Source organism: Balaenoptera acutorostrata, chromosome 18, assembly GCF_949987535.1.
Source record: "Balaenoptera acutorostrata chromosome 18, mBalAcu1.1, whole genome shotgun sequence".
Classification (NCBI taxonomy): Eukaryota; Metazoa; Chordata; class Mammalia; order Artiodactyla; family Balaenopteridae; genus Balaenoptera; species Balaenoptera acutorostrata.
Window position 1 is genome coordinate 63,906,119 of NC_080081.1, and position 288,358 is coordinate 64,194,476.

Sequence of the window (288,358 nt, forward strand, 5' to 3'; positions counted from 1 at the left end):
CAGCACATGCAAATCTTCAAACATAGCATGTTCTTTGGTGCATTACTATGATTTTATTATATTTTGGAGCCAAAATTATTCTCTCCAAAATTGGAAATCATGATCTTACATATAGATGTTTACTTTCCACACAACTTCATGAGTACATCTAGTTAGTTAAGTGAATTTAAGCAATATTTGCTTTGCCATAGATGTTCAAAGAAATGTACTTAATATACTCAAAATGTAGTTATTGAATATTTTCTCAGAATCTCCATTTTCTCCATTGGTAAAATGGGTAAACAAAAAAAATCCCACAAGGACTCAGAGGCAAAGAATATACAAATCAATTTTCACTGCAAAGTAAAGGAGCTGTTACAGTGGAGGATTACTGGACTGAATGTCAATATTATGACATAGTATGAGTGTGTTTCATGTTTGGTAATTGCAATCATTGTTGCTTTTGTTGTGGTCATCCATGTACAATGCTTGGTGTCAGTCTATTTATCTCTTGTAAAAATAAAATACAGTGTGTGTGTGTGGAAAAAAAAAATGGGTAAACAATGCTTGTCCCTTTGTGGGGTTGTCAGGGAAGTTAAAGCACAAGAGATTTTTAAAATTTTAGAACAGGAATAGTAGATATAGATATATTTGTAGTTTTAGATCATCTGGGAAAAAATGCAACAAACTGATGAAGGAGCAAGACTCAAAATGATTTGGCCTTTTTCGTGTGTGTGAAAGGATTTGGTGAAAAGTTTATTGTTCTCCCCTTTGAAAATGAAGACTTTGGCCCTTGCTCTTTTTTTTTTTTCTTTTTTAAAGTTTAAAGAAACCCTAAAATGACTTAAATAATCACCCCAGCTCCTTTAAAGATCAGGCAACACCTTCAGCTTGCCCAAGGAGTGCGTATTTCTTGGAGAGGGGAACACCATTTAAAGGCTAACACAGGAAGCCACACTCAGGATTCAAAGTCTAGGGTTAGTATTTAGTGAGGTTTGCAGCCTGTTTTCCTTATATGGTGATGACTGAAGAGAAACTTGCAACCGCAAGGCATAGAGATTGAGCAGCTGCAACGCTGATGAGGTGGGCGGGAGATCAACTCGGTCATTGGTCTGTATAGACCAGAGGCCAGTAAACTTTCTGTAAAGCATCAGATAGGAAATACATTGAGCTTTGTGGGTCATACGACAAGTTGCAACAAGTGAACTCTGCTGTGTGTGAAAGCAGCCACAGACAATAAGTGAAAGAATAAATCAAGTTGTGTCCCAGTGAAACGTTACTTACAGAAACAGGCAACAGACACACAGGCTCCAGTTTGCCAACCATCAGTAGAGACTGTGAAACCCTTCTCCTGGGTGAGAAAGAACTCCAGCAGTGGCAGAACCTGTGTTTGGAGGTTCAGGGTCATTCAGGATGCACCCCTCCATTCTATAAAAGGTGGCAAAAACTTCCTACCTAAAGGGCTGCAAAGTAACCGATTCAGTGGGTTTTCATAGGGTCTAATTATTTCTTGCCTTTAAATATTCCTATGGCTGAAATTTGTTACAGAGAGAGAGAGAGGAGAGAGAAGAGGAAGAAGGATAAGAAGTACAAAGGGAAACTGGATTATGCAAGGAAATTGACAGATTCTGGTGGACAGACCCCTGAGGCCAGAGCAGGTTTGCTGACAGGGCAGCTAAGACAGAAAAGAAGGCTAAACAGTGGCCCAGTGAGGGTCTTTTAAAACAATGGACACACCATGTGAAAGACTGAGCACGTGAGGTTAGTGGTTGAGAGTACAGCTTCTGGAAACAAACAGACCTAAGTTTTAAATCCTGGTTCTACTATTTACTAGCTGTCTGATCTTGAGCATATTTCTTAACCTCCAAGCCTCAGTCTTTGCATCTGTAACATGGGAATAAGAATACCTTAACTTGCAGGATGTCTGAAAAGAATAAAAAGTACGTTGAACCTTTAACACAACATAAGTGCCCAGTAAATGGAAACCACTGTAATAAATGAGGTTTTGAGCAGGAAATTCATATTGAGAGCAACTAAAAATCAAAATGTGATTAGTCCCAGGTGAGTGAAAAACAAAGCAGTAAACTCAAACACCGCACTTCTCTTCTAGAATTCTGTTTTCTAGGTCCATTCATTTTTTATTCAGCAAATGTTTCTCACCACTTACTATATTCTTGGCACTTTACTAGTTTCTGGGGTTACAAAAATGAACAAAGTTTCGTCACGTCTGACAATAGAAAATTGAAAGGGCCTTAGTGGCTGTACTTGTTATTAAGCTATTGTTTTTGAGTTGCAAACCCACCCTTCTATACTCTGCTTAGTGATACTGAAGGTGACGTTCTGGAAACCGCTTTTCACCTTTGTCAGTACCGTACTGCTTTGTAACAGTCTTCTATACCAAGGTTATAGAAAGCTATGCTCCATCAGGTCATTACTCATGTGTGGGCTTCATTTTCCGTGTTTATACAATGTAGACAAGTAACAGTAAAAGCCTCTGAAGGTCCGTAGGAGAATCGAGCCCTTGGACTAGTACCTGGCACATACAACTATATAAGTGTTTATTAAAATAAACAGATATTTGTTTACTTAATAGCAATTAAGTATTTCATTTTACAACCCAATTTTATATCCATTAACTCATTTGATTCTTAAATAATCCCACAGTGAAAGAAAATTAACTTCCAAAATGCTAAAAATAATAGTCACACAGTTCAGGTAAAGCAGTGAGGCTTTGTTGGCCTCGCCGAGACTTTCTTTTGCCTCCGAATCAGCTATAATGTGGCCTTATTCTTCATCGTGGGTGTCAGTGGATAAATTTGGTTTCCTGATACAATGCGTGAGCTTTCAAAATTCAGTAATTTTATTTAAATAATTAACTTAGTTAAGAAAATAGAAAAATTATTAACCTTTTGACATGTCCTTCCCTTTCTGGATATTATTCACCTTTCAGTATTACACACATAGATACACACACCCCTTTAATCAGTGTAATTTTACTTTTTCTAGAAAAATTCTATTTAGGCCCACCAAATTTTCCACTGAATTTATCCCTTTACAAGTAAACCTGTCTGCTTCCACCCTGATTTCCAGGGCCTTCCAAGTGACAATTGGCAAGAAGAAGAAAAGAGGCCACCTAGTAGATAGGAAAAGAATGAATTTTGACTCCCAAAGGATCCATATTTAAACCCAGGTTTTGTTACTTAGCTGCAAGACTTTGGGAGAATTACCTAGCCTGTCCTGATGAGAAAGCATTCAGCAGAGTAGATACTCAGCAATATAAATATAAATATTTATATTAAGTATTTATATTTAATATATGTAAGCATCTACTTGTAAAATATAAACTTTAGAACTGCCTCCAGACATATATTTCTAAGTAATGTAACCAAAAGGAAATGATAATAAAAAGTAGAATGCATTATAGGTAGTATTTTGATTATTCCAAAGTAGATGACAATCATTATTGCTAAGAAAAGTAATCAGAGGTGATTAAATCAATGCTTTCTGCGGTTAATCCTCAAACTACTGTAGCTATGCTGTTTGCACGTTGGGTGATTGTATTAAGGGATGAGGTTGATTTTGTCTACATACCTCAAATAGAAATGTGAGGCGTTCCATTTATGCTCTCAACCAATAAACATTAAAAATAAATATAGCTGTATGTATGTGCCTGGACATATAACATGAATGTATCAGCATAGAGAGTGTGTTTTATTTTCTTATGTCTAATTCTACCTTAACTTTTTTTTATAATGGTAGCTCTTCTATTTTATTTTATATATTTATTTTTTTAAATTTTATTTATTTATTTTTGGCTGTGTTGGGTCTTCGTTGCTGCGCGCGGGCTTTCTCTAGTTGCGGCGAGCAGGGGCTGCTCTTCGTTGTGGTGCGCCGGCTTCTCATTGCGGTGGCTTCTCTTGTTGCGGAGCACGGGCTCTAGGCGCGTGGGCTTCAGTAGTTGTGGCACGCAGGCTCAGTGGTTGTGGCTTCCGGGCTCTAGAGCGCAGGCTCAGTAGTTGTGGTGCATGGGCTTAGTTGCTCTGCGGCATGTGGGATCTTCCTGGACCAGGGATTGAACCTGTGTCCCCTGCATTGACAGGCGGATTCTTAACCACTGCGCCACAGGGGAAGTCCCCGAGAGTGTGTTTTAGAATCACAGAATTTAGAGGCTGAGAGGGACCCTATGGATGCTCTCTCTCACCCGCCTCACTTTTTAGATGAAGCAAACTCCCAAATGTCACAAGTCCAGGTCAAACATCTAGTTGGTACCGGATGGTCACAGAACACAGGCTTTCATTGCTTCTCCCTCCACCACCCACCCGTCTCCTCTCTACTGTCCTTGCAAGTCACCAGGACAGCTCAGCCTGTGAGCCTGTGCTGGGATTCTGTGAGTGATCATTTTCCGTTCACACTTCCCAGGCCTGTTCCAACTGGAAAGATGGGAGTTGTAAACTTTGACTTATGCAGTTGAATGAGACATTGTTTGATGGAAGTATGTGGGCGGGGAAGCTAACAAACCCCAATTGCCAACTCTCGAAGCAAACATGCTCCCTTTATCCCCCAATGTAGTTTTTGACGTAATGAGCATGGCTTCCAATTTACCTTGCAAATCAGCACGCTGGTGACCATGGCAACTGGCATTCTCAAAAGATGCTCTGTCAAGGGGCTTTGAAAGGCCTGCAGACATTTGTATTAGATGGGCGCAACCACTCTGGCCAGTGCTTAACAAACACCCAACTAGACTGTGCTCCTCAAAATGAAGCACACAAACATTTGTATTTCATTAAACAGAAATTAATAAGACTCCAATAGGAGGAAGCAAAGGGGACAGTTCTTTTTGTGTATACAGCTGTGTTATGAAGTAATACAGAGAATGCTCATATGAATAATGATTGCACATGTGTGTTCAGTTTATCTCTTTTACCTTTTACATGGTCTCCTTTAACTTTATTTTTGTATAGGTTTTTCAGAATCGATCACACATTTCATAGCTGGCCAGGACAGTTTTCCTGAATGCTCCTTTTACACAACAGGGCCCCAAAAGCACTTCTATATTTAAAGGCCACCCTGGGTCATAAGTAAATTATACTTCTGGAAAATGTAAATGTTCTCTCTTCCTTGATGACAAAGGACATGAGTCTATTGGTTTGACTCTATTAGAGGGGAAAATAAGTGTGGAAGTCTACATCTAGAAATAATGAGCCTCTAAATTAACAAATAGTATAGGTATGGTTTTTAGTGCAGCGAAAGACAGAAAGACTCACAAGAGAGGCAGTGTTCTCGTGACAGTCCTTTCTCTGGTCTCCACCCGCACCTTTTGGAGGGGCTGTTTGCATCCCCATGAAACAAAAGGAGGCTGGTGCAGGAGGGTAGTAAATGTTTTTAAAGGGGAAAATGGAGGGGAGAGAAATAGGAGGGAAAGAGAAGGAAGAGGAGGAGGAAGAGAAGGAGAAAAAGAGAGAGAGAAGAGAGAAAAGAAGAAGAAGAAAGCAAAAAGGAGATATTGAGAAATTCCTCAAGACGCTGATTGTACATGCTTCTTGAGTCCGTGGGAGTCTCTTTCATTTATTCAGGCAGGTCCATCTAAATGCTTTTCTTAAAAGGAATTAGCAACAAAAAAGCAGGGGTGGGGGAACTAGTTGGGTTTCTAACCCAGCACCCATATATAAATGAGCTGTTCTTTAGTCATAAGAACCTTGAATTCAATGAATCTTTGCTGGTCACAGCTTTTCTTGACTTCTTCTCTCCTAATACGACGTTCACTGATAGACATCCAACTTGATCACAGCTCCCTTTCATTTAGGCTACATGGCACTTTGGAATTTCCCCACCTGCCAAACCTCCACAGAACTTTCCTTTCTAAACTCGAGAGCTCATGCCTTTAAGGCTAGCTCTGTTTCCTTCTGGCCTGTGATTTGCTATTCTTGTCACAGCAAGCAACTTCTATTTTCCTCTAAACCTCCATCTTTCAGGCTGAACTTGATCACGCGTTGGGTGGGAGGTAGAACATGGGACTATTTCTCTTTCTAGAAGTTATTATAAAATGGGAATTTTTATGCCTTGTGCAGGCAAATCCCTGCAGATAAGCAATGTGATGTCAGCAAAAGTGCAGGAGCTCCTTGAGCACCTTCCAGGACTGACCAATTTGCAGGGAGGGCCCCCGGAAAGAAGAGTAGTACCCTGGCCCAGACGGTGGTTCACATTTAAAAATAACAATCCCACCATGTCTTCAAACAATTCTAGACTTTGCACCCAAATATAAGTTGCTGAAGTAATTTATAACTGACTTGGTCCTCAAGTGTTTTTCCTCAATATCAAGGTGTATTTTTAACCACAAGTGGGGGTGAGCAACACATTTAAGGGAATAAATGGATACGTTTTTCAAGTTTGCAGTTTGTTAAGGTTTGTTAACCTTATTGTTAACAGTGCTAAATAAAAGTTAAAGTCATTCCAAGGTTGATCTTCAACACTGTAATACACATTGATCAAAGTGAGAAAATATCAGTTAACTATGATTTCTTTTGTCCTTATTTCACCCTTGTATTTGTTACTTATTGCTGCGTAACAAATTGCCCAAAACTCAGCAGTTTAAAACAACCTTTATTTTGTCACAGCTTCTATGAGTCAGCGAATCTTTGGTTCAAGTGCTTCCATGAGGCTGTAGTCAGGCTGTCAGTGAGGCTGTGGTCTCATCTGCAGACTCCAGTGGGTCCAGTTCCAAGCCCACTTGCCTGGTGGTTGTTAGGCCTCAATTGCTCGTGGGCAGTTGAACTAAGGGCCTCTGTTTTCTACTGGCTATTTCCTACTTCCTACTGAAGACCTCCTTCAGTTCCCTGCCACACAAACCTCTCCACAGAGCTGACTAAAATCATGGCAGCTAGCTTCCTCCAGAGTGAGTGATGAGAGAGAAAGAGAGAGAGGATACTCAGGACAGAAACCACAGTCTTTTTAGAACTTAATCTCAGAGGTAACACTCCATCACTTCTCTTGTTTTCTGTTCATTGGAAGTGAGTCTCTACGTCCAGCCCACAATCAAAGAAGATTACACGAAGAGGCAGGGATAATTGGAGACCGTCTTAGAGGCTGCCTACCATAGTCCTTATATAATGTATAACGTATAATGTATAATCCGTCATGGAGAATGTCTTGTACTAAGGCACTGAGACTCAATAATTAGATGCCACAAGCAAATCTGAGTTCCTTTGGAAATTTATTGTCCCAGAGGAACTTAACCAACTTGTAAACACATGCTTTTAGACAAGGGTCAATTTATTCCCCATCTCCCTTCTTCTCCTTCCTCACTTCCCGTCCATATACATATTTTCCATTTAAAATCCAGTATGTTAACTAGGCTTAGCATTAATAGGAAGTAAAAAAACAACCAACCAACCAAGCAAAACATCTGACTGACTTTGTCCCAACTAGCTGCATGGCTTTGGTAAAATTATTGAACTGTTATAGCAGCCAGTCCCTTTATTTGTTGAAAAAAAATGGTTTGAACCCAGTGATTTCTTAGGTTTCTCAAATCCTTGGAAGTATATGAGATTATGGTTCCACATGTGCAGACTTGGGATAAAATAAAATGTGTTACAGAAATAAGGACTTCAGAGGGCTACAGTGAAGGTTAAATGGATGAGGTCTGGGGATTTTATAAAGCACTTTGTACACTGTAAAGTACCATACATGTGTAAGGCTTATTATTATTTAGCCTTTATCATAAAGGGATCAGGACAGACAGTAATGAAAACAGTCTTCAGCTGCTCTCAGGTGTCACTCCATACGTCCATCTTTTCACAGTGGAGAAACAGCAGCCTCAGTAAGGGGGTAAGAGGGGAGGAAAGTGACCTGCCTCCTTCCCTCACACTGAAGACTCTCCTTTTAGTTCAGTATATTCACAGTGTGCAGGGCATTCAGGGGCGCTCTCTGACTTGTCTAGCTTGCCCTTGATCTCCATGTGTGTTTCTCTGGCTGCCTCATCCACAGCAAGAACTTCTCTCCTGGACCATCTCCTGCAGATTCTCTCTTCCCTCTACCATCTCTTTACTCTGCCTTCTGTCCTTTGGACACCTTCTCTCTGAGATCTCGCTATCGCTTAGGTGGTGACTGCAATGTGGGTCATGAGTCAGTGTCAGCTCCACCTTCTCCCACAGCAAATTGCTAAATATGAAGCCTTTTAAATATACTCGAGTATAGATTTTATGCACAGAAGACTTTTCAGGGTTTAGGCGGGTTTCTAAAAAGCAGTATTAAACTTATTAAAGTCATATTAAAAATGCAATTCATCTTTCAGCTTTTGAGTACATCCTGTAAATCATATTATTTTATTTATAAGACCAGCATGTTTTAGCAATCGCTGTTAAGGATCCCTTGATTAATATATTGTCTCATTTTATAAACCAAAGTAATTAAATACCTTTGAATATTTTTAATTCACTTATTAATGTATGTACTTTTAAATACTTGAATTGTCTAATGACAAGCATTCCCATGCATCTAAGTATTTCCTATAAATCTAATCAAGCAATTTTTAAAATGTGATGAATCTTAGGTTCAATAAAATGTTCCAATATTGTTTATAAATTTAGTAAATATGTTAGTATAGGCTAGATTATGATGTGATAACAAATGAAACGTGAAATCTTGATGGCTTGACACAATGAAAAAAAGTCAACCAGACACCATTAGCAGAAGTCTTTATTCAAAGATTCCAGGCATGAGAAGTTTCCAAATGGGATTTCTAACTTAGAGAAGGAGGGCAGAATGTTTTATAGGGCTTTAGCAAGAAGGGGTCTGCTGATGTTGAGCCAGTTTCAGGAATAGTTGAATCAAGGAGAGTTTTCAGAAGAGAAATTTTTTTGTGTGTATTAACAGCCATGGTTGCAGCAATTTGGATTTTATCAAAAGGGGTGAAGGCTAACATTACCTGCAAGAAGGGGGTGAGGGGGACATACCTATTGGGAACAAAAATATGTGAGAGTCACAGTGAAAAAATTCTCTTTCATGGTCTCTCACAACACAAGACAGGTTTATTTCTCCTTCAGGTGGGTCCAGTGTGATTCACATAGCCCTCCTCCATCTAGTACCTACACCAGCCAGGTCATATGCTTCCAAGGTCACCTTCACAAGAAAAGGAAGGATGGAGGAGACATGCCTACTTTGCTTCTACCTGAAATAAGTATTAAATAGACAGAGATTTCTTAATATGAAAATATGAATGATACAATTTTAATTCTCTAAAAGATTTCTATACTTACTTCTATGTCTTCCCAGGGTTTTTAACTATGCAATAACAGTTATTTGGGGATTTACTTTCTGAGACTGTATCACAACTGGAGATTTTAGCAAGGATGCTTACTGTATGAATTCATGCCTGTAACTGGAGCATTATACTTTAAAAACAAGCTTGTCGTCCTCAGAACCTACATAGCCCATATCCCTGTAGCATTCATGCAATAGGGCAGAACCCGGGTCATTACCTGTCATGGCTGCTGAGTCACTTATTTAGACTTTGCATTTCTTTGACTCTTAAGACATATAAATGTCTTCATCTAATTCAAATACCTTTGAACTTGATGGAAACCTGCATTCTTTTCACAAGCATTTATGAGTCTTAAAGTATTAAATGGAGGTGAAAAGATGTATATTCATCTTGAAGGCGGAGGATAAAGACGGAACATGCTACCAAGGTGGTTTAAGAGTGGAACCCTTCTGCCTGCTGCCCACAAGACAAACAAACGAAAACATTCTCACACTGTAGAGCTTAATCCGCTGTCTTTTATGTGCTAAGAAAACACATCATTTGCCTCCCCATCCTTACAGAAAGGCCCCTTTCCCTTGGAAAGATCCACATCCAGGAAGGGACACTGCGGCTAGCAATAGAACCAAAGATGGAAAGGTAAAGTCCCTCCCACAAATGTGTCTCAGACTGGTTGGGGGAGAGAGACTTGCAACCAACAAGTGCACATGTAATGGGAGCCTGGAAAGTAGGAAAGGAGACATTGCTAGGGAGCTGAGAAAGTATCTTCCTGGTGATTAATCGGGGTAGAGTGAGAGAGCGCCAACTGCAAGCAGAAGGACACTGATGGGTAAAGACGCTGAGGAGTGTGAGAGCAAAGCAGCAGTTCAGCGTTGCTGTGAAATGGCCCTAGAAGGATGGGAAGGTGTCGAGTTACGAAGGCTACCAGGCATTGTCATTAGGAGTCTGGATTTAGTTCTAGAGCTGATTGGGAGGCACCAACAGATGTTAAGTAGAGAAATAACATGATTAAATGTTCATTTAAGGAAAATCAGTCTAGTGTGAACAGCTAGGGAGGGGGAGCTGGCTGAAGATAGGGAGACAAATCAAACGGCGGCTGCATTTACTTATGTAAGATGGGGTGAGGGCCTACATCGGAAATTACACACGTGCAGTTGGGAGAGAAAATGAATGATGTTTTCAGGAGACGAACCTCGAAAGAAAAGCAATTCTTTGGGTGAAGGAAGAATTTTCAGAGTCAGGAGTTAGAGGATTATACAACAAACAGCAAAATGGGAAATAGACCTGCAATTCCCAGAGTACAGAATTCAACCTCTGTATTGAAATGCTCCACTGGCCATACTACCCTCCCTGCCCCATTCCCTTTAACCTGCCTTTCAGCAATCTGAGCTCCCTAATCTGCCCTACAGTTTCCCCAGTAACCTGGCCCATGGCCCATCTTTCTTCCAGAAACAGCTCAGACACTGACTGCCTCTCTGACAAAGAGCAATCCCATCATCACTCCAGATCCCAGATTCCACATCTATAAGCTGTAAACAATAATAGTACTGCTTCCTGGGTTTGCTGTGAGGACATGAGACAATGTCTGTGAAAGTACCTGATGAATGTCTGTAAAGCACCATACGAATGTGAGGTGTTGATGATGAAAGCCAAATAAAAAAAGGAAGGAATAGTAAGGCAGGAATGCAGGAGGAGAGAGGGAAAAGTGGATGGAGCAATGTCTGGAGCTGGTCACTATGCACAGGATTAAGTACAGACCATGCTCGTAGTTCCACAGTGAGATTCAAGCACTGCAAACAGGGGAGAGTACACTGGAAAGCACATGGGCCTTGGACTTGGCCAAGCTTGGGTCTGAATCCTAGCTTCACCGCTGGCTAGCTCTGTGACCTTGAGCAAGTCACCTAACCTCTCTGAGCCCTCACTACTTTATCTGTAGTATAAAGATACTATCTTCTCCCTTACAATGTTTTTATGAGAATTAATTGAGTTAACACTTAGAAGCTAGGTAGTATACAGAAGGGGGTTGAAAATGTTGGTTTCCTTCTTCTACTTCTACTTTCTTTCTTCCCAAGAAGTAATATAGTTTCAGGAGAAGCTCAGCTCTTATGAGAGCTGCTTTCAGAAAGGAAAATATACTAGCCTGAATTTTCATCCTCTCCCTTCTAGTGCCAGAAGTGGTTAACATCGATCAGGGAAATCTCCAGTGGCCCAAGGGCCTATATTATTCAGAAATATGTGGACTGCTGATGAGAGCACAGTGAGTCAAAAGAATAATGGACTCAAGTAGATCAAGTGTCTTCATGTGTTACTTAAAACACATATATGTGAACCCAAAATCTCAGTAATTTTGGACACAGTTGTTATCTATAACATTTGTTCATTGTTCCATAGGAGATCTGGCAAATTTAGCTTTTGGAGGGGACTTTGGTCAAATCTCTTCAATCCTCAGGACATCAGACAGTCTGCCAACGTGGATGGGATGTAATTTCTTCATAAAGTTAGGGCACTCACTACTTAAGAATACGGAAGGATTAGGTATATTAAGGGAACGATGCTGCCTCTTAGAATGAAGTTGTGCTTTGGGCTGTAGAGGAGTTTTTCACTCAAATCTAAGAGTCACTAAAGATGGGGAATTAATGGGAAGTGATAAATAACTTTTATTCCTATTACTTGAATAGCACTGGGTTCTTCACATTAATGTTTCAACATAGAGGACTTGGGATGCAGAAGGAGAACCCCCGGGGTGTAGAGAGGGAAAGCGAAAAGAAGGAGGAGAGATGGAAGACAAGGGAAGGGACTGGAGGAATTCAGTTTCTTCACGGTCCAGTTCTCAGCTTGGTCCTCTTCTGGCCATATTGGGCACTGGAGGAGAGACCAGACAAAAAGGGGGAAGGAGAAGAAAAGGGAAGGAAGGGATAGAAAAGAAGAACAGGAGAAACCTGGAAGGCAGAAAAAAGAAATGTAGAAGACATTAGGAAGAATGCATGTCAAATTGATGCTAGACTCAAAGTTAAGCTTAATAAGCTTCAGAAATGTATTGACCCCTAGTGTGTGCCAGGCACTGTGCTGGCAGCTAGGAATACAAAGGCGGAGGGAGACCTGGTCGTCATTTCTGAGGCCCTCACAGGACAGAATCAAGGTTGGGAAGAAAGCAAGAGAAGGCCAAGAAAACTTGGCATTGCGTTGACTATTAGGAGGCTCAGAAGGGGTCAAGTGCTTTTTCTCTAAGCACTTTTGGTGATGAATTCCCTTTCATCTAACGTGGTTTCTATTGACATTAGCTTTCAGACTTTTTCAAAAGATTTCTTAGAGGTACTGTTTAGTAGGGAGCCTGGGGGAGAAGAGGAGGGAGAGGTGTGACTGCATCTCAGCAAGTTTCATTCCCCTATCCAAACAGGTGTCGTCTGTCTAGAGCAGCACAGCATAAAACACGACTACTGGATTTGGCATAAAATGGACCAATTAACCTTTGCCGATTGGGTCCTGTAAAAGTGACAGGACTGCATTACCTCTGGGTGCTGTTTAAAGGACAGTGTCAGCCACATTGCTCATCACCTGTCATGCTCATCAGCACATTCCAAGCAGCTGCGTGGCTTGCAGTCCCCTCCGTCCACCTGCAGCCCTGCAGGCCTGTGCTGGGCTCTTAATGGGCTTTAAACATGAAACTCTCAAGATGAACCCAACTCAGCTGCTCCAAGAGTTTCTGCCTCGGGTCTGGAATAATGGGAGTAAAATGTCAATTTCCTCCTCCGTCTCCTCCCATATCACTTACCAAACTTTGGGAATCTCTCTTTCCCTTTTTTATTACTCTCGCCTTCTTTTCTCGTACCTTTCCACCTTTTCAGCACCCTCTCTTTATGCTGGTGACAGGCGCAGGGGTTCCCACACTCTTTAGGCCTAGGGCAGTGGTTCTCTGTTCCTGAGAAATCCCTGGAAAACTAGTTAAAACTCAGGCAGGCAAGCCCCACCATTTATGCTTCTCCTTAAGTAAGTGTGGAGGAGTGTGGCCTCAAGATCAACATGTTTAGCCCCACCCCCTCCCACCCCTCCCACCTCAGGTGATTCTGACACAGGTGGTGGGTAGACAAAACACGGGCAACACCCGAACAGCATGGCCGGCACGCACAGCTCAGGAGAGAGCGGGGTGGAGACTTGACACCCACATCCTGCTTTTCCTCTGACCTGTCTGACCCCTCTCTCTGCAGTGGCTCCTCTTCCTGAACCCAGGAAGAGCCCCAGAGTTTTATTCTCAGTCCATTGCCCTTGTTCTACACACCCTTCCTGATTGGTGTGATTGGAAGCACCTATACCTTGAAGACTGAAATGTTTATTTCTAGCCCGGATCTTGCTTCAAAGCTCCAGACAGACATGCCCGCCTAGAAATACCCCGCAAGTACTTCAGCTTAACATGCTCAGAACTTAAGTCATGAGTTTTGATTCTGGATAAGATGCATAAGCACGCTCCATCCCCCTGACTCTCACTGAATGCAGCTCTAAAACCTGGACCAGGTTTGAGGACTCTGAAAAGTAGCGGGGAGACTGGGAAAGAAGACCAGAGTTCAAAATATGTACCACTGAACTGGTGGTGACTTTCCCTTTTTTCCTCCGGTGTCCCCCAACCTGGATGCAAGACAGCCTAAAACCTAGAAGTGGGAACCAGATGCACAGAAGGTGCTCCAGGAGACACCTTTGGCCCTAGCTTGGAGGGTGGGAAAGGGCGCTTCTGCGGGAAATCTTCCCATTGTTTCTCTCCTCCTGTGCCCTGGCGCCCAGCCCTGTGTCAGCAGTTCCCACAGGGGCAAACGCTTTCTACCATTCTATGACTTGCTTTATTTTCCTAATGGTGTGTTTTGAAGGACAGATGTTCATTTTGACAAAGTCCTATATATCGTTTATATTTACTCAAATATTTATCATTCTGATGTTCTTCATTTCTTCCTGTAGCTCTGCATTTCCATCTGGGATTATTTTTCTTCAGCCTGAAGAACATCTTTGAGGATTTCCTATAGTGTAGGGCTGCTGGCAATAAATTCTTTAAGCTTTTGTTTATCTAAAAATCTCTTTATTTCACTTGCATTAAAATTTTTTCTTTTTTGTGCAGTGTATAGAATTTTGAGTTGGTAATGTTTTTTTCATCATGTTAAATATATAATTCCATGTCTTCTAGCCCCATTTTTTCCTATGAGAAGTAGTTATCATTCATAGAATTATTCTCCATTATATAATGTGTCTCCTTTCTTTGGATGCTTTTAAGATTTGCTCCTAGTCTTCGGTTTTCCGCAGTTTGACTATAGTGTGGTTAGTTATGTTTTTATTTGCACTTATCCTGCTTGGGGTTTGCTGAGCTTCATGGATGTCTGGGTTGCTGTTTTGAATCAAATTAGAATATTTTCAACCAATATAGTTGCAAATTTTTTCTGCTCCATTTTCTCTCTCCTCTCTTTCTTACATGTGTCCTAGACTCCTTGAGACAGTTCCACAGCTCAGTATTTTAAAAATCTCCTTCTCTCTGTCTTTCAGCTTAGATCATTTCTATTGACCTGTTTTCTGTTTCTAGGGACCTATTGCCAGTTGTAGGAAATGATTCTTTTTCAGATACTGTGTTTTTCAGTTCTTGCATTTAAATTTGATTCTTTTTTCAATTTATATACCACTCTTCACAGTTCCCCATCTTTTCACCCATTATACCCATACATTCCTATAAATTCATTAACATATTTACCATCATTATGTTAAAGTCCTCATCTGTTAATTTCAACATCTGGTTGGTCTGTGGGTCTCTTTCTATAATTGACTTTTGACTATGTGTCACATTTTCCTGTATCTTTGCATGACTAGTAAATTTTTATTTTATAGTAGATGTTGTGGATGAAACTTTATAGAGACTTTGAATTCCTGTCCTTCTGAAAAGTGTTGACATTTGTTTTAGAAGGCAGTTAAATTACCAACAGATGACCTTGATGTATGAAGGCTTGGATTTAGGCTTTGTAAGGGTGGTTCTATTTCAGTTTTGCAGCTGGCGGTAGGGTGAATCCCCTAGTCCGAAGTCCTAAGGCATAGCTTCTGGGTTTTAATTTTAAAACCTTGAGGCATTTTTTTCAAATCTGTTTAACTTGGCAGGACTTGAATTCCAAACTATGTCTGTAATAGGCAACTGTTGAAATCTCTGCTCAGTTCTTTCAACTTTCTTGCTCTTGTTTCTCCCTGGGCGTCTTGGAGTCTCATCCCATGCATGTGTAGTCTAGGGATCAGCTGAAGATTTGAGTTGAGTATCTACACAGATTTGGGGGCTTCCCTATCTAGAATTCCCCACCCCACCCTTCTCAATTTTAAGCCTCTCTGGAAGTCCCAAACTCCACCTTCTCATTCCTCAGTCCTGTAAGACTGCCACTTTCCACTTCAGCTCCACCTGCCACACTGATGGGCCTGGGAGCAGTACCCTTAGGGAGGGGAAAAAACATGTAAATGTGGATCTCACTCAGTAAGGATCAAATCCTCACCAGTCTCTGCCAGCTTTTGTTCATCTCCCAGTTGTTTGTTCGTTTTTTCCCAGCGTTTATAATTGTTATTGGCAGGAGAGTATCCAAACATTCCACTCTGCCATTACTCTCTTTTTCATAATTTTCATCTGTTGTCCCTCTGTGTTATGGTCTGGATAATTTCATCACATATATCTTTCCATGCATTAAATTTCTCTCTGGCTTTGTTTCAGTGTCTATTTAATCTGTCAATTGAGTTTTTAATTTCAGTGACTGTGTTTTTCATTTATAGAAATTTTATCTTTTTCACATCAGCCTTTTTTTCCCCAAGGGCCTTGTTCTTTTCTTATGTTTTTAATTCCTTCTTAAGTTCCTTGTCATTTCAACCATACTAATTTTATAACCTCTATCTGAGAGCTGTATTATCTGCATGTCCTGGAGGATCAAATAAAATTACTTATTTGGTCAGTTGACTTCTAGTCATGGTGAATTGTATCATTATGTGTTTGAGCTTTTGACTCAAATTTGGATTTTAAGTTTATGTTCAGCTGAGTTTTATCTGTGGAAATGATCTATGATCCTTGGTGAAGTGTATAGCCCTGCAAAGAGATTGTATACTGAACTACCAGATATTCCAGTGCTGTCACTGGTCTGGGTACATTTTTCAACTAATTTCTTAACGTCAGGGTTCCTGTACCCTAGTGAACTTTTTTCCAATCAGAGTCTAGATTGAAATAGATGATTTTCCTTGACAAATCCTTATGCTCATGGGTAGATATAGTTATCATTCTTCCTTTTAGTGAGGGATTAGCCATTTAAAAATACTGGCTCTACAGAAGGTTTTTGAGCCTCTTCTGGGTCCAATATCTCAATATATCAATTCCTATTCCTAAACGAGCATTAAAACTCAAGCCTCTTCACCTCACATCCATTAGAGTGGCTGTAATAAAAAACAGAACAAAACAGAAAACAAAGGTTCACATGCATGTGGGAGAAACTGGGACCCTCAAGCACTGCTGGTGGGAATATAAAATAATGCAGCTGCTGTGGAAAATAGAATGGCAGTTCCTCAAAAACTAAAAATAGACTTATTGTTTGATCAAGCAATTCCAGTTCTGGGTATATACCCCAAAGAATTGAAAGCAGGGAGTTGAAGTGAAATTTGTATATCCATATTCATTCATAGCAGCAATATTCACAATAGTCAAAACATGCAAGCAATTCAAATGTCCATTGATGAATGAACGGATGGATAAATAAAATGTTATTTTATATGTATATAAATATATTTACATATAAATTATAAATAAAATGTGATTATTATATATAAAATATTAAAATACATATAAATATATAATATTATTCAATCTCAAAAAGGGAATAAAACTCTGATACATGCTACAACATGGATGAGCCTTGAAGATGTTATGCTAAGTGAAATAAGCCAGGCACAAAAGAGCAAATACAGCATGATTCCACTTACATGAGGTATGCAGAGTAGTCAAATTAACAGAGACAGAAAGTAGAAGGGTGGTTGCCAGGGGCTTGGGGGGAGGGAGGAATGGGGAGTTGTTTAGTGTGTACAGAGTTTCAGTTTGGGATGATGCAAAAGTTCTAGAGGTGGATAATGGTGATGGTTGCACAACAATGTGAATGTGCTTAACACTACTGAATTGTACACTTAAAAATGGTCAAGATGGTAAATTTTATGTTATTTCTATTTCCCCATGAAGAATTAAATAAAATAAAACAAAACCCAACCACCTTAGTCCCTAAGACTGAAAACTACCCCCAGACCCAGGGAAGGCACCCTGTCAGCTCACATGCTCACTCCTCTAGGGATTTATCTTACTCTTTGTAGAGGTTAACTATATGTTCAAGCATTATCTGTAACATTTGATTTACAATTACTAGATGTTTTGTTAAAGAAGGGTTTCTGTTATTTCTATATTTTTTCATAAATACCCTAATCAAGTGAAGATTTTAAACAGAGGTTGAAAATTGGCGGCTTACAGATTTTACTTGTTTGGTTTTTACCTGGGACATTTCACACAAAAATCCAGATGCCCACCTTGTCTTGAAAATTTTGAATCTTGGCCAATACGGGACCACATTCTCGCCTGGCAATGGAGGACCCAGCTAAGTATTAGCTCCCCCTTTGAGATGGAATAAATGCTCTGGAGCTCGCCACAGTCACCACAGTACCTGGCAGACCAAACACTGGCCTGTTTTATTTTCCTAGGCACTAAAAGTATTCAAGTTTGCAGCCGCAGAGCTAACAGGACTCTATCAGGTTTTTATGTGCAAATAATTTCTTCTTTTAGGAAGCCTTTTTTTTTTTTAATTCAAGCCCATAATCCATTCTTTACAGTAGTCTCTTCCTCTTGTTACTGAACAGAGATAGAAGTCTGATGGAAGGTGTCCCTAAGAAGCAATAAGGTATCACAAAGTTTTGGATAAGGAGGGCTCTTTAGTCTAAGCAACCTCCATCATTTCCATAGACCTACGTTCACTCTTCTAATCTTTCCCGTCCCATGTGTTAAACAATATTGTATTTGCTTTCATTAGAAGGGGCATGATAGTGTATACAGAACACTGCAGTGGCAGTCAGAACACCTGCATTCTATTTCCAGACCTGCCTTTTACTAGCTGGATACATTGCTCCCAGAAAGACCCAGTGACAAATCTAAACTCTCAGTCTCCATCTCTGACTTCTTCATCTATCTGCTGCTGTTTCCTCTTTCTTCTTTCCATCCCATAAGTATGGTGGGTCATACTTCTATTAAGCTAATGATGGATCATCTGTTAATTTAATATGCTTCTTTCAAGGGCATGATTGCATTGGAGGAACTTAAAACATCAGAAAAACTAACTAGATAGCCAAGGTCCCTTGAGTAGAATAATTCTAGGAATTAAAAAACAAACAAAAACTAGTCTTCATATCAGAGAACAGCATAATTATCACTGCTCTTAGTTGCCACTTCTTTTAACTTTTAAGGTAAAAATCTCCCAGTTTTGCAAATGCTGTCAACTAATTCATTTAAACAAAACCCTCTTTGGGCAAAATAAAACATACCTATGGACCCAATTTGGCTTATGAGCCACTAATTTAGAGAAGGAAATTCTAAATAGTGGAAAAATCACTTTATGATTTATGCATTTAATAGGTTAGCTATAGTAAACCTCAAAAGTAGCACTTAATTTCATATCATTTTACTTTCCCTAATGATTTCATACATAAATCCCTAGCCTCTTGTTAGTCCCCCGGGAAACCAAGGCATTTACTGATCTGTATTTCCACATGAGGACCTAGCAGGATGTGAGATAAAGAACGTATGCTTAGTCCAGCCAGTGTTTTCATGAAATTGTAGGTTTAGGAAGTGCCTCGAGAGCTTTTGGTCCAGAGATGGCAAATAACATGGTCACCTAGAGAGCCACCATTCTCCATCCTCATGGCAGACATTGCCCGGCACAGTATCTGAAATTCCCACCCTTAGAGTTTTTATATTCCCTTGGACTGAGGTTTGGAATCTCCCCAGGTCCTCTTTTTGAAGAATAGCATTTCAAGCAAACTTGTCTTCCTTGAACCACTAGTTTTATGGGATATCCTTAAGTGTTCAATAGTTTCTGTGGTTGTAGCAGTCAGGGTTTAATTGCAACCTTGATTCACTTTAGCTAGCTTAAGTAGCAAGAGAATTATTCCTGTTGTTGTTGTTGTTGTTATTGTTATTATTATTACACTCTGGGAGGCCAGACTTGTATGTTACTCAGCCAGAAACAATGCAGCCAGGGCCAACAACAGGCAGAGAACAATGCCCAACCTCACTGCAGCACTTTTCTAGTAGGAACACCACTGCTTGAGAGTGGGCACCAGGCACTCCACCACAGTCTCCTCAGGAAAACTAGACACCTACAACACTGTGCTTGTAAGAGATGCAATTTTCCCCTATGTACTGACTTCCTCTACCAGGTATCCCTGGGCACACATCTGAATGCTCGCATCTAGGTCATGTGCCTGCATCCAGCCTCCAAGGGTGTCCTGGGAAATGTAGTTTTTAGAAAATGGAGGCACACACACTGTACGGGGGGTTGGGATGGTGGGAACAGGAGGTGAGTGAGCCAACCCACGGTATCTGCCACCTGATCAAATTAGTTTAAGCTAAACTGCTGTCTTTGCTCTGAAAAGTCTTTTCAGAGCTTTTTAAATGCTAACATTATTCTGACTCTCCCAAGAGGGTTTTTTAAAGTTACGTTACCATGAAATACTTTTTCCTAATCTTTCAGAACTAGTGTGTTCTGTGGAACACGATTTGAAGATCTCTACAGTATGCCATTAGTACGTCAACCCTGAGTTTGTCTGTTTATGGTCGCAAGCCCCTCCCTGCAAATGCCTGAAGTCTTGGTAAATTCTGATGGACAGCTAGCGGAAGGGCTAAGGGGTCAGGGCCTTCAAGATGGTAGACTTGGGTGTACAGCCATGATGGGGACCCAAAGCCGCTCTGGGGCCACTCGGGAGAGGATGACCTAGTTATATGCCCTGAGGATAAAGAACCACTCTGTCTGCATCATCCTCAAGTAGCAGTGTCTGCACCCCACAGACTATTGTTCTGTGTGGTTTCGTGAGCTGGGCCCACCAAACGTATTACATCAAGAATCTTTTGATTTAAAAACCTGGATTTAACAGCCTTCCCAAATGTGAAGGGTAATTTTCTCTTCTAATGACTCACTTGTTGAGAGCAAGCATTAGTTTGCAGATTACTGAAAAGAGCATTTACTAGTAATTTGCAACACATTATCATGTGGGAATCGGATTACGGCTAAGGATTCCCTCATAAAACAAGCTTTAACATTTACTGCATTTCTGGAGAAATATATGTGTTCTTTGCCTCTGTAAGGATGCAGTTATAGGCCTTATGTGGGTTTGGGGTCAGCAGAGAATACCATCTTGATTCTTCATGATTGCTGAGATGAGGTAAACCCAGTGCAGAAGGTAGAATTAGCATTGGTCCTTACCCAAAAAGATTCCTGCAGAAATGAGATAAGCCACAAGGCAGAGGGAGAATGAGAAGGCATTTGGTTGATCTCATGGAAATGGAATCTGTTGGTCTGCAGAAGTAGCGGTGAGAGTCTGTGGTCAAGCAGAGACTAGCCAGGGAGTCAGGAAACGCAGTGCCTTGTCTTCCTCTCCACTCCAGTTATTTCATTTTCTTCCTGATGGATCCTCATTTCTCCTAGCCAGAGTTAGCACCTATGATGGTTAATTTTATGTGTCAACTTGACTAGGCCACAGGGTGTCCCAACGTTTGGTTAAACATTATTCTGTGTGCATCTGTAAGGGTGTTTCTGGATGAGATTAAATTTGAATCAGTGATTGAGTAAAGCAGATTGGTCTTCCCAGTGTGGGTGGCCTCGTCCAATCCGTGGAAGCCTTGAGTGGAACAAAAAGGATGAGTAAAGGAGAATTCTCCCCCTCCCCTATTCTGTTGATTCTGTTTCTATGGAGAACGCTGACTAATACAGCACCCAAAACTGGCTTTCTTCAAATGAGTTCCTATACCATCCCCCTTTCTATCTATCCTTGGGTTTGTCAATCAATCAATCATTCTCTGACTTATCTGCCTTAGTTTTCTCATCCATATAATAGGGGTAATTCTTCCTGTACTTCTTAATGCAAATTCCTTGGCTATTTTTCCAAATCAAATCAATAAATACCTATAAAGCAGTGGTCCTCAAACTTTGAGGACCCAAAGAGTTTTTGTTTATGCGGGTTGTACTGAACGATATTTACAATATTGTCTATAAACCACTTTAGAAATTAATTAGAAATAAGATAGAAATGTTTAAAACACAAGAAAAAAAAGCATATCTTACTAGCCACCGAAGAAATTGTTATCACTCATAATTTAGCTTCTGGAAAACTCCTCTGTACAGCAGTGACAAAGTGAAAATCAAGGCAAATACAATCTTAATATTGCTATGAGAATAGTTTTGACCTCACAGACTTCCAGGAAGGTCTTGGGGACCCCCAGGATTCCCAGACACCTTGAAAATCACTGCCCTAGAGCATCTGCAAAGGGTCTTCCTGCCTCCTTCCCTGGATCCCTTGTTCCCCACATCACTGCCTGACCCATCTTCCTAGACACACGTTTGATTGGGACATTCTTCTACTTAGAGCCCTTTTTGTAGCTTCTCATCACCTGTAGGGTAAAGTATAAACCTAAGTACGGCACACAAAAGCATCCGTGATCTGGGCCATACGTATCCTTGCCTGATAAACTCCTATTCATCCTTTAGTCTCAGCTCAGACAACTAGGAAATTTTGATAATTTTAACATATGTTTTGCCTGGATAAAATAGAATAAATGAAAAATTCTACCAAATTGTTTTATGTACAGATATTTTGAGGATAAGTAATGGCTTTGTTGTAAAGATTTTATATTAGTGGTCAGAAATTTTTGAAATTTGATGCCAAGTGTCTACAACACACTTTAAGGCTCTGTAAGATATTAATACTCTTTAACATTTGGTAAGTCCTTCTCCATATGTATCCAAAGAGTGGTTGTATTTATATACAGAGGGGTTGCCTTCTAGAATAAAAGTATATTATCTATAAATTTAAAAAAAAACTTCACTCAAATATCATCTTATACCTTCCTTACCACTCCTTCCCTCCTCTTAGAGATGTTCCCATGAGCTCCTAGCATATGTGGATGTTCACCTCCTTCACAAAGAGTCTGTAAGCCCCTTGAAGACATAAACCATTTTTCACAGGTCTTTGTAACTAGACTCCAGTATACTGACTGACGTGGTTCCTGAGACTTAGTAGACTCTAAAAATCTTTGTTAATAAATGGCTAATGGAAATCAGACCTGTACGTGTATTACCCATGGTAATCATTTTCCCAACTTCCATGCTATCTTCCAACATAGCTCTTCTCCCTAACATCTGAAATTCTGTTCTTGGTGGCATATACTCTCAAATAGCCATTATGAAAACTCCAGTCATCTGTGAATCCTTCCTAACTCTCGACTCTTTCACCAATTAGCTTCTGAGACCTCTTTGTTTTACTTCTGCAGTGTCTCTCACATCCACTGTCTCCTTTCTACCATCCCCTGCCACAGCTTTACTTTACTTCCGCATTATCTCATTTGACCAGTAGTACAGCTTCCTCATCTTCTGGCAGTAATAGCCCCAATTTCCAGACAGTGAGCTTCCTGAGGACAAAAGATTTATTCCTTACCATACTCCTGGCATATTGCACAGGATTCAAAAAATGTCTTTTGAATAAAACATGAGCTCCCACCTATCATATATACTGTCTCCAGAAAAAATCTTTTCAGAGCAACTTCTAATCATATCCTTTACCTGTTCAAAAATTTTCTGTGTCTCCCATTAATTGCCAAGTGTAGAGGATGCTGTTGATTCCCGAGGCCCACATCTTCTCGCCTCCCAAGTTTACTTGCAGCCATGGGGTGCAGTCCCAGGACAATTTTTCACCTCAAAGTCCTCAGCATCCTCTTCTCTTCCTAAAAGTGTTTCCACCACTAGGGGAGCTTATTCTACTAAAGGTATAACCCAGAAGTTGAGAAAAGTCAATACCCCTGAGGGCAACTCTCAGCCACTGTGGGTTGGGAGTCACTGGCTGAATGTCTGTCTTCTCAGCCCTTAGTAGGGCTCCAGTTTCTCAGAGGGCCCAGTGCCCACAGAAGCAAATCACTCACTAACAAACACTTCATTGGCTTCTCTCCTTTCCCTATCTCATTCCCTTGCTTCTTCCCTTGTGATCCCTATGATCATGTCTCAGATAAACTATCTGAACCCAAACAAAGACACTGAACAAAATTTTAACTTCTTGGCCTGTCATTCAAAGCACCCCATAACGTGATGCTAGCCTAACTTTCCAGGCTATGTCATCTGTTCCTTACACATACTCCACCCTCTGGCCTAACTGGTCCGCAAACCATTGCACTCCAAGTCGTAATCATTCTGCACTTTCATTCATTAGGAATGGAGTGAAATCACTATGATTCACTTAGACCAACAGAGCGTCTCTCCCTAGTGTAAGGAAGGGTCTAGCCTCCCTGAATGGAACCTCTCAGAGGTGGGTGGCTACGCTGTGGTCTGGTAAGCAAGAGAAAATGGTACAGCTGACGGATTGACAGCCAGTAGCGTCTGCCACAAACAGGGAGCAGGAAGATAAAAAAGGAAGAAAATAGGCAGTCACCAAATTCTACAAAAAATGCTGGAGAAGTACCAGTGAGCAGAAGTGAGTAATCTAACGTGTTCACCAGCAGCAGACACTTCGTAGGTACCCACAGACCCAGACCCATTCCCACTGGCTGCCTCCCTGATCCCTCTGCCATAGGGCCCTCCCAGTGCTGGCCCATACTGTGCCCGAGTGAACATGTGTGCAGACATTGCCAGGACCCCTAGGCCTGTGCCCTGACTGCTCCTGACAGAAAAGGGATCACAAGCCTACCACTCCCTGTTCTTCAGAAGTTGCCACCCCCCGCTGTAAAGACTCTTTGCAAAGCCATAAGCTCCAGCTTCAGTTAAGAGACCCATTCCCTTCTGCACGTGGGTTTCTGTTCAACTTGGATGCAGAGAATTTCCAAACATGCTCTGGAACTGCCATGGGCTATGAGATATAATCCAACACCCACTTGAAGTGCTTTGGAAGCATCCCTATTTTTTTGGCTTATTGATGTGCTCATGTTGAGTGAAGATATATTTCTGGTCCAATCACGAGTTCATTTCAAGACACATTAAAAGAAGGATTTTTCCTAACTGCTGACTTTAGAATATGGGTTCCTAGAGACCAGGTGCTTTTCACAACTCCTTAGAGGCCCATAGGGAGTGATGGAAAAATGCAGCCAGGCATCTCACATGAAAGTCAAACATACTGAAATTCTATTTGCATACCTGCCTTAATTTAGCTGGTTTTTGATTCTCCTGGGGTGCCCACTTCACACCCTCACACGTCTCCCTTAACTTGTTTCCATCTCAAAGGAGGAGCAGCAATGGGAATTTTCAAGCACATTTTCTCCAAGAAAGGCATGTGTGCCCCAACTAAGTAATGGACATTTCCTTCCACAGAGCATTTTACACTCCGGAGAAGTGTTCAAGTACATTTTCCTATAGGCACAAATGGCAGCCAGGCCTGGAGACCCTCACAGATAGATTGGATCACCACTGCATTTGAAAGCCTGGACGCCCATTCCTGACTTGCCACTTCTCCCTAGCAGTGACCTCAGACAAGCCATTTGAATTGTCTGAGCCTCCTTTCTCTGGTCTTCAATAGGGGATCAATCTAGCCATTCAAACTCCTTCCCTGGATCCCTGCCGTGTAATCCCCTCCCTGGGTCTGTGTAAGTGATTCATATTCCTACCTGTCCTGCAGCTCTGGGTGAACTCTTCCTCCCTAGAGCTGTCAGTCGCCAACCTGAAACTGGCAGTATCCAAATGCACAAATCAGCACTTTCCTAGTGGAGGACTCCTTGTTCTCCAGGTTTAACATGATTGTGCTTCTTCTTGGGCCAGTTATAGGAGGAATAGGGATGACCCCTCAGTTTATGTCATGCACTACAGAAGTTCCATGACATGTCACTGAGACACCATTTGGTCCACTGCAGCCAGAGTTTGCCAAGGGGTCCTCTATCAGGCGGCCCACGTCAACATTCCTCCTCACTGATTCAAGCTGAAGACTAACTCACATAACCATAATACTGAGTCATTTGGAGGAAACCCAAATTCAACAGGCACCTTGAGTTGGAATAAGCGAGACACAGAGAGGGATGCCCCAGGAATCAGGAATGAGGCCAGACACTCACTAGTATTTCGGTCAGTTAACATCTTGAAGCATTTTAGCTTAAATCAGAAGATGTGACAGTTAATAATAATAGCAGCTAGTATAATGTTATCATTTCCTTAAATTTTATTGATTATTTTGGGGTGAGAAGGTGGATAAGGAAGTTTTCTCCCAGAGTTTTGCAGTTTTAGAAGCCAAATATGGTAGTAGATACTGGAGTCAGCCTAACCCACTGGAAACTGGAATGTGGAAATTGGAGCACTGGATAGTCATTACAGCCCCATTGCCAACTATAGAAAGGATCACCTAAGGCAGCTTGGCCAATGACTGGGAGATTAAGAGGTTGCAAAATTAAATGGCAAATTAGGCAACTTTGTCACCGGGGGACAGACTGGCTGGGGAGCATGCCTGGAGCATCACTTCCTTCCTCTCTGGGGTGCAGGTGAATTTCCTGACTTTGGAGTTCAACTAGCTATCCATGAAGTGGAGATAAACACTTCCAAGAGCAGAGGGAAGAACCTGTTTTCTCCAAGAGCAGAACATTTATCACCAACATTTAGCACTTGCTGAATGTTCTCAGGGAACAGAGAGCTGGTGTTACTGGTGTGGCCAAAGTTATCCCAGTCCCTTTACTCTATGATTTTATCACCTAAAGGAACACACAAGTAGAACAACAACAGAACATACTGACAGCCGGAAGAGGAGGAAACCATCAATTCTAATTGCTTGGAAAGATTCTAACATAAAGGACCACTGTTAAGATGAGAATTGGGTGTGGAAACTAAAGGAGGCCATGGGGTGATTTTGAATCAGACCGTGGATGATGAAGATTTGGCAGAAGGGAGCCTTCATATAACATCATTTTGCATGTCCAGATTTACAAATATGAATGCCATGGCCCAAGGTTCTGGAAGAAAACCAGCTCCTGGAATTTCCATTGGCCCTAACCCCATCATCAGAGTCTGATCTTTACCTCTTCTGGTTCCTCCCTCTGCCTGAGGGAAGTACAGTCTCTTCCCCAAATGCATAGCCAACTGTAAGACTCCAACAGAAAGGACACAGCAAATTATATGAATGCCCAGAAGACTCTTTGCCTGGTTTTTTTTTTGAGCCTGGACACGTGGACAAGAGCTTGTTTGTAAGCTTGTACTGTACCACATTAAAACAACTTACCGTGAAGTAGATTAATACAGAACCTGCCACATAATCACAGCTCAGCCTATGTTTGTTAAGTTAAACAAATAGCCCCTGGATTCAGTAGGAGGAGTAATCCAGAGAAGTCAAGAATGGAGACGCATTCAATAAATATATGGTGAGTGAATAAGGAGACTTTTCTGGAACCAGACTACCTAGTTTGAATCCCAGCTCTACCACAGAGAGATACCAAAGATCTCTCTGACCTTGCACAAGTCCCATAACTTCTCTGTGCCTCAGTTTATTCTTCTATAAAGTGAGGGTAATAATTTTTAATGTAATTTTTTTTAATTTAAAATAATTTTTAAACTCATTAATTAATGAAATAACTAGTAAGATGTTATGATCGTTTCAAAGAGCATCTGAGAAGCTAGGATATTTATAGACAATTTAACAAAGAACTATAAGGATTAGATTGTTGGGTTAGATATCACCTGGTTAATATCCAACATACATAAATTATTGGGGTTATGTGTTTCACTCATGAGAAATTATTTGTAAATCTCCTGGATCAAAGTCTTCAAATTAACAAGTGACTTCCCTGAGACTGAGAACTTGACTCAAGATTAAGCAATGAGGGAAACCAAGGACATTCCTTGAGAAAATCCTTGGGCAACCTTTACCTTCTTACACTGAAAGGATGTGTCTGTCATCTACCTTCTTGCCTTCATCCTAAATTTTGGATAATTTTTCTGACAATATCTATGTTATTGGATTATTGTGAAGATTAAATGATTTAATACATGTGAAGTCCTTAAAACAGCACCTGGCATTTATTTCGTAAATGCTATTAAAGTAATTCTGACTCTGAATTTGCCCGGTTAAGTCAGGTCCACTTAATAATATCCAGAAGGCATTTAGAGCAAAAATCAAAAATGTTACTACTAGCAGCATTACCCTCACTTCTCCACAAAGAAGAGACTTCCCACTGTTAAATCAGAAGAGAAATGAGTAACAATAGCTGTTGTAATTACCGACAATCCCATTAGCATTTGGGGTGGGAGTAAAATGGAGCACCAGGGGGTGCTGGGCAGGGCAAACAGAGAGAATCAAAGGGCCGAGCCCTGACCCGCCACATCCGATAGGCAGTCAGATCCCTTGAGAAGTCTTGGACCACCTCCTCCTCACCATTCGCTCTGATGTCTCTTGCCCAGAGTGTTGAAGTAGTTTCCTCGCTGGGCTCCCTCCCTCCTGCTATTTCTCTGACCTCCCCTTCATCCTCCACCACAGCCACTAGAACCCGCTACAACGAGGATCCATCCGTGTCACTCCCCTGCCACCCAGCCTTCAGTAATGACCTGCTCCCGAGTGATTCCCCACCATCTATCCTCAACGGACCATTTCCACCCTGTCTCGCCCAACTCACTCTGCATCCTCATCCCTCTTTCATGAAGGACCACCTGCCACCTTTTGCCAGGCTCAGAGACTTCCTCTGCTCATGCCCGCTGCCCCTGCTCGTCCTCACAAAGCTGTACTCACCCTTCACAGACTCACTCAGAGCAACCCCTGCTGTGAAACCTTCCCTAAGCCCAGAGGACAGCCCCTACCTCCACCCCGGTTCACAGGACTGCCAGGGATTCCCCGCCAGGCTGAGTCACATCCCTTATAGGACACACGCTCTGCCTCTCAACTGTGAGTTTCACTTCACCTTGTACTTTTGCCTCTGGCCCAGTGCACACGCGGCCACCAGTAGTAAATATTCATTTATCGAGTGGTATAGCCTTGCTCCAACACTTTTCCTGGGGCAGAGCCTGACTGGATGCTTAGAAAACCTAATTCCCCATCTCTCAAGGCACATACACCACACTTCTCGGTCAATTCAGGCGGTGTGCACAATTCCAGGCTGGCCCAGGACATCTCCCATATATGCCCCAGCCCAAGGCCCTTCACTTAGTGTATGTGTATGTGTGTGAGAGAGAGAGAGAGAACATTGAGATAATACTAAAGCAATGAAAGAAAAGGATGAAGGCAAGAAAAGCAACTCCTAGCATTTAAGCATTTAATAGAAAGAATCTCATTGTCAAGTACACTCTTTAAATAGCTAGACTCCACCGTCCATCTGCTTTCCCCTCTTCAGCTCTAACACATCCCTTCGAGCACAGGACTACTACACTGTTCTCTGTTTCCTGGAGTGAAAAGCAGAGCGGAACTGTATCATTTTTCAAGGGGTCAAGAAGTGAAAATATTATAAGGGAAGAAATATTTCCTGAGAGGAAAATAATGTGAAGGGCCCTCGCCTGGGATTTTCAGATGTGGAAATGATACATGGGGAAGTACCTCACATAGGGATGATAAGAAACTCACATGGGTTCAGACTTCTAATCCTACTAAAGACTTGCCCCTTGTTCCTGATGCAAGTCACGTGAGGAAGGGTGATCTGGCCCTGTTTGCTAAGGTTCTCACCGAGGGGCGAAGCACAGGGAAGAACGTGAGGAAGCAGAAGTCCTGAGTCCTGGGGACCATCCTCCACTTAACCCTCCCGGGTTTTCGCGGAGGCAGCCAACCCGCCAACTGGGCCTTACTTCCAACCGTAAACAGAGAGGGAGAGCCCGGGTTGTATCGAAGGAGGGAGCAGCTACTAAGAAGTCTGCAGCAGACTGAAGTTTATTTTCCCTTTGTATGTCTGTAAATAAATGGTTTTAATTTGGGGAAACATATATCTGGAGTGTCGTTGTATTGCCAAACAGACAGAGCCTCGTCACAACATGACAACAGCATCCAGAAGGTTGTCTGTTTTTCATGAAATGTTGCCCAGAGGGTGCTTGGTGTCTCAGAGCTCAGCGTGATCAGTGGTTGCCCATCCTGGGGGCACGTTAACACGTTAATTCTCGGGAAGAATTAACCACAGGATGACACGTGCGATGCTGGGGGCAAGTGTGGGCCTAGAGTGTGCAGAGTTGTTGCCTTGGTCCTGCTGCTGCCCTTACCGCTCAGCAACCCCATTTAACCTCCTTGTGCCTCAGTGCAAGCCTCCGGAAAATGAGATTCAGTGCAGTGCAAGCTCCCACTGTTACTGTACCTGCTTTAAGAAAACTGAACTTGACATGCTAGATAAATAAACTCTGCTAAAAGCTGTTTCATGGGATTCTTGAAGGCAGAAAACTTCATGGTACATATATAAAATAGATGTTGATTCATTTTTAAAGTATACTTTTCATTCACACTTTCAAGAAACAATTGTTTCCTATAGAAAAGTACTTTTCTGAGTTGTATGCCCTGTAGCCGCTTAACTGATGCCTGTTGACATGACCCCATGGCACTTAAAAAATATGAAACAAAAGAAATGTTAAATATCCAAATATTGTTAACATCATTAGTATAAAACCATAGAATGTTAGCCCTAAAAAACGACCTTGGAAATCATTCTGTTCTATCTCTCCATATTGCAGCTGAGAACATTGAAACCCGGTTAGATAAATTACTGGCCATTTCTAATATTTCAAAATATGTCGCCTGTATAAAATTTTTCATAATGTTAGTTAAAGTGCTGATCAGGTAAATTGAAACATCTCAGAACGAAATAGCAAGTATTTCCACAAGTCTTTGTTTCCCAAGTTATCTATTCGCATGACTATTTGTATATCTTTTTCTTTGTTTTGTTTACAAAAAAAAAAAGACAAGATCTGAAGGGGGAAAGAGTAGGAGTTGTGTGGGAGAGAAATTTGTTTTTCTTCTTTCAGATCCTTTCTTACTCTTTTCATGACACAATGTGGACTTTGAGATTCCCTCTTAGGCCCACAAGGATCTTGTGTGAACCAAAATAAGGCTCCCTGTTTAAGGAGACCCCTGCTGCTTTTTCTTGTTATCTTTGAGGTATTTGCCATGATGTCTGACCATCTTTCTTGTTCAGAGACAGCTTGGAGAAATTCGTGGTCTCCCAGACACAAGTGAGGAGGAAGCACATTTGGGGGAAATTTGGAAGGCAGGGAGCGTGGATGGCCAGGCCATCATGGTTAGGCTGGTGTGGTTGGCCTGTGGTTGGTCACAGACTTGCTAGCTAGGGGACAAAGAGGACTCTGTCCTCAGCTGTTCGGCCAAAGAGGTGGATACTATCATAAACCCCATTTTACAGATGAGGAAATAACAGCTAGAGAGGCTCCCTGTAGAGATTAGACATGGATGTTGTCTCAAGGTTCCACTGCATTCTGGAAGGAGCAAGCAGGACTACCTCCTCCTCCATCTGAATTAGTGATTCTGGACAGTGGCTGTGAGTGGAAGAGGAGTGGGAGGGGGGAGGGGTGTAAGGCCACCAAAGAAGAGTCAATGAGAGCTCTGATCTGGGGTTTCAGCGGTGAAATTCACCATCAATGTACCCAACCTGTGATTCCATGACCACACTCTTTATTAACTCAGCGTATGAGTCCCATCAGGATTGGGGAGAATTACTGTTGCATAGATGCACCCCCTGGGCTTGGCCGGGCTCTTCCCTGAGCCATCTGAAGGTCCAGGCAGGGCTGTGCATATACCCGGGAGCACCTACACTCTCTCCCACTCACTCACCCAGCACATGCCCAGGGCTTCCCACCCCACTCCAGGTCCCCAATGGAGTTGACCATGTGGGGATAGGAGAATGTGGGCAGTAAGACTTGCATCTCCAGAAGAAGAAACCCCAGGGGCCACCTAGGGAGTAGCTGGGACGGGGTAGAGCGAGGTGCACGTGCGTGTGCCAGTGAATGTGTATACTTGTTCTTGGCCACTCCAGGAATATTTGAATCTCCCCATCACCTCCCTGTGGGCCAGTTGCAGGGGTGGATTCAAGTTTTGTGAAGCCTAAAATTTACACAGTTGGGCTTTCTTTAAGAAAAATAATTACAAAATTATGAATACCAGTTTGCATGAAAATAAATATTTATTTAGAATGAGAAAAGAAACTACAACAAATAACAATTTTAAAGATCTGACAAATACCAGAAACATCGCCAAGTCTAGAAACATATTTTTGTTAGCAGCCTGACACCTTTATATGTTTTCCACCTTTTCTTGGCTACTCTTCGACCCACTTTTCCTCTGACAATAATATTGTAATACCATTTTCTGCAGAGAGAATGGAAAGATAATTCAATTTCAGTCTTTGCTTTCTAGCTGAAAACTTTCAGCTTCACAGTTTCTTATTGGCAATGTTTTACTTTTTGTTTTAGAATTGTTGTCAAATGTGGGGAAACCTCTGTCAAGTTTCTTTCATATATAAGCTGTAGGATTTAAGGTTATTTTGAGTTTTCTTGCACAGTGACTAATCCTAGATATTCTTTAAATTGATAACACTCATCAGCCAGAGCATAACATACCACGTTGTAGTGGTGAGTATGAGTTTCCTGTTTTCCTCATCAAAGTCAGCACTTTATGTCAAATCAGCAGGAAATGAAAAACTTTTTCAATGTGTTCAATAAATCATAGAAATGATTTACTCCTCTTCTTTCATTGACTTATCAAGTAATCCAAGAATCTGCCTATTACAGGCAGACCTCATTTTATTGAACTTTAATTTATTGTACTTGGCAGATATCGTGTTTTTACAAATTGAAGGTTTGTGGCAACCCTGCATTGAGCAAGTCTATTGGCGCCATTTTCCCAACAGCCTTTGTTTGCTTTGTGTCTCTGTGTCACATTTTGGTTATTCTGGCAATATTTGAAACTTTTTCATCATTGCTATATTTGTTATGGTGACATGCGATAAGTGACCTTTAATGTCACTACTATGCCTCACTGAAGGCTCAGATGATAGTTAGCACTATCCAGCAGTAAAGTGTTTTTTTAGACCTAATGCTGTTGCACACTTAATAGACTAAAGTATAGTGTAAATATAACTTATATATGCACTGGGAAACCAAAAAAATTTGTGTGACTCACTTTATTGTATCACTTGCTCACTTGCTTTATTGCAATGGTCTAGAACCAATCCTGAAATATCTCTGAGATATGCCTGTACTTTTGTTCCTGGAAAATATCTCTACACACAAAAGGTATTGGCTCAATAACTACACAGAGTGACTGCGTGTCATGTATATACCTCATTAAACCCAAAGTAAAGAAATCCCCAATGCAAGTACCCTTTAGCTATTCCCCAGAATGTCCTCAGCCACTCTAACAGCACTCAACAACAGGGAGAAGTGAGATTGGAAATAGACAGCAATCTTAACTGATTGCAATATAAATATCTGCCTTTTGCAAATTTTACTAAAACATATGGACCATGTGAACACATTTCCTCCTCCCAGGATCTTGGAAATGCCCCTTATGTGGGAGGGCCCTGAATTGCAAGCTCCCCTGGCTTCCTGGTGAACCTGTCCCTGGCTAGCATGTAAGTGGTGTAAGTGATGGAGCAGGTACCCTTGGGTAACACATCACCTAAACATTACAGATGACCCAGAGGAAGGAAGGGAGGGGTGGAGGAAGCCTTCCTGAAACAAAGGTCACATTTCTTCATGGGCCCTGGAAGTGTAGATCCTATTTAAACAGAAGTTCCCCCCAGGCTCTAACTATGGAAGATAATTTTTCAACAGGCAGTATTTAATGCCAACACTTTTCTTCTAGTACATGGTTATGAAACACAATAAGATTATTTGGTGAAAGCAAGGGTGACATATGATCTCTAACTAAGAATTAAGTATTCTACCACCCATGGTCTGGCTTTAAAAACCATACAAAATGGTCCCAAGCTGTGAAGTCCTTGGCTTGCTTTGTGAATGACCATTACCAGCCAAAAGCTGGAGATATGTTAGCTTGTATCATCTATACAAAATCTATACGTGCTTTCCTAAAGAAGGAGGCTGACCTGAGAAAACCAGTTTCTGGTCAATGGGTTATACATTTCTTAAACCAAACAGATCCTCCTGGGCTTTAGAGGCCTTCTCCCAAGAGTCTCTGGCTGTGAGACTAGGGGCCACAGTTACTTGAAGGAAGCAAATTTACCTTGAACTCATGCCCATGCCACCATCGTCACCCACTGCTGTCCAGTACCTTGCTTACTCTCTCAGTCAACAAATGCAGCTTGACAGTAAAGGGAGAGTGGAAATGTGGCCCCTCCCCTTTCTTATCCTTGCTCCAGCTCTCTGTTCTATTCCTTGGAAGAGAGTGGTAAAAATGATGCTGAAGAAGTGAGCCCAGGCTAGATTGGGAAGGAACATGGAATTTATCCTGTTTTTGTTCAGTATTTCTCAACTCAAATGATAGTTAAAATATTAACATTCTCCATTTTGAACCATTCAATACTACATGTGTGTTACACATACTTGGGTTCCTATTGAATTCATTAATAAATAGCAAATGTTATTTAAATATTCTTTCAGCAACTTAAATGTTTCTAACAGCAATCTAAAATGTTAACCCCCACTGAAATTATTTTAAAGCAAACTACAGAATTGAGATCAGGTACATAAACTGGAAATTGAAGATAATTTGTACGATTACGATGATTGATCTCTGTTCACTCATGTCTCAATTCTTGTATCTAGGAAAGAATGTGACTGCAAATAAGTGTGAGGCCAGATCATTGTGGTCTGATCTAGTTAGGGTGGTATAATCTGTCTTATGCATGATAGACACTTTTGGCCTAAACGTTTTAAGAACTATGTATCTTCGTTAGTGAAAGTTATACAATTATGACTCAGTTTACTGGTTCTCTCTTCTCTCTCAGCGTACTACCAGATTACACCTTCCATTTGGGGGTGGTTATGTACCTGAGTTCTGGTCAGTGGACCGTGAGTTGAAGTGAGGAGTGCCACCACCAGGCCTGCTCAGGAGAACCTCCTGTGTCCAGCCCTTGTCCTCCATCATCCTCTGGTTGAATGATGGGGTCTATGAAGATCTAGAGCAGGGCAGTCACCAGACAGAAGGAAAATGGGTCCCTGAGAGATCACCTGGGGCAGAGCCCCACTCCCCTTCTGGCATGCACTGAACTGTGTTGTGAGCATAAATCGAATTCTGCAGGTTAAGCCGCTATAAATTTGGGATGGGTTTTTAAAGCAGTTAGCCCATCTTGACTAGTACTTTGAACAAAACGTGCTCCTGACAAGCAGAAGGAAAATTCTGCAATAGAAAACAGGGATCCATTACAGACTTTGAAACAGACTTGGTATGTGCTAATGTTTGAGAGGATGTAAGACCTGCACTTGGAGCACACTGGACGGAGTTTGTTGTTCTGGGACAAGCAGGCAGGCAAGTGGGTCCAGAGAGTAGGTCTAGACCCTGGGTTCAACGCAAGGGAAGCAGTTGGCATTCAAAAGGGTGCTGGGATTCATCCTCCAAGGAACTGGGGCTCAGAGGTCAGAATCCCAACTTGGAGTCCAGGGCCGGAAGCTCAGACACTGGGGGAGTGGGACATGAGGGAGGAAACTCGGCCAAAGTCAATATTGAGAGAAACCTAATCCTTTTCTGAAATATGCTAATATAATAAGGGCTTCAGACACAGGGGCCTTGTATCATACTTTTAAGGCTTTAATCACTGAGCAACACTTAAAGAAGCATTTTTTTCTTTGCAAGTTTTTGCATTTTAATAAGAGAATCAGAAAGAGTTTTGTAGTAGGATGGGAGATGGAAAAAGAGTAGGTGTTCGTTTCTTCTTATTTATGTGTTATCTTAGGTGTCGAGTTCAATAGCAATTGTTTACTCTTAGGGCAGGAAATGATAATGAAAAGATTAAGGGGCTTGTCCTGCTCAGATCATTAGACATATAACCTAGGAAAACGAACAGAAACACAGATTCATTTTCCTTTGGAAAATGCTAAGGACACAATATGCCTCTGACGGCACATATTTTATCTCTCATAATTATTATTGTTGTTGTTAGCTATTATTATTATTAGTTCATTCGCTCAATGAGTATTGAGCCCTGATTCTGTGCCCCCAAATCTGCCAGAATCTAAGGGGGGGGGACACAAGAGAATTGTAAGAATGAACCACTGTCCCCTACCATTAGGAACATTCTTGAACTTATTTAGTGACTATTTATTAAGCCCCTCTTCTGGGTCACACTGTTTGGGCTTCGGAAAACAACAATGACTAAGGAGTTCACGGTGTAACAGATGTGTAGATGAAGAATTAAGCAATTGTGCAAAACACCAAAAATTCACAAACCTCACTGCAAACTCAACTGTGCCCAAAATAAAACTTTTTACTTTCTTGATTACTCACCTGACTTTATAAATTAAGTCCTGTTTTGGCTAAATTGGACATAAATTGAAATCTGGGAAATTCTTGATCCCACGTAAGTTCAGGACAGCGTGGAGTGGGAGAGGGGTTCCCGTGCAGTGCCAGGGCTCTCAGAGGGCATCTGGTTCTCCACCATCACCTGACGATGCTGGCTTCCGCTGTGATGGCCACCATCCTATCTGGTTCTCAGCCCATAGTCCCTCAATCGTGTGTGCAGGGCCTCTTCCAGCCTGGAGCCCCCCTTATGCTATTCTTGAGCCCCTGTGAAATCACGTGGCTGCTCGCAGGCTGCATCAAGGCACGAAAAACTCTCAGAGGCTGTCCAGGTCCCACCTCTACTCCAAGCCACGACAGAACTTACAAGCAAGACAATGTTACTGCTCATTCCCTACATAAGAGTACTATCAACTCCATGGAACTGGCCAAGCACTAGTGCCACACTGTTGCTTCTCTGGAGTCTTCCTGCATGCTAGGATCCTGGGTAAGCCCTTGCTCTGGGATCCCACACACCTACTTGGGCATCCTTCCCACCTTACCCACCCCTGCGGAAAAGATACACCCCTTGTTTAAGCACTTCTCACTTCCCCTCCAGCTCTTCTCTTTTGCCCAAGCTTGGGAAGCTTTTTCTTTCTCCTGGAAGTTGGAACTTCTGATTTTCATCTTCCCTGCTTTTTTCTGGGCTTTGGTTTTGGAAACTCAAAAGCCAAAAGAGACTCCCCTTTCTCTGCTTTTGGTTAACACACCCTTTCCCTGAGTCAGTAAACCACAAACAATGAGCTTTGTCTGGTTGGGGGTAGGGCAGTAGATGGGTCAAGATGTAACGATATTGTTCTACTGCACATGTGTGCACACATACACATACCCCAACCTCCAAATTACACAGAGATAACCGAGGTCTGGATTCACTCAGTGTCCCTCTTCACTAACGCACCGATAAAATCTGCACCACAAATGGCCATGTAACACACCTGCGCCTTAACGCTGTCTGGATTCTTGTATTTGGTTTCACTGTTTTGTGCTATTTGATGTTGCTGCTCTCCATTCCACTTTGTCTATGTCCCAGCTTAACCTGGAAGATTGGTCCGATTAGCTACTCTCTGAGTGATTTTACTAATCTCAGAGAACTCTGCAATTTTAAAAAGTTGTTCTGACATTACAGTTTAGATTTTAAACATGAGATTCTTTAACAACTACATTTCTGTAGCACTAGCTATTTCCATTCCTGGTTGAAACTGAACATATCTGGGCAAATGCAGAAACTTAGGCGGTTTGGGTCTCCTCTAAAATGGGGTCTACAAAATGACTGCTACAAACTGTCTTCTCCTCTCCGCACTATTATGGAGGGGAGTGGTATTATAGGCCCCACTGATTTGCGGACAGCAATTGGAAATTCTTCTGTTTACAAACTATCTAGAAAAGCTGTCTCCTCTTTTCTCCACTTATTTGGAGTCATTTACTCTGTGATTACTGCCTGTATTGCATTGTCTTCATTCTCCCAATGGCAACAACAGGGAGTTTTGACGATATCTCTCTTGCATTTCTTAAGTTTTTCTGTTTAACTATTTGATGTCCACATATATGTGTGTATACACTATCAAAATGTACGTAATGCTCTGGTGGTGGGGAGGATGGAGCAAGGAATGATTAATTTTGCCTGGGGAAAGAAGGATCGGCGGGGGCAGTGAAAGCCTTATGCAACAGGTGACATTTGAACTAGGTTTGAAGAATGAATAGAATTGCACCATTCAGGAAATATGCCTATCTTAGAGGTGGCAGGTGGTAGAGAGCACAAGCAAAGGAGTGTGGCAAACAGAAAGGGCCCTGAGCGAAGGCATAGGTGCATGAAATGCTGTGGTATGAAAAGAACAGAGGCAGCTTCTGGTAATTAAAGGACATGCTACTTGTATCAGAAGAGAAATATCTATTGCCAGTGCTCAGCCCTGGTTGACTGAGTGTAAAAGAAACTGAAAATCTTCAAAATAAATAAATAAGCACAAAAATGTAAAAAAGGATACCAAACCCAGAAACCAAGAAAGTACTCCTTCTGCCTCCATTTCAAAAATTGTCTTGCTTATTGGAGCTTTGTACAGGAATCATCCTCTCTGAGGAAGAAAGAGCAGTCCGTTAAGTATAATTTTAAGTTACTAATTGCTACTTACACCCCCAGGCATTAACGAACGCAGAGAGCTGCCATCCATCCCCCTTAGCGGCCCTTTGATGAAGAAAAATAAGCGTCTGAAAATATAATCACTACCTGCAAGGATGTTAAAACCATATAAAGTGGGGCTTTCTTGCCCATTAAAACTTCTGCCCATGCCCCACTCCAGCCAAGTCATTTTAATAATGAAGACCAAAATAATAGTGCTGAGTGAAACTCCAAGAGCTTAAGTATTTGATTTGAACAACAACTCCACTCAGTTCTTCATGCCCTCAAATCCTCAAATTATGGGGAGAAAACTTGTGGCCATTAAGAGAGGTGAGGCGAGGCGACACACGAGCTATCAATGGCCTCTTGCAGTTTTCTGTCCCCTGAGGTTAGCGGGTTAGTTTTGGAGCGCACCACCCCAGGCTCTTCCCTCCTACTCTAAATTTCTCTTTGTGCGGTATCTAGAGGTTAATAAGGGTGGCCCACCCAGAGAGTGACCACTAGCAAGCCTGCGGTGACTCCCTGTTTGAGGAGGCTTTTTAAACTTTACAGAAATAAGGATTGTGACCCTGAGAAGCATACTGCCTGCAAGTTTACCCTTGGGAAGCAACTTCCAGCCTCTCCTCGTTTTTAAAACTCCCTTACGTGATGAAGAGACCAGCATGCTCTCTGTGGATCCCAGAATCTCTCATCAGAGAGGACTTTGGGGAAGTAGTCAGTTTAAAAGACAGGACCAGCTCCAGGTACGCACAGTCACCCCTCCACCTACCTTCTCACTCTGCAGCGCCCCACGCACAAGGCTGCTCCAAGTGTTATCAGCTACTCCAGGCACTCATCCCTCAGCAGCCTAGAGCTGCTGTTTACACTTTGATGTGTGTCCCAACCCCACATTTTTCATCTTTGAGTGTCCTTTTTCTGTCTCCCTTTTATGAGCAAGGACGCGTCTACTGTGGTAACTTCTGCATCCAGTTAACACGGGAGATCAGTGACTCAACACTGACCTCCATTGGTTGGCGTAGAAATACCTAATCCCTTTCTCTCCAGACCCCGTACAATTTCACAGGCTGCGCAGAGAGCCTGCCAGCACCTTGCTTGGACACGCCAGCATTTCAATGGTGATGGATATTTTAAATGAGTATAAACCTACCTCATATGTAACCTGGGATTACATATGTAGATTCTGAAAAATTCTGGCCCAACATTGAACTGTGGGACCATAGATCTTGAAGGGCCTCGAGGCCCCCCGCACTACCACACACCAAGCAGGCTGTAGCACTATTTTGCTTGCCAGATTTGGATGCTCAAGGTTGCATTCACAGGGATCTGAGAAATCTAGGTCAATTTATTTCCCTGGTGATATTAATGACTACTCAGTTTCCAATTGATTTATTATTATCTTTTAAATGCCTTAAACTCACATTGGCGATTGTAACCCCATTTTCAAAAGGTATAATAACCTCACCTACAGACTCACCTTGTGCCAGGTACCATGTTACCAGTGCCTTCATTGTCTGCCAGGAGGTGGGCAAGGAAGGCCCACTTAGATCAGTGCCACCAAGTTTCAGCTGTGATTCTCTCATGGGGGTCGTCAGAATTTGTAACCAGCCAGGGTTTTCTGGAAAGATGGAAGGCAAAGTCAACAAGGGGACCTCTGGACCCTGAAAAAATGCAAGCCCACTACCTTTCCTGGAAATACATCCGGAAATATTTACAGTATACCCTTTAAATCCAGAGCAGCCCCTCAGACATTCAGCCACTTGCTGATTCTGATGGAAGCCTAACAGAGCCTTCCCCACTCGGGAGCTTACAGTAAGATTAAGGGAGCAATGGGAAGAGGAGATTCTGATTCGGAAATAACTGCTGTTTTGTCCCACTGAACAGAGGAGGTCAGAAAGCAAACAATATAACAGATGTTTGTGACTGTTAAGAAAACCAGAGCCATACCAAAACTTTCAGAGCACAAACCTGTGTTATTTGGGTTGGTGCCTGCATTTGGAACAGGATGTTGCCTTAACACCACTATGTAGAGGTAAATTTTAAGCAGAAGTTTTAAAATATACATTCGCAATAGATATAAAAAGTTGAGTGAAAGAGTCTCAATGGATATCCCTGTTGCTTCAGTGCCCTTTAATATATTTAAACATTTCGTATAAGTTTTGAATAAGCAATACATACATGGTACTAAACTAAAAGGCATAAAAGGATATACAGTTAAAAGTAACTCTGTCTCTTATACCTTGTCCCAGAGTCAACCAGTTCCTCTCCCCATAGGCAACCTCTGTTACTAATTACTTATGGATCCTTCCAGATACATTCAGTATGCCTATACATATGTATGCAATATATATGTACAAATGATTTTTGTAGAGGTGCTACTAGACTATTTATACTTATTTGTGCCTTGCCTTTTTTTTCCCACATAACAATACAGCCTGAATAGCCTCTCATTGCATTACATAAACTATTTTCTTATTAGTTTTTATTGCATAGTATTTCATTTTATAGTGTTCTATAAATTATTTAAACAGTACTCTTTTGATAAACATTTAGGCAGTTTCCAAATTTTTACAGATTTATTAACAATATTTCAATAAATAATTAGCTCATAAGCAATTTCTCACACTTGCAAGTATAACTGTAGGAAAAAAAATCTTGAAATTGGAGCTGCTAGGTCAAAGGTATGTGTATTGGTCACTTTGATAGATGTTGCCAAATTTCCCTCCACTGAGACTGTACCAATTTATATTCTTATCATCAGGGTATGAGATGACTGAATCTCTTCCTCCTGGACACAGCATGTTATATAATTTATTGATCTTTGCCAATCTGAGATGAAATGGTATTTTCTTATAGTTTAACTTGAAATTCTCTAATTTTTAGTGAATTATGTTTGTCCTTTTTTCATTAGGTTGTTAGACTTTTTCTTATTGACTTATGAGAATTCTTTCTCTATTAGAATATTCTATATTAAGGAAATTAACTCATTAAAGTGCTGTCAAATATGATAGCCACCAGCCACTTTTGAGCACTTGAAATGTGGCTCATCCAAATTGCAATGCACAGTAAGTATAAAATACAAACCAGATATTTTAGTACCAAAAAAAAGAATGAAAATATTTCATCTATAATATTTTATATTAATTACTTGCTGAAAAGAAAATATTTTGATCATGTCAGGTCAAATAAAATAAATTATTAAAATTACTCTCACCCATTTCTTTTTACTTTTTTAATGTAACTACCAGAAAACTTAGAATTACAAATGTCTTGCATTGTATTTCTATTGGACTCTGCTAGTTTATATTATAAATTGCATACTTTTTGGCCAGTTATATTTTTATATTATCAGATTCATAAATATTTTTTTATGGCTCCTGAGTTTCACAATATACTTAGGTATTCTCCACAGCAATACTTTTGTAACTTTCCCATGGAGTGTCCTAGTATTTTTATATTTGTATTATTTACAAAGAAATCTTTGATTCATCAGAAAATTATTTTGATATAAGGTGTGAGCATAGAATTCAATATTATTTTTTTCTAGAAGGCAATCCAATAGAATAACTGGGCCAAAGTAAGCAACGTTTATTATTTAATTTCAACTTTTTTTTCCATTGATTTGAAATGCCACACGTACTTATCATATTCTAAATATTTTAACATCTGGTAGGGCTAGTACCACATATTTTCTTTTTTTCCTGAATTTTCCTGGTTTTTCTTGCTTGTTTATTTTTCTATATAAAGTTTAGAATCATATATAGCCCCCAAAATTCCCCTGACATAGTGACTGTCTTTATTAAATGTTTACATTAATTTGGAGAGAATTGAAAGATGCATGATACTGAGCTTCAGTTGCCAAGAATATAGTATATCTTTACATTTATACAAGTGCTTTCTTGTGTCCATGAGTAGCATTGTAAAGGCTTCTTCATACACATCTATCACATCTGATAAATTTATTTATAAATATTTTCTAGTCATACAGTTATTAAAAATGAAGTCTTTTCTACTATTAATACATACTTTCTTTTAATATATGAAGGTTAATGATTTTATATATTAATTTCTTAACCAAGGGCTTAACTAAATTCCACTATTATTTGTAATACTTTTCAGTTGGATTACTTTTTATTGTAATTCAATATTAAATCTTTTAACCTACAAACAGATATGATTTGTCTTTTTTTAAATTGTCTACATTTTATTTCTTTCTCTTGTGTTAATTGAATTGGCTGGGATCTCTAGATCAGTGTATATTTTAATGGTGATAGAAGACATCCTTGTCTTATTCCTGACTTTACTATGAATAGTTCGGAGATACCCCCCTTAAAAACGGTGCTAAATTTTAGATTGAGATAAATAAATTTGATTATATTAAGAAAGTATCTACTGCCATTTTATTGATAAGGTTAAAAAATAAGAATGGCTGTTGAGTTTTATCAAGTGCCTCTCAGCATCTAACAACATGACTTTTCATCTATTAGTGTGGTGAAAATAAATGAACAGATTTGAACCATCCTTCCATTCTGGGAATAAATCACACTTGGTCACAGTGTGTTAGTTTTTAATATGCTACTGGATTTTGTTTAATAATGTTTTATATTTGTTATTTTTGTGTAATATTCCTAACAGTGATATCTTATAATTTTGGTTTTCTTCTTCAGGGACACCAATTATGTATATGTTTAATTTATTTTGTATGTATTCCATATCTATCCTATAATCTTTTTAAGCTTCTTGTCTGTTTATTCTTTGCACCCTTTTTTCTGATCCATCTTCCCCATTCCTAGCTGTGTTTTCAACAGCACTCAATCTTTGCGCAGCTTCCAATCTGCACCTTGACCTCCATTTCTGTGATTTTTGGGGGGTCTTTTTTTATATCTTCCCTTAATTCTGCCAGCACATGTTTGATCTACTTCTGTCATTTCATCATTTTTTCCTGTGAAATTGCAGATAGGTGATTACTCACTCGTTTTCAAAAATTCAGGAATATATTTGGTCACAATTTTTACCTACCTCATTAGACATTTTTCCAGTGAATATTTCTTGACCACCACTTAGTTTTCCTCTTTCTTCCATTCTTGTTTTCACCTTCTTTTAACAACTTTTTATAGATCCTGAGTTGATTTCTTTTTGATTAATCACATTAGAATAAGGCAAGTTTTCCTCAATCAGCTTTTTTAAAAAGGCTCTGTGAGAGAGAGGAACGGGTTATTTTCCAGCTAGCTGGAGTTTTTCTTATGAAAAAGTGGGTTATGTTAGCCTTTAACTTTCTCCAGCCATTTGATACCAGTAGCTTTGGACCCCTCTTAGAGCAAGGTCACTTTCCTCCTCAGGGCACACCAGTAGACTGCTTCCTTCAAATATGGCATTTTTGTACAACTTTTCATTTAGCTTCATCTCCTCTCCTTTTTCTAGAAACCTCATCAGTTTGAAATCGAGAGAAGCTCTCACTCAAGCTGGTACATCCTTATTACTACAAAACAAGGGTCAGCAAACTACAGGCCAGGTGCCTGTTTTTATAAATAAAGTTTTGCTAAACCACAGCCATGCCCATTTGTTGACATATTGTCTATGGCTGTCAGAACTCTACGATGGCAGAATTGAGTAGTTGCAAGAGACCATACTGTCTACAAAACCTAAAATATTTACAATCTGGCTCTTTAAGAAAAAGTTTGCTGGCTCCTGTTGTAAAAAGCTGGGTTTACATTTCAATCTGTGTCTCTTAAGACTCTTAAAACTTTTTCTCAGCTCGAAGCCCAGGGGCATCTTCACTGTGGAGATTCTTGTGTCCTTGCTTGACCTTCACTGATTTTGGAAGTCTTTTTTCTCATTTTTTGTTTTGGGGTCTCTGTCGTTTACTAGTTTTACAAAGGATAGGCTTTGCATTACTATTTTCCCTGTTTTCCTTTCTGCTTTTGGGTGGTTTTCTGAGAAGTGAATGAGAAAATGCTGACTTTGCTCTGCATATTAAAATTAGAATTCCTCAGATGATATTCCAAGAACTTGTTTTTTGTTTGCCTCTTCCGTTGGTGGTTTTTTGGCCATTGAAGAAAGATCCTAGCATACTAAATAAATATCTTTATCCTACATATATGTAAGTATTTTCTCTTTAATTTAATTGTTTTTATGATTTTTATAATTCTCTTAAGTATGATTTAGTTCTCAGTGGAGAACATAAACACAAAATTTAAAAATAAATAAATGAGAAATTTTCCAGTTTTATATTTTCTGTTGCCCTAAATCCTGACTCATATTGAAGTAGACAGTTCAAAGTGATATTTAGCATTTTAAACTTCAGAAGTAACTATAAATAAACCCTGCTATAAATATTAAAAAATAGTTGGAAATAATATGATTTAAATACTCCCAACTTCACCCTCAAATTCTTCTGCTATCTAGGTCTTATTTAGTTACATATTGAGCTTATTTTTAAATTAAACCAATTTTTTTTAGAACTTTAATATACTTGCATATTTTCCAAAACCATTGTGTCCAAATATCTTCACTAAATTTAAGTTCATTTTTACTTATAAATGTAATTTTTAAAACGAAGTGAAATTTTAGTTATAATTATACTATTCAATATTTTATTTCTGCTGCTTCTCTGCCTTTCATTTTTTAAATAAATTTTATTTTATTTTATTTGTTTATTATTTTTGGCTGCATTGGGTCTTCGTTGCTATACGCAGGCTTTCTCTAGTTGTGGTGAGCGGGGGCTACTCTTTGTTGCCGTGCGTGGGCTTCTCATTGCGGTGGCTTCTCTTGTTGTGGAGCACGGGCTGTAGGCGCGCGGGCTTCAGTAGTTGCGGTGCGTGGGCTCAGTAGTTGTGGCTCACGGGCTCTAGAGCGCAGGCTCAGCAGTTGTGGCACACGGGCTTAGTTGCTCCGTGGCATGTCGGATCTTCACGGACCAGGGCTTGAACCTGTGTTCCCTGCATTGGCAGGCAGATTCTTAACCACTGCGCCACCAGGGAAGTCCCATCTGCCTTTCATTTTTAAGAGTAGTCTGTTTCTGCAAACACTAAATGGCATTTCATGGGGAATTCATGAAAGGAGAGAGTCTTTTGGAAGAACTGTACTTGGATGTATTTGCTGTGAAAACAGTTCTGTATCTGTCTTGTACGTGACTACACCTCCAATTCCTAGAGCAATGTGTGGCATGTAATAGGCACCCAATATACGTGTGTAGCGTGATGGATGGAAAGGAAACTCTCTGACTGCAAGATTTCCTCTGTACCCTTGCTGTTGAGTAGGTAGGGATGCCAAAAAATGAGATAAAAACTCCAGGAAGAGCAGTCAGTTTAGGGTGGGTAAGGGTGAAAAGGATGACTGATTTACAAAATGGGTTTAGGAATCAAAAGTTAAGTTCCAGCAATCAGGAATAGCATGAGGTGTTCAAATGAGAAATCCTTGATATTCTTGCAAATTGAGCTTTTCTATAAAATCATGAAATTAAAAATCTCTATTCATTTCAAAAGAAAAAATAGAAAAGTCAACAGGAATAACCAGAGAAATAAAAAAGCCACAAAGAGAAACTACTATGGTGTCCTGGGGTGCATTTTATTTTAGAAGGCACTCTAGCAAAATCTTTGTGTTAAAGACTTTTAAAAAATTGGATCAATTCCCAGTTTCCCAGGCGATTTACTGTCATGAAGCTTGTCTACCTGTCGGACCCAACCGTGAAAATGATAATAGCAACTTGATGAACTGTCAGATAAAGCTTGGCGACTTTTCCTCACCAACCACTGGCCCCATAGGAAATATTAATCACTGCAGTTTTCACCTTGTACCAGATATTTAAAAAGTAAAAACCTAAGAAATTCATTTCCATGTGTTTTAAGTAGGAAAAAAAGAGAGAGAGAGAGGTTTCACTCAATCTATTTCAGAAATTATAGCCACCTTGGGACTAAACATTTCTTTCAGCCCTAGCCCAAAGGCAGTCACATTAGGGACATTGTATGCATTTGGGGTGATAAAAATTGAGCTCTGGTCTAACCTATTGCATAATTTTCATTCTAAAATTACTTTGCTCTGGACATAATGGCCCCATCAGTCAAGCTATCATCTGGCTAGTTAAATGAAGTAAGAAAATAATCTCAGCTGGTCTCAGAGGAGTGGGAATTCAACTGCCTGAGGGGCTGAGATTTCCTGAGTTTGTTCTGTATCTGTTGGGCTGGCCAGCATCTGCTCTTACCTTCAACATCCACAGCAAAGGCCATTCAGGCTGGGGAAGAAGCTGCTTTAGATAAAGCCTATAACCCAAGATGGAAACACTTAACAAAGCCAAATGTTTTTTTCTTTTTGGTGGATCTAATGCACAGTGATTGTTCCTAATTAGGCGGTCTTACTCGAAAAGTCCCCCCCCACACAAATGCCAGGAAAGAGCTCTCCTTAAGTGTCTTTGAAACAAAGATACATCAGGATAGAAAGTCAGTTTTCATTTAAGGAATCACAGCTGCATAAACAATGTTTGTTCACTACAAGAAGAAAATTTATAGTATTTGTCAGGAAAAAGTAAGCACATCGGGGACTCTGTTTGTGACACGGTGTCACACTTCATGGTCCTTTGAGACAGCAGGCACAAGAACAGATCAACAACAGAGGCAGCTTTCACATCGTGTTACCCTATTTCTGTTTCACATTTCAAGACGACCTTGCATTCAGACCATCTAAATTTCTATGAATGTTGGGAAAAGAGAGTTAAGTAGGGTGATGGACCCTTTACCATGCTTATTCTCTATACTTCTGGAAGAGAAGTTCTCTTTTTTAAAAAAAAAACTATGAAAACCTAAGTTCTCTTAAAAATTTCAGTGGTTGCAGGCATTCACTTTTGGTCTTGGGATTTGACCCAGCCTTAGAGCAATGTTTTCCTGACTTTAAATTTCATGGAGAGTTAAAATTGGTTTTAAAACCAATACAGAGTTTCCATCTTTTAATTTTATAAAGGTCATTTAAACAAAACAGGATATGTCTATCATCCACTGTGGGCCTCACTTTCTATAAGAAATGAACATTTTAATACCAAAAGAGAAAGGCAAGAAAAGCAAAAATAAAAATCTCAAAATAAAGGACAGAGCCTGACATTGAATACATTTAGCTGTATGAGACAATTCAGTCTATTTTCCCTCTCTTTCTCGTTTCACCACTGAAGCTGAAGACTATGTCAAAAACTGGCCCTGGCCCACGACTGGCATTTGGAAATCACTCCATTAGGGAAAAGACCATAGAGAACTTCTGGTGCCAGGAACTGTAGAAAGGGGAGGTGTTTAGTTTCAGGCTGACCATGCATAGATAGCCCTTTGGTAGTCATCCATCATGACCCATATCTCAGCAATCTGTAAGTGTTTTAAAGGGGCCCTGGGGGGAGTCAACTGTTGTGAATATTTTAGTTTATTTAAAAATTTGGCAAAATTTATATTAAACACCACAAGAGTCTTAAATCTTTAAAGCCCAGTGGAATTTCAAAGAGCTTAATGATGTTTTCTTTTTAATGACCTTGACCTTAGAAATTAATTTTTTAAAGTAGTGTTACTGTAGAAAGGGTTCTGAAAAATTTCAGGATGACGTGTGGTACCAATGAAAACACATAGACTTCCTGGTGGTTTCACACAGGAAGGTGCGTGTGTGTGTGTGTGTGTCTGTGTATGTGTGTGACAGCTGGAAGCACCTGCCAGGGAGAGCCCTGCTTTTGTTTGTCAGGGCCCCAGAAACTTGTCACTCTGACCCTAATAAACTCCACACTTTTGGTCCTTTATAGGGGGCTTCTAAACAGGAAAAAAAAAAAAAGGCAGATTAGAAGAGTGCGGGCAGAAACTGAATGTTAAGGACGCAGAGAAAGCATTTAGAAAGGGAAGCAACCAAGAGAGGTGCCAGGAGGAAGGCCACCAAGGGGACTTCTCACAGCGAGCCCTCAGGCCTCTGTGGATGTGGCAGTACTGAGCAACGCCTCACAAGCTCTCCTTTTTGTAGACTTCTTCCTGTTTAACAGAAGTGCATGCCATTTGTTGGAACCGTCTGTCCCAGAAAGGATTGTAACAATTGGCATTTCTCAGAGGGAAGTCTGCTCACCTGTGAAAAGCTCCTGGCGGGGGGCAGGGACTTCTGTGGTTAGGCCCACGGAGAAAACGAACCCATCTGGTGGATTAAGCGTTAACGGCCCTCCCACCCTTCACCAGCCCTACCACCCGAGCCACCTGGCCTGGGAACCCCAAGCCAAGTAGGGAAAGACTAGTTATCCCAACAGCCTGATGTGTTTTAGTTGTAAGGGCTAACAGAAGGAAGGCTGAATGAGGAATCAGGAGAACTGGACTGGTCTCTGTAATAGGAAAAAAGGTGCCCGAATTCTCTGGCCTCAAGTTTAAAAATCTGTAAGATGAAGAAAATTGTTTATCAGTGTTTTTTGTTTTTATTCATTTCTTTATAGTATTTATTGTTTTACTTTTGTTTCCCACAGTGGAATCTTATTTTCAATAGAAATGCTATTTGAAAATTGATATAAATAAATGTGAAGCCAGCCTGATGATGTGGAGGAGGGCCTGGGTGAGTGGGTGCTGGAACTCAGAGCCAAGGCACACCCCTTGGGCTGGTGGGTCCCACCTGCTCTGAGAAGCCCCTGGTGAAACCACGGGGTAGGTGGGATTCGACATCCTTCTAGCCCTCACAGCTGCTGATTCTATGCTAGAGCTATAGAAAGTCTATTTGGATGCATATATGTGGTTAATGTTTTCAAAGATGAGTTTTTGTCTGTACCCAGAGATGTAGGGTAAAGAGCAAGAAAGGCCATGGCAAGATAAACAGCTTACTTCTGAGCAAAAGAAAAGCAGTTACGAAGGGCCTAAGGTCTAGCACAGGCCACTACCATCAGCCACGTCAGCAGAAAGGCATAAACTTTAGTCTACAGAATTAAAAGCATATGCCTGTCAATCACTCACAGCTGAGACTGAGGTGTATGTAGCTTGTTAATATATGTGAATAGTTATGTGTAGTTGTATATGTATAAATCTAGTTCATAGATAAGTAGATTATTTAAAGTAACGGAGGAAAATCTTGAACATAGCAGAAGCTGTAGAATGAATGGGAAAAAAATATATATGCCTTAAAATTAAAACTTCTGTTCAAAGTTTGATTTAAGCTGTTGCATGTGAAAAACCAAATGCTCTGAAAAGAAAAAAACTAAATAAATTCTTTTATTCTCAGAGTAATCTACAGATATCAGAACTCTTCAGATTGGTGGTACGATAACTATGTCATGTAAAATGTACACTTACACTGATACATCTGAGTTTGACCAAAAATGCTGTAAGCCTTGGGAAGTAGGATAACAGAGTTTAAATATCCTCCCTTTAATAACTGAAAAGTCTCCATAATTTCTTCGCAATTTTTATATCCAATATATAAACACTTTAAAGTAAACTACAGAGGTCTTTGATTTAAATATTAAAGTGATGATCCTGGAATTATATGGTAAAACAAAGAAGTGCTGTGTTTTGTGGCTCAGCCATCTTAGGAGATATACATTACTTTGTATAAGTTCTATTTATTTTCCATGATATACTTCTTTTATATAAATTATACCAAATTTCTCACTAATTAGATTGAAATGGAATTTCTAGGAGATATTTCTTTCTATAAATGTATTCCTATCAATTTTAAAATGAAATAGCAAATGCCATATTTTGATCTTTGAAATAACCAATTTATGTTAAAGAGCCTGAACTCCCATATTTAATGTCTAGAATAACAAAAAGGAGAACACAAAAATGGCATTTTAAGCAATATGTATTTTTTAACTTAGACTAAACTTCAACATGGAAAGTTTTCAAATTAGCAAAGTATTACCAGCCACACCTGATAGAAGATCAAATGAGAAATATTTTACAATCTAGTTTAAACTACAGAAAAATGCATTAGAAATGGAAGAAACTGGCGCTACATCTATTTGAGTGAGGTCATTGTCACCACTATCATATTTTAAGGGGTCTCTTGTGAAGTGAAAATGTGGGAAATCACTTAAAGAGACAGAGGGACACTTGGAAATATTTACCTCATGATTTTGTCATATGGATTTAAGAGAGGAATCCACAAGTGGATATTTATTCTTTCAGCCCAAGGTGAGAGAATACTTTAACTTTGATGATTTTGATGAAGATTTTCATGGTAGTCATTTCTGTCACCAAGAGCTTACCAATATAGCAGAATTTCCAGATATGAACACTGAATGGGTTTTACAGAACTCTTTTATTTAGAAAGGGAATTCTGAAAACAAGAAAATGAAACAAATAGAAGTTGACTCCATGAGCCCTTAGCTCTCCTCTACAAAACAATGTAGTCTCAGTCTAGATGAAGCCAGGACCAATATTGATGGAGCACTGACCAACCTAGACAATCCAACCATCCATCCATCCATATCCTTATATATAAGTCACATATTTTTGAGAAATAATATAGTTCCTGCAAGTAAATTGAACTTTAATTTATTCATATAAATTATGTTGTTTATTTATTTTTTCATATAAATGAATATTTATTGATATGTTCCTTGGAGTAATAGAACAGTTCTGTCTTCATTATATATATATTATTTTATATATATATATATATATATATATATATTTGATTTACAATGTTGTGTTAGTTTTAGGTGTACAGCAAAGTGATTTAGTTATACATATACATATGTCTATTCTTTTTCAGATTATTTTCCCATATAGGTTATTACAGAGTACTGAGTAGAGTTCCCTGTGTTATACAGTAGGTCCTTGTTGATTATCTATTTTATATATAATAGTGTATATAATGTTAATCCCAATCTCCTAATTTATCCCTCCCCCCACTTCCCCTTTGGTAACCATAAATTTGCTTTCTAAGTCTGTGAGTCTGTTTTGTAAATGAGTTCATTTGTATCATTTTTCTAGATTCCACATATAAGTAACATCATATGATATTTGTCTTTCTCTTTCTGACTTACTTCACTTAGTATGATAATCTCTAAATCCATCCATGTTGCTGCAAATGACATTATTTCATTCTTTTTATGGCTGAGTAATATTCTATTGTATATAGGACCACATCTTCTTTATCTATTCATCTGTCGATGGACATTTAGGCTGCTTCCATGTCTTGGCTATAGTAAATAGTGCTGCATTGAACACTGGGGTGCATGTATCTTTTCAAAGTATGGTTTTTCCGGATATATGCCCAGGAGTGGGATTGCTGGATCATATGGTAGCTCTATTTTTAGTTTTATAAGGAACCTCCATACAGTTTTGCATAGTGGCTGTACCAATTTACAGTCCCACCAACAATGTAGGAGGGTTCCCTTTTCTCTATACCCTCTCCAGCATTTATTGTTTGTAGACTTTTTGATGATGGCCATTCTGAGCAGTGTGAGGGGATACCTCACTGTAGTTTTGATTTGCATTTATCTAATAATTAGCAATGTTAAGCATCTTTTCATGTGTTTTTTTTGGCCATCTGTATGCTTTCTTTGGAGAAATGTCTATTTAGACCTTGTGCCCATTTTTTGATTGGGTTGTTTGGTTTTTTTGCTATTGACCTGCATGAGCTATTTGTATATTTTGCAGATTAACCCCTTGTTGGTCACTTTGTTTTTAAATATTTTCTCCCATTCTGTGGGTTGTCTTTTCATTTTGTTTATCGTTTCCTTTGCTGTGTAAAAGCTTTTAAGTTTAATTAGGTCCCGTTTGTTTATTTTTATTTTCATTACTCTAGGAGGTGGATCCAAAAAGATATTACTGTGATTTATGTCAAAGAGTGTTCTGCCTATGTTTTCCTCTAGGAGTTTTATAGTATCTGGTCTTGCATTTAGGTCTTTCATCAATTTTGAGATTATTTTTGTGTATGGTGTTAGAGAATGTTCTAATTTCATTCTTTTACATGTAGCTGTCCAGTTTTCCCAGCACCACTTATTGAAGCACCACAGTCGTCTTTTCTCCAGTGTATATTCATGCCTCCTTTGTCGTAGATTAATTGACCATAGGTGCATGGTTTTATTTCTGGGCTTTCTATACTGTTCCATTGATCTATAAGTCTGTCTTTGTGCCAGTACCATACTTTTTCGATTACCATAGCTTTATAGTACAGTAAAGGATAGTACAGTGAAGTCAGAGAGCCTGAGTCCGGGAGCCTGATTCCTCCCGCTCCATTTTTCTTTATCAAGATTGCTTTGGCTATTCGGGATCTTTTGTGTTTCCATACAAATTTTAAGATTTTTGTTCTAGATTTGCAAAAAATGCCATTGGTAATTTGATAGGGATTGCATTGAGTCTGTAGATTACCTTGGGTAGTATAGTCATTTTGACAATATTGATTCTTCCAATCCAAGAACATGGTATATCTTTCCATCTGTGTGTGTCATCTTCAATTTCTTTCATCAGCATCTTATAGTTTTCAGAGTACAGGTCTTGGAACAGTTATGTCTTGATTGTAGTGCTGCTTACAGAAAACTCTACACGGAATCAAACTGCATAGAACTATTAACACACACACTAGTACAGGTAAAAACTGATGAAAACTGAATAAGGTTTGTAATCCAGTTAGCACTATTGTACCAATGTCAGTTTCCTGGTTTTGCTATTGTACTATAGTCATATAAGATGTCGTCATTGGGGAAAGCTGGTGAAGAGTTTATGAGACCCCATGCACGATATTTTGCAACTTCCTATGAATCTATAATTATTTCAAAATAAAAGGTTAAAAATAAGTAGATGCCTAGATAACAAGTTACCTGGATAAATATAAAAGCACCTGAGTCTTTTATTTGGCAAACCCTATTCTTCACTAGTCATACTGCTTTGCTAAGGGCCACCTTCATTTTCCCAAGAACTCATTTTATTTGTAACAAACAGTTTTAAAACCTATAACTAAAAGACCTCTGAGAAATTATGATGTAATAATTAGTACTCAAAAAGCCCATTTAGGAACATGTTAGATATGTAATCATTGCTTAGAACTGGGTGTCATTCTAGAGTTTTTATTTTTATGGGTACCCATTGTTAATAGAAAAACCTCTCCACTCAAAGATCTTTTCAACCTGTTGATTTTAAACTACTGAAATGAGTAAAGGAAAGTGAAAGGGAACAGCTGGAAATCACATGTTTATTGATACAGGAATTACACACACACACACAGATACACACACACACAGATACACATACACACACACACACACTCCTACTGAATTGACTGGATTTGTTGTCAACTCTTTTTCATTATTTCCATACTAATTAGATCAACTATTGAGCAGGTTCAGTCATCAAAACACCTGGAAACAATGGACCGACTGTATCTTGCATCTAGAATAGATGGTGGTTTGCACTAGAGTTAGGCCCAAGTTGAGTAAGAATGTATGTTTATTGATGCTTTGGGTAAATTTGAATTAAATCGGCCCATGGACCCACTTAGGCTGCACCTGACTTTGTGAATGTTTGTGACTTGACTTTGCAATATTTCTCCCAGAAGAAGCAAGACCCGAGAACAGGAGCAGAACAACATTCAGTGCAACCTCATGGCAATAATTCCAGCCCCATTAACTTTAGGGCTCCTGATACTTAAAAAACAGCAAAGCTACTCACCTTTTTAATGAAAAATTCAAAAATTTAATTTCAGAAACAGGAAATATTCTTGAAGTGGCTACAATAAAGCACAGAATTTCATAATACAGAATAATATAGGTATTATATCAACCATTCAAATTTAATTAAGCAAAAGTGTGAGGGAAATCACACCCACAAAGTTTATCTCATTCTGTTTTTGTCTTTCAATCAAAATTGCCATGAGACAAAAATGGATAGAGGAGCTTTATTCACATTCCCTCTAGGTATGACTATTCATCCTATGTGCGTGTAAACAGCATTCCTACTATATGCACATTTAGTTCACTTTTGAGTTACACAGGAAATAGGTGTCTAACAAACTATCATGTAATCTGAGACTGTAAGAGAGGCAAGGGAACATATGAAAAATTGAGAGAAAAGAACAAAAGACCAATATCTGTTAACTTTATTTATACATAAAAGAATGTTTAGATACAAAAAATAATGCAATTAATTGCCTTATGAATACCTTTGCCCTCAAATTCTATGCAAGATGGTCCAAGACTTGGAGAGAGGCTGAGAGAAGATTGGGAAGATTGAGGCTGAGAGATGAGAGGGTATGGAGACAGACTTTGAGGACAATGAGGTTGTACATAAAATAGCTGTCACATCAGCACTAAGCAAATTATCAAATGGCATGAAAAACTTCATGTGTGAGAAGCCCTATATTTTTTATTTGAGCAAACCAATAAACCAATCAAATTCATTTGATGACCTCCTCAAGGTGAGTCTGCAGATATCCCCAAGGACATTCATTTTCCAAATTATCCCACTGCTTTCCTCATGTTTGGGATTATAACACCTGACTCAGGTGTACTTCCTCCCCTGCCCTCCTTTCCTCCAGCCCAGACACACACACACAGACGCACGCACGTGTTCCAAGCATGTGCTGTGCCCCTGTACGCCTCAGTTGCATTTAGAGCTAGAGTTACACATGCAGGGAAGGGGGAGGGGGCTTATGGAACCTCCTCTCTGTACCAGCTTAAGCCAACACTGGCTTTGGCGACTCATTTCTTGGATCACAGTGAATTTATTTTTCCACTAGATACCCTCTACGCTCCAGACATTTCATAATGCTTTTTTAAGGAAAAAGAAAGTGAAGCCATGATGATATCAAATTCTTCATCAAGGCAAGAGGAACAAATTAGTGTTACTTCTGTGCTGGGAGAGATTTCTGTCAGCCTTAAAATTGTCTCCTGACTTATGACTGTAAGCATGGAGCAAATATGAGCTTGTCTACAAGAAGAGAAATTTATAAACCATGGCTCAGCTTTAAATATCACTTCTATTGAGCATAGCAGTAAAGAAGTCACATCAGACAAAAGTAAGCTCTCCAGTAACATATGCCAGGACCATAATAACCTAGACCTTTCTGATATGAGCTAAGTGAAACCAGGACTGTGGTAAGTTTTTGGCTGTAGAATGGAACACTGGGATCATTGATGAGGATACCCAGATTACACAGAACACTTCTTATTCAAAGTTCTGCTGAATTAAATGTGTCTTGAAACTCATGGATCCACAGAATTTATACTCCTCTCAGATAGATTTACTCCATAAGTATCTGGCATCAGAGCATGAAGAACAGTGGATAATGGGGCCAACTGTTGCAGGGAATTTTTAGACGTGAAAAATTTGATCCTGGTAGTCTTGTGTTCTGCATAGAACAAGTATCTGAATGGTCTCCTACCCTCCAAAGGCCTTAAGTTAAACCAAGGAAACTAATCCACTTTGGGGAGAAGCTGTAAGAAGAGTAAGAGCAGTTAAATCAGAGAACAGAACTGATGCTGATGAGACAAAAGAAAATGGAACACAGCCAAAGGAACCCGAAGATAGTTCCTCTATGAGAATAAGGCATGCAGTCAAAAGGATGTAAGATCAGGTCAATCTGGGACCTCGCAGAGCTTCCAGAAAAGTAGAGAGACAAGAGTGAGGAGAGTATCTAAGGATAAGAGAAAGGGGTATAGGTATGATCTTGTCACTTAGCTGTCCAGCTCTACTTAGAAAGTCCTCAGTATGGCCCCTATTTTTATTCCATAAGCAAATGTGCTTCCAGAAATCTATTGTTAAGAGCACACAAACATAAGAGTCCAGGAGAATGCGAGGGTTAAATATCTAAGGAAATACAACAAAGAAATTATCAGAGGACTCAAATTTTTCTCAGCATTATCAAGAGACACCCACAAACTGTCCTCACCCACCCAAGTGTCACACTTATTCAAGGTGCTATATGGTCTGAAATAAAAAAACCACAGCTTGGCTCCAAGATGATCAAATCCCCCCCCAGACGTTGCTTGAGCCACAAAAATGTAGGAACTTCTATTCTGGTTGTTGATGATGATGATGATGGTGATGACACGGCTGTGGAAGAAAATAGCCACGATAATAAAGTTTAAAAATCTGCTTTTAAAGGTACATTTATGTAGCCTTTGGGGTAAGGGACAAGAGAAAAAGGACCCCACTCTTCAGAGTGGCCTAGGCTGGCCCAGTCCCTGTTACAATGATGACCATCATAATTATTAACCTTTTATTGAATGATAGCTACATGATTATTTTTAACCCAACACCTGACTGAAATGTGCTGATTCATTTAACCCTTAAAACTGTCCTTTTAGTTTTTTCTTTGAGTTTAGATATTTACCAGAAGATATATAAGACTTGGGAAACTTCTGGAGGAATCAAATCCCTCAGTAAAAAACAAACAAAAGAAAGAACAAACAAAAGAGCTGAAAAACTAACCACATGACTTGTATGTCTTCATTCATCAGATATTTACTGGGCTGCTGCTCTGAGCCAGGCCTTGCTGCAGCACTGGGGATACAGCCACGCACGGCGTCCCAGTGTTTACATTCCTGGGAGGAAAAGCAGGTGTATCCATTCTTACGGCTGCCACAACAAGTTATCACAAACTGGGTGCCTTAAAACAACAAACATTTATTCTCACAGTTCTGGAGACCAGGAGCCCCAAATCCAGGTGTCAGCAAGGCAGCTCTCCCTCTGAAGGCTCGAGGGGAGAATCTGATCTTTGCCTCTTCCAGGTTCTGATAGCTGTCAGGATTCTTTAATTTGTGGACACATCACTCCAGCCTGTGTCTCTGTCACGCTGCCACCTCCTCTTTTGCCTATACTGTCTCCCTTTGCCTTTTTCTTTTAAGGACATGTGATGGCATTTAGGGTCCACCCGGATAATCCCAAATAATCTCATCTCAATGTCCCTAATATAATCACATCTGTCACCATCCAAGTATATTCACTTTTTTGCCATATATGGTAATATTCACAAGTTCCATTGATTAGGACATGGACATAATCTTTGGGGGCCGCCAGCCAACCCAATTACAACAGTCAATAAACACATAAATAAATTCAGGCCATTATAAGAGTTAAGAAGAAAACAAAGCAGGGAGAAAGGATAAGAGAGTGACAGGGGATAGTATTTTCAGTAAGCGGATTAGAGAGGCCTTTTTAATGAGGTGGCATTGGAGTCAATAACTACTTAAAGTAGATGAGAGAAAAGTCTTTCAAGCAGAGCAAAAAGCAAGTGCAAAGGCCCTGAGACCAGTTGTGTTTGAAGAGGTGAGAGTGGCAAAGAGATCAGTGTTGTTAGAACAGAAGTGTGACAAGAGATGGATCAGAGGCAGAATTTAGATTCTATTCTGAGTAAAACAGGGAGCCATTGGTGGGTTTAGGGCAGAGCAATAATTGATCTGGTTTGTTTTACTCTGGTTGATGTGTGGAGAATAGATAATGAGAAGACACCAGTGAAGGAGTCTGACAATTCAGGAAAGTACTGCAATATTCCAGGCAGGAGATAATAGTGGCTACGGAAGTGGTCAGAAGTGATCTGATTGGAGATGTATTTTCAAGGTTTTGCTGATTGAGTGGCTAGAGGTGAGAGTAATGGAGGAGACAAGGATGGCTTCAGTGTTTTTCTTTTTTGCCTATGTGACTGCACGCATATGAGCCACTGCCACATGAGATTTAGAGGATGGGGAGAAGCAGGGTTGGGAATCAAGAATTCCATTTTGGAATTTGAAATGCCTTGTAGACATTTAAGTAAAGACATCCTGTAGTCAGTTGCTACAGGAGTCTGGAGTTCAGGGCAAAACACATATACCTGGGTGTCATTGGTGAATAGCTGGTAATTTAAAAATCACCATGGAGTAAGTGTAGATAGAGAAGAGGACCTAGACTGAACCCTGAAGCACTCCAAAATTAAGAAGTTAGGGAGATGTGGAGGAACCAGGAAACAGTTCTGTGAAGTGAGCTACAAAAAAGGTAAAACCATGAAAGTCTGCTGACCCAGAAATCAGAATAAGAAAGTGATTCATGTAGGGCGTAATCAGTTGTGTCAAAAACTGTTGATAGATGAAATAAGATGAGCACTGAGAATTTACCTTTGAATTTGTCAGTGGGGCAGTCATTAGGGATCTTAACAAGAGCAATTTTCGTGGAGTTGTGGGTACAAAATCCATTTGGTATGAGTTCAAAAGGGAATCAGAAAAAAACAAATTGTAGACAACTAATTTAAACTGTTGCAATCAATTTTGCTCTTAAGGGAAGGAGAAAAATAGAGTCGTAGCTGGAGAAATTGTTGTTTAAAGATTGGAGGGTGGGAGGGAGGCTCAAGAGGGAGGGGATATGGGGATTTATGTATACATATAGCTGATTCACTTTGTTATACAGCAGAAACTAACATAACATTGTAAAGCAATTATACTCCAATAAAGATGTTAAAAAAAATCAGTAATATAAAAAAAATAAAATTAAAAAAAATAAAGATTGGAGATTCTATAACATAATATCATGCTGATGGAAATGCTCCCATTAAGAAGCAAAAACTGGTAATGCAGACAAAGGAATGAGTGCAAAAGGCAAATCTTCAAGTAAGTGAGAGAGGACAGGGTCCAGGGCCTGAGTGGTTGATCAGCTTCAGGTAGGAGCAAGGCAAGTCCTCCTTATAACAAAAGGGAATCAGGGTATATGGTAGATCTGTTAGTGTGAAGATGACCATGCTCTTCAGAGGGCTTTTATTTTTTTCTGTGCAAACAGAAGCAAGGTCATCAGCTGAGAATGAGAAAAATGAAGAAGAACCAAGTTTGAGAAGGTATGGAGCAAACCCTTCAGAGAGTAATTGTCAAGGACAGCACTGAATTGCCCAGTGAATTTTCTAGGACAGCACTACCCTATAGAAATAAAATGCAAGCCACAAATTAAATTTCAAATTTTCTAGTAGCCACCTTAAAGAGGTAAAACAAAACTGGCAAAATTAATTTTAAGAATGTATTTTATCTAACCAAATATATTCAAAATATTATCATTTCAGCATGTATCTGTATAAAAAAATTATTGAGATCTTTTACATTCTTTGTTTTTAATGATAAAAACAGTTTTAGTTTTAAAAGCCAATGTGCATTTTACATTTTCAGCACATCTCAATTCAGACTAACCGTATTCAAGTGCTCAAAGTCACATGTGGCCAGTGGTTGCCATATTGGACAATGCAGTCCTAGGAAATGAAGTAGCACTAATGGAGGACATGAGGGTCCCTTGAGATTGCAAGCCATGAATTGAAGTGAGTTGGCATAGCCGTGTGTTATTCTTAAGCCATATTCAGAACTCACAAGCAGACATGGGAGTAGGAGGAGAGTTGGTCTTGACCAAGAATGGAGTTTTGCCAGCAGCACTCAACCAAAGGGAAAAAAAGAAGAGAGCAGCATGTACAACCAAATGATTATACAGACTGAGCAAAGAACATAAGCCACAGAAGTAAAAATGGGTGTGTGTGTGTGAGAGAGAGAAAAAGTGGTAGGGGCCATGGAAGTTCTAGTAGAGTCAAAGAACTTTTAGAATTATAGCTGCTATGCAATGTACAAAGATGTCTAGAATAATCCTTGCCTTCAGGCAAGCTGATCTTGATGGCAGGTATACCAATAGCCATGCTATAAGATGGTGTGTGATAAATGCCTGTGCAGTAGCACAAAGTGTGTTTTTATGTGAGTTCAGAGGAGGAAGAGCCCATGTCCTACTAGGATGATCCAGGAGGGCTCATGAAAGAAATGGTGAATAAATCAGGCCTTGAAGGATGAATGGGGTTTCAACTGGTCTGTGGGAAACACACTGCAAAGTGAGGAAAAAGCACAAGTACAGACAGAAAAGCAAAAATCTTCAATATTTCTTGGAATAGGAGTTATAAAAAACCTGTAATATTAATATTTATTGATAGGGATATTGATTACAATGGGAAGGCAGCCTATAATAATGCTATGTCTTTAGAGAAGAGACTTGGAATAATTTCCATGGGCAAAGACTGCACCATAAAGTACAGTGGTACCCCCAGAATACAATGTTTCCTAGGAGTGCGAGAACAACGTGCTAAAGATTGTTCCCAAGAAATGAATGCCCTTCCCTTCTGGCCCATCCTTTCCCCTATACACACATGCACATCCATAAATACACACCTCTCATCTTTCATTTAAAATTCAGTCTCATAAATTTATTTCTCTTCTACGGAAATGGTCAGTTACATCTAAAAAGAAGCAATATATTTATCTTAAGATTGTGGAAGAAAATATGTGAAACCAACTAGGATTAGAATATGTGAGATTAAAAAGGCTTTGATTATTCTTATCACTTAATTGTTTTAACAGTAGGTATACTCTTACCATACAGACCCAGTTTATAATTCCTTCAGAAAACAAGCTACATTATACTCTTTTTATTCTAAATCTGATGCCGTTTCTATTAAAACTTTAAGGGAAAAGCAGCATTTCAATTTACTTTGGTTCTCAACGCGGTCACCATTAAACAACAGGAAATTTAGTTTTTCCTAAGCATGTGTAGATTTTTGTTGCAAAAAAAGTCACTCTCTCTTCTCCTCGCTCTAAATATTTAGGGAAATCTGCCAGTATGTCCACTCCCTCCTTTTTTTTCCAAGAATTTCCTACTTCAATGGGAATATTTAGAAAGAGTATGAGGCGCTAGCTGTTTTCATGTGAGACTTTAATAATACTGTACTTTGTACTTACATATCATATAGCCTTGGTACTTCAGAGCTCATTATCATTAATTTACAAATCAGTAGATGAAAGCACAAGGTTTAGAAGCAGCTCTTCGCTGCCCAACAGCAAGTTATTAATGCCAAGATTGGAACTCATAATTACTGACACATGTGGTGTGGTCCTACAACATCCAAAGATCATTCTCATAACATAAAATGAAGTGCTCAGTAAGTAGAACATATCAATTACCAAATATCCCATTTATTCAAAATAATTTTAAAAACCATGGAGCTCTAATCATCCAATAGCCATATTAAACCTCATAGGCCTACATTAGTATGAATGTAGATTAAGGTGTCATTCAATTAAAATTAATACTTAATATATATTCATTAATGTCTATACATATATAATCCAGTCAGTTCCACAAAGTGGAATATATTTCAATCAAAAAGTCAGCAAATATTTCAACACACTTAAAAATGTGAACTACTGCTTTAAAAATTTTTTACCAACATGCTATAATTCCCAAGGGTTACGGATGCCACTGGTCAGACTGCTGTATATGCTACCAAGTCTCTCCTTCCTGGGAATAAAAACATCCATTGTCTGCCGATCTGCTTAGGAATTTAAGGTAGCCAGTTCTCTTAGCAGTGCTCGCTGTGGTTTCAATTCCAGTGTCTTGAACACTCATATGTCTGGGAGATTCTGTAAGATCTGTCTCAAGGAAGCACAGGCTACCATGTGGGCATCCGAAGGAAGATTAGCAAGAGACTGAATCAGCTTCTTGACTATCATCTTCAAACACTGGTGGGCAGCATTCAAATCTCTGTCAAACTGCTGTCCTTCAATCTGTAGAGCCAAATGACTGCAGATGTTTCTAAACTCAACACTGTCCTGAAACGAAGACCAAACACAAACAAGCAATTAGATAGGTTATGGAAGACAGTTGTTGTGTTTTGTGTACCCAGTTTCCAGTCCAATCTTCTGATGACAGAACCTCGATTTTTCTCTCAGAGAACTACTCTCCTCCATTCTCAGCCTATGTGGTTTGACCAAAGCTGACTCCACTCCACAACTCCAGGGACCAGGTCAATCAGAGCACATCATCCCTCAGCCACTTGGACTGGCCAAGGATGGACAGATTACCTAAGGCAGGCCAATAAGCCACAGTCCCAGGATATTTGTTAGACTGGGAAAGAGAAGTTCTGTTTAACTGGAGCTGTTGGAAAACATCTTGCCACCATAAGGAGAGAATTCAAATGAAAGTGAGGCCAACACAGAAAAAAAAGTAGAAACAAGAGATTAAAAGAGACTGATTCCAATTACACTTTCTGAGCATGTCAATCTAGCTGTACTTGAACAATAAATCCCAGGATTTTTTAGCTATCTGAATCAATAAATATTTCTTTTTACTTAAGCCATTTGGAGTTGAGTTTCTCTTATTTGTTCCTAAAAGAGCTTTGACGAATATACAAATAGACTTTGTTCTTATTATTCCATAATCACTGTCTTCAAGATTCCAATACAGGATTTGGTATTTAATGAACATGATCCCAAGAAATGTCCAGTGCAGATTTAGAAATAGTTCATTGGTAGTTTTAAAGAATGAGCTAATTAAATAGATTTTTTTAATCCTCAAATATTCACATTCTAAAATCCATTACATGTAAATGGTACTCTGAAGTTATTCCACATCAGAGATAATGTTGACTATATGTTTTATTTTAAATACAGTTGATTCAGACGACACAAGTTTGAACTGCACAGGTCCACTTCTATGCAGATTTTTTCCAATAAATATGTACTACAGTACTACACTATCCACAGTTGGTTGAATCTGTGGATTTGGAAGCATGGAGATGGAGGGCCAACTGTAAAATTATATGCAGATTTTTGACTGCTTGGGGGGTTGGTACCCCTAACCCCCCATCCTTCAAGATTCAAATGTACATGAAAATGACTCCCCCCAGACTTCTGGTTCTGGCACATGGCACATGTAGTTTCCCCATAATGCCTTGCTACTATATTCTAAATAATACAGAACAAACATCCTTTCTGAGCTTGCAAGAAAGTAATGGAAATCCCCAAGGACCGGGTATAAAAGAAAAGTAGATTACTTTAGCTGCCTGCCAATACCTATCAAGAAAAGAAAGTTGGTCTCTCTTGAGCTGGGTTTGGTATGGAAGGTAAAGTTGTCCCTATGAATTTGTAACTGTGGACCTATACTACACAGTAGTTCAAGTTTGTAGTTGTCCTCTATATCATATACATGTTCTTGGAACACTCATGCCAAGAAATTAATTGAAAAATTGGAACTGGTCTGAGATATCCATGGACGCATGGCAAAAGCAAACAAAAGCCTATTCCACAGAAACATGTTCACAACCCATGGCCCTCAGTAGCAGTCCCATAAAGCTCTGTCAAAGACAAACTCAGAATATGAAATTTCAAGGACAATCCACCATGATATAGTAGATGCAATGTAGGGCAGGATTAAAATCCAAAAATTTCATATATAAACTACAAAATATATTTATAATGATTAAAGATATAAAAGAAGAAATCAGAAAAAAAATGTCCGAAGAAAAAACAGGCTTGAAAAAGAACGCAATACCACTTCTAGAAATGACAACTATCAGGACACATTAAAAACTCAATGTTAAACACCTGAATAAATACATATGAAGTGAAGATTAGTAAACTGGATGGTAAATTTGAGAAAATTACCCAGAATGCAAAATAAAGTCATGGGAAATATGAATGAGAAGTTAAGTGACATGGATTGACAGAATGACAAGGTACAACAGATACATTTCCTGGAGAGACAAGAAAAAGAATGGGGGAGAAGCAGTAGTCAAAGAGAATACTGGATAAAAATTATCCCAAACTGATTCAAATGATCCTTAGATTCAGGAAACAAAACAAGCTTTGAGCAGAAAAAGTTAAACGAAATCCAAATCTAAACTCATTAAGGTAAAACTGCTCTTAAAAGCAACCAGAAAAGAAAAAGACAGAGTTCGGTCTGGATGACCAGACAGCCAACTCTAAGCAATAACAATTGAAGATAGAATAGAATAGAATAATATCCTCAAATAACTGTCAACCAAGATTTTTTTTTTTCAGTCCCACTAAACTACCATTTAAACATCAGGGACAAGTAAATATACTTTTATTTAAAAGCACAAAAGGAATTACCACAAATAGACCCTCACTATCAGATCTTCTTAAAGATATAATTCATAAAGAGGAGATTCAACTCAGAAGGAGAGGATGTAAGAAGCAACAGTGAACAAAGAAACTTAAAAACACAGTGTCAATCTGAAGATTTGATTAATCAAAACAAAAATGATAACTAACTTGGAGTTTAAAAAAGCAAGATGGTTCTAAAATGCCGAGTAGCAGTAACATGTAGGATGCAATGGCATTCTAAGGCATTGTATTATTGAAGACAAAAGTGGCAAAACTGATAAATTTCAGGCTTGTTAAGTATACATGTGAGAAATGTAAGGATCATCGTTAAAAGTAGAGGAATACGAGGCCCGGGAGGCGGCACCGAGCAGGACGGAGCGCAAGTGCTCCGCTGCACCTTCCCGGACCTAGCAAAGCTCTGCAGGCTTCGATGCCCCTTTCCTGCGACCCTCGGGAGACCGCGCTCGCTGCAGCGGACCGCGAGAATATCCGAAGGTGACAGCGTGGGAGATTCTATCCATGGGAAACCTTCCTTGGTGTACAGATTTGAAAAAAAAAAAAAAAAAAGGTATAGAAATAATAAAATTTCAAAATCAGCAGAGGGAAAAGGTATATCAGAACCTTTTTGATTCTACTGATAGAAGGTAAAAATGGAGAAATAAAGATACAAACATAAAGCAGATGAATAGAAAGCACCAAATAAATCACCTTTTGAAATGCAGTGGTTGCCAGGTTGGATTTTCAAAATCTATCTATATGCTACTTATGAGCAACACGTTTAAAACTAAAAACACCTGAAGATTGAAAGTAAATGTAAATATACTAAATATACATCAAGCAAATAGAAGTCAAAATAAATCCAGAAAAATCATTATTAGGGATAAAATAAACTGCAATTAATAACAGGAACTATTATTCCCCAAGAAGATATGACAGTTTTGTACTTGTGTGTGTCTAATATGATAATCTCAATTTACATTCAATCCCCAGACATAAAGACTGATTTTAACCCATCTTTCTCAGAAACTGATCAAACAACAGGACATTCAGCCTAGAGAGAAAGGATTGAAAATCTTTTCTAATCATAAGCTTGGTCTAATGGAGATAAGCAAATATACATTATTCTCAAACATCTATGTATTACTTATGAAAGATGACTTTATGATAATGCCACAAATCTCAACTAATATCAAAGTCTATATCACTCAAATCACAGAGCAAATAAATGAGAAATCAGTAATGTATATAACCTTCCAAAAACATGTATGACTTAATCCACTTCTAAATAATTCATAGGTCAGTGGAAAAAATAATTGAAATTTTAAAATGCTCTATACTGAACAATTATGGAACTACTATATCACAATTTGTGGGATGTAGCTCCAGTGAGAAAAGCATAGACTTAAATTCTTATATAAGTAAAGAAAAACCACTTAAACACTGAAAATCCCTGAGCTAAGAATTCAACTCAAAAACTTAAGAAAAATAGATAATCCAAAAAAAAAAGAAGAACTAAAAGTTGAACCAAAGTTTGATGAGGAACTAGTTTTCTTCCTACTTCTGTGTAGAAAGAGAAGCTATTCTTTTCCCAAATAAAAAACTCTCTCACTTGGGTAAGAAGAAGGACCTGGGTTTCTGGCAAAATGTTTATTAGAAAACATCCTCCAAGAAACAAAACAAATATCCATTCATTCAATTCAGCAAACAACAGCAGCAGGATTCCGTGTGGGCTAACACAGTACAGTCCCCTTATTCGAGTATTCACAGGCTACCACCCTTCCTGTTTTTTTTCTCTTTAAAGCATTCTTGCTTCCCTGCCTTTGAGTATTGCTCATGTCTGTTCAGACGGTATCAAGGGGCTACTTAGATAATCTGTCCCACGGTTTATGGGGTCACCTATATTACTGCAGCACATTGCTTGGGAATGAGAAAGTAGAGGGAAAAAATGACTCTGGACTACTTTCCCAAGATCCACATCAAGGGAAATTGTCCACTTGCTTTATAGAAGTAATCCAACTCTAAGTACAAAGTGGAAGGATCAAAGACAACATGCAAAAGGAAATTTGAAATAGAAGGAACCACTGAAATGTGTGCTGACGTGTGCCTATTAGCCAGTCTGCAAAGGCATTCATCACCCAAAGAAGATTAAAATGCCTTTAAAAATATATTTGTGGGCCTAAAATCTGAAGTCAATTTCACATTTACTGTAAAGAAGCAAAGAAGGGATCTTTGAGGGAAATTATACATACAATAAAATTCCACTGCTGGGCTGTACTGGTCCCTGAGGCCCTGGGTAAACTTCAGATCTCTGGCGAGCTTTGCAAAGTCTCTTTATTTTACTATTTTAGTACAGTATTTCCATTTAATCCTTTCTCAAATATATTAACAGTCAAAGAAAACAAACTAATAGGAATAGGCTTTTCATGGGACTCTTAAGCCAAGGAAGGGAAAAATAAAACAGGTGGTCACTTCTCTTCCTTTCTGGAAGGTCCGAAAGCCAACTATGGATCCAGTAATCATGGCTTCCAACCCAGCTTCTACTGCAGAAGGTAGGAGCCACCAGTGACAGCCTTAAGGCAACAGCCTATTAAATGGCTCATGGACTTTCGGTGGAAACTCACATGATCAATACTGGTGATGATTTCACTTATGGTGCTTTCCACTCAATGACAGAGTATATCCTCCCAGCAGCTTTTATTTAGCAAGTCCCAGATGCTTCCAAAAATGATGTAATATCTTACACTGTGCTTTGAGTGCTTTGCCAGAATTAGAACGTGATGGTGCCTGGGCAATCTTAAAGCAGGTTTTGGAACTTCTAAAGCCTTGTGTAATCTCAGATTTTTGGACATGAAATGTATTGATTGCTACAGGGGTCCAAATCGATGGCCAGCATTTACATTTTAAAGTGAGTAGAGGGACTTCCCTGGCGCTCCAGTGGTTAAGACTTCGCCTTCCAACGTAGGGGGTACGGGTTCGATCCCTGGTCGGGGAGCTAAGATCCCACATGCCTCATGGCCAAAAAACCAAAACATAAAAAAAAGAAGCAATATTGTAACAAATTCAATACAGACTTTAAAAAATAAATAAATAAATAAATAAATAAATAAATAAATAAAGTGTGTTGAGATAATGTCTTGTGACTCAACTAATCTACTGGGGTAATGGCCTCGGCCTATTTGCCTCAGTTAATAAATCAGTTAAATTTATTTCAAACATGTATCTAGTCTCCGCTACATGACTTATTACTACACTAGATAAAAGACAATAAGACATGGTACCTGATCTCTAAAGAGCTTATAACTTAGTAGGAGAAATGAGACACATACAGCATATCTCCAAATGTCCAGTGAAATGTGATGAGGGCTATGGAAAAAACACAAAAGCCCAATCCTATAGAAGAACAGACATTTATAGACTCACAATCTAAGCATTGCACAGAGTTCATACAGAGCTCATTCTGTGGGTGAATCCTTTCAGTAGCATACCTGATGTGCACTTGTCCAGAATTTGCTTGGCTACACTGGAGAAACTCATGTGCTTAGGAGGCAACCCATTAGAAGAGATGACTCTAGCTTTTAGAACATTTCTTCCTAATTTTTAGCTGAAATCTGCCCTGTGGTAGGCAGAATTGTGGCCTCTTCCCAGACCTGTGAGTATGTTACGTTACATGGCAAAAGGGACTTTCTAGATGTCAGTTAGGAAGGGCAGCACTCCAGGCAGCTTGCAGGCCCCTGGGAATGCAAGCTCAATCCTTCACAAGTACCGGAATAGCCATCAGAGCCCTGGTTCTATCCTTTAGGTAAGCCATCCGTGCACAAGTCATTTTATCTATGGAATATTCAGTTTTCTCATCTGTAAAATGGGAACAATAATAGCTACCATGAGAAGTCAAATTAGCTCATGAATATGAAAGCTCTTTGTATTTATAAAGCATGCCATCAATCTAAAGTTGTGAATAAAGTACTCCACTAAATGGGAGGTCAGTAAGAAGAGGAGGAGAGGAAGGAAGTGTAGAAGAGAAAAGAAAAATATTCTCTACAGAAACCTGGAATCTAACTGGTGAGATAAAACCTATTAAAACCCTTCAGTGGAGATGTGACACAAAATAAGATTAAGGCTCAAAAAGAGTAGCCAAGTTCACATCAGATCCAACAGAATGTCTACCATCAAAAAAACTGAAAATAACAAGTGTGGGTGAGGATGTGGAGAAATTGGAACCCTTGTGCACTGCTGCTGGCAACATAAAAATGCTGCAGACACTCTGGAAAACAGTATGGAGTTTCCTCAAAAAAATTAAAACTAGAATTGCCGTAGGATCCAACAATTCCACTTCTGGGTACATATCCAAAAAAATTGAAAGCAGGATCTCAAAATGATATTTGCACACCCATGTTCATAGCAGCATTATTCACAACAGCCGAGAGGTGGAAGCAGCTCAAGTATCCATGGACACATGAATAGATAAACAAAATGTGGTCTATATATGCAATGGAATACTATTGAGCCTTAAAAAGAAAGAAAATTCTAACACATGCTACAACATGGATGAACCTTGAGGACATAATGCTAAATGAAATAGGCTTGTCACAAAAGGACAAATACTGTATGATTCCTCTTATATGTGGTACCTAGACCAGTCAGACTCATAGAAATAAAAAGTAGAATGGTGGTTTCCAGGAGCTGGAGGGAGGGGGGAAATGGGGACTTTTTGTTTAATGGGTATAGGGTTTCCAGATTTGCAAGATGAAAAAGTTATGGAGATTGTTTGCCCAAAAATGTGAAGTACTTAACACTACCCTTAAAATGGTAAATTTTGTTTTGTATTTTTTTAATACAATTTTTTAAAAAAAGTGGTTGAGACCATCAGATTATTGCCAGCCTTTGTAGAAGGGAATGGAAATTTGGATGAGGCATCAGCAAAGTGGTAGGTGAGAAGGACTGTTATAGACACTATAAGAGAGGTGGTGTTGGAGAAAGCAGTATTTAACTCATAGGGAAAAGAGATGGCCCCACAATGAGAATGAATGATACCAGCAAAAGCTTGGAGCCAAGCAGGGGCTAGGACTGGGAGGAATCCAGTCTGAGAAAAACAGAGCTTTGTGTTGCCTATCAGGATAAGTTAGTGCAGAAAGCCTTGAATGTCACAGTCAAGTCCCTGGAACTTCTGAGCATGGGAGGAACATGGCAAACCAGTGTTTGAAGAACACTGGTCAGGCCTATGAGCCTGAGCACCTACTAGGCGCCAGGCTCCAAGCAAGGCTCCTAATATACCTTATTTCACTCAGTCCTCACAACCGTCCATGAATGAGAGATGAAAAGAAATGCTGCTTGGAGAGATTAAATGACATCCCTAAATCGCACAGCAAGTAAGTGGCAGAGCTGGAATTAACCTCTCTCTCTCAAAACTCAAGTATTCATCAAAGACACCCCAAATCAGAAACTGGGCCAGATGCCAGGATGACAGAGAGAGCAGCGCTCGCCGTCCAGTGCTGGGGACAGCCTAGTGAATGGGAAGTACAGAGCTGCAGATGCCACCATGGGGTGAACAGGGACACCATGGAAGCAAGCTGGGAGGCACCCAACTAGCTTTGAGGGAGAAACAAAAATGTCTGTATGTGAATTGTTTCATGTTTGTTTTCTGGCTATATTCATGCTATTTTTCTTAAGGTTAACTAAGTGTTACAAAGCTCAAATTGGCAATGGTCATATCCAAATTGAAGACTGTCCCATTGGTCCAGCCCTCTTCCCTGCAACACAGTTGAGAGGGTGTGGTTATCTGGAAGGGATTCAAGGCATGGAACCTTCCACGCCCCATGTAAAGCCAACTCCTAGCTAATTAGAGACCTCCTAGTTGGAGCTCTCCCTTCCTCTGGTCTGTTCTCTCCTACCCAGAGGTCTCTTAGAAAATCCACCCCACTTGTACTTTTCTGCATGGTGCATTGTGTTTATTAGGAATGTGCACTTCTGGAATCTTTGAACAACTGAAAATGCACCTGCAAAGTCCAAAAAGGGAATAAAAGTTAAGCCCATTTTTAGCTTCTTATTGAAAATAAACACTCCCATCAAAACCAAAGGCTTAAAAGCAAAAACAATCTAGCATTAGGAGTCAGTTTCAAAGCTTGTTTTCTGAAACCAACACCAACAGATAATAAAGTCAAAAATATAATATGACTTTATAGGCTCTATAATGCAGGTAATTTTAAACAATACACAAAGAAGGTTTTTGGTTTTTTTTCTATCACATCATCTTCAAAATCACTTCTAGATCTACACGAACTATAAATCAATTCATATTCCCTTCACCCCTGGCTTTAAAATAAGTTGGTTCTTTACAAAACAGTCATGTCTTGAGCTATATTCTCTTATAATGGCCTCCACAAACTTGTTTCTTCTCACATTTTTCCCTCTCACTCTCCCTGAATGCCTAACGTACTCTACAGAGAGTATTAATGGAAGAAAGAGCTTTCCTCCAGCTTTCTGTGATGAGGTCTGACCTTAATGAACTTCGGCCTGGACAGCAGACCACTCTCCACTAAAGTTTCCCAGGGCTGGGAACTATGAGGGTACACAAATCTCTTCCCTACACCCAACACAACCCTCCATGCTAGATGTGCACATAAAATGGGAGTGTCGTTTCTCTATTTTAGAGTGGCATTATGAAAACCATACTATCAGGAACAGTATACTACAAATTGCCCCAACTGCATTTTGTTCATTGACATCTGGCTTTGAACAACAAATTCACAGGGCCCAGATCAATCACCAATTGCCTAAACTCTAGGTCAATCTCAAATAGATATGCAACTTCGTATTAATAAAACACCCAGTGAAGAACCGCAGTATCTGCCAGTCACCATAAAAAGTCTATCGTCCACAGGAAATTAAACATTTTTACTTGTGGTGTACCCAGTGTAAACGCTCACAAGTAACTAAGGTTCCTTATGCATTTGCTTTGGGTACAGTACCATTTTCATCAGAAAAGTCTAATGAAAAGCACTTTGTGATGGATACAAGCACTTGATTCAGGTATGCTCACAAGGCAAACCCCAAAATTGTAAAATAAAGCAAGGCAGCATTTCCACAAGACATTAAACATAAGTAGGTTTGTTTTAGGGCCTTCCTGAAATATCTTTCCCTAAATGTTCATTTCAGAAAGGTTTTATGTCCTGATTTTCATATCATTCACTTTATAAGGAATGACAAAGCTATAACTAAGCTACTTCTAGAGCTGTCACTTGGCCTTTTCCTAACATAAAAGCACAATTTTGTCCCAGACAAAAAGCAATCCCCTGGCTAAGGCTACTAATAATATAACCATGAGAATTTATTTCTTCAATAGAATATTAGCAATTTTTAAAGACACAATCCCAAATTCGCAGAAACTGGCTTCACTAACCAATGTTAATGGGGAAAAAAAGCACTCATCATCAATGTCTGCCTCTGAGTAACTCAATATCCACACTTGCAATTTGCAAAAAGCCTTAGCAATGACTGTGAAGCCAAAGCCAACAGTTTTACAACCGCTGTTCTTGCTCTGTGGAATGAGAAAACCAGCATGGACCACTGAACGTGAGAGAATTATTGGTACCAGAATTAGTTAATTGCAATGGGTGAGCTCACAGGCAAGTTTTATCTGCAATGGCAGGAAAGTTTTTCTGCCTCTAAAAGCTGGCATCAGCCATTGTTTCCATGAAACTTGCTTCAGAACAGAACTCGTGGAAACCATAAATGTTTTTAACTATCAGAGGAAGACAGACAAAACTCAACCAGAGTGACTTCATGATTGGCTTAGTTAATGATCTCTTTGGGTTGGTCATTTTTAGAAGTTTTTAAAATCCTAGACTCTCTTCCTTCTGGTGCTCCACACATTTCTATGCTCCCTTTGGGTGGCAAGTATTATATAGCATGTTTGCTAGTATTACTAGTTTGATAAAGATTTCCTACGTTTACCTGGGGCTTTTTGTCACTATGTAAGGTGACCATCATTAGAGGAGACACAAATCACCCAGTGTTAGGGACTGAATTGCGTTCCACCAAAATTCATGTGTTGAAAACCTGACTTGCAGTGTGACTGTATTTGGAGATAGGATCTTTAAGGAGGTAATTAAAGTTAAGTTACGTCATAAGGGTGGGGCCCTAATCCAATAGGATCGGTGTCCTGCAAGAAGAGGAAGAGACATCCAAGATCTCTCTTTCTCTCTGGCACAGAGGAAAGGCCATGTGAGGACACAGTGAGAAGGTGACAGTCCACAAGCCAGGAAGAGAGCCCTTCCCAGAAACCAAATTTGCTCTTGAACTTCCCAGCCTCCACAACAGTGAGAAAATAAATGTCTGTGGTTTAAGCCACCCAAGTCTGTGGCATTTTGTTATGGCAGCCCAAGCTGACTATGATACTCAGTGTGCAGAATGACTATTGCAGCCGAAGTGGTGTGCAGTGCATGGCATGTATGACCGTGCCCTAACAACTGTGCACTCTCATGTACTTTACTTCAGTGTAATGTTCATAACACCCCTATGAGCTAGCACTGTGATTGGTAGAAAGAGTCAGACAAAACCATGTTTGAATCATGGGCCACTACTTCTCAGCTGCAGGCTCTTCAGCAGTTCTAAATTCCTCTGAGCCTCAGTTTCTTCCCGTAATAAATTTTTATCAAGCTGGTTAACTCCATCCTTTCCACCAAATTTAACAAGACTCAGTTTTGTTAAGCATTTTTAACCACCATGAAAAGACTCATTTCATGTTTGTTTGGTTTTTTCTGCATGAGTTCAATAATCTCTAAATGCTCAAAAGGAATATCAAGTGTTGGCTTCTTTAAGAAAATAGTAAACTACTGTAAAGATATGCATTATTATTGTGGTGAGGGTTTCTCTGCCTTCAGGCCTGAAAATTTCACTCCCTTAATTCTGGTGGTTTGATCAGCGAGTCACTCAATGGTCACATCTCTAAGTCAGTCATCAGCCATGGGCTAAAGCTGACCTCTGGAAAGTGGAGGCTTCCTGCAAGTCTCTTTGGGTCATCCTAACTCTGTTTTTGTCAACAGTCTCAAAAGTAAATAAAGAGTTCAGGAGTCAGATCCATCAATATCAAGAATGAAATATAATAATAGTCAATAAGACTACTGAAGAAGATTGAGGCATCAATCAATAATAATAATAATAATAATAAAGTTCAAAGGTATTGCAATTTACCATGAGCAGCCAGTAGCTAAGACTTCATATGCATTATCTCAATAACGTTAAATACCACTGTTCCCACTTTACAGGTGAGGAGACTGAAGCACAGGAAGGCTAAATAACTTGCCCAAGAGTCTGCAGCAGGAAGTGGCAGAGTAGGTTTGAAATGCTTCATGGGACCTGATCGCTGTCCTGTGCTGTGCTGTTCAAGTGAGTCTTCCTCCTCTCTGTGGCAAGGAATGCCATGGAAGAGATCTGATGTTAGGGAAATTTCCACACACTTCCAAGTGACATGCAAGCATTATTTCCTTTAGCACAAAACCTCCTGAAACCATTCTCATGTATAAAATCAATCTGCATGTTCTTAATTTAAAAATATGGAGAACACTCATCCAAATCATTTGAATTAACACCAGTAATGATGATGCCAAGTCTGTATAACCAGCCCCCCTGGAGAGACAGACTGCTGTGTCCTTGAGTCTAAGTGCTTTGTAAGCATTACCTTACAGACCCAATGGAGATAGTGCCTTTTCTCCAAACAGCAAACCAAGCAAAATTTCAAGATGCTGGCAAGGAGGCAAATCATCCAGAGAAACCTCTCCCTGCTTCTCTCCCTTCTGAAAGCACTGGCTGTTCTCAGGAGCCCTGAAACTCATTACTCCCCTGTAGGTGAATAGCAGACTCCAGTAGCAAGAATGTTGAGATCCCTGTTCTTTTTTTGTTGTCGTTGTTGTTGTCTATATTCTTTTTTTTTGGTGGGGGGGAGTATAATTGCTTTACAATGTTGTGTTAGTTTCTGCTGTACAATGAAGTGAATCAGCTATATGTATACATATATCCCCTCCCTCTTGGACCTCCCTCCCCCCCCATCCCACCCACCTAGGTCATCACAGAGCACCGAGCTGAGCTCCCCATGGAGATCCCTGTTCTTAATGGGGACTCTGGGTGCCTCTAGAAACACTGGCAGCAATACATCCAGACATCTGCACGTTTGCTCGTGATGGAGAAGAAGGGGACCAAGACTCAAGGGGCTGGGTAGGTGAAGGAAGATTTGAGTATATTTATGGATTAAGAGGAATTGGCAGAGTGGAAGCACTAGAAAATACAAAGAGAGAGGAAGGAATTGAGAGAAAAAGTCCAGGGGCAGATGAAAGATTTGCTCCAGCACTTAAGAGAAAGAATTTATTTGGGAGGCGGAGGGGGTGGGAACCAAACAGTATTTCTTTATTAGAGACAAGAAAGAAGATGATTGGAAATGAGATTTTTTTAGGTAGGATGGAAGATATTTGTGTCAGATGGCCTCAATTTTCTCAGTAAAGGAGTGAGAGGGTTGAGGTTTGGATGAAGAAAGTTTGAGGAGAGTAGAAAATGTTTAGGACAAAAAGTCAAGTAGAGAGGGTTAAAAGGATTACCAAGTAGAAGTGGCAGCTGCATTAACCTCAAGTGGCATGATTTATAGTCCAGAGCGGAGGGCGTCATTGCTCCTCAACTGGGTCAGGCCCTCTGACAATGGTCTTCTGACCTGACCTTGCCTCTGTGATTTATCAGGGTCCTTCCTTCAGTCATATCAATGGCTGCCTTTTGTCTGCAAGACAGCCCAGGTCCTCAGCATGACCCACAGGCCTTTTCCCACCTGACCCCACCTAACTCTCCAGCATCCTTTTTTTGCCTTCTGCCATACTGAACTAATTTTAGTTCCCCCAAAGCCCTAGGCCCTTTCATTGCTTCTTGGCCTTGGATCCTACAGCTCCTCTGAAATGCTTTTTCCCTTTAATGCCTGGAGAGTAAACATTCTTTTTTTTTTTTTAAAGGTTACCTCCTCCAAGATGCCTTCCAGGATCACCCAAGGTAAAACTGATCACTCAGTCTCTCCTTTTGTCAACCTACCTGTGCCCTGTACACGTTCCTAGCATCACAGCGCACTTCATGTGTATCACAGCTTAATTGGCAGGATTTTTTAAATTTCTTGGTGATACAAAAAAAGGTACCTCTTACAGTCAAGAGCAATGGTGAAATGCAGCTTCGTTTTTTAAACTTTTCAGAGTGAAGCAGTGCTTCACATCTGGAGGCGATCTTATTTCCCCTCCCATCACACACATTTAGCAGTATTTGGTTCTGTCAATTGGTGGGGAGGGTATGCTGCTGGCATCTACTGGGTAGAGGCCAGGGATACTCCTAAACATCCTACAGTACATAGGACAACCCCACAGCAATCATCCAGACAAAAATGTCTATAGTGTGGAGGTTGAGAAACCCTAGTTTAGAGTAACAATATTTATTCAGGTGTATGCTATGCTTTATTTTTATTTTAAATCAATCTTTTACAGTATATAGTGCAACCTAATATATATCAATGTTTTCCAAACCTTGGCTTGTAGAGCAAGAATAGCAAGTCTTAAGAAATGCTCTTTTTTCACTACCCCTCCCCCATTTCCTTCCACTAGACTCCCCAGGGAATGAATGAAGCAATGTTCCAGATCAAAATTGGAAGGCCAGAAGGTCTCAGAGAGATCTGTGACCTTAAGCCAATTAGGTTAATGGCAAGGCCAAGACTGGATTCCAGAACCCCAGATTTCCACAAACCCACTCAGCCTGGGAGGCAGCTGCTCTGTTCCCTGGCTAAATTGGCTAACACAGTTTGGTACCTTAAGAGGAAACTGTGCCCTACAAATATGAGCTGCGTGACTTAGCAGGAGTTTAGCATGAGTATTCCTGCTTCAACACCCGGGACCCAGCCCGCTCTCACGCTACTTTATGAGAATTTAGGTTGACTCTGTGAGGCCCCCGAGCTCTGTGCGGAATTGGATTTATGCAAAAATAACTGCGATTCATAAGTGTCAAGGAACTTCAAATAACTGTAGGTGATTTCGTCATACAAAAGGCAGAGGGAACTTAATACTTATATTTAAGGCTCTGGAGAAACGGTTTTTAATTTGAAAGGGGAGTAGGTGGAGCTGTCCTCCATCCCTAGAAGCTGCACATGTGGAAAGGGCCAGAGGAAGGTTTTGGCAAAGCCTTTCTGCATCTCCGTTCTGCAGTCAGGTGTGCCCCCAGTGGGCCCTGAGTTCCCTGTCCCAAGTACCTAATCCCCGGAATGTCACCTCCCTCCTTCCCACTCCGAGGTGCTGAATCTCTGGGGAAAGCTCGACTTTGGATCCTGCGACTCAGCCTCGTCTCCATCCCGGTGCGCTGCCCCACCCCAGGGGGAACCTGCGCAGGGGGATGGATGCTGGAGGCCAGACTCACCTTCAGGTGGATGGGGATGGACCGCTCCTGCTGGAGAGGGCCCAGCAGCGTCTGCTCCACGCTGACCAGCTCCGAGGTCGAGTCCACCACGCGGGCCAGCGCGCTGCGCATCGCCATCTGGGCCAGGGTGCAGGGCCCGCGACCCCGGGGTAAGGGCAGCAGTTCCGCGCCCCCCTCGGCGCCTCGCACCACTTCCACCTCGGGGGAGCTCGCCCGCGCCCCGGACCCCACATTCCTGGCCCCCTTGCCCCCGCCTTCCTCCCCGCGCCCCTGCCTGGCACGGGCCAGCCGTGGGTCTGAGCGACGCTCTGGGGCGGCGGACACGTGGTCCAGGTCGCGTGGGCTCCCGGGGGCGCCCGGACCATCCCCCCAGCCCCACTCCTGCTGCAGAAGCTGCAGGGTGTGCAGAGCCACCATTTGGTGGCTGATGGAGGCCACTAAGGGCGCGGGGCTAGCCATCGCCTCCGCCTCCGCCCGCGGCTCGGCGCGCTCCGCGGGCAGGTGCAGCAGCGAGCGAAGGAGGCGGGGCGTTTGGGGTCGCCGGGGTCACTCTTCCTAAGCCGCCGCTCCTCCGCCTCCTTGCCTCTCTGCCCGCTGTCGGTGACCTACGCTGGCCACTGCGTTCGCTTCAAGTCCGAATAGGCTTGCTCGGAATCAAGGCTGCCTGAAGTGCTGCTTCCCGTACACCTGAAAATCAGCCAAATGCTGAGCGCTGGTTCCTCCTCCTCTCCAGGGCTTACGCTGGCATTGCCGCTCTGTGTGGATGCGTCTATCCGCAGGGATACCCCGCCCCCACCTCCTCTGAAGGATGCCTACCGCTGACCGTTCACGCCTTGAGGACTGGGAATGGGGGTGCACGGGTCAAAGACCCACCAGGAATCGGAAAGTGTGAAGTGCCAGAGAAAAGCTCACAAACGACAACTGTGCTTGATTCTCCTTCCTCCCTTTCGCAACCGTAGGGGAATTTTCAGGAACTTCGTGGAGTAGCCTTCAAGGCTCCTGTCCCCCATACAAAAGAAGGGGACTTGGGTATCTTCTCTGCTTTGCTCCAAGCCACATGTGCTGAGAAGGCCTGACTGCCGAAGCTGAAGTTGCATCAGGGCCCAGCTCGGCCTGCTCCTGAAGCAACTTGTGAAGCAAGGGCTTGGCACTGTCCAGATGAGGAGCCTAAATGTTTTTTTGTGTGTGTGAAACTCCCGAAGGACTTAGGCAGCAGAGTTTGAAGCTAAATCCTTTTACGAGCCATGAACCCAGGGACAGCTGTACAAATAGTTGCTGCTTTTAATTAAACCTCACTTCGCTACTTCCTTGACTTAGGGAAAAAGACTGGCAAATTTATGCTTTGATAGATTGGAAACTATTGGTGTGCGATTACACTTAAAAAAAAAAAAAAAAAGACATTTGAGGGGAATGGTATGGAGGACTGTCTCAGAGCAGCATATGGTTTTTCCGCTTTTTTCCTGCATGGGAAACCATGTAGATAACCCCACACGAAGTAAAGCAGAGGACAAGGGTACAGGCCCATGGCAGACAGTAGACCCTAGCAGACCCAGAGGATGGGATTTCATTCTTCCTTTAGAAGGGAGAGTTCCCCCTTGGTGCTGTGGAATAAGATCTGGGGAGGCCCTTGCATGGGAAAGCTACTCCAGTGAGTCCATTCGTCGAGAAGTGCAGTCATCAGAGATACGGGGAGGGATTTGGGGTCCTTTAAGGTTTCTTTAACTCTGGGATAGTATGACCCAATATAATCCTCCCAACTCTCCAGTGAAGGTTCCTTCTAATTCTCAGTGTTTTCTTGGCCTATGAAAACAAATCTGAATGCCAAGGTAAAGAAAACCTTTCTTAAACAAAAACAAGTATGTTCACACTAATTATAACTAAGTAAAAATGCATGTCTGTGCATTGACAGAGAGGAAATTACTTTGGAGAGAAGTAAATACTTTAATATTGATTAGATTCTCTTGATGAAGTTACTTAAGTTCATAATGAAAAAGAGAGAAATTCTTTTTTATGTGTATGTGTTTTTTTAATCCTCAAACATTGAAATACATTAGGTTCAGCAGAGACTAACTGTGAATAACAAAAACGAACCCCTAATTTCACAAAGCATGTCAGATCTCCAGGGGTGCTCCTCTTTCCAGATATGCAGGAAATCCTAGTAGGCCAACTCTTCCACTATCAAATGACTGACTCAAAAGCTTCTTGACAGATGGAATTCCAGCCAACTGCAGAATTGAAATCACTAGACACAGGCTGACCTGAGGCCCCACTATTCTACATACCAGGCTGACTCTGAGAGCCATGAGACCAACTGAACTGCAGGAGGTAAGAGAGAGGGGGCCAGAAAACCATAGAGCCTACGGGATGGTACATGAGCCTTCAATAGCTGCCTAGGTTTTCTGGCATCGTTTAGAGAGCACTAGATTATCCAGCAACTCAAGGCTTTGTCTGTCTTGGCCATGAGCCACCTTTTCCTTTGCCATGACCTGAAATGGCTGATGTTCCAAAGCTGGATCTATGAGGTCCTAATTGAGGAAAAGTATACATAGACTAGTGAGATGAGTCAATAGCATAGCAGATCCGCCTTTGATCTAAAACAGCTCCAAAGTTATATACGCTGGGCTACCAGACCAGGTAACAAATTATACACTCCCTACTCACTATACTGACAATTTGAGACCACTGGATAATAAAAGGCACATTCAAAGGATGAAGTACTGGACACCAATATTTTTGCTTCACAGTATCTATTTCACTATTTTATGTAAACCATACCCTAATTTCCCAGTAGCTATTCTTCCTCCTCTACACTCAGTCCGTGTCATCAGGTAGGATGAATGCATCCCATGGCAGAAGGGGACTGGGGCATCTAGGCTGAGGCCACTCACACATCAGTACAAGTTCCCATTGTGAATGGTCAGGAATAGGCACATGACCCAACTACAGCCAATGACAATCTCATTTAGGATGCTTTCAGCTGAATGTACTGTATAAGAGAAAATAATGGAACTAGAAGAAGGTGTAGGCCAAAAGATGAAATGGCAAAAAAAGATGAATTCCCCTTTAACAAGAAAGCTTCACATAAAATAGTTTAATCAATAAGTTATTGTCTCAGATCACAAGTCTTAAGGTAGGATGGCTCCAGGGTTGATTAATCCTCAGGAGTGTCAGATATCCAGGGGTACTCCTCTTTCCAGAAACACTGGAAATCTAGCTTCATGAGGCTAACACTCCTAATATCAGATGGCTGGCTGCAATGACCCCTTGTGGATGTGAAACTGAGAAGATGTGAGTTCTGGAGCTTCTGCAGCCATCTTGTGAGTTTGAGGGGAGAGCCTGCCTAGGAATGAGCCAACACTTAAGAGAGAAAAGCCAAGAGATCTAGAGAGAGATCAGTGGTCTTATAACACCGTCTGAGCCCCACATTGTGCTGCATAAGAGGAGAACCCCATCTCTGAGCTTTTCAGTTATACAAACCACTAAAATCTGTTTTGCTTGAATTTGCTTTAGGTTGAGTTTACTGCCTCTTGCAGCAGAAAGTCACAACTGAAACAAACTGCTTGACATATGTTACAGGATAGATAAGCTAATGCAGTGACCCTATGATCCAGTGCCCCTCAGGCAAAACACTGCTAAAAGGTCCCTCCAACCTTTCCAGCAAGGCTTATGTCATTTACCTCATCTTTCTACCACCTTAGCAGTTGTGGGACGAGAAATTTGAGCAACTCTCGTCATTCCTGAAGACTGACGGGAGCATTAGAAAATGACCAACGGAGACATTCATGACTCTGGGCAGTGTGGGATGGAAAAGGGAAGAGGATGGAAAACTCAGTGAAGTGAGAAGCAATTTTCTACCCATTAATATACAAGGTAGAGCATTGTTAGATAAACAAGTATTCTGGTGCTTTATTAATCCAAAGGTTCTTTTCCCACATGAGCAAAAGATACGAACCCCTATGTGGAATCATGAAGAAGCCGGGCACAGTGAGAACAGAGGGGATCTGGAAGAAGGTGCAGCTATGTGGAGCCTTTCTCAAAGGCCTTGGCAAAGCCCAGATACATTTGAGCCCTCCTTATATACTTTGGCAATTTCCTCCAAAAGGGATCCAAGAAAATTCCAGAAATGGAGCCGTTAACCTTCAGCACACTCTGGTGAAGTTCACAGGTGGGGGCAAAACAAAACATGTGCAAAGAGACCAAAGAGTTATTATTCTTGAATGAAAATTATGATTGAGGAGAAACAGATGCTTAAGCGATGTACCGAGATATGAAAATGTACTGTAAAAGAGAAAACAATGGAACTAGGAAAAAATGGAAGCCCAAAGAAAAAAAGAGCAAAAAAAAGATCAAATTCCCTTTTTAAACACACAATTGTAATGTTTGAATATGCCAAGTCATAAAAATGCACATGCAATTCTAACTTTGGCCTAAACATTTGATTTTCACAAAAAAAAAAAAAAATGCAGTCCTGCCACGAAACCTCTGAATTGCCAAAAACAATTGTTTACATAGGGCAATGTGTTTTCAGGACATCTTGTATGTGCTGCCTGCCCAGACCCTGTTAAGCTGGTGAAGCTAAGGGAAGCTTGGTAAAACTAAGTGTAGAAGAATAGGGAAGTCTAGTAAAGGGAGGGAAAAGAGAAGTTAAAAATGTTGAACCCCATCTGCTTGTGCTGACATAATCTGATGTGCAGTTCAACCCCTCGACACAAAATGCAATTCTTTCTGGACATACACATCATTTTACTTGGTTCTGTCTTAATAATAAGTTTATTTCCAGGAAGAATTCTTGATGTTGGCAAAAAAAAATCAGAAGTGGATTTTAAAAGAGTAAATATAACTTTTCCTATTTCTTCTACCTTTGGTAGATGATTTCGTGCTTAAGAGTAAGAGAATGGCCATGGATTTTCATGCTGCCTACACATGATTCCAACAAGACAGCCCTGCCGGGTTTTCCCCTTTATTTCTGATTACAAGATGTAACCCCTGAAGAATATCCTTTCCCTTGGTGGGAAAAATTTAAAGCCTGCTTGGGCTCCTGAACAACGATCCTTTTCCTATAGTAATTATAATGAAAAAAAGGGGGTGAGAGGGGGGATTGGGGGCACATGGTTTTGTGTTTAGCTTTTGCTACAAGATCACCATGCCTGTGTTTCCATGAAGTCAAAACTTCATACTGGGAGATTCAGTTCACTCTCCAACTCTTAAACCCTCAATTATATGTGTAGATATGGCTTGTAATATTGAAATTGGGGGAGAAATAGTAATAAAAACGGAGAAGAGATAAATATGGGGAGTGCTTAAATCCAACTAAATTCCAGGTTCTTTAATCTTAGTGGAAAAAAAATGTGACCACCCTCATCGCTCTTCATGATCACCCTTATTTTCAAGCTCTGGTAGGTACCCTTTTAACATGATGGGGAAAAAAATGCTTGACTTGGATTGATATATTTTTAAAAATTTAATCTTCCCTATCCCTTTCCTTACATTCATCCTCATACCCTTATGCATTTTTTTTTCCTCTAAGAAATTATCTACTCTTGTTCTCCAATGTCTCTTCTGTCAGGCTTTACGGTTGAACAGACATTGGGGTTTTATCCACCCTCTCATTTTCTCCTCTCTCCCTTCTATTTTTCCAGTGATCCCTTTCCTATGGTAATTATAGTGAAAAGGGAGTGAGAGGGGGGATTCGGGACACATGGTTTTGTGTTTAGCTTTTGCTACAAGATCACTATGCCTGTGTTTCCATGAAGTGAAAACTTCATACTGGGAGATTCAAGTCAGACTCCAACTCTTAAACCCTGGGTGCAGCAAGGGAGAACTAAACCAGTTTTGTTTTGTTTTTAACTTTATTTTATTTATTTATTTTTTTATACAGCAGGTTCTTATTAGTTATCTATTTTATACAAATTAGTGTATATATGTCAATCCAAATCTCCCAATTCATCCCACCACCACCACCCACCCCCCACTTTCCCCCCTTGGTGTCCATACATTTGTTCTCTACATCTGTGTCTCTATTTCTGCCTTGCAAACCAGTTCATCTGTACCATTTTTCTAGATTCCACATATATGTGTTAGTATACCACATTTGTTTTTCTCTTTCTGACTTACTTCACTCTGTATGACAGTCTCTAGGTCCATCTACGTCTCCACAAATGACCCAATTTCGTTCCTTTTTATGGCTGAGTAATATTTCATTGTAAATATGTACCACATCTTCTTTATCCATTTGTCTGTCGATGGGCATTTAGGTTGCTTCCATGGCCTGGCTATGGTAAATAGTGCTGCAATGAACACTGTGGTACATGACTCTTTGAATTATGGTTTTCTCAGGGTATATGCCCAGTAGTGGGATTGCTGGGTCATATGGTAGTTCTATTTTTAGTTTTTTAAGGAACCTCCATACTGTTCTCCATAGTGCTGTATCAATTTACATTCCCACCAACAGTGCAAGAGGGTCCCCTTTTCTCCACACCCTCTCCAGCATTTTTTGTTTGTAGATTTTCTGATGATGCCCATTCTAACCGGTGTGAGGTGATACCTCACTGTAGTTTTAATTTGCATTTCTCTAATAATTAGTGATGTTAAGCAGCTTTTCATGTGCCTCTTGGCCATCTGTATGTCTTCTTTGGAGAAATGTCTATTTAGGTCTTCTGCCCATTTTTGGATTGGGTTGTTTGTTATTTTAATATTGAGCTGCATGAGCTGTTTATATATTTTGGAGATTAATCCTTTGCCCATTGATTCATTTGCAAATATTTTCTCCCATTCTGAGAGTTGTCTTTTCATTTTGTTTACAGTTTCCTTTGCTGTGCAAAAGCTTTTAAGTTTCATTAGGTCCCATTTGTTTATTTTTTTTTTATTTCCATTACTCTAGGAAGTGGGTCAAAAAAGACCTTGCTGTGATTATGTCAAAGAGTGTTCTTCCTATGTTTTCCTCTAAGAGTTTTATACTGTCTGGTCTTACATTTAGGTCTTTAATCCATTTTGAGTTTATTTTTGTGTATGGTGTTAGGGAGTGTTCTAATTTCATTCTTTTACATGTAGCTGTCTAGTTTTCCCAGCACCACTATTGAAGAGACTGTCTTTTCTCCATTGTATATCCTTGCCTCCTTTGTCATAGATTAATTGACCATAGGTACATGGGTTTATCTCTGGGTTTTCTATCCTGTTCCATTTATCTATATTTCTGTTTTTGTGCCAGTACCATACTGTCTTGATTACTGTAGCTTTGTAGTATAGTCTGAAGTCAGGGAGTCTGATTCCTCCAGCTCCGTTTTTTTTCACTCAAGATTGCTTTGACTATTCGGGATCTTTTGTGTCTCCATACAAATTTTAAGATTTTTTTATTCAAGTTCTGTAAAAAATGCCATTGGTAATTTGATAGGGATTGCATTGAATCTGTAGATTGCTTTGAGTAGTATAGTCATTTTCACAATGTTGATTATTCCAACCCACGAACATGTTATATCTCTCCATCTGTTTGTGTCATCTTTGATTTCTTTCATCAGTGTCTTACAGTTTTCTGAGTACAGATCTTTTACCTCCTTAGGTAGGTTTATTCCTAGATATTTTATTCTTTTTGCTGCAATGGTGAATGGGATTGTTTCCTTAATTTCTCTTTCTGATCTTTTGTTGTTAGTGTATAGGAATGCAAGAGATTTCTGTGCATTAATTTTGTATCCTGCTAATTTACCAAGTTCATTGATTAACTCTAGTAGTTTTCTAGTGGCATCTTTTAAGAGTCTCTATTTATAGTATCATGCCATCTGCAAACAATGACAGTTTTACTTCTTCTTTTCTGATTTGTATTCTTTTTATTTCTTTTTCTTCTCTGATTGCCATGGCTAGGACTTCCAAAACTATGTTGAATAATAGTGGTGGGAGGGGTGGATTAGTGCCTTCCCACATTGGCTGTCTGTGCTAGGAAAACAAGAGAGGCCAACAGACCTGCTTGCTTTATTTGTTTGGTCATTTTAATCATTTTGTTTCAAAATATTATTGAGAATGGTCAGAAAAATTGAAATCAGGTAAAAATCATTTAAAAAATAAATATCTGCTCAGCATGATTGAAGTGACCCATTTTTTTTTCCTTGGATGAAAAAGATATAAAATACTTTAAAATTTATGTTTACATAAAAGTATGGCATTACATATTTCAGTATATAGACTGTCTATTTTTTAATTGTCATCATCTGGTTCTCTGACTGCTCACTGTTAATTAGCAAGTGGGATCTTATAGATGCTAATCTGACCATAAAACTCAAATGTTCCATAGAATTGATCAAATTTCCAAGTATTTGTTCAAAAAAATTATATGTAAATTTTATTTGGTCTGTACTTCCCATTTGAAAATTAAAACCACATTCAATAGGATCTTAAATGCCTCTGTTCAACTATCTAAGCTTCCTCAGAAGCTTAAATTGTAGCCTTTGGTGGATCATTCTTAGATAATGGTAGATAATTTGTTAAAGAAACATTAAAGGAATTCTTAATGTCCTATTCATTTTAGCTAAGAATAAAATCTAATACTTTAAATGAATGTTATTTTAATACACAATTCTTCTTAACAATGCCTTATTTTTTTTTAAGTTTAATGACTATTATTCCAAAACCAAGGTAAATTCTAAAATATATATGATGGGCAATATATATATTTTGCCCATATATATATTCATGTTTCTAATTAAAACTTTTTTAGCCCCCTTAAATTTCCATGCTAATATTTTAAATTCCCAAATTTAACACTCCTAGGGGAAGCAACACAGTATGGAAGCTAACAGATTGGGCTCTTATGGATGATAGAAACATATGCCTAGAGAATTCAAAAAAATAAACTGAAAAACTATATGAACAAAGAAGAATTGACTTCAGATACATATAGTCAACATACAAAAACTGATTAGCTTTCCTATGTACCACAATAGCCAATTAGAAATGTCAGAGGGAAAATGGTCCAATTCATAATAACAACAAAGCTACAAAATAGCTGGCAATATACTAAACATAAAAATTTTCAAGACTTATGGTAAAAACTACATGTAAAACAAAATTACTACAAACTATAAAAGAAGATCTAAATAAATGGAGAAAAATACTTCTTTTCTAATTGAATAGTCCACACTTGTAAAGCTATCAATTTTCTCTAAGTTAATCTATAAACCCAATGCAATTCCAAGTAAACCTCAATAAAATCTTTATGAAACTAAGCAAGCTCATTCCCAAATTGATCTTCTCAAGTTGATCTAGAAGAGAAAGACTCAAAATAGCCAAGAAATTTTTGAAATAAGAACAGTTAGGAGGGACTTTCTCTAACACATATCAAAATGTACTCTAAGCTGTACTAATTTTAAAAGTGGGGTAATGGTACTGAAATGGACAAATAGATAATAAAGTAAAAACAGGTATTTATATATATACTAGAAGCATAATCTCTATATATAGTCTATATATAATTTCATTTATGTCATATCAGTGAAGGAAAAATTAATGGTATGACAATTGGCTATCCATTTGGATGAAAACAAAGATCTGTTCCAACTTCATATGCAAGCATACATAATAAAGTGCTAAATACTTTAGTTAGAAAATACTGTTGTATATATTTATAATTACTGAGTGGGAAAGGCATTTCTAAACATGATATGGTATGTATACATCATAAAGGAAAAACTGGATAGATTTTATTACATAAAATATTAAAACTTTATTTGATGAAAAACATCATAAATAACATTTAAAAACAAGTACAGTCTGAGAAAATATATTTGCAACATAAAAAACAGGCAAAGGGTTAATATATGAATATACAAAGAATAACTATAAACTTTTTTTATGAGATGGATTTTAATTAAATATAGGCAAAGGATATAGAGAAAATCAGTGGTCCAATAAATATATGAAAAGATAGTCAGTCTCACTGATTATCAGGAAAATGCAGATGAAATCAACATTCAGTGGTACAACCACTATGGAGAACATTATTGAGGTTCCTTAAAAAACTAAAAATAAAACTACCATATGATCCAGCAATCCCACTCCTGGGCACATATCTGGAGAAAACCATAATCCAAAAGGATACATGCACCCGAATGTTCATTGCAGCACTATTTACAACAGCCAAGAAATGGAAGCAATCTAAATGTCCATCAGTGGAGGAAAGGATAAAAAGGTGTGTTACTTATATACAATGGAATATTACTCAGCCATAAAAAAGAATGAAATAATGCCATTTGCAGCAACATGGATGGACCTAGAGATTATCATACTAAGTGAAATAAGTCAGACAGAGAAAGACAAAATCATAGCATATCACTCATATGCAGAATCTAACTTTTTAAAAAAAGAGATACAAATGAACTTATTTACAAAACAGAAACAGACTTACAGATATGGAAAACAAATTTACAGTTACCAAAGGGGAAATGTGGGGGGAGGGATAAATGAGGAGATTGGGATGAATACACAACACTACTATATATAAGATAGATAACCAACAAGGACCTACTGTATAGCACAGAGAGCTCTACTCAATATTCTGTGATAACCTATATTAGAAAAGAATCTAAAAAAGAATGACTATATGTATATGTATAACTGAATCACTTTGCTATACACCTGAAACTAACACAACATTGTAAATCAACTATATTCTAATAAAATATTTTTAAAAATTCAGATATGGCCTTACTCCTTACTTCTCAACCCCTCAGGTTGGCAGAAATAAAAGTTGATTAATATATACTTAGCCAACAATGTAGGGTAATAGCTAGTCTCATATGCAATTGGTGGGAGTGTGCTGAGTCAGTCTTTTTGGAGGATAATTTTGTCCTACAGAGATAATCACATATGAACCCAATTGTAGTCACACGTGTGTAATTTTTTTAAAACAGAAAAAGGATGCAAATAACTAGAATACCTGTCTGTAGGGGAAAAGATACATAAAATCATGGAACGTCATGGAACACCAGGATAGCATATATCCCTATTACAATGAATGCTGATACAAAAAATAGGTAGAACTACAGGTGCTAACATGGAAAAAAGCAAGTTGCAAAGCAATGCAGTCACCTGGCAGATATTAATAGTGAGTATCTTAACTGGTCGGGCACTGTTCTAGATGCTGGGACACAGAAATAAGTTAAAAAAAGCACAAATTCCTCCCTCAAGAAACTTACATTCTAGTGTAAGTTTGACTATAAACAAATCAACAAATAAATGTCACCCATAAAGTCCAATAATGATAAGTGCTGTGAAGAAAAAGAAAAAGAAAGCATGGTGTGTCATTTTTTTACTGCATTCAGCTGTAGGAGAAAACCCAGTTAGTTGAGGCTTAAGTGAATAAGGATTTAGCATGTGTAACAGAAACTCAGGTGAGGGAGAGGGAAGCTGATGATAGGTTATGAAAGAATGCAGTTCATTTTAGCTTCCTTTTGTACCATCCTCAGCATGTGGCTTTCATCCTCTTGGTTGCAAGATGGCAACTGCCCATCCATGCATTAGGTCAGGATTCCAGGCATGAAGAAGGAGGAAGAAAAAATACAGGTATCAACAGAGTTCTTTTTATGTAATTGGCCAGAACACTATCATATGGCCACCCTTAGTTGAAAAGAAGACTGCAAAATAAAATATTTGGTTTTTGTAACATCAAGAGAAGAGTCAAATAAAAGAGAGTTTGGATGTGGAGAATGGGACAGCCAACCTACAGTGTCTGCTACACACAGTGAAGGGATGCATTCTAACAGGCAAGTATTATCCTAACACCAAAACCTGGAAAAGACAATACAAGAAAACGACAGACCCAGGTCCTTCAAAAACAAGCCCCCAATATGCTAATAAAATTTTAGCAGATTGAATCCAACAATATATAAAAATTATAATACATCATAGCCAGTTGAGGTTTATTCAGGAATGCAATATTGATTTAATATCTGAAAATTATTCAGTGAAACACACCATACTAACAGTCTAAAAAAAAGAAACTGTATCATAATATCAATAGATACAGAAAGGCATTTGACAAAATACAACATCTATCCCTGATAAAAACTTGCAGCAAACTAGGAATAGAAAGAAACTTCCCCTACTTGAAAAAGTACATCCTTGAAAACATGCAGCTATACCATACATATGGTAAAGGACTGAACGCTTTTCCCCTAAGATCTGGGACAAGGAAAGAATGTTCACTATCACCATTTCTATTCAACATTGTGCTAGGAGGTTCTAGCCAGTGGGAAAAAGCTAGAAAAATAAATTAAACATCCAGATCAGAAAGAAAAGAGCAAAACTATCTTTTTCTGCATTCAACATGATTATCTATGTAGAAAATCCAAGGGGAATCTATTTTAAAAATCACTGGAACTAACAAACGAACTTAGCTTGTTTGCAGGAGGTCAATATTCAAAACTCAATTGTATTTCTATATACTAGCAACAAACAATTAGAAATTGAAACATTAAAAGAAATGTCATTTATAACAAATCAAAAAGTAAGAAATAATTAGGGATACATATGACAAAATATGTGCAATACTTGTATGCTGAAAATAATAAGAAACTGCTGAGAGAAATAAAAGATCAAAATAAATGGAAAGATACACCATGTTCATTGATCAGAAGCATTCAATATTAAGATGTCAATTCTTCCTAAATGGATATACAGATTCAACATTATCTCATTCAAAATTTCAGCAAGCTTTTTTGTATAAGCTGACAAATTGGCAATAAAATTCATATGGAAATGCAAAGCCCTAAACTAGCCAAAACAAGTTTGAAGAAGAACAAAGTTGATTTCAAGACTTTTTATAAGCCACAATAATCAAGACAGTGTGGTGTTGGAATAAGCAAAGCAAATAGATCAATGAAACAGAATAGGGTCCAGAAATAGACCCACACATATATGATCAATTGATTTCTGACAAAATTGCTAAGGCAACTAAATAGGGAAAGAAAATCATTTCAACAAATGGTGCTAGAATACTTGCAAAAGATTTAGCATAGTGAGAAATATTCTGAAAAAGAAAAGTGGAACTAGAGAATTTATACTATATATATGTATGCATACTCAGGTGATTTTTGACAGAAATCAATCAATGGGGGAAAGTCTTTTTAATTGGTGCTAGAAAGAACTGGATATCCATATTTTAATAATAAACTTTAACTCCCATGTCACTCTGTAGAGGAAAATTAATTTAAGATGCGTCATAGTCTTAAATGTAAACAATCTATAATCATACAGCTTTTAGAAAAAAACATAAGTATTCTTAGTCAAGACTCCAAAAACACTAACAAACAATAATAGGATAAATATTGACAGATTAGACTCCATCAAAATTAAATGTTCTGGTACTCAAGAGCCATTATTGAGAAAATGATTGCCAAGTCACAGACTGGAGAAAATACTTACAATAAACATCTGACAAAGGACTGTATCTTAATATATACAAATTGATAATTGAAAAAGTCCTGTTTTTAAAATGGGCACAACATTTGAACAGACATTTCACAAAAGAAGATGTGAATAGCCAACAAACACAAGAAAAGTAACTGAACATCATTAGTTATCGGGAAAAAGCAAATTAAAACCACCATGTGCTGCAATTTCACATTCAGTACAATGGATTAAAAAAAAAAAAGACTGACAACAACAAATGCAAATGTAGGAAGGATGTGGAGCAATTGAAACTCTCATACCTCATTGGTGGGAGTGTAAAACATGGTACAAGCAACTTGGAGAACTATTTGGCATCTTCTCATAAAATTAAACATACATGTCCCCTATGACTCAGCAATTACATTTCTAGGTACTTAGCAAGAGACATTCAAACATATGTTAACTAAAGGACTTGTAAAACAATATTTGTAAGATTTTTACTCACAATAGCCAAAAACTGGAAAAACACACACGTCAGTCAACTGGGAGAGTGGATAAACAAACTATGTATATTCACAGAATGGAATACTTGCCAAGAAAAGAAAAGTTTAAAATGATTGATAATAGCAAAATATGCCTGAAACTTAGATACTAATCTGATTTCAGCAAGAGAGCCAAAAAAAAAAAAAAGAATCATTACTGTAGGTGGCAAAATTTTGGCCCCAAAGTCATGTTGTTATACCTGTGAATATGTTACATGACATGGCAAAATGGACTTTGCAGATGTAATTAAGGTTACTTATCAGCTGACCTTAAAATAGGGAGATTATACAGGATTATCCTGGGAGATCCAATTAATCATATGAATCCTTGAAAGCGGAGGCTGAAGGGGGAAGTGAGAGATATTTGAAGCTTGAGAAGAACTCAGACTAGCTTGAAGATGGAGGAGTCCATGTGGAAAGTGTGAGAAGGAAATGGATTCTGCCAACAACCAGTGCTTGGAAGATGACTCTGAGCTCCAGATGAGAACCTCCCCTCAGCCAGCACCTTCATTTTGGCCTTGTGAGATCATGAGCAGAGAATTAAACCATGTTGTGCCAGATTTCTGATCTGTAGAAACTGTGAGATGATAAATGTTTTTTGTTTAAGCTGCTAAGTTTGTGGCAATTTTTTATGCAGAAACAGATAACTAACGTACCATATGATTCCATTTATTTTAATTACTAGAACAGCCAAAACTAATCTATGATAATAGAAGTCAGAAAATAGTTGTCTGTGTAAAAGGAGAGAACTAATTGAAAGAGGCACAAGGGAAATTTCTAGGGTAATAGAAATATTTTATATGTTGTTTTACGTGGTGATTACATGATTTATAAAATCATCAAAATTCATTAAACTTTATATCTCCATCAAACACAAACAAACAAACACAGTGAGAGACCCTACATACCCACTAGAATGACAAAAATAAAAAAGAGTGACAGTAAGTGTTGGCTAGGATGTGAAGCAACTAGAACTCTCATGCATTTCTGGTGAGAGTTTAAAATGGCATAACCAATTTGGAGAAGTGTTTGGAAACTTCTTATAAAGTTAAACATACATTTTCCCCCATAACCCAGCAATTCCACTTGTAGGAGTTTAAGAAAAATGAAAACTATGTTTACGAAAAGACTTGTGCAGTGATGTTCATAGCAGCCTTATTCATCATAATGGCCCCAAACTGAAAAAATAACCTAATGTCCATCAAGAAAAGAATGGACAAACAAGTTGCAGTATATCCATACAATAATACAGTGTATACTGAGTGGTTAAAAGGAATGAATGATACTCATAGCAACATGGATGAATCTTAAAAATACTATATTGAGCAAAATAATTCCTGTACAAAAGAATACACACTGTTGATTCCATTTATATGAAGTTTGTGAACAGTAAAAAATAACTATGGTGATAAAAACCAGGAATTGGTTGCCTCTGGGTTTGGGCGATGGGTAATTAATTGGAAAGGGCCAGGAGAAAACTCTCCAGGGTGATGGAAGTATTCTATAATTTGTTTCGGGTGGTGATGACAGGAGTGAATAATTGTCAGAACTCATTCAACTGAATATTGGAGTCCTGCACATTATATTATATGTAGATTGTATCTCATTGAAAATGAAAAAGAAATCCTAAGAAAGTAGGAATAGTATTTAGTCAGCATTTACTCTCTTAATGCAGTTAATTGAGTGTCTACTACATGCCCAACCCCAAGCTAAGCCCTCATGCTGGAAGACAATTTTGTTTTGACGTTGTCTGTTGTCTTGACAGACGTGCTTCAAACCAGTCGTATTCCCTTCCTTAATGATAAATTTCATCATTTCAAACAGGTCTTTATTACATTAATAGTGGAAAGTTACCCGTAGTCCACAGATGCTTAATGTAAGATGGAGTGGTATTTGCATATAACCTGCACACATCCTCTCATATACCTTAAATCATCTCTAGATTACTTGTAATACCTACTACCATGTAAATGCTGTATACATAGTTGTAAATACAATGTAAATGCTACGTAAATAGTTGCCAGAGTGTGGCAAATTCAAGTTTTGTCTTTTGAAAACTTCTGGAATTTTTTTCTGAATATTTTTGATCTACGGCTGGTTGAATCTGTGGATGCAGAACCCACGGATAAGGAGGCTGACTATTATAGTTACACTATTAGCCTAAAACATATGTATTTCCAGCAACTACAGTATGAAACACAATGTAGCTTATTTTCATAGGAAATGGAAAATTGTGTCTAAGGAATGATTTGATTTAGAATGCTGAGTCAACCTGAACCATATGAGTTTGAAAGCTAGCTTTGAGATTAAACTGAAGGAAGATATTGAGATTTACGTTCCTTCTTCACTTACTTCTATTCTAGCAGCATTTCATCTGCAATGGATTGTTTATTCACTGCTTTCATTCTTGCTGATACCATCCAAGATATGTTTTTAATATTATACTGTGGTGATTCTGAAGATTTGAAGTTTTTATAGCGAGTAGAGGGATTATTATAGAGATATAAAGTTTATTTTAAAATTTCATTTCACCTTTGCTGAGCATTTTGCTTCAAAATTTAAAGCAGTTCACAAAAGGAGAAATACAAATGATTAATAAACGTATGACAGAAGTTAAGCCATTCTAATAACAGAAGAAAAACACATTACAAATTAGATCCTACGCTTTTGCCTCTCAAATTATCAAAGATTTATAAAAGTGACATTATCCAGGTTTGGCTGGGATGTAATATAGGTTGCTGCTGGAAATGTAAACTGGTACAACTTTTGGAAAAACAATGTGGCTTCGTGCATCAGTACCCTCACAAATACAGAAGCCCTCTCTTTGAATGGTGCCTTGTTTAACTGAAACTCAGTCATATCAGAACTGTGCAAAGCGATCTGTATTGCTTTAGATACAATAATTCCACCTCGAGGAATCTATTTTGAGAAGATAAATAGGGATGCCTGAAAAGATTAACATATAAGTATATTTATGGGGCATTATTGATAATAAAAATGGGAACTAATCCACATATCCAACCATAAGGAGTTGGTTAAATAAATTATGGTGCTTCCATATAGTGGAACACTATGCTTCCATAAAAATCATGTTTTCAAACAATAGCTAAAGACGTTTGGAAGTGCTTATGATATAATACTCAATAAAAAAGCAGGATGTAAAAATTATATACAGAATGAGCTCAGTTTTATGTGAATCTGTGCAGCCGTGCTCCCAAGATTATACGCACATGATTCTAGTTTAAATTGAACCAAAATGTTAAGAAGGCTCTTTCTGAGTGATGAGATTATGGATAATTTGTAATTTTTCTTAAAGTTTTCTATACTTCCCCAATCTCTGTTATGAAGCTATACATTTAAATTTTATATTTTAATATTTATAGTAAATATATTTTATAGTATATTTTTAAATCTAGAATTGTATAGAGTAAAAAGGTAAAGTTCCCAGTCTATTTCCCTGTACAAAGGTCCAAACCGTTTTCTATGCACTTGCATAATGGTAAAGGTATATATGCATAGTTAAAAATGACTTCATTGAAAATTGTTGCTACATACAATAAACTGCATCCATTTAACGTGTACAATTTAATGAATTTGACAGATGTACCTCCCTGTTAAACTGGCACCATAATCAGAACATAGGACATTCCCATTACCACCCAAAGTTTTTTCATGTCACTTTGCAGTTCAGCACTCCCTCCACTAATCAATTTTTTGTTACCTTATTCTAGAACTTTATATAAATGGAATTATGTAGTATATAGTCTATTCTATTTAGCTTCTTTTTCTCATCATTGTGGTTTTGAGATTCATCCATGTGGTGTGTATATAAGGAGTTCCTTTTTTATTGCTGAGTAGTATTTAATTGTATAGATCTACTACATTCTGTTCATGTATTCACCTGCAAATATTTGGCTTATTTCTATTTTTTTACTATTAGATAAATATTTTTTTAACATCTTTATTGGAGTATAATTGCTTTACAATCTTGTGTTAGTTTCTGCTGTATAGCAAAGTGAATCAGCTATATGTACACATATATCCCCATATCCCCTCCCTCTTGCGTCTCCCTCCCACCCAATTATCATTTGTGTATAGTATTTGTGTAGACCTAATGTTTTCATTTTTCTTGGGTAAACACCTGAGGGTGTGTGTTAGTCTGGGTTCTCCAGAGAAAAAGAACAAATAGGATATATATAATAAATATCTATATAGATATATTTGTAGATAGATAGATGATTGATTGATTGATAAAGAGAGAGAGAGACAGAAAGGATTTACTATAAGGAATTGTCTCACTTGATTATGGAGGCTGTGAAGTCCTCAAATCTGCAGTTGGCAAGCTGGCAACCCAAGAGAAATATTAGTACAGTTCCAGTGTGGGTCCAAAAGTCTGAGAACCTGGAGAGCCAATGGTGTAAGTTCCAGTCTGAGTCCAAGTCCCAGGGCAGGAGAAGACTGATGTTCTAGCTCAAAGATGATCAGACAGAGAGAGTGAATTCATCCTTCTTCAGCCATTTTGTTCTACTCAGGCCCTCAACAGATTGGGCGAGGCCCACCCAGGGCGGGGAGTGCAATCTGCTTTACTCTAACTGATTCAAACATGCATCTCATCCAGAAACACCCTCACAGACACACACAGAATAATGGTTAACCAAATATCTGGGCACCCAGTGACCCAATCGAGTTGACACACAAAATTAACCATCGCAGAATGGAATGAATGAGTCATACAGTAAATGTACGTTTACCTTTTTAAGAAACTGTCGAAAATTTTCCAACGTGATTGGACCATTTTACATTCCTACCAGTAGTACATGAGCCGTTGCACTCACTCCACACCCTCCCCAGCACTGGTACAATCAGTCTTTTTAATTTTAGCCATTCTAATAGGTGTTATCTCATTGTGGTTTCGATTTACATTCCAGATGGTGTAAAGCACCATTTCATGTGCTTATTTGCCATATGTGTATGTTCCTTGATAAAGTGTTCAAATTTTTTGCCCAGTTTTTAATTGGGTTGTTTCTTTCCTTATTACTGAGTTTTGAAAGTTCTTTATATATTCTGGATACAAGTCCTTTATCAGATATATGCATTAGAAATATTTTTTCCCAGTCTGTGGCTTCTTGTTTCATTCTCTTAACATTGCCTTTGCAGGAGAAGTCTTTTATTCTGATGTAGTGCAATTTATCATTTTTTTCTTTTGTGGATTATGCTTTTGGTGTTGCAGCTAAGATCTCTGTTAATGCAGGATAACAAAGATTTTCTCCTATGTTTTTTCCAGAAGATTTATAATTTTACATTTTACATTTATGTATATGATTCACTTTGAGTTGATTTTTGTATATGATGTGAGATGCGAATCAAAGTTCTTTTTTTAAAATATGGATGCCCAATTGTTCCAGCACCACTGTTACAAAGACTATCCTTTCTCCCTTGCATTGCCTTTGCACCTCTGTTAAAAATCAGTTGTTCATCTGTGTGAGAGTCTATTACTGGACTGTCTAATCTGTGTCATTATCTCTTTGTCTATCTTTATGCCAAAACTATATTGTCTTGATTAATGCAGCTTTATACTCAGCTTTGAAGTCAGGTAGTGTTAATCTTCTCACCTTGTTCTTGTTTTTCAAATTTAATTTGGCTATTTTAGATTCCTTGCATTCTCATACAAACTTTAAAATTAACGTTTCATTTCCTACAAAAGACCCTTTTGAGATTTCAGCTGGGATTGTGATGAATCTATAGATCAATTCGGAGACAGCCAACATCTTAATATTGAATCTTTCACCTATGAACATGGTCTCACCAGCTATCTATCTATCTATCTATCTACCTATCTATATCTATCTATCTATCTATGTAACTATCCATCTATCCTAAACATTGTTAAAACTATCAAACATTATTAATATGTATATCAGCAGTGTGTATACACACACACACACACAATATTGTTAAAACTACTAAACACTGCTGAGATATATATAAAATTCTATGTTGATTTTTTTCTTTTATTTCCTCACCATAAAGTTGTTGTTCTATTTTCTTCTGGCTTCCATTTTTACTAAGGAAAAGCCGTCATTATTCTTGTTGATGTTCTGAATGTAATATGTTTTTTTTCTTGGGATGTTTTTAGGATTTTCTTTTTACCTTTGGTTTTCACCAGTTTGACTATAATGTGCCTCGATATGTTTTTGTTGTTGTTTGTTTTAAGCCTGCTTGGTATTCACTGAGCTTATTAAGTGTGTGGCTTGGTGTTTTTCAACAATTTTGATAATTCTTGGCCATTCGTTTTTCAAATATTTTTTCTGCTCCATTTTCTCTCACCTTTCCTTCTGGGCCACTAATTACATGTATATTAGATGGTTTGGTATTGTCCCACAGGTGTTTCAGGAAAAAAAATTTTTTAAAGAACAGTATTAGATTACAAAACAGTTGCAAAGATAATATAGTTGCCACATACCCCATAACTAGTTTCCTCTGTTGTTAAAATTTGGGCCATTTACGGATCTACTTCTAATGACATTTTCTCTTGACTGTGAGTCACACTGTCCTACTCTTCTTAGTATCTCAAATTTGGTTGTTGTATACTGGCCATGAAGTTTAAAAGAACAGTAGAGATGGAGGAAAATAATATTTACTCCTATCAAATAGCATGGCCCTTGCTCTGTTAGTCCTCTGCAGTTGGAGGCCTGGTCAATCTGACCTGTAGTTGGGCTGGTTCTGAGCTTTGTCTCAGGTATTTAGATTTAGTTCATGGCTGGTTTCATGAGTTTTAAGAGTGGAATCAGGACTTTTCTTTGTATATCTTGGAATCCTAGAGCTTGCAGGACTCTGGAAATTTCTCCCAGCTTCGCAGCCCAACCCCCAGCTTTCTAAACTGTGGGTCACCTCTTTGTGCTTTGTAACCCAGCCAGGAACTTTTTGGGTCTCTGTGGCATTGTTTTTGTTCCACAGCTCTGCCTCCACATTATAGAAGCTTGAGATATCTCTTTCCACTCTGATGTCCTTCCTCTAGCTTTCGGTAGGCAGCTACAGTGTACTCAGTAAAGGCCTGGTGTGCCTTGGGGTAGGGGGCTTTTCTCTCAGTTCTCCTTCTTTTCCCCCAGCTTCTGCATGCTGCTGCCTTGCACTAGGTGAAAGCCCATGCTCTTAGGAGAGGACTCCTGTCAGCTATGCTGCCCTGTACACAAGCTTTACTGCGTCGCTGCCTTACAAGCAATGAAATTCATATACCTTGGAGAGTCTCTCTCATCACTCCTGCCTTGCTTCCACTTTAGCAGGCCACTTTCTTCTACTTGGGGAAGACTTGATGTACCTCTGGAGGAAATTAATCCGCTTTCCTGCTCTGGCACCAACTTTTAGTGTACTACTCCCATGCACTCCAGTGCAGGCTGAGTGGGTACAGACTAGCTTTATTACTGGGCACCTTGTGATTCCAATCTACTTTGCCAGCCCAAATGCAATCATTGAAAATGTGTTTGAAGATAGGCCTGTTTCTCCCTTCCTTTTTATGATCCTTCCAACATGCCCCTAGGGGTGAAAGCAGCTGTAGGACTCCTCTACTAGGAAGGGCTTGATTCTTTCTAAACTGTAGTTAATGTCGGTGTTTTTGTCTTTGTTTTTTGTCTCATGGGTTCTCTGATGGGTATAAAGCAAATAAACAGAAACAACAACAAATCGAACTATGAATTTGTAGTGTTTCTGGCCTGTTCTCCTTGTTAGGGTAAGAGAGACAGACACTTGTAACTTTCTTCATCTTATACGGAAATTAAGTTTTTTCCCCTCAGTAGGTGTTGTGCATTGTCCTCAGGGTATAGGTTGTTTATCTGTCAAAAAGTTACCTTAATTACACACATACACACACATTCCTTTTAAATATGGCTAAACAATGCTGTAAAGCCTCAAAGTTCAACATTCATACTCAGTGTGAATGAGCTTAAACTTTCCTTGGTCTTCAAAAATGCCCTCTAGGATCTCCCATATTTGCGATGGAATTTTCATAATAAATTTATTCAACAAACATTTATTTTGTACCTACTATGTGCTAAGGACTATTTCTGGGCCTGGAGATACAGGATAAAAGTCCCATGGCGTTTAGATTCTAGTGGACTTAGGAACAATAGAAGGATCATGATTTCGATGTGAGCGCCCCCATGATATGCAAGTTCACATAGTCTAACATTTGAAACAGCTATTTCAGGAGCCAAATTATTAAGGATAATTTATTCCAGATCTCTGCTGGAATAAACAGTGCTTCTGAGTTCTGTACAGATGTGTAGCCAGCAGCGAACTGCCTTGACTACCTCAGTTTCTAGACATCTTTCAGCAAAGTCAGAGCTCCGCAAAGAAAGCTGAGTATTGGGGGCCTCTGTGCATTTTCAGGCACACCCTGGGGCCTCAGTCTAATGAGGGGATTACACTCTTTTGTGTGTAATTTTTCACTGGTGACAGATTTAATGTGGATAATAATGCTCACTTAATAAGCAATACAGTATAATTTAACAGAGGTTAGTAATTCAAGTTAAAATGAATTTTCATCTACAATTTTAAGAGTGTCGTGTATGATGAGAGAAGAACAGTGGATGAAGAGTGAACCTAAAAATAGTAACATCTTGAATTATGTGTTAGTGCATTCATTTCTTTCACTTAAACAGCTGAGATTATGAAAAGTGGAAAATGCATTTCATGGTAGCGACAATTTGGGTATAATATTAAGAGCTTAAACCAAAAGATTGTACCATTCACCTAACGTATTGTAAGACATGAAATCATGTTTACTTATACAGTTTTAGCCTATCGACTAAACCAGCATTGGCAAAAGTTTTCTCTAAAGGTCCAGACTGTGAATGATTTAGGCTAAGCAAACTATACAATTTCTGTTACAACTACCCAACAACTCTGCCTTTGTAGCATGAAAGCAGCCATAGACAATAGGTAAATAAATGAGCATGGCTGTGTTTTTATAAAACTTTATTTACAAAAACAGGTGGCAGTCTGAATTTGGCTTGTGCGCCAACTCCTGAACAAAGAGTTGGGAGCAGTGGAGCTGAAACAAGAATTTACAGGTTATGCACAAAATGTGTTGATCTATGCCTGGCTGCAGGCTGTGTGCTATGCATTAATTATGACTATCGTGCAAATATTTCTAGACCTACATGATGGGATTTCTGAGTGGGTATCATATATCCACCCATACATCATGACCCTCTTCTTCAGGGTGGTCAGGGAGATAGATCTCAATAGACTCTGATGTAGTAGCTTTCCACTGGGTGGGGAAGAATTAATTAGATTAAGATCTTAAGTTATAGATGTTTTCAACACCATTCATTCATTCATTCATTCAACCAGCACTATGTTGTTCATATCATGCTAGGATCTGGGGATACAAAGATAAATAGAAAATAATATCTGCTCCCGAGGGTTCACAGTCTAGTGACAGGACGTGATGAAAAAAAATAATTAGAGAGATTTAATAAATCCCATAGTAAAAGCAAGAACAAAGGACTCTGATATGGGAAAAGGGAAGCTCTCAACTTTTCCTGAAGATATTAAGGAAGACTTTGTGAAAAAGATGTCATTTATTTGGTCTTTAAAGACTAAGTGTTTGCCTGGCAGACAAATCACAGAGGGAATTCTAGGCAGACAGGCAATTACATTTTACTTTCTTCACTTTTTTCTTACCCCTTGTCACTGGCTTCTGTCTCCATGAGTTAAACTATTCTCACTTGAGGGACACCATCCCATCACCTCCGTCTCAGGCTGCGTTTTCTCCTTGACTCTTCTGCCTCATTTCACATTGTTAATCACTGTCTTCTCCTTGTGCATTATTTTTTCTTCTTTTTTTAAAACATATTCATGCTTTTGGAAGATCACTCAGCTTGTAGTATGGAAAATAGATGATATCAGAGAGACTGGTTACAATTTTATTGTGTTAATTAAAGTAAGAAATGATAGGGCCTGACCGAAGTCCTACAGAGAGGGGAAGAGATCCTAGAGTTGACTCCAGTGAGCAGGGACCAATTGGATATCGCATTGTGGGAGGTGGATAAGGTATGACCCCATGAGACTGGGCTTGGTGTCTTAGAACCTTGACAGAGCAATTGACTTCTCTCTCAGAAATGCTTTCACCCCTGGACACACTATAAAACAGATCTAAAGATAATTTTACTCATTTCTTTAAATTATTTTTTTAATTGTCTTAAAATACACATAACATAAATTTTACCCTCTTCACCATTTTAAAGTGTACATTTCAGTGGCATTAAGTATTGATACACTCACATTGTTGTGCAACCATCATTATCATCCATTTCCAGAACTATTTTCATCTTTTGTGAAACTGGAAGTCTGTATTTATTTTTTTTAAAAACCTCCCCATTCTCCTCCCCCTGCACTGCTGGCAACCACCACTTACATTCTGTCTCTATGGATTTGATTACTCTAGGTACCTCATACAAGTGGAATTACACACTGTTTGTCTTTTGATGACTGGCTTATTTTACTTGGCACAGTGTCCTCAAAGTTTATCCACATCGTAACATATGTCAGAATTTCCTTTTTAAAGCTGAATGATATTCTATTATGTGTATATTACCACATTTTGTTTATCCATTCATCCACTGATGGATACTTGTGTTGCTCCCACCTTTTGGATATTTACTTATTTTCTAAAGCTTAAAATAACTTTTGTGAGATGCTTATACTATTTCAAACTAAAAAATCTGCAAATTCTCAATATTTTAAAAAATGCATAAACTTGTTATTTTTCACTAATTAGCTTAATGGAAAAAAAAAAAGAGAGAGAGAGAGAAAAGCACAAAATTGATCTCAACCAGCACAGATTTCTCAAAATCTTCCACCTTCTATTTACTCTTTTTGTGATTTTTTCTGCCTTTCCCTTTCTTACCTTTTATGATATAGTTAAGAAGAAATTGGCTGTTAAATAACCCTTAGAATAGCCAACATGTATAATGATTACTGTTTGGTAGTCAGAACTTGTTTTTGTTTTATTTGCATCTTTGCCAAATAAAGCAAAGATGCATTGCTTCTTACATCCCAATTCTCTCATCTGGTTTCAGCATTCTTCTTCCTGAAGAACATTCAGCAGCTCTTTCAGCAAAGATCTAGTCAATTTCTCAGGCTTTGTTGCTCTGAAAGACTATTTTACCTCACTCTTGAATGAAAATAATAGGACCATAGTTAGACACATCACAGTGAAACTTCAGAACACCAAGGACAAAGAAGTCTACACACTCAAGAACTTAGACATAGACATTTGGCATATGACAGAAGCAGCATTACAGTAAGTGGTCTTGGGGAAATTGGCTACTTAGGTAGATGAAAAACCTAAATGTAAAAAATGCAATATTGTAAAAGTTTGGAAGAAAATAGAAAATAATATCTTTATGGTATTGGAATAGAGAAATAGTTACTATTACTATATAAAATTCAAGAACATAAACCATAAAAAAGATAATTAGCTTAACTATCTTAAATTTTAAGAAAATCCAGACAATATGATATACAAAGTGAAATAGCAAGGCACACACTAGGATATTTGCATAGCACACAGAAGACAATTACTACTGTGTAAAGAATTCCAACAAATCAATGAGAAAAAGTGATAGCCCAATAGGAAAAATGGGCAAAGAATGTGAATAGGCAATTTATAGAGGAATAAACTTGAATAACCAATAAACATGTGAAAACATGGTTAATCTCACCAGTACCCAGAGAAATTAAAGAAACATTGAGATCACCCTTTTTACTCATTGGTTTTGGCAAAGAATATATTTGAATCTGACCACACAGAATGTTGTTAAGGACGTGAGAGAAAAAGAACTTTAAAAAAATCATTGGTTAGAGAGTAAATTGCTACAATCACTTTGAAAAATTTAATATTGCTTAATAAATTTGAAGGCCCACATAAACTACAACAAGGCAGTTCCACATCTAGGTGTAGATCCTAAAGAACCTCTCCAACATGTGCAAAACGGCCAAAGACACAGGCATTCATTGCAACACTTTTGTAACGGCATCTAAGGACTAGCTCAACTCAACGTGTGAATAGAGTGGTTTACATAGAATAGAAAACCATGTAGCAGTTAGGATGAAGGCACTGGATACAAATCAACCTACATAAATCTTTAGAATATGATGTATGTCAAAGTAAGTTGTATTTCTTCTTTGATTTCTTCAGGGATCTCTTGGTTATTTAGTAGTGCACTGTTTAGGCTCCATGTATTTGTGTTTTTTACAGTTATTTTCCTATAATTGATTTCCAATATCATAACGTTGTGGTCAGAAAAGATGCTTGACCCAATTTCAATTTTCTTAAATTTTCCGAGGCTTGATTTGTGACCCAAGTTGTGATCTATCCTGGAGAATGTTACCTGTGCACTTGAGAAGAAAGTGTATTCTGCCACTTTGAATAAAAAAATACATAGAAACAAATGACAACGAAAACATGACGACCCAAAACCTATGGGATGCAGCAAAAGCAGTTCTAAGAAGGAAGTTTATAGCAATTCAATCTCACCTCAAGAAACAAGAAAAATCTCAAATAAACAGTCTAACCCTACACTTAAAACAACTAGAGAAAGAAGAACAAAGAAAACCCAAATTCAGTAGGAGGAAAGAAATCATAAAGATCAGAGCAGAAATAAATGAAGTAGAAACAAAGAAAACAATAGCAAAGATCAATAAAACTAAAAGCTGTTTCTTTGAGAAGATAAACAAAATTGATAAACCATTAGCCAGACTCATCAAGAAAAAAAGGGAGAAGACTCAAATCAACAGAAACAGAAATGAAAAAGCAGAAGTAACAAATGATACTGCAGAAATACAAAGGATTATAAGAGACTACTACAAACAACTATGTGCCAATAAAATGGACAACCATGAAGAAGTGGACAAATTCTTGGAAAGGTACAATTTCCAAGACTGAACTAGGAAGAATTAGAAAATATAAACAGACCTATCACAAGTAATGAAATTGAAACCGTAATTAAAAATCTTCCAACAAACAAAAGTCCAGGACCAGATGGCTTCACAGGCGAATTCTATCAAACATTTAGAGAAGAACTAACATCGATCCTTCTCAAACTCTTCCCAAAAAATCCAGAGTAAGGAACACTCCCAAATTCATTCAATGAGGCTACCATCACCCTGATGCCAAAACCAGAAAAAGATATCACAAAAAAAGAAAATTATAGACCAATATCACTGATGAACATAGATGCAAAAATCCTGAACAAAATACTAGCAAACAGAATCCAACAGCACATTAAAAGGATCATACACCACAATCAAGTGGGGTTTATCCCAGGGATGCAAGGATTCTTCAATATATGCAAATCAATCAATGTGATACACCACATTAACAAATTAAGGAATAAAAACCATATCAATAGATCATATCAATAGATGCAGAAAAAGCTTTTGACAAAATTCAACACCCATTTATGATAAAAACTCTCCAGAAAGTGGGCATAGAGGGAACCTACCTCAACATAATAAAGGCCATATATGACAAACCCACAGCAAACATCATTCTCAATGGTGAAAAACTGAAAGCATTTCCTCTAAGATCAGGAACAAGACAAGGATGTCCACTCTCACCACTATTATTCAACATAGTTTTGGAAGTCCTAGCCACGGCAATCAGAGAAGAAAAAGAAATAAAAGGAATACAAATTGGAAAAGAAGAAGTAAAACTGTGACTGTTTGCAGATGACATGATACTATACATAGACAATCCTAAAGATGTCACCAGAAAACTGCTAGAGCTAATCAATGAATTTGGTAAAGTTGCAGGATACAAAATTAATGCACAGAAATCTCTGGCATTCCTATACACCAACAATGAAAAATCAGAAAGAGAAATTAAGGAAACAATCCCATTTACCATTGCAACAAAAATATAAAATACCTAGGAATAAACCTGCCTAAGGAGGCAAAAGACTTGTACTCAGAAAACTATAAAACACTGATGAAAGAAATCAAAGATGACATAAACAGATGGAGAAATATACCATTTTCTTGGATTGGAAGAATCAGTATTGTGAAAATGACTATACTACCCAAAGCAATCTACAGATTCAATGCAATCCCTATCAAGCTACCAATGGCATTCTTCACAGAATTAGAACAAAAAATTTTACAATTCGTATGGAAACACAAAGGACCCCGAATAGCCAAAGCAATCTTGAGAAAGAAAAATGGAGTTGGAAGAATCAGGCTTCCTGACTTCAGACTATACCACAAAGTTACAGTAATCAAGACAGTATGGTACTGGAACAAAAACAGAAATACAGATCAATGGTACAGGATAGAATGCCCAGAGATAAACCCACACACATATGGGTACCTAATTTAAGACAACGGAGGCAAGAACATACAATGGAGAAAAGACAGCCTCTTCAATAAGTGGTACTGGGAAAACTAGACAGCTACATGTAAAAGAATGAAATTAGAACACTATCTAGCACCATACACAAAAATAAACTCAAAATGGATTAAAGACCTAAATGTAAGACCAGACACTATAAAACTCTTAGAGGAAAACAGAGGCAGAACACTCTTTGACATAAACAACAGCAAGATCTTTTTCGACCCACCTCCTAGAGTAACGGAAATAAAAATAAAAATAAACAAATGGGACTTAATTAAACTTAAAAGCTTTTGCACAGCAAAGGAAACCATAAACAAGACAAAAAGACAACCCTCAGAATGGGAGAAAATATTTGCAAATGAAACAACAGGCAAAGGATTAATCTCCAAAATATATAAACAGCTCATGGAGCTCAATATCAAAAAAAAAACAACAATCCAGTTAAAAAGTGGGCGGAAGCCCGAAATAGACATTTCACCAAGGAAGACATACAGATAGATGGTCAAGAGGCACATGAAAAGATGCTCAACATCACTAATCATTAGATAAGTGCAAATCAACACTACAGTGAGGTATCACCTCATGTCAGTCAGAATGGCCATTATCAAAAAATCTAGAAACAATAAATGCTGGAAAGGGTGTGGTGAAAAGGGAACCCTCTTGCACTGTTAGTGGGAATGTAAGTTGATACAACCGCTATGGAAAACAGTATGGAGGTTCCTTAAAAAACTAAAAATAGAACTACCATACGACCCAGCAATCCCACTACTGGGCATATACCCTGAGAAAACCATAATTGAAAAAGAGACATGTACCACAATGTTCATTGCAGCACTATTTACAATAGCCAGGACATGGAAGCAACCTAAGTGTCCATCGACAGATGAATAGTTAAAGAAGATGTGGCACATATATACAACGGAATATTACTCAGCCATAAAAAGAGATGAAATTGAGTTATTTGTAGTGAGGTGGATGGACCTAGAGTCTGTCATACTGGGTGAAGTAAGTCAGAAGAGAAAAACAAATACCGTATGCTAACACATATATATGGAATCTAAAGAAAAATATGGTTCTGATGAACATAGGGGCAGGACAGGAATAAAGACACAGATGTATGGAATGGACTTGAGGACATGGGGGGGGAAAAGTAAGATGGGACGAAGTGAGAGCGTGGCATTGACATATATACACTACCAAATGTAAAATAGATAGCTAGTGGGAAGCAGCTGCATAGCACAGGGAGATCAGCTCGGTGCTTTTTGACCACCTAGATGGGTGGAATAGGGAGGGTGGGAGGGAGACACAAGAGGGAGGGGATATGGGGATGTATGTATACATATAGCTGATTTACTTTGTTATACAGCAGAAACTAACACAACATTGTAAAGCAATTATACTCCAATAAAGATGTTAGAAAAAAATTATGTAAGTAGTTATGGGGGGAATGTGATTGCATTTGTATTTGAGTGTCAGCATTCATGAGATTGAACATATTCTCAGCTTTACTATAAAAGACATTTCAATTTGAATGAAAAGGAAGTGAGAGTTGATATAATCTCATAGATGGTGCAAATGACAATCTAAGGAAGGAGACTCTGGTGAGCAGCCTGGGGCGATCAGGAAGAGAGTGGATTCGGCTGGGTTTGTGGGAGGGGTGGATGATCCACAACATTTTCTATTCGTTTTTTAAATCTCTTTTCTTAATGTCAATTACCCATTTAATAAAACACTATAAAATAGAGATTCCTTTTCTAAAATAAGGAATGGGTTTAATGTAAATCTTATGTTCCACTTTATGAATAAATACACTTTAAAAAATCGTTTTAGGATAAGAGTACTGTATGGTGAACCTGCAGCCAAATGCCTATCAAGACAATGCTTTCCACATAAGTGCTTAATTGTTAGAGCAGGCAGATACACCTGACTGATTATAATGTATAAATTGCAATATCATAACCTATCATCATTAAGGTTAAATCAAGAATAAATAAAGATTAGCATTTTGGTACAACCCCTTCCCACTCAATGAGTGACCTGATTATTTTCAAAATATGTGCCTGCAGCTTCAGCATCTGTGCTGCCCTGTATAGCCCTGGTCCTCACCAACCACTGGAGAAGCAAGGAGTGTTCCTGGGCAGTGGAATGTGGCGCTGGGGATGCGCTCCCAGTCTCCTGCTCTTCCTGACGGTGAGTGGATGCTCAGCTGCCGTTCACAGGACACTTACCATCCTCTCGAAGCGTCTCTCATTCTGTAAAAGGAAAAAGAGTAAAGGAGGGAAAAGGAAATCAAGGAGATGGAAGAGGAAAGCAAGAACAGAAAGATGAATTAGAAGGGCTGTGGTTTTGAAACACAAAGCCTGAGTAACAGAAAGTGGAAACAGAATGAAGGAATAAAAAAATTAAAGCTATGGGACAAAGGAATATGAGCAATGAAATCTTAAATCTGAAAAAAAAAATGTTTGATGATAATAAGTAACAGGAAACAGCTCAAGAACATCCTGAAATTTCCTTGATTACACTAAAGGAAGCACTGGACCAAAGTGTTACTCATGGTCGTTTTATGTCTGTAAGAATGTTAAGTGTAAAAATTTAATTGAAGAAAAACAACCTCGTAGGGGAAATCAAAGTGTTAGTTTGGTTTAATATGGGCCTGAACAAGCTAAATACACCCACTTTCTTCAAGTGCTTTGCAATAGTCAGTGGACTTTGTGGGTTCTATGAGACCATCCGGGATCCCAGCCATACTTGGGATCCACTCACTTTATAGTATTGGTACAAAAGGCTTACAAACGCTGTTTGTGTAGAGAAATCAGTGATATTATAGAAAGCCAGCATTCATACAAAATTTCCAAAGGGAGCAGTAACATAAAATGATGAAAATGCCAAAGATATGAAAAATAAAGACAATTGTTACAAGACACAATAGCTCTGAATGTTTGCTTTTATGTGACAGATGTTTTTAACCAAAGCTCAAAGTTGGCAGTTTAAGTACACTTATGATTTTAATTTGTGTTCTATCCCCTTTTCATATTGATGTCTACTTACAACATCTGTGAAGTCTCTGTAACCTGAATTTGACAGGGGAAAGTGAACAGACTGCCTTTGGAGTGTTTCCATTAAGTCCACGTAATAGACTGTTAACAAAAATCTTAAATAGCTATTCTAATCATCAACAGCAATCTTACACAAATTAAATTAGACCCAAAGGGCCCGATTAACTTTAAAATGCCTTACAGGCATGTAACATAAGTTTAACTCTTTTTTTCCTTTGGAATAGAATAGGATTGTTCAGTGTGAGTTTGAGGTACAGTTAAAAAAAAAAAGTTAGCATGCATGTTGGACTCATAAGGACTTGGAGACAGGGTTTCATTTTCTTTATCAGGAAACCACACTTCTGTGCATAGAAATTCAGTTACGCCGCAGCCAGGCTCTCTGTTTACATGCAAAGTAGATGCCTTGAAAGAAGTAGGGAACACAGCTCCTCTCATAAGCTCAAGGAGGTCTTATTGGTAAAGAAAGGAGGCATATAACAATAGGCACTAACATTAAAATGATGCCGTCAGCAGAGGTAAAAGCTGAGCTAGAATTTCTGCAGTTCAAATACACCTATCAAGAAATAAGCTGGAAAAAAAAAAAAAAGAAATAAGCTGGATTCATGATTCAAAGTATAATTATACCACGCATCAAGGAAAAACCATTGCTATAAATATCTTCCACTCTTTGCTTTAGCCAAATCCCCAGAGGCCTGTCCAAATGCATTTCTTGAATTTTCACTCATCCCAAATCCCAGCCATCATTTGTACATTTTGGTATAGTCTCCAATCCTCACACATAGTTGATAACTTCTTGTAGGCAACTTCCTTCCAGCTGCATGGAACATGTCATTTCTGCCCAAGTCAATAGCAGTGAATGAGAAACCCATTTCATATTAAAGAATATGAAATTACCAAAATTACCAAAACTACATTGTGGATATTTGAGGAACTAATGGCCTTTCAAGTCTTATAAAGCTATCAGAAACACCCATACTTGTCAACACCCCAGTGTTCTGGTGCCCTAACAGTAAGTTTTTCCACCCACTAGGAGTTGTTCTCTGTTCCCCGCCTCCCCAGATACTGGATCAGAGTCATGGAAGATGTTCACTGCCCTGCAGAATATTCATTAGTACCTTACAGAACCAAAATGCTTTTCCGAAACTTATCCCTCTTCTACACATCTCAAGGGATTTGATGACCACCTAGATCTCCAAGGATAGAACCGGATTCATTTAAGTCAACGGCAGTCACCCAGCCACTGTCATTAGGCCAGGGATGGGCATGTAATCTGAAATGGTATAGGCAGGAAACGAAGGACTTCTATTTCATGCTTCAGTGTAAACCAGGAAGCATGTAACTCCCATTGCCACTGGCAGCCAAATTGTGAGCATGAAGAGAACCAGTCTTAGGGTGAAACTAATGCTGCTCTACCTTTGGAATCTGTTTATATAGTTAAATGTTCTTATTGTTCGTGCCAGCCTGAGTCAGGGATTTGAATTCCCTGCAGTTGAAAATACTCAAATGATTTAAGCGGTCTTGTGAGTAATTTGTACTTCAATGTCTCTGAATTTTTCCTAGAATTCAACCACCAGTTCATGGGGCCTGGGCCAAGAGGCTCTAAATAGTAGAGCATGTACTCCATACTGTCTGCATTCTCTAGTGCTAGAGACCTGGTTTTGAACCAAGCATGGGCTTAGCTCTCTAAGAATGGGTTCGTCTCCCAAGAGAATTCTATCCTCATGCAACTAGACTCTTCCTACCCACCTGCCAAGTATGCTCGGTTATGCCCTAAAAATATGTCAGGCTAGGCTCAAACTAGAACCCCTGTTACATAAATAAATGTATTTTTATACATTTGAGCTAAAACCTACTTTTTTAGTTTATCCATCTTCATCCCCCCTCAATTTTAGATGAAACCTGGACAGAGGAAGGGGCCAGACTCAGGAGAACAACTGACGAGACCCTGAGCTGGGACTGAACCCGTGTCCCTGCTGTCAGTTCAGGGCTCCGCCTGAGGCTTTGACACACTGTGCCTTCCAGCGTAACCCTAATGCCCTTTCCCAATGGTCCGGGAGCATTATACACGCATTACGTTGGGGACTTGGAATAAAATTGTTGAAATTCTATATTTAAGAAGTCTGAATTTTTCATATCTGCCAAATTAGCTGTTAATACAATTACTGCTATTTTCTGAGAGATAGTGCTTAGAAAAATCTAAAGAAGGACAAACCATTGGGAAAGGGTTCTAAACTCCAGCTTAAGGCTCAGCAGATGTTGTCTGACTGATGATAAGGTCAGTCCAGTTATACCTGGGCTTCTCTCCATAAGTGTGTTCTAAAGTAACTGAGTGGTCATTTAACAACAACAACAAAATTTATATATTTTAACAGAAAAAAGAAGCAGAAAATGCATGCAGACTTTTATTGTATACCTAATCCATGTGAAATATTTAATTGTGAAAATTGCTGCCAAACAAATCTTGGAAACGTGGTTTTCAATACATCCCTGACCTACTCAAGAACACACACTGGCTTCTTCCCCCACTCCCTCCTCAAGTCTAGAATTCTCTGGCTGATTTTCAGAGCATTCTGTGACCACACACCACTAATCAACTATTTCACTTCACCACCTCCCATGCTCTCCAAAACATCTGCACTATAGCCAGACCCTCCGTTTAACAACATTCTCTGATATTCAGGAATATTCCTCCCTCTGGCTTTAGCCCACATTTAGCAGACATCTGAAATGCCCTCAACCCTTCTCTGACTGTTCAAGTTCCATCCATCCCCCAAGACTCCTCATAAACCCCTCTTCATTACCAGTGAGCCAGTCCACAATCTTTACTACTGAAGTGCTCAGCCTTGATTATCAATTGCTGTGTTATGTTTTTCTAATTATTTCACATGCATGGGCCTTTTCAAATTTGATTGTACACTTTTTAAGAATAAGCAATGATGTTATCCTTTCCCATATTCATTCTGCAGAGCACCTTGCACAGTGTGGAATGTGAAAGATCCTCTACAAATGCTTGTTGATGATGGAGAGAAGTAGCCTGGAATACAGGTGGAGCAGTGCCTTACCCTGCTTCACTGGCCCCCCAGAGCCTTGGTCACCTCTGTCCTGCTCCACTAGCTTCTCATGTTAGGAAAAGCTCTTATGAGGACTGATGGCCAAGATTTCTTGTTCTCTTCCTCTTTGTCCTTTCTTCCTTGCTGTAGATTCTGAGTAGATCAGTTAAGATCTTCAGATCTATAGAGTTGGCAGACAGAATCTCAAATTTCAAAGGACATCTATGACATCGATAATCCCTTCTAGTTCCAAGTAGGCTAGGATCTAAGCTGTTTCAGCAAAGCTCTTGTTCTCAAAATCCCCAGGCAATCTTGAACATCTTGCAGAGATATGAAGTTATTTCTAATGTCTAATCTAAATCTCTTTAGCTGCAACTCAAGTCTGTTCCCTTTATCACAGCCCTAAGTAGATACAGGGACTAGGGCTTTCTTTGCTGAAAACCATGTCCACACCATATAACTGATTTTTTAAAACGTATTTACCATCCTATCTTCTTTACAAATTAAGGACATGGTGTTGTGTTTTATATCTGGTCCCAGTTTTAAAGTAAATGGTTATCTGTAGTACTGACTATAATAAGGCAAGTCCTTTAAATTTTCAAACATTGGGGAAGTACAGAGAAATTTTGTCACATTTGCTTTAAATATTTTAAATATTAAGATATTATTGATATAGTTGATGCTGCCTTTGTACCATTGTCTCTTCTCTCTCTAGAAGGGTAAGGACTATCTTGAAACAAAGTGCATTTTCTTCCTGCCCAGTTTAAAAATCATATATGTGTATATATCATGTACATATATCATATGCACATATCATACATATGTGTGTATATATAGGGATATATAGCAGTCATTTCCTCATTACTATCTTCCAATTTATCACTTATCTATTGACTGTGTCCAGTATAGAATTTATTCTACTTAATGCATTTATTTTAATGACTGTATTTTTCATTTTTAGGAATCTAAATGGATATTTAAAAATATACCATTGTTCTTCCTTTATTTCTACCAATTTTTAAATTTTATAATATCTTGTCGCTTCTTATGAGGGCATTCCTTTATCTCTTTGGGTCTCTAAGACATTTATTTTAACACCAGTTTCAGATTGCTCTGTTATTTTTGTATGTTGAGAGAATCCAGGTTCCTATTGTAGATTCTGTGGGCCGTGTTTTACTCAGTAATTATCCTCTTCCACATGCGTTTTGGAATTCCAGCTTCTAGGTTCATCTTAAAAGGTAGGTTTTCTTTCTGTTTATCCTCCTCCTCCTTACCTCCAGTTCCACTTCTGCCCCCTTATCTAGTAACCTTTTGATTTCCTCCACTCAGCTCCCAACTCAGAGCCAAGTCTTATAACTGTAGCTCAGGCCTCCTACCCTTGGTCATACTGGGGATACCCAAGGTCCAGTCACCTAGTCACAGATGGCTTTGCCAGGTCCTGGCTTCGAGGCTATGTCTACATCTTCCCTCATCCCATTATCCTGCCTTTCATCCATCCTTACCTCATTTCCTGGTTTGAAATAATGAGGCCACCTGACCCCTGTCTCACATGGGGTACCTTTATTCCTGGTACCCACCAGAATGGAACTCCCAGCTGCCTATGCCTGCCTCTGAGCCCAGACTGTAGGCCTGCAGGACCAGTTCCAACCTACTGTTCTGTATTTCCCTCATTCCCATAGGGATGCTTGTCTGGCTTTATAACATGATCTATGCCTTTTCAGTTTTTACATCATGTCTATAAATGCTATTTGTTTGGACTAGTGTAGGTGGATACTTGAAGTATGAACTCACTGTGCAATGTGAGCTGATATGCTCCTCATTGGAACAGCCAAGAAAGAACCTGGAGCACGAATGGAAGGAATGGCCTCAGTGAGGCTTAATTTAGTAAATAATTTAATAACCAGTAGGAACTTGGACATGGAAGATGAGAATCAACGAGTAGTTACGTCACTAAGACATTCTGAGAATTCATAGAATATCAACAAATTCTTGATTCTTGAGAAATGATTATTTGTACTTCACAGGTTGTACTTAGAAGGTTTAAAACCTTTAGATAAAATTATCTTTATAAGCCAAAGTAAATCATAATTAATACTTACTAGTTATTTTTCCTTTCATAATTATTCTACAGCAATTGTTCTAATTTTTAGACTTCAACAAATTTACTTATTCATCCACTAACAAGAATTTACTGAGCATTGATTATGTGCCAGTTTCTGTGCTATGAGAAAATAAGACAAGATAGACAGGGTCCCTGCCCTCACGGACTTTACAGACATTAACTAAATATGTAATCACAGGGACAAGTTTAATTAGTGCTGTGATAAGTGCTCTCCTGTGCCCTTTTTCATCTTCTTCACATATGTGGCTCCTTCCTTCCTTCCTTCAGGGTCTTGATGAAAATGTCATATCCTCTGAGAATCCTCTCCCCACCTGCGATTATCCTCTGGTACAGCTCAGAGCCCTGATTTAAGATGCTATCACAATTTACTCTTATTTTGGTTATTTTAGACAGTCTGTCATCCTAACTAGACTAAAAGCTCCACAAGGACAAAGAGCCTGTCTACTGTCCTACCATCTTTGCTGTCACTTGCCGGCCCCTAGCACAATGCCTGGCTCATAGATGGAACTCAACAAACATTTGCTGAATGCGTGAATGAATACGTGAGCCACGAAGAGAAGGAGACCTAAGAAATGAGTAGGCTTTGGCCAGGAAAGGAGGACGTGAGAGGGCTTTTGGGTGGGAGTGGAAAGAACTTCCCAGCAGAGGGAACACCTTGTGCCCAATTTTTGAGGGTGGAAGGAGCACGGCATGTTGCAGAGGCAGAAAGAAGACCTGAGAGGCTGGGGTCACAGTGACCTAGTGGCGCGCAGGGGTCATCTCATCTTGGTGTTGAATGCCAAGTTGAGGATTTTAAATTTTATTTGTTGGAAATTGTTGGAATTTCCAACATTGTTAGAAATAAAGGGGTTTAAGCAAGGCAGTGACTTGTTCAGGTTTTCACATCATCCACATTTCAAGTGCTTAAAAGCCACAAGTGGCTAGCAGCTACCTTAACAGAGAGCACAGAGATAGAGTATTTCCATCATTGCAGAAAGATCCTTTGGATAACACTGTGGGAAAAACTGGACACTTGCTGTGTGGTAAGTGGGTTGGATTGGAGGGGATATTTCCAGTGTACAATAAAACTTGAACCTATCCAATGGCAAATCTAAGAACTTTTTGCAGTGGCAAAAAAATATATTTAAAAGTATAACCTAGTTGAAAACAAATTTTGCGTTTTGAAAGGACAATTTAACAGTTCAGAAAAGTATCAGTGCTTATATACTCATAAAACCAAGCTGTTCTCAAACATTTTGAGAAACTCTCAAAACATTTTGAGATCGAGTTCTAAAATTTGCACTGTTTTCTAAAACAAATATATCTAAAGATTGGTCTGGAGATAATGAACAGAAATCTATTAGCAAATTTACTAATTAGGGTCATGTCTACGCTTTTACGGAAACATTAAACATTTGTTTATTTGAAGTAAAGTCTCTTTAGTCAACTACCATAAATATTGGCTGCCTGTCAGAAATGATGTACCCGAATTTCACATGTTTTACATTTCCTAATAGTGACTTAGCCCACACAATATTTTTATATGACGACAGCTGTCATGAAAGCAGAGTATCTTGTATATACATTGGCTTTTGATTAATGAGCTAATGGTGGTTCCCTGTTTAAAGTCATTAGGCCTTATGTGTGTTTAGCCAAACTCACTCAGAGTTGACAATGATGTTGATTATGTCATCCACATGTTAGGGTATAGCCAAAATGATCATATTACTGATTAGCAGTGCTCTTTTAACTGTACATCACAACCCATTACTAGGTTGTGAAATCAACTTAGTCAATGTTATCAGCATTGAATAAAGTAAAGAAATCTAATAGCCTAGAATTAGAGTACATTGAACATAATGTGTGTAAGTATTGGTTTGTGAAACGTTTGTTTTATTTGTATGTGTGTCTTTTGTGTGACGGCTGGGTGATGCTGTAAAGTATATTTCTTACTGTGGATTACAGTGGAAAGCTTTTGAGCGACACTGAGCTTCTTTCATGTTTTTAGTTGCAACTACTCTTGGTTGTTCTACCTTTTTTCCCTTTCCTTATGCTTTATTACACTCTTTTAGGACTCCTTGGGTCAGCCCTCTGGGGAATCCCATTTTACCCCCTCCCATGGCATGTAAGGTTCTCACGTCTCCAAACTCATCTCCTGCTACCTCTTCCCCTTGCTCACTCCATTCAAGCCACACAGCCTCCTTTGCTGTCCTCGAAAGTGCCCTAAAAGCTGCAGTCTGGAGCCTTTGCACTGGCTGTTCCCTGTGCCTGAACACCCTTCCCTCAGGTATATACATGCCTAACTCCCTTTCTTCCTTCAAGTCTTTGCTCAAATGTTACCCTCTTAATGAGGCCCACCCTGATTGCTTTATTTAAAATTGCAACCCTCCTCATCCTCACAAACCCACTTGCCCTGTTGTATTTCTTCCCTACACACTACTGGCCCTCTTCTATTGCACTATAGAATGTGTTTATTATGTATATAGCTTCTCTGTCTCCCTCTACTAGATGTAAACCCCAGGAGGGTAGACATTTTTATATGTTTTATTTACTGACATAGCCCAAGCAACCAAAACAGTGTCTGGCACAGAGTAGGTGTCAGTAATATCGTACAATTAATTTAGATTGGCCCAAGTGGACAGAGAGAGAGAATGAGAGGTACCAAGCACCAAATACAAAGTAACAACCAGGAGATGGTTATTTCATTATTAGGTTATTTCCTGCCTTTTATCAAAAACTTCTAAAAATTGAAGTTTGTATGTACTTTTAAAGGACAATCGTTTTAAGTTCTTAAAAAATTAGGAATATTTAATAAACTAATGAAGGAAGACTGAGTTTTCAGGAATGTCACATGGTCACTGTCATTACAAAAGTCAACATGAAATTGACTATTCTTCTGTAGAAGATGCAGCAGTTCCTCTTTAAATAGTCAGTCATTACTTATTTTTGCTGTTGAACAAAACATGGGGTGGAATTCACATTACCAGAAAAATTGTTACTCTTTTGCAACAGATCAGCCATATTTAGCAGTTGTAGTTCCTATTTTCAGCTAGTTCAACAGAATTAGTTAATAAAATATCTTATTACTATTTGAAGAGTATTTTACTTGTAGGCAGAGAACAGCAGCAGTGTACTGTTTTGATGTTATAAATGAATGTGTATCTTTTAAGCCTCTTAATTATGAAATTATTAGTAAAAGCAATCAGGACTTACCAAAAAGAGAACCAGAATATTATTGTTTTAGCACCTAGGAGGAAGCACAGAGTAAAAAACAAAAACAACCTAGAAATTAATAATATTGCTATTATCAAATCAAAAATATTAACTGAACAATTTTGGAAAATATATCAAAGTAGAAAGAAATGATTAAAGGACAACTATGGTTAGATGTTAGTCACCAATCTTTTATTTTTATTATTCTTCTTAGTTGTAATCATACTCTCTATACAAGTTTGTACCCTGCTTTTGAAAATTAATATTTAAATGAAAAAAATTTTTTAATTAAAAAAATAAAAACTATGATGGATTTTGTAAACAGGAAAAAAAAGAAGTCAGTATGTTTTTAAAAAATAAATAAATAAAATAAATGAAAAATAGCCAGCATTTTGGCATTTCTCCATTTATTAACTTGTTAGGTAACTCATAGCTTAAAAAACATCTCAAAAACTCTGCACTACAGAAAATATTAAAAGCACATATAAAAGCAAAGTGAGAATAACTAGGACATCAAGTTATTGAAATTTTCTGAAGTGTATGGTGATTGCTTAGGCCGTCATGCAGCAAAATATGTAATTATCTGACTATCTGATTCACTTGACCATGGTGGCCTAGCCCTATAGGTAGTTCAGTTGCAAAAGTACATTTTGGAGCTTGAATTGCCTGAATTTTCTTACTACCTTAATTTTATGTGAATGTATGTAAGGTTTATAACTGTACACACACACACACATACACACAGGGAAATGAGTAAACACAGTGTCAACCCCAAGTTTAGCCCAAGACCACCAGGAACACCCCTACAGTTGAACGGGAGAACACAAGCCATGGGAAGTCAGGGGCGTCTTACTGGACGGAAGGTGTTGGGAGGAAGCTTTGGAGGGCTGGGCTCTGGTTGGGTGACTTGGGGAGGGTCTAAGGATGCAGGGATCCACTCTAGTTTGGGTGCTGTTAGAAAGTGGTGTCCCAGTGAATCTCCTCTACAGGGAGGGGGGAGCTGGGGTGAGGAGGAAGCTGGAATTAGTAAAGAAGTAGCAGTCCCTCATTTCAGCTAACAGAGGAGGCGTTCAGCATTTTGTGGGTGGCAGAGTGACCTGTTTTTGTCTGTGTGCTTTGCCCAAATCATGAAGTGGCCTTGCTCTGTCCTCATCTTATTGTGGTCTCAGGACAGCCTTGTCTGAGGCAGGTGTTCTGGGAGATTTGTTTAAGATACTGGGAGAGTCACCGTGATCCAGCTGGGAGCCCCGGGCCAGCTTCTGAATGTCTGGGGCTGCTCTTCTTTCTTTCTCAATAGCTTCAGTCATTCTTGTTGTTCTATAACTGGCAGATCTCACAATTTTATATGTGGGTATTTGCATATAAAATGGGCAACCTTTTGCAACAAGTAGGATCCTGTTTTGGGTTGGGTTGGATAAGAGAGTGAACATAAAGGAAATATTCTCCCCAGAAAGAATGGTTCAGTACTACTGCTTGGTCTCTTTTCTAAATAGTTGGCCCTTTTGAGAGCTGATGCCTTTCTCCTCCCCGTATTATTCTCCCAGTACCGTGTTGCCTTCCCTGTTGTCCCTAGATGAGCATTTGGCAATAAGACAAAACACAAGGCAACAATTCTTTCTTAGGATGAAAGTGATGATAAACATGGATTTTCATTCTTATTTTGTTTTGAAAGAAGAATTCTCATAAGTGTTTAATAATCTATGAGAGAAAAAAAAAATCACTACCCTTAGTTCAAGCTCTCTCTGTTCTGGTCACCACTAAGCACGGGTAGAGGTCACTGGACTCTGAACTGTTTTTAAACATTTTCCCCAGTTCCTTTTTTTTTTTCCACTAGAAAATGAACATTTCTTATTTCTGGCATTTAGAAGAGTTTCTATGTTTCTCTACTCAGAGGTATTAATGTTGCTATTCCCTTCTTATTCCTTGAAGAACGACCTGCTTGTCTCTTTGTGTGTTAGTATAACTAGTATAAAAATTAATTTATGGAATATTTTATGATCTACTAGATGTAATCACTTTGTTCTTGTTTATAAAACTTAGGAATGCCACAAGCCACACTGACTGTTACCATAACTGCCTATCTATCCACATACATGTTTATTCAAAAATATTTGTGGAGCATATGCTATGTGCCCATAAAGCTTTGCCCTAGGCATTGGGACACTAGGGAAAGAGGGAGGGAAGGTTAAGAGCCCAATTTCTGGTTTGGAATTCCTGCTCTGCCACTTGCTGGTTGTGTGTGTTGGGTAGTTAGTTGATCTCTCTAAACTTTACATTCTTCCTCTGTAAAACGTGGCGATCATACTGATACTTCCCCTTAAGACTGTTGGGAGGACTGAAAGGGTCAGAGTTACATGTTCATCACAGTACTTGTCACAGTTGGTATGCAGTGAAAGGCCTCATTATTTTTTGAGGATACACTGGTGAATTATTAGATGCTGTCCTTCCTCAAGGAACTGACTGAAAAGCCGGCTCACTCCTTAGTGAGGTAACCGAGAAGACTGGAGGCATCTCATTCATGGGGAGGATGTTTGGAGACAGGAAGAGGGGTGCAATGAGAAGGTTTTGTCTCAGTGAGCCTGATACATGATGAAAAGTTGTCTAGGCGAAGTGGAGAGTGAGAGAAAAGGCAGAGGAATGAGGCTAGTTGAGAGTAGCGGGGTTCCGACATTAGGAACACAGTGTCAAGTGCTGGATGTGACAGAGGGCAGTTCCTCACGGCCAGACTGTGGTCAAGGTGGGGAGGGAGGGAGGCAGTAGGAACTGTGGCTGGAGGGGCAAGTGGGGACCAGATCTCACGGGCCATGTGTTCCAAGCTTAGTACCTTGGACTTTACCCTGAGGACAGTAGGAATCTGGAGCCAGTCTCCAACATCACCACTTGTCCCCCTTCCAAGAAGGTACTTAAATAATTTTTTTAAATGGATAAATGAAATTGTTTAGAGATGTTTGTTGCAGCACATTTTTTTTTTAAAGTTTTCATCCTTGGACCTAAATGTCAGAGAATGAATTATACTCTCATTCAGAGGACATAGTGACAGTCATCCACGTGCACCCTGGCCCCTCTTTTGATTTTTCTTGCCTTCTCATTCCTTATCCATCCCCAATCCCATTCCCCTCCCTTTTAAAGACACCCATTTCTTATGTGATACATGGCCTTAAATGTGCATATAGCCTTCTAAAAGATATAATGTTGTTTTATGTGAGTTTTTAATTTACCTACATGGTTTTCTGCCATAAATCTCTTCCTACTTCTTTTTTTCCCTGTTGATATAAAGCATCCATGCTGCTACGTGTACATCTAGTTCATTGCTTCAAGCTGCTGCATAGTCCATATATAGTATACATTGTAGCATTTTTTAGAATAACATTTTGAAATAATCTAAATATTGTACACTAAGGAATGGTCAAGTAACCTTGGTACATTAGCAGTGTGAAATAGCATGTCTCCGATGACAGTTCTGGATGCCATGGGAAACGTGTTCATGGCAATGTTAAGGTACAAAAGCAGATAAAATTGTCTTTGCATTGTGAAAACAACCACATAAAAACAGATGTTCAAACAGCCAACGGCTGGAAAGGATCAGAGAACGATGAAAACAGCTCTAGAGCAATACCAATCTGCTGCCTGCCCCAGAGTTAGCACCTGGGTCCCCCTCCTCAGCCAGAAAGGCTTCGTCTCTGCCAGGTGTGTCCTGCAGTCAACTTGAGCTGCATTTTTCTCCCCTCATGGGAAACAGGACTGAAATAAAAAATCTTTTCAGAAGGCTGAGATAGATCTAGTGCTGCAGAATTTAACTCTCTTCAAGATTAAGCAAAAAAAGTTAAGTGCATTAAGAGTTATGTATATTACTCTTCCATTTGTGCAAAAAAAAAAAATAAGACACATAAACTTGTTTTTGAATGGAAAAATTCTGAAGAACAGACAAGAAACTGTTAACAGTGATTGCCCCTGGGGAGGGGGATTGGGGATCTGGGGTAGCAGGGAGTCATACTATTCTTAAGTATGAGACAAATATTTATTACCTTCTTTTCTAAAACCATGTACTATTAAAATTTTATTTTTAAAAGTTTAAACCCCGAAATTTCATGACTCTTTAACTTTTTGAACATCGCTTTTAAACGTCTTAATTTTTAACTCATTACAAATCAATGTCTTCCAAAACAACAAATGCACGTTTTGAGCCTCAAACTGTGCCCCTCTTTTTAGTAATGAGGACTAACCCCAATTTGAGGACCGCTTTACATGCATTTTGTTATGAATCACAAAGCACACCAGATTCTGACATTAATTCCAACGCAGAATGCAAATGATATCAAGAAACGTTGACAAGGAACGGTGGCATGAGGATTCCGATGTGACAGCTGTTGTCCTTAACGTGCATTTGCTCCAGGCTTTTCCTCCCGCTAGGTGTGCGCGAGTCCGCCAGCCCTCGGAGATGGCAGGCGTCATCCCTCCGGGAGCCCCACTCCGCAGAGACCCGGCCTCGGCCCGCTCTCCGCAGGGTGGGGAGTCCCTGGGGGGAGAACCGCTGGGCGCGGTGACCGGGCGCCCCGAGACCGAGGCCACCCCGCCCGCCGCCGCCGCCAACCCGGGTCGCCGCCCCCCGCGCCGCGTCACTGGGTGCCGCGGGTGAGCACCTACCATTGGCCGAGCCGCGGAGGGGAGAGGCCGCGACCCTTCCCCGCCAGCGGGCGACGCGCCAGTGGGCCGGCGGCCTGGGCCTGGCGCTCAATTTAAAAACTTAACACAGGCCGCTGACGGGCTCCGGAAACGAAACGAAATTCGCCCCGCGGGCCGCCCTCCGGGCCCCGCCAGTCCCTCCGCGCGCCGCGCTCCCCGGAATCGACCCTTCTCCCGCCATTTGCCACCGGGCTCTCGCCGAGCCCGCCCTCCCAGGGCTCAGAGGCCTGCGGCCGCCGGGACCGAACGAGCGGCATGGCGGCAGGCGTGGACTGCGGAGAAGGGGCTAGCGCCCGGCAGCACGTGTTCCTAGTCCCAGGTAAACACGCCCGCCCCGGGACGGCGGCGCGCCAGGCCGCGGCCGGGCCTCCTGCCCCGGGCGGCCCGGCCCGAGAGCGAGCCAAGCGGCGGCCGGGGCGGCGCCCGGGCGGGTTCTCGGCGGCGGCGGCGGCGGCGGCGGCGGCGGCGGCGGCGGCGGCGGCGGCGGCGGCGGCGGCGGGGCGCGCCCCCTCTGGCCCGCGGCCCCCGCGCGCACACCCCAGCGTGTTCCCGGGTCAGCGCAGAGCCGAGGCGCAGCCGGAACAGGCCCTGCGCGGCTGCGCTGTCTTAACACGATCCCAGCCCTGGGACAGGCCTTGGTTTGTGAGGCAGGAGGGGAGCTGGATGGTGGCGGGGGTTAGGACAGGGGTGGTTCAAAGAGATTCAGGCAAGTAGCTAATGACAGGAATGCTGGAGCCAGTATTTTCAGCCTCCCCCGGGATGATGACCACATCCAGGGTCTGCTGGGGCTTGGGATGATGGACAGCAGTTGCCACCTATGATGGCATGAAGTGGCAGAGTAAATGGAGTTTGGGACCAGGGAGTGCAAGCCAGAAAGGTTTGGCCTTTTCATAGGATGATACATTGATTTGACGGCGTAACATTGGCTATAAGGAAAACCCATTGTTTTCTTTATGTAATTTTGAGATTTAGCTTAGCAAATACAGTATTTTTGCAGTAAATGATACTGTGATAACTATATAGTCGCCCAGTAATCTAGATTTTTATGATGGATATTGAAAATAGTTACATGACCACCTGTCAAGAATATTTTGTGTATGTTTAACTTTTTCTCCCTTTATAAAGAAGTATAACATACATAACGTGTACCAGTTTAAGTGTGCAACTCAATGAACTTTTCATATGTATACACCCCTGTAACCATTCCGCAGGTCAAGACCTAGAACTTTTCCAGTGAGCTCCTCTTGCCTGTTGGTAGATACCCTCAGTGACCTCTGTGCTGACCTCTGTCACCAGAAATTTGTTCTGCCTGTTTGGATAAGTGTGTGTTAACTTTGTACCTGGCACCTTTTACTCAGCTGAGGTCCACCCATATTCTGTGTAGCAGTAGTCTGGTTTGTTGGTTGGTTTGTGTTTGCTTTGCTGGGTATATTTTATTGTATGCATATTCATAATATTTATCTCCACTACTGTGGGTGGATATTTGGATTATTTCCCGTTTGTAACTATTACGAGTTACGCTTCTAAGAACACTCTTTTATGAGGCTTTTGGTAGATGGAAGTGCTCATTTCTCTGCAGTGTAGACCCAGGAGTGGAATTGCCGGTCCTGGATATTGTATGTTCAGCTTTGGTAGACTCTGCGCAACAGTTTTCCAAAGCGCTTGTACTGGTACATACTCCCAGCTGTGTGTGAGAGTTCCCGTTGTTCCACATCCTCACTAGAGATGTTTGTAGTTTGTATAGGAAAAGTTAATGCAAAATTCAGGGTTTTCACAGAATCTAGTAAAGGGCTACCTGATACATGCTTTACAGTAGAAAAATTCTCTTCTCACTGTTGTCACATTAATTCAATGAGATTTTAATGGTGGGAACTCTAATCATTCAGAATCAAGTGCATTATTTTTATTCAGATACAATGGCTGAGAATAATTTGAATTTCTTATCTTGTTCTATTTAATCAGTATTGAAATTTTCATTCTTCAAGTATGTTTGTATCCTCACCGTATTAAACACAAAAACCTTTAAGATCATTGAATATTGATTGCATCCCTGGAAACTGTTGGTTTAATATGTCTACTGTCAGGTGGCGAGAAGAATTTCAGTCTAGTTCCTGTTCGAAGCTGAGTTGTATTGTGACCTTCCAACTCATTGGAGGAGGCTGAGCCAGCTGTTAAGGAACTGTTAAAAAAAGAACAGTGTGGTCAGGCAGGCTGGTTCTGTGGGACTTGGAACTTGAGCTTCTAGTGCCTGTAATTCTTCTAGCTGGACTTTACTGCCATCTGCAGGCCCTGGGTGTAGAAACGCTGGTGGTCTGATGGTTAACTGCTGTGCAACTGTGCTTCTCAGTCTTGAGGACATAAGTCATCTGGGGAGCTGGGCCCCATCCCCAGAGTCTCTGATTCAGTAGGTCTGGGGGGGCCTGAGAATGTGCATTTCTAACAAGTACCCCCCGCCCGGTGATGCTGTTGCTGCTGGTCACAGGACACCGCTAGGAACCACTGAAGTGGGACCAGCCCTAGGGAGCTGGATTGGGAGATAGGAACAGCCAGCCTCAGATGTAGCTGTCTTTATGGCGGGCCAGAATTTCCATGGTCAGGGGAGTGCATGTAAGTACAGGGTATGAGGCCCATCTTCACAGGTGTATTTGTTGTTTTTTCCAGCATATGGGAAGTCATCCCCAGTAAATTACGCATTTAAGAGACGGAGACTGTACCCTACCATAGGGCCGTATTATAGAGTAACAGAGGTCTCTCTGCCACTCGTTTTCAGTTTGTCTGGAAAAGTCGAATATCTCAAAAACAAAAGCTGAAACTTGGAAGGGATACTTGGAGGTGGTCGGACATAGCCTTGATTTTCATAGGCCAGTGGAGATAGAACTGCCTTCCGTTTCAGCAGGGTAAGCATTCCTTGCACTTTGGGATGGTCCCAAACGTTTCTCCCACACGCCCTGGAATACTAGCCTGCTTGCAGCTTTGGTTACTCTAAGAGACCGTGAACATCTCAACTTTTTGGAATAAGGTAGAAGTTTCCATCTCTCTTTGCTGCCTTAAAAGTAAATGTTTAAGTTATATTTTTAATATTTTTCTCTAGTCCAAGTTTTGTACGCTTGTCAGTCCTAATAAGTTGGAGTGCATGCCGACGTGAGAGGCCAGCGGGAACAGATTCACTGAATGTAGGAGAGAAGACGGTGTTATATGCTGCTGTGGCTGAACTCTGTTACTTAGCCGTCTCCAAGGAAATGTTAAAGCATCGGGAAACCCTAATGTTACGTGAGGAGAAAGGGAAGGACAGAAATGATCTCAGGATCCACTTAGGCTGAAATCATCCCCCAGTCAGCGCCCTGATTAAAGAGCCTCCAGGTCAAACTGGAATTCAGATCACATCTTCAACTGTAGACAAGTTTTGCAATAAAGTTATTCCCCTTTATTTTATGAAAATACACATTTAAAAGTATTTTAGGAAGAGTATTTCTATTTGTTATTTTTTTCCCCCAAGACAGCATAAGTAATGCCAGTTTTTGGAGGGTAGAGGAAGGGGTACCCTCTGGGAGATAATCCCAGGCCTACCTTAGACATTCCAAATACAGTAATGACCCTTGTATGTGAGGTGCCCTGATAATCACACATGAAATGTCATATTTGTCTCTCCAAAAGGAACACAAAAATAGATTTGTATAACTGCAAGCTTTAGAACTATATTCTAATTAAAGGATTAAAAAAGAAATCAAATTTAAAAGGAAAAACTAATTTCCTATTTAATAATGGAGAAAATTTATGTTATTTCTGATTAGAGACTTGTAGCTTTTTCATAAGCCCACAAGAAACACCTCTTGTTTGAAAAGTAGAAGTTTAAAGTATGTGGCAAAGGAAGAATTACTATAGACCTAAATGACTTTTCAATGACCCTAAAAAAAAATAAAACTTTTTTCCTCTTTTACCTGAGGGCATGCGGTTAGTCTCAGAAGAAGAATGTAAGCAAGTGTTTTGTTCTTTGTCAACACTGTTTGCTTGTATGTATGTTTGTGTTTAGAAATAGACCTCGTGGGCTGAAAGCTTCCCTACTTTCAGAAGAGCTTTTTCACCAGGGAGGAACCTGCATTAACTTGGCCAGACATAGGGAACCTGGAGGATTCAAGTGCTGACTTTAGACAACTTCTGAATCATTCAGCTCAGCTTCTTGGAAGATTTGTCATTTACTGAGTAGTCTCCTGCAGGCTGTCAGCCGTTAGGGAGTCTCTGAGTTTTCCAGCACAGAGCGTATTTAACATTTTCCACACAAATCCTGAATCTGGCTTTGTCTTTATGAAACGTTTTTGGAGGGAACCCGACTGACCTTTCTCAGATGGCCACTCACTGGATCTGCTCCCCTTGCTATCTGAGCACATTCTGAAGTGGATGGACTTAATCAGTTGCCAGTTGGTATAACTGGGCTGTTTCCAGAGCCTGATCTTGTCATGCTGGTAATTGTTCCAAAAGGCCCCTGGACGTTTATAAGTCAGAACTCATGACTCCCACATATTTATCCTCCAGGGCAGAAAAAAATTCATAAAAGGAAAGTAAGAAATGTTCATGATTTTTTTTCCACTTCAATTGCGGAATAGGGGCTGCATGGGTATCCCCCATATCCTCTGAGCTTTAACCATGATCTTAAGAAACAAACAAACATCAATGTTCTTGAAAGCCTGGCTATAATAAAACACACCTAAAACTAGATTTATGCTATTTATGAGCTCTGTGTCCTTGGACAAATTGCTTGCTCATTGTAAAGCCTCAATTTCCTCATCTCTGCAATGGAGAGAACAGTACCGGTCTTACGGGGTTGTTGTCTGTTGGTTTGAATTACACATACGCTCTCTCTTGCACCCCAAGCTCTTAGCCCCCCTGGCCTGGGACAGAGCAGGCATTCAGTAAACATTTGCTAAAAGAATAAATGGTTCACATTCTGTTTCTCCCTGCAGCCTTTGTCTTTGCTCATGCTGTCCTTTTTCTTCCCTTTCCATTTCCATCAACTTTAGTTTCCACGAAGCTAAGCCATTTGTATGTATCACAAAGTGAATTCCAGTGTTCTTTTTTCTATTTCTGCCTTTATTTTACTATTTACTCTTACTACGTATTTATTGGAACACCCACTAAAATACTTAGCGATATTGAGGTTGCACAACTTCTCTTTCTTTGAGTGCGCATGACTTTGTGTCTGCCTGGACCCCTACCCACTCTTTCCCACGTTCTCTGCTTGGCAAATGCCTACTTATCTTTTAAACGCAGTACAAGTGTCACCTCCTCCAGGAAGCCTTCCTTCTGGGCCTCTCCCCCTGTTAGTGTGCAAGTTAGTGGTACCTCTTTGACCACCTACACATTTCATCGTGGTTATTCAGTTCATTGTCATTTTTATATGAGTATGTATTGGACACCCAGTACATGCCAGTAGCTGGGGAGGATCCAGGCACGTTCTCCCCGGGTGGCCCCTGTTAGCTCCTCATTGGTGGGCTCGTTGGCCTGAAGCTTTAGAACCCAACCTTGCCTGGTGCCTCTGAAAGCAAGCATGCCACCTAGGCCTTCCAGCCTTTTCGTTCAGAGGTCCTTTATATTTGTTTTTAAAATATCTTTGAAAGTGCCTTTCTGTTCTAGGTATGACTGTTCGCTAAAGTGGAGTGAGCTCGCTGGTGAAAGGGTCCGATCTGCTCTGAGCCTATTTCCTTACCTGCCTCTGGAACTGCTAGAATCCAGGCTGGCTGAGGGCTTCCCAGCCAGAGCTGATTTCCCTGCGAGGGCCTGAAGTCCTCACAACATTTGGCAAGACTCTCTTCCATCGTCAGTTGCTCATTTAACTTCAGTTCTGACCATCTAATTCTTCACTTACACATTTTTCTCCCAGTGTTTTTTTTTTTTTTTCAGTAACTTTTTTTATTAGAGCAGTAGTACGTACCCAGTGTAGAAATTTTAGTAATGCAGAAAAATATACAGAAGAAAAGAATTTGTCCGTCATCCTGCCACTGAAAAATAACGATTTTGGAAATATTTTTTCCAGGCTTTTTGTGTTGTATGTATCATAGAATGAATTCCCGTGTTCTTAAATTTTTTCTCATTTTTCTATTTCTGCCTTTATTTCACTATTTACTCTTAACTTCTTATTTGCGGGAACACTGACTAAAACATTCAGGGACACTGAGGTTACACAAGAGTACTATCTGGTTCTGTTTACTATAGTTCTACATAGAATTAGAGAAAGATGGTTAGACTGATTTAATGGGGAGCTAGGGGGCTGAAACTTTTTTCTTTAAATTTTGATAAAGACAGAAACTCAGACAGTGACATGAATAAAGCTGACAAAGAATCTGTAGGTCATACTTTGAGCACTGAATAGGCTTGTTATGAGTTTACTTATAACAAATATACCAAATAAGAAGTATTGCTTCACAGAGTAGGCAGTACATACTTGGAATGGATTATCTCTTTTTTTTTTTTTAACATCTTTATTGGAGTATAATTGCTTTACAATGTTGTGTTAGTTTCTGCTGTATAACAAAGTGAATCAGCTATACATATACATATATCCCCATATCTCCTCCCTCTTGCGTCTCCCTCCCACCCTCCCTATCCCACCCCTCTAGGTGGTCACAAAGCACTGAACTGATCTCCTTGTGCTATGCGGCTGCTTCCCACTAGCTATCTGTTTTACATTTGGTAGTGTATATATGTCAATGCTACTCTCTCACTTCGTCGCAGCTTACCCTTCCCCCTCCCCGTGTCCTCAAGTCCATTCCATATGTCTGTGTCTTTATTCCTGGCCTGCCCCTACGTTCATCAGAACCATATTTTTTTTTTAGATTCCATATATATGTGTTAGCATACGGTATTTGTTTTTCTCTTTCTGACTTACTTCACTCTGTATGACAGTCTCTAGGTCCATCCACCTCACTACAAATAACTCAATTTCATTTCTTTTTATGGCTGAGTAATATTCCATTGTATATATGTGCCACATCTTCTTTAACCATTCAACTGTCGATGGACACTTAGGTTGCTTCCATGTCCTGGCTATTGTAAATACTGCTGCAATGAACATTGCAGTACATGTCTCTTTTTCAATTATGTTTTCTCAGGGTATATACCCAGTAGTGGGATTGCTGTGTCATATGGTAGTTCTATTTTTAGCTTTTTAAGGAACCTCCATACTGCTCTCCATAGTGGCTGTACCAATTTACATTCCCACCAACAGTGCAGGAGGGTTCCCTTTTCTCCACACCCTCTCCAGCATTTATTGTTTGTAGATTTTTTGATGATGGCCATTCTGACTGGTGTGAGGTGATACCTCATTGTAGTTTTGATTTGCATTTCTGTAATGATTAGTGATGTTGAGCATCCTTACATGTGTTTGTTGGCAATCTGTATATCTTCTTTGGAAAAATGTCTATTTAGGTCTTCCACCCATTTTTGCACTGCATTGTTTGTTTTTTTGATATTGAGCTGCATGAGCTGCTTGTATATTTTGGAGATTAATCCTTTGTCAGTTGCTTCATTTGCAAATATTTTCTCCCATTCTGACAGTTGTCTTTTCGTCTTGATTATGGTTTCCTTTGCTGTGCAAAAACTTTTAAGTTTCATTAGGTCCCATTTGTTTATTTTTGTCTTTATTTCCATTTCTCTAGGAGGTGGGTCAAAAAGGATCTTGCTGTGATTTATGTCATAGAGTGTCCTGCCTATGTTTTCCTCCAAGAGTTTTATAGTGTCTGGTCTTACATTTAGGTCTTTAATCCATTTTGAGTTTATTTTTGTGCTTGGTGTTAGGGAGTGTTCTAATTTCATTCTTTTACATGTAGCTGTCCAGTTTTCCCAGCACCACTTATTGAAGAGGCTGTTTTTTCTCCATTTTATATTCTTGCCTCCTTTATCAAAGATAAGGTGACCATATGTGTGTGGGTTTATCTCTGGGCTTTCTATTCTGTTCCACTGATCTATATTTCTGTTTTTGTTCCAGTACCATACTGTCTTGATAACTGTAGCTTTGTAGTGTAGTCTGAAGTCAGGGAGCCTGATTCCTCCAGCTCTGTTTTTCTTTCTCAGGATTGCTTTGGCTATTTGGGGTCTTTTGTGTTTCCATACAAATTGTGAAATTTTTTGTTCTAGTTCTGTGAAAAATGCCATTGGCAGTTTGATAGGGATTGCACTGAATCTGTAGATTGCTTTGGGTAGTATAGTCATTTTCTTCCAATCCAAGAACGTGGTATCCATCTGTTTGTATCATATTTAATTTCTTTCATCAGTGTCTTATAGTGTTCTGCATACAGGTCTTTTGTCTCCTTAGGTAGGTTTATTCCTAGGTATTTTATTCTTTTTGTTGCAGTGGTAAATGGGAGTGTTTCCTTAACTTCTTTTTCAGGTTTTTCGTTGTTAGTGTATAGGAATGCCAGAGATTTCTGTGCATTAATTTTGTATTCTGCTACGTTACCAAATTCATTGATTAGTTCTAGTAGTTTTCTGGTGGCATCTTTAGGATTCTCTGTGTATAGTATCATGTCATCTGCAAACAGTGACAGTTTTACTTCTTCTTTTCCAATTTGGATTCCTTTTATTTCTTTTTCTTCTCTGATTGTCATGACTAAAACTTCCAAAACTATGTTGAATAATAGTGGTGAGAGTGGGCAACCTTGTATTGTTCCTGATATTAGAGGAAATGGTTTCAGTTTTTCACCATTGAGAATGATGTTGGCTGCGGGTTTGTCATAGATGGACTTTATTATGTTGAGGTAGGTTCCCTCTCTGCCCACTTTCTAGAGAGTTTTTATCATAAATGGGTGTTGACTTTTGTTGAAAGCTTTTTCTGCATCTGTTGAGATTATCATATGGTTTTTATCCTTCAGTTTGTTAATATGGTGTATCACATTGATTGATTTGTGTATATTGAAGAATCCTTGCATTCCTGGGGTAAAGCCCACTTGATCATAGTGTATGATCCTTTTAATATGATGTTGGATATGTTTCCTAGTATTTTATTGAGGATTTTTACATCTATGTTCATCAGTGATATTGGCCTTGGATTTTCTTGAAAAGTGGATAAAGACTGAAAATACAATCAGATGCAGGAGGGGTGAAGATAAATTCACAGAACCATAGTGAACATGCGGCCTGGCTAGGATGTTTTGAAAGCCATTTGAGCTTGAATTTTTTAAAAAAAATTTTATTTATTTTTGGCTATATTGGGTCTTTGTTTCTGCGCGAGGGCTTTCTCTAGTTGCGGTGAGTGGGGGCCACTCTTTTTTTTTTTTTTTTTTTAAAGAAATTCACGTTCTTTTATTTATTTATTTATTTATTTATGACTGTGTTGAGTCTTCGTTTCTGTGTGAGGGCTTTCTCTAGTTGTGGCAAGTGGGGACCACTCTTCATCGCGGTGCGCGGGCCTCTCACCATCGCGGCCTCTCTTGTTGCGGAGCACAGGCTCCAGACGCGCAGGCTCAGTAATTGTGGCTCACGGGCCCAGTTGCTCCACGGCATGTGGGATCTTCCCAGACCAGGGCTCGAACCCGTGTCCCCTGCATTGGCAGGCAGATTCTCAACCACTGCGCCACCAGGGAAGCCCGGGGCCACTCTTTATCGCGGTGCGTGGGCCTCTCACTATTGTGGCCTCTCTTATTGTGGAGCACAGGCTCCAGACGCGCAGGCTCAGTAGTTGTGGCTCACAGGCCCAGTTGCTCTGCGGCATGTGGGATCTTCCCATACCGGGGCTCGAATCCGTGTCCCCTGCATTGGCAGGCAGATTCTCAACCACTGTGCCACCAGGGAAGCCCTGAGCTTGAATTTTTGAAGACAAGCATGGTTTTCTGCAAACGACCTTGGTGTGTTTGCCATAAATAGGATGACAGTTTGAACAGACCATGGGTCTACCTCAGTATGGTAATTACTCTTTCTTTAGTGTGGGGCCAATGCATCCTGATTGTGTATTAGAAAACGTGACTGATGCTTTTTCGGGACTTCCTTAGCAGTGCCCCCTGTTGGGGGCAGGGTGGCGGGGTGGTGGAGAGCCCCGGGACCTCTGGAATAGGGCATTGCAGCACCAGGAGGTCCAGGGTTTCTGCCTCTCTCAGTGTTAACTTCCTTGTCTCAAATCAGCTTCTTCCGGTTCCTGTAAAACAGGCTGCATACACCCTGCACCCAAGCCCCAAGCCTCCTGGTGTCTGCTGGGAGAAGCTACCCTTCTTCTCTTAGTTCTTTGTTTACGGTTTTCAAGACAGGCTTCTGCTCGGCCCCTGAGATCACTTGTAACCCTAGCCTCTACCCACTATGAGCTGTAGCCAGGAAGGGGCGAGCTCCACTACCATTACAGGTGGGAGAGAGCGACGGCGAGGGCGCTGAGCGTAGGGAGTGCTTTGTCCGGAGGAAGGAAAAGGTGCAGGGCGGACAGCACAAGAGCCGACCACTGCCCTCCCTCGCCAGTGAGACCCGCTCCGGCCAGGAGCCTCAGCCACATGTCACCCAGCCTGTCTCAGTCAAGCATTCTCAGTTTCTTGTTAATTGGTAGTCTTTGAATGGCATAGAGATATGGCAGAGGTTTATTGTATGGAGAATTGGGTTTGGCTATAACTTATACCCTCCTTCCTTCGCCAAGGTTTATATAATTTTTAGGAAACCCGTCTCCTAGGCCCGTATCTTCCATCTCTTATACCATTGTAATACACTCTGATGATATTGCATGTTACTGTATATGACCCTCACAGTGACCATGGGAAGTAGTCAACACAAGCTTTATTATCACCATTTTACAAGACTCGGAGAAGTCAAATAATCTGCCCAACACTCAACAGGAATTAAGTGGCAAAGACTGTCAGCTCTCCTGAGTCCTCCAGGGCCCCTGCTGTGTGTGCAAGGCCACTCTGCTGGCTGATGATGGTCCTCGCCACTGTGGGAGAGGTGGGAGGACCAGGAAGGCTGGGTGTCCCCTGTTGTCAGTTTGATGACCAGGAACCAGGCACACCTCGTCTCCATGAGCCGGTGCTGTTGTTATTGGACATCCCAGTCAGGTCTATCCTTTCTGCCTCACCAGAATTTTCCTGCTTCCCGGATAGTTCAAGGCCTTGGCTCCATCTCTGTATGTTGCTGTTCTTTGTGGCTTTGAGTTGGCTACAGACTTGAAGTTCTGCATCAGTTTCTTCTTCAGTGCACAAGCCATTCCTAGAAATGTGGCCATTGATAGGTCAGCCCTAAAAGAATGGAGATTTTATCTTCTATGGTCTTGGCAAAGGCCATTTTCTTCAAAACTTCAAAATGAAAAGATATTCTTAGAGGAACCCGGTACTTGGAAATTCTATTTCTATTGCATGCCACTCTCTAGCTTTTCTTGGTTTGCCTCCTGTAGTGTTTGAGGAAGCTGAGAGCTTCAAAGCCAGGAAAGTGACCCAGATCTCTTTGATGGCAGTACTAACATCTTGGGAAAGGAAGGCATATAGTTATTACTGAAATTAGCATTCCTGGAAGCATCAAGTAACTTGGAAATTATGCTGATTTGTCTCGCATGCATCATATTTGTGTCCTAGCAAAGCGTTCCCAAGGAGGTATCTCTGGCAATCAGGCAGAAGGGAACCAGTGAGTCTGAATATATTCTAATGGCTGAAGTCTAAAGAAAATGAACTGGGACCTGTTTAGGGCATATTGCACGAGCATGAGAGTGATAATCTCTCTCTCTTTTTTTTTTTTCTTTTGGATCTTCATAAGAAACCTGAATAGCCTTGATATGGTATCTAAAAATAAAATGAGTGGTGCTTTGATGTCTGTTCTTTCTTCTCCGTGTAACAGGGGGGATGTGTTTCTCAGAGCTTATCTGCTATGTGCCAAAAATCAGACAGGGTCACGAACAAATGCCCATTGCTTCCAAGTCATAAGAACACTTGGCAAAAAGGTGGCTCTCTCTCTCTCTCCTGTCTCGTGTCTTTGAACTTTAAACGATATGAAGAAACTTGTCTTAACCAAGAGAGGGATAAGAACGAGCTGCCAAGTTTAAAAACTAGTTGATAAATAACTTCATATCAAGTGTACAACACCCCATACTGTATACTCTGCAGATGAAAAATAATGTTCCATTTTGGCTTGTACAATACTTCACGAATAACTTTTCAAACATACTGAATGTTTAAGTCTATGCATTGATAATGTGCTGTGCACTCTAATTTTTAAGCATTAAGATGTCATAGATAATTGGGGGCAGAGGATATATGCAGCTGTGCATAGGGTATTGTAATCGCTAAGATCAGTTTCCTTTTTTTTCCATTGGTCAAACTTGACTTTATCTGTTTTTATCACCAGATGTTTCTTGTATCCCACAACAAATTTCTCTCATCCTTCTTTTATCTATTTTTTGATCCTGTCTTTTTCTCTTTCTCACTTTCCTTAGCTCCCCCTCCTTCTCTTTCTTCTGCTGCACCCTTGACAGTGGGGGGGTACGGGCTGGATTGGAGTGGGGCAACTGATTAGAAAGAAGGCTCTGAGGAGGACAGGACAGGAGGGGGACAGATGAGTTTGAGATGTTTGTGTCACAGGAGGACAGTTATACCAAGATAATGATTGTGCTTCACAGCCACAGTTTTGTTTCCTGAGTTAAGAAGGAAGGATGGGACTTCAGATTAAGAGATTCTCTAAAGTGTCATAGTTTAAAATGTTTGTTGCCTGATTTAAATCTTGGCTCTGTGTATAGCTGAATAGCTCTGTGACCTTGGACAGGTTTCCTAACTTTCAGCAAATTTATCATCTACAAAACTGGGAGTTAAAATGGTACCTACCTCATAGAGATATTACAAGGATTATACGAGGATTATATATACATATAATCTGATGAATATATATATATATACACCTCATATATATATAATGTCTGGTATACAGTAAATGCTGCATACATATTAGCTTTTATTTGTTATTTTACATTCACTGGACACAGTTGTCTCTTTGTCATTGGTATATTTTCTTTAAAGTTCAAATGTCAGGAAAGTAGCAATCAGAGTTTCCTTTTTGTTGAGGTATTTAGATCGGGATGGTAAACAGATGGAAGATTTGCTGCTAGAGTTCATGGTGACCAGTGGGACATAAAATTGGATCTTTATAGAGAAGGCAGAGACCATAAGAAAACTGTGTGGAATTGGTTAGACATAAACTCAAGAGGCAGGGCTTGAGATAATTGGAAGTTTAAGATATTATTGAATCTGAAATGCCCAAAGAGACTGAGTACCTGCTTCTGATTTGTCGGAATTTTTTCTGTTTTTGTAAAATACTCTTTTAGCCAGCATGGCTTATGTCATCTCTTATGTAAGAGAAAACAGTCAAAAAAAGAAAGTGTAAAGCTTACTCTTTAAAAAATAAAATGTGAAGTCTTATTTTATTCAGCATGGTTTTAAAAGAAGGTGTTTCACATGAGTAAATTTTCCATATAAATGAAGTTTGGCTCATTAAATATAAAAACTTGCTTTTATCATTTCTTACTGAGCTTGTTCTAAAAATCAAACAACACATTAATGTAACATTTATCGAGCATATTCCATGTGCCAGAAACTGCTGGGTACTTTACTATATGTTATCTTAATTTTTGCACGTAAAATGCTTTGTGTTCTGGCTTCTTGAAAAGAATATACAAGCATAATTTTATTGCGCTTTGCTTTATTGCACTTCACAGATACTGCATGTTTTTACAAATTGACAGATTGTGGCAACTCTGCATTGGGTAAGTCTACTGGCGACATTTTTCCAACAGCATTTGTTCACTTCATGTCTCTGTGTCACATTTGGTAATTCTTAGAATATTTCAAACTTTTTCATTATGACTGTATTTGTTATATGTTGATCAGTGATCTTTGATGTTGTTACTATTGCAAGATTACGACTCACTGAAAGATCAAATGATAGCATTTTTTAACAAAATTTTTAAATTAAGATGTACTTTTTTTTAGGCATAATGCTATTACACACTTAACAGACTACCGTATAGTATAAACATAACTTTTATGTGCACTGGGAAACCAAAAAATTCTTGTGACTCACTTTATTGCGATATTAGCTTTATTGTGATATTCACTTTATTGCAGTGGTCTAGAACTGAACCCACAATATCTCCGAGGTGTTCCCATACTGGTCCTAATTTAGTCTGCTCTTGGAAAGCTAATTGTTAGGCCCTTTGGTAGTTCTGTGCTTGGAATTCTTGACTTTTATATTTTGATCTTAATATTCCCAGCGTATTCTTAATGTTTCCACATAGTTAAGAGCAAGGACACTGGTTCTTAATTGAGTGCTTATTGCATGTTCTAGCCACTTTCACATTTATTTAAGCCTAACAAAAACCTGTAAAGTAATTATTATGCCCATTTTGTAAATGAAATAAGTGAGGCATGAGAGGTTGAATATCTTGCCCAAGGTCACACTACTGAGTAAGAAGAGGAGCTGTGAATGGATTATGGATCTGACTTCAGACCTTGTGTTCTTTCTATGCTGACATGATCAAAGAAATAGGTATCAGTTAAAAATAGGTTTATAGAAGAAAACCCTTCTTTACAGTCCCAATCCTGCTTTTCTGATTCTTTCCCATTATTCTAAAAGCAGATTTTTTTGACTTCCCTAATTAATTTAGCTATCCTTCAGCTGTGCTGATGATGCAGGTAAAAGTTAGGAAAACGATGGAGCTTCCAAGCTTAGTGGGTGAGGAGCTAGCCCATGGGATAACCCAGGATTTTCCAAACTTACATGAAAAATTTTAAACTCTCTATCTTTGACAGAGCCTTTAGCTTATAGTCAAAAGTAATTTTGTGTGCTTAAGGGACACACACACAAAACTATCAACTAAGGGATATATTAGAAGTATTATAACAATATGAGTTATTTTTTCATACTAAGTCTTCAAAATCTGGTGGCGGTAGATCCACTCCTCCATAAAAGCAGTGAAAACATTGGCAAAGATGTCCAAAATCAACTTTTTCAGAACTCTTGAAATTAGCCAAAGGCTTCCAACAATCTGAGGAGTGTTTATTCAAGAAAAACTGCTGAATCTCATTGAGCAAGGTTTGTGGCATTGCAACTTGAACTGCTCCCATCTCCCTTTGCTCAGGTCTACAGTAACCTTGAAAACCAGCAGGCTTGCAACCACTGGATGGGCAGGCCTTGTTTGGGGCTCCTCAAAAAAAAGTCCCATCCCAGAGCATTGTCCCTATTTGACCTGTCTTCCAGCTCCCTGGAAAAGCCCTGTTCACAGGGCATTGTTGTCATTTGACCTGATGGGAGCTCAGAACTCACTCTGCAGGAAAACCCTATCCCCAGGACCTTTGTCAAAAACAGTCAGTGGCAATTGATACTCAGCTGCTGAGGGGGCAATACCAGTTGCGAAAATAAGAACCTGGCCAAAAACTTAAAAGGAACATATGGGAATAAAATCTCCGTAAAAGGCTTTGAAAAGCTCTGACATATTCCTAGGGAATTAGAGCACTGTGCACACATGCAAGGCTGTGTGCATACCTAGGAAAGACCTGAGAAGCCCGATTCTCTCACCTCTGACTGACCTTGAGGCCCAAGGGAAGCAGTAAATAAAAGCTAAGGCAGAAGTTTAAATTGCCTGAGTGTTGAAGGCATGCCCCAACACACATGAAGATCCACTCAGCAAATGTTGGGAGACTTTTTGGTGCAAAACTTTTAAGGATATCTCAGACCAGTCATTAGCTAACACTAAGCTAACTGAGACATCAGTGGTTGCACACTACAGGGAATAGAGACTACAGGATTTGTCCAGAAAAGTCACTAAACAAACAGATTGTAACAATTGCAATGATGACCAAAAGCAGCAACAACAATAAGTCTTAGAGAGTTAGGAAAAGGGAGTCTGATTTCCAGAATTGTCACATTTATTGTTATATTATCCAAAATGTCCAGTTTTCAATAAAAAGATATGAGACACATGAAGATATAAGAAAGTATGCCTCATACACAGGTGGAAAAAAGTAATCAATAGAAACTGCTTCTGAGGGAGCCAAGATGTTGGACTTATTCTACAAAGATTTTAATCAGCTATTATAAATATACTCAAAGAACTAAAGTAAACTATGTCTAAAGAATTAAAAGAAAGTATGACAATGAAACCTCACAAAATAGAGTATATCAATAAAGAGAGATAGAAATTACAAAAGTATGTATAAATTCTGGAGTTGAAAAGTACAATGACTGAAAAGAAAATTTCATTAGCAGGCTTAACAGCAGATTTAAGCTAGAAGAGGCAGGAAACAGCAAACTTGAAGATTGATCAATTGATATTATCCAATAGCCTGAGGAACAGAAAGAAAAAAGAATTGAGAAAACTGAACAGTCTCAGAGACCTGTAGTACACCATCAAGCATATCAGAATATTTATAATGGGTCCCAGAGGAGGAGAGAAAAAGAAAGGGGGAAAAAGAATATTTAAACAATTAATAGTGAAACATTTCTCAAATTTGATGACAAATAATATACAGATTTAAGAAGTTCAGTAAACTCCAAGGGGATAGACTAAAGGGGATCCACACCTACTCACATCATAGTCAAACCATCAAAAGACAGACAGGAAGAGAGAATCTTGAAAGCATCAAGAGAAAAATGACTTATCAAATACAGGGAGCCTCAATAAGATCAACAGCTGACTTCTCAGTAGAAACCATGGAGACCGGAAGTTAGTGGGATGACATATTCAAGATGCTGAAAGAAAAACTCTCAACCAAGGGTTCTCTGTCTGGTAAAACTATCCTTCAAAACTGAGGGAGAAACTAAAGCATTCCTAGATAAAGAAAAACTAAGACCTGAAAATCACAATGGGGTCCTTCAGATTAAAAGGAAAAGACACTGGATGGTAACTTGAATCTGCATGAAGACTATAGATCACTGGTAGAGATAAATACATAGATAAAAATATAAAAGACAGTACAGATGTGTTTTTGTTTGTAACTCTTTTCTCTCTCTGATTTAAAATACAACCTCATGCGGCAATAATTATAAAACAGTTGATGGGCTTATATAAAGATGTAATTTGTATGATAATAATAGTACAAATGAGGGGGTAATACATTGCAGGGAAATTTTTTTATGATATTGAAATTTTCAAGTTAGCATTAATCTGAACTACTTTCTTGCAAGTTAAGATGCTGATCGTAATTCCCAGGACACCCACTAAGAAAATAACTCCCCCTAAAATATAGTGAAAGAAATGACAAGGGAATTAAAATTGTGTGCTAGAAAATATCTATTTAACAAGAAAGAAGTCAGTAATAGGGGAAAAGAGGAACAAAAACTTCATGACATATAGAAAGCAAAGAGTTAAATGGCAGATGTAAATCTTACCTTATCAGTAATTACATGAAATGTAGATGTGTTAAAAGTTGTTACTGGACAGAAAAAGGGATACATTATAATGATAATTAGGAAGCTATAATAATTATAAACATATGCACCTAATGACAGAGCCCCAAAATGCATGAAACAAAAACTGACTGAATTGAAGGGTAATGTGGAAAACTGAGCAATAATAGTGGGAGATTTCAATAACTCATTTCAATATGGATAAAACAACTAGGAGGAAGATCATCAAGGAAATGGAAGACTTGACCAACTCTGTAAACCAACAAGACCTAAGAGACATCTATAGAACGTTGCACTCAACAACAACATTCTCCAGACCAGACCATATTCTAGGCCATAAAACAAACCCCAATAAATTTAAAAGGACTGAAATCATATAACATATGCTTTCTAAAAATAGTGAAATGAAAATAAGCAATTAATAGAAGAAAACTTGGGGAATTCACAAACATGTGGAAATTGTAAGCAGCATACTCCTAAATAATCAATGGATCAAGGGAGAAATTACAAAGGAAACTAGAAAGTACTTTGAAAAGAAAGAGAATGAAGCACAGTAATGTAAGGAATGGAAGTAAAGCAGCGTTCAGAGTGAAATATATAGCTGTACATGCCTATATTAAAAACGAAAGATCTCAAATCAGTAACCTTATCTTTCATCTTAAGAAACTAGAAAAAGAAGAACAAACTGAACCCAAAGCAAACTAGGGGAAGAAATAAAGATTACAGAAAAACAACACAGAGAAAAATCAATGAAATCAAAGGAGGCCATTTTGAAAAGATCAACAAAATTGGCAAATCTTTAGCTAGACTGACCAAGAAAAGGAAAATTCAAATTACTAAAATCAGGAATGAGAGAGTACATCTTTGCCGATCTTATAGAAATATTCAATAAAAAAGGAACATAAGGAAATACTATGAACAACTGTATGCCAACGAAGTAGATAATTTAGATGAAATGGACAAATCCCTAGAAAGGCATAAACTACAAAAATGGACTCAAGAAGAAACAGACAATCTGAACAGACCTATAGCAGGTAGATTAGATTAGTAAATTAAAACCATTCCATAGAAAAAAGCCCAGTCCCAGATAGCTTCACTGGCAAAATCTTCTAAATAATGAACAAATCAATACCAATTCTTTACAAGTTTTTCCCAAAAAATGGAAGAAGAGAGACTACCTCCCAACTCATTCTGTGAGGCCAGTATTACCCTCATACCAAAACCAGACAAAGATGTCATAAGAAAAGAAAATTACAGAATATATCCCTTATGAACATAGAGGCAAAAATCCTCAAAAAGTAACAAACCAAATCCAGGAGTATGTAAAAAGGATTATACACCATGACCAAGTGGGATTTGTCCTAGGAATACGAAGTTGGTTCAACATACCAAAATCAATCAATGTAATATATTGTACTATTTCAATAAAATAAAGGCCCCAAACCACATAATCATCTCAACAGCCACAGAAAAAGCATTCGAGAAAATACTCTTTCATGAGAACAACACTCAAAAAATTAGGAATAGGAAACTTTCTCAATCTGTTAAAGGGCATCTATAAAAAACCCATAGCTAACATCATGCTAACATATTTCATATTTTTTAATGTATTGAAATAAAAATATTTTAGATATATACATTGGGTTAAATAAAATATATCGTTGAAAATTTTTATATATTTTTAATATGGCTTCTAGAAAAGTTTTAATTACAAATGTGACTCCTATTTATGGGATGCATTTTATTTCTGTTTGACAATGCAGTTCTGGACACGAGGTCTCTAGGTTCTGGCAGATCTGAGTCTTACTCCCTGCCCTGTAGGACTGGATAGTCGAGGCGCGAGGGCAGAGGATTGAGGGACTGGGGTGGAGAAGAAGCAGACGGGAAGATGAAGGGGTGTATTAGATGCAGTCTTTCTGTGAGTATAGGGGCTTTGTTTTATTCACAGCTATATCCTCAGTGCCTAGAATAGTAAAATTGGTAATAGAATCAGTTTCAATAAGAGGATAGTGTTTATTACTAAGTGGTTACTTATTCACATCTGATATTTGCTGTAGGTACCTAGAATCTAGAAAATGAGAATGCAGTTTAGTGAGCACAGACGTGGCATTTGATAATCATCCAACCATGAGGTGAGTGTACAGATGCCTTGGAAGACTAAAGGGAACTAGACAGTGGTAGCTGCCGTTTAACAAAATGTTCGTTGTTGCCAGGTGTTTTGATAGTGCAAGGCAAATCTTTGCCTAACGATTTTTTTTTCATATTTAGGGAAAATATGTCTCATGTAAGATTACCTGATTTCCAAATATTGGCACCTAATTCAAATTTTATAAATGTGCATAGCAAACAAAACCTGCCTGTGTACTGGATTTGGCCCAGAAGCCAACTGAATATTTAGCTGGTAAAGTGAATGCATACTTCCTTTGACTCCTTAGGCATCAAAGCAAAGAACTCAACCAGTGCTACACACAGGAAGCCTTCCCAGACCTCCTTATCTGTGTTACATCCTCTTTCATAAGGTCGCATAGTCCATGTATTTCTTCTCAGCAGTTGTTACATTTGCAGTCTACATTTGTGTGATTATTTGATTCAAGATATGTCTCTTCCATGGGACATCTGAAAGCTCCGCATGGGTAGAGGCTGGGTCTGTTTTTACTGATCAGTAATTAACAAATGAATGAATGAATTGGGCAGGAGAGATGAATTTTGAAATGCATTCTGTGTTAAAGAGTATAGCATCTCACTTGGAATTCTGTGTTGAAAGGTTGAGTCCAACAGCTAGTTGTTTTGTAGGCTCTATATGAGAAAAGATGACTTTTTTCGCTTGTTACATAGACATTTCAGTGTTATCTACACTAATATATCTTAAAGCATATTTCAGAGAACACTGGCATTTGCAGCAGAACACATTAATGTCAGTATTTATTTGTACTTAATAATTCCAAAGTTCTTATAGTTTGACATTTTAGGCTGTAGCTAATCCTCTGGACTTACTGCTCTTCCTGGGAAAAATGGAAACACTGCTTCCCTTGAATAGTTATTAAAAATATCTTTTTTAGATTTTGGATATTTGTAAAGTTTGATTATTTTAAGCTCTGGAGGAATGGGAAAGCTGGAGGAGAACTGGCAAGGATCACTAGAACCAAAGTTTTCTATTAAAAAAAAGAAAAACAAAAATCAATAATAATTTGCCAAGTTACAGCTGAAAGATTTACTGTCATACTGAAATAAAATAAAGGCTGTATTGCTGAAAAAGAGAGGTCACCTTTTCTTTGCCTTGAGACATAATGAAGAAATGTGATGCTGGGAAGTGAGAAACAGCTGGCAGGGAAAGGAGAGAAGACCACAACCTGTTTTAGTTTGTGGAAAATTTTTTAACAGTGCTAAATTTTATCCTTTACATTTTTATAAGTTGCAGAAAGGAAAGTCTTAAAAGATTTCTTAAAATTGAATCTGTATGGTTCCATTTATATAACGTTTTCAAAATGACAGCATTTTAGAGATGGAGACAGATTAGTGGTTGCCAGGGGTTAGAGATGGGGCAGAAGTTTCTATCAGTTTTTGCTTTGTGTATCTTAAAGCTCTGTGTGTGTGATTGTAAACATTTAGGATTATTTCCTCCTGACCCTTCTATCATTATGAAATGCCCTTCTTCATCCCTGGCAATATCCTTTGTCTGTTATTAACAGAGCCATTGCATCTTGCCTTTAATTAGTGTTAGCATGATAAGCACACTCTATCTTTTTCATTTTACTTTTAATCTACTTGTATCTTTATATATAAATTGTGTTTCTTATAGGAAGCATATAATTTTATCTTACTTGTTTATCTAGTCTGACAATTTCTTTTAATTGGGATGTTCAGTCCATTTACATTGAATATGATTATTGATATGCTTAGATTTGAGTCTCTCATTCTGCTATTTGTTTTCAATTATCTCATCTGTTCTTTGTACTTCTTTTACTCCCTTTCTGCCTTCTTTTGAATTGAGTGCTTTTTATGATTCTATTTCATCTCCTTTGTTGTCTTATTAGTAACAGCATTTTGTTTTGTTTTGTTTTGTAATTTAACTGGCTGCTTTAGGGTTTGCTGTACACATATTTAAATGATTACGTCTACCTTCAAGTGATATAACACCACTCCACATATAGTGTAGGAAACTCTCAATGGTATATTTTCATTTCTCCCTTCCTGGCCTTTATGCTATTATTGTCATATATTTTATTTATGCATATGTTATAAACCTTGCACTAAATTGTTATTTTTGTTTAGTCAATGATCTTTAAAGAGATTTAAATAGTAAGAAAAATTCTTTACCCTTGCAGTCACCATTACCAGTGTTCCTCATTCCTTTGTGTAGATTCATATTTTCATGGGGTTTCATATTCCGTCTAGCAGAAGAACTTCCCTTAGCATTCCTTGTCATGTGGGTCCATTGGTGATTATTTCTTTCAGCCCTTGTATTTCTGAAAGAATCTATTGACCACCTTCACTTTTCAAGGGTATTTTCTCTGGGTTCATCATGTGTTCTTTTAGTATTTTCAAGATGTTTCTCCATTGTCTTCTGGCTTGCATTGTTTCTAATAAGAAATTTGCTATCATTTTTAGCTTTGTGCTTCAGTACCTGATGTCATTTTTTTCTCTCTGCTTTTAAGATGTTTTCTTTATTACTGGTTTTGAACTATTGATTCTGATGCATAATTTTATTCCTGTTTCTTTGTGCTTTGGGCTTATTGAACTTCTTGGATGTGTGGGTTTATAGTTTTCATCAAATTCAAAACTGTTCTGCCATACTTCAAATATTTCTTCTGTTTCCCCCCTGTTCTCTTTCAGGAGCTCCAATCACACATAAATTATTAGGATGCTTGAAGTTGTTCCACAGTTTGCTGATACTTTATTTTTAATTATTGTTTTCTCTGTGTTTTCATTTTAGATAGTTTCTATTGCTGTGTCTTCAAGTTCATTAATCTTTTCTTCCACCATTAATCGCATCTGGTGTATTTTTTATCTCAACTTGGGTCTTTTTAAAAAATCTTCTGTGTCTCTACTTAACTTCTTGTACATGAGGAATACTGTGTTTAATCCTTTTGTCTCTTCATTCTAACATCTGTGTCTAACATCAGTACCCCCTCTCAATAATTGATTTCTTTATTTTTCTCATTATGGGTCATATTTTTTTGCTTCTTTGAATGCCTAGTAATATTTGATTAGACATTGTGAATTTTACCTTTTTGGCAGATGAATATTTTTGTATTCCTATCAATAATCTTGAGCTTCACTCTGGGACGCAGTGGAGGTACCTGGAAACAGTTTGATTCTTTCAGGTCTTACTTTTAAAATTAGTTCGGTGGGACTGGAGCAACGTTTAGTCTAGTCTGTCCCTTACCACTGAGGCAAGACCCTTTGGAGTACTGTACCCAGTGTCCTCTGAATTATGAGGTTTTCCAGTCTGCCTGGGAATAGGCCCAGTGCAGGGCCCCGAGTGCACGTGGGGTACTGTTCCCTCTAATCTGTTCCGCTGGTTTTTCTCCTACCCTTAGGTAGTTTCATCACGTGCATGCACTGATCAGTACTCTGTTGAATACTCTACTCAAGCAGTACTCTTTGCAGATCCCTGGGGTTTTCTCTCTTTGTAGCTCAGTTCCTGTATGCTGACCTGTGAACTCCAGCCATGGTGTCTTGAGAACTCTCCGCTCCATCTCTTCAACTCAGGGAGTCGGCCAGGCTTCCCCTGGGTTCTCCCATTCTGCACTGTGGCCTGGAAACTGTCTCAAGGCAGTAAGCTGGGGCGATCACAGGACTCACCTCATTTGTTTCCCATCTCTCAGATAACTGTCCTGCGTGGCTCAACCTCAGTGTGTTGAAAATAGTTGTTTTGCATATTTTGTCCTTTTTATTTTTGCTTTTTGGCTGTTAAATTGGGTTTCTGTTATTCCATTTGGCTGCAAGTGAAAATCTCAGAATTAGGGGGTTTTTTCTTTATATATTTAATGTCACTATTGAGAAAAAAGTTGTACTTACACCATTTATGAGTAAGCCAGTTTCTAAACATGCTTGCTATGTTTAAGTTTATGAAGATCTGAAGTGGGGTAAAGGGAGTGGGACTGTAGAAAATAAAAGTGACTGCAAGTTCCCTTCCTTCCTCAACGCTTTCTGATTTACTCTTTGGTAGATTGTTGCTCTGCTCTCTTATTAATCAAAGTCCCTTGGCTCCTTTTGGAGAGAGATTCTTTAAATGGGTTTAAATATGCCACTCAAAATGTATGAGGATGTTATAAATAAAATTGTCATGGTCTTTATGTTTTAATCTATATGATTTAAACTTTGGCATTAAAATATCATGGAGGAAACATAATGAGAGGACTTAACTCACCAGATATTAAAATGTATTTTAAAGCTACAATAATTAAAATATTGAAGTGCTAATGCTAATATAGCCACAGATTCATGGGTCAAAATACAGTGTCCATAAACAGACTCATAAATGTGTTTGAAACACTTAGCATAGGTTATTCAGTTAGATGGCATGGAGACAACTGAACAACTCATTGCAAAAATTAAAGTTGGGTATCTCCTTCCCATATCTTATACAGAGATGTATTCCCAATAGGTTAACTATAATCTAAAAGTACTAGAAGAAAATATGGGCAATTCACATAATCTTGAGGGAGAGAAGGCCCTTCTAAGTATGACACAAAAGATACAACCATGAAGGAAATTATTGATGAGATTACACAAAGATTTTATATCTCCTAAGTGGTGAAATAATCATTAAAAACAGGGAGTTCCCTGATGGCCTAGTGGTTAGGATTCGGGGCTTTCACTACCATGGCCTGGGTTCAATCCCTGGTCTGGGAACTGAGATCCCACAAGCCACATGGTGTGCTCCCCTCCCCAAAAAAAGTATCATTAAAAGCAGATTTGATATCCTTACTGTATAAAGACTCCTAATACGGTAGTAAAAAAAAGATGAATGCCCTACTAGAAAAATGGGCAGAGGACATGAGTAGATAATCATATTTAGGGCCAAAAAACATTAATGTCCAGTACATATTTATTTTTTAAATGTTCTATTTAATAATAATAGTAACAATAAAAATAATAATAATAGTAATAAGAGCTATCACTTACTATTTATTATTATTTCTGTTTGTCTGAATATAAGAACTTTAAACAAATTAGCTAGTTTAATCCTTTGAAAGGCAAGTGTACATATTATCATCATCATTTTATAAATGTGACAGCTGAGACAGGACATGAGGAACCTTGCCTGAGGTGACAAAGCTATCAGGCGGTTGAGTCAAGGTTTAACCCAAGCCATCTGAGTCCTGCTCATCACTTCTCAAAGAAGTAAATTAAAACTACCTTAAATTCCACTGCACTTTACAGAGAAGTTGATAATTTGCATAAGATCACACAACTTATAAGCAATAGAAGAGAGCTAAAATTTTTAGGAAGAAAAATCGTAAAAACAGAAGAAAGAAAAAGAGTAAAGTAAGTAAAGTGAGCAACGAAACAGATGTCTTTTAATTTTACAAACTCACCATTTCTTTTCAGAGTATTTAAAAGATGCTTCAAAGAAGATGAAAAGTGGGCTTATGTTTGTAAAACTGGTTAACCCATGTTCAGGTAAGTGCTCCTCCCCTCCCCTCTCATCTGATAATGGTAGCTTGAACATTTTTAAAACGTTGTAGCTGAAAAGTGTGTAAATTTATTTGTCTTTGTATGTTTGTTCTTCCTGAATAGCTTTTAAAGGTAGGATAGCATTACATGGTGACAAAAGCAAGCTAATGACATAACCAGTCTTTTAAGATAACTCACTTGACTTAAACGTTTTTTTATTTCTTCTTAATTTTAATCCATAGAACTGTATTCATCAGAAATGATGGCAAAAGAAAAAAAAATGTAGCGTATTTGATTTCTCTCTGAAAACAGATTCATTTTCCTTGGCCTTTTAAGCCAGCTTTTCCTAAAGTAGTTATCCAATATTAGCCTCCATTTATACTCATTTTATGTTATAAAGTAAAATAAATAACCAGAGTTTAAAAAAAAAAAAAGGAAGGCTTTTACTGGACATGCCAAGATTTTGAATAGTTTCATTTTTAGCTGTACTTTCCTTATTTTGTTCAGACCAAAAAGTAGTATATATATTTTTTCCTGTCAAGGGGTGATTTTTTTGCATTAAAAGCATTGTATTTTGAGGAGATACATATTTTATCAGGAATAATTTTACCTTTATATTCAGTGTATTTTGCTTTGTCTTATAATTTTTAGACAAAAATATTAAAATACACTATAAGTATATAGTAATATTGGTGATACTGTTTATCTCTGTGTGAAATTTTTCTCCATTAGTTTATTTTATAAGATTTACAAGGTTATTATTAATTTTATAAGGCTTTGAGTAGATACCTGATATTTAGCAAATTACTAAAGTCACCTCTTGGTGACTGTCACACTGAATAGTGAAAGCGAGAGAAATCCAGTGGGCAGTGCCGTGTTGTTATTGTTGTTGGAAAGACACATAAATAGAAACAACAAGAGAGGCAAAAATTCCGGCGTCCTCCAGTTTTCTTTTCCTCAAAATGAAATTGGATGTAATTGGTCAGTTATATTATTTGGAACTCCTAGGTATATGTAAGACTAAGATGAGATGAGAAATGTTTTTTCAAGAGAAGTTTTAGTTAGCAGTAAAGCATTTAACAAAAGGAAGGTACCAAAAAAGTCAGGCTTCTTGTAAAATTCATTTCATCTAAATGTCCGTGGACAACGTTTTGCTATACTGACTATGGAGAAATAAAGGCTAACTTTTGCTGAGCACTTACTAACGTGCTGTGTTAGGAGCTTTACGTGTACGTATATTCTATCTTTTCAATCCTTATAAAAAAAATACTGAGGTAGGTTCAGTATTGTTCCCATTTTACAGATATGGAAAGAGAGGTACAGAAAGGATTATATAGCTTCCCCAAGGGCTCACGCCCAGCATGTAGTTGAGATAGACTCAAACTCAGGGCCCTGGATTTTGCTGTGCTTAGAAAAAAAATTTGTGCATTGCAGGGATTCGTTCAGATTCATGCAGTCCTCACCCCCTTCTAACTTCCTTTTTTTTCTTGGTGTTTTAAGAAAGGGAAGTTTTCATCCAGTTGGGTGTGGCTTTCCTCACTCCTCATGGCGTAAAGCACGTTGCTGTTGTAGGGCCCTGGCCTTTCTCACGTGGAGCTCGCCTCAGGGGTGTGCAGGCCCTGTCTCTGGCCCTCTGTACGGGAGGCTGTACACCGCCCTGGAGACGGGGCCCACAGGCCACCTCAGTTCATCTGGCTGAGCCATTAGGTTTGGGTGGTTTAAAATGGGTTTTCCTTCCTGATCTGATGGAGGACTCAATGAGAGGCTCTGTAGCAGTTAAGATAAATGATTTGTACTTTTCTGTTTATTGGTCTAAGTTCAGTGAGGATTATACAGTTGGAAAACAAGCATCTGTATGTAATAGCTACAAGCTTTCCTTGGAGTCACTTTGTATAGACTATATCTATGTATGTTTATGTTCATATTAGGAACATTCCTCAGAACTATTAGATAGTCTTTTGATTTTTGTGTGTGTGTGTGTGAAAACTTACAAATAAAAAACAGATTTGTTTTAACAGGGGAAGGAGCCATTTACTTGTTCAATATGTGTCTACCGCAGCTGTTTGAAATAAAAGTTTTCAAGGAAAAAAACCATTCTTGGTTTATAAATGAATCAGTTCAATCAGGTAAGTGACTAGTGTATATATTTACATTAACTAAACACATACCCTGACTTCGCCATCCTTCACATCTATCTGCCCAGTTTGGAGTCTGGTCCATGGTTTTTTCTTTGTTGGCGTCAGAGCAGGGTTTAATCAAGGAGAAAGGAAAGATTTAAACAAGTTTAGATCAATAACTGTGTGTCTTAGATGGTAGGAAATTTTTAACTAACAATTCTGATTTTTCTCCTAAAACGCTGACACACCCCGAGTCAGATGACTTTTGTACTATGGAGTGCACATTGTGTTCACTGGAAACTCTTTGCTCTTCTCTTAGCCATTTTTGAGGATCTTCAAGTTTTTAACATCTTATTTCCTTGCAAATGGATGCTGATATAGCTTCTAGAAGAGAAGAGAAGAGAAGAGAATGCTTTCTCATATAAATTACTATGGCCACCCCACCTGCCCTCAACACACACACCCAACACCCAATTTCTATTTCTTTTAAGAGCGTTCCTTTGATATGGGGCTCAGTGTTGACTCGGAAGGAAAAAGGATACCACACGTAGCCCCGACAGTTCTGGGTGAGAGTGGGAGGGTGCGTCATGGGGTGGTTGAGGCAATCTCAGTTCCCTCTGTCCCTCTGTCTCTCATTGTTCGTAGAGAGTGCTTTCCATTGCTTTCTAAGCCCTCTGCTTTCTGTTGACCGTCTTAGGTCACCGCTTAGTGCTAAGGTAGAAAGGCCACTTTGACTTTCTTGTAAGGCATCCAGAAGAAGGGTTTATTGCTGGTGTTGAATTTCACATACCTGTGTGCATGAGAAGATTTGAAGTGGTTTTCAGTTGCCGAAATGCAATGGTAGACTGTGTATTTAGCCTGGTAGGGGCCAAGTATACATTCCTTTGTATTGTTCTCTTTTCTTATTTTTCGTTTGGCAATATATGAGAGTTCCCACTTCTAATGTAATATACTTGCCTTTGAGTTTGGCTGGATAGACACAGTAATATCCAGATGAAACTGGAAAATATTCAGAGGCAGTGATTGATTAGCTCTCCTGGACTGTCTGACTTGGTACCTGCTTTTTTTTTTTTTATAGACCTTTTTTTTTTTTATAGTTTTTGGTTCACAGCAAAGGTACCTGCTTTTTTTCATCATTGTCTTCTTTTTAAATGTAACCTTAAAGAAAGAGCTGTTTTTAAGAATGGCTACCAGGATATTGTTTTCAGAACAAGAAACCTGTTTCTAATTTCTGAATATAATGGATGCCTCATATAAACTGAGCTTAGAGCTTCTGATAGGTTGTTTTCATAAACTTCTCTTCTACTTTTAAAAAAATAATGTCATCATGTAAAATTATGTCCTTAATTTTTTTTTTAACGTACTATGAAATGGATTCATGTATATAATTTACGGTTAGAATTTCTTGGCTGTATAGGTAGGTTGCTCTGTTAAGAGAATAAAAGTCAGTACATGTTTCCTGAAACCAAATTAATGAGTATGGAGATAAATGAATTGTTTATTGTTCTTTTTGATGAAATACCTCTTCTGGTTCACTTCCATGGAGGAAGGACTCGGGTGCTCGGAGGGGCGTGCGGTAGAGAAAAGCGGGGCGCGGGCAGCCTCGTTGGTTTGACTTGTCTTTTTTCCTTCCAGCCTGGAGAGCGCCACTCATCTCACTGCAGAGATTCCAGTTTCTCATGCTCAGTCTTCTTCGACTCCTGCCCGCTTGCATTTTTCTTTGGGAGGAGGGATGGGGTAGGTTCTGGAGCGGGTAACGACCTCTGAGCTTTGAGCCATTGACAGTTCAGAGCTGTGAGCCCAGAGTCCGTAGGAGAAGCCACGTCCAGAGGGAATAATATTGCTTTCCGATGGCTTCGTCCTCAAAAGCACAGGAAATTACATTTTACTGCAGCTTTGTAGATAGACTTATACAGGTTTCCTAATGTTTGCCTGATTCACGTTCTGTCTGTATTCCCCTGAACCCTGCTATTTTTTTTGGCAGGGGCTGGGAGGTGGGGAGAGGAGGGCCTCTATTAAAAATGATTTCTAAAGAAGAAATGGAAAGTTAAAGATCAAGTTCAGTGTCTTGGCTGTCCTCTCCACACCAGGGATTTGAAGCTGTTTGGAGTGAAATCTCATGGACCATGTTCTGCCTTTTGAGGGAATCACATAATCTTGGGCCTGTGTAGGAGGAGCTTCTGAATTTGGAATTTCAAATATATTTTTCAATGAATGGTTCCCACATTGGGATTAAGGTGAAATAACTAAGTTGTCTTTCCATGTTGTTGAATTCTCTTTTTAATCTGTAGGAGGTCTTCTTCACTTTGCCACACCCATGGACCCTCTGTTTCTACTTCTCCACTACCTTATAAAGGCTGATAGAGAGGTGAGTTTCCCAGTTTGGGATATTAACAGTGGGGAAACAGAATAGACTGTTTTTTTTAACATGATCTCCTCTCTCTCCTTATAATGGTCCAAATGTAGACTCCCCACAGTTCAGATTTAACTTGGTTGGTATAGAACACCTGTATCATGCGTGCTGGTACAGATCAAAGCACCGATCGGCAGACCTGAGATCCAGCATCGTGATCTTGGACTAGCTCACCAATGAGTCCTGAGAACTGCCCAACCCTTTGTGTTACCTGCCTTACTTGTTTGACAAAGCCTAACAATGAAATTCTCATTACGTACTCATTAGTTTTGAAATATAGTACAAATGTTAAGACCTCAGGCCTTAAGAGAATAAAGAAGATTTATCGTCTTTCATTTTCTTCTTTGTGAGACACTGTGAAATAGGTACTCTGGGGGTGTGTCCAGCAAAACCTCCTTAATGGGGAAGCTGTAGTTGAGGAATCCCAGATGGAGTAAAATTTACCTTTGTGATATAAAGACAGAGTTTATTAATAGTAATAGTTCCAGCCAGAGGTCCCAGGATACCTTTACAGTTGACAATCATTAAGGATCCCAAAGAACTTTTTGTTCCTGTGTGTTTTATCTATAAATATTGACTACATTAGAAATTAAAACTGAGAAATTTTAAAGTAATTTTATTAATTTATTTTTAAAATAAAAATAATAAGCCCATTACTTATTAACATATGACATGTTTCTAATGAAACAAACAGTACAAGTCAGTGAGGAGTATGGTACTGTCTTACATTTTTGCAAATCTCTTTTATGTCTCGCTTGAGAGACAACAACTGGATTTTCACATCTTGTTCTGCATTCAGTCTGTTTCCATACACTGTTTGAGTGGAAGTGTGTAAAGAATATGCTGCCTTTCACATATGAGGTCAGAAAAGGAAGGAACTGTATATTAGCCTTTTACATAGTTATGGATACCCTGCTTTGATACTCCTCCAAAAACCAACAAGTGGTGGTTTCTTAAAAGTTAGTTGCAATGTGGAATCTGAAACACTGTCAATGAACTTTCCATGTTCTCGTTAAAAAACAAAATTCAAATGAGTAAATTTTAAAGATCTTATTGGCTTTCTTGAATGATTCACGAATTGGGCAGCATCTATTCTAGCAGACAGAAAGAAGCTCCAAGGAACTGTACAAAATGAAAAACTTTTACAGCCAGAAGGGAATAAGAACAAGAAAGTTAAACTAGACTAAAGGGGGATTGGTTATGGCAAGGTCACGTTTCTTTAGGGGATGCCTGGCGTCTATCAGGCAAATGACCTAGCTAGTGCTGATTAGGAGATAACTGATTGACTGGTTTAAGGTTCCACTTCTGGGTGAGCTGAAACTAATTAAGTCTCTGTTTGGGCTTAGCACAAACGACTCCATTTTGGGTCTGCTGTCTGGTTTTTAACACTCTCTTACATTAAAATCTATTGGATCTTTCACGCATATTACTTTGCAATATCATGCATTGGTCATTTGGAAAATATTGTCTCACTGAATTATGCAGGTCTTCCAAATGTCTACACAACTCATTACACACACACACACACACACACACACACACACACACCTTTGTTAATTTAATATTACCAGTGATCTCTTTAGAAAACTCTGAGTGTTGGGAAGCTTGTCATAGTGGCAGACAAATTGTCTACAATTCTAATTTTTGCTTTAAAGTTCAAATTTTATCGTTGGCTACAAGTACTGTCAATCTTTCCCTTGAAGTGACAGGTTCACTTCATTTACGTTCTGTCAGTACTCAAGTCTGAATAACCATAGTTCATAGTGGTTCTTTCAGGTAAAAAATTGAGAAAAAGGCAGCTAGTTCTGCTCGCAACTCAGACAGTCACACAGTGCTTTTCCTTGAGACGATCCCTGAGCCTCGGCGGCAGCCGAAGTACTTCAGCCACACTTGACTTTCATCACACGGCGCATTTAACCTACCTGCACTCGAAGGTCAAGATTTAAATAAAAGAAATTGCTTTCGCTCCTTGATCAAGGAAATCCTTAAGTGCAGCTGGGATGTTTTTTACCTGCTTGTCCACGGCAGTGAAGAACGCGGCGGCTGCTGGACGGTTTGCTGGTACCACCCTGACCGGTGCTGCGGAGCCAGGGGTTCTACCCACCTTTGCATTGAAATCATCAGCGCAGATGTTGACACAGTGAAAATGCAAATAGCGTCGTGACCTTAGTTTGAAAATAGTTTGGAGCTTGTGGACCCCCTGCAGAGGTACTGGATCTCCCAGGGATCCACCAACCACAGCTTGAAAACCTTCGAAATGACAGCTTTAAGGAATAGAGTTATTTAAACACTTAGAGGAATCTTATTTTTGCACTCTCATGTCTGCGAACAGTTTAAGTGCTTATGGGTTCTCACTGAGTACTTAGATCCATTTTCCAAAACTCGTATTTTGTATTTATATCGATTTAATTTGTGATAAATACTGAGAGTAATAAAACTGACTTAAAACTTTAAGTTGTGCTTTCTCCTGATGCACCTTGTCGTCTCTTATTCTCCTCCTCTCCTACATTCTGTGTTCTTTATTGTGGATTAGTGAAGTTTTATTCCTTAGTTCAATCATGTTTCCCCTTATCTGGAAGCTACTGCGGTAGCCGCTGTAATTAGGGCACGGCGAGCAGTGAGGCTGGTGAGCCGTGTATCTCTAAGGAGCAGAAATGGTTCTAGTCACCACCAGGAAGGCGCTAGAAGTATTCAGGGAAGAAGATGGAAACTTCAGGTGGCTCCCATTCCTGGTGTTTCTAGGATGCATTAGTGGGAGGAAGCCACCAACTAGCCTTAGTATCAATACATGTGCTGATGCACCTTTAAAGGCCCTCCCCGCATTTGGGGGAACTGTTTGCCTATTTCCCATTAAGACCCTGACTCTGGTGAATTAATCCTCACCCTGGCCCTCTGGGAGGCTCTGGGGGTGCTGTGGCTGGTTCAGGGAGGCAGATGCAGAATGAAGCTTATGGTGGTAAGTTGGCTTTCATTGTAAACCATCTTGCTCTCTCTTCCCAAATACTTAAAGTGCCCCTTAAAATAGCCCGTGAGGCATTCAGATATTTCCTCCCCTACATTTTAGATGTGATCTTTTCCTATTTAATTAAAAAAATATCAGTATGTACTTTCGAAATGTTGACCCATTCTCTGTTAAACATGGTTTATTTTAACGTCAGTAAAAATAATTCTTCTGTCTAGCTCTCCCAACTGTTATTAACTTTATATTCAAACAAATTTCTTATTGCAAAACTCTTTTATGTATATATGGTAAAGAAAACAAGAATGAAACATTAGTATATTATGAAATGATTATGTCAAGACTGTGTGGTAGGCCATTACATATTAGTAAAATATTGTTTTAAAGTAGTTAAATACTTAACACATTGGGTGATCATGGAAGAATATAGATTAAGGTAGGAATCTAAAGACAGTAACTTGGGAAACCTGTGAATTATTCTTACTATCTGAAGGAAAAAGAACATTTCAATTAAAACATTTCTTGCCACTTGATGGAACCCAGGTGCTTTCGAGAGCTTCCTAGAGGGAGCTGAGAGTCAGTTCTGGAGCCTGTCCCGTTAAGGGAGTCCTTAGGTGGAACAAGTGACTTTGAACTTAGTTTAAAGGTCCAGCTATGAGGTTATATATCTTTGTCTCTTTTTTTTAATGTATGAGTTTGTTGACTGGAGTAAAGTCATCCTGACTGACTAAAGTCTTTTTTTCAGGGAAAGTTTCAGCCCCTGGATCAAGTTGTGATGGATGACGTGTTTCCGAATTGCATCTTGCTGCTGAAACTTCCTGAGCTTGAGAAGTTACTTCGACATGTGACAGAGGAGAAAGGTATGGCCTACGGCCTTTGAAATCAGGCTTAATGGCTGCCAGAAAAGCTGGACCTCTGTCTGAGAATGCAGTGGCTTGAGGGCCTGTGGAATGGGACGCTTATTCTGTGTGGGTCACAGGGGAAGCTGTCGTTCAGATTCGCTTCCACTTGTCAATATTCATCCTCTCTTGCACTGGCTTGTTCAGTCTGCGAAACTTGAACTAGTGAAATATGAGGGCCTGTCTCCTGCAGGGCCAGGATTCATGAGGCTCAGGCTTTAGTCTCAGCTCCTCTTTCAACTAGGCTGTGACTTTAGGTAAGTGCCTCAACTGCTTTCTGCCTCGGGTTTCTCATTTGTAAAATTGAATAAAATCTATGCCTTTATTGATTGAAGAAACATTTATTGAGCACCTACTAAGAAACACATGTTGAGCACTAGAGCCAGGCTCTAGGGATAGTTATAAATAAAATATTATCCTTTGCCTCACTTTGCTTCTACTCTGATGGAGACAAATGACAAGTAGGGCAATGACAGTAGGGAATAAGGGAAGTGAACTCTGGGTTTTGTGGGGATGCACAGGACAGGTTTATAACCTGGCCTAGATAGGGTGGGAAGTGCGGGTAGGGGGGTATTGTGTTGCTTTCCTGTGGGAAATAACCTCTAAGTGGAGGCAAGGTCAGAGTAGCAGCATGGATGTATGGAAAAGTTTGTCATGCTTAGCAAGATCCAAGAAGTTCAGTGATGCGTGTTTAGGTTAGTAAGGAGAGAACAGGAGAGAGTGCTGGGCAAGGGTTCAGGTGGTGAAGGGCCTTATATGTGTCTGGACTTGACCTAATGGTAGTGGAGTGTCAGCAAAGTTTTAAGTAGGGTAGTGCTATTGTGTGGAGAAGCTAAGGTCCGGTCCCCAGAGGCTGCTGCTGTGGTCCAGGCGGGAGGTGATGGTCGCCTGAGCTTAGGAGGTGGAACCAGAAGGGAGTAGCAACCTCGTGTGTTGACTGGATGATGGTCAAGAGAAGGAGGAGTCAAGGATGGCTTCTGGGCTTGTGCCTTGACCCACAGGATGGGTAGAGGTGGCCCCCTGGAGACAGGGGACATGGGTGGGAGGAGCAGGCTAGGGGTCACAGAGAGATGAGTTGTAGGCATTCATCTGAATTTTGAGAGGAGGAAGTGAGGCAGTGTGTGAATGTGTTTTGACAGGTTTGTAATAGCATTCAGACTGAGAATCAGTGTCTCCAAAAATCATCCAAGTAGTTTTAGAGTTAATATGGAAACACAGTGTGAGAACCGAAACAGCGGGCTGATAAGTTATGGTTATTTGGGGTTCTAGATGGTTTGGCCAACTATGGTAGTTCTTCTAGGACCAAGAAAGTGGTGACTCCAAGAAGTGTAAGCTTACGGTGGAAAAAGGGAAAACCTCATTCGTTGCATTTCACATTCGAAGGGTCTACTAAATTCACACTTGGCCAGACACAGAGCTCTGTTTTGAGCCTGAGGGGTATGTGGTGCCCAGGTTTTCATCAAAGCAGCCCGATTAATGACACTCCCTGGTGCTGACCTTGGCAGGAGACAGTAATCTTTTTGTGGGTGACAAATGAAGTAGCTCATAGCCATTTCTGAAAGCTAAAGCAGTGAGGAATAATTACAAGTCATTTTCATTTTGCCAAGCTAATGGAAGCTGACAACACGATTAACTCATTATCCAAAAATCTTCCAATAGCTGTATAAGAACAGTTACCTGAAACCAAAACCCAGCAGCCCAAATTCAGAAATAGTATTAAAGCATTGTCATTTGTTAGTGTACAGCCTGTGTTCCAAAGCAGGAGCTTCCCTCACTTCCATTCCTTCCTCCTTGCTCACTGACCCCCTGACCGTCTGTTGAATCATTATCTGAACTCCTGTCCTAATCTCTTTCACTTCGCAACATTGCCTAACTTTTGGAAGTTCTGCTGTAATAGAAAGTGAATGCCTTATACTTGTCTTGTTTGACCAGCTCTAAGTAACCAATTGTAAACTTCAAGCTACTGTGTGTTTCTCTTTGGATCTTTGTGGAAAATGATGTCTGTCTTAGTATGCTGTCCTTGTATACAGAAATGACATGAGGAAAAATATTTCACATATTTGTGTTCTGCGTCAAGGGGTGAAGCAAGCGATGTGGAATTGCTTCTGTTTTGATGAAGAGGCCTTTTTGAAGGTTGAGGCATTAGAGATCTTATTATTTCTTGTTTTTAAAAAATTTGGGGGGAATTCCCTGCCGGTCCAGTGGTTAGGATTCCGTGCTTTCACTGCCGAGGGTGCAGGTTCAATCCCTGGTCGGGGAACTAAGATCCCGGAAGCTGCGCAGCACGGCCAGAAAAAAAATTTTTTTTGTTTTGTTTTGTCTTTGAACCTTCCATTATTTTAAGATTTACAGAATGTAGTTCATTAGGGGAAGAATTAAATTATGAAGGAACTGCCAAGACTTCTAGAGATTTGCATACATCTTTTACCCTGTGAAATGTAACCTAAATTACTTTGTTTTGCCTTACTGTCATTAAAAAGGAAAGAAAGAAAAATTTGAGGCCTAGGGTTTTTAGAAACCTGGCATGTATAAAGGTTGATGATATAACTGCTTTGAAAATGAAAGTACATGGGCAGGGGAGGCAGTTTTTTTAATCAAAAATTTTAAAGGTACAGAAAAACTCAGAGGAAAAAAACTACAAATAAACTACAAATATTTGTCTCCAACTGCAATAATCAACCAGTGTTAATGTTTTGTTATTTTTGCTTCATATCTCTTTCAGGGAAAGAATTTCTTTAGGAACAATCTAGTAATCTGATCACAGGATTTGATAGCCTACAAGAAAAATTAAGAATGTATTTGCTACATAGTTTTGAGCAAATCATTCAAACTTTTCAGCATCCTTGATCTGTAAGATGAAGAGTTTGAAGGGTTAAGGGTATCCCTCATATTTTTCCATATGTTATAATTAGTCCTCTGCAAAGTTGTTCTAAATCATAAAATAAAGCTTTCCTTCTCTTACCTTTAGAGTGTTGAGATCTCTAAATTACCAGCATATGAACATTGTTTAAGAATTGCAGTTAACAGTATCTACTATCCACCACAAAGAGTTGCTTCAGGAATTAAATGAAATAATACAAGTAAATCAGTGCCCAGAGAGTGCTGGGTGTAGAGTTAAGTGCTCAATAAATGTTTGTACCATTAAGGCTTGTGAACTAGAAATTTTAAATTCTTTGCTGATGTTTAAGTACTAGGTATACAGTAAGTGACCAATGCACATTTGTGACAATGCACATTTGATGGTCCATTGATTAATACAGAGTCAAGTGGTTTATGTGGGAGAATGGGGATAATCAGATAATAATAAAAATGTCTACCATATATTAACAAATTATTATATGTCATCTCTATGCTTGTTGTTTTACGTATATTATTGAATTCTTGCAGTAATTCCCTTTCATTGTTAGTAGAACTTGAATTTTTACAAATGAGGAAATTGAAGCTCGAAGAGTTTAAGCACATTGACTAACATCATAGAACTTGAAGTGGTAAAATCAAGATTTGAACCCATGTCTGTCTGACGGCAACTCTTTCTCTTCCTTCTTACCACTGTGTAACACTTCCAGGAGACTCTGTTAGAGTTTTTAGGTGTTGTCTCATGTAAAAATAGAAACTTAATTTTTTGTTAGTCTTGTATATCCCATTAACAATTTCTCTTCGTGACACAAAGAGAGAGACAGGAAAGGAGACAGCGGGAACTTCTACAGCTTCAGGAAAAGACAGTTCTCATCCTGGCAGTGAGCGTTCTGTTTTGCAGGCAACCTCTTTTAGCGATTGCCTTGGGTCCTGGCTGCTTGTTTGAATTTAGATTTTTGTCTGTTTTTAAGTTAGTATTTGGTTCCATTCTCTGTATTTTATTGCTAGGGTTTTTAAATAAGAAACAAAGAAGACTGCTAAAGAGTGGTCAGGTACTACCCGTGACAGGGAGCAGAGATAAAGAGGAAAGTTGATGTTTTTTCAATTCCATCCTCCCCACAGGCACTGTGCAGAGAGAGTAAAAACCTGAAATGCTCAAATTCCCCAGCCAGCTATTTTGATATTGGACTCCAGATGCTGTCTCAAAAGTCCGTGGCATTGAAGATCTCGTTAAGCCTGCTAGGTTTATGAGAACCTTTCCTTCTCCCTGCCGGATAAACCAGCCACAGTTGTCTACATCCTGAATGATGATGGCGGTGACCTTAGTTAGTTAGCACTGCCTGCTTTATTAGTGAGGGAAACGATGTGTCTCAGTTTGCTAGCTCTGGGGCTCAGCATGCTTCTTGCCAAAAAAGCTCCCATTCAGTGGAGAGATGACACGGGAAAGGACTAATAAAGGGTTATGAACTTCATCTTGAGTATAACACTTTGTTTCATATTGCAAGCAAAAGCTGTGCTGCGCTGTCCATTGTGATTAACAGGAAGAGCCAGGAAAACTTACCTGATTAAAATACCCCAAGCACAGTTGCCAAGTTTCTATCCCCAGGAGGCAGGAAAAAAAAAAAAGAGACCATATGAGTTTCTCAGTGATGGAAAACATTCAGAAAGTAGATGTGAAAATCTGCTCCAGGCAGTTTGTTCAACAATACATCAGGGAAATTCAAGTTTGTGAACTGATTACCCAATTGCTGAACATGTTATTTAATTGTGGACTCCTTTTTATTCCATCTTTATTTTGTAAACCCAGTCTTTCCAGATGTTTGAGACCAGTTTTATAGGCACCAGACACATTAGGGAAAGAAACCTTTCCAGCATGTGCACATGTCATCTAACTCACAAACTCGCAAATATTAAATTTAGGACACAATAGAACACGTTATGGTATTTTTCATAATTGTGGGTAATCTGTGGCCTTTGTGAATATTTTAAACCACCTTGCTTATCAAAATGTGTAAATTTTAAAATTAAACAGTAGTTTATGCACTTCATCCTTGTATAGTATTTTGGGATATTCAAGCTTGATACTTCTTAGTGATCATCTTGTCCAGGGGAATGTTTAGTTAGAAATAAATTTGTAATTTAAAAACTTCCTAGGAAAAAAACTCCAGGCCCAACTGGCTTCACTGGTGAATTCTACCATACTTTAAGAAAAAAATAATACTCAAAGAAATAATGATACTTAGTCAAATTCTTTTAGAAATTAAATGAAGAAGATATATATCCCAACTAATTTTATGAAACTGGAATGGCCCCAGTACCAAAATCAAAGTTATTACAAAAAGAAAACTAATCTAGTATCCCTTATGATCTTAGATGGAAAAATCCTTTAAAAATATTTGCAAATTAACTATGTAAAAAGGATAGTACATTATAACCGAGGTTTATCATAAGAATGCAGAGTTGGTTGAACATTAGAAAATCAATCAGTATGATTCACCATATTTATATATTACAAAAGAAAAACTATGATCATCTCAATAGATGCAGAAAAAAACATTTGACAAAATTCAGTCATAATATAAATTCTCAGCAAATTAGAGATAGGAAGGAGCTTCCTCCTTCTGGTAAAGGACATCCATGACAAACCTAAGCTAATATCATACTTCATTGTAAAAGACTGAACACACTTTTCCCCTAAGATGGGTACAAGATAAGGATGTAAACTCCTTATCCCGCTAGTGGAAATCCTAGCAGTTGCAATAAGATAAGAAAAAAATTGGGACTTCCCTGGCAGTCCAGTGGTTAAGACTCCATGCTTCCAGTGCAGGGGCATGGGTTCAATCTCTAGTCAGGGAACTAAGATCCCACATGCCAATAAATAAATAAATAAAAGCTATGCAGATTAGAAAGTAAATAGTAAAACTATCTATTTTTCATAAACAGTATGGTCATGTATGTAAAAAGCTCAAAAGAATTTACCAAAAAAAAAAAAAAAATCACTAGAACTAATAAGTTCTCAGGATATAAGGTCAATATAGAAAAATTAATTCTATTTCTGTATATTAGCAGTGAACAGTTGGACAGTGTAATAAAAGCACACCATTTATAATATAAAAAATCATGAAGTTGTAAGGATAAACGAAACGTAAAATATGCAAGACCAGTACACTGAACATTACAGAACATTGCAGAGAAATTAAAGAATTAAATAAGTAGAGAGATATACCATGTTCATGAATTAGAAGACTTAATATTGTTAAGATGTCCATTCTCTCCAAAGTAATCTATAGAGTTAATGGAATGTCTATCAGGCTTTTTTTTTTTTTGGTAGAAATTGAGAAGCTGGTTTTAGAATTTATATGACTGTGCAAAGGATCTACAGTAGCCAAAACAATTTTGAAAAAGAAGAACAAAGTTGGAGAACTTACACAACCTGATTTCAAGACTTACTGTAAAGCTACAATGATAAAGAAATTATGGCATTGGTATAAGGTTAAATAGATAGATAAATGGAACCAAATAGAACAGAAGTGGACCCACACTTATGTAGCCAATCTTTTTTTTTTCCAACGGTGTCAAGATAATTTAATGGGAGAAAGGATAACCTTTTCAACAAATAACCTGGAAAAATTGGATATCCATATGAAAAACAATTAACATTAACTCTCACCTCAGAGTCATACAGAAAAATTAACTTGAAGTTGATCAATAATTTAAATGCAAAAATGAAAACTATTGAATTTCTGGAAGAAGCCATAGAAGAAAACCTTTGTGACCTTGAGGATTGGCAAAGATTTCATAGGACACAAAAACTACTAACCATACAAAAAAATTATAAATTACATATCATTAAAATTAATATCTTCTGGTCTTTGAAAGATACCATTAAGAAAAAAAAAGACAAGCCACAGTTGGAAGAAAATATTTATATGACATATATCTGATAAAAGATATATATAAATGTATAAAGAACTCTTTTAACACAATAATAAGATGATATCCGGCCCTGTAGAAAAATCAGCAAAAGGTTTGAACAGACTTCACAAAAGAAGATTTATGAATAAGGCACATAAATAGATGTTCAATATCATTAGTCACCAGAAAAATGTAAATTAAAACCACAGGGAAATATCACTGATATCCACCAGAGTTGCTAAAATAAAACAGACAGACACTACCAGTAAGTTTTGGAACAATGGGAACTCACCTGCCTGGCTAGAGGAAGCATAAAATGGTCGAACCACTTGACAATTTCTTACGACTCAGTAATTCTACTCCTAGGTATTTGCCCAAGACTTATGAAGACATATGTCCATACAAAGATTTGTGCAAGAATGTTCAGAGCAACTTTTTCAAAATAGCCCAAAACTGGAAACAACCTAAATGCCCTTCAGTAGGTGAGTGGGTATACAAAACATGGGATATCCATACACAGGATACTACTCCATAATACAAAGGAAAGAGCTATTGCTAGCTGCAGCAAAATGGAAGAATCTCACAGAAATTATGTTGAGCAAAAGAAGAAGGTCACAAAAAGGTACTTACTGTATGATTCCATTCCTATGATGTTCTAGAATAAAGCAAAAACAATTCTGTAATCATAGCAGATCAGTGGTTACCTGAGGTCTGGATAGGGATGAGAGAATTGACTGTAAGCTCAGGGGAACTTTTTGGGCTGGTGGTTACATGACTGTATGTAGACATTTGGCCATACTCCTCAAATTGTACACCGAAAATGGGTGTGTTAATCATACGAACATTATTCCTAAATACAGTTGTTTTTTAAAAAAATGAAGTAGAACTGATCCAGCACAAGAAGCTAAGCCTCCTGATTTCAGACACAGTTTGTTTTGGGGTTTTTTTGTTTGTTTGTCTTGCTTTTTCCTCCCTCGTTGTTCTCTACAAGATAATGTTCCTGTCTCCCACGGAATCCAGTGGGAAGTAAGGCAGGAGTGACTCGAGCCTGGGCGACCAGGAGGGTGATTTGGGAGGAAGATGACACACAGAGCCTCAGCTCGGGCCTCTGGGCTTCCTGGATGGGTTTAGTCTTGCTAAGACAGGATGAAGTCACGCCCAGAGAGAGATACAAGTTGGCGTCCAAGGAGGAGGCAGTGGAGCCGGAAAAGAGTCAGAGGAAAAGCCATTAGAGATGCAGAAAGACCAAGAGAAAGGTTGTATAGGACCATGGTGGAGAGTCTTTTCCCATAAGGAATACGGTCGGAACTACTGAGGGGGGTGAGGACTAATCGATCTCAGTAAAATGAACACCAGATGCACGGCTTTGAAGTCAAGTTGGGAAGGAATCCAGTGCTCCTGTTTACCAGCTCAGTGACTTTGGACAATTTATTTAACTTCACTCAAACCTAATTTTTTAAGACGGGGACAAATAGTAGTTTTTACCTGAGATTCATTCTGAGCATTCAGTGAGAAAATGTGTATGAAGAACTTAGCACAGGCCTGACTATACAGGAGATTCTGATGTTATTATCATTAACGAGTTATACTTTAATTTTTTCGTAACTCATACTAAGTATTTGCCGTGTGCTAGACGTTGTGCCAGCACCTCATTCAACAGGCGGCTTCCCGAGGCGACACCGTGCGCCGGGGGTGTAGCAGCCCAGCAGTACGGCTCACAGCCTGGTCTCCACTTCTTCTGAACCAGCATTTCCATAGGGAAAGGAGGGGCCTGCGAGGGGCTCAGAGAGTGAACGAGAGGGAGGAAAGCTATGGCAGATTGTAGAATGTCCTTTCAGGAAATTTGGAGGTAGAGGCAAGAGACAAGTGAGTGGCAGAGTCAAGGTGGGATTCCTGGGAGAGACCTGACCACTGAGCCTCTGTGGAGATTGTCTCAGGCAATGATCAGAACGTCTGAGACTCATTCAGCAGCGTACATGTACTGAGTGATGGCTGTATGCTCTTAGAATTCCCCCTATTTTTGTACAAAGAAATATTATGTCACCTCCAGGGAGGCTGAGTCTAGCCTCATCTGCCTTGGTTCCACAGCACGCTGTTTGCCAAGCAGTCTTGGCTCCAGGAGAGCAGGCATTGCGCCTTGGAATTCTCAAACTTCTGGCAATGCCGTTCGCAGTGGTCCCTCATTTTCATTATTCCAGTGAGGCGTCCTGAGGAGATGGGTGCAAAGGTCCAGCACCCACTCCATCCACCTCCTATGGCCTACAGTGTTGATGACCACAGGCTGAAATGGGGAGGAAATGTGCAAGAGCTCAGGCCAGCCCCTCCCCATACCAACCGTTCAGTGAAACTTCAAGCAGTTTAACAGATTGCTGAAAACCACCCCTGAACAAGCAGTTTCCGTTTCCCACCATGATCATGAGGAAAGAGAAAGCGTCATTCTACGTAATTCTAGCAGAGTCACATGTGGCGAGTTTGCATCTGGCCGTGGGAATTCCAGTGGTCACGAAGGTAACTCCTGCACGGAGGCTGGAGGCCGGAGTGGAAGAGCTGCATCTGCTGACTGCACAGAAAGCAAGAAACCCTGTGAATGAAGTGTTACCAAGGAAATAACGGCTTAATATCATATGCCATGTATGACATTAAGCCGTTAGATTACATAAAGCTAGCTGGATTGTGAGGAGAGGAAGTATAATTTATATGAGATGAAACTTTTATCCCCATAAAGGGCCAGATTGAGCCTATCATAAATCTAAATTCCCTTGAAGTAGCTATGGCTATATTGGTAATACATTAAAAGATAGATATATCTTTTCTTCTTTCTCCACTGATCCCACCAGAACAGCACTAAATAATTAACAAGATTCTTTTCCTGAATGTATGCAATGAACTTCGTAGGCACCTGCATTTAGCTTCAATTTTCTTTCTTGGGGTTTCCATGTTTATTTTAGAAAAGGAGTCTTTCATTGAAAACGTTGAGGTGAGCTTAAAATTATTCAGAAAAATTAAGATTGCTCGGTATGTTAATTTGCTGAGTTTTAAAAATTACCTTTTGAGACGATGACTAGATTTATTGTGGTGACCATTTCAGAATGTGTATAAATATCAAATCACTACACCTGAAACTTAATATGATATTGTATGTCAGTTATACTTCAATTAAAAAATTACCTTTCCTCCAGATTTATTTGTAGAATTGTTTTCAGTTTTATTGAGAAATAATTGACATATATCACTGTGTAGGTTTAAGTTGTACAAAATGATAGTTTGATTTACATATATTTTGAAATGACTATCAGTAGATTTAGTTAACATCCACCATCTCGTATAGATACAATAAAAAGAAGAGAAAAAAAATTTCTCCTTGGAATAAAAACAGTTTGTATAATTTGATAATTTGCTTAAATTCCCACTCATTTAATAGTTGGTTGAGATCTGAGGTACCCCAGTTCTGTTTAGGGATTTTTTTTAAAGTCTCACGTATGCTCCCAGGGTTATAAATTGAGTTTTTCAAAAGTGTAAAATATTAGGAAATATTTTATTTTTTTTGACCACGCCTCACGGCTTATGGGACCTTAGTTCACCAACTAGAGATTGAACCCAGGCCCTCGCAGTAAAAGCAGAGTCCTAACCACTGGACTGCCAGGGAATTCCCTGAAATATTTTCAAACTCTTATCTTGTGTACGATATAAACTTACGAGTTTATTTTTTGTTTAATCCACTGCACTCTTTTTTTTTTCTTTTAATTTAATCCAGAAATAGACAAGAAGAAATATTACAAGTACAGCAAAGAGAAGACATTAAAATGGCTGGAAAAAAAGGTACAGTACCTCTCCAATGCCTTGTGGCAGAAAGAGTTTAATGCTCCTTTTTAAACATATTTAGAGAAGGTCGTAAGCCTGACCCCAAAGACCATCTTGAACATACAACTACAAGAGAGAGGCTGTGCAAAGACCTCCAAGTGGGAGAAGAATCTTTGGCTTTTCATTCTCCCTAATTCATGTATTTTTGGACTTAGCTTGATGTGTTGCTTTGACCTGCATCCCCGTTGCCCTGTGGTCCTCACCAGTGAATGAAGAAGTTCTTGCTATTTGTTGGTGTAGACTTGAGTCTTTCAAGCCAGGTAATACCAGGGCTACGTGCACTTGATGCTGTCAGTCCTACAGGCGTCTCAGAGGTCGACGTTGCTCACACATGACCCACAGGGAACCAGGCAGATGGGATTCAGGCTTAGTGTCTGGATGCTGAAGAGGGGTCATCTTCCAGGCAAACCCTGTATCTTAGTGATCCTAAGAATTAGACCTAATATAAGGTCTTGGGCAGTGTTTTTCAAATCGATTTAGTGGATCACAATCAGTATTTCTCTTGGAATGGAATGGAATAGAATAGGATAGGATGTATTAAAAGATAGCACAGAGTATGGGCAAGTATTAAGTATGACTGTATGAAACATATTTATATATGGTTTGGGGTATTGGGTTGCTGTGTATTTCTTATTATGGGTATAGTAAAGGAAAAAACAAAAAAGCTACTGGTCTAAGGATATTGCATACTTTCACCGTGATAAAGAATCTCACCAGACCAGATCTATGGATGACAAAGTTTTTGTAAGTTCAGTGGATACCAGTTCTAGTACTGCTTCCTAAGATTCTCTTCTATCTTGTATGTGAAAAACATGTTTGTAATATCATGTTACTGAGCACATTGGGAACTTGGGAACATGGAAATGAACCTTGCAGAATTAATCAGGTTCTTATGTACAAAGTGGTGAAAAGATTTGAAAAGTACCCATGTTTCACTTTTCATTTGCTTTAATGGTAAGTAGTATTTGCATTAGTAGAATTCTGTGTAGGTGAAGAATGAGAAGTGCTGAGCAGAAACTTGGCATTTTGTTTTTGCTCTTAGCAAATGATAATGACATGAAATAGCAAAGTGAGGTTTATGTTTATTGATTGTGTTTCCTTTCTTAAATTCCTAGGAAGTGAGAAATTTATATTATTTATTCTATTTAGAAAATCATTACATATAAGCTTTGTGCCATGTTCTGTATTAAGAGCTTAACATACATTAACTTGTTTAATCCTCACAACAGTACTGTGAGATAGGTACTATCTTTATCCCCCTCTCATAGATAGAGGCACAGAGAGGTTGAGTAACTAGCCCATGGTCACAGAGCAAACCCAAGCAGCCTGCCTCCAGAGTCAGTGCTCTCATATTGTGTAGGCCTTAGGAAGTCCATGTCCTGAGCTCATCCCGTAGTGCTGTCACTACCCTTCACCTTTCTTCAAATGTGCAGCTATCTCTCATCTTGTGATATCTGGTGAAGGTATTTCTAGGTCCTCAACTACGTCTTCCTGGATCTTAACTGGATTGAGGACTGTCTGGAAAGTCATGGGGTTTCTAAAGTTAGTTGAAAATACCCTGATATTCCCCTTTTGGTTATTTCATAGGTTAATCAGACTATGGCAGCATTAAAAACCAATAATGTAAATGTCAGTGCCCGGGTACAGTCTACTGCATTTTTCTCTGGTGACCCGGTTTCCAGTGACAAGGAAGGTAAGTAAATCATTTCATCAGAAATTATTTTTGTCTGGAGTAAGTTGCTGACCGGAGTAAATGCCAGTCTTATGATTTTAAAATCTTAATGTCTCAGAAGCTTCACATTCTTGCCAATGTGTTCTCATAGATCTTGTGGCAGGTGTGCATTTTATTTCAGAACCAAGTAGTATTTCTGCCGTAGTTCACTTCTTTCACTAATTGATACTTAAATCATTCATTCAAGAAATATATATTTTGCGCTAACAGTAATAACAGCCCTAACAACCCTGGCTATCATTTACTGAGGGTGTGTTGTGTGCCAAGCCTTTTACTAAGTTGCCAGTGTGCACACATTAGCCCATCTGACCCTCCATCTAAGTCTCATTTTACAGTGAGAGTCCTGAGGCTGTGTCCAAAGTCACACAGCTAGTAAATGGTAGAGCTGAGCTACTAATGGAGCTTGCCTGACTCTTAAGCCCACACTCATAACCTTTTTGTTGTACCGTTCGTGTGGCACAAGGATTTCCAATGAGCTGTATCTGCATCTTACTCTCAAGGAGCATAGGTCCTACTGTAGGTCTCAATATTTTGATTTTAGATGAAACTTTATTCAATTGGCAATTTTTTCTTTTAGGTTATTAAGGTAAATTTTTTGCTTTTTTACAATGTAGTGTCCTCTTATTGTTATATGTGTAGTTGAATAAAAACAGCTATCTAATACAATTAACTTTCTGAAATGGTAGGACAGACATTATTCTGACTTTAAGCTCCAATTCAGTGTTCCCCTGTTCTAGTATACAACTCCAAAACACCAGAGTTTCATCATTAAAAAAAAAAAAAAAAAAAAGAACTAGGAACGGTGGCCTGTTGGTCATTCAGGCAATCTTTGATTTGCAGAAATCCACCTTACAGTACGTTGTACATATGGATAATAGCTGGCTCCTGCCATTCTGGGAGTGGTAGACTTGCCCTTAACATCTGAGTTTACCAGCTATCAGTGTCTTTGATTGGCTTTAACAAAAGAAGAGAAGGGACTGAGTCAAATGGCTGGACAGATAGACAGATGCATGGATGGATGGATAAAACCATAGATTTTTGTTAAAGTAGGAGAAGGGGTGTTAGAGGTTATTTAGACAGATCTTCTCATTTTAGAAATGAAAAACTGTGGTCTTAGAGAAGTAGATGACTTATTCAAGGTCACCCATCCTAGCTAGCAGGCCAGGTCTTCTGCTCTGAGGCCAATGTTTGTACCAATCTCTAAATATGAGTCTGGGCTTGGCTATATGACCATTTAGGTTCCCAGCCATAAAGTAAGCTTTATACTCTTTACATTCTTTCCTTTTTTAGATCTTTAGCTTGATATGCTACCAGAAGAAGCAAACAGATGGTATATTGGCTTTCTTAAAATAACTTTCTTTGTCTATTCATGACTCATCAGATAATTACTAACTCAGAACCATGAGCATATTTTAAGAAGGGTCCAGTGATAACTTTCAGTTCTGTGCTGGCAGTGAAAATCTCTTACAGAAGACTTTTTGAGATCAGGTGGACCAGGCAGCACTTTCTAAGTAATACTGAGGCAAATTGTTATCCTAACGTTGAAGGTAGAAGAGAAAGGAAAAAAAGAAGAAAATGAATATCCCAGCAACAAACCTGGTACATTGCTTTTGGTAGTTTATATCCCCTTGTGATTATCCCATCTATTAAGTTTGATTATCCCCTAGTATTCTACAAAAAATACTGAATTAAGGAACAGAGCTTTAAAACAAATTTTCTCTTATGTTCTGTATTTAATTGATACCAGAGTTTCATTTTAGTACTGAGAATCCAAATGCTTTAGAAGTAATGATTATACTTTCTGCTAAGTTTTGTTTTTTCTATTTTTTAAGGCATTTTATTAGTTTGGGGGTATATATAACATTCAGGACTCTTATAAAGCAAGTACTTAATAGAGACATATGTATTATTTCTCTTAAATGAGCATACTCATTTACTGTTCAATAATTAGATTTATTTTATATTGAAACAGACCTAGAAAAGATTAGTCTTTTAAAAAGACATGAATATTTCATATTGTTACATCTGATTTTTGAACTTTATTTGTATTCAAGGGCCTCAGCTAAGAAAAGAACCCTGAGTTTTTACCTCTTATTTCGTGGGCATCTACTGTATTGTGCTTGATTATCTCATCATATCTTTGATATCATCCTACATATCCATCCATCAGATTACCCCACTACTGTGACAGATAGATATGAGCATCCCCGTTTCACAAAAAAAGCTTAAGTGACTCTCTAAGCCCAGACAGTGCCAGAATTTGAACTCTGGTCAATTTGACTCTAAAACTACCATAATTATTACTTTTTTTTTTTTTCATTCTCCATTCTGTTTCTTTCAGAGGATTATATTCGTTATGCCCATGGTCTGATATCTGATTACATCCCTAAAGAATTAAGTGATGACTTATCTAAATATTTAAAGTAAGTATGGTTCAGCTTTAGTCATAATTAAGCATAATTGTGCTTCTTGGTTTCCAAGAAATAGGGTTTCTTTATGGCTTATATCACTTTTTCTGATAAGAGATTATTCTTGAGTTATGTCCTAGACTGTATGATTTGGAGGTGATTTTTAATGGATAGTTTTTTGATTGGAACAAACTGATTTAATGGATACTACTTGTAGGAACCCCTGAGTGTTAGGATTGGAGTTATCGGTTGTTTTGATATTAGAGGGTAAACTGTGTTAAAATTTTATCCCCAGCCAGCCTTAACTAATTTGGTTCATAGGAAGGAAAGAGTAGATGGCAGAAGAGAATATTTTTGAAAGTTATATTTAAAGGTTTTATACCATTTTTATTATCATTAGACGTTCATTAAGTATTTTTATTATGCCCAACGCTTGGAACTCAATGAAGAATGAAACACAATCTGTGTCTTTGAGGGGGAAGAAGCGTTTGAGAATGACTTGATTTGTGTTCCTTCCTTCATAATGATCTTTAATAAAATATAAAGACTTTATCTTAGGCTGAAAAAAATGTTTATTTTCTGTATTTTAGCAACTGTTGTTCAGATTTCATGTGTGTGATGATTTAATAACCTTTCCTGATTCTTATAATAATTTTTTCCTCTGATACATGAATATAAGATGACTTTTTAATAGGTACAGTTGCTGTTTTTAGCAAATTACATTTTAGGTCCTACTTTAAAAAAACAATTAGTAGATACTGGTTTCTGTAGTATAGTAATATAGTATGTTGAAAGCCTGCTTTGAATTGATAAACATATCCTTCTGTTTAATATTTTCCTGGATTTCTTTGTACCTGCTTATCTTGTTAGAGACCTTATGTCTTTGTATTCCATTATTTTTTTATATTCTTTACTGCTGAAATTTTTAAGTTTTGGTTAAAGACTTGAGGAGAAAGATATGTCAATTAAACTTTAAGAGAAGAAAAGTAAAGTTTGTATGACTTTTTGTGAACAGTTAAAAGAATTTTCACTTTTATATATATTCTAGATTCATCATTTATGATGAAAAAATACAGTACCAAAATGCAAATTTTTAGAGGCTAAAGAAAAGCAATTCCATTTCAGCAAATGACTTCTCATTTTGTTTTTTAGCTCAGACAATTCCAATACTTAGAATTAAGGAGGCAAATGAACATTTATTCACTTAGAGAAATTTCACTCTTTCCACTGAGGTGATTGCATTAAGATATATGGAGGTGAAACTACTAGATGAAAGTAGGACTTACTAAGTCTGAAGTTGGCCCAGTTTTTCTGTTTGCTTGTCTATGAAAAACCATGACTATGATTTTTATTTTTTACTCCTCAGGCTTCCAGAACCTCCAGCTTCAGTGCCAAACCCTCCATCAAAGGTAAGAAGCTGTGACTAAGCTATCTTTGGAGGGCTTAGAAAAATATTATACTTTTGCCACATAAATTTAGTTTAGTATATTTTAAAACATACTTCATTCACCTTATGCGGAATAAAGATTATACTGGGCTCTCCATCAGTATTTTTATTTCTGTGGCTTTTACGTGAATGATAAATAAAGTGCTGTGAAAATCAAAGAGTCGATTTTAGCTGGATACCTATGTCAAAATATTAAAGAAGTATAATTAAAATTAAGTCTTCTTGAGTGAGCTAGATCCTGTAATTAACTTTATTAATCACCAGGAATACTCTATAACTAAAACTCATTTTGCCAAATGTAATTGTCATGGGCACAAAGGCACATAGAGCATGATTTTTGCAACACAGAAGCTATCAGTGGAAAACCTTTCCCCTTCCAGATGTTCTCAAACTGCCAGCCACAGCTCCTCTGCACTGTGGGCTGTGCCCTAGGTTTGTCTCCCAGATACAGGGAGTAGAGAAGCCAGCTATAAACCACACCTGAGAGGAAAGAGTAGCATCCCAAAGTCCAGGCGTGATCGCAGACCAGTGAGCGCTGCTCAGACACAGGGAAGTAAACACATGCAACAGCTCGTCAGTGAGGTCATTCTCCTGCCAGAAGAGTAATGAGTGCCTTGCAAATGAAGGTAAAGTGGGTGTTAAACAACTTTCCTTCCCTGCCTTTGAGGTGACGAACATGCTCAGGATATTTTTTTTTTAATCATTCCTGTTTGAAGGTGGTCATGGCTCTAAAAACATTCATTACTTTGACTTACAGAAAAGGACATAAAATTTAAAGTGCATCAGTGTTAGTTGTGGGCCTTTTTCAGCAAATTGCCCAAGGAGGTTCATCTTTTCCTCTCTGGAAGAATAGTACTGGAAGAAGTCAGTTGGTGTAAGATGTAAAGTTATTCTAGGTCAGACCCACATTTCTTCCAGTCCAATAGTGAACCTCTGACAACAGCACCAGGGGACATAGATATAGTTGTCTTGCTCTAACTAAGAGGACAGGTGTATTTGTTTCTTTCTTATTTCTCTCCCTCCACAAGCTAAGCATATTTCTTTCTCCCAAATATCTGTCTTCCTTAGTAACATAGAGATCATTCATGAATGGATTGAAACCTATACTTGAAGGTTTTCGCCTTTGATACTGTTGCTGGAGGGTAGGTTCTTGTTTTGTCACAGTAAGAATTCAGAGATGAGACTCAGAGGCCAAGTAAGCAAAGGATTTATTGAGTGACAGTACAATCTCAGGAGGGAGCGCAGGCAGGCTCAGGTGAGCAGCAGTGAGTTCCTTTCGGCAAGCTGGTTATACAGGATGTGAAAATGATTGGGTGGAGTATTCATCAAGAAGGGAGGGGTTTGGGGGGTAATTTCCTGGTTTTCATCCCAGGTCCACCTTCCCGAGAGGAGGGGGAGTTTCTGTCCTTATTTGGTTTTGCTCGGATCTGTCATGGTGCCGGTGCATGATGGGTACTGCTCTGGTTGCAATGCTAATTCTACTGTAATGAGGGCATAATGAGCAAAAGGTTACACTCCGACCAGGAGGTTCCTGCCTTTCTTTGTTTGCCTCTAGGACCCTTGTCTTCACAAGATATATGGTCTCCTGTCAGCCCGGAGGTTCCCGCTTTTCTGTGTTTGCCGCTAGAACCCTTGTCACTGCAAGATGTATTACGGTCTCCTGTCACATGACCTTGCCTCCCTCCTCTGCTCATGTCTGGCTAACTGCCTGCTCTAACGTTTCCCCCCTCGAGGAGTCTGGACCCTTAAAATCTTTTAAGGGTCAAAGGGTCGATGGTGCGTCTTCTGTGGCTGCTTCAAGCTGCGCAGGGCCACTGTCCCTACCAGTGGGGTCCAGATCACCTTGCTCTCTGTCGGAGACAGGAGGTCTCAGGGTCATCTACAGTGGCAGAGATAGAGGTGGGGAGGAGAAGGAGGCTGCAGCCCTGTCCAGTGGATGTTGATGGTCCCCATCTTCATGCAGGATGGGCTGAAATCCCTGGCATACCATCATCTGTAGGTGACACTGTTGTAACCTGAAGAAACAGACTTAACAGACTGGAGATTAAAAAGGCAGGGGCCCCAAATCAGCAACAATATGATTGCAATCAGAGGTCCACGCAGGGGTAGGAACCAGGTCATGTTGGGTAACACCCCTCTGACTGCAGTCCATGCGGAGCTGGCACTGGGTTACCCTTTCCAAAAGCGTGTAGCCATTGGGCCTGTTCATCTATCTTTTGGATATCTTCTTCCACCTGGCCAGTGGTGTTGATGTAGGTGCAGCACATTTTTTTGATTACTGCACATACCCCTCCCCGTTCAGCTAGCACATAGTTCAGGGCCAGTCTATTATCCATCACTACACTTGCTAGGAAATAAAGGGGGGATCCCCCATGGTCCTGGCCAGAGGAGACAGAATATCTGGCAGGTTACAAAGCATTGCCTCAAGGTAGGCAAAGCCGCCCATGGGGCCACCAAACAACAGCTGCTCCAGTTCCTGCCAGGATGAGGCCCCTCAGCCTCTTATTTCAGGAGTGGCGGATATTATGGATGGTTACACCTAGGTTCATCTGATTACTTAGTTGGCCTAGCGTGCCCTGTCCTGCAAGCAGGGCATTGTCTATCCAAGGAAAGGCCACAGCCAATCCTGGGGAGGGGAAGGAGAGCTGGGGCTGTTCGGAGAAGGCAGCTGGTTTATGTTCAGGCCGCAGAGAGACAGGCGTCTGGGGGAGTGCATGCCTGGCGCACTTCTGAGGAGCTGAGCCGTTCCTGTAAGTGGTCTGCCCAAGAGGGTGTACCACGCGGCTTGAGGAGAGAGGCCACCGTTACAAGAGGGGTCGTGAGGTGTGGGGACTTTTCCGTAGGCCTTAGGAGGGCCATATTGTAAACGCCGGACAACTGGCGTTTTCCCTCCCTCTTCCACTGGTCACTAGGGGCAGGGGCAGCAAGACAGGCTAGTCTCATTGCACTTGAGAATGAGTACTTGGTATTGGTTAGAAATACTAATGTGAGGGGTGAGATCCAAGCGTGCAAGCTGCGTTAGGGACGGGATATGAACTTCAAGAGGGATAGGTTTAGCAGAACCGTTGACCAGGGTGAGAGTGAGGGTGTCGGGTGTCATTCTTAGACATCAAATGTCATACCTTTAATCCGTACGTGTCACTCTGAGGGTGGGGATGACAGATCCAGCACCGGGATAGATTTTCTCCATGGGCTGCAATTCTTGAGAGATTTACTATTGCATTAAATTACCGTTTCCCTAGTGTGGACACCCAAAAGAGGGAGAGAAAGGTTAGGGTGAATAATGACTTCATGATGGCGGAGGTGAGCTAAAAGTGAACAATCCTTTTTGAACCCAGCATGGACTGAACAGAGCCCCCTCGGGTGTAGGTGCTGAAGCAGGGCGGCACTCACAAAGGCTAATGAAAGTGAGAAGGAACGAGAGGAGGGGTAATAAGCGTCCACATGCACCAGAGCGTGTTAGTTCATTTGTGGGTGGCCTGTGGTAACAGGAGGCAAAAGGGAAACAGTGACTGTGGGTTCTCAGCCTTGAATTTGTGAAGTTTCTTTGTCCTTCTTAAATCACAATTTCAGGTCTTGAAGAGGTTCGCTCAACCATCGGACTCTTCTGGCCGTCCAAGATCCTCTGTGTCCTCTGAAGACTCAGGGGGAGGGGGAGGTGTGATTCTAGAAAGGTGCACCCAACTAGTGATTCCCCATACCTTCACTGCAGTAGGAGTGCTGAGAAGGACCTGGTAAGGCCCCTTCCACTTGGGTAGTAATTGTTCAGAGGGGGACTCTTCCCTCCATGTTTTTAGGAGGCAGAATCTCCTGGCTGAACCTGAATGGGGTCAGGTTCTTGGCTGGGGCTGGTAAAGTCTGATTTCCAGATTCTGAAATTGCCCTTTGGACTTGTCCCAGATTAATCAGTTACTCAGTGAGCTCGTTGGTGTCAGTGCCCACCAAAATATCTGAAGGTAAAAAGGGCTTCCATCAGTCACTTCAAAGGAGCCTGAGCCTGAGCCCCGTCTTAGGTGCCACCCTGATTCTCAGGAGGGCTCTGGGTAAAAGTTTTGTCCAAGGTTCCGATGTCTCTTGACAAAGTTTAGCCAGGGTTCTTTTTAAAGTGTGATTTGCCCTTTACACCTTCCCCGATGACTGAGGCCTCCAGGCAGCATGGAGGTGGTAGCAGACGCCTAGGGCACTAGAGATTTGTTGGGTAACCCTAGCCATAAAAGAGGGACTGTTATCACTTTGTAAAAACCATGGAAGTCTGAACCAAGGAATTATTTCCTTTAATAATGCCTTTAGTACTTCCTGAGCTGTCTTGGTCCTTCCTTGTTGGAAAGGCTTCCACCTATCTAGTATAAGTGTCAATAAAGACCAGAAGGTTTTTATACCCCTGGGAGGATGGCATCTGGGTAAAGACTGTTTGCCAGTCCTACCTGTATAGATTCCTCTTCTTTGGATGGGCTGGAGAAGTGGAGGCCTTAGTTTCCCCCCGGCTTACTATGGTGTCATATATTACAGGCCCTATGACCTCTGGGATAGTCTAGAAAGGCCCATTCCAGAGAAGACTTTCTCTACCAGGTTCATCAAAGCATCCCTTCCCAAATGAGAGGAGTCATGGAGTGATTTAAAAAATTTCCACTGTAATGCTCTGGGCAGTAGTATTGTTTTTCCTTAATCCACCGTCCATCAGGGCCTTTTTGATATCCCCTAGTTCTAGCCCACTGTATTTCCTTGATTGTGTACTGAGGTGACGAAAGCGGGTTGCGGGTTGGTACCTGGGGGAGCAAGGCAGCCCAAGTAAAAGGGGTTTTACAAGAACTACACTCTTTGCCAGGTTGTTTCCTTTGATTATGTCTGAGTTTCCTTTCTGAGGTCCCTTGCCGTGAATAACTGCCACCTCCTTAGGGTCTCGTATTGCCTCCGGGAGTTCTAAGAGCTCCTGGCAATGCTGGATTGGGGAATCCCATGCAGTTAGGGGTCCTCTGTGCTTCCAAATGGCAGCATATGCATGTAACACCAAAAAATACATACTTAGAATCGCTATAGATATTGATCCTCTTGTCTCTTCCTAGCCTGAGAGCTTGAGTTAGAACTCTAAGCTCGGCTTTTTGTGCTGAGATTTGAGGTGGCAGGACACCAGCTTCTATGATCTTACGTAGATCTACTATGGCATACCCTGCCTTCTGGATGCTGTCTTATATATAGCTACTTCCATCAGTAAACCAGACAGCTTCAGGGTCATCAAGAGGCTGGTCCCTAAGGTCAGGTCTACTAGAGTACACCTGTTCAATGGTCTCAGTGCAAGAATGAGGTAATTCCTCTGGGCTTTCTATTGGTATAAGGGTGGCTGGATTTAGGGTCTGACATACCTTAAAGGTCACTTCAGGAGAGTTAAGAAGGAGGGCGTCATATTTTGTGACAGGACCTCCAGTCAGCCATTGGTGTCCCTTAATTTCTGGTATTCCCTGTATCGAGTGTGGCGTCAATACCTCTAGGGGGTTGACCCATGGTGAGTTTTGTGGCCTCTTCAGTTAGCAGAGCTGTGGCCACTACAGCTCTCAGACACATCCCGAGGCCACTGGGTCCAATTGCTTGGAGAGATGCCACCGACCATGGGATGGGTCCCACCTTTTGGGTGAGAATTCCCAGGGCTATTCCCTGTTTTTCTGAGGTAAACAGAGTAAAGGGCTCGTTTAGATCTGGGATCCCTAGGGCTGGGGCACTAGTCACGACGGTCTTCATCTGATCAAATGCTCTTTGTAAATTGCCCATCCAATCTACAGGTTCTGTGTCTAGTCCCTTCAAGGCCTCATATAATGGCTTTGCCATGAGACCAAACCCAGGGATCCAAATCCTTCAAAATCCAGCCATCCCTAGGAAGGTTCTGAGCTGTCTCTTTGTGTGTGGGGGCTGTCAGTGGAGGACTGCCTCCTCAAACCGGGTCGTAAGGGGGAGCTTTCCCGGGCTTAGAACACAACACGTCTGGTGTAGGTGACTCTGTGGGAGGAGATTTGGGCTCGGGGTACCTTTTACCCCGAGCCCAGGAAACTGAGGGCCTGTACAGTGTTTTGGTCTGAGGCTTCCTCCGAGGGGCTGAAAATAAGGAGGTCATTTACATAGTGTAATAATGCCCCCATCTCTAATGTAAGTTCCTTAAGTTCCTTTGCTAGGGCGTTGCCAAACAGGTGTGGTCTGTCCCAGAATCCCTCGGGAAGGACAGTCCAGGTATATTGTTGGGTCATATTGGTGTCTGGATCAGTCCATTCAAAGGTAAAAAGGTATTGGGAATCAGAGTGAACAGGTATACAGAAGAAGGCATCTTTAAGATCAAGGACTATAAACCATGCTGTGTCCTCCGGGGTCTGAGTAAGGATCGTGTATGGATTGGGAACAGTCAGATGGTGAGGAATCATAGCTTCATTTATGATTTGAAGATCTTGGACCACGCTATAGTCCTCATTTGGTTTGAGGATAGGTAGGATTGGAGCATTACAAGGAGACGGGCATGATACCAAAGGCCCACATTTGATGAATTTTGAGATCTGGGGTTTGAGTCCTCGTCGAGCCTCTGGTTTTATGGGGTACCGACACCTGGAAGGGAGGATATTAGCCTCCTTTGAAAGGTGATTTTTAAGGAGTGGCAAATTTTGCCCATCCTGGGATTCCCTGATTCCCAGACCTGTGGATCTGTAAGTTTTTCCATTTCTGGGGAAATATTATGGGCCGGACTGTCCATGTCTTGTATAATGCATAGTCCAGCCAAAAATAGGCCTTGGTTTTGGTTTTCAGGGAGAGTAAAAGTTGCCCGCAAGGCTGAAGGAAAGTCTCTTCCCAATAATGGGCTAGGGCATTCAAGCATGACAAGAAACTTGTAAGTTATAAGGGTCTTTCCCCAGGTGCAAAGTAGAGGGGTGGTGAAAAGTTTCAGCTTTGACCTGCCTTCTACCCTAATGATACAGCAAGTTTCAGGGGCAAGAGGCCCAGTGTGAGAAGTCAGGCCAGAGTAAGTGGCTTCTCTGTCCACTGGAAACTGGACAAGCTTACCTGCCACGTCACTGGTCACCCATGGTTCCTCCCTTGTGATGATGACTGTCTTCTCAGAGCCTGGGGAGGTCCCAGGTCTCATCAATCAACCACTGACATGACTGGCAAGGGGGAATTTCCCTGCTCCCTTTGGAGCTGAGGGCCCTTCCCTGCTCCAGTGACCCATCTTCTAACAGAGTGGGCATGGCGTCTTGGGTAGAGGCTGGGACCTATTTCCTGGGCATTCCTTGCTCCAGTCTTTGGGGCTCCCACAGCTAAAACAGGCTCCTTTACCTGGTGGAGCCTTCTGGAAGTACCTTTGGGGTGACCAGGAGGTGGGTTAGGTCCTGCCATAATGGCTGCCAGAATCTTGGCTTGCCGATGGACCCTTCTCAAGTCACGCTGCTTCCTCCTTTCTTCCTCAGCCTGGTCTCTATTATTTATTTATTTATTTTTAATTTTTGAATTTTATATTATTTATGTTTTAATACAGCAGGTTCTTATTAGTCATCAATTTTATACACATCAGTGAATACACGTCAATCCCAATCACCCAATTCAGCACACCACCATCCCCACCCCCCACCGTGGTTTTCCCCCCTTGGTGTCCATACGTTTGTTCTCTACATCTGTGTCTCAACTTCTGCCCTGCAAACTGGTTCATCTATACCATTTTTCTAGCTTCCACATACATGCGTTAATAGACGATATTTGTTTTTCTCTTTCTGACTTACTTCACTCTGTATGACAGTCTCTAGATCCACCCACGTCTCAACAAATGACTCAATTTCGTTCCTTTTTATGGCTGAGTAATAGTCCATTGAATATATGTACCACAACTTCTTTATCCATTCGTCTGTCGATGAGCATTTAGATTGCTTCCATGACCTGGCTATTGTAAATAGTGCTGCATTGAACATTGGGGTGTATGTGTCTTTTTGAATTATAGTTTTCTCTGGGTATATGCCCAATAGTGGGATTGCTGGATCATATGGTAATTCTATTTTTAGTTTTTTAAGGAACCTCCATACTATTCTCCATAGTGGCTGTATCAATTTACATTCCCACCAACAGTGCAAGAGGGTTCCCTTTTCTCCACACCCTCTCCAGCTTTTGTTGTTTGTAGATTTTCTGATGATGCCCATTCTAACTGGTGTGAGGTGATACCTCATTGTAGTTTTGATTTGCATTTCTCTAATAATGAGTGAGGTTGAGCAGCTTTTCATGTGCTTCTTGGCCATCTGTATGTCCTCTTTGGAGAAATGTCTATCTAGGTCTTCTGCCCATTTTTGGATTGGGTTGTTTGTTTCTTTAATATTGAGCTGCATGAGCTGTTTATGTATTTTGGAGATTAATCCTTTGTCCATTGATTCGTTTGCAAATATTTTCTCCTATTCTGAGGGTTGTCTTTTCGTCTTGTTTATGATTTCCTTTGCTGTGCAAAAGCTTTTAAGTTTCATTAGGTCCCATTTGTTTATTTTTGTTTTTATTTCCATTAGGAGTTGGGTCAAAAAAGATCTTGCTGTGATTTATGTCAAAGGGTGTTCTTCCTATGTTTTCCTCTAAGAGTTTTATAGTGTCCGGTCTTACATTTAGGTCTCGAATCCATTTTGAGTTTATTTTTATGTATGGTGTTAGAGAGTGTTCTAATTTCATTCTTTTACATGTAGCTGTCCAGTTTTCCCAGCACCACTTATTGAAGAGACTGTCTTTTCTCCATTGTATATCCTTGCCTCCTTTGTCATAGATTAATTGACCATAGGTGCATGGGTTTATCTCTGGGCTTTCTATCTTGTTCCATTGATCTATATTTCTGTTTTTGATTCAGTACCATATTGTCTTGATTACTGTAGCTTTGTAGTATAGTCTGAAGTCAAGGAGTCTGATTCCTCCAGCTCCGTTTTTTTCCGTCAAGACTGCTTTGGCTATTCAGGGTCTTTTGTGTCTCCATACAAATTTTAAGATTTTTTGTTCTACTTCTGTAAAAAATGCCATTGGTAATTTGATAGGGATTGCATTGAATCTGTAGATTGCTTTGAGTAGTATAGTCATTTTCACAATGTTGATTCTTCCAATCCAAGAACATGGTATATCTCTCCATCTGTTGGTATCATCTTTTTTTTTTTTTTTTTTTTGACCACAACAAAAGCAACAATGATTGCAATTACCAAACATGAAACACACTTATGCTATGTCATAACATTGACATTCAGTCCAGTAATCCTCCACTGTAACAGCTCCTTTACTTTGCAGTGAAAATTGATTTGTATATTCTTTTCCTCTGAGTCCTTGTGGGATTTTTTTTTTTTTTAATTCAGACAGAAAGTCACAAAAATTATACTCATCCTCATCAGTTCACTCAGTCCCATGTAATTAATTTCTTTTTTTTCATGTTGATCTTTTGTTAGCACTTTTATGAGTTCATCAGTTTTTCATTAGAGTTCTGAAAATGCTTATTCATTCAGTTCAGCAGTACAGTCAGTTACCAGAAACCTGTACTTGTCAGAGTCTTTTCCATGAATTTCTTGAAGATGAAACTCTTTTATAGGAACATATTTGCAAAATCATCAGAGTACACCCAGAACTGTCTGTAAATGACAAAAGACTTAAAAATGACCATGGTTAAAGATTTGATGAAAGTTCATAATAATGCAGTTGACAAGAAAATTAGTTATTTCTGAGATATACATTTTAAAGTGATAACTAGGATTATTACTTATAACATTATACCAGAACATATAAGATTTTTAGACGTTTCCTGTAATGTCTGAAACATTTATATTAACATATTTCCATACATATTTCCATACAAATACAAATATAAGATTTTTAGAAATTTCCTGTAATGTCTGAAACATTTATATTAACATATTTCCATACATATTTCCATACAAATACAAATATAAGATTTTTAGAAATTTCATGTAATGTCTGAAACATTTATATTAACATATTTCCATACATATTTCCATACAAATACAAATATAAGATTTTTAGAAATTTCATGTAATGTCTGAAACATTTATATTAACATATTTCCATACATATTTCCATACAAATACAAATATAAGATTTTTAGAAATTTCATGTACTGTCTGAATCATTTATATTAACATATTTCCATACATATTTCCATACAAATACAAATATAAGATTTTTAGAAATTTCATGTAATGTCTGAAACATTTATATTAACATATTTCCATACAAATAACCCAATGAAAGTTTAGTATTAGTTGTTTTGTTTGTTTTTTTATACTGCAGGTTCTTATTAGGCATCAGTTTTATACACATCAGTGTATACATGTCAATCCCAATCGCCCAATTCAGCACATCACCATCCCCACCTCATCGCAGTTTTCCCCCCTTGGTGTCCATATGTCCATTCTCTACATCTGTGTCTCAACTTCTGCCCTGCAAACTGGCTCATCTGTACCATTTTTCTACGTTCCACATACATGCATTAACATACGATATTTGTTTTTCTCTTTCTGACTTACTTCACTCTGTATGACAGTCTCTAGATCCATCCACTTCTCAACAAATGACTCAATTTCGTTCCTTTTTATGGCTGAATAATATTCCATCGTATATATGTACCACAACTTCTTTATCCATTCGTCTGTTGATGGGCATTTAGGTTGCTTCCATGACCTGGCTATTGTAAATAGTGCTGCAATGAACATTCGGGTGCACGTGTCTTTTTGAATTACGGTTTTCTCTGGGTATATGCCCAGTAGTGGGATTGCTGGGTCATATGGTAATTCTATTTTTAGTTTTTTAAGGAACCTCCATATTGTTCTCCATAGTGGCTGTATCAATTTACATTCCCACCAACAGTGCAAGAGGGTTCCCTTTTCTCCACACCCTCTCCAGCATTTGTTGTTTGTAGATTTTCTGATGATGCCCATTCTAACAGGAGTGAGGTGATACCTCATTGTAGTTTTGATTTGCATTTCTCTAATAATTAGTGATGTTGAGCATCTTTTCATGTGCTTCGTGGCCGTCTGTATGTCTTCTTTGGAGAAATGTCTATTTAGGTCTTCTGCCCATTTTTGGATTGGGGTGTTTGTTTCTTTGATATTGAGCTGAATGAGCTGTTTATATATTTTGGAGATTAATCCTTTGTCCGTTGATTCATTTGCAAATATTTTCTCCCATTCTGAGGGTTGTCTTTTCGTCTTGTTTATGGTTTCCTTTGCTGTGCAAAAGCTTTGAAGTTTCATTAGGTCCCACTTGTTTATTTTTGTTTTTATTTCCATTACTCTAGGAGGTGGATCGAAAAAGATCTTGCTGTGATTTATGTCAAAGAGTGTTCTTCCTATGTTTTCCTCTAAGAGTTTTATAGTGTCCAGTCTTATATTTAGGTCTCTAATCCATTTTGAGTTTATTTTTGTGTATGGTGTTAGGGAGTATTCTAATTTCATTCTTTTACATGTGGCTGTCCAGTTTTCCCAGCACCACTTATTGAAGAGACTGTCTTTTCTCCATTGTATATCTTTGCCTCCTTTGTCATAGATTAGTTGACCATAGGTGCGTGGGTTAATCTCTGGGCTTTCTATCTTGTTCCATTGATCTATGTTTCTGTTTTTGTGCCAGTACCATATTGTCTTGATTACTGTAGCTTTGTAGTATAGTCTGAAGTCAGGGAGTCTGATTCCTCCAGCTCCATTTTTTTGCCTCAAGACTGCTTTGGCTATTCGGGGTCTTTTGTGTCTCCATACAAATTTTAAGATGATTTGTTCTAGCTCCGTAAAAAATGCCATTGGTAATTTGATAGGGATTGCATTGAATCTGTAGATTGCTTTGGGTAGTATACTCATTTTCACAATGTTGATTCTTCCAATCCAAGAACATGGTATATCTCTCCATCTGTTGGTATCATCTTTAATTTCTTTCATCAGTGTCTTATAGTTTTCTGCATACAGGTCTTTTGTCTCCCTAGGTAGGTTTATTCCTAGGTATTTTATTCTTTTTGTTGCAATGGTAAATGGGAGTGTTTCCATAATTTCTCTTTCAGATTTTTCATCATTAGTGTATAGGAATGCAAGAGATTTCTGTGCATTAATTTTGTAACCTGCAACTTTACCATATTCATTAATTAGCTCTAGCAGTTTTCTGGTGGCAGTTTTAGGATTCTCTATGTATAGTATCATGTCATCCGCAAACAGTGACAGTTTTACTTCTTCTTTTCCAATTTGTATTCCTTTTATTTCTTTTTCTTCTCTGATTGCCGTGGCTAGGACTTCCAGAACTATGTTGAATAATAGTGGTGAGAGTGGACATCCTTGTCTCGTTCCTGATCTTAGAGGAAATGCTTTCAGTTTTTCACCATTGAGAATGATGTTTGCTGTGGGTTTGTCATATATGGCCTTTATTATGTTGAGGTAGGTTCCCTCTATGCCCACTTTCTGGAGAGTTTTTATCATAAATGGGTGTTGAATTTTGTCAAAAGCTTTTTCTGCATCTATTGAGATGATCATATGGTTTTTATTCTTCAATTTGTTAATATGGTGTATCACATTGATTGATTTGCGTATATTGAAGAATCCTTGCATCCCTGGGATAAATCCCACTTGATCGTGGTGTATGATGCTTTTAATGTGTTGTTGGATTCTGTTTGCTAGTATTTTGTTGAGGATTTTTGCATCTATATTCATCAGTGATATTGGTCTGTAATTTTCTTTTTTTGTAGTGTCTTTGTCTGGTTTTGGTATCAGGGTGATGGTGGCCTCATAGAATGAGTTTGGGAGAGTTCCTTCCTCTGCAATTTTTTGGAAGAGTTTGAGAAGGATGGGTGTTAGCTCTTCTCTAAATGTTTGATAGAATTCACCTGTGAAGCCATCTGGTCCTGGACTTTTGTTTGTTGGAAGATTTTTAATCACAGTTTCAATTTCATTACTTGTGATTGGTCTGTTGATATTTTCTGTTTCTTCCTGGTTCAGTCTTGGAAGGTTATACCTTTCTAAGAATTTGTCCATTTCTTCCAGGTTGTCCATTTTATTGGCATAAAGTTGCTTGTAGTAGTCTCTTAGGATGTTTTGTATTTCTGCGGTGTCTGTTGTAACTTCTCCATTTTCATTTCTGATTTTATTGATTTGAGTCCTCTCCCTCTTTTTCTTGATGAGTCTGGCTAATGGCTTATCAATTTTGTTTATCTTCTCAAAGAACCAACTTTTAGTTTTATTGATCTTTGCTATTGTTTTCTTTGTTTCTATTTCATTTATTTCTGCTCTGATCTTTATGATTTCTTTCCTTCTGCTAACTTTGGGTTTTGTTTGTTCTTCTTTCTCTAGTTTCTTTAGGTGTAAAGTTAGATTGTTTACTTGAGATTTTTCTTGTTTCTTTAGGTAGGCTTGTATAGCTATAAACTTCCCTCTTAGAACCGCTTTTGCTGCATCCCATAGGTTTTGGGTCGTCGTGTTTTCATTGTCATTTGTCTCTAGGTATTTTTTTATTTCCTGTTTGATTTCTTCAGTGATCTCTTGGTTATTTAGTAACGTATTGTTTAGCCTCCATGTGTTTGTCTTTTTTACGTTTTTTTCCCTGTAATTCATTTCTAATCTCATAGCGTTGTGGTCAGAAAAGATGCTTGATATGATTTCAATTTTCTTAAATTTACTGAGGCTTGATTTGTGACCCAAGATGTGATCTATCCTGGAGAATGTTCCGTGTGCACTTGAGAAGAACGTGTAATCTGCCGTTTTTGGATGGAATGTCCTATATATATCAATTAAATCTATCTGGTCTATTGTGTCATTTAAAGCTTCTGTTTCCTTATTTATTTTCATTTTGGATGATCTGTCCATTGGTGTAAGTGAGGTGTTAAAGTCCCCCACTATTATTGTGTTACTGTCGATTTCCTCTTTTATAGCTGTTAGCAGTTGCCTTATGTATTGAGGTGCTCCTATGTTGGGTGCATATATATTTATAATTGTTATATCTTCTTCTTGGATTGATCCCTGGATCATTATGTAGTGTCCTTCCTTGTCTCTTGTAACATTCTTTATTTTAAAGTCTATTTTATCTGATATGAGTATAGCTACTCCAGCTTTCTTTTGATTTCCATTTGCATGGAATATCTTTTTCCATCCCCTCACTTTCAGTCTGTATGTGTCCCTAGGTCTGAAGTGGGTCTCTTGTAGACAGCATATATATGGGTCTTGTTTTTGTATCCATTCAGCCAGTCTATGTCTTTTGGTTGGGGCATTTAATCCATTCACGTTTAAGGTAATTATCGATATGTATGTTCCTATGACCATTTTCTTAATTGTTTTGGGTTTGTTTTTGTAGGTGCTTTTCTTCTCTTGTGTTTCCCACTTAGAGAAGTTCCTTTAGCATTTGTTGTAGAGCTGGTTTGGTGGTGCTGAATTCTCTTAGCTTTTGCTTGTCTGTAAAGCTTTTGATTTCTCCATCAAATCTAAATGAGATCCTTGCTGGGTAGAGTAATCTTGGTTGTAGGTTCTTCCCTTTCATCACTTTAAGTATTTCATGCCACTCCCTTCTGGCTTGCAGAGTTTCTGCTGAGAAATCAGCTGTTAACCTTATGGGGGTTCCCTTGTATGTTATTTGTCGTTTTTCCCTTGCTGCTTTCAATAATTTTTCTTTGTCTTTAATTTTTGCCACTTTGATTACTATGTGTCTCGGCGTGTTTCTCCTTGGGTTTATTCTGTATGGGACTCTCTGCGCTTCCTGGACTTGGGTGGCTATTTCCTTTCCCATGTTAGGGAAGTTTTCGATTATAATCTCTTCAAATATTTTCTCTGGTCCTCTCTCTCTCTCTTCTCCTTCTGGGACCCCTATAATGCGAATGTTGTTGCGTTTAATGTTGTCCCAGAGGTCTCTTAGGCTGTCTTCATTTCTTTTTATTCTTTTTTCTTTAGTCTGTTCCGCAGCAGTGAATTCCACCATTCTGTCTTCCAGGTCACTTATCCGTTCTTCTGCCTCAGTTATTCTGCTATTGATTCCTTCTAGTGTAGTTTTCATTTCAGTTATTGTATTGGTCATCTCTGTTTGTTTGTTCTTTAATTCTTCTAGGTCTTTGTTAATCATTTCTTGCATCTTCTCAATCTTTGCCTCCATTCTTATTCCGAGGTCCTGGATCATCTTCACTATCATTATTCTGAATTCTTTTTCTGGAAGGTTGCCTATCTCCACTTCATTTAGTTGTTTTTCTGGGGTTTTTTCTTGTTCCTTCATCTGGTACATAGCCCTCTGCCTTTTCATCTTCTCTGTCTTTCTGTAACTGTGGTTTTTGGTCCACAGGCTGCAGGATTGTAGTTTTTCTTGCTTCTGTTGTCTGCCCTCTGGTGGTTGAGGCTATCTAAGAGGCTTGATGGGAGGCTCTGGTGGTGGGTAGAGCTGACTGTTGCTGTGGCGGTCAGAGCTCAGTAAAACCTTAATCCACTTGACTGTTGATGGGTGGGGCTGGGTTCCCTCCCTGTTGCTGTGGCGATCAGAGCCCAGTAAAACCTTAATCCACTTGACTGTTGATGGGTGGGGCTGGGTTCCCTCCCTGTTGGTTGTTTTGCCTGAGGCAACCCAACACTGGAGCCTACCCGTGCTCTTTGGTGGGGTTAATGGCAGACTCTGGGAGGGCTCACGCCAAGGAGAACTTCCCAGGACCTCTGCTGCCAGTGTCCTTATCCCCACGGTGAAACAGAGCCACCACTCGCCTCTGCAGGAGACCCCCCAACACCAGCAGGTACGTCTGGTTCAGTCTCCCCCAGGGTCACTGCTCCTTCCCCTGGGTCCCGATGCACACATTACTTTGTGTGTGCCCTCCAAGAGTGGGGTCTCTGTTTCCCCCAGTCCTGTCACAGTCCTGCAATCAATTCCCACTAGACTTCAAAGTCTGATTCTCTAGGAATTCCTCCTCCCTTTGCCGGACCCCCAGGTTGGGAAGCCTGAGGTGGGGCTCAGAACCTTCACTCCAGTGGGTGGACTTCTGTGGTATAAGTGTTCGCCAGTCTGTGAGTCACCCACCCAGCAGTTATGGGATTTGATTTTACTCTGATTGTGCCCCTCCTACCGTCTCACTGTGGCTTCTCCTCTGTCCTTGGACGTGGGGTGTCCTCCTTGGTGAAGTCCAGGGTCTTCCTGTCAATGATTGTCCAGCAGCCAGTTGTGATTCTGGTGCTCTCGCAAGAGGGAGTGAGAGCACGTCCTTCTACTCCGCCATCTTGGTTAATCTCGGTATCATCTTTAATTTCTTTCATCAGTGTCTTATAGTTTTCTGCATACAGGTCTTTTGTCTGCTTAGGTAGGTTTATTCCTAGGTATTTTATTATTTCTGTTACAATGGTAAATGGGAGTGTTTCCTTAATTTCTCTTTAAGATTTTTCATCATTGGTGTATAGGAATGCAAGAGATTTCTGTGCATTAATTTTGTATCCTGCAACTTTACCAAATTCATCGATTAGCTCTAGTAGTTTTCTGGTGGCATTTTTAGGATTCTCTATGTATAGTATCACGTCATCTGCAAACAGTCACAGTTTTACTTCTTCTTTTCCAATCTGTATTCCTTTTATTTCTTTTTCTTCTCTGATTGCCATGGCTAGGACTTCCAGAACTATGTTGAATAATAGTGGTGAGTGTGGACATCCTTGTCTTGTTCCTGATCTTAGAGGAAATGCTTTCAGTTTTTCACCATTGAGAATGATGTTTGCTGTGGGTTTGTCATATATGGCCTTTATTATGTTGAGGTAGGTTCCCTCTATGCCCACTTTCTGGAGAGTTTTTATCATAAATAGGTGTTGAATTTGTCAAAAGCTTTTTCTGCATCTATTGAGATGATCATATGGTTTTTATTCTTCGGTTTGTTAATATGGTGTATCACATTGATTGATTTGCATATATTGAAGAATCCTTGCATCTGTGGGATAAATCCCACTTGATCATGGTGTATGATCCTTTTAATGTGTTGTTGGATTCTGTTTGCTAGTATTTTGTTGAGGATTTCTGCATCTATATTCATCAGTGATATTGGTCTGTAATTTTCTTTTTTTGTAGTATCTTTGTCTGGTTTTGGTATCAGGGTGATGGTGGCATTGTAGAATGAGTTTGAGAGTGTTCCTTCCTCTGCAATTTTTTGGAAGAGTTTGAGAAGGATGGGTGTTAGCTCTTCTCTAAATGTTTGATGGAATTCACCTGTGAAGCCATCTGGTCCTGGACTTTTGTTTGTTGGAAGATTTTTAATCACAGTTTCAATTTCATTACTTGTGATTGGTCTGTTCATATTTTCTATTTCATCCTGGTTCAGTCTTGGAAGGTTATACCTTTCTAAGAATTTGTCCATTTCTTCCAGGTTGTCCATTTTATTGGCATAGAGTTGCTTGTAGTAGTCTTTTAGGATGCTTTGTATTTCTGCAGTGTCTGTTGTAACTTCTCCTTTTTCATTTCTAATTTTATTGATTTGAGTCCTCTCCCTCTTTTTCTTGATGAGTCTGGCTAATGGTTTATCAATTTTGTTTATCTTCTCAAAGAACCAGCTTTTAGTTTTATTGATATTTGCTATTCTTTGTTTCTATTTCATTTATTTCTGCTCTGATCTTTATGATTTCTTCTGCTAACTTTGGGTTCTGTTTTTTCTTCTTTCTCTAGTTCCTTGTAAGTGTAAGGTTAGATTGTTTATTTGAGATTTTTCTTGTTTCTTGAGGTAGGCTTGTATAGTTATAAACTTCCCTCTTAGAACTGCTTTTGCTGCATCCCATAGGTTTTGGATCATCGTGTTTTCATTGTCACTTGTCTCTAGGTATTTTTTGACCTCCTCTTTGATTTCTTCAGTGATCTCTTGGTTATTTAGTAATGTATTGTTTAGCCTCCATGTGTTTGTGTTTGTTACGTTTTTTTACCTGTAATTCATTTCCAATCTCAGAGCGTTGTGGTCAGAAAAGATGCTTGATATGATTTCAATTTTCTTAAATTTACTGAGGCTTGATTTGTGACCCAAGATGTGATCGATCCTGGAGAATGTTCCGTGCACACTTGAGAAGAAAATGTATTCTGCTGTTTTTGGTTGGAATGTCCTATAAATATCAATTAAATCTGTCTGGTCTATTGTGTCATTTAAAGCTTCTGTTTCCTTATTTATTTTCATTTTGGATGATCTGTCCATTGGTGTAAGTGAGGTGTTAAAGTCCCCCACTATTATTATGTTACTGTCGATTTCCTCTTTCATAGCTGTTAGCAGTTGCCTTATGTATTGAGGTGCTCCTATGTTGGGTGCATATATATTTATAATTGTTATATCTTCTTCTTGGATTGATCCCTGGATCATTATGTAGTGTTCTTCCTTGTCTCTTGTAACATTCTTTATTTTAAAGTCTATTTTATCTGATACGAGTATAGCTACTCCAGCTTTCTTTTGATTTCCATTTGCATGGAATATCTTTTTCCATCCCCTCACTTTCAGTCTGTATGTGTCCCTAGGTCTGAAGTGGGTCTCTTGTAGACAGCATATATATAGGTCTTGTTTTTGTATCCATTCAGCAAGCCTGTGTCTTCTGGTTGGAGCATTTAATCCATTCACGTTTAAGTTGATTATCAATATGTATGTTCCTATGACCATTTTCTTAATTGTTTTGGGTTTGTTTTTGTAGGTGCTTTTCTTCTCTTGTGTTTCCCACTTAGAGAAGTTCCTTTAGCATTTGTTGTAGAGCTGGTTTGGTGGTGCTGAATTCACTTAGCTTTTGCTTGTCTGTAAAGCTTTTGATTTCTCCTTTGAATCTGAATGAGATCCTTGCCGGGTAGAGTAATCTTGGTTGTAGGTTCTTCCCTTTCATCACTTTAAGTGTATCATGCCACTCCCTTCTGGCTTGTAGAGTTTCTGCTGAGAAATCAGCTGTTGACCTTATGGGAGTTCCCTTGTATGTTATTTGTCATTTTTTCCCTTGCTGCTTTCAATAAATTTTCTTTGTCTTTAATTTTTGCCAATTTGATTACTATGTGTCTCGGCATGTTTCTCCTTGGGTTTATCCTGTATGGGACCTGCTGCGCTTCCTGGACTTGGATAGCTATTTCCTTTCCCATGTTAGGGAAGTTTTTGACTATAATCTCTTCAAATATTTTCTCTGGTCCTTTCTCTCTCTCTTCTCCTTCTGGGAACCCCTATAATGCGAATGTTGTTGCATTTAATGTTGTCCCAGAGGTCTCTTAGGCTGTCTCCATTTCTTTTCATTCTTTTTTCTTTATTCTGTTCCGCAGCAGTGAATTCCACCATTCTGTCTTCCAGGTCACTTATCCGTTCTTCTGCCTCAGTTATTCTGCTATTGATTCCTTCTAGTGTAGTTTTCATTTCAGTCATTGTATTGTTTATCTCTGTTTGTTTGTTTTTTAATTCTTCTTAGTCTTTGTTAAACATTTCTTGCATCTTCTCAATCTTTGCCTCCATTTTTTTTCCGAGGTCCTGGATCATCTTCACTATCATTATTCTGAATTCTTTTTCTGGAAGGTTGCCTATCTCCACTTCATTTAGTTGTTTTTCTGGGGTTTTATTTTGTTCCTTCATCTGTTACGTAGCCCTCTGCCTTTTCATCTTGTTTATCTTTCTGTGAATGTGGTTTTTGTTCCACAGGCTGCAGGACTGTAGTTCTTCTTGCTTCTGCTGTCTGCCCTCTGGTGGATGAGGCTATCTCTGGTCTGTATTGTTAAAGACACTGAAGACTGTATCCATAAGAAGGTTGAGAGGGGTTTGGCGACCCAAGGCAAACTTTTGCAGCTTTCTATGGACGTCGGGGGCCAAATGGTAAATGAAGTAAGTTGCAAGCACAATGCATCCCTCAAAAGCATCTGGGTCCACATTTGTATACTTTCTGAGGGAATCTACCAACCAGGCCCAAAATAGGGCTGGATTTTTGTCCTGACCTTGGGCGATCTCTTTAACCTTATCATAGTTGACAGGTTTAATTATGCACCGTCTCATCCCTTCAGTGAGGCAAAGGATCATGTGGTCTCTTCTAGGGATACTAGGTTGGCCTGGTTCATAGTTCCAATTGGGATCAATCAGTGGCACTGCTGTCATGCTCACAGGGTAATAATTGGGTCGGACGATGTATAATCCATCAGCATATGCTTGAGCATGCACCCAAATATGGGTCTTTTCCTCACGGGTGCAGCAGTGGGAAATGGCAACATTCAGGTTCTTCCAAGTAAGGTCGAAGGAAAGCGTTAGTCCCTGGAATTCTTCAGTGAACTGGCTAGGATCCTCTGAGAATCGGCCTAAGTGAGTGCAGCACTGGTTGAGGTCAGACAAAGAAAAGGGGTGCAGACTCTGGTCATTCCCTGAGGTCTGCCTACTACTTCTTAGCGGGGGCAAAGGAGCTCTGGCTGCACTTCTGGTATGGAAGGATAAAGAGGCTTATATGGCACTGGAGGGGCTGAAGATGGCGAAGGAGGACTTGGTTCTTCTGTCTGAGACTTATTTTCCTGCAGAAATGCACCAGAGGGGGTTTTTGAATAGTCTGAACAGGTCCCAACCGGCAAGGTTCCCTAACACAGGACTTGCATAGCTCCGGGTTCTCTCTTAGGGCCATAAAAGCCTGAACATAAGGAATCTCTGTCCATTTTCCATGCCTTTCGCAAAAAACTTCTAACTGTAGGATGGTATTATAGTTGAGGCTTCCATTTTCTGGCCAGACCTCATCATCCTCAAGTTTATACTGGGGCCAGGCTGTATTACAAAAGAAGATGAGCTTTTCCTGTTTAAAAAAATCTAGAGAAAACTTGTCGCAGTGACTTAGAATGCACCCGAGGGGTGAATCCTTGGGGACGGAGGAGATGCTTCCCATCGATCCTTCAGGGAGAGAGGGCTCCTGTAAAAGAGAGGAGCACTACAATTAGGATGTCCCTTTAGGGGTTCCCTCTGTCAGGACTGGCTACAGGCATCCCTGTTCACCTCGTCCTGTCCACTTTGGCCAGTGTCAGGGTAGCGGCCCTGCCACATGGCCACTCTGCCAGCCCCAGAGTCCTGGGGCCTGTGTCCTATCCTGCCATCTCTGGTACCCAGGATGAACGACCTTCCTGAAGGTTCCTCTATAGATACTCTGACCATTGAGTAATCCATGTATTCCAGGGTGTATTCCCCTGGAACAGACGTCTTCATAGTTCCAGGAGCTATTTAGGTCCCAGTCCCCTTTCTCTAAAAGGGTGGTCAGGATCTGAAAACAGGCACTGGCCACTAAGGGAAGTGGTATGTAGGACTGTGTACAAGCCTCCTTTCTATTATCTAGGAAGGTCTTAATTTCCTTTCATTTACAGTCCAAGTAAGGCTGCATTTTATATTTACACAAAGTTGAACCTGATCACAGTTAATCAAATGGTCCATGTCCCTGGCTGCCTGTGAAAATGGCTGGAAACTTTTCTTGACATGCCCTATGCATATGCAATAGTGAAATGTGCAGGACCTAGCAGCTAGGTTGGAAAACGCCTGACAAATTTCTTCCCCCCATTTCCAAGGAAGAAAGACACAAAAATAAGAGCAAGATAGAGACACAGAGACATAGATAGTCAGACATAAGTGGACCTAAAATAATCCTGTGGGGATAGCCACAGGAAAGGGAGGGTGTTATGTTTTAAGCTTGTGTGCCTAAAAACGTTGCATGGAAGTTGTTTTAAGGTGGGTAGACAGACCTATCTTCTCTCTAGTCCCTTCCATGACCCACATATCCTTACACAGCAGGAGTCATGTGGTGGCACGCACCCTGGTGTCTTATATATGCTTGACTCATGCCCACGTATGTTGCAGCAAGCAGGTCCGAAAGGTGACAGGCAAAGGGAGCAAAAGGGAGAGTAATGACAAGAAGTCAGGCAGTGGCTCTGAAGCACAAGTGAGATGAGAGGCTAAGACTTGCCAGGGAAAGGAGGAGGGATATTTGACCTCCAAATAATTCTCCTGGCTGGCTTACCACAGATGTTGCCAGAGGGTAGGTTCTTGTTTCCTCACAGAAAGAATTCAGAGACGAGTCACAAGAGGCCAAGTAAGCAAAGCGAGGATTTATTGAGAGAGAGTAAACTCTCAGGAGGGAACACGGGCAGGCTCAGGCAAGCTAAGGCTCAGCCCCTTTGAAATGACTAATGGTAGGCCCTTTTTATCTTCAGATGTTTTGGTGGACACCAAAACCAGTGAACTCACTAAGTACCTAATTAATCAGGATAAGTCCTAAAGGTGATTTCAGAGTCTGGAAATCAGGTTTTGCCAGCCCTAGCCAAGAAACTGATCCCATCCCTCTTGAAGTTCATATCCCGTCCCTAACGCAGCTTGCACGCTTGGATCTCACCCCTCACATTAGTATTTCTAACCAATACCAAGTACTCATTCTCAAGTGCAATGAGACTAGCCTGTCTTGCTGCCCCTGCCCCTAGTGACCAGTGGAAGAGGGAGGGAAAACGCCAGTTGTCCGGCGTTTACAATATGGCCCTCCTAAGGCCTACGGAAAAGTCCCCACACCTCACGACCCCTCTTGTAACGGTGGCCTCTCTCCTCAAGCCGCGTGGTACACCCTCTTGGGCAGACCACTTACAGGAACGGCTCAGCTCCTCAGAAGTGCGCCAGGCATGCACTCCCCCAGACGCCTGTCTCTCTGCGGCCTGAACATAAACCAGCTGCCTTCTCCGAACAGCCCCAGCTCTCCTTCCCCTCCCCAGGATTGGCTGTGGCCTTTCCTTGGATAGACAATGCCCTGCTTGCGGGACAGGGCACGCTAGGCCAACTAAGTAATCAGATGAACCTAGGTGTAACCATCCATAATATCCACCACTCCTGAAATAAGAGGCTGAGGGGCCTCATCCTGGCAGGAACTGGAGCAGCTGTTGTTTGGTGGCCCCATGGGCGGCTTTGCCTACCTTGAGGCAATGCTTTGTAACCTGCCAGATATTCTGTCTCCTCTGGCCAGGACCATGGGGGATCCCCCCTTTATTTCCTAGCAAGTGTAGTGATGGATAATAGACTGGCCCTGAACTATGTGCTAGCTGAACGGGGAGGGGTATGTGCAGTAATCAAAAAAATGTGCTGCACCTACATCAACACCACTGGCCAGGTGGAAGAAGATATCCAAAAGATAGATGAACAGGCCCAATGGCTACACGCTTTTGGAAAGGGTAACCCAGTGCCAGCTCCGCATGGACTGCAGTCAGAGGGGTGTTACCCAACATGACCTGGTTCCTACCCCTGCGTGGACCTCTGATTGCAATCATATTGTTGCTGATTTGGGGCCCCTGCCTTTTTAATCTCCAGTCTGTTAAGTCTGTTTCTTCAGGTTACAACAGTGTCACCTACAGATGATGGTATGCCAGGGATTTCAGCCCATCCTGCATGAAGATGGGGACCATCAACATCCACTGGACAGGGCTGCAGCCTCCTTCTCCTCCCCACCTCTATCTCTGCCACTGTAGATGACCCTGAGACCTCCTGTCTCCGACAGAGAGCAAGGTGATCTGGACCCCACTGGTAGGGACAGTGGCCCTGCGCAGCTTGAAGCAGCCACAGAAGACGCACCATCGACCCTTTGACCCTTAAAAGATTTTAAGGGTCCAGACTCCTCGAGGGGGGAAACGTTAGAGCAGGCAGTTAGCCAGACATGAGCAGAGGAGGGAGGCAAGGTCATGTGACAGGAGACCGTAATACATCTTGCAGTGACAAGGGTTCTAGCGGCAAACACAGAAAAGCGGGAACCTCCGGGCTGACAGGAGACCATATATCTTGTGAAGACAAGGGTCCTAGAGGCAAACAAAGAAAGGCAGGAACCTCCTGGTCGGAGTGTAACCTTTTGCTCATTATGCCCTCATTACAGTAGAATTAGCATTGCAACCAGAGCAGTACCCATCATGCACCGGCACCATGACAGATCCGAGCAAAACCAAATAAGGACAGAAACTCCCCCTCCTCTCGGGAAGGTGGACCTGGGATGAAAACCAGGAAATTACCCCCCAAATCCCTCCCTCCTTGATGTATATTGCACCCAATCATTTTCACACCCCGTATAACCAGCTTGCCAAAAGGACTCACTGCTGCTCACCTGAGCCTGCCTGCGCTCCCTCCTGAGAGTGTACTGTCACTCAATAAATCCTTTGCTTACTTGGCCTCTCAGTCTCAGCTCTGAATTCTTTCTACAAAAAAACAAGAACCTACCCTCTGGCCGCACGAAGACGGCCACAGACAATTCATAAGCCAATCAGTACGGCTGTATTCCAGTAAAACTTCATTTATAAAAACAGACAGCCAACTGGACTTGGCCCCTGAGCGGTACTTGGCTAAGCCCAGATTTAGATCTTGGCATCTCATTTCTCCTACATCTCAACTTCACCTCCTAGATTATTTTAGTTGCTTTCTGAGGTTTCCTGCTCTATTGTGTCTTCCTGGGGCTCCAGTGTGTACATTGCAAACTGCACTGGATGATGTACCGCAGTTTAAACAAGTGTAGGATAATGTCTGCTGCTAGGTTTCCCATCTGTGTCTAGGACTTGATTGATTTTTACAGAAATATAGTTGATTGTTTGCAGGAAATAACGTTCCAGTGACTGTTAGGTATCTTTGCATCTGTGTTGTAATTCGTAGCATGGAGCCTTTATCCTTAATATGTTTTGCATTATTTTATTACTATTATGTTTGACTATGTTGAGGCCCGGCTTCCAATGCTCACCCCCTTCCATCTTTTGAATTTATCACTGTCAGCTAGCAGAGCTGAATGCAATCAGTGGATTTGGAGATGTTCCTAAGTGCCTTCTTTGCAAATCATTTGTAAGAATAAGACCAATCTTAGCATTAATTCCTCTGTACTTTTCTGTTTGCCTTTTTTTCCAGAACTGTACCCATTTAGTCAGACCCTTTGTTACTGTCTTTCTGAGCCACTTTTCTATTTCTTCTGAAACACTCCCCCAAATCTGCAGTGATTCAGTCTTTTAAATAACAGAAATTTAAGTAGATGTTACAGTTAATGTTTTTTTCCCAACGTATTCAACAGTGTGCTGGTGAAGAATTTCAACACGTGTCATTTTACCCATTTGTATTGTACGTGGGCTGTGGCATCTTTTAGTACCGACTCTACAGTTCCTTGTGTAGTGAAAGCTGGGTGTGAAGAGTGAAGCTGGGAACAAATCTGCATTTCCTAGGGTGGGTCCATGTTGGGTCTTGTCAACCCAGCGTCTCCACAGAGAGCTTGAAAATCTGTAAAAGTCCAAGCTGTGACCCCTGTGCCGTCAGTTCTCCATGCTAAACATCAAGACTTAACCTGCCCTGCTATATGCCTTTTACATAATAAATGTGTCATGATTCCTACTGTAATATGAACATATGGCCACAGTCTAGCTCTTGACAAGATTCTCATATTCATTGATTGGTGCAAAGTGCTCATGTGAAAGGTGAAATCATGAAGTACAGGTTGACTTAATTGCCTTGGGTCCAATGGAAAGAGCACTTGTACCATAGTTGAGATCTCACCTCAAGTCCTCTGTGAGGTGACCTTAAGCTGTTCACTTAACCTCTGTGCTTCCTTCTGCTGGCTGCTTGCTTTGCAAGGCTGTTCTTATGTGGATAAAATGAGATAATTGAATTGAAAGGAGGTAAGAACATAAAGCTATACAAAGATGGTGACAGTCAGAATGCTGTTCCTGTATTCCTAAATGGACATTACACCAGCCCTGCAGGTGAATGAAGTCGGGGTTCTGGCTGGACCCCTGGCCCTCTTAAAGGAAATTCTCTTCTTTGCCTTCTGTGCCTGCATTCACCCCCCCTTAGACTGTCCTGGAAGTCAGCAGTCACCTCGATGCCCCCTGTCCCTGGTACATACATTATGTGATCATATTGCTAGACAGCCTAAGGGCTGGGTCATGGGCTTGCCTGCTCACATCTCCCCATCACCAAGGCTGCTTCTCAGAAGGGACGTCTGGCTTAGTTCCTAGATAATTGGTGAAAAGTGAAGCGACTTGTAAAACGTAAGCCCTCTGCAGGGTCTGCTGCTCCGTTTGGCCTCGCTATTGGTCCAAATTGCACATGTTGGGTTTTTTTTTTAATGGACTGATGTAAGTGTCAAGGTGACGTTTGACACTTCACTGCTCTAACATTGCAGAAAGTAAAGTTATCAGATGAGCCCGTAGAAGCAAAAGAAGATTACACTAAGTTTAACACTAAAGATTTGAAGACTGTAAAGGTATGTGTCGGGTGCAGCAGCGTACTCTTGCATTCTGTGGCTGGTGCTGCATGGGGACTTCGAGGAAGGATTGCATGCTTGATTGTGATTTTATCATTTTAACCATGAAGAATTATTAACTTGCATTTCTGTGACTTAAGAATTAATTCAAAGTTGTGAATGATAATGAAAGCGTCAAGCAAAGAAGACTTTTTGCAGGTAAAGAAAGGCAGTATACTTATTAGCAAGAGTGTGCCTAAACTTTGCAATATATTCAGAGTGATAGGATGGGGCAGAGGAAGGGGCTCCAAAGGTAATCTTTTGTTGACTCTACTGCCCAGTAGCTTCCCAGAAATTATGATAATGACAACAATTATTAACTCCATAATTCAGCAACCACCCCAGCAAATATTTTCATAACATTTCTTACTGATTTATCCTATATATCATCATAAATATTATGCATACATAGCTTTTAAATTTGGCATATATATATATATATATATATATATATATATATATATATATGGTTTGGGGTTCTGCCTTTTTCATTTCGCTCTATATTGTGAAAATTTTCATGTCATTAAGCTTTCTTTGAAAAATTATTAATGGTTTCATGATATTCAGTCATGTGTTATTTTATTTCACCACAGGGAATATAGTCTATTTAATCATTCTCCTATTTTTGGACACATAGGTTACTTCTGCTTTTTTGTTTTTGTTTTAATGAAGTGATAAACATTCTTATTTATAGCCTGCATCTCTGACTGTTTCATTAGACACAATTTAAAACTGAGTAAAGGCTTAGAAAACATGAACTCTTTCCATGATTACTGATATACATATATATAGCTAAAATGCTTTCCAAAAATATAGCAGAAATTTGTACTCCCAGCCGTTATTGCTGATGAGTGTTCATCTCACATTCTTGACAACATCAAGTATTATTTTTATTCTTGAAAAATTTGCCTAAGTAGGCTACTTTAGGTAGAAAGGTTGTTTTTCCAAATGCTTATTGCCTATCTGCATTTTTGCAAATTGTCAGTTCATGTTTCTTGCCTGTTTTTATATTGGGATAGTAATGTTTTTCTTGTTGATTTGTAAGAGCTCATTATAAATTAAGGCTATTAACACTTTTCATGACATATGGGGTACAGATAATTTTCCAATTTGTTTAGGCTTTTCATTTGACTTTTAAACTATTTTAAGTTTTTCTGAGGATTAAATATGGAACTATTTTAAGTTTTTCTGAGGATTAAATATGGAAGTTTTTTATGATTTTCTCATTATTTTTATGCTTAGAAAGACCTTGCCTGCCCCAAGATAGGTTAACTTCCACCTAGATTTTAAGAACACTTACTCTCCTTAGATTTAGTGTTTTCTAAAAATTGTATTCTTTAATCTACATGTAATTTATCAGGGCATGGGCTATCAGGGGATAATCCAACTTGAGATTTGGCTAAAATAGCTGGTTATCTCAGTGCTTTCTGTAAGCAGGGACATTTTTGAGTCTCTCTGTGAGGAGTATTTCTGCCCCACCCTTCTAAGTGCTGCTTCCCATTGTATCCACTTGGGCACCGCACCAGTGAGATAAGAGGTTGGACCAGGATGTCAGTTAATTGCAGGGGATGGAGGATCACTTGTCTCAGAGACTGTCACTTTTCCCCATCCAGCCAAAATATAAGCCTACTAAATTATAAGTGACAGAATGTAAAAAGCAAGTTTTTAGGGATCATATATCGACTGTGCCCTTAAAAGATACCTTGGCAATGGCTCTGTCTCACAGTTCCCAGGGAGACAGATGATTTTTTCTTTGCTGATTCCCATCATTTATGCTTTTGCTGAACACTGAAGTAAAATCAGCTGCTATTTCCCTTCTGCCAGTGCTTGTTATAGGACGTGGCAAAACAAAACAAAACAAAAACAGTGACCAGGAAGAGATAGAATTTTAAAAGACAGAGTTATTTGGAGTCAGCTTTTTAGAAAGTATTTTTTTGTTGGAGGAAAAATGGAACAGCTATCCTGCTGGTCCTGGATGCTTTGCAATACAGGTTATCTTTTGAATATAATAGCTTTGTCCTTGGTTTCCCATAGAGCCTATGAATAAAATCAGATGGTAGATTGTTGTGAATTATTCATCATTTGGTAATACAAGGCTGTAATTCCTCCCGCTGACAATTGCTGCCTGTGTCAGTTCAATTGTTTGTGTTATTTCACTTAATACACCCTCCAGAATTATTTCCCCTAAAGTAAACCGTTGGTTGTAACATTCCACTCCTTAGAAGGCGGCAGTTTTGTCTCCTGCCTCTTTTAACATATTTTGTCTCTTAGATCTGAATTCTGAATAGAAATCAGAACTTTTAAAAAGAATCACTCCCTTATGAAGCATGTCAGCAGCAAATGCTTACCTCCCTTAACGAACCTTGAGACATGCATGGTCTTGTTTGATTTGCATGTATGATTTATAAATGTTACATTCGTAACAATTTTTCTCTCTTATTTTCATTAACAGAAAAATAGCAAAATGACTGCAGCTCAGAAGGCTTTGGCTAAAGTTGACAAGAGTGGAATGAAAAGTATTGATTCCTTTTTTGGTGCAAAACATGTTAAAAAAATTGGAAAGATTTGAAACTTTAAAAATTAAATCGAGCAAAAATATTTGCCTTCTACATGTCCCATTTTCATCCTTCCTCCATTCCACTGTACTTCCTAACCCTTAATTACCACCTTTTGAAAAAAAAGTAGGAAGGGGGCAATTTTCAGATTCACTTGAACATTTCTTTGTGTTTGATTTTTGTGTTTCCTGAACAAAATATGGGAAAGTAATTGTGTAACTTCATGGCTTGTGGCCTTTGGAGTTTTGTTTGACATCATGAAAAGTAATCAAGTGAATAGAATTAACCTCTAGCATCACAATTTCCTCAATAAACTGATATGTGACAATATTTGAGTGTATGCCTGTTATTTTATGCAACTTTGCACATGGTAGCTATAGCAATATGGTTTTCAATATACTGAGAGAAATATAACCAACTATCAGATAAACTACTACTTTTTAAAAGCCTTTAGTTTTTGGTAAATCTTTTGTTTAATGTATTTTCTGTTTTATGAATACATGTTCTTTGCAGAAAATAGAGAAAAGTATAAAACAAAAATTATAATCTCCCGACGTTTCATTACCTGGAGATAATATGGTGTGTTTTCTTCTATAATAATTTTTAAAGGAATTATAATAGTAATTTTATAACCTTTTTTCTTGACATCATTTCGTGAGCATTTTCCCAGTCTCCTATTCTTCATAAATATACTTTTTTAATGACAGTAATTTTTAATTATTTGAGTATTTGATTGTTTAATGATCATAGCCCTATTTTGGACATTTGTATTATTTTTAAGCATTTGCTATTGGAAGAATCAGATTCTATGTAAATATTTGTCCATATCTTTTATTGTTTTCTTAGAATGGAGTTTTAGATGTGGGCTTACTGATTCATAACTAAGTTTTTCAAATATATACTTTTGGGAATATATTTCACAGAAAGGTTATAGTATCTTGCACTCTAACAAATGATGGTATGAGTCCTTATCTTATTAGCTTTGAATAGTATCTTTGCAAATAAGTGGAAAAAAGGCATGTTAGTGTGGTTTTAATTCACATTTTCCTGATTAACAATGTCGACTGAAAAAAAACCCCACACAACCTGAAAGTTGAGAGTTATGTTTTATTCGGGGAACTTACAGAGGACTATAGCCTGGGAGGCAGCCTCTCAGATAGCTCTGAGGAACTGTTCCAAAGAGGTAAGAGAGAAGCCAGGATATGTAGGAATTTTTGTTGAAAAAAAAACATGTAGTCAAACATCAAAAGATTACTGCTAATCATACACACACACAAAAAAGCCCAGACATCTCAAGTTAATGAGTTTAGTGCTTTTCTGGGTATGGGAAGATGCAAGAGTCTGGGCTCATTGAAATTACTCCTTTGATATACATCTGAACTGTCTAGGGCCAGTATTCTGTTTTTCTCCATCCTGAATTCCCCTCAGGGTGCACCGAGGTGGGGGGCGGGTGAGGGGGAGCTCTGCAGAGGCTGATGGCTTGATGGTGGGCAACATTTGTTGTTTTCTGAAATGGCAGGCAACGTTTTTTTGTCCACAGTAATAATATTGTTCATTTTTTCACATTTACCTATCATTTGCCATCTTATAGAGAATTATCTGTTTATGCCCTTTGTTAAATTATTGGAGTATCAGTATTTTTCTTATTGATTCTAAAAAGTATTTTATAACTTAAAGACATTCATTTTTGTCCACTGTGTTCATTGTAATTTTTTTCCCTTGGTTTGTAATTATTTTCTCACCTATTTATTTTTTCCATTAGATTTGTAGGATCATTTTTACAGGTTCTAAGAGTAAATTCTAATGGATTTTACTGAGATTTTGTTAGACCCATAAACTATTTTGAGAAAAACACATCTTTACAAAAGTGAGTGTCCTTATTCAGGAATATGGTATTTGTCTATATCTACTAAAATCCTAATCATGCCTTTCGCTAACATTTGGTTCTTCATCTTCATGTAGGTTCTAGATACTTCTTTATAGGAGTATCTGTAGGTATTCTTGTTGCTATTAATGAAACCTTTTTTTTTTTTTTTTCAGTTATATCTCCTAACTGGCTATTTTGTGGTAAAGTTTTACATTTTTATATGTTTATCTTTAAATAACTAATTTACTAAACTATTAATCTAAATTTTTTTATTTTATTCATATTGGGTTTTCAATGCATAATAAGGTACATAATCTTCGAAAAATTTGTGTGCAATTCTTTCTGATAGTTATAGCTCTTTTATTTCTTTTATATCATATTACATGGGTAAGATAGAACAGTATTGAAGAATAATATGTAATAGTAGTTATCTTTGCCTAATTTGTGATTTTATTAATGTGCATTACCATCAGTTCTGACACTAGCTATTGTTAATGTGATAAAGAATATCTATCTTTGGTATTTCCTTTTATACATATTTTCCTTAAAGTTTTAATTAGTAATTGGTATTGGTTGTTATCAAATATCTTTTTGGCATCTCTTGTGCTGGTTGTAGAGTTTTTATCACAATTAAACTGTGCTTGAGTTCCTACACTAAACTACCTGGCAGTAGATAAAGGATAGCATCGTGGATGCTCTCTATCTGGTTTAACCATTGTCAAATCTAGTTCTCAATTAGGTTTTCTAGGCTTTTATTTAGAATGTTTGCATCTATATTCGAAAGCAATATTGCTGTTAGGTCTTAGTGTTAGAATTCAGCTGGCTTTCAATCTTTCCCAATATTCTGGAAGGAATAATTTTGCATAGGAACATTCTATTTCTGGAAAATTTTAAAGAATGTCCATAGTAAAACTGTCTAGCACTGAGCCTTCTTTTGTTGTCTTCTTTAATCTGGAAAAATTTCTCACCTATTCCTTGTCTTACTTGACCTTGACATTTTGGAAGAGCACAGGCTTGTTGTTTAGTCGAATGTTCCTCACTGTGAGTTTGCCTAATGTATCCTCTTGATTAGATCCAAGTTTTACCTTTTGGGCACCCACAGAAGTAATGCTGTGTCTTTCTTAGTGCACCATGTCAAGAGTCACATGACCCAATACTAGGGATGTTAACTTTGATTGCTTGATTAACGTGGTGTCCACCAGGTTTATCCACTGTAGAGTTATTATTTTTCTCTTTGTAATTAATAAGTGATTTGTGGGCAAATACTCTGGCAATTTTAAGTATCCTATTCCTCATTCAACATTCACTCACAAGTTTTAAAATAAAACTGATATTTTTTCCAACTCCATCATTTCTTTTATATTTATTTATTTTACATTTATATTTATTTATTTTGGCATTTTTCTAGAAGGGAGGGCTTTCCCTTCTCTACTTATTTATTCATTTATGAGCTTATATCATCATGCACTTGAAGGTTATTTTATCCAGTGAGTTAAATTACATTATCCTGTTCCTCATATTGTCCCAGAAGGGCCAGTAGGAGTCCCTTCAAGCTGGCTACTGTATCCTTTTGTTATGTTTCATTCATTTTTAAATACTTCATTACTTCTTCTGCAAGAGGGTATTCCAGGCTCTTCATGCATTTTCCCTGTCCAAGCCCTGGAATCAGCCTTTTTCCCAAGGAGCCAGGGTTCCTTTTAGAGGAGAATGGTATTTAGAAACCAAGATCCAGGCAAGAGGTGTGCTTGCTGCTACTATCGATCTATGTGTGTGGTTTTTGTAGATTTCCTTTATCGGACTGAGGAAGTTCTCTTCTTTTCAGTGAGAGTTTTAATCATGAATGGATATTGAATTTTGTCAAATAATTTTTCTTCATCTATTGAGATGATCATGCAGTTTTCCTTTAGTAAAGGAATATATTTTAATATGTGAAGTATAATGATCGATTTTTGAATGTTGAACTTTACATCCCTGGGATAAACTCAATTGGTCTTTTCATATATAGTATTGTGTTTTATTTCCTAATATTTTATTAATGGTTTTTTTAATCTCTGTTCATGAAGGATATTGGTCTGTAGTTTTCCTTATTTGTAATGATTTTGTCTAGTTTTGGTATCAGAGTAAAGCTGGCTTTATTAAATGAGTTGGGAAATAGTCTCTCATCACCCATTTTCTGAAAGCGTTTTTGTGAGATTAGTATTGTTTTTTCTTTTTATGTTGGACAGAATTCACTAGTGAAGCCATTTGGGCCTGGAATTTTTTTTTTTCTGGGAAATTTTTTAGTTACTAGTTCAATTTCTATGATAGATGTAGAGCTATTCTAATTTTCTTCTTTTTCTTGTGCCAGTTTTAGTAATTTATGTCTTTCAAGAAATGTATCGGGGGCTTCCCTGATGGCGCAGTGGTTGAGAGTCTGCCTGCCAGTGCAGGGGACACGGGTTTGAGCCCTGGTCTGGGAAGATCCCACATGCCGCGGAGCAACTGGGCCCGTGAGCCACAATTACTGAGCCTGCGCGTCTGGAGCCTGTGCTCCGCAACAAGAGAGGCCGCGATAGTGAGAGGCCCGCGCAACGCGATGAAGAGTGGTCCCTGTTTGCCACAACTAGAGAAAGCCCTCGCACAAAAACGAAGACCCAACACAGCAATCAATCAATCAATCAATCAATCAGAACGTGAATTTCTAAAAAAAAAAAAAAAAGAAATGTATCTATTTCATCTAGTTGTCAAATTTATTGGTATAACTTGTTTCTTATATATATATATTTTAATTAATTAATTTATTTATTTATTTATTTTTGGCTGTGTTGGGTCTTTGTCTTCTGGGACTCCAGTTACATGTATGCTATACTACTTGATGTCCCACAGGTCCTTTAATTTCTGTTCTTCTTCTTTATTTTCAATTTTACTTTGTCTTGTAGTGTTTCATTTTCTATAACCTCAGTTAGTGAATTTTTATTCATATATTGGAATTTTCAGCTCTAGATGTTCCACTTGGCTCTTTTTTATATCTTTGCATTTCTCTCCTCATTGAATTTTCCTTCAAATAGTTCGTTATAGTTAACAACAGCTGCTTAAATGTTCTTGTCTGCTAGTTCCAACATCTCTGACATTTCTGTGCCAATTTCTTTCTTTTCTTTTGTCTTTACTTTTTTATTTTGAAATAACTTTAGACTTATAGAAAAGTTGCAAAAACAGTAGAGAGTATACATATACCCTTCACTCAGCTTCCTCTAACCTTAACACCTTATATAACCAGTACAATTATCAAAGCCAGGGACTTTACAATAATACAATATTATTAACTAATCTACCCCCTTGTTTGAGTTTCACCTATTTTTACACTAATGTTGTTTTTCTATTCCAGGGTCTAGTCCATCCTTCCACATTGCATTTAGTTAAGCATATCTCCTCTTTTTTGTAATGTGTCTCTCAGTCTTTCTTTATCTTTCAGTGACCTTGACACTTTGAGAGTACTGGTCAGTTGTTTTGTGAAATGCCCCTCCATTTTTGAGATACCTTGAAATTGTGCTAATATCCGGTTTCTCATGTGATCATTTCATAATACTAATAACTAACGATACTAATAACAACAACTACTGTCTAGCATTTATGTGCTTGGCACTGTTCTGAGCACTTTACATATAATAATTCACTTAATCCCCACAGCAGCTGTAGTTGTAAGGCAGGGTACCATAGGAGCCAGGAGAGTGACACCCAACCCAAAGGGCAGAAGGATGAGAGAAGGGCTACTCAAACTCTTGAATTATCACCCCTGTTGAAGGTAAGCTACTTAACAGCAGGAACTCTGTACTATTCACCTTTGTGTCTTGCACAGAGTGTGCAGTTGGTAGATGTTGGTACACACTGGATAGGTTGGGTACAAATGTTGGATAGGTTGAGTATTCTAACCAGTGTCCTCACTAATTGAGACTTGACTTTTTTTTCCCAAGGGTCAAAGTCATGATCTTGATCTATCTTGGTCTTTCAAATTGTCTAAGCTGTTACATGACCTTCTTGTTGGTCCTTGAATATGCCACACTGTTCCCGTATCAGTGCCTTTGCGTGACTTGTTTATCTTTTATATCCTTCCTCCGGATCTTCACATGATTTGTTCCATCATGTCATTTCAAACATCTCAAGCGTCATTTTTTCAGAGATGCAATTCCTCATTCCTCACTTGCCTCCAATCCTCTCCCATCTTCCTGCCTCACCCTCTTCACAGAACCTTGCCTGACTAGGTCACAGTTATGTCCACAGCACCTAACATGGGGCAGCACAGAGTAGGCCTTCTATAAAGGTATGAGGTAATCAATCGATCAATCAGTTAGTCTGTACCGGACAGCTCAGAAAAGTGTTCTGCAGTACAAAATGGGGTTCTTTGACATTTTATGGCTGAACTTTGGAATTCAAGTTTCATTCTGAGTGGTTTTCTGTGGTGCTCTTAAATTTGAAGTTTAAGAACATATTCATAAACTCACTCATAAACTCCTTGTATAGGCTTAATAGAAATAAATAGATGTAATCTTTAATCTCTGGATAAAGGGCTGTGAATTTTCTTCTATCAGTTGATTAAACTTCACTTACTGTAGTCATTTTATCTGCGTCAGAACGTCTCAAGTTAGAATACATTGTTTACATCTGTGCTGTTAATAAATCTGCTTTTATATGGCATTTAAAGATTATTCATATAAAGCCCATAACCTAAATTATTGAAGTTTGAGAGTATATGTGGTCTATATACTCCCTGTCTTCACAGAAGCTTTTGTTTTTTTCCAGCTTTATAGAGGCATAATTGACAAATTGTATATATTTAAAGTGTACAATGTGATATTTTGATACACAAAGATTGTGAAATGATTACCATAACCAAGCTCATTAACATATTGGTCACCTCACATGTTTACCGTGTGTGTGTGTGTGTGTGTGTGTGTGATGAGAACACTGAAGATCTATTCTCTCAGCAAATTTCAAGTATACAATACAGTATTATTAACTAGTCACTATACTGTACATTAGATTTCAGGAGCTTTAAATAGGAGCTCACATCATGACTTAGCTATAGATTAAATGGGAATTTGTGAAATCATCAATTTTGTTTTCTTCCATATTTGAGTTTACCTTTGATGTCAAGATGAAGATACTAATCCTACTTGCAATGTGCAGTGTTAACTAGGAGTTGAATAGTAATTGAAGAATGAAAAACTAAAGGTGTTACACATGCCAAGTGCTATTTTGGGGAATAATATTAGGAACAAATCAATGTGGGCTTTATATATATACATGCACAATATACACAAATAGACACACATGTATATACACACACACTTATATACAAATAGATGAACATATACACATACGCACCCACAAACATATATACGTATATACACACATACACGTATATATCCTATCCTTCCTTCAAATTTAAAGAATTTCAAACTAGAGACTTTTTAGACTTTATAACACCAAACATCAGGGTACTGTACCTTACTCAAATCCTTTGGCACTTTGCTTCTCTTACTTACATCATTTATCTTTTTGATTAATGTGCTGAGTTTGGGGAAAGCTTCAAAAGATTTCTGCAAACTCTAAAACCACTTGTGTACACATACAAGAGCCTCCATCATTTTCATCAAACCATTCGTATTTCTGAAACTGATCTCAGATTACCAACATTCTTTCCTTTTTTGTGCCTGGTTTATCTTCGATTTAAATTTTCCTTGTACTCTGGCTCTCAGGCTCTTTCATCTTCCAGGTTTGTGCTTCTCGGGTTCCGACTCCCGAAGAGATTCCCCTCCGTCAGGTTTAATGTGGATGTCAAGTGGGACTGTGTTTCATCCGCTCAGGTCTATTTTTAGCGTGCCGCCGTCCATTCCCACGCTCCCATTTCTCTTACTCGGGGCTTTAGCCAGACACAAAGGCAATTTGGAAGTGAGAAGCTGAAATGTACCCATTTACATTTACTGAATGTACAGTGTTTATACTGCATGCAAACTTATGACAATAACAGTAAACAGATGAAAATGAAGTGAAAGTGACCATGTTTCAAACTAAACTAAAAAGTTTACTTTTAAAAAGTAAAATAATTGGTCTAAAAAGGCCAATTGATTTAAAGGAGCTGGATTTATACTTGGTTGGAGTCCTAATCCTGCCTGAACTCTGACCCATGGACAAACCACCAGCATGGCTGACCCACAGTGGTGTCTTCCGTGTGATGAGATGAGACTAGATCATTGGGTTGTTTGATGTCCTGCCCTGCGGTCACTGCTGCTTGGGGAGCCTCATCTCCTCCACCCCTGTGAGGCTATGCCCTTGATTAGCATCTGTCCTGTGCTCACCCCGCATCAGGCCCTCGTCTGAGCTCCTTGGGTGGATTATCTCATCTGTTTCACTGGGAGCAAATACACCAACATGTTCACTCTGGCTATTGTGTTCATGTTATATATTTGCCTCTTTTCTTCATTTTCCATAGATTACATTACTTTGCAGTGGAAAGAACTGCAAAGAGCATAATTCTTAGAAAGTAATAACAAAGACTGGCAAAGTGCCTTGCAAGTTTTAAGCACTTTTCCCATGAATTTATGTGTTTAAAATCCTTCCAGAAACCATGTGGCACAATTGGTATTATTTCCTCCATTTTACAGTTGAGAAGGGTAAGGTCATTTCATTTGCCCAACATCACACAGCTAGTAAATAACTGAGCCAGAACCTAAACTCAGGACTTCCGACTGCCAGGTTCTCCGCACCAAATTAACTCCCTTCCCCAGAGGCCCTAACTTCGACTTGCGTTGCATCCTGGGAAGTCACCCCTTCCCCAGATTTGAAAGACAGCCTCTTCACATAGGTTAAGATTGACTTTCTCTGTTCTTAAAGTTGATCTAACTTAACTAGCTGCCTTGTATCACGTATTTTTTCCCCAAACAGCCCTTTCTCCAGGACTAATCCAAAATTTGGAGATCTCCAGAGTTCGCTGCATCATACAGTTGAACCTCTTGGTGGAAGGCAAGGAGCTCTGAGTCTAGGAAGGCAAGTGAAAGGCTATTTGTTAGTGTCCTTGGAAGATGTCCACAGGCTTTGACCTCATCTGAATAAGGAAGAAATGATTAGATTCGTACACCTTTTGATACACAGATTTATGCACTCCTCCAGTTTATATACTCCTCAGGGTCATTAGACTGATGAAAAGTACCTTATGTTTAATAGTACTTTACAGTTTTTACAGCAATCCTGTATCAGTAGTTAAATTAATCTTTACAACAACCTTCTAAGGTAGACTGGAAGGGGGCCGTATCCCTGTTTCATAGATGGTCCAAGTGAGGTCACCCAGACTGTGAGTGGCCAAGCCCGAGGCTGCCCTTTCACCCTCAAGCCCAGCCCTCTCTCTTTTTTGCCTCCCCAAGGTTCTTATCATTGTATATGTAGCTTTATGGCCATTTATCCTCCAGTAGTCTGTTTTAATTGTGAATTTTATCCTAAGAAAGGAAAAATCAGATTTATTCTGTTTCATCTTCTTGCTCTATTCATAATGAATTCTGCAGGTCAATTTATCCTCAGCAGTGCTGAGCCAGAATTAAAGCAAAGCTTCTACTTAGCTATTGCATTTGCATGCCAAGTCTTTAATTCAGCTGTCAGCTTTTTAGCATTTACTGTACTTTTGTTAATAAATGTTATTTTGATGGTCTCACGCTAATCAAGCCTATTTGAGACAGGGAGGGGCGGAGGGAAGCACCGAATGTGATTTACAGAAGAATCAGAGCTTCTTCATGGATGTTAAGAGAATTGTTACCTTACACATGTGCTTTAATCAGAATGTGTAAAATTAAAGTTAGTCAAGTTATAAGTTCTTTCAAAAGAAAAAAGAAGCCAAGGAAGAAGCTTAGATTCATTTATTCTTTTACGAGCAGATACTGAGCACCCGCTTTGTGCCAAATGTTTTTCTAGGCACTAGAATGCAGCTGTCCACATGGCAAACAAAAATACCTGCCTTCGAGAAGTTTCTGCTCTAGCGGGGCGGCTATATGGGGTGTCATATATTGCCGGGGGCTGTGGAAGAAGCTGAGCAGGGAAGTGGACAGAGTTCTGGTGAGGCGGGTGGTTAGGGAAGGTCTAACCTCTGTCACATCTTATCCACTTATGGCATAGAAATCTGATTTCCATCAACTTTTTTTTTTTGATAACTTATAGCTCCAGAGTAAATTGTTTGACTTTGTGCTCAGTAAGAAACCAGCTTTCAATAATTACACTTGTTCCATGGCATTTTTCAGGAGGATATTAAGGACTACTACTTCCACCAGCAAGTCTATATTTATTTTTTATACATTGGATCTGCATAGGAAAAGAGAGGAAAACATGGTTTAAGAATTATTCACCTTAGAACTTTTTTTTCATTTGTTTCTTGTATTATCATTTTTTTTCTAAAATGAGGGTATCTATTCCCTGAGTTTGGGCAACCTTAACATTATTTTGTATTTCACTCCCTTTGAACACTGGAAGGAAAATGTGCATCTCACCCACCTCCAGGAGCCTAACATTAGCCCTAGAATGAGGTCACCCCAAGGGAAACCGCTTCCTTTGCCTGAGGGCTTCTCTTTTTTTTCAATTTATTTTATTTATTTATTTTTGGCTGCGTTGGGTCTTCGTTGCTGCGCATGGGCTTCCTGTAGTTGCAGCGAGCGGGGGCCACTCTTCGATGTGGTGTGCGAGCTTCTCACTGCAGTGGCTTCTCTTGTTGTGGACAGGCTTCAGTAGTTGTGGCATGTGGGCTCAGTAGTTGTGGCTTGCAGGCTCTAGAGCACAGGCTCAGTAGTTGTGGCGTGTTAGTTGCTCAACAGCATGTGGGATCTTCCCGGACCAGGGCTCGAACCCTTGTCCCCTGCATTGGCAGGTGGATTCTTAACCACTGTGCCACCAGGGGAAGTCCCAAAGGCTTCTCTCTGAAGCACAAATGCACAGCTGCTGATCTCAGGACTAACCCAACCAGCCTTGCTTTTCTGTTCTGGAAGGTGCAGATGGTCCTCGGGATTGCAGGTGACTGCTTCTCCTCACCAGGATACAACATGTGTTCTCCTTCTCTCCCTAGGTGGCAGCACAAAGACAGAAAAGGGACAAGTGACAACAGATCCACGCAAGGCTTGGCTGCTTCTCATGTGATTTAAGACACTCCCAGAGGGCTAAAACTTTTTCTTCTGCACTTCCTAGAAAATCACCGAATGCCAAAAGATGTATTTTAAAGGACTAACCAGGACTGTTTTATTTCTGTGATCAATATCGCTAGTCCCTTCAGGCAGCAGCAACTCCCCCTGGAGGCGACTGGCATGGAACTAGAAAGCACCCCTCGTGTGACTCTGCCCTGAGGAATTCAAGCCATGTCACCCCTCTGCCCCAGCCTACCCACCATAAAGGTATGGGTTTTTAACAGTCTAGTGCTTCGGATTTCAAAACATTGGGAGGAGAAGGCTCATTGTGAAAACCGGCTCATTTCTTAAGCTGGACCCTGTTGGCCTGCTGTTTTCCTGGGGTTAGGACAGCACTTTTAGGTTTGCACGTGGTGACTATAAGTACTAGATTCCACACCAGAAGCTTTGACAGACCGAGTTTCTACCCTTATTAAAAAAAAGAAAAACGGGGAATTCCCGGGAGGTCCAGGGGGAGGACTCAGCACGTTCACGGCCATGGCAGGGGTTCAATCCCTGGTCAGGGAAACAGGATCCGCAAGCTGCGTGCTGCACCCCCCCAAAAAAAGAAAAAAGAAAGCCTGACCTTTCTTTCCTCCTTATCACTTTGGCAGCTTCTACTTCATAACAATACCTGAACATGTGCATTTTATGGTCTGCCGGAGTTGTAAACATTGCTTCATTTTTAAAAGATTTGTCCAATGTGTGCATTAGTATAATTATTTAGAGTGAGGGCATAAGATATGGGGGAAAGTTAGAAGTAGATGCCAAAAAGTAATTTAGCGGGGAATTCTGATGCATAGTGAAGACGTGTAGGGGGCGGTGGGAGGTTTTGTGCAGACATGGCCAGGAGTTTGTGCTGACTCACCAGCTTGACCCGCAAGAGGATTCGGGTGGAAGCCGCTCGGGTGATCTTCGTGCCTCCAACAGGACCCCAAACCTTCTCTTTGGGAAATAATTTTGTTTCTGAGTCTCTAACTCCATCAGGTAAGTAGGTTCTGGAAAGTACTCTGTAATTTTTTACACACCTCCTCTCACACAGGGAAATTTTCGTTAATCTGTAGGACCTTTAACACTCCTGCGCTTCTGTAGCTGATCGTGTGGTGTAGTTGCAGTGAATCCTCGTCTCCAAAAACTCAATTCTAGGAGTCAGTTGTGGAATTCGGGATGTAGCACAGGCTTCCAAGAGCGAGCGCTCTAAAGAAATTACCTGTTTGATCGCCAGGCCATGTGGGTAGGAATCGAGAGCCTGACACATAGGTGGGCATAACACTGTGGTGTTAAAATCGGGCTTTTTCTGCCTTCTCCTTGCACGATCCCAAATACTGTCCTTGGAGGTCAGTGGACATATATTTTGGCCCAGAGCAACTTCGGGGTGTGTTGTGTGTCTTTGAGCAAATCGGTTCTCCTTTCAGGACCACATCTCAGGGTGGGAGAGACAACTGGCTTGATGCTGGCCCTTATCTCCCCTCCTCCTGGAAGACTCACCCCTGGGAAACCTGTGTGGGCACTGTGCTCCCACTTGTGTGAGGCTCCCCCGATTTGAGAAAGACTTGGTGGGACCGTTCTGTGTCTTCTCCTGGCTCCACTTCTCGGCTGTGTCTCGGCCCTCTGCCTCCCCTCCACGACCCTCTCGGCACACATGCGCTCACATGCACACGCGTACTCACTGCCTCCGATTTCATCCAGCCCTTGGTGGCCAAAGCCACTGGATACTGAGGACACCCAGGTCGTCACTGGAAGCCCTACTCTCTTACCTGTGCCCCAACCTCATATTCCACTGGCCTCTGAACTTTGAAGAACTACTAACATTTCAAATGCAGCACACCTAACATTACGAAAATTCATTATTGTTTTTTCTTTACACAAGTAAAGATGCTTCCTCCAAAAGTTAAAAAGAGAAAGCAAGAGCTGTTACCAGCCTCACCCCCACCCAGGCTCCTCTAGGAACTGTCTCCTTGGCCCCGAATAAGGTCCTTTTAATTACCCGATTTCCAATATCGTTTCCTCTATCCTTCTTCTAGCTGGCAGCCCTGTAGTCCCTTTTCATGCAACCAACTTCATTGCTTTATCTAAGAATCAAATCCTATTGATTCCTCCTTCAGAAATACCCCCCAGGACAGAAATGCTTCCCAGCGCTCTCACATAAGCCCCCTCCCCGCCTGCAGCCGGCTGCCACCAAGCGTCAGGTTTCCCACCCGAGTGTCAGCTGTCTTGAGGGCAGAGACCACGTGGCCCAGGTCTCCTCGCAGAGCTGAGTGTGTTTCGTGTGTTCCACGAAAGCACGTGAGTCATTGATGCACAAATAAAACGAGACGCTCCTTGTCTGTCAAATTGTCAGGAGTGCTCAGAGCTGGAGCAGTTGTGGGAAACGGGCACTGCTAAGGGGAATGTAAAAAGGTACAACTTCTGGGGAGGCCGGGTTGGAAACAAATGTCAGAAGCTTTAAATGTTTGCACTGCCTTTGCTTCAGCAATATCCACTGTTAGAAATACAGGCTTGGGAAATAATCATGAATATGTGCAAAGCATTAGCTATAAGAGTATTCGTTGTGAGACTGTATAAATAGTGAATAATTGAGAAAAAAACTAAATTGGACAGCTGAGGGAAATTAGCTTTTAAAATTGGTGTTCAAAGTATAAGTAATTTCTCTCTCTTTTGTCTTTTCTTTCTTCTTGTTTGTCTCCTTATGTTAGAAATTTTTATGACAAACATGTATTATTATTACATTAATACAAAAATAATAACCTTAAAAATACTTGGTTTATTTATACCATGAGTTCCTTAAAGTTTTTCTTTCAAGATTATTATTTTTAGTTTTTAAAATTAAGTTTCTTGCAGAAAGAATTGAGGTTTCACTATTGTGCGTTTAGTATTCAAGTGTATTCTTAGCAAATCTATAAGTAATCACATAATTGCTCTTCTTTCCTCAAACCTTTGACAGTTTCAGATCCCTGTCATTGCTTCCTTGGCTTCACTTACCCAGTCAAAACTATGTTTTGCTTTAAATTGTATGCATTTGACATGTACACGGACGGTGAAATTAATTAATTTTGCTTTGAAGATTTACTAAGAGCCCCAGAAATCATTGCAGATACACTGGGGTATTTCACAACCAGACTGAGAATTACTGTATCTGTCTACAAAACTGAGGTGAAGCAAAAAAACATGACTGATTAAAGAAAACACAGAAAATAACCTGACATTTGTTGCTACTCGCCCTTTTCTGGTTTTCTTCCCTAGCACATAGTAACCAAATTACTCAACTTCGAAGTAAGAACTGAAGTCCCTATCCCACCACCCCATACACATACCCACTGCTTCACTTCTGACTTCTCGGTGCTTTCTCACTGCTCTTAGGGTGAAGCCCCCCATCCTCCCCGTGACCTGCAAGGCCTTGCCCGCCAGAGCTCCAACCCTTCCATCTCGGTTACAGACACACTACTTTTTAGATGCTTACTCTGGCTCCACGGCTGTTAGACCTGCTATTTCTCACCTAGAAGGTTCTGCAAGCCCTTGCGAATTAACTAAGTTCTGATCTTCCTGAGTTGGCCATGGGAAGCCTTAGGGAGGCTCGGCTGACCTTCCAGGCCAGGTCAGACTCCCTGCAGCAGCTCTCCTGGCAGCCGGTACATCTCCTTCCTGCAACTTTCACAGAGACGTGGTGATATTTGTACACATAATGATTAGACAAATGTTTCTCTCTCCAACTACACAGAACTTCAGGAAGGCAGAGACCATTTCAGCTTAGCATTTCTGCAGAAAAGAGGTCACATAGCAGGGCTGAGACCCTTTGCAGGGTTGGCCCTTGGTTGATGTCTAGAACCTTGGCTTCTCACACTGAGATCCTCCGAGCGGCCCACGGTGCCCCCAGATGGCACAAACAATGTGGTGTATGCTGAACACCTGCTTTTCTACTGGGGCTCTGGAATTTGGGAACGTGCTGGCCAGGGGGTGCTCACGTGACCAGCCCCCAATAAAGACCTCAAGCCGAAGTCTCCAATGGTCTCTCAAGCAGTCACTGCCTGCGGGTGGCCGCACTTGGCTGGGGGGTGCACTCTGTGTGACCCCTCTCACCGGGGGTGGTGGGAACAAGCCTGAGGAAGACTGCACCTGATTCCTCCCACTCTGCCTGCTTCTCTTCCCTTGCGATTCGCCTGCGTCCTTATCACACAGCTGTAATAAATCTTGGCCGTGAATACAACTGCATACAACTTCTGAGTCCTCACAGCGAATATTTGAATGGGAGAGCGGTATGGTCAACACACCATTGTATCCCCAGAACCCTGCACAGTATTTGACATTTTGTAAATGATTTACTACCTATTTTTTGAAAGGAAAATGAAAATGACCTCAGAGGACTAGGGCTAAGGCTATCCTGTGGAAATTCTCAAAAGAACTAAGAAATAGAACTTATCAACTACATTCTAATAACCTGAAGAATGTACATACTTCTAAAAAAGGCAGAATGAAATTGATTCAGGAAAGTTAGCGATGTCAGAGCCTGTCAGAATTTCTCACAAAGACGAATGTTCTGGATCTGTGACAGGGCTGGGGAGCCACGGACCAGGACCTGCACACGGGCCCCCCATGCGGTTTCCAGCTTTCCTGTCCCCTCCCTCCTTCACCACGTCTGTACACTGTCAGCCAATTGGATCAAGCAGAGTGACACTCAGTATTGGGAGCAGCGCAACTTTGGAATCGTCTGGAAGCCTTAAAAAAGACATGCTGGGACCCCACCCCTAGAGATTCTGATATAATTGGTGTGCTGTGTGGTCTGGGCACCAGGACTTCCATGTGCCGCCCCTCCTGATACCCTCACTCCCCTTATTTTCCTCCCTCGCCCCATCTCGACCTTGACAATTGTATTTCCCAAGATCCAGGCTCCCACTCAAGGCCAATCTCTTCTTATTTTTTGGAAGACTTCTTAAAATTTCTGTTTTCTGCCAATAGGCAGGCACACTGATCAGAGGAAGAAATAACACCTTTTATCTCAACAGTACCGGAGGGGAGCCGCTAGGACAAGCAGGCGGAACTCAAAACCGTAAAAATCAGAGCCATTTCAGAGAGGGTCACGACTAAGAACATCCCGACGGTGCAAAGTCATTCCTGAGAATGTTGTTTTTAACAATGATCAGCCATCTACACCACCACTCGGCTGCCCCTCTCCCCCATGCATGCTTCACTGACCTATAAAATGAAGTTAATTTTATTTTGAATATTTGGTAAGAGCTCATTATCCTTGATGAGGGTGCGCATGTCATTTACTGCCTTTGGGAAGCACTCTACTCCAGGAAACGTAAACTCATCCGTTGCCAGTTTTCCACTCTTCTCTGGGGAAGACGGCCGACTCTGAGATGCATCAGCGTTAACTGGCAGAGCTGTGATTTCTTTCTTCTTTGTAGCACCCAGCAGGGCTGCTCAGGGAATCCAGTGGGTGATAAACAGGGTGAGGAGGGTTATCTAGGTCTTGAAAGTCAGCAGAGGAGTTTGACTTTGAAGTGGATGGAAGTGTAGGTTCTCAAACAGAAGAGAGGAGCCGTGAAAAGAGGGAGGGCTCTGCGGAGAAGGTGGGCCTGGGCCGGAATGATTGGATTTAGGCAGGTGTGGCCCGAAGCCAGGCCCAAAGGAGCAAAGAGCTCCTTTGGGAGCGCATGCACCTACTGTGCGCCCACCTGCCCTTTGCTCAGAAGGAAACATGGAGAATTCCTGAGGCAGTCTCAGCTCTGGAGAATCCCTTTAGGGTATAATTACACTCTTCCTCTGCTTGGTGCTGTGGCCTAAAGGTGGCAGTGGAAATGCCAAGACAGGTTGTGGTTAGAACCTCTGCCCCTGGGAGAGTCCACAAAGGCTGGCTAACAGGCCTGGGTGGACGTGGCCTGTCCAGGGGCCCTGGGGTTGGGCAGGCCCAGGCAGGAGTGAAGTCAGGAGACCTCATTTACTCAGGTGCTAAGAATGGCGTCAACTTTCAAAGCCCTCAAGTCGGTTTTATGCCGGGCAGAGGTGACAAATCAGCTAATGGGCACTAATCATTTTGTGGCTCATTTATCTTCCCAGTGAATACTTTTCAACACAAGCATTTACATTTCCAAAGAATAAAGACTTGTAAAAAGGCTGGTGGAATTTATGGCTGCAGGAAACTGGCTCCCAGTTTGCTCTGCTGACAGGTTTATAAGGCCAAGGAAGTTCATAAGGTAAAATGAATTTCCAAGCAAATGAATTTTTCGGAAATGAATTTTGGAACTTTTTTTTAAAAAAAACATATACCAAGGTTATTTGCATTGATTTCATTAGTGAACAATGAAAAGTGGTCAAAATGCAGTATATCTTATTTTTTTTAATGTGAACAAAAGCACCAATGGCTTTTTGTTTGTCTTGTTTTTAAGAAACGATCTGGGTAAAAGATTCCTTGGGTCTTCAAAGATATTTATTTGGTCTATTTTTTAAATGGATGATTTGTCTAAATAATTTTGTTGAAGTTAGTAAATATCCTGTCGTTTACAGTGTAGTTTCCGGAGCACTGGCCTGGCCAGGCGGAACGTGGTTACCGTAACACGTAACAGCCTGAATTCGGTCATCAGGGAACTGAGAGCAGAGGGGGATCCTGTTATTTCGGTTGCATTCAGGATTAGAGACTAAATCAGTACATATTAAAAGTATTAAAAGGCCTGGGTTTTAAAAAGTTGCCATGGAGATGGGAAGGCAGGCAGGAGGCAAGGGCCCTGGAGACTGGAGATGTTACCGCAGCCCATGCATGTCAGGCAGGACAGGTCTTCACACCTGCGAGAGTTGCTCCAGGAAGAACACTTGGCCCCAAAACCAGGAAGGCCAGGATTTCAGTCCTGGCTCTGCCATCCTGAAAAGTTATCTAACCCCTTGAACCCCCTATTACCATGCCTCTAAAATGGAGCAGGTAATAATACGTGCTCCCAGGAGTATTAACATATGTAAAGTTCCTAGCCCAGAGCCAGGCCCTAGTAATTTTTCTCTACAAGTTAGTTCTTCACTAGACACTTCAGAGGCCCAAGCTGCTCCCCCATCCAAGCAGCCTTGAGCCTAGATTCCACTACCCGTGATTCGTTTCTTGGACTTAAACCTTGGGTTGTCCACCCTGTCTTAAGGCTTTAGAGAGCCTTTCCCCTCATTGGAGAAATGAGGTCCAGAAAGATAAGACGTCTTGCCCAAATGATAAACTAAGAAAATACCCTGAATACTTTAAATCTATAACCGGGGGTAATCACCAGTTAAATCCATTTCACCTGTAACCTGTCTTTACACATCAAGGTTGTTTTTAATTATTGCTGCAGAAGACCTGCACCTCATCCAAGAAGCAGGGGGCCTAAACAAGATGTTTGCCCGAGGTGTTTTCCAGGAACTTGGCATCACCTGTGTCTATTTGGAGCTGAGCTAGTTAAGGCTGGAAAGGACCACTGACCCTCCAACCGGGCATGCGCGAGTGTCCTCTAGGTGACCTTTTGATGTCAGAGGGCCGGGAACTCCACCCTCAGATCAGGCCAGGTGCCTCCGTTTTTGAACGTGCAGAGGCCTGTAGCTTAGTTACACCTGCACAGAATGACAATTACCCACCTTTTCCCAGCAACCTTTCTGCGAGCTCCCCACGCCCCAGACCGCCCTGCTGCTTTATGCTTTATCCTATAAATACCCGCGCCCCTTGCCTTCAGGGAGGTAAGTCTGAGATCTCTTTGCTCACGTGCCTTTCTTTGCTGCAAGCCTGGCTGTCAGCATTTTGGCTTGCTGAGCATCGGGGAAATGAGTGATTTAGCAACAAATCTACCTGAGTGTTCAAGATATCTATATGCTCTGGAAAGTGAAATCCCCTATCCTATTATTTTTCTTTAAAGGATTTTCAAAATTAGCTGCTTCAATCATTTAGGCTTTTCATGTCGTAATTTGAAATACTAACGTCTGCGTAGCTTTCTGGTTTAAGGTGAAGGTGGGAGGTCTGTCTTTTCTTCTTTGAAGTTGTAGAAAGCAAAAGGGAAATAAGAAATGAAGACTTGATTTCCATTTTCAGCAAAAAGCAGGAGTTAAAGCTGAAAATTACAAAACAGGTGGATGGGCTGGAAAAAGCAGGGGAGCATATAGGAGGGAGAGGAGAGGCCAGTACTTGACTGCAGAAATCAGGATGAGTCAGCAAAATGTATTTGTAAAAGAGATTAGGTGAGAAACAGAATCTAAGCCTCATGTTTACAACAGAGAGTCGATGTGCAAACAGGGCAGCAAAAACTCTTCTGGACCCAGTTTGGTTGTGGAAAGTAGAGGTGATGGGGTTTTAAAAAATTGCACACTTGCAGGGAACGCCCTACCTACAAGCAGCAGGGAAAAAGAGATGCTTTTTGAAAAACCCCACAGCTGCTTGTCATTATTGGCTGGGGGGAATATATCTATAAGCAGCACAAGACCCTGGTTCATAATGAAAATTCCTGCTAGGCTGGGATGTGGCCCTGCAAGTATCTGGTCCAAGAAAAACTCACCTGCCTCAAAGGTGAGGCATCAAAAAGAACAAACCCAAGTTATTTCAAAGATACAAAACCAAAAAAGATCAGGAAAAATAAACAGCAGATAAAATGCTGCCAGAGAGCAGACAAAAACAGTAAGAAAAAGTATTTTTACTACCAACGTAAAATATTTAATGAAGCAGTTACCTCTACAAAGCCTGGGCACAAAGCAGAGACGCAGGAATCTATTTGGCAGTGATAACAGGACAACAAGAGACAACATGTGAGCTGACAGGGTCCAGGGTACAAACAGAAGGAAAAGAAAGAAACCAAAGAAACAGGGATGAATTGGAAGGAAAAAGAGTCAACAATAAAAGCTTAAGGAGCTTAGAGGATCAAAATGAGAAAAACCAAGCAAAATTAAATGGATATGGGTATAAAAAAGATTTATTAAACAGGACACAAAGTGAGCATAATATTGATGCAAAAACCTGGTAATAATTGTACAACTGAAAAAACTTTACTGATGCAAAAAATGGAAAACAAAATCTTACCAAATAGACTCAAGAAACTCAAAAGAATAATACAATGTGACAAAGCGGGGTTTACTCAATGCAAAGTGGTTCTGTTACCGAAAGTGGGCGTCCGGCTGCTCGCTGCTCAGAAGCCAATAAAGAGGCAAGGTTTGTGGAAAGGAAAGTTTGCTTTATTTCAGAGGCCGGCGGCTGGTGGGGGGAATTCCGGGCCAAAGGCCGACTCCCCCCACCTCCACTGACAACCAGTGGGCAAGAGCTTTTATAGACGGAACGGAGGGAGGGGGCTACCTATAGTGATAGAAACAGCACGGTCAGCTCTGACGATCATCTTGAAATTGGTCCTGCAGTGATCTGATCAGCGTCATCTTGATTGTTTCAAGTACAATTAGGCTTCAGTTCCAGGGTCAGTTTGTTCCCATTTCCTTGAGGCCAGTTCTCGGAATCGCGGCAGCTTATGTCATGGCTACAGTCTGGTCATCATGTAGTTAACTTCTTCCACCTGGTGGGGTTACAGTATCTACAAGCCAGCTCACAGGATATGGCTCAGAATATTATCTATAGCCCTTGAGAAGGAACTAAAGGTCCTTGACTTTGCTCCATGACTAAACTATTATTATTTTGTCCTGTTTGACCGATTTTCTTTGTTTCTGCGTTTTCTCACTTCTCTGATGAAACTTATTCTTTGGCTAAAGTTTTTTTTACAGACAAAAGGCAGGCTGAGGACACAGGGAAGGACCATAGGGTACTGCTCCATTTCAGTTCAATATTAGGAAGTCTAGTTATGTGAATTCACCACATTAATGATCAAAGAAAAATATGTATCTCTTTAGATGCTTAAAAGTAAAATTCAGTGTCTCTTACTGATGTAAGAAATTCAGTGAATTAGGAACAGATGTGTACTTCCCTAACCAAACTGAAAGTCAACATTATGTTTAAAGGAGAAATACCAATAGCATTCCTATTAAAGGCAGGAATAAGATTTAAATGTTATAAACAGTTAGAAAAGAGAAATTAGATATACAAAAATTGAAGAGTAAAGTTATCATAATTTGTATACTTGGATAACCCAAAAGGAAGATTATGAAGATTTCAGTAAGGTGGCTTAATATAAAATCAACATTTTCAAAAGCTTTCATGCATTTAAACAACTTGTTAGAAGATGCAATGCAAAAAGAGACCTTTTTACACTTACAGTAACAAAAAAAAGCCAAGGTAACCAAGAATAAACCTAAGAAATGTTCCAGATCTATATGAAAAAAACTTTAAATTGATCCTAAAAGACACAAGAGCAGTCTTAAACAAATGCAAATATTCTTGAATAAAAGGAGTGAATTTTAAAAAGATGTCAAATCTCCCTGAATTAAATATCCCTGTGTTTAAATACTACCAAGATAATTTTGTAACTAGTAACTATATGTATGCATCAGAACAAATTCCAAGTGGATCAAAAGTTAAATGCTCAAAGTAATAGAATAAATTTGGGAGACTTAAAATTCTTTATAGCAAAAATCAACATAAGCAAAGTTCAAAGACAAGTGGGGAAAAAAAATATTTGCACCTCATCACAAAGAACTAATTTTCTAGAAACTGAGAAGTAAAAGGACAAGCCAATAGAAAAATGGGTGAGAAAATGGGCACTTTAAATGAATGGAAATAAACCAGATTGCAAAATGCATTTTTCCTTTGACTCACTAATTTTATTTCTGGGAACTTGAAACAGTATAAAAAAGATATACAGGCAAAATTATTCATTACATCTTTAGTTGAAATAACACAAGATTGGTAACAACCTTGATGCTCATCTGAGGGGCTAATTAAATAAATCATGTGTACCTGCATAATGTGTTCAGGTTATAAGTTGCTATAGGACCTCAAAATAATACATTGTTGTTCTGACTTCTATTATCTCTCACTGCTCCGTGGGTTGATGGGGCTCAGCTGGGTGCTTCTCACTTAGGAATTCTCGTGGAGTTGCGGTCAGATGGTAGTTGGGCTGGAATCACCTGAGGTCTCCACTGTTTTCCTTGCCCTGTCTGGGGTGTGGGCCAGCATGGCAGAAATAGCTGGGGACCAGCCGAGCATCTCTCTATGCAAGGTCTCTCCATGTGGCTAGCTTGGGCTACCTCACAGCATGGAGGTCTGAGGGACATCAGACTTCTCCCCAAGCACCTGGCCCCCCAGGGGGAGTGTCCCCGGTGGCAGGAGGTGGGAACAGACAGCTTCATGCCTGACCTACAAACACAGCCTCACTTGCACTATATTCTGTTGGCCAAACAAGTCACTAAGGCCACCACATATTCAAGAATCCATCTCTCAATGAGAAGAGAAGCAAAGAATTTGGGGCCATCTTTGACTTGCCACATAATGAAAGCATATGCAGTTATAAAAAAGAATGAGGATGGTCTCTACACTGACACAGAAAAACTCCCGGTTTTGTTGAGTGAAAAAAGCTAGGTGGAGAACACTGTAAAAAGTTTCTTTTGAGTAACACAGGAAGGAGTGGGGAATACAAACACTCATGTGTGTTTACTTCTATTTTAATAAAGAAAATATAAACAACAAAAAACGATTTTGTCAATGAGAACAACGGGTGCACAGGTGTAGAGATAGGAGAAAGATATCTTAACGTATGCCTTTCTATATTATTTTGACTTTTGAAGTAAATTGACAAAGAAAATACTTGGATCTTAAAAAAAAATCCAAAGGTGCTCAACTTTGCTCCTTTCCTCAGAGCGTTGGAGTTACTTGGGGAAGGAATAAGGGGTCCTATTTTTACAATCCTATAGGTTTCCAAGGAATCTTCTGTTTTACCTCCACAATAGTTAAAATCAACCCAGAAAAATGGTCCATCAGTTATATGGTGAGTTACAGCTGGTAATATTGCCTACAAATTGTCATATTTGTGCTGGCCTGAGGGTATGGACAGGGGGTTTATTGTCCTTCATTATCAAACCCAAATTACCATTTAAAATGCAATTTAAAATGTTGAAATTGTCAAAGCCGAAGATAGCCAGGGGTGTGCTGGTTCATGAAAGCCAATTGTTAAATATTCAGGAGTTTTGCAAGCCATTTGTTAAACTATTGGTAGCTTAAAATCAACAGGACAGCTGATTCCAGTATATAAACAAATCAATTTCAGGTTGCAATGAGTGTTACGAATGAAAAACACAGGGAAGTGCGGCACAGAAGGAACTGGAGAGAGTACTCACTTATACCAGGCCATCAAGCAATGTGGCACATGAAAATAATAATAGATGTCATCAGTGAGACAGGATTTCCACCCTTTTTCTATTTTTGTAAGAAACCATACAGACATGGGTTGTATAAGAATTTTTTTTTTAAATAGTTCACATTTATTGCACAGTACATGTGCAAGGCACTATGTGCTTTGCAAGCATTATCTTGCTAATCATCATAACAACTTTTTGAGGTAGGCACTGTGATGGTTGCCATTCTACAGAGAGAAAATTGAGAGTCCAAAGGTGGAAAATGATTTGCACAAGCCAATAAGCAGCAGAGCCAGACTCCAAATCTGGTGGCTTGACTCCAGTGCCCACTCATTTAAACATCTTGCTGGAAGCCCATTACATTATTATTTGAAAAACTCAAACACATGAAGGAGAAAAATAAAGTCACCCATAATTCTAGTTCCTGAAGATGACCACTATTAACATTTTGATCTAGATCAGAGGCTTTCAACTGTTTCTCCACCCCGATCCACTTCTGTGACTCACTTCTGTGAGTAACTGTGGCTCAGTCTGAACAGATATTGTCAAGGGTATGAAGATTGAAATCTGAAAAATCCCACATGTGGTTTTTATATGGTCTGCTCACTGTCTCATTTTCTTTCTTTCAATAAAGGGCATGGTTTTTCAAAGTTCACATTGCCCATGATCAAGTGTAAAGAAGTTTGATGTGTTTTCATTGGAATGGCTAATGGAAAGCTTTCCTGCATTGTTCCATCCCTACTGATTTATCGGTACTCTCATTGGCCGGCAACCTGCTTTACTTCTCTGAAGATGCTAAGGTATTATGGAGCTATACACATACAGGCAGAGTCACGATACGATACATATGTTGCCTGAAAGCATGGTTAATATTCAAATACACACACACAAACACACATACACATGATTTTTTGGAAGAGCTGGGCCAAAATCAATTCTGATTTTGCCAATCACAATCACTTTGAGTCACAATCACAAGACTATAATAATATTTTCAAATGTGTTAAAGAGAAGAGAAAGGCAAAACCAATTCCTTTTTAATCAGAGGGTTTTAAAATTTTTTTTCTATCATAAGTTGATGGGCACAAAGCTGTTGAATGGTTTTCTAAACGTATTTCAATATTTGGGAAGCTAAAATGACTAATGATTATATGCGTGAGTGTGTATTTCTGATGCTCATTAATCACAGACAAATTAGTAGACAGCTCAGGTTCAATTAATAAATTATCCCTGCAAATTTGGGCATCTTGAACGTTCACAATGGCACTTGTTGAATCTGGGAAAAGTGTGAGAGGCTTCTCTGTAAACTGATTTTTCTTTTGGTCAGAGGCTTAATTTTAAAAAACTTTTTTGATGTGTGAAGAACTTACAATGAAGACAAATTTTTGTGGAAAGGTATTATATGCCAATAACTTTAATTGATCATGGGCTTTAACCAGTTGAATCACATTAGCTATGACATGTATTTCGAGGCTGTTAACCTCCATTTTAGTTCTCCTTGATTTAAAGTTTTTTAAATTCCTGATTTTTAATTGTTGGTTTTCCCATTTTCTTCACTCTGATTTTTTCCTCTTAGTTCGTTAGTGCTCGGTCTCTACGGAACAAGGCCTTGCTGTGATGGGGTGTGATTCAGTCTGGCTGGTCCCGCCCACGGGGTGATCTTATTGCTTTGCTGAGTGCCTGAGTGATCAATTCTTGAGCGATTTGTGACTTCGGTCTCCTTTGTGCTTGTCACTAGTGTTTTCAATCCTTTTTAATTCAGGTCTTTATTGAAAGAAGATACTTTAATGATGTTTTTCATTCCTGCAATGCAAGTTTTTAACAGTATTTCCAAACAAATGTGTTCAATAGAGATGAAAAAAGTCAAACTGATTTTTCCGTAAGCAGAAACTTAATTTTTTCCTAACATAAGACAAAGCTGATGCTCTATATGATTTTGAATCTCCTTAAAAGTTTTTCCGCCCTTGAATAAGATAAAACAAGTCATGTTCAGACTGGTGTTTATTAGTCGCTGGCAAATTAGTTGACGGTTCCTGACACCCCCTGCTTTGTTTGATTAATGTATTCTCTCTACCGTGGGGCCTCACTGGCATTTGTTGATCTGAGAAAGCATTAGAGATTCCTACATAAATCTATTTTATTTATTTTATCATATGCTTAGTTTAAAAAATGTCTTATATAAAAGATGCCTTTCCTTTTTCTCAGTTCCAATTGGCATCAGCCTAGCCTAATCCAAGGCCGTGACATCGTAGGAAAATTCAGGGGCTGCAAAGTCCATAGCCACGGACCAAAGCCTACTCTGAGTTTTCTCCTCCAGGATAGAAAAGAGCAATGGCCAGGATTTGGGGGCGCTTTACTTTTTGGTAATATGGGTTCATTCCAATCCAGTTTGGGACACATTGAGTGAAACTTACTGCATGTTTCAGGCTCCAAACTAACCATTTGTTTAAACAGCTGGATATTTTAGGTGAAAAATTCAGTTTTAACATTTTTTTACATCTCTCCTGTTTAGTTCACTCCAACTATATGCATCTGATGTAGGTGCTTTATAAGGGTGCATGAGCTAGTATGTATCGGTTGAACATTAGGAGGGTGCAACCCAGTGGCCAAGAGCTTAGACCAGAGTTGGGCAGGGCCCAGTTCTTACCTCTGCACCTGTTTCCCCATCTGTAAAATGTGGATAATCATGGCACTTACCTCACACTTGCAGGACTAGAGCACGTGGCTGATGCCTGGCATATAACAAGTTCTGGACCAATAGCAGTCACGACAGTATCACCACCATAGTTTCCCACATGAGCGCGCCTATGTATCTAACACTGCCTGTTGACTGGAAACTGCTCTATCAGGTAGACACCAGGCTATGACCAGCCCCTCTTCTCCTTAAGCAAACTGGAGCCCTCCACGCGGGGGAAGCGAAACAAGAGAAAATAGTCTGAGGCTTCGCATTTGGAAACCAGAAAACAGATGCGCAGAGCAGTGCCCACCTCTGTTTGAATTGTACACTGTGACAGGTTTTCTGATGCCACCTTTACAAGGATGAGTGAAGCAGTTCGTTGACATATCATTATCACGTTTTGAAGTTAAACAGCCACAGGATCTATGAACTCTCATCACGCAGTTAATTATTCCTGGATTTCTCTGTGCTCTTGAAACAGATTCTATTTATTTAACCATCCCCTGGGAGCGCTGGCTGCCTTTGTCCCCGTGACACAGCCAGTGGTGTAAAACCTCTGCATCTGTCAGATTTCTCCATGTGGAACATAATTGCCTGATTTCCATTTGAAAGTACAGCCCTGACATTACAACTACATAGACCCACCAATGATCACAATGATGTCCTGACACCTACAAGGGGATGGGGGGGGAGGGGTGCCTGATGCCATAATAAATGTGCACCAGATGAATGCTTGCCTTCAGATGGACCAGGTCTGAGTTTACAGCTGCAGATGAAGTGTTCCTTGGGAACAAAAAAAAAAAAAAAAGAAAGAAAGAAAGAAAAAGAAAAGACTAAAGAAAAAGAAACCAACAGATTAGCATCAGCGTGAGTCTGGTGGAGCCAGATGGCTCTCTGTGGAAACGGAACTTTCCCGCTTTCTTCCAGTAACCCCGACCAGCAGACAGCGAGCATGCTAAGAGGGGAGAAAAATGATCTCATGCCTCAGCCAGGCACATGATTCTCCTTCTTTCTCTCACACACAACTTGAGCTGAAGGAAAGTTGGAAAAGAAAAAGGGGTGAAAAAGAAAGGGCGGGGAAAGTCAGGTTGTCATTAAGAATTAAGCTGGTCAGAGCCCAAAGGAGGGTGAGACGCAAGCCCCTGGCCAGGCGAGGCATCGGACAGCCAGGCTCAGATGCCCACGAAGGGGAGAGCCATGCCGAGGGAGGACCGGGAGGTGGGAGGGACCCTGGCACGTTGTTAGCCCCTCCGCCCATGTCCACCAACTTGTCCACAGAGGCTTAGTGTATAAGAGGCTGGGAGATGGGTTAAGAAGCCATGGGATTAAGCTCTGCGCTCCCTTGGGGAAGGACGGTGGATGGTGTTTTCAAATTCTTACTAATGAAAATATCCGCCTCTCTCCGTGGGCTGGAGGCCAGGGTGTTTGTAATAGTCCTTGGCCTGCTGGACCAGGTCGGAAGCCGGACCAACCATCTGCTTGGATCCCAGTCTGCTGTGCCCCTGGCCTGTGCCCTGGGGAAGGCACTGGAGCCAGACAGAGTTCCTGGGTAAAACGAACCTAACAGGTTGTAGGTGTGGGACGGGACCTCCGAGGACCTAAGGCTGAGAGGAGGCTCATCCCGGCGTCGCTCCGCCTTCCCTGCTGAGCAGAGCATTCACTGCTCATAAACAAAAGTCTGTGATCTGGAGTGACAGCCAGACCTTGGACTGATGCACCTGGGGCGGACCACCAGATGTCGGTGTCAGCGCACAGCACTGGTGGAGGCCGGCAGTGTGCAGGAGTCCCATGAGCTAATCCGCCCTCTGAGTGAGTGTGTACACACCCCAGCTTGGCACTGAGGCTCCCGAGGGCTTCCACCCAGAGAGGTGCGTCCCAGAACGAATGCTCCCTCGGGAGTGCCGGGGGCTCACGGAGCAGCTTGTCAGCCTGCCTAGGTCTCCCTGGGCACCTGAAGTTTGTCTCCACCAGTGTTTACTCCAAAGAGTAAATAGTAGGCTCCAGGGGGATGCCAAATGCACGATGTAGTCATTCAATTACAGCTGGAAAAGATTATTTTGATCCTAATAAACATGGAACAAAATCCTCTCCATTTTCAACCAGGGCTGGGGCACCTGCCTCGCCATTTCTGGCATCTTCGGTAGAGCTGAGCATTAAACTGGCATGTTCTGTCGGGGCCAAGGAAGCTGCCAGCTGGGAGCTGGGGCCACAGGCTCCTGCTTTTCTCCTTCCAAAAACAAAACAAAAGCCACTACTCCACCGGGCAACCGTTTGGCTCTTCATCTCTAGGGCAGTGCTACCACCTAACAGCGTTCCTAGTTCTGTCTGGGTTGGCTTTCCTCCCTCACCGCTGAGCTAAAGGACTTTGAAAAGAAAGCATACAGGGAAAGTAACAGGAATCGCGAGCTGGATCATCTTTCCTTAGCCCCACTTTAGCAGGAAGACCACTTAACTGGAGCATTAAAAAAAATCACATTCACAGAGGGATTACTAAGTGTCCGTAACTCTTCTAAGGGCTTTGTGTATATGTCACGTAATCCTCATGACACCCCTACGAGGTAGGTCCTCTGATTATCCCCATTTTACAGAAGGAACATTCAGACACAGGGATGATAAGCAACTTTCCCCAACACGCACAGCTGCCAAGTGGTAGAGCCAGGATTCAAACCGGGCTTTACCTGGCTCCAGGGTCCACATGTCCAGGCTACCCTACCTTTTTTGATGTTGTCGTAACGTTGAACAGCACGTCTTCTGCTTAGGCTATTTGCCAGCGCCAGTGGTGTGATCTTGGGCTACTAAATCTCCCTGAGTTTGTTTCCTCATCTGTCAGTTAGGGACTGGAAATATTGTCTTATCATGGGGTCGTTGCCAAGAGCAGAAGTAACGTGTCACATACATGCAAGGCCAGTGCCTAGAATTTGGTTATCTATAAATGTTTGTAGTTACTATTGTTGTAAATATCAAGGGCATCTTTGTGCTCTTGTATTTCACTGTGAGGTAGGTGGGGCAGTTGTCACTAACCCCATTTTACAGGTGGTAAAATTGAGACATCAAGCAGCAGAGTCTGGCCAAGAACCTACATCTCTGGAGATTGCATTCAGTCTAATCCTGGCTTGCTCTGGCTCTACTGAACTATGGGCCACACCACCTATTTCTAGACACAAGACACAGTTGTTTTCTGGAAGGACAGCAGAGCAAGGAATTCAGCTCTTGCCGCCTTCCCTTCCCCTCCTGCTCCTGAAATTGGCAGCCAACAGTCAAATCCGCCCTCCAGGGAACTGCTGAAGACAGTTAACGCCTCTTGGGACAAGTAAGGTCCCAGCAAGAATGAATCACAAAATTATGTGTGCCCTTCAGATTTTCTTTCTTACGTAGGTTAAACAAATACTTGTTTTTTCACCATCACCACGTGCAGGTGCTAGACCACCAGACCACTTCTCTGCCGCCCATCGCCCCTGACCCCAGGACTCTGAGAGCATTTCCAGCACTCGCCACTCGCCACTGCCCAGATGTCCCCATGCTGCAGCGAGAGGCAGTCGAGGGGCCTCCTGAGTCTGAAGGCAGCCGGCCAAGGGACCTGGTGGCTGGCGGCACTCTGCCTAATTTCCCAATCTTTCCTAACTCTGCCCTTCCGGCGATTTTCACATTTTCTCCTCCATTTTACTTTCAGAAAATCTCTGGGGAATGCGGCTTTTGTTCTATCGCTTCACATAATTCCCAGGGCTGGGAATGAAAATGATTTCCTTTCACAATCCCTGGCTGAGTGCCTTTCACATCCCGGCTGTGTTCTGGGGTGATTTATAAACTGCGGGGTCTGGGGCTCTTTCCTCCTCCCTCCCTCCCATCATCATTTAGAGTAAGACATTGCCCACGGCCGGCTCTGAGGTCACGGTGTCCTCTGAAGTCAGCCACTGGGGCTTCTGCTCCAAGGCAAAGACTCAGTGGAACCAGTGAGGAGAGCGGGAGAGCCGTTCATTCCCGTTAGAAGAAAACAGAAGGAGGTCCTACAGCCCAACTTCTCATCCACGAGAACAAACAAGACCCAACGTCTCCAAGTATCGGGATTGGCTTTGAACTGAGACTGTGAAAGCACATTTTCCAAACTTGTCAGGATTGTGTTTCATTTCTAGACCTTTATTCTCAAAGGGACAATGAGGAAGAGACGCAGCTTAAGAAGTCTTGAGCTGAGAAATGAAGTTACTTTTCTTTGCCGCCATTAAACTCAGCAGGGGAGAAATTAACCCGAGGGGTTCGTGTTTCCCTGTCACAACAAAGCACAGAAACCAGACGGCAGCTTGTCATTAGGAAAGCGATGTACCTTTGAGCTGAAGACCACTGTCCGTCAGCTACCTCCACGGATTCCTGTCCCTCCACTGGACTCCCTCCGGGTGCCAACTGGTCAGAAGCTGAAACAAGACAGAGGGGTGAGCCGAACAGTCAGGCCTCAGACTGGTCCCGGGCCAGGGGTTCTGTCTGAGCCCAGCCCCAGGGAACACAGTGGACACCATGGGCTTACTTTGCTACCTCCTGAGCAAGAGAACATCTTCACAGCTGAGGCCACAAAGGTCCATTCAGACATCTGCCTTGTTGCATCTTTTGTCTAAGGCTGTGTCACCTTGTCGGTCACTTCCCAAATCTTTACTCGTGCATAACTCACGTTAACAGCATTGAGCCTCCATACCTGCTGCCCTGTGACCGTCTACGAGGTCTGAGCATCCGTACACACAGGGTTCAGACCCAGTGCTGCCATGGTTCATCACTAACCTCTCTGGGCCTCGTTTGTCCTCATCTGAAAAGTGGGGAAATAACGATTATACCCTCCTCCCAGGGTTGTTGTGATAATTAAATTAGATGCCTTCTATAAAGTGAGTACACAATGCCCCACACACAGCACAAACTCAAAGATGCCAATTCTTATTTCTAAGTGTGGGAAGGAGCCCATGGGGGAGGCACCAAAAAAGAACCTGGGTCTGTGAGCCACAACGAGGGAGGGAGCGGGACTCGGAAGGAATGGAAACAAGGAGGCTGGGTAGAGACACATCTCCTGCTCACCCTGCACTTTCATTTGGAAAGGTCAGCATCGAAGATTTTAAAGTAATCTATATTCCCATTTCTCTCTCTCTTTCTTTTCTTTTCTTTTTTTTTTTTTTTTACACTAATCATTGTTCCAGAGATGCTCAAGTTCAGAGAGGCTCCCAAATTTGATTTGAAGCTCTAGAGTTCTAAAAATCAGGAAATGCAGGCGGGGCTTCGTCTCCAGCCTTCTGTCCCCAAACGAATGAATGAATTCCTTCGCCATTAGGGGCTGTTAGCACCTCCCTTCCTCCTGAACCTGGATCAGTGATTACCTCTATTTTAAGATCCTAAAAGCAATGGGTAATTTTCAGCACAAAACAATCAGATGGAGGCAAGTTCAATTTGCTAATGGACTGGTCATTAATGAACATAAGTGATGACACATGTGGAAAAACGTGGGCTACTGGACCTGTCCCCAGTCTCTCCCCGGCTCAGGCCCAGGATGAGGTGAGAATTTGGCAGCTCTAGAACCATGTCACTGGGGCAACTCTGGGTGATGATTCATACGGAGTGTTTTGCTCATGCAGAAGTTGGGGCTAAACTGACAAGGTTCATAAACCCCTCAGATGCGGCATTTGTACAAGGTATGGGTTTAGACGGGAGCTGGCTAAGTGGAGTTGTCATTGACTACAGGTTCATTTGCGCATCATGGGACATCCCACCCCACTCCACACACATGCAAAAGACTGACTCCTGCTCAGCAGTACTTTATGCTCTTTGGAAATAGATTATTCCCATATGGGGTGGGATTTTGGTTTTGTTTTTTTGCTAATTCACTACTAGTCTTATTCCAAATACCCTTTATCCCTTTCACTTTGAATTACAGAGTTCATTGCAGTATTGTTTTTCTTTGAGATGTAAGCCCTATTATAATTTTAAAAGGAATTGAATTTTTCAAAAATGGAAACATTCAGGATAAATGATAAGGACAGTATGTTTGAAAAGTCTGAGTTCAGTTTTGTTTTGGCACCATCGCAAACAAAGGAAAAAGGAACTGATTACAGATGGGAATGTAGTTTTTTTTCTACTGAGAAAGAGTAGTACTGCCTCCAGCTTGCCCATCAGCATCAGAAAAGGGTTCAGCCTCCCCATCTAGCATCTCCCTGTGCCTCAGCTTCTCCAGATGTAACAAGATACTAGACCATACATCCGTCTCCTACTCAACTCACAGAAATGTTATAAGAACCTATGAGAGAAAATCTTCACAAAGTAGTACCGTGATCACAGAACTCGTTTTGTCTTTAATTGCACCCCAAGTAGGGGTTACCCTAACAAAAATAAAAAACTGAACAAGAAGGAGTTGGAGTTGCTTCAAAAATAAAAATAAAAAGAGGGAATATAGCAAAGAAAACTGTCTCTTTACCTATCGACAGTCCGGCTCTGTTTCTGATGTGCTCCTGCTTCCAGACGGCACCAAGATTTCTTTGTAACCAGGATGAATAATCTATTTTCTGGCTTAACCTCTCACAAAAAATTTTGGACGTAAACTCAACACTAGGAAATAATATTTCACAAATCTCTTGGTCTCCCCTTTATGCAACACCTTTTCATGTTTTTCTTCCAATTTCTCTTCTCAAAAATTTTTCAACTTAGCTTTTCACTGCTGATTCCGTTCTCTTGCACCCACAGCACAATTTTCTCTCTTCTAACCTGGCTGTGTCTCATTTTCTCACTTGTGTCTTAACTGTGGTCCTCCTCCATATCTACTCCCATTTCACTCCTATGAAACTCCCCCCCTTTCTCTCCTTGAGAAAAAATCCCCTGATTAACAGTGAGAAAAAGATGACCAGCTAGGATTGTGTTGGGGAAAGAACTGAGATGGCCTACTGAAAGCTGGACAGGCCAAATTTTGAGTTCATGCTGCCTGACAATTCAAACGAGACTTGGTCAACACGGAATTGCAAGACTCTCTTGGAATTTCTACACATATATATTTGACATTTTACCCCAGTGCAATTCCACAATCCAAATGGTGGAAGAATTTCCTTGTTTACTTGAGATAAATTCTCATTCATCATCTTTTGCTCCCATGAGACCATTGCTCACAGCCCCTGAGGACTGCCTATTAGGAGCATCATTTTGCTACAGTTTAATGCTCATTATCGTGCAGAGTTAGGAAATGCAGCATTCTGGCTAATGATGTTTTCTGACTAATTGAGAATTACAATGTACATCTTCCATGGATTACTAATATCAAGACACCAGGAATAATCTAAATACCAAAGCTAAATTGAACTCGGTTAGTCCTTCTTGGAGAATTCAGAGGCAACTTCAGAATATCAGGGTCATCACAAATGGCTGCAAATGTGCAGAAGTACAAGATAATTGGGGTTTCCATTTGATACAAAGTAAATGTGGCTTTTGGTGTGTAGCACCATGGGAAATAAGTGTACCATTTCAAGCACATAATTTTTTTTTTATAAAACTCGAAATGTGTTTTGAAATGTTTTAAATGTTTAAAGGAAAGAAATTCATCACCTGCTAATTTACCAAACAGTATATGTGATAATCCCAATTCTGTAACGAAAAGTACACGTATACACACATATACCCTCACACACTCAAGTGTGGGAGGATGGGCACCAAAATTTTAACAACAGTCTCTCTGGGTGATGGAATTAACAGGTGCTTTTGTTTTCTTCTTTCGGTTTATCTGCACTTTCTGGTTATAAAAAATAATAATTCCTTCTATAACGTAAATGAATAAACAATCCTTAGTTGAGCAAACTAACACAGCCCAATAAATAATTAAAAGCAGCACAGAAACCCATTTCAAAGTAGATTAAGAATGGATTAAATGAAAAGAGTGGTAGCAGAAGAAATCTTCCCCTGTTTGGAAAACAGCCATCACACATGCTATGTTATCAAATGTGAACTTGGCCGGGGGGAGGGGAGGGGAGCGGTGCAGAAGTGGTAGCAAGGTGGAGTCTGGGAGAACGCTGTTGTCTTGGGGAATATACATGGGATTTGGGTCATCGCCTGGACGTTACAGGCAGGGCTCTGTGGTCATAAAGGATATGATTTGGGGTTACAAGAAGGGAGTCTTACATTTGCAATTAAAATAATTCCTTGTCTGCATTTCTGCATCTGTTTCTAACCTCCTAGATAGAATCAGATATGGGAAACCACAACTTGGTTTCAGTACTGATTCTCCCCCACTGGGGAGGGGGTTTGGCTGGAGCCTGAAGTCAGACTCTGTCGGGTCTCCCCAGTACCCCATCCCGGTCCTTCCCAGCACAGGGATGGTCGCTGGCCTTTCCGTCCCACCCCACCCGTAACTCCCACCCTGCCCTGCTCCAGCCTTTACTCTGCGGGGTCTCCATGTGTGTGGAGCACCTTATCTCCTCCTGCTTGGTTCCATCGGGGTTAATTTTCCAATAAATCGACCTGCTCTGGGGGGAGGGCAGGCTGACCACACCATAGTGTTCATGGGTGTGAACAGAGAAAGGAGCCATGGATTCTAGAAATATTTGTGGAGGGAGACACCATCAGTGAGAGAATTTTATCCTAGTGATGAAAAGGGTTCAATGGAGTCTCCACACTTGGGGGAGGGTTTGCCATTCTAGGCTCGCCCACCCCCTTGCTTCCTCTTTCTGTCCATGGGCAAAAGAGGCCATGCCCTGGAGGAACTACATCTCCAGCTTCCAGAAGCCCCTGCATTCTCCAGGGATCAGAGCAGAGGCCACACCCTTGCCATGCCCATTCCTGCCGTCACCTGCACGTCCTCTAAGACTCTTTCAAGTCCTCGGTGTGTCTCCAGCCTCACCTGTCAGCCCTGTAACACCCTGCGCTCACCTTGCCTGGGGCTCTCCTGCTGCCCGCTGATCTAAAGCTCCCTGTGTGCAGCAAACCAGTATTATTTTTTTAACCCCTGTAGTACCACTTACAGTTTTATGCCAAGATTCACATATTTGTTCAGTGAATGAATTCTCAACAATAGGGTCCCTAAGTGATTAAGCAGTTGGCATACCTGACCTGTCTTCAGCACTTTACAGCTTTCGGATGATACACAGTATCTCCTATGTTCCTCAAAGCCGCCTCCCTCGTAAAGCAGACACTCTGTCACCTGTGCTTTCAGGATGAGAAAAATGAAGCGAAGAGGCTGAGGCTCGCCCGAAGTGACACAGCTGGTGACTGGATATCAGGACCTGGATCCAGGCCCAAGAATTCTGATTAAGGGCCAATGAATGCTCTTTCCACTATGACAGCGGTTCCTGAGCCCAGCAGCTCATCCGACTGCCCCGTGGAGATGCCTGACAAACCAGAGCGGAACAAACCCTGCTCTGGACCTGCTGAGTCGCTCTCTGCGCGAGGCCCCGCCACCTGTACTGCCAACCACAGGTGATTCTGATGCCCTCCCACCCACGGCTGCCTCCCACCCACAGCTCTGATGCCACATCCCGGCCAATGATACCAAAGTTGACAACCAGTGACTTTACCCAAAAGTCACATGTTCCTCCAGTATTGACCTGCTTATTTGTAAAGAGTTTATTTACACCTCCCAGGATCTTCCTTCTATGGAACGTTGCTGGGTTAACAGGTCAACTTCTAGAAAGCCTGAGGTTAAAAATGGCTATGCCATCCATTAGCCCCAAGTAGAAGAGACTGGGAAAGTTTGACAGCCATGCTTATGAAGGCCTCAGAAAAGCTGTTGAAAAGCTTTGGAGCTGAGAATGAGGGCCCAGGTTCCTCAGCCTGGCTCCAAACCAGCTGTGCCTCAGCTCGTTGGACACGTCTGGGAAAGGCACTTGTATTGTCAAGACTCTTTAAAGCCAGGGGCAAGGACCCTGGCAATTAAGTGACCACAAACCCATCCAAGAATTACCCAGGGGGGTGGGAAAGTTCTTCCTGTTGGGAAGAGTGAGTAAAATATGAAGGGAATCGGCAAGCTCCCCAGCAGGCATGCTGCTTAAACTCAGTCAGGAGAGAGACCCTCAGCACTCAAGTTCTCCAGAACGATTAGGAATTGTTGTGAGAAGTCCTCCGAGCTGATTTAACCTGCCGTGAACCCAGCAAGTGGACACCCGCGGCCTGTGATTTATGGGGAGGAGTTGCCTCCGGAGAGGAGCCCGGGCTGCTTGCCTAAGCACCGTACGCGGGTCAGCCTGGAACCCATTATGATAATCGTCGGGAGAATCAGCTTGGAGACAAGTTGAAGCAAGTTGAAATTTGAAAAACACATTAACAGGGGTCTGAAGAGATGCCAGAAGAGCCTGCCAGCAGGGACAGCTGGAAGGCCAATTTTTTAGTCAATACTGAAAGGTGGTTGCTTCAATATCCGAGTCAAACACATGATTTCTCTCCGGCTCAATACTCCCGTTTAATTGCGCTGGGGAGTCTCTCCACTGACACATCTAACACCCAAATGCAGAGCGGAGTGAAAGAAAAGCGTGTTATTGAAGTGCAAATGAGGTCCTGGGTGGAGCCTGCAGGCCTGGGTCCTGCTGGAGAGGTTCCTGCCGCCCCGCAGGCGCTGGCTGGGCTTCCCGGCCGACCCCCGGCAGAGAGGGCCGAGGAGGGCGGCACGTCTCAGCGGCCCTCAGAGAGGGCTCTGTGGGTCGCTCCTCGCCCCTGCAGCCCCGCGGACTGCCCAGGCCCTGGGGGAGCCTTCAGGAGCCAGAGGTCCCCCCGGGGAGAGGCAGGCACGGCGCTGGAGTCCAGTCAGAGGGAAATGCGTGCCCCTGGGGAGCAGTCGCAGGCTAGGCAAGCAGGTGACAGCCTGGTGGGGTTGATCGGTGAGGAGAGCCTTGACTGGCGTCCTGACGTTGGGAGACAGGCTGGTCTCTGAGGTATCGAGACCCAACAGCCTGGCCTTCGGAGGGAGGCCTGACAGACCGGTGGTTCCTGACGGGAACCCTTTCCCAGGATGACGCCCACAGAGGGGCCCAGGACTGGAGGTGAGAGCTGGGGCAGCCCTCACCTACCTCAGAGCTAAGCAGGACGTTATCAGATGTAGCTAGAAACCCAGGAGAACTGGGATGTCACCAGGATGAAAAGGAAAAGGCAGGCCCCGGGGGCAGGTAACACGAATCCCTCAAGGCAGAATTCTCTGTCTCCTGCCAACCATCAGTGATAAGGAAGAAGCCTGGCAAACTGGAACTCAGTGCACCTGCAGCAGCCATTAAAAGCACTTCCTGATTCAGTACGTCTGGGTCTGGGGGGCTCGCCTGAGGCCCACGGCCCAGCTGGCTTTGTCCTCGTTTCCCCAAGCCTCCGGCTCACCAGGCACGGTTTCCCATTCACCCACTGCGCGTGAGCTGTTCCTTGTTCACATCTCCGCTAATCACAACCAACAATCAGAAATCTGTTCAGGTGGGGCTCAGAGGATCTGACGGAAACATGGCTGGGCCATCCTGAAGCCAAGAAGTCCAAGTGCAGCTGCCTATGCTTGGGGAAACTATGAAATGGATCCGGTCTTTTCCCGAAGGAGGGCTCCCATGGGCGTGGGCTGCCGCAGACAGACAGACAGCCTGCGGAGCAAGTCCTGCTTCTCCCACTCGCTGGTGGTGGGACCGTGTACAAATTATACAACCTTTCTGCACTTCAAGCTTCCTGCCTCTCTTATGGGACTAGTCATGTGACTGGTGTAGCACAGGACTTGTATCAAATACGATCATGCGGGTAAAATGCCCAGGACAACAAATATCCGTTCTCTAGCCTGCCAGTTCCCCCCACCCGCCAAACTGAGGTGGCCTCAGTTTCCCCTTCTCTTGCTGTTGGGTTTAGTTTTTGTCCAGGGAAGCAACAGTTAAAAGAGGTACTACATCAGGGTCCCAGATGAGAAATTTGTCTCTCACCTCGAAGCAAGAGGCCAGCCCTGCCCAGCCCCATTGGTTTCTCCCATGGAGGGACCCCCTTACGCAGCAGAAGTTTGAAAAATGAATCTCTTCGCCTCCCTGGAGCAGGCGTTCTTAGGGCTCCCGCTCTGAGCTGTTTACAGAGCAGCCATTGAGGAATACCAATGGCGGAGGTCTTCTCCCCTTGGGTGTCCCCATGGAGACCCAGCAGCTCCTAGCTTGCGCCGTACTTCACGCTCACGCTTCTTGTGTGTGGATAGGGAAGCGCAAGGCCAGACTGCCCACGGCTCTGCCCACCTCCCTGACTTCATCCCCTCCCGTCCCTCTCTAGACACACTGGCCCTCTTACTATCCTTTGAACTTGCCAAGCTTGTGTCTGCCTTAGAGCGTGGTGCTGCCCGGAAGCCCGCACCCGGAGAGCCGAGTGGCTCTTTCCCGTTACGCTCGTTTCAGCTTAAATGCTGCTCCCTGCAAGAAACCTTCTTGGCCCTCTTCTCCATTACTCAGTTTTATTTTCTTCTAAACGCTTATCACTACCTAAGATGATCTCATTTATTTTGGTACATGTTGGCTGTCTCCCTCTACTAAAACCCAAGCTGTGTGAAGGCAGGGACCTCATGTGTTTAGTTCAAGGAACATCACAGATCCCACATAATGCCTGGCCTCCACTCTCTGCATTCCTGGAGCATCAAGAAACGTTATGGAACGAACAAATCTATGAATGTTACATTCCAAACTGTAATAGCATTGGACAACTGTTCAGGCCTTGAACACTGTCAGAAACATGTAACTGTAATCAGGTGGGGAGCGGGGAGGGGAGGAAAATGCCTCTGGGTGATGGCAGGAAGTCTGCTTTGAGCTTCTCATGCTCCAGAATCCAAGATTCTACCTGCCCCCAGATCAGAGCAAGGGAAGTTTTGCTCTGTCTCCTCTCACTGGAATTGAACAGAAGGGTGCTGGCCATTCCCTCAACCTCATATTCTGGGATCAAACTAGAGGGAAGTGTACAGGCATTGGGGCGGTGCCCAACGCCAAGGGCTCAAGCAACACTCAACCTAAGAGATGTCTATTAAAAAAACGATAGCTAACTCTTTGCAAGGATTATTAAGCTGTTCTAACTCTTTCCGTGGATTGTCTCATTTGTCTTATGAAATTGTCTCAGTGACCAGGGATGGTTTTTGAAAGATCCCGGGGACGTGATCCTCTGTAACAGACACACACTTTTGCTTTGCCTCAAAAGCTTAACTCCACCGGGATCGCCGAACCCTAAATGGGGTTTCCAGAACGGGAGAGGGAGGCAGTGGCAGCACGAAGCCAGAAAGGAGAGGGGGCGGGCCTGCTGCTACAGTGGCTCGTTCTGCAAGCCCGTCCCTGGTCCTCCAGCACTCCGCTGGGACCCCACTGTGTCAGTCCTGAGAAGGGCTCCTGAGGAAGCGGAGGGCTCGCCAGGGCAGTCGAGAGTAAGCACGAATTGAGAGAAACCCTCATTTCCACCGCCTTCAGGGACAAAGAGGAAAAGAGGGTCCCTGCGCCGGGCTTTGGGGTGGGGTCCATGCTCTGAGGTGTCCAGGGAGCGCCACGTGGTGGGTACCGGGAGGTCTCCAGCACCCCTCCCTACCAGGCAGCGCGCCACCGGAGGACACTGCGTCCAGAGAAACTTCATTTTGTGGGTTCACGGGGGCTAATAAGTTTTTCTGAGGATCAGAGGTTCTTTTGGAGGTGGGCAGAGAGGGCCCTTTTCATAATGAGGGACTCCCACTTGGGACACGGGGTGGGGAGGTGGGCGGGTTGGGGGACCATTTAAAAAAAAGCTTCCTCGAAACACAGAAGCATCCTGCCCCGGGGCCCCAAACTCCACCTGAGCTGCCCCTCTCCGGCCCTTTCCCCTCCCCGGGAGCCGGGCCTCCGAGGCCGGGGCAGAGCTGGGAGGCGCTGTAACCATCTGGGCTACTCACCACGGGCTGTTTCACTCTTGGGGAGCAGCCGCCGGCTGTCTGCCGACCTCATGACGGCCAGAGTCCTGCTGTCTCGACGTCCCTGAGCACTCGCTTCTGCAAGAAAAGCACGCGGGGAAGGCCTCTGAGCGGGAGCCGAGGCGGGGCCTTCCTAAAAGCCTCTGAAGGCGGCAGCCCCAGACGCTCCCCGCGCAGGGCACGGAGGGCCGGGAAGAGCACTGCGCAAGCCCCGCCCCCAGGGCACGCCCGGCTCCCCTCCCTCCAGTTCAAGCCCTCGGCCTCCCAGGCCTCCTCGAGTCACCCGGAGCCCGCGGGCGTCCCCCAGGGATGACCTGAGGGAGGACGCAGCTTGGGAAGAGCGCTGACTTTCCCCGCCTCCATCCCGGGCTCTGAGAGGCTGACCCGGCCGCGTGGGGGAATGTGCCGTGGCCCCTGGAGGCTCATGGGTCACATTCTCGGACGCCTTGGACCCTGAGGGAGCAGTGCCAGCACGGGGTCTCCCCTGAGGTGCGGATGTGGGGAGGGGAGGGGAGGGGAGGGGCGGAGACCCCCTTCCCCAGAGCTTGACAGCCAAGGCTCAACGTGGGAAATCCTAGGCTGATAGGGAAAAGGTGAGGGAAATATAGAGAAGCATGAAAAATAAATAAATAAATACAGAGAGAGGGGGAGAGAGATGGAGATTCCCCCCCAATCCCTTCTGGGTTCCACACACACAGGGTTGTGTTTCTCTGCACAGGGATACCTGGCCAGGGGCACGGCTGGGGGCTGGCATCTGCCCAGAGGAAGGGGTGACTTTCCTCTATTGTAAGCCATAACCGGGGGCTCCCTACCCCCTACCTACCTGGGTGCCTTTTCCCATTTTGCACCAGACACTGTTTGGGGTCCAGGAGGGGCTGTCCCCTCCGCCCTTTTCACATCCTCTCCCTCTCCTCTTTCTCAGGGTCCATCTTGAGATCTTCAACCAAGACATCCTTACTCATTTCTGTTTTGTTTTGTTTCCAGCTCAGAACTGAAGGTGGGTTAGATTCTACTGACCCAGACCATGTTCTAGAATCCTGTTTCTCAGATTTCCAGCTTGAGAGCCACCCGCAGGGGGGATCTGGGAGGAAGCGGTCTCGGGTTTGAGCTCGGCACACCTAGTTTGTTAATCCTGAACAGACCTCTGTCCTGTGAGGAGGACCAGCTGGTGAGAAGAGCAGGCGATGTCGGTGGGTGAGGCGCCCAGAGCCTAGAAATTCAGAAGCTCTAAGGAGGGTGGCTTCTGGTTCTTATTAGCCAAGCTATTTCTACTTTTTAATTTAGATCTTTCTATCTCAAGTGTCTCCAGCAATAAAATGTGGCCAAAACCAGTCACAGCTCACAGGCATACTAAGGTGAGCTGCTATTAGAATGACAGCACCACCAAAACCATTTAAAAAGCTTTCAGATTTCTATCTCTTCGTTGGTATAGCCCCACTTTTAAAAACAGTAACTATAATTCATTTGTCCCAAAGAGACATCCTTCCTAAATTAGCTACGTAAACGAGGAACCTCTGGATTTAGAGATTTTCCTCTGCAGGCCCCAGGAGCAGCTAAAGATTAGCTTCTGTCAGAATGAATCCATTTCCTTCACCAGTTTGCTTCCGAGGTTCAGGAAGGTTTGCCTTCGGCTACTGGGTCTCCCCTTGAGGTCAGCATCTCCCAGCATTAACTAGGGCGGTTGTTAAGAAACCCTGACCGTGTGGGGGTATGTGCTCCCCCGTACAGCTGAAGGAGGCCTCTTTGGTGGACTCCAGCCAAATGGGGTTTTAACCTAAACTCACTCTCTTGCCATTACCGGAGCCAGGTGAGTCACAGATTTTGTCTTTCTTCCCTGTTTTCAAAGCCAACAGACAATGAGGAAGGTGGAAGTTTCCAGTGTGTGAAGAAAGCCTGTCTGGAGCCTCCCTGGAGGCTGAGGAGCAAATGGAGGCTGCGAAATCCTCCCCCAGCTGCAGGAGAGGCTGAGGGAAAAGCCCTTTCTTGGACAGGGAAGAACCTTGAAAACAAACGCATGAGGGACCCTTTAGGCTGGGTCCATCAGGCCAACTCAAGAAACATCCTAACATCCAGGATGCAAGAGAAGAGTGTTCAGGGCAAACTGGTCGCACGGGTCCTCAGGGGCTGTTCCCAAATGGAAGGTTGCAGCGTGGGCGTGGGCAGGGATGGTACCCACGCTGGCCCTCAAACCCAAGGAGCTCACTAAACACAGCTGAAGTTGTTAGTGGGGGGGGGGGGGGAAAACATTCAGCACAGATGACGAGGCTTATCTTTTTTGCTTACCCTCAGGATCAAGCCGAGTTTGAGGTCTCCCCATGATCTCATCCTCTGAGGCATTCAAGTTCCGGATCAGAAGGTATGTGGTCATTTTCCCTTTCCCTTTCACTTCAATTTCACCCCTCTCAATTATTTCCTTGATTATCCAGGGCTCTGCACAGAGAAAAGAAAAATGCCCCTGATATCCAAAGATCGCAGGTCTGCAACTTGAGAGTCGGATGCAATGGGAAGGGTGATGCGAGAGGAGGATTCTGGGACCCAAGAAGAGGAGTACAGGGAGGGGACTGTGCAAAGGGACAGGGCTGAGGGATGACTACGAAACATGGACTTGCTTATGTATTTACTGGCCCCTGAGAGATGTTGGAGACAAACCACAGAATGGTGCAGACCAGCAACGTTTCAGATTCATGGTCAGCTGCCTCAGCCAGGGCTCAGCACTCATCAACCTTCCCCTGCCCTTGGCCAGTTTTGTGGAGATTGCAGACCTTCACCATGCTCGTCACATTCCCGCATTTGGCACCTGCCCTCCTCACTCTCACGCTGCTGACCACGCCTCCTACTTCGTGACGTGATCCATCCACGAAACTACAACCCTTAGAGCGGAGACCCTGCACCTTCTCATCCCAGTGACCGCACCCATCCTTTCCCCCAACCTGAGAGGATGTCTTGTTCAAGGGCATCCCACCCATGCTCCCTTCCTACCTCCTCAACTCTTGGCGCCCTGGACCACCTCTTCCCTTATCTTCAGCTCCCTCTCCACTTGCCACCTCCCCTCAGCCTGCCAGCACGCCAAGGTCTCTTCCATCCTAAATAGAAGTAAAAACCTTCTCACTTGATTATCTTCTGCTTTAATCCCATACAAACACTCTCTTCCTTTGATCCTTCAACCCACAATCTGGTGTCTATCCTCCCCTGCCCCCCATTCTATCACATCCACTTCTGATAATGTCCCAACACCTCTGGTGAATATTTTTCACTCCCGGTCACTATATTTGACACTTTTTGTTCAATTCTTCCTCCATAAAAATATCCACAAGGGTTCTTCTCATCCTGAATTCTCTTATTTCTCCCGCCTCTTCCATGGGTCCCTCTTCCTCCACCTGCCACTTAAATGTTAGTTCTTTCCACTGTTCTTCTCACACCGCATCCCTCCCCAAGTGATCGCACCAACTCTCATTGTTTAATTACCACCTCTATGTTATTACTCCAAGTCTGGTTCCCCAACCAACAACTTGGCTCCAAATCTCACCCATCCATTTAATGACACCTCTCCCTAGATGCTCCCCGGTTCCTTTGAATTCAACACTTCCGAACTTGAACTCATCATCTGCCCCTCTGAACTGGGATCCCTCTCCGTTGTTCCATCTCAGATGATGAGATTCAGGCCCCAGTCACCCAGGATGGGGACCTGGGAGACATTCAAGGCTCCTCCCTCATTCTCATCCCCCATTCCTAGCAATTACCAAATTTAGCTGATTTTACTCCTCAGATTCCCACTGACGAATTGTTTTGGTTCAAATTAAACTCTTAATGGGTCTTCTCTTTCCTATGTCCTGATGCTCAAATCTGCCCTTATGCAGCCTTCAGTGGTCAATGTCAAACAGGACCCTGACCTTGGCATTGTGTCTGATCTCACACTCCTTAGGGGCCCCTCCTCACCTACAATGAGAGCCCTGCCCTTCAGTGAGGCACACACAGCTCTCCCCACTTTCTGCCTCATATTTTCCACCCCAGCAAAGCTAAATCATTTGTAGTTCTCTGCACTTATTCTACATCTGTGTTTGTACTGCTTGCTTTTCACTCCCAATACACCAGTTTGGGATAAATTGTGCTCTGGGACTCCTTGTTCAAGATCCAGCTCAGGAATCTCCCTCCTCCACACAGAATCTCCTGACTGGGTTTGGCACCCTTGCCCCACGACACACACTATAATTCCCTCAGGCATGAGAATGGGTGGTTAAAGCCTGATCCCCTGGGTTGTATCCAGGCTGTTTTGCTTCCTAGCCTACTTGTGACCTGAAACTAGTGATTAACCTTTTTGCACCTGATGTTTTTTTTTCTTCTCATCTGCAGATGAGAATAATAATAGTATATCTTCATAGGGTTGTTGCAAAAGAGTAAATGGACTATCATATGTTGACGAACTTGGAAGAGAATGTGGCCTCTTACAAGTTCTCAGCAAACCATAAGTATTGTTTCATGCATATCTTGACCACTGTACTTATCACACTTTAAAAATAATTATCTGTGAATATTTCTTTCTTCTTCCATTAGACCAAGGGTCATCAAACTTTTTTTTGTAAAAAACCAGATAGGAAATATTTTCAGCTTTGGGGGCCACATAGTCTCTGTCACAACTACTCAGCTCTGCTGTTGTAGCATGAAAGCAGCTGTAGATAATATGTAAATAAAGATCCTGGCTGTGTTTCAATAAAACTTTATTTACAAAAACAAGCAACAGCCGAGATACGGCCTGTGACTATAATTTGACAATCCCTGAACTGGACCATATGCTCCTTGAGAGCAAAAACTACCTTATAGTAGAGGCTCAATAGTATTAATTGTCTGCCACAACGTCCTCTGTAAGTGTGGCATGGAAGGAAAAACACAGGCTTCCTCCACTACCCCCATCTGGTGGCTACTAGGCACTCTGTGCCTTCTGGAAGAAAAAGGGACAAAGAGAGGCATGAATAAGTGAATGGTTACCTGTAGGCCGTGGGGCTAAGATGCACTTTGTTGGGAAGCCCGTGACTTTCCATCCTACAGACTGTATTCACAGTGTCACCAAACAAGCAGTACCGCGGCATCTTGTCCCCCATGACACCTGCCAAGACTGGAGCCGTAGGGATGCCCACTCTGATCTGCAGAGAGAACCTCAATGAAAAGGGACCATCAGATACTCTTGTTTTTATTTTTAAATTAAGGTATAATTTACATAAAAGGCAGACCTTAAAGTATTTAGCTCCACGAGTTTGGCAAATATCCCTGTAGCCACCATCCAAAATAAAATACAGACTAGGTCCATCACCTTTGCAAAATTATCTTGTGCCCCTTTCCAGTTAAGGTCCATCCCTCCCTGCAGAGGTCACCACTTTCTTATTTCTTCTCCCAGAGATGAATTTGCCTGTTCTGCAACTTCACATAAATGGAGTCATATAGTATATTCTGTTTTGTGTCAGACTTCATTTATCCAAATCAATGTTTTTAAGATTCACCGATATTGTTATATGTATCAGTAGTTCATTCTTTTATTTCTAAATACTAGTCTATTGTAAGAATATATCACAATTCATTGTGTCCAGTCTTCTCTTCACAAACATTTAGGTTATTTCCCATTTGGAGCTGTTGTGAACATTCTTTTACAGATCTTTTCATGGACATAACATTTTTCATTTTTCTCAGGAAAATACCTAGAAATAGACTTCCTGGATCACAAGGCAGATAGATGTATACATGTATTACAAATATTTTTCCCATTCTGTGATTTTTATATATGCATTTTCCTTAATAAGCAGAATTTTTAAATTTCAATGAATGTATTAGTTTGCTAGGGTTAACAAAATACCACAAACTGAGTGGTTTAAACAACAGAAATTTACTTTCTCACAGTTCTGGAGTCTGGAAGTCCAAGATCAAGGTGTCAACAGGTTTGGTTTCTCCTGAGGTCTCCCTGCTTTGCTTGCAGATGGCGGCCTTCTTGCTGTGTCCTCACATGGTTTTTCTCTGTGCACACACATTCTTGGTGTACATCTCTTCATGTATCCAAATTTCTCTTATTATAAGGACACCAGTCAGATTGGATTAGAACCCACCCTAATAACCTGATTTTGACTTGTTACCTCTTTAAAGGTCCTATCTCCCAATACAGTCACATTCTGAGGTACTGGCAGTTAAAGCATCAGCATATGAATTTCAAAGGGAACACAATTTGGCTTAGAGCAATGAAGTTAACCACTGTTTTTCTTTCATAGTTTGTGCTTTTTGAAGCACTAAGAAATTATTGCTTACTTCAAAGTCATGAAGCTATTATTCTTATTTCCTTCAAGAAACTTTATGGTTCTATCATTTAGGTCTGCAATATATATCAAATTAATTTTTATAAATGGAGTTAAGTAGGATTGAGGTTCATTTTTCTTCCCATATGTATATTCAATTGTAACAGAACCCACTTCTTAAGAAGAGATTCCTTCTCCACTCAACTGATTTGGTACCTTGGTCAAAAATCAATTGTCCTTAAATAAGTAGTCAATTGCTGGGCACTATATACTGCACCAGTGATCTATTTGTCTATACTTCTGCCAATTCCACTGTCTTTATTACTGCAGCTTTAAAATAAGTCTTGAAATTAGGTAGTGTAAGTCCTCCAATTTTGTTATTTTTCAAGATTTGAAACAGTCTATTTTTATTTTCCAATTTGTTTATCCTTAGTATATAGAAATTCAACTAATTTTTAGATACTGCTCTTATATCCTGTGATCTTGGTAAACTTACAAGATCTGGTAGTTTACTGCAGTTTCTATAGGATTTTCTAGGTGCACCATTGTTTGGTTTATGAATAACAATAATTTTACTTCTTCCTTTCCAATACTTATGTCTTATTTTTCTTTTTCTTGCCTTATTGCACTGGGGTGGGGATTTTGGTATATTTGACTAGAAGTGCCTTTCTTTGAATTTATCCAGTTTGGGTTTCTTTAGCTCTTGAATCTGTGAGTTGATTTCCTTCATCAGTGTTGGGAAATTCTCAACCATTGTCTCTTCAAATATTTCTTCTGACCCATTCTCATTCTATTCTCCTTCCTAGTACTCCAGTGCACATATGGTAGCCCAATTGATATCCTACAGATCTAGGATGCTCTATTCCACTTTTTTCATCCTGTTTTCTTCTTTATGTTTCAGTTTGAATAATTTCTATTGCTCTGACTTCAAAATCCCTAATCCTTTCCTCTACTGTGTCTAGTCTCTTTTAAGCCCATAAATTGAATTCTTCTGATTTCTGACATCTTGGTTTTCATTTCCATGGGATGGATAGATAAGTAGTGTATATGTATATCTCATCAGTTTAAATGTGTTGTTCCCCTTTTCCAGCAGATTCTTTAAAATATTTATCAAAGTGATTTTAAAGACTGTCTGATAATTCCAACATCTGGCCATCTCTGGATCTGCTTCTATTGACTATTTTTCTCTTGGCTATACACCACACCACGATTTTCTCATTTCTTCTTACAGCTCATATTTTTAACAATTTAATTGTATAAAAGTACAGTGGAGACTGAAGTAGGTAATATTTACCCCTCAGAAAAGTTTATACTCCTTCTTCTGGCAGACTGCTAAACTGGAAACTGAGTGAATTGAATCTGTATTTTAGTTAAGTCTGGGCTTTTTCCAGAGATACTGTTAGATTCCATTCAGCACTTTTTTCTTTTTAACATCTTTATTGGAGTATAACTGCTTTACAATGTTGTGTTAGTTTTTGCTGTATAACAAAGTGAATCAGCTCTATGTATACATATATCCTCATATCCCCTCCCTCTTGCGCCTCCCTCTCACCCTCCCTATCCCACCCCTCTAGATGGTCACAAAGCACCAAGCTGATCTCCCTGTGCTATGCAGCTGCTTCCCACTAGCTATCTATTTTACATTTGGTAGTGTATATATGTCAATGCTACTCTCTCACTTTGTCCCAGCTTACCCTTCCCCCTCCCCATGTCCTCAAGTCCATTCTCTACGTCTGTGTCTTTATTCCTGTCCTGCCCCTAGGCTCATCAGAACCATCTTTTCTTAGATTCCATATATATATGTGTTAGCATGCGATATTTGTTTTTCTCTTTCTGACTTACTTCACTGTGTATGACAGACTCTAGGTCCATCCACCTCATTACAAATAACTCAATTTCGTTTCTTTTTATGGCTGAGTAATATTCCATTGTATATATGTGCCACATCTTCTTTATCCATTCATCTGTCGATGGACACGTAGGTTGCTTCCATGTCCTGGCTATGCAGCACTGGTTTTAAATATTATGAAGGCTGGATCAGGACGTTCTCTCCAGCAGGACATAGGATCTAAGTACCACCAAGGTTCTGAGGACCTCCTTATGCTAACCCCAGCCAAACTTCCAGCTTTGTGAATTGTGGGAGATCTCTTTCTGCTTTACAGCCCAACAGTGAGATTTTGGGGTGTCTCCTTGTTCTTCACTCCCACCTGGACTCTCTGCACCTTGGGAGATTTTTCTCTACCATTCTTCTCTGCCCCCAGACTTCAAAGGGTCATTGTAGTGCACTAGGTGAAGGCCAAGAGCACCTCAGAGCAACTTGTCTTAGTTCTCTGACTCTAACATTACCCTTCCATGGACCACGGCCTTGCATTTGGGAAAGGCCCACACTCCTCTGGAACTGGGGGTCTCTCTCAGGTCTCCTCCCCTATCCCTAGCCTTTGACCGAATGAACCTATGCATTTGGTGAAGACCTGTGGGGAAAAAGTTGGTAAATGGGTACCGACTCTGTGGCTAGAACTTATCAAAGACAGCCGCTTTGGGATTCTGACCTGTCATTCCAGCTCCAAGGTGGCCATTAAAAGTTCACTAAACTTTAGACTGGTTTCTTCTTACCCTCACCTCTGGTAGATTACTTCTCCTAGGGCTCTATGAGGGATGAATGTAATCAATCATGGGTGTCCTCCTCAAAAGGGTTTGCCACTTTCTGGAATTTGGTTCATTTATATTTCTTTGCTATGTGATTTTTAAATTTTTTTAACTACTAGCATGGAAGCAGAATTCTCTTGCAGCTTTCAATATCCTAGTAAGACTGACTTGTCTTTTCATCTTTTCATGCTAGATTTTCTTTTCCCTAAAATAAGATTATAAATTTCTCTAGGAAAAAGAATCTGCCATACATTTCTCTGAATCCTTCAAAGCACCTAGCACTCATGCATAGTGTGACCTCAGCAAATGTGTATTAAAGGCTTTATGAATGAAAGAATAAAAGATCTCAATGAGTATTAATTTTAAAACTGTAGAAGTAGCAGCACAATTCTCTTAAGAGAGAGAATGTTTCCAGCCCTCTCCCCTACTTCCTTAAATAAACCCACATGATATACATTTTCTGGTGGATATTTAATGATGCTCTTAACTATGTCCCTATTCTTATCTTAGAACTGATAACATCTTATCCTGTTTTTTTTCTTGGTAAATCCACTATGCAAGTTTCCAGGAATTCATTGTTTAATTTCATTCTTTTTGGTGTAGTACTATTATTATCTCTGTTGCCACGCCTCCTTCACAAACAGACACACGTACTGTCTATTTACACAACAGTATATTTTCAATTATTCTTCAGCAGCTTACATTAGAATTCTTTAACCAAAACACTTATCTCATATCTGACCTTCTTATCTCTTCTCCCTCATTACCCCCCATCTTGATTTTTTTATTTATTACATTGGGGGTTTTATACAACAGCTGTAGCTGTGTGTTTGCAATGGGCCAGTATCATGGACATGATACATGGCCAGCTTTTACTCTGAAGACTGCCATGGACACCATAACCAGGACCTGCAGCATTTCTCAGCTTCTAAATCATTGAGGTGATGGCGAATATGGTGCATTTTCAGAATCTCCTACCTAGGGATTATCATTTGGGAAAATCCTATTCCATCTTATAATTGGCTTTATTTATTTTTAGTTGGCTGTTTATTTTGCAGATCTGACTGACAGGAGTGGGAAAGGGATCTAGATTTTAAAAGACTGAGACACTGCTCTACGCCACTATTTATTTTTAGTTGGCTGTTTATTTTGCAGATCTGACTGACAGGAGAGGGAAAGGGATCTAGATTTTAAAAGACTGAGACACTGCTCTACGCCACCTCGGGGCAGTTAGGATCAGCTGAGCAGACAGAAGAAGACATTTACTTTTCATCACCAAACGTGTCCAACTTTTACAGTGAGAACAAACTTCCGTACATGGAAGAGTAGCTTCCTGTATTCCTGTGAGAAAGGCGAGCAGATGTCTCGCTCGTGGCCACGTGCTGAAGGGAAAGCTATTCTGAATATCTTATGGTACCCTGGTGTCTGGACGGCTGGCTGGAGACAGTTGCACACCTCAGCCTGAGTTCCCAGCCTGTCAGACGGCATGCTGGATATACAATTTCCCTAAGCGAAGAAAAGTGGGCTGTTTAGTAAACCTGAACCACTTGTTGAAAGTCTCGAACAAAAAGGCAGGAATTAGAAGTGAGCTGGCCTCCTATGGATCGAGCCCTACAAAGTCAGTGAGGAGACGTGCACGGCGCTGTCCTCGGTCATGGGCAAAGGAAGCCAGCATGAATCGCATCACAATCCCGAGCTCCACAGCCCCTTCTCAAATTTGAGAGAATAACATCCTGACTAATATCTCTATTACTTAGTAACATATGCAAGAGAAGAGACGAGTTGGGAGACACGACCCATTTTAATTACTGTCACATACCCAGTAACCATCCGAGCAGACTAATAAACAGAATTCCACTTTTTTGTGTGAGGTGGTTGGTATTAAGCAAAGAACTCAGTTGCTCTCTGCCTGGATGGGTTCTCCAGTAACAGGGTTCATCACTTCTTTTGCAGAAATTCTCATCCCCAAGGCAAAGTTGGCTATTCTTTGAGCATGGCTTCCAATAGGCACTGGTACACCCCCTACCACCATATAAGCATCTCCTATTGTTTCCACCTGTAAGGAGCAGGGGTAAGGTGGGATTCAGAGGGTTTTCTTAATGCACTAAATATAACACTAAATATTTTTGTCATTTTCCATGTATTGATAGAAGGACCATATTAAAGCTGGTGGTTATTTTCTAGGGGCATGAGGAGCATGAGGGGAAAGGTGAGAAGAAAAATGACTCAGGAAACAGCCATGAGGGAGCCAAAAGGGCTTTCTGCTTTTGGTGGAGACAAGTTCCAGAGAAGACAAAGCTCCTGGGGTCGTTGTATGATGCTGTGTATTAGATCCACATTATTTAGGTTAGACTTGCTGCTGAAATGAAGGAGTAGTATTCTCTGGGAAAGCAGTATGCCCCTCAAAGGCAATCTTAGCATTGGGTAGTATAAGAGGATTTTTTAAAAATTAAAATCCTAAAATACCTCTAATTCCTTGTTAGTTCTTCCTCCCATCCCCACTCTCATCCACACCAAACCCCAGACCAGTGAGGGGAGAGGAAAAGGAGGACCCACCACCAGGTACGTGACCTGCCTAGGCACACAGGGACACGCACCCCAGAGCACCACACGCTTACTTTGTAGACATCGTGGGCACTGGTTAACCTGTCGAACTTGGAGTACATTAAATTCGGCATATTCACTATCTGGATAGGTTCGCAGGCAGCACGGATGTTCGTAAATGTCACCACATCGCTGAAGAGGATTGTGCAGGTTTTAAATTCTCCTGAAACATAAACCGGGTGTCAGTGATAGCTAAGGATGGAGAATAACAGTTCTACTAATTCTGTATTCAAGTGCCCTTTGGGAACCAAGTCTGACTGTGCCTTGGAGTAAAGGAGCCAGAATGCCCATCACCATTCACCATCCACCCACCAGACATTTATTGTCTCTTATGTGCTGGTCATCATGCTGGAGAATCATATACTGTGAAGCAGACGGGGTCCCTGCCCATAAGGAGCTCCTAGTCTAGTGAGGAGACAGAATGCAAACAAATAATAAGACGTGCAGAGTGCTGGGGGATGACAGGATGGATTGGGTGGGCACTGGCTTACAGAGAAGCCCTTGGCAGGTGCGCCAAGGCAGAGCCTGAACTATGGGAGACCCGAAGGGAAGGGAAAATTACTCGAAGGGGAGATTACTACCAGAGGTATACCTGCCCAGCCTCAAAAGACACCACTTCGCCATGTACCCGCATGTTCTAGGGATAACACCCTGCAGTATTGACCTTCACGGTGCCTTGCCTTGGCTCTTGCTGTGTCATTCTCCTGCAATGCCTTTCCCTCATTTTCTTGCTGAAATTCAGCCTCAAGGCCCAACTCAAGTGCTTTTTATATCAGCCTTCACACGCACACCCATCCCTGTCTCTTTCTCTTCTGACATTTATATATTATTAATTTCCATATTATCTATGTTTCCACAGTAACTTATGTGGTGGAAAACGTACGAATTTTGGAGTTAAATGGACTTCTGACTGGTTTCCAGCTCTTTTACCCATAAACTGGAGTGAATTTTCTTAGCTGTCATGGCTAATAACACCTCCCTCACAGAAATGTTCAGAAAATTAAATGAGAAAGCATACATATACGTCAATCCCAATCTCCCAATTCATCCCACCACCACCACCCCACCACTTTCCCCCCTTGGTGTCCATACGTTTGTTCTCTACATCAGTGTCTCTATTTCTGCCTCGCAACTTAATTCTTTTATTACAGACATTTGTAGTTTCTACCATGAGCCAGTCACACTGTTTTAGGCGTGGAAGGGGGTACAGCAGCAACTCAAACTGACGAAGCTGCCCTCAAGGTATTTACATCATGTCTTCTCTTAGTTAATCACAACTTTATGACCCAGTTACCTAAGCAAGAAAATTAATAATTATCCAAATAGTCTCTCTTTTTCAACCTCTACATCCAGTCACCAATTTCTGCCTTCAATCTGTTCCCGCATCACCACCCCAGAGCCACTGCCTGACTGCGTTCAGCACTCAAAGCTTCTCACCTGCTCTGCATGAACAGTCTCCCCTGGCCTCCCAGACGCCATCTTCTCAATGCTCTGGTCCATCCTTCACAGGGCTCCAGCGTGATCATTCTAAATCTCAAATCTGATCACAGTAGACACTTAAAAGTATTTCCAGTGACATGATAGAGCTCAAGTCCTCATCTCACCAGCCTCCTCTCCCATCACTCAGGGTTCCCAGAACATTTCATCTTCCTCTCCAATGTCTCCATGGCTCTGCCTGTGTTTATGCCTAGAATATCTAATAGTCAGTCCAATAGAAAGCTCAAAATATGTGCCCCCTTATATCATATAAAAAATTAACTCAAAATGGGTTAAAGACCAAATGTAAGAGCCAAAACTATAAAGCTCTTAGAAGAAAATGTAGGAGAAAAGCTTCATGACGTTGGATTTGGCAGTGATTTCTGGGGTGTGACACCAAAACCACAGGCAACAAAAGGAAAAATAGGTAAATTGGACAACATCAAAATTAAAAGCTTCTGTGCATCAAACGACACAATCAACAGAGTGAAAAGGCAACCCACTGGGTGGGAGAAAATATTTGCAAATCATAAGGTGTTAATATCCAGAATATCGGAAGAATTCCTATAACACAACAATAAAACACCAAACAACCTGATTTAAAAATGGGCAAATAGGGGCTTCCCTGGTGGCGCAGTGGTTGAGAATCTGCCTGCCAATGCAGAGGACACGGGTTCGAGCCCTGGTCTGGGAAGATCCCACATGCCGCGGAGCGACTAGGCCCGTGAGCCACAATTGCTGAGCCTGCGCGTCTGGAGCCTGTGCTCCGCAACAAGAGAGGCCAATAGTGAAAGGCCCGCACACCGCGATGAAGAGTGGCCCCCACTTGCCACAACTAGAGAAAGCCCTCGCGCAGAAACGAAGACCTAACACAGCCATAAATAAATAAATAAAAATTAAAAAAAAAAAAACCTAAAGGCTTTAAAAAAAAAAAAAAGGGCAAATAATTTGAATAGACATTTCTCCAAAGAAGATATACAAATGGCCAATAAGCACATGAAAAATGCTCAGCGTCACATCATTAGGGAAATGCAAATTAAAACCACAGTGAGGGGCTTCCCTGGTGGCGCAGTGGTTGAGAGTCTGCCTGCCAATGCAGGGGACACGGGTTCGAGCCCTGGTCCGGGAAGATCCTACATGCCGCGGAGCAACTAAGCCCATGCGCCACAACTACTCAGCCTGCGCGTCTGGAGCCTGTGCTCTGCAACAAGAGAGGCCGCGATGGTGAGAGGCCTGCGCACTGCGATGAAGAGTGGCCCCCGCTCTCCGCAACTGGAGAAAGCCCTCGCACAGAAACGAAGACCCAACGCAGCCAAAAATAAATAAATTAATTAATTAAAAAAAAATTCTATGAGAACAAAGTTTAAAAAAAAAAAAAACCACAGTGAGAAACCACTTCATACCCATTAGAATACCTATTATCAAAAAAAAACCCAAAAAACAATAACAGAGGATAACAAGTGTCCATGAGGATGTGGAGAAATTGGAACTTTTGTGAACTATTAATGGGAATATAAAATGGTGCAGCAGCTATGGAAAACAGTACGGCAGTTCCTCAATAAATTAAAAATAGAATTACCTAATGAACCAGCAATTCCACTTTTGGATATACACTAAAAGGAACTGAAAGTAGAGACTCAAAACATTTATACACCCATGTTCATAGCAGCATTATTCATTATTCAGAAAGTGGAAGCAACCCAACTATCCACTGACAGATGAATTGTTAAGTGAAATGTAGTCTATACATGTGGGAATAATATAATAATAATTCAGCCTTAAAAAGGAAGAAAATTCTGACATATGCTACAACAAGGATGAACCTTGAAGACATCATGCTAAGTGAAAAAAAGCCAGTCACAAAAGGACAAATACTGTATGATTCCACTTATATGAGGTACATAAATTAGTCAAATTCATAGCGACAGAAAGTAGAGTGGTAGTTGCCAGGGGCAGGGGGAGAGGAAAACAAGGAGTTGGTATTTAATGGAGTTTCAATTTTGCAAGATGATAAAGTTCTGGAGATGGATGGTGGTGATGATTACACAACACTGTGAAGGTACTTACCACTACTGAACCGTACACTCAAAAATGGTTAAAATGGTAAACTTTATGTTATGTAAAGTTTACCACAATTGAAACAAAACCAAAAACAAAACATGTGCCCTATTAACAGTAGGTCAGATGATCACGTTGCTGTATAAAGGACAGACCATTTCAAGAGTACAAATAATACTGAGTGCATTCTAAAACTTTTGGTAACAGAGACCAGGATTTTATAATTATATATAAATATAATTAGAGTTCATGTCTAAACTAGACATGGTTGAAGAAATAAAATATATTGTTAACTATAGATTAAGCCAAATGGGAAAAAAATATACTGCTCTCAGTGTAGTCCCCCAATTTTTTTTTTAAAGGAATTCCTTTATTTTTATTATTTATTTATTTATTCATTTATTTTTGGCTGTGTTGGGTCTTCGCTTCTGTGCAAGGGCTTTCTCCAGTTGCGGCAAGTGGGGGCCACTCTTCATCGCGGCGCGCGGGCCTCTCACCATCGCGGCCTCTCTTGTTGCGGAGCACAAGCTCCAGATGCGCAGGCTCAGTAGTTGTGGCTCACGGGCCCAGTTGCTCCGTGGCATGTGGGATCTTCCCAGACCAGGGCTCGAACCCGTGTCCCCTGCATTAGCAGGCAGATTCTCAACCACTGCTCCACCAGGGAAGCCCCCCCCCAATTTTTATTCAACTTTTTTGAGGCAATTAGAAAACTGCTTCTTCCCTTTTTGTCCAGTCTCCCAGAGCAGAAAGCAACGGGGAGGAAGGAGTTACTACCTCAGAGTTTGAGGGCGGGCTGACTTCTCAGGCATCAGGCTTTGCAGGCGTCATCTCCCTTTGCGTCTTCAGGACAAATTGTTGATAAATTTGCAGATGCTGAAAAGTTTGAAGGTAACCTGGGGATGGACGATGGAGAAGTACTCATCTAATCGAATCATCTGGGTTTGGAGTCCTGGGACATACTTCTGAATGTTCACTCCAGCTTGTTTGACCCGCAGCTATCCACAGAGAACACACATGAGACTACGGAAGAGACAGCAACCTGCACGTAAACTTTCCCCTAGAAATAGCATCCGCCCACGATTTGTGACTTGCTAAGGGTAAAAGGGCCAGTAATGGAATAAATACCATGGAAGCAATAAATATTATTTTAAAAAGCAAATCTGCAGCTAATCTCTGAAAGAGCAAAGAATAATCGCATGAGAGTGCCTGAAAGCACAGCATTTCTCTGACTAACAAGAAACAGAGGTTAAAGCTCTCAATGGGGATAATATTTCTTCCCTTGCTTCAGTCCTCTCTGTCTTTGTCTCTGTCTCTTTCTTTCTTTGGAATTAACTAATAAAGAAACTAGAAAAAACTGTAGCTTGGATCTGATGCCCAGGTCTGGGTGAAGGAACCCATCATGGAGGTGGGGAGACAACTTTCACTGCCATCTCCAGGGAACACACAGAAGGAAAAAACAAAATGAGCATCCTTTACATAAAAAGTCCAATGCCAGCCCAGGTTATCCAGAAATATTTAAATTAACTTCACTCTGTCAGGTTGCAGAAATCAACCTAGTCTTCTGGAATAAGTGTCATTAAATTTTTGGTTTCTATGCCCAAAACTTAAAAAGAAAGGGAGTGTTTAAGTAGATCAGAATTTTAAATGTTAACAGTAGTAATAATAATAATATCCTCATGGCATTGGGGAAAAGCCACAGTACATAGCTTTATAATTCCCTGGTTGTTTCATAAAGGGGTGTTTGATTTCCTTAGTTAGATCATAAATTCTCTGCAATCAGAGATGACCCTCAAGTGAGTAAACATTAGAGAATCTGTGTCCAGCATCCACGGGTAGGTGATAATTTGACATGTCTGTGCATTCACATAAATATCAGAGGAAATCAAAATGGCTGAAGGCATTTTAACATAATTTTTGGACCAATTTATGTTGCCTAATTGCCCTTTGAATGAGTTCATAATCAATTCAACTTTATCAATCAATTTTATCCAAGGAAATTGATAATGACCACACTTAAATGGTCACCATCCGTCACACCTCCCACAGAACAGTGGCGTGAGTGGGCACAGGCCAATCCTCTACCTTCAAGATTCAGAAAGAGAAGCTTGGTGGAATTGAGCCATCCATGGTAGCCACAAGGATGGGGAGTGGTCACATTTAGAATCCCACCCTGCCTTTGCTACTGTGTTCTTTTGTCTCTTGGTATAGTGATTTCAGTGTCATTTCCTTTTTCTTTAATGGCAAACTTGCTCTTGCACTCACTAGTTCAAACCCCTGGGCACTGCTCCCTTCCGTGCCTATCAAGAAGATGCTGCATTCTGGTTTCTGGAGGATGCTACAATGAAAAGGAAGGCAGTGGTCCTGCCAAGCTAAATCCTAGCCTCCCAAACCCTAGGTACTCCTCAGAGACTTAAAGTCCCCCCCAGCCGTAAAAGACTATATGACTGGTGGCGCAGTGGTTAAGAATCCACCTGCCAATGCAGGAGACACAGATTCATGCTCTGGGCTGGGAAGATCCCACATGCCGCAGAGCAACTAAACCCGTGCGCCACAACTACTGAGCCTGCGCTCTAAGGCCTTCGAGCCACAGTTACTAAAGCCCGTGCGCCTAGAGCCCATGCTCCACAGCAAGAGAAGCCACCGCAATGAGAAGCCCGCACACAGCAACGAAGACTCAACGCAGACATAAATAAATAAATTAAAAAAAAAAAAAAAAGACTATGTGACTTACTCCTCTCCCCAGCCTATCCCCAGTTCAGGAGGGAAAGGGCCTCTTACTGATTCATCAAATACCACATGGAAGGGAAAAGCATTGCAGAATGTCTTCTCTTCAATCCAGAGCCACTCGGGATAAATTGGTTCAAAGGTGTCCCTGAGATGCCCTGGATGGAGAAACAGAATCCCGTTCACAGGCAACTCAGGCCACCAACCCAAGAGAGTATCTCAAATGTTTCCCGGGCAAAGCGCAGTCCCCGCTGCTCAGCACAAGCTCCCTCCGCGTTTCCAGATGGCCACGGCAATTCTGCTTCCAAATTAAAACAAACAGAAAACTTGCTACCAGGTTGAGAAGCCCTCCTGCCCCCTGCCAAGTTTCTGCCCGCCGCTGAAGAGTTCCTGGGCCAATTGAGTGTGTCTCGCCATGAAAACAGGGCCGGCATTGAAAAGCTGACAGCCAGACAATGAGCTCGCGGAGCACAGCGCGCACGCCCGGCCGGTGTCAGGGACATTTGCCATGGAGCTTTGGAGACTGACAGTTTTGGGTGGCACATGAAAATTTAACCAACAGCCCTATTTGGCAGGGGGTAGAGATTCGAAATGGAGCCTTTTTGATATGAAAATCTCCTAGACAAAGCATGTCAATTGCATGTTTGACTCGCTTGCCATGGCTTGAGGGACTCAAAATTCAGTTCTTTGAGCCCTGCAGACCTTCTCCCAGACGCATGTCATCACGACCCATGGGGCATGACCAGGAGTCTCCAACTCCCTTCTCCCAGTGGGCCGGAGCCCCTGTTCTGACTCGGATCTTAGGCGCTGATCATGAGACCATCTCAGCGCCAACAGGGGCACTTTTGAGAACCTAATACCTTCATTTTGTGGTGGAAGATGAAGGACTTAGGTTCCCCAGGGACAGAGCCAGAAATCTACTCTCCTGGGTCTCGATCCAAGGTCCTTCGCACTCTTGGACACCATGATTCTTATCTACAGACTTCCGGGCCAGAAATACATCCCAGTTCCGAAGGCCTGAGTAGCTGTGGAAAACTCAGTGCTTTTGATAATATGTCAGCACTCATCCTCCTTCTCTTCAACACAGTCACCAAAAGGGGTTGATTCCAATCCCCTCTCCAGCGGCTTCCCCTGATTACAAGGAGAAACTGCGCCTCCAAGTGACCCCAACACAAATAAAAGGGGCAAAGGAAGACAAGTTAGAGTCTGATGTTTTAAAGTTAAAAACCATGCCTGCCAAGTCCAAGCTCTGAAGAAATCAGTGACATCCTGATTATAGAGGACTCTGCCCATTTGTGTGCACAAAGCAATCATTCTGCTCTGAGAGCCAAGGTTGGGAGAAGAGCCCACTTACCTTTTCCAAACATGACTATGCTTCTCACAACTTCCCAGCTGGACTTTTTCACGGGACAGAGACACTTAAATATTTCTCTTTCATCCTAAAGAAAGCTGCCTCCAGGGCCTGCAAATGGCAGGGAGAGAAGCATACAGGTCTGGTCATGTGACAGGAGATGCACGAGGATACACTGTTCCTCTGTGATGGGGCCAGAGGAACAGTGAGGCCACACAAGGTCAACTTTAGCAAGACTTCATAAGCCCCAGAATTGTTATCCAATTAATCCTCATGCTGTTTCTCCACCAAAGGCAGCAAGAACTTTTTACAAAATCTCAAGGTGAGGCTGGCGGGAAAATCACACAGAAACTTCTCTTCCTGTGGTTGAAGATTCTGCAGTGAAAAGACTCTGAGGTGAGCTTTGAATACTCTAAGATATAAACATTGTGTGCTCCAGGAATCACAGACTTCTCTGGATATTCATATGAGCTCTGTGGACACAGAGAGTCATGCACCTAATAGATGTGGTACCTCAACAGATAACAGTCACACCGCAAGCTGCAATCGAGGCATGAGTTGACTCCAGACCCCAAATGGCCCCAGCTGCACAAGTGGGCATTCAGGACTTGAAAAGTCAATTTACACCATGAGAATTGCAAAATAAGCCACCAGATCCAAATCTCAAGGACTTTATATTGCTATTTTTTTGTTTACAGGTAAAAATGTTTCAGGCTAAGGTCCATCCCAGAAAGCCTCCCAATTTTTTATCCAAATGAACTTATTCCAGTGGTTCTCAACCAATAGTGACTTTGTCCCCTACCCCTACCCTGGGGATACTTGGCAATGTCTGGAGACATTTTTGATTGCCACAACCTGGGATGGAGGGGGAGAGCTGGGTGCTGCTAGCATCTAGTGAGTGGGCTAGGGGTGCTGCTAAACATGCACAGGACAGTCCCTCACAACAAAGATTATCTGGTCCAGAATGTCAACAGTGCTGAGACTGAGAAACCCTGCCCTAAATCCACAATTAGAAGGTCCAGTTCTTTGCGTAGATTGTTCCAAGACTAGTCACTCCACCAGGAGGAACTGTGCTTTCTGAAGACACAGCACAGTGGTACCTCTTGGTCTCTCTGGCTGTCCTGAGTGTCTTGTGATCCCTTTGGCTTTGCCCTTCTCATCTGTCTGTGTGACTTCTGCACGATCAGAAACACAACATGCTCCTTCTTCCCTGTCCTCTCCTCTTGATTCACGTCAAGGATATCCATGGTCACGTCAATGTCAAAGAAGTCTTTGGCCACAGCCTCAATGATACCTGCAGCAGAAGGATACCTATTGGTGAGGGATGGCAGAAGGCAGTTGTGTCAGCAAAAATCATAAAATAATCAGGTTACACAACTTTTGATAAATATTCCAGAGTTCACCAAGCCCAGGCCCTGCATCAAGGCAGGCAGCATATGACAGATTAATAAATTAAAAAACAATAACTTAAAAGCAGAGATTTACACACTGGATACTAAATATATCCCTGCTACTCTGATTTCTTTTTTTTTTTTTTAACATCTTTATTGGAGTATAATTGCTTTACAATGCTGTGTTAGTTTCTACTGTATAACAAAGTGAACCAGCTGTATGTATACATATATCCCCATATCCCCTCCCTCTTGTGTCTCCCTCCCACCCTGCCTATCCCAACCCTCTAGGTGGTCACAAAGCACCGAGCTAGTCTCCCTGTGCTATGTGGCTGCTTCCCACTAGCTATCTATTTTACATTTGGTAGTGTATATACATCAATACCACTCTCTCACTTTGTCCCAGCTTACCCTTCTCCCTCCCTGTGTCCTCAAGTCCATTCTCTACATCTGTGTCTTTATTCCTGTCCTGCCCCTAGGTTCTTCAGAATCTTTTTTTTTTTTTTTAGATTCCATATATACGTGTTAGCATATGGTATTTGTTTCTCTCTTTCTGACTTACTTCACTCTGTATGACAGACTCTAGGTCCATCCACCTCACTACAGATAACTCAATTTCGTTTCCTTTTATGGCTGAGTAATATTCCATTGTATATATGTGCCACATCTTCTTTATCCATTCATCTGTTGATGGACACTTAGGTTGCTTCCACGTCCTGGCTATTGTAAATAGTGCTGCAATGAACATTGCAGTACATGCCTCTTTTTAATTATGTTTTCTCAGGCTATATCCCAATAGTGGGATTGCTGGGTCATATGGTAGTTCTATTTTTAGTTTTTTAAGGACCCTCCATACTGTTCTCCATAGTGGCTGTATCAATTTACGTTCCCACCAACAGTGCAAGAGGGTTCTCTTTCCTCCACACCCTCTCCAGCATTTATTGTTTTAGATTTTTTGATGATGGCCATTGTGACCGGTGTGAGGTGATACCTCATTGTAGTTTTGATTTGCATTTCTCTAATGATTAGTGATGTTGAGCATCGTTCCATGTTTTTGTTGGCAATCTGTATATCTTCTTTGGAGAAATGTCTATTTAGGTCTTCTGCCCATTTTCGGATTGGGTTGTTTGTTTTTTTGACATTGAGCTGCATGAGCTGCTTGTATATTTTGGAGATTAATCCTTTGTCAGTTGCTTCGTTTGCAAATATTTTCTCCCATTCTGAGGGTTGTCTTTTTGTCTTGTTTATGGTTTCCTTTGCTGTGCAAAAGCTTTTAAGTTTCATTAGGTTCCATTTGTTTATTTTTGGTTTTATTTCCATTTCTCTAGGACATGGGTCAAAAAGGATCTTGCTGTGATTTATGTCATAGAGTGTTCTGCCTATGTTTTCCTCTAAGAGTTTGATAGTGTCTGGCCTTCCATTTAGGTCTTTAACCCATTTTGAGTTTATTTTTGTGTATGGTGTTAGGGAGTGTTCTAATTTCATTCTTTTCCATGTAGCTGTCCAGTTTTCCCAGCACCACTTATTGAAGAGGCTGTCTTTTCTCCATTGTATATTCTTGCCTCCTTTATCAAAGATAAGGTGACCATATGTGTGTGGGTTTATCTCTGGGCTATCTATCCTGTTCCATTGATCTATATTTCTGGTTTTGTGCCAGTACCATACTGTTTTGATTATTGTAGCTTTGTAGTATAGTCTGAAGTCAGGGAGCCTGATTCCTCCAGCTCTGTTTTTCTTTCTCAAGATTGCTTTGGCTATTCGGGGTCTTTTGTGTTTCCATACAAATTGTGAAATTTTTTGTTCTAGTTCTGTGAAAAATGCCATTGGTAGTTTGATAGGGATTGCATTGAATCTGTAGACTGCTTTGGGTAGTATAGTCATTTTCACAATGTTGATTCTTCCAATCCAAGAACATGGTATATCTCTCCATCTGTTTGTATTTCTAGTTTGACATCTATTCATTTGTTTTTTTCCAGAAAGGCAGTCAACTCATTAAACAAACTCTGGAGAAAATGTAAGCAAAATTCAATTGTAAAAGCATTAAGGATCATGTTTTTAAAAGTGTTCCTCTAGGGATCTATCCCAGGGTTCTAATATAAAACATTGGGAAAGCATGCATGAAGATGTTCATCACAGCACTGTTTGCAATATCAAAAGAGTAGTAGTATCAACTAAAAGTTCAACCATACGGGACTAGTTAATTACTACATGAAATATGATTCAGCCATTGAAGACGGTGGTTTTAAAGACCATGTGAAAACATAAAAGGATCCCTTTTCTATAATGCTGAATACAAAAAAAAGATACAAAATAATATGCAGAATTATCACAACTATGTAAAAACTCACATATTGAAAATGCTGAAATAAAAATGAAAATCATTCCTTCTTTTGGTACTTGGAAACTTATTTTAAGGCTCAACTTTGGGAGTTATGGTCAAGATAGCAAAGAGTCAGACTGCACAAGAGATGGAACTTTAACCTCCTACCCACAGCCAGCTATTACTCATCCTAGGGAATTTATGGGGAAAGACTTCCTTACTCTGGAGACCTCAGAGCTCTGGGTCTGGTTAAGCCACCCACCTACCTGGTACAATGTGGCACAGACCACTTCTATCAGAGTAGTAATGGAGAAGCATCTTCCCATCTGCTCCTCTCTCCACACAAAATGATGGTGCATTCATCTCCTAATTAAAAGACACAGCACATTTTTCCCAGTGGATACAATTTCTCTAAATTATGCTTCTGAGGCTTTGTGAAACTTACTCATTACATCATGCAGAACTGTATCCCCAAACCCCCTCCAATCACATAAAAATAAAATCTGCCATGGTTTCGGCCCCTAAAAGTCAGGAATTTTATATTATACCTAAGCACATAACCAACTCTATATGGCAAGCATTAGCTCCATTGTAAAGAGGAGGAAACTGAACCTCAGGGAAGTTAAGGCCAAATTCATGATAGAACATCTTGACACCCAAATGAACCTTTCTGCCATGCCATGCTGCTTCTACCTACACTCCAAGGAGTGGATGGCTGCCATTCTTGGCCTGTGACCAAGTGACCATGAGCATCTTTACTCTGAAAGATCAGGGGCTCAGAAGAATTGGCAAGTGGAGAAAAGTTCATCTCTTGTCCTGGAAGGATAATGCCATCTGTAGTGCAAAGTTGCATGTCTGGAAAATCAAGGATACATCAGAAGAGATCATCTTTCTCCAGGAATAAATGTTGACATCAAGTGTGTACCATCTCATGGTAGATTATGTCAGGATATAAGGATAAAGACTTTGCCTGGGGGAATCCCTGAGAGAAACAATTTTCTCTCCCATTTGATTAGTAAGCAGCTCAGTACCCCGGCTCACAGCTTTTGGTCTGAGTGACAGAAGAGATTAAGGAAGTGTGTTCCTTCTGAGATTTTTGTTCTCTTCCAAAGTGGTGGTGGTATTGGGGGCTGGAGGGGGAGTAGGGAGGAGGCGGGGAGGGGGTGCTAGTTAAAATGAAGGGATTTTTGCCAAGTATTTATCTTTCCAAAAGCATATACAAAGAGAAAGTATGTATTTGTGTGTTTGCATTTTGACTGAATCTAAAGAAGATTTGAGGCAGCACATATAAAAAGCATATGATGAAACAGAAAATTAAGTTATTTCAAAAAATTATATCCAAACCCCACATAGCAAAAAAATAATAATAACAGAGTACAAAAGGGCTGAAATTAAAATCCACAAGCTTTTGCTACCATTTCCACCCTCACTTCTCACCCTAGCCTAGGCCACTTCCTAGACATACTTCTCAAAGTTTGTGCTTTTAATCCTTGTGGTCAATGTCTCCAACTCTCTAAATAATACTACACTTTTATTTTTAAAAATTGAAATAGGGTTTTATAAAAGTGGAGAACTAGGACAATGGGAACATAATGATAAGTCGACCAGAGCATGGTCTTTGGAGACGGACGCACTTGGGGTTGGGTCCTGGCTCAGCCACCACAACCTGGGCAATTTGGGACAGTTACTTAACCTTTCTGGACCTCAGTTTTTTCATCTGTATAATAGGAAGAATAAGAGTACCTAATCTTAGGGGTAAGAGGATAATTCAATGTTTATACATGAGTTAGCCCAATATCTGTCTCATAATTGACCCTCAAATGAAAGGTAGCTAAAAAGTAACAAGATTAAAGGCACAGTTAAAACCAGAAATGTAAGCCTTAAGGTACTGCCAAATTACTAGAGACAGACATAAAGAAAAAGTCAGGTTTATCTTACTGTATTTTTGCCTAAAGAGATAATCTATAACCTTTTGTCCAGTAGAAAGTACTATACAACAACCAGATATCATTGCACGTATTTTATTTCAGCTTGTGTGTGTGTGTGTGTGTGTGTGTGTGTGTATAGTATATTTATATATTTTATTTATCTCATTATGTGCAAAATGTCCTTACTGACCCCAGAGAAGTTCTAGTCTATTGCTTCTCTAACACTGGTTTTAGCATATGAAGGAATGACTAGCAGAGGAAGGGTAGCAGGAGTAGGCATAAAAACAATGGACTTGGGACTTCAGAACCTCGGTTCCTTTCATCTTATTCCTAAGAATGACAATAATATCATGAGAACAATATCTGGAACATAAAAGAGATTCCATAATATTTTTATTTAATTAATTAAAAAATATTAATATCTTCTCCAGAACTGTGACTTAAAATATTAGCCCAATTTTCAAATGAAAGATGTGATATTTAAAATACTATGGAAGATTACTTAAGGGCCTTAATTGTATTTCTTTCCATAGTAATTGTAGTGATTTAGCAAAGAAATTTAAAAGGAAGTTGCCATATGAATTATTGTAATTTTAAAACTGGCCATACAGAAAAGAGAGGAAGAAAACATAAAGGAAGGAAGTTATTAAACATGGAATGCCTTATCTGGACTGATTACAATGCTAGAGATTTCTACATGTTATCTCCTATAATCCACACATCATTATGGAGTAAATTTTTTTTTCCTATTCATTCCTTTTTGTCTCTCTGTGTGTCCAATGCCTAAAAAGTACTTGGCACATAGTAGGCACTCAATACATATTTATTAAACAAATAAGTGAAAAAAATTGAAGACCAGAGAGGGCAAGTAACTTGCCCAAGATCACACAGCTAGGAAGTTGCAGAGCTGGTCAGACAGCATCATAGGCTCATGTGACCCCACAGCCAGGGCTCTCTTCACTCCCTGTTCCTGAGTAGTTCACATGATAACAACAGGACAGATCCGACTACTCATCCTACTTGAAGTCAATTAAGTCTCCAAGCCTCTTATTCCTTACTTGAAAATTGGAGGAAATAACTGTTTTCCCATTTAACACCTATGAGGATACATTGTGGTTCATGAGGCACTTTCACATTCACAATCCCACTTTCTCCTCATGACTACCCGTCAAGGGTAGTTATGAGCATTCAATATAGAAACGGTGAAGAAAGAGCTTAGCAAACTCTGAAGGGCCCTAGAAACAAATATTAACTTTTATATAAAATAATAAACTATTATTATGATATGTGCAAATGCCACTTTGCCTTTTCAATGAAACATTTTCTTTTTTAAAAAAGAAAAGGGAGTCTGGCCATTTAAATTTCCAATGATCTCTACAAACAAGAAAACCAAGGACTGAACTCCAGAAGGACATATCCCAGTAGGGAAATTAGTTTAGCACCTCAGGCAGTCACATCGTGGGTTAATCAGAGTTGGATGGTTTCCGATTCCGGCTCTTGGCCCTGTCAAGTCTTTCCTTCTAATACATGAATAAATGAATCTGGCTGCACAAGTTATTTATCAGCTCCTTCCAGGCCAGGAAACCTGAGGAGAGATTTTGCAAATCCACTGAAACCTGACTGGCTCCCAGCCTTTGTTCCCATTGTGATCAATCTTCTGGATTTAATGTCAAACCCCCCACCAGCCGCCATCAGAATAGGCCCTTCCCCATCACAAAGGCGACCCCTCCAGCTTGCCCTTCTTTGATTCTTGCCGGCCAGTTTATAAAAATGGGCAACAGGTTTTCATTTTCCATTCCTTCCCCCAGAGAACTCAGCCCACCGATGCCACGTACCAAGCATTCCACAGGCCCCTGGCAACTGCACCCTCTTGGGGGAGGCGGTGAGATGGCCCAGAGCTGCTAGAGTCACCTGCTTCTTCGCAGGGCCAGCAAGATCAGACCTAGATAGGCTTACCTGATAAGAGAGCGCCAGGTAACTCTGGAGGGCATCTAGGTTTTCAGTAAACTCCGTGAGATTTCCTCCCAGTGTCCATAACATCCTGTCATCGCCAGACATCTTGCAGGATTTAAAGAAGTATTCCCCAAAGAGTTTCAGAATGGCTCCCATGGGGACACCTGTGGAATCCAAAATAAAAGCACCGGCCAGGTATTCATTCTCATTTTCACAGTCTTCATTCGCTTCCAAAGGGTTCCAATCCCAGCTCTGTGATACGTTTCTGAATTCTCTCTAAGGCTTCACTTTCCTCATCAGTAAATGCCAATGATACCATCGAGGGCACGGGGCCACCATGAGAAGCCCCGTGCAGCCTGGCATCTAGTAGGTGCTCGTTAAATTAGTGAGTCCCCCCAATCCTACCCTGGTCTTTTCCATGGCTCCCATGGCAGAAATTTCTCTAGAATCCAGAAGGGGGTTCAAAGCTGTCAGATTCCTGTGACAATCTCTCCTGCCATCTTTAGATGTCTTTGAACACAATGGCCTTTAAGTGAACTAAAAAGCTACCTCTGAGAAATAATTAATACTGCAACTGAAAAACAATACCAACAAATTCATACTATATCAATTGAGCCAAAAGAGGGTACCAAATATTTGCAGTGGTTTCCCCTTTCTTTCTCATCTCCTCAGCATCCTAGTCTTCCTTTTTTTATGATAAGACCAATTATGCAAATATTTATTTTTAGGATCTTTATATGCTACTTTTTTTTTTATACAGCAGGTTCTTATTACTTATCTATTTTATACATATCAGTGTATACATGTCAATCCCAATCTCCTGATTCATCCCACCACCACCACGCCGCCCACCCCCCCCCCCGTTTTCCCCCCTTGGTGTCCATATGTTTGTTCTCTACATCTGTGTCTCTATTTCTGCCTTACAAACCGATTCATCTGTACCATTTTTCTAGACTCCACATATATGCGTTAATATATGATATTTGTTTTTTTCTTTCTGACTTACTTCACTCTGTATGACAATCTCTAGGTCCAACCACGTCTCTAGTCTTCTTTTCAGGGCAGTTTTTACATTACATCCTCCACAGAAATTTCTCTGACTATCCTACATCACACTGACTTCTCTCTTCCTAAGTGCTGCATTTTTCTTTTCTTCCTAACTGTATGGTAATTCTGAAGGGCAGTGACCTCACACTACATGTTTTCTGAGCTGGACACAAAGTGGGTGCTTGATAGATCCCTGGGGGTAGGTTTTCGGTGTGAGCGGGGCTATCGCCCCATCTGCTCTGCTGGACTAGATTGCGTGCCGTCATTTGCTTTATGGAGGGGCATGGAGTGTTTTTAAAGAATGTTTTTTATAGTTCCTGAAACCGTCATTAATCAATGTTATTTTACTCAGTGCTTGCCAAAATCTTGTAAGAGGGATCACCTTATTAACATGTCCCCTTTTTCACAGGTGAGGCCATGGAGGCTGAGAGTCACCTATGTGAATTGACCTAAATTACCCAGCGTGGCAGAGGCTCTAACTCTAAATGTGGTGCTTTTTGTGGCATATCCCACAGCCTCTGGAACACCAGTTAGAGAGAAAAGGGGTCTCCCCCAAGGTAGGGGCTGCTTATAGGTTTTCATTATTGATACAGGAGACAGTACACCCATCCTCTGCGAGAGAACACTCTCTTATTTACGTTGGTGTGGTGAATCACGATAGGTGGTGTGGTGAATCACGATAGGTGGTGTGGTGAATCACGATAGGTGGTGTGGTGAATCACGATAGGTCCTGAGGGCTGGGAGAAAGTCTGGAATACCCAGGCTGATGGGAGACCTGCTAGATTCACAATCACCAGAATCCATGGCTGGACCCTTGCAGGTTCTATGAGGCTCTGGCTGGGTCTAGAATTCACAAGTGGCTTTCAGGTCTCCAATTCCTACGCTATCCAGGACCAATTCCTACGGGAGTGGCAAAGGATCCGAGGAGGTCTGGGCACTTTCCAGCCTCTACTTTCTTCCTAAGATGGTCTGAGCCGCAGCTTCCCTACATCTCATTGTCCATAGCCAGACTATCGGACAGATAATTGTTCTGCAATCTGAGCAGAGAGTCCCCACTGAGTTGGTCAGGTCTCATCAGAGATGAATTGTTTATATGTCCCAAAAATGTATTAGCCAGGTCTTCAGAATCCGCACAAAGCTTGGGACGGTAGGGTGGATGTGGTATATGGCTTGTGTTAATTGCCTCTTCCGGGTTCTCTGCTTGTGGGTCCATCCCTAGCTGGATGCAGGCAGGTTTGTCTATAACAGCAATCAAGAGCCACCTGCTAACCCCCAAGGGAACGGGAATAATAAATTCCACTCCTGTCTTTTCCAGTGCTGATGAGCCCCTGGGAGGAGAACTCCTGAAAAGTACATGGACACGTGTGGAATTGTTCCTTCCTCTTTCCTCCTTCCACCCCTCCTTTCCTGCTAAATCTAGCTTGTTCAAGCTGAGGGAAAAAAAAAAACCAGCTGTGCTGCGCATCCCCTAGGCTGGCGCTCTGAGCAGGTGCATCCTGTAAGCTGCTGGGAAAGCACAATCCCAGAGGCCTCCCCATCCCAGGGACCTCTCTCAGGTGGATTGGGCTGTCTGCAAGACCAGCAAAGTTGTATTAAAGTGGCAGTGGCAGCCTTGTGTAGAAAGATTGTCTGCTTGACTTTTAGGTCTATAAACGTACAAAAATCCATGAAGTTTCTTGTTCCAGACACTGGTTATTTTGTCTCTGGGCACCCAGCTCTGTTCATAGGAAGGACATCTGGCTCAGTGGCCGACTCTTCCTTGAACAAGCATCTTGGGTTTGGGTGTGGTCTTTTCCATCCGTGCTGGGTTTGGGGCTGCCTGTAGGATTTGTAGTTGAGAATGCTTGTCCAGCAGAGGACAAAGGTCACTTTTCAAAACCAACACCTGAATAGTGTAGTTATACAGTTTCCCCTCAGTGAACTTAGGATTCCACTAGTTTTCTAAGTCACAGGGGGTCAGAAATATATAGGAAATGCCAAGAAAATGCAAGAGAGAACGAAACACAAGTCGTAGATGCCTCAGCATATTTTTTGATAGTGCAAAGGAGAGTCTATAGCATGCATAGTATTCTATCTTTTGTGTAGCAAATAAGGAGAAATAAGGAAATATGCATCTATCTACTTATTTGTACAAAAATAAACACAAGAGACTATTGAGACTGGTTATCTACAGGGCACTGGGAATGGGTAGAAATGTTAGAATGGTTGTGGAGTGTGTGTGTATGCAGGTGGTGGGGAACTTCTCTGAGTGTAATTTTTTGCAGAGTTCTGGTTTGCAGAATCATGTTAATGATTCATACGCTTAAATTAAAGAAAATAAGATCAATAAGGGTAGGGAAAACTCTAAGATGGAATACAAACAGAAACATAATTAACAAAACAGTATTTCAACAGAACAGTTCTGAATAACCTAATTGCCCAAGAAAAAAATAACCCAGTAAAATTTGAACATAGTATTTAGACTTTCTCCTTAGGCTAAAGACAAAACAAAATTTAAACAAATATTTGACTGTAGCGAATAGGCTTCCTTCCCACAGCAGTATGGGTCAGCAATTCTGAAACGACTTTCTAAACACTCAAGGATGAAACCTGTAAGTAAATACGTGGTAAATGATGGGAACCAGCTTTCTCATTATGCAAGAAAGAAGAAGACTAGAATGAAGCCTGTGGTGTAGATTAGGAAATCTACCCTAAGAAGACCACAAAACCCATCACAGTTTCAGATAGATGGATAGAAAGGAAGAAAGAGAGGGAGGAAGATGACAGATGGATGGTGTGTGTGTGTGTGTGTGTGTGTGTGTGTGTGTGTGTGTGTGTTCAGGGTTCCCTGGAGAAATGGCAGATTTCAGGGCTGGGGCAGGAAAATGATGAGTTTATAACATCTTGTCACACCAGAAAGTAAAGAAGTGATCAAAGAATGATGGGGGAGGGAGGGTGGGAGGGAGACACAAGAGGGAAGGGATATGGGGATATATGTATACATATAGCTGATTCACTTTGTTATGCAGCAGAAACTAACACAACATTGTAAAGCAATTATACTCCAATAAAGATGCTAAAAAAAAAAAAAAAAGAATGATGGGGACATGTCAAGGACACAAGGACCAGCTTAGAGGGCCACTAACTGGCTAAATCTTGGAGAATTTGAGCATCAAAATAATTAAAGGATTACAACCTACTAAAAAATGAGTCAAGAGTTCACACTGGGATGGATGGATAGATAGATGGATAGATAGATAGATAGATAGGGAAAATTCTTCCTTATCGTAGAAATTCAACTAATAAATGTAAAAGAAATGATATACTTAGAAAATCACCATTTGGCCACTCATAATTATTAATTCAGATAAGAATCACCAATGAATACTAAAATTAGGGAAGGAGAAGTTTGAGAAACAACAAGATAATATACATAGTCTGAAAGTATCTTCTCACAAGATACTAATTTCGAAGGGAAAAAATAATAACTTTACAGTGGAGAAACCTGGCAGATTCCATATTAACTAAGCAATCAAAGTTAACACCAATAATGGGACAAATCGACATAAGATGCCTCCTGATATGATGAACTGGGAAGGAAAAAACATCACTCTGTGGTCTTTCCACCAAGAAAGCATAGCCTGAATTGAATCACGAGAAGATATCAGATAATCCTGAGTTGAGGGGCATGCTACAAAATAGCTGACCAGAACTTTCCAAAGATGTCAATGTTATAAGACCCAAAGAAAGACTTGGGGACTGTTCCAGACTGCAGAAAGCCAAAGAAATGTGACAACTGACATGATCCAGGGTTTTCTTTTGTCCTACAGGTCATTACTGGGAAAGCTGGAAAAATCTCAATGAAATCTGTAGATGAGATAATAGCACTCACTTCCTGAGTTTGATAGTTGTACTGTAATTACTTAAGAGAACTTTTAGGGATAAAGAGACATCATTTTCTTAACATACCAACGATTCAGGAAAAATATATATATATAGATATAGATATAGAGAGAAGGATAGAGCCAACATGGTAAAATGTTAACATTTGGGGAATATAGATGAAGAGTCTATGGCAATCCTTTGTACTATTCTTACAAACCTTCTGTGAGTTTGAAATTATGTCAAAGTAAAAAGGGTTTTCCGATTGTCCTGAAAAGACCTTGGGAAATCTAATATAAGAAGACCACAGCTATCCACGGCCAGCTGAGATACGGCTGGGTCCTGGGCCTCTGTAATATTCTGAATTTTGAATTTTGCTGGGTATAATCAGGGTATTATGATTATGCTTTAAAATGTTTTTATGTTGTTAGAGACTCATACTGAAATATTTACAGGTACAATTATGGGAAACCTGAGATTCACTTTAAGACTTTCCAGCAAGAGCAAAACCAGAAAAAAAGGGTAGAGGAGCCAGAGAGATGAAACGAGATTGGTGAAATAGGAATAATGATTGAAGCTGGGTGAAGGGTATGTGGGCTTCAGTGTATAATTCTCTCGACTTTAGTGTATGTGTGAAAATTCTATTAAAAAGTTGGTGTGTTTTTTTTTTTTAAATAGAAGACTTCTTCGATGGCAGGGAAATAAGTGTCACAAAGTGTCTGTGCTTGGCTTCCCAGGAGAGCTGTAGAGCCTTCTGGGGAGTTTTTCAATTGGAATGATGTATAAACTCAAACTTTCTGACTTAACAAGCTTGGCTCTTTGGCGTCACCAGGAAATGTTTACTAATTGCTGGGCGACAGCTCAAGGGACCGGAAAGAGCAGAGGTAGGCTATACAGGGCAGCGGGAGGGGACACCTGCTAAGGCTCAGTGGGGGCCCAGAGCCACCGCCACCCACGCTGGGCCTTCTGGGCAAAGGGCTGCTCGGGGCTGGACTGCCCACGACCCTTGCCTGCTTCCCGTCACCCAGAAACAGGCAACAAGCCCCTCATTGTGACCATCCCCATGGTGACCCACCTGAGGCACCCAGAAAAGCATGTGCTCTTCCACAAGACAGGGAAGTGATTGCTACACATTTCTGAGAGTTTTCTATTGAAAATGGGTATATTTGTCCCCAAAGCTTTGGTTTCCAAAAGAATAAGTTTTAGGTATCGGGAAAGAACTATTCATCTAGAGTACTCTCCTTCTCAAATAATATATGGCTTCAGCCAGGCACGAGATAACCAGTGGGGAAATCTTCTGTGAGGAGATAGAGGCCTTTAAGAAACAGAGAAGGGGACTTCCCTGGTGGTCCAGTGGTTAAGACTCCACGCTTCCACTGCGGGGGGCACAGGTTCGATCCCTGGTCGGGGAACTAAGATCCTGCATGCCACACGGCGTGGTCAAAAAAAAAAAGAAGAAGAAGAAAAGGAGAGGAACAGCTGCCCATGTTGGTACCATAGGTTGCAAGAAGGAAACAGACTCTAAATTGGGAGGGCTGGGTTCCAGGTGCAGCAATAAGTTGATGAGGCAATAGAGAAAAGGGAGCTGGGAATTGGATGCAGGCAGCTCAGGTGGGAGACCCTTTGCAGCCAGGGCGCAGTTTCACTCATGCCTGGTATAAGCTGCCAGCTTCCTGGTGAGCTTTGAAACAGAGACGTTGGCCCAACTAGGGGTCCACTGGGTGGTCTCAGTGGACCTGCTTTGCTGGTCCACTGAGAGAGAGGGGCCTGCTTTGCCGAGTACCCACTCTGTGGTAGACACTTTGCTTACGTTACTGGACTTCATCTTTAGGATAACCATCCAAGGTAGGTGCTGTAGGTACCAGCGACGTTTACCGATGGGGAATTTGCCCCAGGTTACCCTATTAGGAGACGATACAGCCAGGGGACTCACCCAGGGCTTGCTGATTCCAAAGCCCTCCCCAGAGATCTCATGCCCACCCAGCCAAACGCTCCTCCCGCCCGCAGGCTGCAGCGATGGTCTTGGAGTCAGGACACCTGAGTTCCAGCTCCATTTCTGGTTGGTTGCAGGGTTTGGGTTGCTTATCCTACCTCAGAGGGTCACAGTAAAGATCAAATATGATAAGGCCTGATTTCAGGACTTTGTAAAATTTTATGTTGTTACTCTTCTTTTTACAGAGGTAGGTGCAGAGAAGGCTTGCTGGCATTTGCCGATGGCTAACTGTTGAAATGCGTTTCACTACTGGTTACTTAGCGAGCAAAGTCTAGACGGGCACAACTGTGTCCAATGGCTGTTGTGTGTTGTTTTGAATTTTGTCACTTCAGATCACTAATAACCCACTTACAGACTAAGTAGGCACTTATTCATATACAGAACAATTCTTATGCAAGGCTCAACCTGCCATCTGGTCCCATCCTGAATTATGCTAATTAGAAAGCACAGAGCTATGCAGTGGCAGAGTGGTCTGGAAAATTCCCAACAATTGCTTAAAGGTAGAGAAACGGCATTCTGGAGCCCACTTGGAAGGCAAAGCACTAGTGAGTGGTAATGGAGGATGCTTTTTTCTTTGTCTAAAGGAAGAGTTTGTCTCAATTGACAAGTGTCTTTTATTAAACAGTGAAATGCCCTTCCTGCAGAATTCTTTCCTTTGGCAGGGACTTGCTCTCTCTGATTCATGGGAGATAGATGTTAGACATGATAGATAGATAGAAAGATAGAAAGATAGATAGATAGTTAGATAGGCAGGTAGATGTATAGCCAGGGCACTCACCCAGGTCTATCTGATTCCAAAGCCTTTGCTAGAGACGTAGTCAGTCTGTATATCTATATCTGTATCTATATCTGTATCTATTTCTATCAATAGATAGATAGATGTGGAGAGAAACCACACAGCCTACGCTTCCCAGGGCCATCCTGATTCCAAGTCTCAAGCATGTGTTTACTCAGATTTGAATCTCAACTTTTGATTTGAAAAATGCATTCACTGTACTTATATACCCTTTCAGGGATAGGCCAACAGATGTGTCGTTGAGATAAACAAGAAGAAAACACCCTTCTGATTTTCAAAGGTGGACAGATAGAAATCACAGTGGTAGACTTTGGCCTTTGGTAGAAAGGCGATGTGAGTCAGACCACACATTGGTCTATAAACTTGTTGCTGCCCCTGAACGTATTAGTTGGTTTGGAACTGTGAATGCACTGGGGCAGGTGTGTGACGGGATCTCTCTGCTAAAGGTACTGCTACACCACATGGTGTCCACAATCATACATAGTTACAGAGACAGCCTGGGCGTGATATTAGACATATGTAGCATTTCTTTCTGGACATATAAAAACTTATTAGATTCCTGTACTGGTTTGCCAGGGCTGCCTTACTACATGCTGTAGACTGGAGGGCGGCCTAAATAACAGAGATTTATTTTTTCACAATTCTGGAGGCTAGAAGTTCAAGATTAAGGTGCCAGTATGGCCGGATTCTAGTGAGAGCTCTCCTTCTGTCTTCTCCCTCTGTCCTCACATTGTGTGTGTGTGGTGCGGGGGCGGGGGGGGGGGGTGGAGGGAGAGACAGACAGACAGACAGAGACACAGAGAACGAGCTCTCTCTAGTGTCTCTTCCTATAAGGGCACTAATGCCATCATGAGTCCCATCCTCATAACCTCATCTAAACCTAATTATCTCCCCAAAGGCCCCACCTGCAAATACCATCACATTGGGGGTTAAGGCTTCAACGTATCAATTTGGGAGGGGGCACAATTCAGTCCACAGTAGTTCTTCAATAAAAAGAGATTTTTAAAAATCTTGAAAAATGTCTGTTTCTTACAGATCCGTTCTCCAGATCATGAGATGAGTATACTTTTCCTGTAAAGGGCAAATGGTAAATATTTCCAGCTTTGAAGGTCATGTGGACTGTGGAGTAGTGCATGTTAGAATAAAGAGTGCGTGCTTTGAGAAAACATATGTAACACCATAACCGCATGTTTAAAAATACTAAAAAGCAATGTTTAAGAAAATGAACCCCCAAATCTCTTCGGCATGTGTGTTAAACCAGAAGGTGGAGAGGTAACACCCGGGGCAGGTGTGCTGATGCACCTGGGCCAGGAAGGCTGCTACTTAGGAGCGGAGCTGAGTCTGGAAGCCGGGGCTCTGGGCTCCCAGCCCAGGGGTGGCGCAGTGCTATACAGAGCACACCCTCTGGGGTCAGACTCCTGCAGGAAATCTCATGCCACCTGCCTTTGGACAGCCCAAGCCCCACACAAACCTCCCCCAGCATCAGCTACGGGGATGACAAAGGGGTCTGGGAGCCCCCCAAACAGGCAGGACAGAGTACGAGTGGGGTTCGCAGGTGGCACTGGCCTACTTTTTCTCCAGACGCTCTCCCTGTGAGCCTCTTTGGAGAGGGGGGTCGACGGGGGGATGCCCAGCTGTGACTGCTGGGAGACCACATGAGCCCTGCCTGCCAACCGCCTGTGTCCTCTTTCAAAGGGTCACTGCCAAGGGAAGCCGGGCACTGGCTTTGGAAAGTGTCCGGAGATGTTGTTGCTCTTGGATCCCAGATTCAAGGAGCTGAATGATCGAATGAACATTTCACTCCCTGCACCTCATTTCCAATCTCAGAGACAACCTTATCGAGTTCTGTTAGGAGGTGCAGGTGACAAGTCACTAGGAGATGACAAACCTCTGACTGGACCCATTGATGCTCCGGATTCCTCCTCGTTCCAATCACCATCATCCTGCCAGCCCTCGTTGGCACCGCTGGCCCCTGCTTGGCTCAGACAAACAGCCTGATGAGCTAGGGGCAGCAGGTAGCCCAGAATGCTGGGGACAGCAGGTGACGGCCCCTGGCTGGGAAGGGTCTGCTCATCACACATATCTACCCCCTAAGCCTCAACGACCCCCCTCGAGGCTTTGCAGACACTCCCAGCTTCTGCCAGATGTAGATGCCCAGAAGGTCTTCTGCATCCAGGAGATGACCGGGGACATGAGAAGACACAGATGTCGGTCAAATCGCCATGTGAAAATCCAGGGAAAAGCTCTCTTTTCTATTGGATCCAGGTGCATGAGGTTAAGGCTGGCATATTTATTTTTTAATCAGAGAATTCTTCTGAGATTCAAAGGAAGAGAAAATAAACACAATGCCTCACCTGACACAGGCACGTTACACATCACTACCACATTCTGGAGGAGCCCCCTGTCCCTGTGGGCTGAAGCTTGGCTGGCTGCCCAGGTGTGTTCTCCAGCACACCTGCTGGGCTGGTTCTGCTTTGCCTGGTGGGGCTGGCTTTAACCTGTAACCGCCTCAGCAAGAGGTCCCGAGGACAGCAGGCCAGTTGTCTGGGCCCTCAGAGGCACCGTGAAAGCAGCTAGAAACCGCCCCCCTGCCTCCTGATCCTCTGGGGCTGCACAGGAACCAGCTGGAAGGCCCTGAGCTTCCAGGACTCACCCACATGTCCAGCAATTCTGCCCCAGGGTCTCTGATGCCAGGTGAGGATGTTGATCCAGTGACCACCTGTGATAATTCCTAAATGCCATCTTAGCATGACCCAAAGCCACACTGCCTGTTGAGGAATGGGCAGGGGAAATTTAACTGGGACTGACAGAGAGATGTTATCAAAGAACCTGGAAGTGCCGGGAACCTTCCTCTGCTTCCTGCATGCAGCCCCTAGAACCTGCGGCAGCGGAGGCCACCTGCCCCTCCTTCCAGACCAGGGCCCAGTTCACTGTGTGCTCAGTGCTGGTGAGAAGGAAGGACAAGCAAAGGAGGGAGGACTGGGTTGAATAGTGTCCCCCCAAAATCTCTGTCCACCTGGAACCTCCGAATGTCACCTTCTTTGGAAGTGAGGTCTTTGCAGATAGAACTAGTTAAATGAAGATGAGGCCATACTGCGTGAGGGTGGGCCCCAAATCCAGTGACATATCCTTATAAGAAGGCTGTGTGAAGACACACAGGGAAGAGGGCCACGTGAAGATTGAGGCAGAGATTGGAGTGATGCAGCTACAAGCCAAGAACTGCTAGCAACCAACAGAAGCTAGGAGAGAGGCATGGGACTGGTTCTCCCTCAGAGCCTCCAGAAGGAATTAACCCTGCTGACACCTTGATTTTGGACTTCTGGTCTCCACAACTATGGGAGAATAAACTTCTGTTGTTTGAAGTCACCCAATTCGTAGTACTTTGTTACGGCAGCCCTAGGAAATTAACACAGAGGGAAGGAAGGGAGGAAATTTTTTTTGAGAACTTATTATACACCAGGTACCACATTTGGTATATTCCACATACATTATCTCATTTAATCCTCAAAACAACTCTGAAGGGTAGATCTTATAATTATTCTCATTTGAACAGTGAGAAAACTATGGCCGAATAAGTTAGTTGTCCTCGGTCCTTAAACTAGAAAGCGATAGAGCTAACTTCTCTCTTTGTCCTGTAGCTCTGCCCCTTAGTGCCTGGGGAGTGAGCAAGTTAATATAATAAACCATCCCTTGCTGATATATCCATTCTGGGAGTACATGTGCATTGTAAATGGGACCATCCACACATTGTCCCCCCAATTATGACCCTGTCAATGGCATTTTAATGTCTGGGCAGATGGGAAGTTGTCCCATGGCAGAGCAGATGAGGGATAATGGCCCTCAGCAGCCCACAAAGCACACCATGTCCAGTTCCAGAGAAACACAATGGGATTCTCAGTGCTGTTCCTCCTGACAGCCAGAAGTCATTGTGACGATCTATTTCAAAGATATAACAACATCTGTCAGAGACAACACTGAGGCCAAATATGTCAGTGGTGTTGCAGATGATGAAACTCAGTGTTGCTCACAATTTTTGTCCATAAGACGCATAAGGTTACTCAAATGGAAAGGATGAGTTACCAGGTTAGGGTGGGTCTGAAATCCAATACGACTGCAGTCCTTATGGGAAGAGGGAAATTTGGACATAGAGACATAGACACACAGGGGAAAGGTGGCCATATGAAGACGGAAGCAGAGACTGGAAGTATGCTGTCACAAGGAACACTTGGGATCGCCAGGATTCTTCCCTAGAACCTTCAGAGGGAGCGTGGCCCTGCTGGCAACTTGATTTCACACTTCTGGGCCCTGAGCTGTGATAGAATAAATTTCTGTTGTTTAAGCCACCCAGTTAGCAGTACAGTTGATCCTCATTATTTGTAGGTCCGTATCTGCAAATTTACCTACTCCCCAAAGTGTACTTGAAACCCCCAACTCAATACTCATCAGAGCTTTCGTGGTCATTCGTGGATGTGTACAGAGCAGGGGAAAAGGTGAGCCACCCAACATGCATGTTTCTGGCTAAGGTCACAGGAGGCAATGCTCTGCGTTCTGGACTCGGTTCTCAGACTATAAACAAGTGTCCTCTCGGCAACCTACGTAGAACTACGTTTTTGCATTTTTGTTCTTTCTGTTGGTTCTGCTGTTCAAAATGCTCCAAAGCATGGTGCTGAAGTGCTGTCCAGTGTCCTAAGCACAGGAAGGCTGTGATATGCCTTACAGAGAAAATACATGCCTTAGATAAGCTTCATTCAGGCACGGGTTGCAGTGCTGTTGGCCGTGAGTTCAATGTTAATGAATCAACAATACATACGGAAAAAGGTGTCTTTAAACAGACACACACACAAAAAAAGATTATGTATTTATGAGTTATGCAAATGAAAATGGTTGTGGCCAGAGGCTCTCAGGAACCTAACCCTATCTTTCCTATAGGAACAATGGCTCAGTATTTGCTAATTCAGTGTTTGCAAACTTTATAGACCAGAACTACCACAAATAATGAGAATTGATCATACTTTGCTATAGCAGCCCCAGGAAGCCAAAAAAAGCCCTATTCAGACTTACCAAGAAACTTGCAGGCCTCTTGGATGAGCTGAATGGTGATGACGTCATCATACACTGTGTAAGTCATACACTGTGTAAGTCATGAAGGCATCTTGTACTTCTGCAGAAGCTCTGAAAGATAAATCAAGGTGCAATGGAAATCCAGCAACTGGAGCTTTGCCCCAGGAATATACCCACCGACCCAGCAAGATATAGCAAGAACACTTCTGATTGTAAGGGATGGGAAGCATTAGAGTGTTTGGGTGTCAGCTCTTCAAAGAAGCCTTCCCTGGAGCCCAGTTTGGATCAAGAGCTCCCTTCTTGAGTACCCACAGCAGGCTATGAGTTTCCCCAACTTCTATCCAGATTATCGGTCTTACCCTCTAGACTGGGTTCCTTGACTGTGACTTTTATTGTGACATCTTTGAAGCCCCTGCAGATGGCACTGTGCTTGGCATGTGTTAAGGACCTAATACATGGTAGTGAACTTGGAGCTCTGTGGTCACGGAGCCTCCTTCTCTGAAGCAGGTAGAGTAGCTCACGGCTTTACACTGTGCTTGGCTGGGTTGTAGGAGTTGCTGCTGGACTTTGGTCTTGCAACAGCTAACCAGACCTGGTGAAGAGAGGCTTAACCTGGGAGTCAGAAAATCTGTACTCTTGGCTTGGCTCTTGTGTGAATCACTAAAGTGTAGTTAGCAATTCAGTCAACTTAGGGGGAAGGAGGCAGGTCAGGGGATGCTTCCCTGAGAAAGGGAGGTTTCATTGGAACTGAGGAATAGGTAGGCCAAGAGGAGCATTCTGGACACAGAGAATATGCTTCGTGGCAGCAGAGAGCACATTTGAAGAACAGCGAAGAGCACAGAACATTTGAATTTATCCCAAAACACACCATAGAATCTTGGAATTGGGAGAGGCGAGAAATTTCCTAATTGTCCAATTTCCCACCTTATAACTCAGCTTCTTCCTAACAAGAATCTAACTTCTCTGCAAGGCAGTACATTCTATTCACAGACTACTCTCTCTGAAAGAAGGTTCTTTCTTAAGTTGAGCTAAGAAACCTACTTCTGAGCCCTATTAATACCTTCTATTTGTTGAGCATCTGCTTTTGGCCACAGATGACAGATGATTTCTAATCACACCTTGTACTGTTGAGGAAACTGACGCTCAGAGAGGTTAGTGTCTCGCCAGCATCAGCCAGTGGACAAATGAAGGGTCTCTGAAGACCACATACATCCTGCATTTTGCTGCTGCTACTGGCCTTAGTTCTGCCCTTAGGGGAAAGGCAAACTGGGCTGGTCCCACCTCCAGATACCTAGCCCTCTGTATTTGAAGATCCTTACTCACTCCTAAATCTTTAAGATTTTCTCCTTTATCTTTCTGGAATCCATCTTCTTCACTGCAAAATACGGTAATGATAACTGTCCCACATTTCTGACAGGAGTATGGATGAGGATAAAATGGGATGACCAAAGGGAGAGAGCTTGGGGAAAATGAGAAGCACCATCTCATGTGCCAAGAGGAGCTGCAATAGTACTGAGGACACGGAGGTGGCCTGGAAAACTGGGGAGTGACTTGGGCTGGGAGGCAGGAGACTGTCCCAGGCCCATCCTGACACAGATGAGCTCTGAGGGAAAAATCCCTCCCTCTCTTTAGGCCTCAATTTTCTTATCTGTAAAATAAAGGAGATGGTTGGTGAATTCAGTGTTCCTCAACCATTTTTTCAATCCATGTTCCTCCTCTTCATACACATACGCACTGGGGATTCTCAGACAGCCCCAGGGGCCCTGACCCTGCGGTCGCACGATTGAACTAGAAGCTCCCTGAGCTTCCCTCTGTGTGTAAGGCTTCCTGCTCGGGTGCATGTCTGTACAGTGGTCCCTAAGCATCAGCAGATGCAGCTCTTCAGAGAAACTGGTGGGGCCCGGGGCAGAGGGGGGATCTAAACCACCACCTCTCCCTTAAGTGGGGTGTTCTCTGCCGTGTGGCCATCACCCCCCTCCTGCTCCCCAGGGCCCGTGGGCCTTTGTGAAAACACGTGCCCTGCTTCTGTGTCTATGAGCAAAAGAGAAACATAATGGGCAAGACGCATATTTAAACTTGACATGGTGTCATGGTTTGTTCTGAAGGCCCCAGAAAGATTATGTCATCTCCAGGACCCTTGGAAATGGAACAAACCCTGTGGCATCCCCAGGCCTTTGGTGGGACCACCCATTCATACCTGTCTGGGTCTGGCAGCCTCTTCTTTCCTGTAGGCTGAGCTCATAGCACTTTAGTGTCAAAGTGTGTATATGTTGCACATTTCTGGGATGCCAGACATGCCCAGACTGTTATGATTACACAGAGATTGTCAGTCTTGTTTACTGATCCCAGGATCTTGCATCTAACACTTCTCACAGAGTCAGTGCATGCTTACATATAGAGTCACTTGAATTGCTTTAGTGAAACAGTATGTTTACCAAGAATTAAAAAAAATAAATAAGCCAATTGATATCTTTCTAATAAGATGGCAAAGCCTCTGGTAAGAAGAGAAGGAGAGAAAAATGGCCATCAGAAAACATGTTAAAAGAGACTGGGGATTGGAAAATCAGTGAATGCGGGAAACGAAGTAAGAGGTCAATGTTTCCAGCTCAAATAAGAGCAGAGTATTTCACGTAACATGAAAAGTGCCAACCACACAGGTGGTCACATAGACACATATTCAGGAGATGCTGCGAGTCAGTATTTAACTAAAACAGTCAGCCATTAAATGTATGTTCTTCTTTAGTTGGTTCCAGCTAATGATACCCAAAATATCTGGGCAGGAAACCACGGCCAGGCTGCCTGTTCCAGGATAACTTGGGGAGCAAAATAAACGTACAGATTCCTGGGCCCTAGAGGTGGTGTCTGGAAATTCATATTTTTTAAACCACTTGTCTCTGATGACTCTCCAGGCTTGGACGCCACTGCTCAGAAACACTTTCTAGGATTCAATCTGGCAAGGCAAAGGATTACAAATTATAGATCTTACATTGTTCGACATGACTAAACTGATGTAATGGTTTCTAAGAGTCCGGAGTGAGCCGTAAAGCCCACAGGAAAAATAAATAGCACTCTGTAGCCAGTTTCAGGCCAAGAAAATGGGATTGATTCTAAAGCATGGGAAATTGTTCCTTCATGAGTTCCCTTATGGCAGGTGGGGAATTCATATAACAAATCTGAGTGTCACCGCGTGACCCAAGGTATAGCTGGGGAAGGGGAGGCGCTGAGAATTGGTTGGGGAGGAGGGGTGTTGTCCTAGTGCCGTGGCCATCTGCTATTTGGAAGACGTACCAGCCTGTCACCCAGCCAGTCGTCTGGCTGGTATCCACAGCTCCCCAGGCTTTCATGACAAATCCAGACTTCTTGGGTTGATGCAGACAGTCCTCCGTGACCTAACACCTGGACCGCCCCCCCTTCTCTCCTCCAGACTCTCCTCTAGCCATTCCTCCAGCTACTCAGAATTCCAGCCATGCCCCTTCTTCCTCCCTCCCTTCCCACAGACTCTCCCTCCACGGGGAGGGCCCTCACTCCCTCTTATCTGACTAACTTTTGTTCCTCCTTCCCAGCTCAGCCTAAGAATCACTGCCCCTGGTTGTTCTGAGCAACAGTCAGATGCAGGCGTCCCTCCTCAGAGCCCAGAGCCTCCCCGCGTTTACCTGCCTTAACACCGGCTACAAGTGGAGGCTTGGATTTACCTGTCCAAACGCTCCCTAGACTACAGAGTCCCAAAGGGCAGGGAAATGTCATTTGACTTCATATCTTCAACACCTACCATTGTACCTGGCACACAATAGGGCCTGATGGATATTTATAAGAGAATTTAGCAGATGAGAGACACCTACCTTGACAGAGGCTCACACATGCACTGCATGTGAGTCAGGAGACCTGGGAGCTAATCCTGGTTCTGCCATAATGCAGCTGGATAACTCGGAACAAATCTCACTGTGCCTCCATTTCTTCATCTTTATAATGATAGTATCGGGTTAGGTCAATGTTTCCATGGAGATTTTGATGTCCATCCCTCCCCTCTTGTGCCCTTCACTCTCCCCAGCCAACACATGACATGATTCACTGAGAAAGACTCTGATGCTTCAACCAGCAGTTCTCAAACTGTGTTCCATGGAACCCCTGTGGGTCCCTAAGATGCTTTTAGGGGTCCATGAGGTCAAAACCACTTTCATAATAAAATCAAGACATTATTTGCCCTTTTCACTGGTTGATATTTGTGCTAATGGTACAAAAGCATTGGTGGGTAAACTATTGGTGCCTTAGCATGAATAGCAGTGGCATTAATCTGTACTAAGCAGTCACTGTATTTTCTTCACTGCCACAATTCATGGTTTAAAAAAGAAAAAAGAGGAAAGGTCAGCTTCACTTCAGATCATCCTTTATGATGCAGTAAAAAATATCAGTTTTATTAAATCTTGGCCTTGAGTACACATCTTCTGACCATTCTGCATGACAAAGTGGGAAGCATGTGTACACAGAAAGCACTTCGCTGTATACAGAAGTGTAGAGGGTCACCTCAAGGAAAAGCACTTCTGCAATTGTTTTTGTGAGCTGAATTAGCCACTTTTGTCATGGAACATCATTTCTACTTGAAAGAACCACTGATAGACAAATAACGGTTACTCAGACTTGGATATTTGGCAGACATTTTCTTAAAAAAGAACAAAGTTAGCTTGTCATTTCAAGGAAAGTAACTGACAGAATTTGTTGCCAATGATCAAACTCAAGCTTTCAAGTGAAAATTGGAATTTTGGAAAACTTGCATCTGCTACTGTGAGCTCATTAGCTCCCCAATTCTAAGAGGCTTTGGTGAGATTGTGGTGATATTGACAAATGTGATTTTGATATTGTATAATGTACTGTATCATGTCAACATTCATAAGATCTGCATAACTCAAGGAGCTAGTATTTTCCAAATGACAAATGCATGACAGCTCAAAACGATGATAAAAGATTTATTTCAAAGGGTAACACAGGCCATGGGACTTGCATATAACAGAGTACGAAAAAGGCCATTGGTGTCATTTCACATTCAATATTGTAACAGATCTTTGAGAAACAACCACTTGTGGAGCTTTGGTGGGGTTTAAACGAATCACCACAATTATCTAAAAAGAGCATTTAAAACACTTCGTCCTATATTTTCTTCATATAGTTCAACCAAAACCACAGATCACAGCAAACAGGGTATGGAAGAGAATATCCAACTATATTTTAGCAATTCAAATGTTAAAGTGATTTGCGAAAATCTGAAAAGAGTGACATTTCACTTTTCTCCTAATTTTTTTATTTGGATAATGCAGTTAGTTTTCATAAACATAATATTTATGCTGACATGTAATAGGTTTATTATTGTTATTTTTAGATCAATTAATAAATGACTATTTTTTAAAGTTTCTCAGTTTAAATTTCTAATATAGTAAATGCCAATAAATAAACAAAAGTCCTTGGGGTTTTTAATAATTTTTAAGAGTAAAAAGGCTACCTGAGACAAAAATATTTGAGAATTTCTCATTTACACCCAGAGTGAATCAGATTTACTTTTGAAGCCAACGAGGCTGAAGTTGCTGGGGAGGAATCAACCCTTCCCAGCCCCCTCTACCCTGGAGCCATCCCCAGCATGGAGGGGGGATCCCTGTGTGCCCTGATGGTGGTCCTGGGTGCCTGTGGGAGGGACTTCTGGCCACCCAGCCCCCAAGGCCCACCTTCCCCTGGAAGACTCAACAAGCATCCAGACCTTAATGTGACCCCCAAAAAAGGCATCCAAAGGAAAGGCCACAGTCCCTTAACTGGAGACCACCTCATCCCAGAGAACTTGATAGAAGGCGGGGGAAGAAGGGGGGAGACAGGTAGAGATGAAGGGCTGGCCTTCTCCTGGGACTTGCTACCAGGAAAGAAGCATGCCTTTGTAAGAACCTGCTGAGAAAGTTATAGATGTACAGAGAGAAATTTGTCTAAGCTATCAATAAAAATAAAACACAATAAAAATAATTTTCAGCCAGCCATGTCAGAGGAATATTCATTCTATTCTCTTTATGGAAAATGATCGTATTAAATCATTGTCATATGAATGGGCAAACCAAAAGCAGCCAAAGATGTGAGTAAAAATGTTATAAAAGTGGATCAATAGTTAATTAATGATGGTAATAATAAATAAACTTTACCTTTGGGGCCTTTGATGTTTTGTTATCTGTCAGCTTTTAATTTTTTTCTCATTCTAAATAAGTGCTCACTTTTGTAACTAAATTTTTATTTGTAATTTTATATTCTTTTTTAAAGGAGGCTCTCCAAATTATAGAAGCTTCAAGACTTATAATATCTGTTTTTACCCCTGCTAAATTTATCTTCTATATCTTCCCACTGAACAAAAATATTTTTCAAGCTTTACTTTCAGTGGTCTTTACTAGAAAAACAATTTCTATTATATATATAATAATATAATATTAAATACGTATTTAAAAATTTTCTAAGCCCTTGAATATTCTGATATGATCTTTGGGGAATAAGTCCCCCATTTGCGATATGCTAACCAAACTGATTTCTCAGGGCCCTTCTAGTTCTGATGACCTATGATTTCAGGCAGCCAGACAAAGCAGCAAACACATTCATGGCCAGAAATGGAGGATGAGTTATACGACAGGCAGCATTCCTTGATAGAAGTTAAAAAATAGAAACTCTTGGCTTTCAACTACTTTTAAACTAGACTTTATTTACGGGAAAAGTAGGGAACTTGGAGGGAGTGAGTGCTCTCGGCCTCTAAGGAAGGCTTGAGAGGCTTGGTGAGTCAATGGGAACAGAGGAGGTAAAGGAGAAGGAGCACAAATGGGAACCATCCTGATTGTTTCTTACTCAAATAGTTTTTCAGTAGATTTGAAGGGATGCTTTTCAAGATGTCAAAAGGTTAGGAGCATTTCTCATTCAGTAAGAACAAAAATCCAAGAATGTATAGGCAGGGATCCTTGACTTTAGGTCAGAGAGCTCTTGGAGATTCTGATGGATACTATGGACCTTCTCCCCAGAAAATACATGTAGACACATGTACACATTTTCATAGATGATCTCAGAGGTTCTCAGACCCTCCCAAGCCCATTCAAAAACCTCCAGTTAAGAAGCCCTGACCCTGAGAGAAGCCATGTAATTCCACCCACCTCTCCCTAAATGGATTGGTTTGGGCTTGGTAGTCATCACCCACCTACCATTCATTAATTTACCTCCCCTTCACACATACATAAATCATCCCTTCTCCACGCATTGTTTACGCAGTGGAGAAGATACGCCAATCACGGTGGCTCTACACATAACTCTTCTTAGGGACCCTCCCTTCCAAAGTACACCTGATTGGGCTTGGTGTGGGCACCTGACCAAAGCTGGCCCATCAAATCCTGCCTCGGAGCATCTGGAGTTGAGACACTGAGAAACTGAGTCAATCAGATGATGGTAATCTCTTGAATCAAAAGGACATATAGAAAAGTTTCAAAGAAACAGAAATTAAGAGACTTGCAAAGAGAGCCAGGAGAAGAGAGTAAATATGAAGAGAGACACAGAAATGGAGCAAGTCCTTCTGATCTTCCATTTCCTCTGAGGTCTCTCTGTACTTCCTGCAATGGAACTGTGTGAGTCTCCTGAATCCTTCAACTAACTCCTTTAAACTTCAGTTCACATAGTGAATCACTGATCCTTGAAAGCAAAATCCTGGACTAACTTCTGCAACCAAAGTGCCAGACACTTCACCTATGTTAGCCATCCCAATCCTCACAAGCGCATAAGTGAGTCCCATTCTTATCCCCATTCACAAGCGAGGACACGGAGGCTCAGGGACCTCAGTAACCCACTGCAATTAGAATAAAATTTCAACTGCTTTCTGTCTCCGACTCACCTATATTCTGATCCTTAGCAACTTCTCCACTTTCATCCTCTACCAGACTCTCACTTCAGTCACATTGAATTTTCTTCTGGGTCTCAAATTCACCAAACTCAGTCCGACCTCAGGACCTTTGCACTTGCTGTTCTCTTCACCTGGAACACATGGACCTCCCTGTCTCAAAGCTGGCTCCTTCCTGCATTTCAGCTCAGATATTACCTTTGCAGAGAGGTCTTTTCTGATCACTTCAGGGAAACTGGCATCTTCTTTCCCTGGTCACTATCAAGTACCTTATACATTTTATAGCACTTAGCCCAATCTGAAAGATTTTCTTTTATTTATTCTTTATTTACTTGTTTATAGTCTGCCATCCCAACACGGAATACACATTCTCAGAGAACAGGGCCCTCATCTGTTTCCTCCATCACTATTCCCAGGGCCAGGAATTCTGGTTGGCATATACTAGGAGCTAAATAAATACTTGAGTAAATAAACTTGCCCAAGTCAAACAGTTAGTAAATGACCCAGGCAAAAAGTAAATGTTTATCTGATTCCAGGGGTCTTACTATACTTAATCTATTAGTTGCTTCTCACCGTTAAGTCTTGATAAAGGTTTTAGCCAGGAGGTTATAAAAGAGTGGTTCATAATTAGAAATCTATAAATCTAGGGCATATGAGAAGGAAATAAACAATGCAGATAAAGGAGGAGAAACATCTGTTTCTGATTATTTCATATAAAATAAAAGTTATGTTGTAAAGTCTGGAGACATACTTTATTTTTCCTAATCGTTTCTTCTTAAAATTTCTGTAGGAATTGATGGGGTTTTCTTTTTTAGCTAACATTCTATTTTAAAAGCACCAGGAAACTTGTTATTCCAATGTAGCTTGGAGGAGATCTTTGCACACAAATAACCTTGCCTTAATTTGGTTTTATAAGTTGAGTTTTCTGCATTACAGGTTTTGTGTTTTTTTTTTAATGAGTTCTAATACGATGCAATTTTTGTCACTGGTTGAGCTTGTTAGATAGGCTTTTTGCTTTTGATTTAAAGATGCATTTCCAATGCGATCACATAAGTGTCTAGTGCTCTACATACAAACACATCCTTTGAGACTCAATTAAGCAGAAAATTGGTACTTCAAGATTAAAGAGGTGAAATCTAGTGACACAAACTCAGGACACGGACCTGCCGGGTTCTTTGTCCCTGGACATGTTCCTCTGATTCCCTGGCACCTTTCTGCACCCCTTTCTCAAATGTCCTGATCATCTTGGGTGCCTGTGGGTGCCAGGGCTGGCCGTTGGTTTGGGGATGCTGTGAGAAGTGCCCCACTGGGGCAGGAAGAGAAAATGTACCATTTTCAGTGAGGTCACACCAAAGACGCAAAATGGAAAAAGCTTCTTCCATCTACTTACATATGGGAAGCTGGGGGGTTTTTTCCCTAGATTTGCAAAGATACGTTGAATATCTCAACCAATCAAGGTTCTGAGAGCTGGTCATGCTACGTCTGCTTCACATGTAAGGAAGGGCAAGAGGCCTTCTCTAAATAACACGACTCAGCTGCCTGTCATAGGCAGATAACACCTTGTTTTACCTCCAATGATGTCTAAGTTCTCCAGCTACTTCTGGTTATTTTCACTTATTTCCAGAGCCCTGACCTCTCTCCTAGTCAGGACAGAATCCTCTGGGCCTCCAGCTGAGCTAAGGCTCAGATGGTATAAGTCTCATCAATCAAAAATCAATCAACAAAAGCCTATCCCTCCCTCCCTCTCCCGGGCCGGTCACTGGTGTTTATGGGGGTCCTCCAGGCAGGTCTGGACAATGGGTGTCGGGGACATCAGTCCGAAAAGAGGAGCAGAGGCAATGCCATCCACCAAATGATGCTAATTTTAGGAGCCAGGTTTCCTCTGGGCAAAGCAGAGGCCCTAGAGGAACATCTGCCTCTTCAAGATGGAAGGCAGGGTTATCTGACCAGCAGCAAAGAGGTGCTTGTTAATGTCAAATATAGTCTAATCCCAATGCTGCACCTGGATATTGGAGGAGGAATGACACTTACTGGGTACCTACTATGTACTTCGGGGTACCCTAGGAGACCCTAGAAGACAGGGTCTTCCCCTTTCATCAGTGAGGAAACAGAGCTTCAGAGAGGTGAAATGACCTGTCTTAAGCAGCGGAGCCAGGACTCAAGTCCAGTCCAGTGGGATGTAAACCCTACCGCCCCTCGACCTCCCCCCAACCCACCTGAGCACCAGCATC

General features: G+C 40.7%; 3 protein-coding genes across 14 annotated transcripts; 1 reads left to right on the plus strand and 2 right to left on the minus strand.

Annotated features, from left to right (window-relative positions):
- Nucleotides 1-60,213: 60,213 nt before the first annotated feature.
- On the minus strand, nt 60,214-76,736 carry DLEU7 (deleted in lymphocytic leukemia 7). The gene is made up of 2 exons (XM_007193723.2): nt 76,240-76,736; nt 60,214-61,524 (listed from the first exon to the last, which is right to left on the minus strand). The coding sequence occupies exons 1-2, from the start codon at nt 76,696-76,698 to the stop codon at nt 61,318-61,320; spliced, it is 666 nt and encodes a 221-aa protein (XP_007193785.1). The 5' UTR covers nt 76,699-76,736; the 3' UTR covers nt 60,214-61,317.
- A 29,944-nt stretch (nt 76,737-106,680) lies between these two features.
- Nucleotides 106,681-210,708, plus strand: RNASEH2B (ribonuclease H2 subunit B). 12 transcript variants are annotated; one of them, XM_028161745.2, is made up of 14 exons: nt 121,159-121,291; nt 123,424-123,550; nt 134,308-134,355; nt 145,554-145,625; nt 147,638-147,745; nt 149,372-149,473; nt 150,028-150,104; nt 153,854-153,968; nt 164,533-164,597; nt 166,227-166,332; nt 168,713-168,794; nt 170,146-170,188; nt 196,302-196,382; nt 198,874-199,306. In XM_028161745.2, exons 4-14 carry the CDS (start codon nt 145,580-145,582, stop codon nt 198,988-198,990), a joined length of 942 nt encoding a protein of 313 aa, XP_028017546.2. In that variant the 5' UTR covers nt 121,159-121,291; nt 123,424-123,550; nt 134,308-134,355; nt 145,554-145,579; the 3' UTR covers nt 198,991-199,306. The 12 variants fall into 12 exon arrangements, with proteins under 12 accessions (XP_057388841.1, XP_057388843.1, XP_057388847.1 ...); XM_057532858.1 differs by lacking the exons at nt 121,159-121,291; nt 123,424-123,550 and adding an exon at nt 106,681-106,740; XM_057532860.1 differs by lacking the exons at nt 121,159-121,291; nt 123,424-123,550; nt 198,874-199,306 and adding exons at nt 120,507-120,972; nt 209,920-210,708.
- Nucleotides 210,709-238,751: 28,043 nt separating this feature from the next.
- Nucleotides 238,752-265,586, minus strand: LOC103020943 (guanylate cyclase soluble subunit beta-2-like). The gene is given in 16 exon segments (XM_057532708.1): nt 238,752-238,836; nt 240,826-240,882; nt 241,020-241,169; nt 241,171-241,188; nt 243,742-243,896; nt 249,586-249,732; nt 250,295-250,443; nt 250,909-251,011; nt 254,634-254,668; nt 254,671-254,809; nt 256,593-256,696; nt 257,893-257,952; nt 257,955-258,000; nt 258,990-259,183; nt 261,867-261,966; nt 265,485-265,586. Coding segments are annotated over 16 exon segments (1,644 nt in total).
- Nucleotides 265,587-288,358: the final 22,772 nt, after the last annotated feature.

Bases quoted from the DNA above. Each gene is read 5' to 3' on its own strand.
- DLEU7 (XM_007193723.2), bottom strand. From the start codon at position 76,698: ATGGCTAGCCCCGCGCCCTTAGTGGCCTCCATCAGCCACCAAATGGTG. The intron at 61,525-76,239 runs GTGAGTCTGGCC...TCTTCGTTTCAG, and splicing joins CCATCCCCATCCACCTGAAG to GACAGTGTTGAGTTTAGAAA.
- RNASEH2B (XM_057532857.1), top strand. From the start codon at position 120,909: ATGGCGGCAGGCGTGGACTGCGGAGAAGGGGCTAGCGCCCGGCAGCAC. The intron at 147,746-149,371 runs GTAAGTGACTAG...TTTTCCTTCCAG, and splicing joins AAATGAATCAGTTCAATCAG to CCTGGAGAGCGCCACTCATC. The intron at 153,969-164,532 runs GTATGGCCTACG...AATTTAATCCAG, and splicing joins ACATGTGACAGAGGAGAAAG to AAATAGACAAGAAGAAATAT.